General features: G+C 51.0%; 14 protein-coding genes across 42 annotated transcripts; 5 read left to right on the top strand and 9 right to left on the bottom strand.

Moving 5' to 3' along the window:
- Window positions 1–2,118: 2,118 nt before the first annotated feature.
- LRRC10B (leucine rich repeat containing 10B) lies at window positions 2,119–4,039 on the bottom strand (the record flags this gene model as incomplete). Its single annotated transcript, XM_081154242.1, has 1 exon — window positions 2,119–4,039. The coding sequence occupies one exon, from the start codon at window positions 4,037–4,039 to the stop codon at window positions 3,164–3,166; it is 876 nt and encodes a 291-aa protein (XP_081010368.1). The 3' UTR covers window positions 2,119–3,163.
- A 12,632-nt stretch (window positions 4,040–16,671) lies between these two features.
- On the bottom strand, window positions 16,672–23,149 carry SAXO4 (stabilizer of axonemal microtubules 4). Of its 2 annotated transcripts, XM_081154391.1 has the most exons (14): window positions 23,078–23,149; window positions 22,414–22,550; window positions 21,886–22,003; window positions 21,487–21,640; window positions 20,302–20,430; window positions 19,694–19,757; window positions 19,123–19,235; window positions 18,660–18,719; window positions 18,450–18,536; window positions 18,033–18,146; window positions 17,853–17,947; window positions 17,470–17,634; window positions 16,963–17,045; window positions 16,672–16,779 (listed from the first exon to the last, which is right to left on the bottom strand). In XM_081154391.1, the coding sequence occupies exons 2-13, from the start codon at window positions 22,520–22,522 to the stop codon at window positions 16,976–16,978; spliced, it is 1,278 nt and encodes a 425-aa protein (XP_081010517.1). In that variant the 5' UTR covers window positions 22,523–22,550; window positions 23,078–23,149; the 3' UTR covers window positions 16,672–16,779; window positions 16,963–16,975. The 2 variants fall into 2 exon arrangements, with proteins under 2 accessions (XP_081010517.1, XP_081010516.1); XM_081154390.1 differs by lacking the exon at window positions 16,963–17,045.
- A 13,926-nt stretch (window positions 23,150–37,075) lies between these two features.
- Window positions 37,076–47,697, bottom strand: SDHAF2 (succinate dehydrogenase complex assembly factor 2). Its single transcript, XM_081152785.1, has 4 exons — window positions 47,516–47,697; window positions 44,540–44,763; window positions 44,347–44,456; window positions 37,076–37,614 (listed from the first exon to the last, which is right to left on the bottom strand). The coding sequence occupies exons 1-4, from the start codon at window positions 47,549–47,551 to the stop codon at window positions 37,484–37,486; spliced, it is 501 nt and encodes a 166-aa protein (XP_081008911.1). The 5' UTR covers window positions 47,552–47,697; the 3' UTR covers window positions 37,076–37,483.
- Window positions 47,698–47,708: 11 nt separating this feature from the next.
- On the top strand, window positions 47,709–69,203 carry CPSF7 (cleavage and polyadenylation specific factor 7). Of its 4 annotated transcripts, none has more exons than XM_081152783.1 (10): window positions 47,709–47,787; window positions 48,405–48,513; window positions 54,479–54,697; window positions 55,537–55,640; window positions 56,020–56,165; window positions 59,000–59,414; window positions 59,894–60,012; window positions 62,157–62,325; window positions 62,976–63,143; window positions 67,186–69,203. In XM_081152783.1, the coding sequence occupies exons 2-9, from the start codon at window positions 48,460–48,462 to the stop codon at window positions 63,136–63,138; spliced, it is 1,389 nt and encodes a 462-aa protein (XP_081008909.1). In that variant the 5' UTR covers window positions 47,709–47,787; window positions 48,405–48,459; the 3' UTR covers window positions 63,139–63,143; window positions 67,186–69,203. The 4 variants fall into 4 exon arrangements, with proteins under 4 accessions (XP_081008909.1, XP_081008907.1, XP_081008910.1 ...); XM_081152781.1 differs by having other exon boundaries at window positions 56,020–56,192; XM_081152784.1 differs by having other exon boundaries at window positions 47,782–47,860.
- A 1,714-nt stretch (window positions 69,204–70,917) lies between these two features.
- TMEM216 (transmembrane protein 216) lies at window positions 70,918–75,781 on the bottom strand. Of its 2 annotated transcripts, none has more exons than XM_081152787.1 (5): window positions 75,222–75,781; window positions 74,561–74,662; window positions 73,739–73,831; window positions 71,753–71,954; window positions 70,918–71,474 (listed from the first exon to the last, which is right to left on the bottom strand). In XM_081152787.1, exons 3-5 carry the CDS (start codon window positions 73,782–73,784, stop codon window positions 71,459–71,461), a joined length of 264 nt encoding a protein of 87 aa, XP_081008913.1. In that variant the 5' UTR covers window positions 73,785–73,831; window positions 74,561–74,662; window positions 75,222–75,781; the 3' UTR covers window positions 70,918–71,458. The 2 variants fall into 2 exon arrangements, with proteins under 2 accessions (XP_081008913.1, XP_081008912.1); XM_081152786.1 differs by having other exon boundaries at window positions 75,236–75,307.
- Window positions 75,782–83,611: 7,830 nt separating this feature from the next.
- TMEM138 (transmembrane protein 138) lies at window positions 83,612–89,262 on the bottom strand. 4 transcript variants are annotated; one of them, XM_081152777.1, is made up of 5 exons: window positions 88,874–89,262; window positions 87,040–87,306; window positions 85,573–85,744; window positions 84,426–84,501; window positions 83,612–84,178 (listed from the first exon to the last, which is right to left on the bottom strand). In XM_081152777.1, exons 2-5 carry the CDS (start codon window positions 87,165–87,167, stop codon window positions 84,066–84,068), a joined length of 489 nt encoding a protein of 162 aa, XP_081008903.1. In that variant the 5' UTR covers window positions 87,168–87,306; window positions 88,874–89,262; the 3' UTR covers window positions 83,612–84,065. The 4 variants fall into 4 exon arrangements, with proteins under 4 accessions (XP_081008903.1, XP_081008904.1, XP_081008905.1 ...); XM_081152778.1 differs by having other exon boundaries at window positions 88,386–88,876; XM_081152779.1 differs by lacking the exon at window positions 84,426–84,501 and having other exon boundaries at window positions 88,874–89,079.
- Window positions 88,556–98,538, top strand: CYB561A3 (cytochrome b561 family member A3). 5 transcript variants are annotated; one of them, XM_081152775.1, is made up of 9 exons: window positions 89,396–89,543; window positions 91,710–91,876; window positions 92,318–92,423; window positions 93,606–93,804; window positions 94,924–95,132; window positions 95,654–95,808; window positions 96,302–96,458; window positions 97,110–97,163; window positions 97,739–98,538. In XM_081152775.1, exons 4-8 carry the CDS (start codon window positions 93,621–93,623, stop codon window positions 97,131–97,133), a joined length of 729 nt encoding a protein of 242 aa, XP_081008901.1. In that variant the 5' UTR covers window positions 89,396–89,543; window positions 91,710–91,876; window positions 92,318–92,423; window positions 93,606–93,620; the 3' UTR covers window positions 97,134–97,163; window positions 97,739–98,538. The 5 variants fall into 5 exon arrangements, with proteins under 5 accessions (XP_081008900.1, XP_081008899.1, XP_081008901.1 ...); XM_081152776.1 differs by lacking the exon at window positions 91,710–91,876; XM_081152772.1 differs by having other exon boundaries at window positions 97,110–98,538.
- Window positions 98,539–99,522: 984 nt separating this feature from the next.
- Window positions 99,523–112,071, bottom strand: TKFC (triokinase and FMN cyclase). 8 transcript variants are annotated; one of them, XM_081152767.1, is made up of 19 exons: window positions 111,764–112,071; window positions 111,328–111,465; window positions 110,528–110,646; window positions 107,796–107,985; window positions 106,771–106,881; window positions 106,504–106,685; window positions 105,075–105,153; window positions 104,747–104,836; window positions 103,850–103,884; window positions 103,689–103,773; window positions 103,502–103,591; window positions 102,854–102,970; window positions 102,396–102,515; window positions 102,100–102,237; window positions 101,204–101,310; window positions 101,003–101,106; window positions 100,834–100,867; window positions 100,640–100,729; window positions 99,523–100,339 (listed from the first exon to the last, which is right to left on the bottom strand). In XM_081152767.1, exons 3-19 carry the CDS (start codon window positions 110,528–110,530, stop codon window positions 100,187–100,189), a joined length of 1,728 nt encoding a protein of 575 aa, XP_081008893.1. In that variant the 5' UTR covers window positions 110,531–110,646; window positions 111,328–111,465; window positions 111,764–112,071; the 3' UTR covers window positions 99,523–100,186. The 8 variants fall into 8 exon arrangements, with proteins under 8 accessions (XP_081008893.1, XP_081008897.1, XP_081008896.1 ...); XM_081152771.1 differs by lacking the exon at window positions 111,328–111,465 and adding an exon at window positions 109,816–109,865 and having other exon boundaries at window positions 112,002–112,060; XM_081152770.1 differs by lacking the exon at window positions 111,328–111,465 and adding an exon at window positions 109,816–109,865 and having other exon boundaries at window positions 111,987–112,041.
- A 108-nt stretch (window positions 112,072–112,179) lies between these two features.
- Window positions 112,180–138,796, top strand: DDB1 (damage specific DNA binding protein 1). Its single transcript, XM_081152763.1, has 27 exons — window positions 112,180–112,384; window positions 113,556–113,704; window positions 114,970–115,086; window positions 115,448–115,669; window positions 117,846–117,960; window positions 118,856–118,953; window positions 119,981–120,139; window positions 120,693–120,776; window positions 121,555–121,671; window positions 122,280–122,382; window positions 125,214–125,289; window positions 125,373–125,481; window positions 128,921–129,099; window positions 129,196–129,359; window positions 129,438–129,545; window positions 129,698–129,905; window positions 130,637–130,732; window positions 130,820–130,931; window positions 131,892–132,015; window positions 132,325–132,489; window positions 133,187–133,281; window positions 135,018–135,188; window positions 135,551–135,660; window positions 135,919–136,088; window positions 136,281–136,383; window positions 137,385–137,508; window positions 138,039–138,796. The coding sequence occupies exons 1-27, from the start codon at window positions 112,324–112,326 to the stop codon at window positions 138,120–138,122; spliced, it is 3,423 nt and encodes a 1,140-aa protein (XP_081008889.1). The 5' UTR covers window positions 112,180–112,323; the 3' UTR covers window positions 138,123–138,796.
- A 2,869-nt stretch (window positions 138,797–141,665) lies between these two features.
- Window positions 141,666–164,337, top strand: VWCE (von Willebrand factor C and EGF domains). 4 transcript variants are annotated; one of them, XM_081155629.1, is made up of 21 exons: window positions 141,666–143,171; window positions 145,509–145,603; window positions 145,717–145,806; window positions 146,137–146,265; window positions 148,425–148,541; window positions 150,455–150,567; window positions 150,827–150,884; window positions 151,428–151,556; window positions 152,244–152,686; window positions 152,762–152,855; window positions 153,318–153,400; window positions 155,110–155,197; window positions 156,432–156,517; window positions 157,856–157,973; window positions 158,423–158,488; window positions 159,827–159,919; window positions 160,984–161,066; window positions 162,149–162,239; window positions 162,319–162,401; window positions 162,759–162,849; window positions 163,401–164,337. In XM_081155629.1, exons 1-21 carry the CDS (start codon window positions 143,062–143,064, stop codon window positions 163,985–163,987), a joined length of 2,847 nt encoding a protein of 948 aa, XP_081011755.1. In that variant the 5' UTR covers window positions 141,666–143,061; the 3' UTR covers window positions 163,988–164,337. The 4 variants fall into 4 exon arrangements, with proteins under 4 accessions (XP_081011755.1, XP_081011754.1, XP_081011756.1 ...); XM_081155628.1 differs by having other exon boundaries at window positions 158,423–158,508; window positions 159,823–159,919; XM_081155630.1 differs by lacking the exon at window positions 150,827–150,884 and having other exon boundaries at window positions 150,455–150,571; window positions 158,423–158,508; window positions 159,823–159,919.
- Window positions 164,338–169,254: 4,917 nt separating this feature from the next.
- On the bottom strand, window positions 169,255–177,624 carry LOC308565348 (pepsin A; the record flags this gene model as incomplete). Its single annotated transcript, XM_081154393.1, has 9 exons — window positions 169,255–169,549; window positions 170,526–170,624; window positions 170,713–170,857; window positions 171,499–171,615; window positions 173,154–173,353; window positions 174,047–174,165; window positions 174,667–174,784; window positions 176,762–176,918; window positions 177,569–177,624. 9 exons carry the CDS (start codon window positions 177,622–177,624, stop codon window positions 169,400–169,402), a joined length of 1,161 nt encoding a protein of 386 aa, XP_081010519.1. The 3' UTR covers window positions 169,255–169,399.
- An 11,776-nt stretch (window positions 177,625–189,400) lies between these two features.
- LOC308564480 (pepsin F-like) lies at window positions 189,401–197,970 on the bottom strand (the record flags this gene model as incomplete). Its single annotated transcript, XM_081152761.1, has 9 exons — window positions 189,401–189,547; window positions 190,683–190,781; window positions 190,872–191,016; window positions 192,431–192,547; window positions 194,143–194,342; window positions 195,570–195,688; window positions 195,765–195,882; window positions 196,711–196,864; window positions 197,918–197,970. 9 exons carry the CDS (start codon window positions 197,968–197,970, stop codon window positions 189,401–189,403), a joined length of 1,152 nt encoding a protein of 383 aa, XP_081008887.1.
- Window positions 197,971–208,675: 10,705 nt separating this feature from the next.
- On the top strand, window positions 208,676–229,711 carry VPS37C (VPS37C subunit of ESCRT-I). Of its 7 annotated transcripts, XM_081155621.1 has the most exons (8): window positions 209,389–209,730; window positions 215,249–215,355; window positions 217,232–217,594; window positions 218,747–218,825; window positions 223,577–223,675; window positions 225,716–225,887; window positions 226,602–226,684; window positions 227,428–229,711. In XM_081155621.1, exons 5-8 carry the CDS (start codon window positions 223,583–223,585, stop codon window positions 228,169–228,171), a joined length of 1,092 nt encoding a protein of 363 aa, XP_081011747.1. In that variant the 5' UTR covers window positions 209,389–209,730; window positions 215,249–215,355; window positions 217,232–217,594; window positions 218,747–218,825; window positions 223,577–223,582; the 3' UTR covers window positions 228,172–229,711. The 7 variants fall into 7 exon arrangements, with proteins under 7 accessions (XP_081011752.1, XP_081011747.1, XP_081011748.1 ...); XM_081155622.1 differs by lacking the exon at window positions 217,232–217,594 and having other exon boundaries at window positions 209,430–209,730; XM_081155624.1 differs by lacking the exons at window positions 209,389–209,730; window positions 217,232–217,594 and adding an exon at window positions 214,562–214,657.
- A 3,075-nt stretch (window positions 229,712–232,786) lies between these two features.
- CD5 (CD5 molecule) lies at window positions 232,787–246,967 on the bottom strand. Its single transcript, XM_081153605.1, has 11 exons — window positions 246,850–246,967; window positions 240,850–240,888; window positions 239,320–239,625; window positions 238,842–238,904; window positions 238,241–238,573; window positions 236,391–236,684; window positions 235,970–236,095; window positions 235,176–235,229; window positions 234,199–234,321; window positions 233,672–233,761; window positions 232,787–233,261 (listed from the first exon to the last, which is right to left on the bottom strand). The coding sequence occupies exons 1-10, from the start codon at window positions 246,899–246,901 to the stop codon at window positions 233,673–233,675; spliced, it is 1,479 nt and encodes a 492-aa protein (XP_081009731.1). The 5' UTR covers window positions 246,902–246,967; the 3' UTR covers window positions 232,787–233,261; window position 233,672.
- Between the last annotated feature and the right edge of the window lie 29,233 nt (window positions 246,968–276,200).

The raw sequence follows: 276,200 nt of genomic DNA, 5'->3' as shown, positions 1-276,200 counted from the left end.
AGGGTGGGCAGGAAGAGGGGGGTGGTGATAATAAAGCTAGGAGAGGATTGAACCCTAAGCATCTCTGCTACTCTGCTGGCCAGGAGGTCTGAGTGGGGGCAGGGGTTCCAGGGGGAGGAAGAACAGGTTACTAACAACTACCACTCATTCCACACCCAGATGGGACTGCCAGCCAAGGACAGAGGGGAGCTCCTTCGGCATGGATTGAGCACTGGGTTAGGAGGCCTAACACCCATTTATGGGCAAGTCACTCCCTCCCCGGGCCTGTTTCTTGCCCTGCTGCAGTCTCTGCTCTTGTCCACTGGGTCCCCACTGCCTGCCTTCCTGCTCTGATGCCGACTCCCTTGGCCTCTGCCCTGCATGCCTGGCACAAGCACAACTCCTTAACCACCCTCCACCCTACCCCCACCCCCGCGAACTGCTGACTGCCCTCACACAACTCGGGGAACTGCAGACATGGCCTGAAGACATGGCTTCTTACAAGTGGCCCTTCAAAATCATCTCCCCTCCTCCTGCTACCCTGAGGGAGTCACAGGCAGTTAGGTGTAGGAGAGGGGCGCTAGGACTCCTAATACAGTGCTCTCTTCATCACCAAGGGGAGCTGTAATGCCCGGTTGTCCTTGGCAACAGCTCCCTTCCTACCCTGGTCTCCCCCATTTCCACATGGACAGAGACCCTCAACAGCACTCTCTAGTCAGGCATCAGCACCCACTTTAAACAAACTCTCACTTCCTGGGAGGAACTGACTCCTGATGGCGAAGAGCAATGGAAGCTGCAAAGCCGGGGAACAGGCCTCAGGATGGCCCAGGGGGGCTCCTCACAAGGCCTTGGCCAGACCTGGAGCTCTCAAGTGAATGCAGCAGGGAAAGAGTTTCAGGGAAACAGACCAGAGAGAAAGGACACATGGGCTCACAGTGCCAAGTTATTCCAGGGTGACCATGGCTGCCTTCACTCTGCTCCCCGACACCTAAGATTTGCGTAAAGAGAAGGTAGACAAGTGCCAGGTTGCGTGGGTTCCTGAGCTGCAGCATCAGATCTAAATAAACCCAACTCCGTGTGTGAAGATGGAGAAACTGAGGCATGGGGAGGGCATGACTTTCTCAAGATCACTCAGCCAACAGAACTAAAACTAGAACCCAAGCCTTCTGATTCCAGGACCAGGGATATTTCCTCCATGCCACGACACAAGTCACGGGGTCAGAGAACATTCCTGTTGGCGGCCACACCTACCCAACCTGTGTGATCTGAGATCTCCTTCCTTCCTCTTTGCCGACCCCTAGAAGGCCCACTGGCCTTGAAGGAACCACAGCAGGGTGAGCATGGGGACCTGAGGACCTCTGGGAGGGACGGCCCCAGACCCCTCTTCCCCCTTAAAAAGGAGGCAGCCCCCAATCTTCCCTACCCATTAGCTCTTTCTGTTCATCACTCTCACTTGCAAAGTGACTGCTCCACACCATCCCCAGCCTCCTCCTAACCTAGGCCCAGCCCAGTGGCCAGCAGAGCTGCTGGGCCAGGCCTGACCTTTGGGCCTTGGATGACATCAGCCCTGTTGCCGTGGTGATGGTGGCCTAGCAGCATCTCATGGGAGATGGGCCTCTAGGCTTAAGGCTTTACAAGTTTCTTCCTTTCTTTAAATTTTTAATTTTTTCCCCTGAACAATGAGGGGAGAAAGTAATACCATAACTGAATGAAGAGAAACTAAGAGGGAGAGACAGAAGGAAACAGGAGGGAGGTGGAAGGAGGGAAAGACAGAGTCGCAGAGGGGGAATGGGGGGTCAGCACAGTGAAGAAAGAGAGAAAGGTCAGCCCAGCTTGAAGATTCAGAAACATACTGAGTCAGGAACCTGAGAATTACCCTGGAGAAGACCAAGGAAAGGGGTGCAGTTGGGGGCTGGGAGGCAGAGAGTAAGATACAGCAAGACCCACGGAGACCAGCCAAAGCCTTTTGTGCGTGTCCTCCAGAGGGGCAGCAGCCGGCTGGAGCAGCCTAATGCAGAGCTGAGGCACAGGGACAGGGGGCAGTGCCAGAGGGAGCCCAGGGTCCCCACAGCACTGGGACTCGGTGCTCCCAGGCTTATAAATAAACAGGCATTGGGGAACCGCACATTCTTTCTCCAAGAAATGTAATTTGTTTACAGCCAGTTTGGGTTTTTTTTCCCTAAAGAAAACACTACTATGTGGGGCCCCTGCCCCTGACAGTGTCCCTGAGTGTCCCTGGCCCTGCCCCCCTCTTCCCATTATTGCTTGGATGGGAAAGATCTGGCCCTGGGAATTGCAGTGAGGCACCCCTCCTCACCCACTTGAGGCTGTCCCTGGTGACGGAGTGGAGCACACAGTGCTCGTCCCTTGCCCCACGCCGCTGTGCCAGCCACCCTGACTGTGCCCATTTAAGGGAATGGAGAGTGCAGGCAGGGGAAAGGCGCTAGGCAGCCTCCCAGAGCAGAGAGCCACTCTCTTCAGTGCAGGAGGCCTCCAGGCAGAGTGGCTGCTTTTCAAAACTGACAGCCGGAAGGCTCCGGCTGGGGGAAGGGAGGAAGAGCTTTCTTCCCAGCGAGGTTCCTGGCGCGAGCTGGGAGAAGAGAACTGAGTAAAAGGCGGAGGTGGAGACCCTGCCTCCTGAGCCCCCCTTCCCCAGACAAACTTTGGGGGACTTGGGGAGGGAAGTATGTACAATGAGCCCCGGTAGGGGGACAAGGGCAGCTGCGGTGTTTGGTCCCCATCCCAGTTTCCCGCTTCTGTCCTGGGCGCCTGCCTCACACAGGCATGTGGTCCATCAGAGGTAGGGGCTCCTGCCCCGGAAAGGGTGGGTCTAGGAGATCCAGACTCCGGGAGGAGGGAGGTTGGTGGGCACCCTGAGCATCCAGGCTCGGCCAAGGTGGTGATTCTGCAGACAGCAGGGACCCTAGTTCCAGGAGGAAGCCGGCACCTCCACTGTGTTGTCAGGAACGCTATCGGGGACCCCACAGAGTCGCAGGGGCTGGATAGAGCCTGCGCTTCTTGGCCCGACGACTGCGCAGAGAGCAGTCAGGAGGCAGTCTCCCTGCCACCAGGAACGTCTGCTCCCGGCGACTCCCCACAGCGGCCCTTCCTCCCCACCGCTCCAGCGGGCCTGCCCAGAGCCCTCCTCCCAGAGCGGCCCAAGTGCATCACCCCGGGTGCAGGCTCAGGTGCCCAGTCCTGGAGAGGCTTCCGGGGCGCGGAGGCTGTCCCCCGGGGGGCCCAGAGCCCGGGAGCCGCCCCCGATGAGCAGGTCTTCCTCCTCCTCATCCTCAAAGGCCCGCGCGGGGCGCCGGGGTGGCGGCCGCGGCACGGGCTCGTCGCGCTCGGCCATGCGTTCGACGGCGCCCTCGCCGACCAGGAAGACGGTGTCGGCGACGCGCGGGGGCCCGGTGACCGGGTTGTGGTCGTAGGAGAAGACTCGCAGGGAGCGCAGCGGGTGCAGGTCGGGGAAGCCGCCCAGGCGGTTGCGGTCCAGGTCGAGGATGTGCAGGCGCCCCATGCGCAGCAGCGCGGGCGGGAACACCTCGAAGCGGTTGCCGTAGAGCCAGAGGCCGCGCAGGCCCGTCATGCGCGGCAGCTCGGCGGGCAGCGCACGCAGCCGGTTGTCGCCCATCTGCAGCGACTGCAGCGCCACCAGGCGCAGCAGCGGCCGCGGGAAGCGCCGCAGGAAGTTGCCCTCGATCCAGAGGCAGCGCAGGCTCTGCAGCTGCGCGAAGTCGTTGGGCAGCGCCAGCAGCCGGTTGCCGCCCAGGTAGAGGCGCGTGAGGCGCGGCAGGCGGCACAGGCCGTCGGGCAGGCGCTCGAGTTTGTTGAAGTCCAGCGCCAGGATGCGCAGCTCGCGCAGCTCCTCGATCTCCTCGGGCAGCTCGCGCAGGCCCGTGCCGCTCACGTACAGCTTCTCCAGGCGGCTCAGCGCGCACACGGCGCTGGGAAGCCGGCGCAGCCGCCTCCCGCTCAGCTCCAGCTGCTGCTCGCCGTGGCGCAGCTGCTCCTCCGCGTCCGACGGCAGCTCGTCCAGCGTGGACTCGGCGATGCCCATGGTCACGGGCCCCGACCGGGGCCGCCGCCGCCGCCCGGCATCGCTCCGCCCCGGTCACCCCCTGTCTCCCCGACGGGGCTGAGGCCGCCTCGGCTCCGGGGCCCCCCGCCCCGGCCTGCCCCTGCGCCGGGAGGGGGGCCGTGCGGGGCGGAAAGGAGGCGCCCGCTCGGGGCCCCGCCGCCGGGCGCGGCGCTCCACGGCTCGCCCTCTGGCCTCCGCCGCTCCAGCGCCTGCAGACTGGCTCGGGTTAGCTCTGACTCGCAGCTAAGCGACCCGTCGCCCTGGCAACCCCCGACGCGGCTGCCAATGAGGTGGAGGGAGGCGGGCCGGGGCGGGGCCAAGGTGCTACGGGTGCGGGGGGTCTGGGCTCCGGGGCCCGCCCGCCGTGGTCCGGTCTCACCCGCCCAGGCGCCCGCGCCGGCCAAGGGAACCCGAGTCCGCGCCTCGCAGGCCTGGGGCTATGCCAGCGCAGCCCCGACGTCCGCCGCTGTCCACCGCACCTCCGCTCGCAGCCAGCGGTTTGGTTTGCGGTCGTTTGCGCCCAGACCCGCAAGTCCAAGAAGGGACCGCAGGCCGACGAGACGCCGGCGCGCGAACCAGGACTCTGGGCAGGTGGTTCTCCAAGCGGGACGGAGGGCTGCGGTCACTGCCGGCCCCTTACGTCTAGCGGCACGCAGCTAGTCTCCCCTAGCTAGGGTCACTTCAGGAGAGCCACTCGGAACAGTGTGACCGACTGGCCCGGTTCAGGGCGGGTCACACCGGAGGGCTTTCGGGGACGCGAGCCTGGCTGCGCCTCCTCCCGCTCCCGACAGCCTCGCCGCGCGGCGGGCTCCTCGTCTGCTCTCGCGCGCGCCCCGCCGCGGCCCTCCCGCTGCGCTCAAAGCCTGTGTCGCTGCGGCGGGCAGGGGACTGGGACCCGTAGGCGCCTTTGAACGCCACCAGCGAGGACCGCTTTCATTCCGCGACTCTTCCTGTTGCGCATGCTCCCGCCAGCAGCCCGGCCGAGCCCCCCCCCCCCCCCTTCGGAGCCCTCCTGCCAAAGCTCCAGGCAGAAAGATTCGCTTCCATGGATGCGAGCCGGCCCGCGCCCTGCGCTGTGCAGAGCACCGCACCGCGTTCTTGCGACCTGCCTGCGGGGTAGGTGCCTCCGTTACCCCAACTTTACAGGGGAAGGAAATGAGGCTCTGAGAGGTTTAACGAGCTGAGTGACTGCCCGAGGTCGCCCCCTGGCTGGTGAGTGGCTGGGATTTGAAACCAGGCTGCGTGGCTCTCCAGCCGGCGCTCTGAACCATGTCCCAGGCCCATAAAGTGGGAACGGTGATAACTGCACCTCAGGCGATGGATGTTCTCCCAGCGGAGCCTCTGCCTGGTGCCAGGACTACAAGGAAGGCTTTAATCGCACATGGAAGACGAGGAAAGCGGCCCCGGAGGGATTACGCACTTGCTCCCCCGTCCTACGTGTGACCATGTAACTCTCTGAAGGGACAGACCTCTGGGCAGCACCGTGCCCTTTGACCCACCCCCACTCCCAGGCAGAGAGCAGTGGCCAAGGCAACGTCAGGGTAAGAGCCACACTCCCTGTCATATGAGCTCCACAGGGCAGGCAAGTGTGTCTCCCCTGCTGGCACAGGGTCTGGCACATTGCAGGTGTTCCATGAAACATTTTTAGAAATGGAGGCAAACTTTACATGCAGTGAAGTGCACAGGTCGTGTAAGCGTACAGGTCGAGTTTTGATGGACGTGAACACCCATGTAGTATTTCCATCACTTGGAGTTCCCTCAGGCCCCCTTCAGTCAATGCCCACTCCCAGGGGCAGCCGTGACCCTGACCTCTATCACCACGGACTGGTTGTGCCCGTTCGTGAACTTCGTATCAATGAAATTATTCCGTGTGTGCTTTTCTTGCTCCTGGCTTCTTTTGCTCGGATACTGCATGTGTGTGTGGGATGAAGGCACAGCGGTGGCTCTATCCGGGCAAGGGATGTCGGGGTGATGGGGGGCACAGAGGCGGGTTCTGCTCAGAGCCAGGAAGCAGCCACAGACCCGTCTTGGGACGGAGACTGATGAGATGCAGACAGGACTTCAGATGGCGGTGGGGGGCCCAGGCAGAGAGTAAGTGAGGCCCAGACACCGGACCTGGAGTATAGGAGGATCTGAGCCCTAGCCAGAGGGGCTTCGAGCTCCTTCCAGACCTCGCCTAAGCCCCAATCCATGGCTCTCCCTTCTACTTATTTGGGAGAACTTCTCGGAAGAAGCGATACCACAGAGACCAACCAGAAAGCTGAGGAAAATGCAGCCAGGCTGATGGATAAAGATGATCACCCCCCCCCCCCGCCCCCTGCTGCCCTCAAGTAGTTTCCCCCAGGGAACATTCGCTGTGTAGGAGGAAGCCCAGCCAGGCCCCCCCACCACATGCTCCGAGCTGGCACTCCAGCACCAGGCAGCCCTCTTGGGCTCTGCCTGCAGGGCAGGAGTCACATGCGTTCCCTGCCGCTCCAGCACCAGCCTGGCAGAGCTTCCTGGGTTCAAGGGCACAGGGGACCAGCCCTCTCCTTTCTCTGAGTCTTTTTCTTGCTCTCTGTAGAGGCTGTACCTTTGCCTCCCACCAGGCCCTTCTCAGTGGGTACAGGTAAAATGTGCTGGTGTTCGGGCCCACGCAGGCTGGCAGCGGGCAATCATGTTGATGAATCACGCTGGCACTGCGGGCGCCAGTCCTTGTTGAGGCGTCACTAATGAATTAGCTTCATTCCCAGCACGGGGCCTCTCAGCCTTTTCCCACTCCCCAGGAAGGCAGGAAACTGAGACCTGGGAAGGGGGAGCAGGAGAGGAGAGGGGGCTCCAACAGCTCTAGGAATGGCCCAGACTCCAGCCACCCCCCTGCCCATACACACACTGGAAAAATGCCCGAAGGTCATGTCCTCAGAAATGGCCTCTCCAGTCCTAATCATAAGCTAGAACTGCCCTTCCCACCTCCAAATCTGTATTTTTTTTTAAAAAGAAATTTTTGACATACAGAAAAGTACAAAGCTCTCTGGGATAAACACCCCTGTGCCAGTATCCAGCATTGACGATCGCACACATTTTGTCACATTTGCTTTAAATCCACTTTCTTTTACATAAAAAGAAAGAAAATGGCACGCGTAATATAGAAGTCTCCTTTGCCTTCCCTCCCGTGTCCCCACAGGTCCCCCACCCTCACAACACTGACCCTGCCAAGGCCTCCTCTGGTTCCTACTCCCCTCTTTGGGGCCAGGACCACTGTGGCTGCTGAGACTTGAATAAGATCATAGAATATTAGCATCACAGGTCCTTAGAAAGCAAGGATTCAAGTCTATTAGAGCCAACCATGAAATGTCAGAGCAGAGAGGGTGCTTAGCTCCCCGGGGAGATCACAGGCTCTGCTAAATGTCTGCTCACCCAGTGATGTACACAGTTCCCAGGGGTTCGTGGGCTCCTGGGGACCTAGTCCAAATTCTTCATTTGGCAAAAAAAAAAAAAAAAGTTACAACGTCCTTCATGCCATGGCCCACTCTTACCTGCACCCCCCAGAACTCCAGTCCTGGCCTTCATTCTGGTATTCATTCAACAAACAGTATGTCCCTACTCATGTGCCCAGACTATGAATGTAAACATATTAACAGACCCAAAACCCCTGCGTTTGTGGGAGTTATAGTCCTGTGAGTGGAGATAATACCAGAAGGCATTTCGGTGTGTCAGGCAATGATCAGGCTGCAGGCAGCAAGGGAGCGTGGCAGAGAGAGGAAGTGTTGGGGGCAGAGCTACCGAGGGCCTGTGGCTGTCGTGAAGGCTTTCACTTTGACTTTCGGGGAGAGGTCACTGGGGGACTTTGAGCAGAGGATTGACATGATCTGACATACGTTTTAACAGGATCCCTTTGGCTGCGGCTGCAAGAAAGGGGTGTGTGTGTGTGTGTGTGTGTGTGTGTGTGTGTGCTGGGGGTAGGAGTTTGTGTAACTCACACCCCTCTCGTCCTGGGCCTGGTCCTCTTGTGCAATAATGACGCTTATCACATCCTGACCACCTTCAGCTCGTCTAATTTACCTTTCAGCACAGCTTTGCCAAGCCGGTGCTGAACTCCCCTTGCTCTACAGATGACAAAACGGATTCAAAGAAGGTAAGTAGCTTGATGAAGGTCACAGGGCTGGTGAGGGCAAGGCCAGGATTCAAACCCAATCCATCTTATTGCAGAGCCTGGATGTCTACTACATCTTATTGTCTCTCTCAGCTGGGGGAGCTTAGAGAAACCACCCAGGATGCCCAGATGCTTGCCCCCATCCTGCAAACAGCAAGAAGATTTCCAGGACTGCCCTACTTGGAGATTTTGACCCTGCCCCAGGGCTCAGTGTGTTTGCCCAACTGGGGGCATCCTAGAACCCACAAAGCAAGCCTAAGAACCCCAAAGCAGACTCAGGAAGGCACAGCAAAGAGGTCCCCAAGTCCAGGGTCAGCCTAGGGCTGTGATCTGGGCTCAGGGTTTGCCGTTAGCAAATTCCAGGCAATGCCTGGCCCGCCACTGGCCCAGAGCCCTTCATTAGGTAGCCAAACTCATGAGGCTAGCTCAGCCACTGCCACCCTGCTCCCCAGGCCCCCTAGAAACTGGAGGCTACATACACCTTGGGGATCACATTCCCTGAAACCAGAGCTCTTGAGAGTGACCTGGCAGGTCTATTGAAAGTTGAGAGTCCTCCCCATCCCTCCCAGGGACACAAGAGCTGGAGCAACAGAGGCCAGGGACTGAAACTGACTTGGTGCCGGGGATACACCTCCATGCCACAGACAGAAACGTAACCATCCTAATGGGTTTTGGGAGGACTCTACATTCTAAAATGGTTTCTGACAGGATGGCTCCTTCCCCCTGGAAGAGATCACAGTGGTCATGCTGGCAGCTGCCCTTAGTTAATACCTTCATAGATCTGTGGCCAAGTTCAAGTTGGATCTTCTGCTCTGAGACTGCAGACTCAGGTCCTGCCATGACCGCCAAGGACTTGTCTGGCATAGTGCCCCTCCCTGTCCAGGGGGGGCCAATGGTCACCAATTTCTGTTTCCCCCTTTTCTTCCTGAGCACTCAGCAGGCTCATGGGGTTGGACCCTGGAATGAGCACTGAGCCAACAGATGTGGGCAGAAGTAATACACGCCGCATTAGTGCACAATCTTCCACATTTATTTTCTGCAGTGTTAAAGGTGAAAAGGGCCTGGATCCCTGGGTCACCATGTGGAGGTGAGCTATCTGACCCACATTAGACTCTGAAGCAAATGAGAAATAAATTTTAACATGTTCAGCCATTTAGATTTAAGGGCTGTTTATTACAGAATCAGCCTGGACTTACACATTTCCTCTCAGTTTCTCAAATGCACCAGCTTCGCCCCACCCCAGGACCTTTGCATATGCTGGTCCCTCTTCTTCCCCCTCTACCTGACTTCTTTGCTTATCCCTTAAGGTTTCAGCTGAAACTTCCCTCTCTCAGAGAATCCTTCCAGAATCTCCAGAGCAGGACAAGCTCCCATGTTATACATTCTTGAACTCCCATATTTCTCCTTCAAAGTACCTATTCCAATTATAATTATAAATAATTAACTAACTTTGCATTATTTGAAATCTGTTCCCTCCGTACTAAGATACAAGCTCCATGAGGGTAGGGACTCTGTTCAGTGATGTTCCATAGTACTCAGCACGGTACCTGCTGCATTGTTCCTACTTAATCAGTATGTGTTGAATGAGCGAACAGGGAGCCTCTGTCCCACAGATTCCCTGGGGCCATCTGTTCCACTTGATCTACTCTCCCTCTTTGAACCTCGATTCTCACATCTGAAAAATAAATCTGAACTGGGCCTAGGGTGAGGTGAGCAAGGCACTTGCCCCAGGCACAGAATTTAAGGGGGTGCCAAATACTCAGTAATCAAGATAAATAATAATTTAATGTAATAAAGACGGATCAGTACCAGTGCCGCGATGAGCCCATAGCAAGAGGGGAGATAAGTAGTACTAATTCTGCCTGTACTTAAGATTTTTACATTTTGTTCATCATGGATTTTTCGCATCAATTTTGATATTTTAAATGATTGCATTAAACTGTTTTTTATCTGGATTACTCAGTTTTCTGGGACTTAAAAAATCTTTATTGTTGAGAGTGTTATAGATATCCCCCTTTTCCCCCCTGCCCCCCAGTGTTTTGGCACTTCAAATTTTGTGCCTGGGAAAGTGCCTCACTGACCTCACCGTAGTCCTCGCCCTGGAATGGGCACAGTCACTCTCTCCTTGAAGAATTATCGGGAAGCATCAGTGAGACAGGCAGTAGGGAGCCGGGAATTATCCTTTTTCTCCACTGTAGACAATGTCCTGGCATCCATTTGCCTCCGTTCTTCCTAAATTCCAGTTCTCCCAGGGAAACTCAGAACAAAGAGGCAAATCATTGGCTTTGAGTTGCAAGAGGCTTTGAAAGCCAGAGCTGAGACTATAGCCTTGCAAGAGCTGAGTTTTGAGGGAGAAATCTTTTGTGTAGGTCCAAAAGCGTGGCTTTGAACTTGGAGAGCAGGGAGCTGATGCCGTAAGCCCTGGAGTGGGGAAGCATGCGTCATCACAGAAGCCACAGTCCCACCCAAAAGGGGATAAAGGCTGGTCGGGCAAGTGGGAGAGAAGAGGCAGAGCAGCGTCCCTGCCATGGATGCCGGCTGCCAAAGCAGTCCCTGGCCCTCCCTGCGCGGAGCTGAGCCTGAGGGTGGCATGAGACAGTTGCAGGTATATTTGGGGGACACCAGGGCAGAGGGGACCTGCACTTCCTTACCAGGAGTTGCCTGGGGATGCAACAGGCCTCCCACAGGCTTCCCTGACTTTCTGGAGAAGCCTGGGCAAGGCCTAAAGGGAGGTGAGCTGGCTCCTCCGCTGAAGCCTCGACACGGCCCTGTGTCATGAGGGGGAACCTCAGAAGCTTCTGCGCCCACAAAATGAGCAAGGTGTGGTGGAGAGCAGCTGATGGGCCTGGAGGAGCTGCGTGAGTGGGCCAGGTAAGGCAGCTGACGGGTTGAATGTGTGACCCTGGCAACCAGAGGTCAGCGTCACAGTTGCTTCTGGGCAGGTATGGGAAGGACAGGGGGGACAGTCACAGCCCTCAGAGCTCACGCTCTCAGAGGGAGTGAACACGGATGGGGCCCCCCCTCCAACAGCAAGCTCCATGAGCCTCTACACACACCCTCCTGGGAGAAGAAAGTGAGGAGGAGGGGCAGGGTCCCCGACCTGTTGGATTTGAGTCCCAAATGGACAAAGTCAAATTCAAAGGGGACTGACTTGGACTGGAAGCGACACCGCTGAGCAGGGGGTGTGATGCACGATGGACCCATGCCCAAGGGCCCCGTTTGCATTAGGGACCTCGTGGATTGGGATACCACTGGGGCAGCTGAGGAAGGGCATTCTTTCCAATGCCCCACAAAGGGCCGGCGCATCCCGCCCAGGTGTGCCAGGCACTGGTCACAGGGCGCACCCCACAGTGCTCGTCTTCTCCATGGTAACCCACGTGTGAAGGATGTTTGAGTCCTTTGGGCTGTCCAGCGTTCACTGTGCTGGAGAACCCCAGCTGCCCTACAATCCAGAACCCGCATGTGCTACTGTGCAAGCTGAAAACGCTGGGAACTCACCTCCCAGCTTCCTCTGCAAGTTGGATGCAGGCTTGTGATCTGGAAGCCACCCATCAGAAGCACCCACCCTGATTTTGTATTGAAAATGAGAAATGCTGAGAGGAAGGGACCAGGTGGGATCTCTTCTGAGGGCAGTGGGCCCTGGCAGCAGGAGCAGTGTCCAGTACCCACCAAGGGGGGAGGCATGCTGTCCCCATGGGCCCAGGCCCACGGGGCAATTTTGACCCTGGTTCTTGGCTGCATAGCCTCTAAGCTTTGTTCTCAGGGCCACCTGAAGATTCTGTGATCTCTGAAACCCTTTCAGTAAATTCATCTTCTGCTTAAACTAACCTGAGTTGCTTTCTGTAGCTTGCAAACAGCTCTGGCTGTTGCCCACGGGCCAGACTTCAGCAGGTGATCACTAAGGGAATCACATGGTCACAGGGAGGGACCTCTGCCCCATGACCCCAGAGCCTCCACTGTCATACACAGGAGTCCCCACACTGCTAGATGCTGCATATGTGCTCAGGAATAAGTTTGCCCACGTTCTTCAATGCCAGCCTTCTGCCCCTGATGCTAGAGCCACCTGCTGCAAGGCTCTTACCATAGGGACCTGAAGTGGCCACAGGGACCACACCGTGTCACTGGACCCATAGTGAGGCTGCTTGGGCCCAGAGCCTCATAAAGTCTTTCCGGAGCACGGTTCCTTCAGCATCTCATCCAGCCCCTCTCAGGACAGGTGAGGGAGTCAGATGCCTTTCTGGGTGGTCTCTTTACCTGGGACCTCTGAATACACTCACACTCACACGCTCACATTCTCACATTCACACTCACATACTCACATTCTCACACTCTCTCTCACACTCACACACACTCACATTCACACTCTCACACTCACACCCTCAAATTCACACTCACACACACCCCTTTTTTTCCACAAAAGAAAACAACGCCCCATGCTTGTCACTGGCTGCAGATGGGACACCGGCTCTCCAGGGAAGCTTTCAGGCCCCACTTCTGCCCCCCCCCGAGGCCTCAGTCCAGTGATGCGGTGTGAAAGGCCTGCCCTAGGCGCAGACACCCGGTGTGCACACTAAGCCTGCTGGCTGGGAAGGTCGCTCCATCTCTCTGATTCAGGTTGACCTCGTTCTCACAAAGTTCCTTCCAGGGTCAAGTTTTACAAGTCAAAAGGAGTTTCTTGGTAGAGCCCTGTCTGTAGCAACATCTTGAGAAGCAAGAAGTATGGCCCTCCTGGGAGAACCCAACAGACCCCACCAGAGCCTTGCAGAGGCCTTAAACAGAGGACGTGGGTGGGGTTTCCTGGCTGTTCTTGCATATTTGGCTGTTCAGAGAACATTTCCTCAGGAATGGGTGGCCCTCCAGATGGTCAGAGAGGAAATTGGGGATCAGATTTTGAGATTCAGGCCCTCCATCTGTCTGTGTGTAGCTTACCCACCCTCCTGCCACCTTCCCACACAGGGCTTCCCGCCACCCCTCTGGGCTCCAGTTCCCACGGGCAGATGCCTTTTCCCAGCTGGCCAGCTGTCAAGTCCATGAGCTGGTGGCTCTGCATGTCACCACGTGACCCAGGCCAGATGGTACCTGTCAACATCAGCTGCCACGGTGCCATGACGAGCAGCAGTCTCAAGCATGTCCATGTGCGTCAGAAGTGGAGCCTGGTCATGTGGCACCCAGTGTCTGTCCCGATCCTGCTGTCCCATCAGCCCTCGGGACTCCACACCCCCACAGCAATGCCGTCAGCACAGCACCCACCTGTGTCCCCAAACTTCCCCCAGGGGGAGGCCCCTCTGTGTTCTTGCTGAAAAGAGAAAGGCCCACGGAAAATTCCCAGCACCAGGAAGCCGTGGGGGCTTAATAAAGGTTAATTATCGTCATTGTACACCTCAGAATGATTTCCAGAATATCCGTGGGGAGGGCGGGGCAGGAAGCTTTTGGCAGCAGCTACAGTTGGCACCAGCTGGAAGGAGTGACTCACCTGAACACCTAAACCCTGGTTTGCAGGCAGCTTCCAAGAAGTTCTGGCAGAAGCTGGCCTCAGGGAGGCGGCTCGGCCTCCAGGTAAGGCCTTGCTGGTGCATCACCCCCCAGGCTCTCCCAGGCAACAGGGGGCCTGCTCCCAGAGAAGGGTCCTGAAGGGCCCTGTCCAGGGCCAAGCAGGAGGAGAAAGGCCAGACCCTGCAGTGTGGCCTCGCCAAGTCCCTGCTCCTACCAAAGTCTCTGTTTCCTCTGCTCCAGCATCAAGGCAGCTACTATTCATGAGCTAAGCACTTTATATGTCATTCGTTCATTCATTCAGTCATTCATTCGTTCATCTAATATTTACTGAGCCCATGCTGATGTGCTGGGCACTATCCTGGGCTTCAGAGTTTCTGCTGAGAATAGACAGGTGTGGTCTGTGTCCCTGTGGTTTCATAATTGAGGGGGGGACAGAGGAGGGCTTCTTAGCCTGGCTGACAAGGCCGCTGAAACCTGGCCAATCCATCTTCCCACAGGGATGCCCACCTCTCAGCCACACTTGTTCTCTGCCCCCTCCTCTGGCCAACGCTTGGGCTGGCCCCTCCTCTGTGCCCTTGTCCACAGTCTTGCCTCCCTCAGTGCCCCAAACTGGCTACTCTGCCTTTAAAAAAAAAAAAAGTTTTTATTCATTTCAGAAGAGGGAAAGAGAGATGGAAACATCAATGATGAGAGACTCACTGATCAGCTGCCTCCTGCAAGCCCCCTACTGGGGTATTAAGCTCCCAACCCAGGCATGTGCCCTGACTAGGAATTGAACTGTGACCTCCTGGTTCACAGGTTGACGCTCAACCACTGAGCCACGCTAGCCAGACCACTCTGCCCATTTAATTCAAGGTCTGCTGCAAGGGGCAAAGACCAGGAAGCTCGGTGTGACTTGGGGTCCACTCCAGACTCTCCCTCCACCCCTCACCAGCAGGTCCCCACCCATGGTCCTCACTGGCCATGTGACCTGGGGCGAGTCACTCCACCTCTCCACATCTGTCCCCTCACCTGGAAGATGGGAAATCTAGGCCCTGCACCAAGTGGAGGCTCCAGAACCACTCAGGCTTGATATTGGCCCCTCCTAGACCCCCTTCCTGCCACCCCACACCCTAGGCCACCCTATCCTCACATGGTTTCTTAGGCTGGGGCCCAGTATACAAAGAGGGAGGCCAGGATGAGCTGCCCGGAGAGAGGCTGCAGGGGAGAAGGCAGGGGCTAAGGGATCACAGGGAGGCTGCTCAGCCCCCTCCCCTTGGGTGGGGCCCAAGTCTCCAGCTCAGGAAACCATGAAGCAGCCCCAGCTCACATGGCCTGGACAATGGGAGAGGGGGAGGTGACAGAGAGAGGGTATGGTATAATCAGGCTCCAGTGTCCCCGACACTGACACCGACACTGACACCGTATCTCTTACTGAGCCAAAGGGGGGGGGTGAGCAGAAAACACCAGCTGTTAGAGGACACCGATGGGAGGAGGAAATGGAGAAGTGGCATGGGGCAGAGGGTGTCTGTCCTGTGAGTCTTCCATCTGTTTTTGTGTGTCTGTCTATGTGTGTTGATGTGCCCGTGTGTGTACGTGTCTACATGTAGAAGCATCTTGGGTATTTATGTGAAGACCTGTGTTTATGTACATGGTTGTTTCGTGTTTCCATGTGTTTCCGTGTGCGGTTGTGAGTCTGTGCATTTGTCTGCTGGAATTTTTGTATCCATATGTATTTGTATGTGCGTGTCTCCAGGGGTCACATCCATCTTGTATTTGTGTGCGCTTTGGGGTGTGTGTGACTGTGGGTGAGAGGGGTTGGCTGACCCACCTCTCCCCACCTCACTGTGGCCAGACCTAGGTTGGGGTCCTGCCCAGGTGGCAAATCTTTAGTTTGGTGACTCACCCCTAATGTTGGATGCCATGGACCAGCTGGCTCCAACCATGGCCTGTGGGGCTGTCACTGGGTCCTGAGTCTGACTGGGTTTGTAGCCGAGAGACTCTGTGTCCCCTCCGCCTCTCCTCCAAAGCTGGAACCAACCGGAGCCACCCACATCCCACATGGAGCCCCAGCCAGGCCACGGACTGCTCCTAGGCCTGCTGCTAAGGCTGCTGTGTACAGCAGAGCTGCTCCCCAGACACCCACCATGGGCCAGGGGAGGGTGGGGGAGCAGCTGCTGGATCACTGAGTCACCCTTCTGCTTGCTGGGCTGGCCTGCAAGCTGCAGGGAACATCCTCAGCCTAGGGCAGCTGCTGCCTTTCTGTCCTGTGTGACCTTGAGCAGCTCATGCACCCTCTCTGGGCCCAGATTCCTCATTTATAAAATAAGGCTCTGGTGCCAGCAGGGCCCCAGCACACAGCTGTAGAATTGTGCACCACACAAATGCACCTGGAGAGGCAACAGGTGCTGAGTGGCAGCCCAGACTCTGCCTTGCAGGCTGGGGGCTCCCGTGTCAGGCAACCACCTAGGGGTGCCTTGTTCCCATTCTGCCAAAGGGCCCACCCCGAGGCACCAGCCTTTCCTCCCAGACCCATTCCTCCCATGTTGGTGTCCAGGTGTCCATCCATTATGGACTCTCCTCCTTCTGTCTCTAGAGAGATCTCTGGGGCTCCTCCTGACCCTGTCCCCCCTTTTCCTTTCATACACCCAGTGTGGGCCCAGAAGAGCCTGGAAGTCTTCCTGTCCCTTTCTATAGACCAGGTACCTGAGGCTCTCAACACCCCCCATCTCTGCCTCCCCCTCCTCCCTGGCCCACCTGCCCTCTCCCCCGGGCTTTCTCCCTCCACACTTGACTGAGCACTTAGCACAGCCCATAGGAGACCCCTTAGACCCCTTGACAGGAGAGAAAACTGAGTCTCAAGAGTGAAGTCCCTTGTCCTCAGTGTCACAGTGAGTCCAACTAGGCCAACCTGACTCCACCCCTGGCCCTCCCCCACCCCTGCACCCCTGCCCCACCTTCACCCCTCCTTTTCCCAGCCAGCCCCGACAGTGACAGACACACTGCTCTGCTCTACTGCTCTTTATTTCATTAGGAAAGTCACTGGGGGACTCCCGGGGGCACTGGGGTGGGGACAGGGACAGTAGCCGGCTCCTGTCCCATTGGCTTGGCAAACCTGTGGGGAACGAAGATAAGGCCTGAGGGGCTCTGGGTGGTTCTGTGCACTCACCTACCCCCCCATTCTGGGGCTGGGGTCCCCAAGCAGGACTTCCTTGGCTCAGGGCTTGGGAGGTGGGCTGGCCCTCAATAGCCAACCCCAAATGGGAAGCAGCGGCAGGCGGGACCCCCCAGCCCTTACCCAGGCCTCAGGCTCAGTGGGGTGTGTTGAAGCGGCTGCTGGGAGGGGCGGAACGGTAGAAGGGGTCAGTGGAGATCAGGGTCCTGCAGGTTGGAAGGGGACGAGACGAGGGAGGGCTGGGGCAGCGAGCCGGGCCTCCTCTCCTGCCTGCCCCTCCCTGAGGGGCCGGCGCTCAGCCACAGCCACCAAGCCACAGACATCCCTTGCCTGCCAACTCGGGGCCATTGTTGGTATAAATGTCATTTTTGAGGAACTGGGTTGAGCCAAAAGGTGTCAGAGTGAGGCATAGCCACAGGCCATTCAGTTTCGTGTCCCCCCTCCTCCCACCCCCTGCACACAGCTGGCCGCTGGTCCCTGGGGAAAGGAGGGGAGCGTGTGGGCAGGAAAAGCAATGAATGAGCCAGCGAGAGGAAACGGGCTCTCGGAAGGACAGGCAGATGGAGGGAGAGAGCAGAGGCTGGGGAAGGGCCTGGAACCAGCCAAGGACAGAGGGGGGGGGCGTGCTACCTTCCCACGTGGGGGTGCAGGTGCCTCAGGGTCTCCGCGGGGTTGGGAGTGGCCTCCATGCGGGTAACTGGATGGCTGAGGGTGTAGCCTCCCGGCTTCTGCGGCTGGATGCCCCCTCGAGTCCAGCCCTCACGGTCTAGACCCTTGGGGATGTTCTCGAAGTACCTGCAGCACAGGAGGGTTTGTGGGTGGGCAGCCGGCCTCTGCCCACCTCTGCAGCCTCTCGCTCCCCCAGCAGGACTCAGCTCCGACAGCGCACAGGCGGCCTCGGTGTTGGTCTTCCTCACAGGCTGTGAGCTCATTCCTTATTACTCGTCCTGGCTTCGGCCTCCGTCTGGAGCGCCGGCCTCACAGCCCCAGGTTCGGGCAGGGAGGGGGCTCACCCTTGGTTGTAGGTGGTCAGGTAGTGATTATCCACGTCAGGGTCGTAGGGGCTCCGGACATAGCTAGTGTTGTTGAGGCTGTACCCTGTGGGCTCCTGCAAAAGAGGGATAGAGAGAGGGGGCCTGCCAGGTCAAGAGTGGGTAGGGATCGGGGGTAGGGGTGGGTGTCCCAGGCTTCACCTTGTTCCCCACGGTCTCCCGGCCAAGCAGGGCAACATTGGTCTGTTGTACCCGCTGAGGGTGCTGGTACTGCCAGTGGCTCATGCTGCTGAGCTCTGGGCCGGGAGGGGGCACCTGTAGGGACAGAACCACAGACGGGTGGCTGAGTGGCCAGGCTGAGGCAGCATGGATGGAGGGAGGTCAGGCAGAGGCACATGTAGCCACAACCTGCCCCAGACCCACCAGCCCATCCATGCCCTCCAGCCCCACTGAATTCACTTTCCAGCACACCCTTTCTTTCCAGCCCCTAGGCCTTTACCCTCCACAGGGGAACAAATATCCTGGATCTTCCCATCCTTCAGGGCCAGCTCAAGTCCAAGAACCCTCTGTCCCTTTCCCTTGAGTGCCCCTTCTCTGAGGGAGCCCAAGGCCACTTACTCTGGAGTTGAGCATCCTCTCGTTCACTCGGCTGAAGGCTGTGTCCCGCTCGGAGCCTCTGGCCAGCTGGGGCAGGACCTCGTCCCCCTAAGGCAGCAAAGCGGCCGCTAGCACCGAGCAGGCCCCTGCTGCGCCTCCCGGCACACTGTCCTAGCTGCCCCACAGAGGACCCCAGCCTGGGGGGCAGCATCCCTCCCCCGCTGCGCTTACCCGAGGGTGGGTCATGGGGAGAAAGTCCGACTTGGTGACGCTCCGGCCAGGAAGGAGGACCTGGAAAGAGGCCGGCAGAAGAGCGTCAGCCCGACAGAGGCAGTGGCCCCTCGTCCTGAGCACAGAAGAGGGCTCAGCACAAGGGTATTGCTGGGGTAGCTGAGGAAAGGGAAGAATGTGGGGGAAATTGAGGGGAGCCATGACGCTGAGGGGCGCCGGTAGGCAGGGTTCTTGTCTGAATGCTGAGTGACCTTAGTTGGCTACGCGGCTTGTCCTCTTTAGGCCTCAGTCTTCTCATCCATAAAGTGGGGATACTAAACCAAAGTAGTAGTTTTCACTCAGGCTCTTTCATCTTATGTTTGAACAAAAGGTTCTGCAGCTCACATGTTTTTAAATGCTAGGAATTCCCAGGCTGGAGGGCTTTCACCTCCCTGAGATTCTAGTGGGGCCCAGCCTAACTTACCGGGTCCCCAGGGAGGACCTGGGAGGGCGGCTGGAAGACAATGGGGTTCTTAGTGGATTCCTCAGTGAAGCCAGTCTCCTCCTTGGCCCCGATTGATTTCTTCTGCAAGAGATCTGCAAAAGACAGGGCCCTGTGCTCCCTGGCCACCTGCCCCCACCCACGAGGCCACCAGAGCCTCAGAGGTGGGTGGTGTGGGGGGGTGGGAAGGGAGCTGGCTCCACGGATCTGGAGGCCTGAACCCCCAGGATCGTGGGCACCAGGAGGAATCCAGAATCCAGGACAGAGAAGGAGACAGGAACAGAAGGAAGGGCAGGGCCGACAGGCCGGTGGGTGGCTGTGGTCAGGCTCAATCAGCCCTGCAAGGTGAGTGACCTGTCCTTTGGGCTTTGGCAGGCCTAAGGCACTGAGGTCGGCCCAGGGAGACGGTTCCCCCACACTGCCTGCAAGTCCTTCTTTCTTCCACTGAGGCCCTCTTGGTGCTGTGCCAGCTCCCGTCTCCCAGGGGTCTCTCCTGGGGTCGGGGGTAGGGAGGTCCAGTGGGAGGGAGGTACGAGCTCAGACAAGTGCCCACCTGGCTGGTTTGAAGGCTCCTTGAGATACTTGGAATTATACTCGGAAGCCATGAAGCGCGGGCCCTGGAACACAGAGGGTGGAGCATGGGGGACGCAGGAGGCCACGGCCCAGAAGGCGGCCGGTGGCAGGGGTGGCTCTTTGGAATCTGTGCCGAGGGGACCTGCGTGTATGTTCTGAGCCGTGGGGGCCAGTATGACACCCTTGACACAAATTCCTCTCTGATCAGGCATCCCAGTGCCAGGAATTCACAAGGTCACAGTTCCCCTGCGACAATGAAGACGAAGTCACATCCCGTGCTGGTCTCCTAGTGATGAGCAGCAGGGCCTGGGACCCCCAGGACCCAGACCAGGAGGGGCCCAAAGAGGAGAGAGACCGAAGGAAGAAGATGGTGCTCATGTGTCCGGATGCGGGGAGGAGAGGAGGGAGCCTGCTGTTAAATCCTAAGACACGCCTGAGGGCCGCTTCCACGCTCTCTTGGAAATCAAATCCTTTGCTCGTCCCAGTGAGCCCGCATTTAGTGGGCTCCTTGGGTGAATCGGTGCAGAGGAAGGAGAAGGGAGTGTGCCCTCACCCAGTCCCCAGCCGTCCTGGGGTGCAGCCACTCACGTGTCCGGCATTCTCCCGCTCCAGGGAGCCCTGGCTCTGCTGCTGGTGGAGCAGGGGCACGTGCTTGGGCTCCAGCCCCGTGATGGCCTGGGGCCCGTAGTCCTGGGTATCAAAATGGACCTTCCGGACCTGGGAGGAGGGGGACACCAATTACCCACCTGGTGAAGGGATGGCAGTCACTTCCTAACTGATTCTGCCCTTGACCCCTACAGAGTATCTGCAGGGCAGCCTAAGGGCTCCCTTTACAATGAGGTCCTGCAGTATTCGCAGCGCACTCAGAGTAGAACCCCACGTCCTGACCACAGCCCGGGAGGCCTCCAGCTCCCTACTCCTCTCCAGCACCTGCCTCCTTGCTGTCCCTCCTCACACCAGACATCCCCACCCCTGCCTCAGGACCTTTGCACTTGCTGTCTGCACCTGGAACACTCCTCACATTGCTGCATCTGAACGGAACCTTAACCTCCCTCAGGTCTTTGTCTAACGTCTCCATAGCAACCTTGTCTGACCCTCCTGATCTGCAGTTGCAGCCCCTTCACTCCTGCCTCACTCCCTGCCTCCTCCCCGATGTAGCTTCCCCAGCATTTATCACCCTCAAACGCAGAAGAGATGCTCAGAGCACTGACCGAATGAATGAATGAATGTCTGGTGGTGATGGTGACGATAAGGATGGTGATCATGACAAAGACAGGAATGGAGAAGATGGGGATGACAATGACAAAAGTGACAGTGCCAATGATGGTGGGAATGGTGAGGCGGGCTTAGAGATGTGGGTGAGATGGTAGAGAGCATGAGGATGGGGTTGGGCTTGGAGTTGGGAGGGAAGGGACTGGGGAAGGGCATGGGGAGGGAAATGGAGGGGGCGGGATGGCAGCGGTGATAGTGGGGGTAGGGGTACAGGCAGAGATGGGGAGGGAGAAGGAGATGGGGTTGGTGGAGATGATGGTGATAAGGGTGGGGACAGAAACGGAGGGGCAGGTGATGATAGGGACAGGGTTGAGGAAAAAAGTGAAAAAGGTGAGTGGACGCCCCTCTCCCAGCCCACACTGTGGCTCCTTCATGCACAGACATCTCAGCCTTAATCAGTTCTTAGCAGGGCAGTCCCAGCCTGCTGGAGGAATCCCCATTCTCTCCACCCCCAGCCCTTCTTCCACCCCCCAGCTCCCCCCGCCCTGGCCCAGCACTGACCTCCTTGGTGGAGGGTGCCGAAGTGGCCTTCTCCAGAGAGTAGCCAGAGTTGGCCTGGTACAAGGTACAAGGCAGTGGGCTTGTGCCATCAGGCACCTCCAGGGGGCGGTAACTCTGACTGGTTACCGTCTGGAAATTGTTCCGGGCTTGTTCCCTGAGGGTAGGGCAGGAGCAGGAGCCATTACCACCGGCCTGCAATGCTTATCTCCAGAAGCTTTCTGCCTCCCTCAAACCTCCGCTGATGCCTCAGGAGTCCTTTGGGCCCCAGGCTAGGCGCCATGCCCTGAGTCCCCCAGGGACCCAGACCTAGACAGGCAAGGCTCAGGGTCCCCAGGCATGGATGTCCTGAGAGCTAAAGCCCAGCAGCGCAGGGGGTGAGAAGGGGTATACAGACCGTACCCCATGGCTGGGTTGTCCGGGGCATTGAGACCGGCTTGGTATGAGACCACGGGCCGGTAATTCGATTTGTAGCCAGTGCCTTTATGACTGCCTACGCGGGGCTTGAAGTCCTCCCGACCTGCCGGAGGGGAAGCAGGGAGGCCCGACCCCGGGTCAGCAGAGTGGGAGAGCAGAGGGCAGGGCTTCCCAGGCAGGGTCAGCTTCCCCCAAGGCCCAGGGTCCCAGTGATGGAGAAGGCACAGAGCCAGGGGCAGAAAAAAGCCTGACCTGTTGGGATTCTGGCAAGGGCATGGAGTCAACAGGAGGGATGAGGTCAGTATGGCAGAATCGCAGGATGGGTTCAAGGGCAGGGACTACAGGGCAGGGCCAGCCAGGCAGTTGGATGTGGCCACAGCCCTTAGGGGGCTAAGGGGGCTGGTCAGTTGAGTATGCCGGGGTCGCCCTGCATGTGTGATAGGCCAGGGGGCTGCTTCTCTCCCAGCAGGAAGGCCTCCCTCATCCTGCCTGTGTTCTGGGCTGGCTCCTCACCATAGGCTGTGCAGTAGCTGGTGGCGTAGAATTTCATGGGGTCTGTGCAGCCCCCTGAACTCATCTTCACATAAGGGGAGGCAACCCCCAGGGGGAGTTTCCCCATCATGATGCTGTGGGGCAGGGCCCCTGGGGGCCTAGGAAGGAAGCACAAAGAATCTCGGACGTCCAGCAGCCCAGAGACGGGTGGCTCAGACTGTGGAGACCACAGAGGTGGTGATCGAACCCCACCCAGCTGGCCCTTCCCCCAGGCTTGTCCCTCTCCACCAACACCCACACCTCAAACTGAAGAATTAGTCATTGTCAACATTCATCTCCTGTACACTGTGTCTCACTTCACTTCCCTCACACCTTATTATGAACTCCCATTTTATAGCTGGGAAACCGAGGTTCCAAGTGATGACGGATTAGCTCATAATAGAGGGTAGAGCCAGGACTCAGGCCCAAGGAACCTGACTCCTCCGTCCCTGATCTTAACCCCACACAGAGTCCTCTAGGGGCTGATGGCCAGACAACCTCTGGCCAGTCTTGGCTACTCTAGCCGAATGCCCATTCCCAGCCCCAGGCTCCCTGTCTCTCCCTTCGTTCCCTGGGCCTTGCCCACCTCCTGCCAGAAGTTGGCTCTGCTCTCCCCTGGGCCCAACCGCAGCTGCCCCACCCTCACCTGCCCTCCGCAGTGGCTCTGAGGTCCGGGAGACGCTGCTGGAGGCAGGAGCTGCTCCCAAGAAGCCTGGGCCCTCCCGGAGGTGGCCAGGGCACGAGAAACAGTGAGTTGCCTAGCAACCGGCGCCTAGCAACCGCTCCCACGCCTCTGAAGCCCTTCTAGGGCCAGGGCCCACTGAAGGGCCGACCTGGCCAGGAGGGGAGCGCCAGGAGCTGTCCAGGCCAGGTCTTGCTTCCCCGGCCTCCCCCTTGGCCACCCTCCCCACCAGGGCCCTGAAGAACTGTTTTCTGAATGACGCGAAATAAAAGATTATCCGGAACGATCACTCCCATTTATTGAGTACCCACTTCTCACCAGACACTTTACATCCTTTATCTCCAGTGCTCTCAGCAGCTCTTCCAGTAGCTATTATTCCTCTTGTCCCATGGGGAAAATGAGGTTAGACAAGCAAAGTGGCTGGAGAGCTTGCAATCAGAAAACAGAGCTGACAGTCAGACCGGGTGGGTCCAGACCCTACTCTCAGCCTCTCGGTTAATTAACGTTGGCTGTGTTCTGCTAGCGCCAGATCTATGCCCAGCTCCTCTCCACACATTATCTCCTATAACCATCCCCAGACCACCCTGCCAACTGGGTACTGTGTTTAGAGGCCCAAGAAACCACAGCAGTCACCAATGTGGTTCAAACCGGATCTGTAGCCTTTGATGAGGTACTTACCCTCTCAATGCCCCCATTTCCTCTCTTCACCGAGGGCTGTCACTGGCCCTGCCTCACAGGGCTGTTGGCAGATTTGATGAGAGCATGGACTCAGCACCTGACAGGTCATTGATGCTCAGTTTTTAAAGCTGCTATTCTCAGCCTTATTTTACAGATGGGAAAGGTGAGGCCCAAGGACAAATTGCCCTGACCTCACAGTTGGCGGGGGCAGAGCCTGGACTAAACCACTGGGAGTGAGCCAACTCCCAAGTCCCTGCTCCTACTGGGAGGGCCCACTTGGCCCACGTTGGCATGTTAGACCTTGTAAATGCTTAACAGCTGGATCTCTGGAGAGGTGAGGGCGGGTGGGGGCCCTGATTTGTAGCATTTACCAATTTCTGGAGTATAAAGACTCCCATCATGCTGCTTTCAAACTACCAACGCAAAGTCACCGAACTGGAAGCTGGGAAGCCGAGCTTAGTGGCCCACTGCTACACAGTATTTCCACCATACGGGAAGTCATCTCAAGATTACTTACGAATGACGGAAAATGTAGTTACCTCACGAGGAGGTGATGACTTTGAAGTACTTATTTTATTACCTTCATTTTTAATGTGGCCAGGTTTTCCTTTTTAACAACAGCTGAGTTCAACAATCAGCTTGTAAACTTCCTGGAGGTTTCCCCTTCAGCTCTCCTGCTCAGTATGAGCACCCCTGCCCCTAGGGGAGAGTGAGGTATGAACCCAGGGGAGGGGGGAAGGGGGTGCCCTCACCCAGGAGATGCCCTTGCTGCACTCACCCTGAAGTGACTGCCAGGGAGAGGGCCTGTGTCTACATCTGACCCCTACAGTTAGGCCCTGGACTCAGAGGTGACGAGGACCCAGGGGAGGTATGGTAGGCACCTACCCTCCAGAGTCAGGATTCTGTTCAGGGATCAGAAGCTGCAAGGACAGGGGTGAATGCACAGCCCTGCCCTCCAGTGAGGAGCTCCCCGTCTAATGGCCGAGGCTTACATGAGTCCCACCCATGAAACACAAGATAGGGTACCATGGGTGGGGGCTCACCCAGGGCAAAGGGAAGGAGCAGCTCTCCTCAAAGTGTCTGTAGAGAAGTGGTCACAAGCAAGAGCTCAGACTCTGAAGCCAGCTGGCGTGAGCCCTGCCTCTGCCACTTAATAATTATAAGACTTGGTGCCCAGTTCTTGTGCCTCAGTTTCCCCTTCTGGAAAGTGGGGGTAACAATGGCAGCTACCCTAAAGACTTAGGGGCTGTGGTACACCTAAAGACTTAGCCATGTACCTGGCACACTTAGGTGGTAGATGCCATCTTAGAGTTAGGAACAGGTTGGCACAGGTTTGGGCCCAAGGGTTAAAAACAGGAATTCCACACTGCCCTGCTCTCACGGAGCCAGGGTCTCAGGCCTAGGCAGTGTGATGCAGCCAGAGAAAGCCCCATTTAAGAGCCTAAGAGGCCTGAGTGCAAGAGCCACTTCTGCCGCTCCATAGCTGTGCGACTCTGGCCTTCACCTCTGAACCTGTTTCTGCATCTGTAAGGAGGAACACAGGGCCTACCTGGCAGGGTTGTCTGGATCTGAATGCCCTCTGCAGCAGATGGAGGTGAGAGACTGCACTCTATGAGGCTGTGGCCAGGTTTTCCTTTTAGCAGGGTGGTGAAAGGTTTGAAATCCTCCCTTAACGCTGTGAGGGAAGTTCTTGAGGTGCTGGGACCCCCTGGACTGAAGCCTACAAAAGACTGGGGCAGGAATTCCAGAGGCAGAGGCCCTCTCAGTCTGAACTCCCATCAGGGCCACCAGCTGTGGGCTTCCCGGTAGCCTGTGGGGGTTTTTTGCTGTGTAGCGACACCCAGCGGCTGTAACTCAGAACTGCAAGAGATGCAGCAGGTGCTGACTTCATAGACTCCTGCAGATGCGCAAGGAGGGAGCAAAGCAACTAGCTTGCCCCAGGCAAGGCTGGGATGGAGTCAGCTTTGACTCTGGAATTGCACCGCGCCTGCTGGGGTGTGCTGGAAATTCTCTGTAAAGTGCTGAGACTGTAGCAGTGGTCTCAATCCCACTTGGTTCCAAAGGGACGGACTGGCCTGGCTAGATGGATGACCTTGGTCTTTCTAGACTTGCCCAGTCCTGAGCAGTAAGATTGATAAACTACAGACAAACAGGGGCTGGCCATGAACATGGTGTACAAGTATCTCCTTGAGTCCCTGCTTTCAATTCTTTTGTGTATGTATCCGGGAGTGGAATTGCTGGATCATATTATACTTTGGAAGCCCCTGTGCTCTTGGAGGACAGGGCAGGCACAAAGAGTAATGTTTCCTGGGTCCTGAGACATGGAGTGCTGGGGAGGAGGGATGGGATCTGGTGTTGCTCCCAGGTAAGGCCTGTGCTGAGCCCCTTTCGCCTGGAGGGAAAGAGGCAGACGCGCTAATGTCTTGGGTGAACGGAGGTCACATCCCTGCTCCTTTCTGAGCCTCTTCTAAAACTTGGGTTTGATGTCTGTCTCTGGTACAAATAGTTCTGTGTGACTTTCCTTTCTTAATCACCCGTCCCTGGTCCTGCTACCTGTGAAAAGGAGGGTCTGGTCCAGAACAGGAGGTTCGACTTACTTGTTTTTGGTTTGAGGTGTGTTTGTTGTTTGTTTGGTCTTAGGCCTTGGAACTCTTTCTACAAACAGATATTGGAATGATGGTTGTCCCCGCGCCTATCCCCTCCACCTCCATCTGTGAGGCAGCAGGACCCCAGCCCACCCTTTTTCAAGGTCCTTCTCCTCTGCCTGTTACAGGGGAGTGTGGCCTGGCCTTCTGGGGCCTCTGGGCCTCCCCTGGCAGTCTCTCCCAGCCCACACCCCCAGGTGTGTCCACAGAGGCCACAGGTTCCACGGAACAGAGCTCACCAGACCCCTCATTCTGCCTCGGGAACACTATTTGAGCCCAGATTCTTCTGAGGCCACCTGACAAATCTCACCCAGAGCCTGTTGCCCCTATTGTATGATCACCTGGATCCCAGCTGCCCTGAGTGAGCCTCCGGGGTGGAGCAGTTTGAAGTTGGGGCATGGCATACAAGGGCACTGACGAGTGACGGGGATGTGCTTGCTATGGGTGTAAAGGTTGGGCGCAGGGAGAGGGCCTGCAGACAGGCCAGAGGACTTCAGGCTCCACTGTGGATTTTCCCATTTCCAGCTTCTCTGCAGTGCGACTGGGGCTGCCTTAGTGAGGCAGGAGAGCTGCGGGGCTGGGCCCCTAGAACCCCCCCAGTGGGAAGTGCTCTGAGGCCTGCTCACTGCGCTCTCACCACCAGGAACAGAAATAGCCGGAGCCTAATGGCCCAAGTCCCATCTCTCTGTCTTTCTCTCCCAAAAGGAAATGACTCCCCTGACGGCCTAGCGCTCTCTCTCCACCTCGCATTGTGCTCCCATAATTCCCCCCCCTGGGCGGACGTTTCCTGGAAGAAATCTTGTGTTTATTTGATGGCTGGTCTGTTTCTGCCTGTTCTGTTCTTTTACTGTCTCCTCTGGGGGAACTGGTTGATCTCGCACGAAGTTTAAAAATGCATGACTCCTGGGGAAGATGAAATAAGATGAAACAGAAAATAAGAACCCAATCCCAGCCCTCTAATGGGATAGAGATATTTTGGGCAGTGATGAGAAGGGGTCAAGAGGGTGGGTTCTGGATGCATAGAGATCTGGGTTGGAACCTGCGGCCTTCGTGAGGTCAGCGTTCTCAGGCTTCCTTAACTTCTCGAAGCCCGTTTCCTTAGCTGCACGTCGAGGTCACAGTAGAACTCATGTAGTTAGGCTGAAGATTCAGAAAAAAACAATATTTAAGTGCTAAGCACGCGGCCTGGCATAGAGAAAGCACTCGGTAAGTGTTTATGGTTTACTTTACCTTTCCCAGCCTCCCTTGCACTTAGGTAAGGGCCATGTGGCCAGTTCTGGCCCATGTGCTGTGTGAGAAACTGAGAGGTGCCACTGCTAGTCTGAGATTGTTAGGAGTGGCTGTGAGTTTTCACTTCTTGTGGGTGGGGACCCCATGCTGGGTGGAAGAGCTAAAAGGATGCAGCCTGGACCACTGAGTCGCCACAGGGAGGTCGGCTGCCCTGGAGAGCTGCCTTTTCTCATCACGTGGGCATGTGATAGACAGAAACCTTGCTGCTTCAAGCCCTGGGGGTCTGGCATTTTGTTTGTTACTGCAGCATAAGCAAAGAACTGAAGATTTGAGGACTTCTTGGGAAAGAGGTTTAGATATGATTCTGTGTATTAGTCAGGCTTTTCCACAGAAACAGAACCAATAGGATGTTTATAGAGAGAGAGAAAAATAGATTTATTATAAGAAATTAGCTCATGCGATTCTGGAGGCGGGCAACTCCCAAGATCTGCACTGTGAGTCAGTAAGCTGGAGGCCCAAGAGAGCTGGTGGTTTGATTCTAGCCTGCGTGTGAAGGCCTGAGAGCCAGGAGGGCCGATGGTGTAGTTCCCAGATGAAGATAAACAGGCTTGAGACCCAGGGAGAGCCACTGTTTCTATTTGAATCCAGAGGCAGGAAATGAGCGAATGTCGAGTTCGAAGCCAGGCAGGCAGGAAGGATTCGCTCCTATTCTGGGGAGGATCAGTCTTTCAGGCCCTCAACTGATTAGGTGAGGCCCACCCACTTTAGGGAGGGCAATCTGCTTTACTCAGCCTACTGAATTAAATGTTAATTTCATTCAAAAATACCTTCACAGAAACACTCAGAATGATGTTTGACCAAATATCCGAGTACCCTTGTAGAGCCTTTTCAGGACTCTCCGAACATGCCCCGCACTGTCTCACCCCCTTGCTTTTGCGCAGGCAGCTCCCTCTGCCTGGAATGCCTTTCCCCTGCTACGATGCTCATTCTCAGTCACTTCTCTGCTTATAACTCTTTGATAGTTTTTGGAGGAAAAGCCTCGAGGAGCTCATTCTAGAGCCGAATCAGAGGTTTTGTTTTCACAGATGAGGCCATTTTATTAAGTGGTACTTGTGTGTTATCACAACTAGAGAGTGAGGCAGAGAACAGGGCCTAGATGTATGTAGGGGGGAGGAGGGCAGAAGATGGGACAGATCAGAGTGACAGTGGCCTCGAGGAAGACGTCATTGGGACACAGGCAGCAGGTCCCATAATGCAGCGTGGGGGACACTCCCCCATGTTTTAGGAGGGATGCAGACAAACAGATTCTTAACAATGTATATACTTCAATTACTTAGTAATGGGAACAGTAAATTTCTTATGAGAAGCCAGTAGTGCAAAGGGGCTGGGAGGACTAGCATGGAACCAGGCTGCCTGGCTTCTTGTCGCACCTCCCCGACCCACCAGCAGAATGACCCTGGACAAGTGGCACAATTTTTCTGCACCCTCGTTTCCCAGTTAAAGCATGACCAGAGTGCCTCTACCCTTCTTCACGAGAAATAAATGAGCTAAATTAGAAGCATACTTCACACCATAAGCTCATCTCACTATTATTAGCCTCAGGATAAAGGTAAAAGAGGCATGGTCCTGGCTGTCTTCTGGACACTGACCAGGACACCGACCACGTGACCACATGAGCTTCCTGCCATGTCAATGGACAGTGTAGGTGGGAGGTATCACTGGTGTGGGTTTTTGAGCACTGAATTTGCACACCCAACACCACTACAAACATTCCTCCTGGGTACTGACAACCATTTTTTATGTCACAAACTGATAAACATTTGTATCAGAGAAGGCAGTTAAAATCTTTTGGTTTCTCCACCTACATGCATATGGCTGTTGGCATTCTCAGTGCTGGTTAATATCACATGTAAAAAAAAAAAAAAAAGAAAAAAGGAGACTTGCTTTTTGATGGAGAACTTCGTCTTCATTTTAGATATAAATGACATTAAACCAAATATCCTTTTATGACAGATGAGTCCTAACCAGTTCCATTTTTTTCTCAGTGAGGAACTTACTTTTAAATATGAATTTTTGGTCTCTCAACTTGACTACTTTATTTGAACTTAATCTTCAATGAAACTTTCTATTAAATTTTTAAAAATTTAATAACATTGTTGTTTTGTTTGTTTTCACCGTTACAGACGTGATTTTTTTTTTTACCAAAATGCCAAAGCAACCCAATGGGAAAAGAAATCTTTTTAATAAATGATGATGGACTAACTGGGTATCTGTATAAAAAGAAAAGAACCTCAACCCTTACCTCACACCATACATAAAAATTCATTCAAGATATAAAGAGCCCTTCATGCCACGGGGATAAGCAAAGACTTCTTAAATATGTCACAAAAGCAATAACCATAAGAAAAAAAGCTGATACATTGAACTTCATCAAAATGTAAAACTTCAGCTCTTCAAAAAACACTGTCGAGAAGATGAATATATAATCCACAGACCGGGTAAAAATATTTGCAAACGTTTGTCTAGCCAAGGCCTGGTATGCAGGATATATAAAGCACTCCTACAGTTCAATAGTAAAATGACAACCACCAAATTTTTTAAATGGACAAAAGATTTGAACAGATACTCCACAAAAGAAGATAGATGTATGAATGGCCAATAAGCATGTGAAAAAGTATTCAACATCATTAATCGTCAGGGAAGTACAAATGAAAACCACAGCGAGGCGTCAGTACCTACCCACCAGATAAGCTGAAATTTGAAGGACTGACACCACCAAATGCTGACAAGGTTAAGGGGCAACTGGCCCTCTCATACATTGTTGGTGGAGGTGTAAAATGGTACATCAACTTTGGAAAAAAATTGGCAGTTGCATTTAAACTAGACATATACCTACCTATGACCCAGTGACTCTACTTCCAGATACTTACCAAGATAAAGAAAACATTTGTTCACAAAAAAGACTTGCTTGTAGTATCTTTATTCATAATAGCCCAGGACTGGAAAGAGCTCAGGTGTTCATCGATAAGAGAATCAATAGACTACACGGGGTGGAGCCAGACAATGTAATAAACAATAAATAGGGACAAATGCTGATGTGTGCGATGTCAGGGATGAAGCTCAAAAACATTTTGCTGAGTGGCAGCAGACACACACAAAACAGTACACACTGAATGAGTCCGTCCACATGAGATTCTACAGCAGACTAAACTATTCTATGGTGGGGATCAGAGATGTGGTTGCCCGAGGGTGTGGGGAGGTACACGGAGGGGACTGACTAGGGTGATGGTAATTTCTGTATCTTGATAGGAATTTGATTGTCAAAAATGCACTTTTTTGGTCAAAACTCAACAAATGTGCGCTTGAGGTTTGTGTATTTCATTGTATGTGTGTTTGACAGTGAAAGACAAAAACTTTAAATAAATATCAAAGTCTAGTTAATAATTTGCATTCTGAAGTATTTAGGGGAAGTGTTCTGACGTCTGTAATTTTCCCTGAAATGTAGCAAAAAGTAGATGGTTCCATGGGTGGAGGGAGGGATGGAAAGAGAGACAGATATGTGATCGATCAAGCAGAGTTAAAAAGTAAATGGAAGAACCGAAGTGCTGGATATAGGTGTGTTCACTGTAAAACTCCTTCAACATTGTTGTTTGTTTGAAAATTTTTATAGCAAAATGTTAGAAAAATTCGGTAACATCCTACGCATTTGTTCTTAATTTTTAATTTAGGCAAGTGACATAATTTTTCCATTTCCAGTTAAGATGAACAGTTTCCTTTTAAAATTAATTTGTTTAAATAAAAAAGTGACTCAACTGAAGAATGATAGTAAGTAAATATTGGTATAGATGGTGCACGGATACGGCCAAGCTCAGGTGGCAGGAGTGCACGGGCTCAGCCCGGGACAGGGCGCTGACGTACCAGGTTCTCGGGGGCCTGGGTGCAGGCCCTGTCTCGCTGCTTCCCAGCTGGGAGCGTGGGCCAGCCGCTCTGGGCTTCGGTTTCCTGGGGTAGAAACCAGATAGTGCAGCTCCTCTGACAGGAGGCTTGTTGTGAGTATGAATGGGACAGAGCAGGGAAAGCATAGCTTGGGAGGCCACATACCCACACAGGACAGGGGCAGAGAACACTGCCACCTGGGACGCCAGTCTGAGGGACAGGCTGGGGCCGGGAGTGAAATGGGCGCGTTGGGGCGAGATCCTAAGAAGTCCCACCAGGTTGGAAGGGAAGGAGAAAGCCCAGAGCGCCACGCAGACACGATTCCTAGCTATTTCTGCTTCTCCTGCACACCCCCCTTGTGGGAAATGAGGTGCTACCCCCAGTGGGGGGGGGAGGGGGTGCCCTTGCTCCAGGGCCTTTGGGTGCAGCGTCCATTCCCTGAAGAATGCCTGGGTTTGGAACTTTGCTTCTTTTAACCTCCCAGGTCTTCCAGAGGCCTGGGCAGAGAACCAAGAGTCTCCAGTTTCCACAGTGCGAGAGGCGGCTCTAATTCATTAAGCCCTCAGCCCCGGTCCGAGGGCATGCAGCCACCTGCAACGCTCAGGGCCAATCCTCCGGGCACACTGAACCTTTGGAACTAGACAGGGGTTGGGGGGGGGAATCTTAGAGCAGGAGGCCCAGGAGGCCTCTGACTCCTGCAGACCCACAGCTCTCGCTGTGGGAAAGTTTGCTTTGAACTCTGCAATCAGACTGACACGTCGATTTTTCTTTTTACTCATCTCTTAAATAATTAGAAACGCTTTCTGTGTACCAAGCCAGGCACTAGGGATATAAAGGTGAACAAAAATAGGTCTAGTCCAAATCCTGGTGGAACTTAAAATCCAGTGGGAGACAAACGGTCATCAGAGAATCACCAGACAGATTTAAAGTTGAAAGGTTAGGGAAGGCTTCTCGGAGGAAGTGGCCCTTGAGCTGAGATCTGGAAGAGGAGGGGGTGAAGAGGGAAAGGGAGGAAAGAGCACTCTGGGCAGAGAGAACCGCATGTGTGGCGGGAGGGGGTCATGAAGCAGATGAGGGCTTGAAGAGCTTTGTAGAAGTTGGAGCACAGAAGTTGGCGAGGAAATGGGTAAAGCATGAAGCCCCTGACTTGATACAGTAAAGGTTTCTGTCTCATTCATACCATTTGAAAGAGTTTAGGTGACCCTCCTCTGTGTAGGCACCCAGTCTGGAGCATGTGGCTTGGACGTCTGCAGCAGGGTAAGCTCTGCTTGCGAGTCATGAAATCAAGAGTGAAAGAATCAACAGTGGATTCCTCAAGGACAGACAAGACACATTCCTCTCCGATCCCAGCCCCTAGTGAAGCCCATGAGAGTGTGTCTTTCAAATTAGGTTGCTGAGCATCACTCTTCCTGTTTGCACCAAGCAGGCCGCCTGTTTCTACTTGTGCTAGAAACAAAGTATCTACGCAACATCTACTAAAACCTTCACCCCTCTGGGTGACCCTGCTGAGGAGGTCTGAGCAAGAGGGAAACAAGGGTCCTGTTCCCAGGGGCCTAGCATCAGAGCCTCTGGCCTTAGGAGGAACCAGCACTGGCTCGTCCGAATATAGTACTGGAGCCAGTGGGTGTGATGGAGGTCGGGCAACTCATCTTGGGACCCTGGAATGGGGGTCACATGGCCTCCCCAACCAGCTACACCCGACTCTCAGAGCCAGCCTCCGACTGGGAGCAAGCTTCACCTCACCAGGCCTCACTTTCCGCATCTGTCTCATGTTGCTGTTGTGGGCAATGAATGACTATCTGCGTAACGCTCTTAGCAGCACTGGGCACACCATTAGCTGACAATACCACAGCTGTTATTTCTATTGAGTGTTAACAGGGTGTCAGGTACGTACTAAGCACTTTCCATGCGTGACTTCATCTAGTCCTTATGCCCACACAGGAGGTGAGGCCCTTTCTCTTGCCTTTTCACAGATGAGACAGAAGCTCGGAGAGATTAAATAACGTGCCAAGGTCAGCCAGCTGACAGATGGTAGAGCCAGGATTCCGACTTAGGTCTGATTCCCAAGCAGTGGCCCTTAACTGTCTGCTCCATTTCCCACACGTGAGCCAGGGCAACACCAAATGTGAACATCTCATTACATACTAACTACGCCGAAATCCACTGGGAAATAAAAGGTACATCTTAAAGTATAATTAGCTTTTTAAAACGACACACTGTGATGTGTAGTTACATAGAACGCGTTGCCACTGTCCTTTTAAAAATCGATTTTTAGGGAGAGAGGAGAAGTGGGGGAGAGAGAGAAACATTGATTGGCTGATTCTTGTATGTGCCCTGATCGAACCTGCAACCTTGGGGTATCTGGATGACGCCCTAACCAACTGAGCTCCCCGGGCAGGGCTCATTACCCTTTTTATTTTTTTAATTTCTATTTTATTTCATTATTATTTTCTAATCCTCACCTGAGGATATTTTTTCCACTGATTTTTAGAGAGTGGAAGGGAGGGAGGGGGAGACAGAGAGAGAGAGAAACATCAGATGTGAGGCACCTCGATTGGTTGCCTCCTGAACACGCCCTCACTGGGGCCGGGAATCAAACCTGCAACCCAGGTGTATGCCCTTGGCCGGGAATTGCACCTGCAACCCTTCGGTGCACAGGCCGATGCTCTAAGGACTGCGCTGCACCGGCCAGGTCCCATTGCCCTTTTTAAAGAGAACACTCCTCTCCTTGGCAGGAGTGTCTGGATTCTGGTGAGAGCTGGGACCCAGCAACAGACGTGAATTCTCCTTTTGTAGTTTCAGGTTACAAGGCGGTAGATTTCTCCACCCACATCTTCTTGGAAGACTGATGCTGTCTCGGACACTTCACCTTTCTTACCATCCCTCTGAAATGTCTGACTGCTAACAGATGTTTCTTAAAGCCAAAAGAGCACTACTTGCCTCAGGCCACTTGTCCCACCGATGTCATTTTGCCTGACTGGCGAAGAGTCTTACACTACTCAGAGGGTTCACTGGGAAACAGGAGTCACAAGGTGGCTTAACTAGCAGCTCATCAGCTTGACAGCCACAGGACGGCAGGTCCACCATACCCAGACTCGACCGGCTGTACTAATAAGGGGGCTGTCAGCTCCAAGTCTCCCAGACCTGCTTGCCATTTAAGGCCGCTCGAGCGTCTGTATCGTCGCATCTCCCTGTCTAGCCACAGTAGCAGCAGATGGACTGAAGGATAAATGTGAATCTTTTTCCCTGGTGATATTTCAATAAGAGCCAGGTTTGTGCCGGTGCCATCCTGGCTGGAGCTAAAGACACAGACGAGATGACCTCCAGATAAAGCCCAAAGCCAGCAAGAGATGCCTCCCCAATGACCCGGGAAAGATTTGCTCCATCTGAGGCACAGAGCTCGGGCCAAAGGTGTTTGGCTTATGGATTTTAAAGACTTAAAATGATTCAGTGAGAAAACGATGGGAAGAGAAGAGCCTTTACTGACTCAGTTTGATGTGTTGAGCGGGAGCCTGGAGATAGGACTCGTGAGACCACTTCAGATGGGTCGGGGCAGGGCCAGATGCTCATCGGCCGGCGCAGGCTGGGAATGGGGTCAGCAAGCAGCCATGCGTCAGACTGAGAGGAATGAGTCCAGCTTCTGTTCACCACGGACCCTTGGGGGCTGCTGGCCCTTGCTATATGTTTGTTAATTTTTTTTAAATGCACTGTGGCCGGCCTAGTTTTACTTAATGCCTAATAAAGGGAAAAACTTTACATAGCACCCCTGGGTCTGACACTGAGCAGCTGAAGTTTGCAAGATCCTTCCCCTTCAGAGATGACACAAGCCAGCAGCCTGGGAGGAAAACAATTCCTTTAGCAGCGTGCCATTCCCAGGTGAAAGTGGCAGCAGCTGGACAGTGTGTTAAATGAGACAAAATCAGGGTAAGGAGAGATCAAACCCTAGGGGAAAAAAGCCCCAAGTGCATACTTGGCTACTGAGGTTTATTGCGTCAGTGTCCAGGATAGATGGGCAAGTTGCTGCCCAATCTGTGTGCACTTCTTCCAGTCCAGATACATCTCTGTATAAACTCTGCCTGTTTAACTTTCTCCCCACAGTACAGCAAATGAGGCAGAGAGAATGGCCAGAGTCTGTGGGAAGCTCACAGGGTGACATCTATCTTCCCGTCTGCCCTGGTCTGCCTTCTTAATCTCATGCCCACTCCTTGCTTAGGTGAGAGCCACAGATTTTTCCATCAAAGGTCTTGTCACCAGGGTCTGTTTTCTCTCCAGGCTTCACTGGCTGGTAAGACACCCATGATTCTTTAATAGGCTCAGCTTTCTATCTGCTGATGACTGCCCTGTACACAGCTCTGATGACCTTCCTGACATGCCAGGCAATGTTGGGAGCCAGCTCTTAAGTCTCAGGCTGAGGCCATGACCAAATGCTGACACCTAATACCTACTGAGAACTTACTGTGCGAGGGAGATCACGCAAGACCTTTGCATGCTGTGTCCCTTTCTTACCGGGATCTTCACCACTGGTTACGACAGGGAGCATCACCATCCCCTATTTATAGATAAGGAAACCAAGGCTCAGACCAATTCCTTTATCCAGCAAGCGGCGGAACCAGGATTTGAACTTGTAACCAGAAGCTGCCCCCTCTGTGACACACGGGTCACACCTCAGAACTGTTGTTTCTTTGCTACAATTTTCCAAAGCATAGATGCCTACTAAGCGTCCACAGTGAGGCAGTGTGTTCTAGTAGGAAGTTCACGAGTCTTGGAGGCAGGCTGGACTAAATGAGATTCTGGCTTTCTGACTGAATAGCTACTTGACCTTGGACAGATTCCTCTGAGACCCCCTTCTACAAGACAGGCAGGAGCCACTCGTCGGGAGGAGCGTTGCAAGGCCTTGATGAGATCATGGGAATGAAGCGGGTTCTCGTCCCTTTGTCAGGGGAACTGAGGAACAGGCAGGGCCCTGAGGAGGCTCCAGGGGAACCCGGGGCTCTACAATGCTGGAAACGTGTACTTCCTCCCGCACACAGCTCTTGTGGCCGCCAACCATCTGCTCATCAGTTCTGGCTGCCTTCCTAAGGCCACAGCATTAGATGGTGCTGGCCCGGGCTTGGTGACGACCATCCTGACAGGACCACAGTCCCAAGGGCAAGGGCCCTCTAATGAGGCCACTCCCGGCAAGGTGAAAGTCTTCCGGCCCTGGAGCTAAACACTTTCAACTAATCCATTCTAACGTGCTGTGCATGTGTTTGCCTCTTTGCCAAGCACCTCTGGCGGAAGCTGAGTGAGAACACATCTGCTTCCCCACAGTGCCCTCCTGTGGCAGAGGCCGGCCAGAGTCCAGACGGGCCTGACGGCCGGCGACACTGACAAATCGGTTTTTTCTTTTCAAAAATATTTTAAATTAGCTAATTTTCAAAGTAGTTATTGGGCATGTAGAATTTTTAAGTAGAAGGAGAAACCACAAAAACTATTAATATTGCAGTTTTTCTTTAATCAGTTTTTTACAGGTAAAATGAAGTAACACAAAATCTGCTTCTTTTTAACTACTTTATTTCAGAAAAACTAGTGAAAGTAAATTCAGCACTGTTGGCTGTAGGTGAATCTTAATTTTAAAGGCAATTTCACACACAGCTGGGTTGCTAGAGGAACCCCTCCCACTTCTAAACCACTTTTGAGGCCTGGAACTGAATAAAAAAGTGTTAGAATGAGACACTGAATGTTTGTATATCCTGGAAGAGAGGTGGGTTCATCACTGGGGGCAGGACGAAGGGTCCGGTGAGCTGAGTGTCTAAGGAAAAGCAGGAAGTTGAAGCCAGTATCCATCATAAGCAGTTAGGGTCTGTGGACTGAGCCCCCTCGGCAGGTAGTGGCGCGCAGCTCAACGTGGCTTTTCAAAGAGGTATTCAAGATCTGGGGCGTGCAGCCTCTGCTCCTTGTTTTTGTTTTTAGCAAAGTCTCTCAGCAGTGCCATGACTTCATTTTCAAATATTTCTGGGGCCGGTTTTGCTTCTGCAAGGGAAGAATGGTCAGAAAGAATGTCAGTCAGTCAATATTTAGGCAAAAGGATCTTGAAACTTGAAACTCTGGCCTTGGCCGAGAGCCACGGTAGATACACAGACTGCCTCCACTCTTTCTCTAAATATACACGGCAGCCTATTCCTGGAGCGGGCGGACAATGGCTGCCTGTATCTGTAACTAGTTTTATTGGAACAGCTGCTCCTGCTGGTTAACATCCCATCCATGGCTGTTGCTGTGCTATGAAGACAGTCAGTGCAGCAGAGACCGTATGGCCACAAGACTGAAATATCTACTCTCTGGTCTTTTATAAACAAGTTTGCTGCCCTCCAGCCTGTCCTATCTCGGCTACGCTACTTTGCTCTGCATTTGGTATTTCCGTTGTTTTCTGGGCAATGTGTTTCCCCTTCTAATCTATAAATTTCCTGAGGCAAAGGTCCTTGGTGTAAGTAACAGAAACTAATAACTCAAGTAAAGTTAAGCAAAAAGGAATTTATTGGAAGGCTGTGAGAGGCACACAAAGGTGACATGAACCTGAGGAAGCAGATCTGAATGGACAAAGGCAGGAAAGCGCAGAGATGAGATGCCAGCCTCAGGCTAGTGGGAGGGGGTCTGGCAGGATGCTGCTTACCTCCAACCTTTCTTTCCACCCTGAGACAGTCAAGATTCAAATGACAAGCAAAGCCTCCCATTGGAAAAGCTTAGGCAATGAGTTCTGGAATTACTCTCCTGTCACAACTAAATGCAATGCTAGTAGGGGAATTTCTCAAAACCAACTTTGATTCCCCCTCACTGAGCACAGGACCCAGCATCAGAGGGCCAGGCATTATAACCATCTTTGGAAAGAACACTGCTCTCATCCTAACAACAAGAAGCCAGATAAGCTACAAACACCTGCTCTACTAATGACTTCAAGAAAACTAATGCCTATAGTTTATCTGGCTTCTTGTTGTTAGGATGAGAGCAATGTTCTTTCTAACTTTCAACATCCTAGGGGGGAACCCAAATCTCCTTGATAAAATGCTGAAAACATTCAGAAAGAAAAGATATATACAAAGGAACAAAGACAGCAGACCTTGTGTCAGAAACTAGGCAAACCAGAAAAGGCACATGGTAATAATGGAGGAATTTGAAGCTGGTGGTAAATGAAGGCAGCCAAAGCAACAACCCAAATCCGGCTCAACTGAGCAGACAGACTCAATCCTTTGCACTAGCACCCCAGCAAAAAATAGCGTCCTCTATAAATTGCTGAAAGAAAAGCTGAACCTATAGTTCTATATCCAGTGAAAATAGCTTTCAAATATGACAAAAGCTGAGAGAATTCATAATAGCAAATCTGCACTACAATGAATATTAGAGGAAATTCTTCAGGAATACCAGATAGAAACATGGATCTACATAAAGAAATGAAGACTCCACAGACCAGTAAAGTGAAGGTAAATATAAAATATAATGTATGTTAGCCTTGGCCAGTGTGGCTCAGTTGGCTGAGAGTCATCCTGAGCAACAAAAGGTTACCGGTTCGATTCCAAGTCAGGGCACATGCCTGGGTTGTGGGCTCTATCCCCAGTAGGGGCCATGCAGGAGGCAGCCGATCGATGTTTCTCTCTCATCAATGTTTCTCTCTTTCCCTCTCCCTTCCTCTCTGTCTAAAAAAATATATATTTAAAATATATAATATAATGTACTTTATATGTTAAAATGTAAATGTTATGTATATATTATATTACTCATGTTTACATATAAGATACTACATGTAAGTTATAATTTCTAAAGTATTCTACTGTTTTCCTTATTTTAAATTGCTCTTTAGATAACTGTCTAAAGTAAAGCAATACAAATGTTTACAGCATAAGTAAAAATAAAAAGTATGCCAACAACAGCACAAAAGACAAGAGGGAGGAACTGGAGCATGCTACTGTAAAGTTCTTACATTAAACATGAAGCAGTATAACATTACTTGAAGACAGACTGTGATTAATTAAAGATGTATACTGCAAATCCTAGGGCAATCACTAAAAAGTTATAGAGAGAGGTATAAATAATGAACCAACAGTGGAGTAAGATGAAATTTAAAATACTAAATTTAAAAGTCCCATAGAAATAGAAGGGAAAAGGAACAAAGAACAGATGGAAGAAACAGGAAACAAAGAGATGGTAGATTTTAATGCAGTCACATTGATAATTATATGTAAATGGCCAAAACATATCAATAAAAAAAAAGAGATTTTAAGACTGGACAAAAAGACTATATATGCTGTCTACAAGAAGTTTAATTTAAAGTAAAAGCACGGTGCGGCAGGCAGACTTCTAAGTTGGCCGCAGTACTTCCCACTCGCCTGGTATACGAGCCTCGTGCAACCGCCACGGCTGTGAACGGGATTAGGTTATGTTCCTACGGCACAGTTGGCCTTGGGACAGGGAAATTATCCAAGTGGTTTTGACCTCATCACATGAGCTCTATGAGTTTTCTCCAGCATGTGACAGAAGGGAAAATCAGATAGTTTTGACACATGAGTGGGACTGCATATGAGGGAGGATCTCCATTGCTGAGATGGAGGGGGCCACAGGGCAAAGGTCTAAGAGTGGCTTCTAGGAGCTGAAAGAGATCAACAGCTAACAAGACAATCGGGATCTCAGTCCTACAAGTCACTCCTAACAACCTGAATGACTTTCCAGACAGGAATATAAAACAGGACTCTGATTTTGGACTGTGAGATCTGGGCACAGCTTCTGACCTATATAACCATGAGCTAATAAATAGGTGTTGTTTAAAGCCACTAAGTTTGTGGTAATTTACTACACAGCAAGAGAAAACTAGCATAAATGGAAAAACACATACCATGCAAACACTAATCAAAAGAATGCTGGAGTGTCTAAATTATGATCAGACACTTCAGAACAAGGAATACTAAAAGCAATAAAGATAGACATTACATCATGATAAAGGAGTCAATTCATCATGAAGATGTAATGATCCTAACATGTCTCCGTATAATAACAGAGCTTCAAAATATATGAAGCAAAAAGTGAGAGAACTGAAAGGAGTAATAAACAAATCCACAGTTACAGAACCAACCAACTTGACCTAGTTGGCAACTATAAAACACTTCACCCACAAGTGCAGAACACAAGTTATGTTCAAATAAATGCACACAGAACATTTATCAAGATACCCACATTTCTGGCCATAAAACAAATTTCAAGAAATTTAAAATAACTGAAATTAAAAAAATAACTGAAATTATACAAGTCATTATGTTGTCATAATGGAATAAATAACAGAAAAATATCTGGAAAACCTGGAAATATTTGAAAATTAAACATACTTCTAAATAACTCACGGGTAAAAGAGGATCACAAGAAAAATTAACAAATATTTTGAACTGAATGAAAATAAAAACGCAGCACATCCAAATCTGTAATATGAAGCTCAAGCAGTGTTTAGACAGAAATTTTTAAAAATTTATTTACTGAATTTATTGAGGAGACACTAGTTAATAAAATTATATAGGTCTCATGTATACAATTCCACAATCCATCCTCTGTATGTTGTATTGTGTGCTCACCACCCCGAGTCCAGTCTCCTCCCATCACCATTCACCCCCTTACCCTCTCCTCCCTCCCCGCCCAGACAGACATTTAAATGCTCAAAGTGAAAAAGGTCTCAAGCGAGTCAGCTCAGCTCCCACCTCAAGGAACTAGCAAGCAAAGCAAATTCAGCCCAATGCAAGCAGAAGAAAGGAAATAAAGCTAAGAGCAGAAATTAATGAAACTGAAAACAGAAAAAGAAAAATCAGTAAGATGAAAAGCTGGTTCTTTGAAAAAATATATTGATAAACTCCAAGTGAGACTGATCAAAAAAAAAAAGCCCATAAGTGACCAATATTAGAAATAAAGGAGGGACCTCACCACAGCACCTCAGACATTAAAATACCATAAAAAAGAAAATACTACAAACAACTTTATGCTCATAGATTGAACTTATGTAATATGGGCAAATTTATTGAAAGACACAAATTTAAAAATCTCATCCAAGAAGAAATAAGATAACTTGAATTGTTACATATGCATTAAAAAAAAAAATTCTGACTTTCCAGTTAATAACTTGTAACAAAGAAAACCCCAGATTCAAAAGGCTTCACTAGCAAATTCTATCAAATACATAAGGAAGAAATAATACCAGTTCTTTACAAACTCTTCCTGAAAATGGGAGAGCACTTCACAACTCATTTTATGAAGCCAGACTTACCCTATCAAAACCAGATGATAACATGCCAAAAAAATTACACATCAATACCTTCACATACAAGATCTTCTCTAAAATGTTAGCAAATCAAATCAATATCATGACCATGTGGTATTTATACTAGGAATGCAAGGTTGGTTCAATATCTGAAAATCAATAAAAAATTTCATCATCTCAATAAACCAAAGGGGGTAAAAAACCGTATCACTAAAGAAATTATTGTCTCTATAGATGCCTAGAAAGCACCTGACAAAATTCAGTATCTTTTCATGACTAAACTCTCCATATACTAGAAACAGAAGGAAACTTTCTCAACCTGATAAAAGGCATTTACAATTAATCTACAGCTAACGTTATATTTAATGGTAAAGACAGAATATTTCCCCCCTAACATTGGGAACAAGGCAAGAATGTCTGTTCTCACTGCTGCTATTCAACATTATACAGGAGGTCCTAGACAGTGCAATAAGGAAAGTATTTAAAGGGCATACAGCTTGGAAAAGAAAGAAAACCACCTCTGTTCACATATTATACAACTGTCTACACAGGAAATCACAAAGAATCTATAAAAAAGGATCTAAGTGAGTTTAGCAAGGTCACAGTATACAGTCGACATACAAAAATCAATTGTGTTTCTACATTCTACCAACAATGGGAAATTAAAAAAACAACTTTTAAGTTCCATTTATAATGGCACCAAAATACATAAAATACCTAGCTGTAAGACTAGCAAAATATGCTGAAAACTGTAAAATGCTGATTGTAGCTGGCAGACTTCTAAGATGGCCCCCAATGACCTCTGCTTCCTGATATCATGCCTTTGTGTGAGCCCCCCTCCTTGAATGTGGCTGGACCTAAAGACTTGATATTAACCAATAGAACATGGCAAAGATGATGGAATGTCATTGCTGTGATCAGGTTATAAAACACTGACACTTCCATCTTGCTAGTACACTCTCTCTATTGCCTTCTTGGTTTGCACACTTTGAGGAAGCAAGCTGCCATGTGGAAGAGGCAGCTTCCAGGCAACGGCCAGCAAGGACTGAAGAGCCTGTGAGGAACTAAATTCTGCCAGCATTGGAGAGAGCATGAAGCAGACAGATCCTCCCCTAGTCAAGTTTCCTGATGAGACCCCAGACCCTGTGATGGCACCTTGATTGCAACCTCGCAACAGACTGAAGGACAGAACCCAGCTAAGCCATGCCTGGATGCCAGACTCACAGAAATAATGAAATAATAAATATGGGGTGTTTTAAGCCAGTAAGTTTTAGAGTAATTTTTTATGTAGCAATAGGTAATATAATGATTAAAGAACTCAAAGGAGACCCAAATAAATGGAGATATAGTGTGTTCATAGATTAAACAATTCTAAATTGCTAAAATAATCTTCCTAATTCATCTACTGATTTAACACAAACCCCATCAAAATCCAATCAGGATTTTTTTTTTGAGAAACTAAACAGCTGATTCTAAGACTATAAAATTCCTAGAAGAGAGAAAATCTTTGTGACTTTAGATCAGGCAAGTTCTTTGACATGGTACCAAAAGCACAATCCACTTTCACATTTTATACTTGAAACCTACAAAATAGGTTCTATTTTATGATGCATATTGAGAGGAAACAGAAAAACATGAGACTCAGAGTGTGAGAGAAATGGGTGAGATATCCCCTAATATCAATTCTCCCATTTTTCCTTGATAATAGAATCCCCAATTTAGTTGGACACATGGAATTGACTATATTACTTCTTCTTTATGGTGAGGTATAGCCATTTGACTAAATTATGGCCAATGGAAAATAAGTGGAAGACGGTGTATCATTTCCTGAGAAGGATCCATAAAGAATGGGGCGTGTTCTTCTACATGCTTCTTCCTAGCTGAAATATGGGCACGCCAGACAGAGCCTCAGCAACCATCCTGAATTATGAAGTAGGGACTGAAGGAGCAGCAAGACAAGAAGACTCAACCTTGTGACTCTTTAATACCCTTCTACATGCCTACTTTGGACTTCTGTTATGAGAAAGAGAAATAGAGCTCGGTCTTGTTTAAGCCATTACTGTTTTGGGTTTTTTTACTCACAGCCAAAACTCATCCTAACTCTACACAGTGAGTTTTCATTCCTCACAAAGGCAGTGCCCGAATGAGACTACCGAGGAACTCTTGCTATGCAGGCGATAGAGCTGTCTGGTTCCACTCCATGCCTAGCGTAGTTTTTCTTCAACCTTCCTCTGATACCTGTACAATTTCACTAAATTCTCTTTTTGCTTAAGTGATACTGAATAGGCTTGTATTGTCTGCAAACAAATAACCTTAACTAATCAAACAAATTTTGTATACTTTAGAAAAATGTGAAGAGTGCTGGGTAGAGTGTCTATTTGCATGAATAAAGGGGGAAAAATTGCCTAGGATATAACTCCAAACTTAAGTCAGCCCAAGTCATCCTATTTTTCACATTACATTGCTTTTCCTGCCAGTACCTGTAGCCCAGTAGTAAATGTCCCAGTCATTACTGGGCTCATTAATCAGGCGATCATAGAGGTTCAGCTGTTTCTCTGTCATGTGGTGCAGATATTCTTTAGCAAAGAGGCTAAAAACAAGAAAGAGAGACAAAGAAGTTAAAAGGCCGTCTCCAGTCAAAGAGAAGTGACACTAAGACTCCTGTTTCCCTACCTAAGCAGAATGCAGTTCTCCAGCATTCCCCTCTTTCTGCTCTCATAGACCAGGCGGGCTCTTTTGGTTTCTATGGATTCATCAGTTCGCTCCTGCCATGGAGGCAAAGGGATTTCAATCATATCTTTCTGGGAATCTGTCGGGCTGCCACCTCTGTAGAAACGGCTGAATGATGTCATGCTGAGCAAAGGAGACACTAGGTGTTGCCTTGACAGAGCAAGCATCTGAAACAAATAAACCAAATGTTTTTTTTAACAATATCAAATAACATCATTGTCACCTGCTCAGTACTTACTAGGTACTAAATGCATTTGATCTCACTCAGTCCTTAAGTTATGCTGATACTGACCCCACTTTACAGCTTGGAAGTTAAGGCTCACAGAGGTTAAAAAACCTACAAAGGTCACCCAAATAGTAACTGCAGTTAGAATTGAAACCTAGCCGGGCCAGGCGTGACTCAGCTGTTGAGTGTCGACCTAGGATCCAGGTGATCGGGGTTCGATTCCCGGTCAGGGCACATGCCTGGGTTGCGGGCTCTATCAATGACTCTCTCATCATTGATGTTTCTATCTCTGTCTCTCCCTCTCCTTTCCTCTCTCTGAAATCAATAAAGATACATTTAAAAAAAAAAAAAATTGAAACCTAGTTCTAACTGCAAACATGTTTTTAACCAGTGTCCTTCCAGAAATTCTTCAGCAGAAATATTTTTTCCTTCCTATGCATTCCCTTACGGTGTGGTTTGTATTCTAGTCACTTGACTGTGTTAAAATCTGAGCATACAGGGCTGGCATGGATCCTAATCCTCCAAGGGCTCCCAATCTAGCGACAGGCAAAGACGATCAAGATGTGATCAGGCGATAACATCAGCAAGATGGCAGAATGGGAAACCCCCCCACGTTCCTTCCACTGAGACATCAACTCCACAATACATGGATCAATTCCCTTTATGAGAAATCCAGAAGCCAGTTAAGAGGCCCTAAACCCCAGGCAAGCACAAAAGCTGCTGCATCAAAGCTGGAAGGACAATTCCTCACAATCATTCATCATAGTCCCTCCCAGCTGGCTCAGCCTGGTGCAAGTGAAGAAAATTCTTAGCTCCTGGTTTCTCCTTGGGAAGAGAAGCCTGAAACATGTCCAACATGGAGACTTTTCAGGGGGCTGCCCGATCGACTAGTTTTTGTCCTCTCTGAATCTAAGTGCTGACAGGAAAAGGCAACAGGTTGGGCACTGCTGAGAACAAAGGTGAGGGTTTGGACTAGCACACACCCACTCACCATGGTCCCTGCCCCTGGCTCAGCACACAACAAGCAGGGGGAAAACCCCCAACTCCTTAGCTTCTCCCTGGGGAGGTAAGAGTTGACATGTATGTTCAACATTCCAGCTTTTTGGGAAGATATCTGAGAGAATGGTTCTGTTTTGCCTGTCTCAGAGCACTGGTAGGACCCAGCATACTCTACATGACTGGGGACCTCTGAAAACAAGAGAGCTGGATGGCTTGATGCTGCTCCAGAGGACCCATGGTACAGCAGACAGAGGCCAACACAACTTGGCAGCCTCTCCCTTGAGAGGGGAAAAAAGAGTGGAGCATGCATCCAAAATTCCTGCTTTTTCAAGGAGCTGCCCAAGAAACTGGTTTCTGCCCTGGCCAACATGGCTCAGTTGGTTGAATGTCATCCCATCCACCGAAGGTAATGGGTTCAATTCTCAGTCAGGGCACATGCCAGAGTTTCGGCTTGATCCCCAGTAGGGGGCATGCAGAAGGCAGCAGATTGATGTTTCTTACATTGATGTTTCTCTCTTACATCAATGTTTCTCTCTCTCTCTCTCTCTCTTCCCCTCTCTCTCAAATCAAAAGCATGTCCTCCATTGAGGATTTAAAAAAAATAAGATCCAACTATATGCTGTTACAAGAGACTCATTTTAGACATAAGGATACACACAGGATGAAAGTGAAGGAATGAAAAAAGATATTCCATGCAAAAGTGAGCAGAATGCCTCTACTCACATCAGACAAAATAGACTTCAAGTCAAACTCTCATGAGATAAAGGACATTACGTAATGGTAAAAAGGTCAACTCACCAGGAAAATATAACAATTATAAATATATATGCAATCAACATCAGAGCACCCAAATATATGAAGCAAACATTGATAGCCCTAAATAAATAGCAACACAATAATAGATTTCAATACCCCACTTTCAATACTGGACAGAACATCCAGACAAAAGATCAATAAAGAAACAGAGAACAACACTATAGACCCAATTAACCGGACATATACAGAACATTCCACCCAACAGCAGGAAGAATACACATTCTTCTCAAGCACACTGGGAACATTCTCCAGGACAGATCGCATGTTAAGTTACAAAAACAAGTCTAAGAAGATTGAAATTATACAAGACCTTTTCTGACCACAATGGAATGAAACTAGAACTTAACAGCCAAAGGACAACTGGAAACTTTAGGAATATATGACATTAACACACTTAACCCTGGTTCAAATGAGTCAAAGAAGAAAACAAAAGGGAAATTAGAAAATACCTTGAGACAAAAGACACAACATATAAAATATCAGGTGCAGCAAAAAGTAGTACTAAGAAAGAAGTATACAGTGGTAAACACCTACATTGAAAAAAAAGAAAGACCTTAGGATGCGACGTGAAATCATGTTAGGTATTACAAAGACAAGAAGAGAGATTAGGGGTGCCCGGAGGTGGTCGGGCCAGCTCCACCAGGGCAAGAGGTGAAATCTGAATTGGGTCTCGCTGAAAGACTAATCACTCAACCATACTTAAGCGACTTCAATCTCCTAATTTTGCAAGATCGGCCTGTTTTTGGGTCTGTCCTTGCCCTGGGCTATCACGCAGCTGGACGCTCCTCGCGGTCTCCAAGACTGCGGAGGAAGCCGAGACTCAGTCCCTAGAACTTTCTCTGTGGCCCTCCTAGAACCCTAGAACTTCCTCTCCTCACCCGCGACAGAGCCGGGAAGACCGTGGCCAACGCCATTTTTCCCCAGCCTGTACCGGAAGCCGACGACCAGCCACTTCCGGGAACTCCCGGACGCCCGCCTGGCGGAAGCTGCGTCCTGAGCCGGAAGACACTTCCCTGCGCATGGCGGAAGTGGCTGTGCGTATGACGCCCGTGGCGAAGTAGTGGGGGGGGAAGGCGGGATCTGGGGGCCGAGAGCGGTTCGCGCGCTTCGGGCCTAGTCTCGACTCGCCGCCTCCGCCGCCATATTCCCGGTAACGGGGGCGCGCGGCCGGGGGCCAGCTGGGCCGGAAGAGGGCTCGGGGCCGGAGCGGAGGCAGGGAGGGGGTCGGTTGAGTTTGGGGCAGCGGGAATCGGCGGACGGAGGGAGGCGCGGGCCTTTGTGGGAGGGGGCTGAGGGCGCTGGGCCGGGTCTGCGGGGAGGGAGCGGGGCGGGCCTAGCTGGGAGCGAGAACGGGGCCTGGGTGGGAAGCGGGGGCGGCTGGAGCTCTGGGACCCACGGGGACTGTATCCGGGCCGCCTTGGGGCCTAGGCAGGTGCGCCAGGCTGGGGCCGCGGACTTTGCTTCGGGCGTTCTTCGCGGCGCCGTCCGAGGGCTCCTCCGAGAGGCCTGGACTTTCCTGTCGCTCCGCGGCCAGCTGCGGCGCTGCTCGGTTCGGGCCCGAGGGTGATGGGCAGCGAGCCCCGCGAGCCTCGGCGGCCTGGGAGAGCGAGGGGCGGCGCGAGGCCGGGGGCGGGGCGGAGCGGGTGGGGCCGAGCTTGGGCTCCGGGGAGGCTGCGTCTCTGGAGACGGGAGGTTGGTAACCATTGCCCTCCTTCCAACCCGGGACCCACATGCCATCTAACTCTTGCTTCTTTCTGGATATCGCAGTGGCATCTTTCTTACTTTGTCCGTTTTCCGGGCTCGCGATCTGCCTTCCGGAGCCATGTCAGAAGGAGTGGACCTGATTGATATATACGCCGACGAGGAGTTCAATCAGGTGAGGGGTCATCGAGAGCAGTGGGATTTTCCTGATCAGCCACGAAATCACTTCTAGTATAGTTGCAGTGGTTCCAAGTTATGCCAGTCCTTGAGGATTTGCTAGGCCTGAACGCGCCTCTATCGGGTCCGACATTGCCCCTCTAGCACAGACTTTCAAGACTTCTGACCATTCTGCTTTATATTAATTTAAATCTCCAGGCTTAATTTGAAAGACTTTGATTTATGAGCAAATAAAAGTCAGGTTTAATGGAATGGAGAATCAACCTGTGGAATGTGCTGCCCCAGGAAGCCAAAGTTGGATGTCTCTCTTCTCAAAGACTAACCACACTTAAAAATTAGAATTATGTTTTCTGTAGTATTCATGAGGACAGTGTTGATACCTGTTCCTTTGTGATTCTCTCAAACTGCAGCTGGAAAAATGTTAGTTCCCTCTTCCTCCCATAAGGCAGTGCAAAGGCACAATATAAAGACACTCTAACATTTATTTTCAGCTATATTCTGATTGTTTTACATTTTCTATAAGTAGCTTGATTCCATTAGGAGGTCCATAGGCATTTTGGTGTAATATGTCTTGTGGATGAATCTAGTCTAATTGGGGGGTGGTTAGGGGAGAGGTAAAGGTATGGGACAAACGTAAAAAGCAAGTGTACGTACCCTAAGTTGAATTTGTTGGTGCCTTTATGTTATGTCAAGGAAAATTATACAATGATTTCTCTTGAAACAACAATGTGATGTACAGTTTGATTGTGAGCTCTTGAGCTCACATCTCAAGAATATTCCAAAGTCTCTATTTAAAACTAATGATTTTCAGCATCATTCTACTTGAGTAAGTGGATTGTTTCCATTGGCATCTTTTAATGGGTACACTTTAGGACTTGAAGAGAAGATAGAACAGACTAAAGAAGGAAAGTACACCGCTTGGACTCTGATTTGATGCAACAGAAGAGGTTGAAATACGTGCTGGTTTTTCACTTGGCATAAGTTTCCATTAAAAAACCTTTTTTAATGCATTATGCCTTTTTAACATGGAGATTTTAAAGCACAAAATTAGAATAGGGTGATGACCTTGTACCCATTATACAGTTTCATCAGTTATACTTTTTAATTGTCATTTTCTAGTCTCTTCAGGTAAACTGGATACATCTACATGTGGTTGTTGATTGGCTTAAATACATTAAAAAATTTTAAATTCCAACAAGTCAAATATTTATGGGTAAAAAGAAAGGTTTAGTATATTAATTAGGTTACAAACCATTGCTTTCCTGAGTTTTCCGTGTTACTTTGAATCAGACTTTTACTGCTTTTTAACAAATTATGGTTGGTTGGTTGGTTTCTTAAATACAAGATAGCAAGAAAAGAAGACTCCCTTACTGGAGTTGGCTCACTCCTGTAGGTGGATAATAGCACTGCTTTGGAAAATGGGCAGAAAGGGGTCCTTGACCACAGGTCTAGCCACATGTGGTCTAAGAAAGTGAGATTTCATTATTTCCTAAGCAGTGTAAGTTGTAGGTCATAGACAAGACACAGGCCCCGTCCAGAGGTCACTGTTTTGTCAGAGTAGAAGTCATTGGCCTCAACAATTTGTGTCCTCTGGTCTCTTGTTAAAAAGGATTTTTTTATGGGTCTAAGATAGGCCAAAGATGGTGTGTGGAATCTAGTAGACATTTATACCAAATGGACAATATTTGATGCTCAGCAAGTTGAAGAAAGTGTAGATTTTTGAGTGTCTTTTGGAAGGTTGGGGAAGGAGTGCTTCCCCCCCAGTCAGTGAGTTAATTTTTGGCAAAGCTGGTTTTAGTGTTATTTGGAGGCTGCTAAAGAAAAGGTAATAGCTTTGTCTGGCTAGGATTGTTAGGAGCAGGCTTAGACTGAAGACAGACAGTATAGGGCTTTAGAATGTTTTAAGAATGTTACTGATTCACCCAAAACTGACCCATGTGCTCAAAAATTCCATCACATGTACTTTGTTCCCTGAGGGAAATGAATGCATTTCCTCGGTGGAATCCTATAGTGCTGACTCCCTGATCTCTTACATGTGCTGCAAAAGCCTGTTTACAGAGCTGCTTTACTCCTGTTATATAGGGAGTCTGGAGACCCAGAGCTGGTTTCTCCTGAGTGTTCCTTGTGCAAGATAGGCAGGCGCTTTGCACAGTATGCCCAGTTCTCTTTCTTACTTCCATCTACAAGTATTTACTGAGCTACTTTTGTTTGCGAGGCACTGTGTTGGGACTAGTGAGGTAAAAGGGGGGGTGGGGGGGACATCCATGTGCTCAAAATCGGTGTTCCTGGTGGTTGAGGGCAATGGACTATGACGGAAGGGGAGACCGTGAGGTCAGAATTGTGGAAATGGTCATAAACCCTAAATTTTTTAGCTTTGGCTACAATGAAAAGAAACAGTGTTATCAAGTAGGTTGCTTTGAGAAAAATAAATTCTAGGCTTTATTACTTCCCCCAGATATCAGGGAAAGGGGGTTGGTTGTTTAAACTCAAAATTCCGCTAGTTCTCTTGTTGACCAAGAAGCTTCATGAGACAGTCACAGTTCTCCCTATGCTGTTAAACACAAAATTCTTCATGAGATAGTTACTCAGTATTAAATATATACTTATTTTTAAGCAAAATTTTTTTTTATTTTTCTTTGCTTAAGTAAAAATTGTGTTCACTTAATTTGTAAAATTAGATTTTGCCTTAACCTAATCCATCAGTACATAAATCGTCCGTGTGTTTGGTAATCAGAAAAACTTCAGATTGTTATCTGTTTTTTGTTTTACTAACCAAAGAAGTAAATGAATTGGTATTTCTAACAGATTTAAATCCAAACATAAATTGATACCTTGTTTCTTCAATAAAATTTTACCTCAACACAATCCTCAACAGACCTGCCCTGTGCATCGGAACAGTTCCATCAACTTCTTTGAACTGAGGCTCTGTGGCCCAGAGACACCATTTGAATCTTGTGACAATTTTGCACTTGTTGAATTCTTTTGTGTTTCTTAAAGCAGTAAGGTAATCCGTACAATAGGTTTTTCCAGGATTGAGTCTATCATTTTCTAGGTACCCTGGAAGAGTAGATGGTTTGCCTAGGCTTATAATACAGGGCACTTCCTGGTGATACATTTCCCCTCTGAGCTATCCAAATCTGCTAGTTTGCTACCCAGTTATTAGTGGTAGTTTTTGTATTACAACTTTCAGATACACATCTCTGAATCACAGGTACTGCATGGAAAGAATCCCAATTGGATTCCACTGACTATCCAAGGTCGTGTGTTTAAGTTCCATTTCAAAATCCTTGATTAAAAGAAAGGAACTTAGTGCGAAGTGGTGCTCTCCAAGGGCTAGGTCATTGGAGAGGATCAAGTGCTTTCTCTCCCTGCACCACGATAGAGTACCGTAGCTGGATAGGAATAAGTCAGTCAGTGATTTAGCTAGAGTGGGATCGTTCAAAACGAAAGGGCTATGAATTATCTTACACACAAAATATTTGTCAAGTTGGCCCTACCTTTGTCTATGCTTTATTCAATTTATTATCCACCCTGCACTCTGCAATGTTAGCTTCTCCCTATTTTTTACACACCTGTTTTTATGCAAGATCCTTAGTTATAGGTTTGCCTACCCACAACAGCCTTCTAGTGCTTGTTTGCCTTACTGATTCCTTGTTTTGTTTTGAAGCTGCCCCTAAAAAGTTTCTCTTGCCATTCTCTTTTTGATATTTTAAAATGGTTTTTGTGTGTGTGTGTGTGTTTTAATTGATTTCAGAGAGAGGAAAGGAGAGGGAGAGAGAGAGAAACATCAGTGATGAGTGAGTCATTGATGGGCTGCCTCCTGCGCGCCCCCTACTGGGGATTGAACCCGCAACCCAGGCGTGTGCTCTTACTGGGAATCAAACCTCAATCTGGATCCTAGGTCAGTGCTCAACCTCTGAGGCACGCCAGCTGGGCTCTTTCTGACATTTTTACAAGGTTTAAACTCCTCCCTTATGGGGTTTCTTAGAGTATTTGTGATCTTTGAAATTATTTACATGCCTCAAGAAGTAGAATCCTTTCCCCTTCACTAGCAGAACAATCCAATAATACTATCTTAGTGTGCATGCTCTTCCATTGTACTTCAGATAAGCTGAGAAACTAAAAGATTGTTTCCAAAGGTTTGTGGTGGTATATAGGTCTAAGAATGAATCTGGTAGTAAATCTCTCCTCTCTAGCCTTACTTCAGAATCAACAGTTCTTGTGTTGGTATTGAAGGGAGCTTCCTGTCCTGAGTTTAGACGAGGAAATGACTCTTCAGAGAACTAGACAAGTTACCTAATGTAGGTTTTTCCTTTATTCCATTTTTTTAAAAGACAGCAGTGACATGAATGAGCTGTGGTTTCCATAAAACACTTTGCACTTCTCCCTATCTTTGTCATTTTGGCAGCTTAATCTTTAGCACAGTTTAAATGTTAGAGTGTTAGCTGAAAAAAATACTTGTCTGATCCTTTAAAATAAGATCTGAGATAATGACATTGCAAAATCTGAAACATTAAGATCCCTTGATAGTAATTCTTACGGTTTTGGGATTTTTGGTATAGAGTGTTAGTCAGCTTGGGCTTCTATAACAAAATACTAAAAACAGGGTGGTGGACAACAGAAATTTATTTTTCATAGTTCTGGAGGCTAGAAGGCCAAAATCATTTTTGGGTTCTAGTAAGGGTCTTCTCCTGGGTTGTAGACCACCAGTTTCTCATATTCTCACATTATGCAGAGCAAGCAATCTCTCACTTGACTTTTAAAATGGCACTAATCTCATTTATGAGGGCTTCACCCATAAGACCTCACCTAATCCTAATTACCTCCTAAAGGCCCCCCTCTTAATACCATCACACTGGGAAGTAGGGTTTCAACATATGTGTGCTGGCGGGGCACACAGTCAGTCCATACAGTAATATATCACATAGGCAAAAAGAATCTTCCAGAATAGACATTTACGTTGTAAATGCTCACTGTGACATAGTTTATGATATGGGTTCATCTCTTGTTTTCTGACCCTTATGTTTTAGAGAACCTTTCACTATTTGTGTGTATCTGATATTGTTCAAAGATGTTTCTTACATAGGTGTCATGGTACTATATTGGATCTGCATGTCATTTGAGAAATAGAACTTAATGAGGGAAAATCCCCCAGAGTTACCACCTTTTTATTTTATTCTTTTAATGTTTCTTTGATGATTATTAGAAATATGGGATTGTATACTATGAGTTTTAGAGCTTCCCTAAATCACCTGTGTAAATCAAATAATTTAAACCAGTAACTCCCATTCTTTTTTGCATTTTGGTTCCCATTTTAACATGCCTTTTCCCTGCTTTCTGTTTCTTATTAAATAGAATAGTAAGTTTTATGTAACTCTTTTTAAAAAATATGTATTGATTTCAGAGAGAGGAAGGCGGAGAGAGAGAAACATCAATGATGAGAGTCATTGATTGTCCGCCTCCTGCATGCCCCCTACTGGTGATTGAACCCACAATCCGGGCATGTGCCCTGGCTGGGAATCAAACCACGATCTTCTGGATTATAGGTTGATACTCAACTGCTGAGTCATGCCGGCCAGGCGTAACTCTTGATTTTGAAAATGCATAATATACTGAAATTAAATTTTCATTAGTGCATCTTAGATGTAGTCTTTAGAAGCTAACCTCATTTATAACAGTAGTAAATGCATCTTTGCATTCTTTAGTCGTCACGTGCCTTTTAATTCTCTCAGGTGACTGGAGCTAGAAACATTGCGGACACTTACAGGGTCTTGGGAGAAAAATATGCACGAGCATAATTAAGTGGAATAGTTCTAAATGAGGAAGTTTTCCTGACCTAGTTCCCTAGAGTGGGACAAGGAAGTTTTGTGTGTTTTATAAAGTATTTATAAGTAAACTAGAGTGAAATAGAATGAAAAAGTGAAAGGTTTGCAAACCCACCTTTGCTGACCCCCATCTCTTAGGACCCAGAGTTCAACAATACAGATCAGATTGACCTGTATGATGACGTGTTGACAGCCACTTCACAGCCCTCAGATGACAGAAGCAGCAGCACTGAGCCACCTCCTCCTGTTCGCCAGGAGCCGTCTCCCAAGCCTAATAACAAGACCCCTGCAATTCTGTACACCTACAGTGGCCTGCGTAATAGGCGAGCTGCTGTTTATGTGGGCAGCTTCTCCTGGGTGAGCGTGGGTACCGAAAAGGCTTATGGGTGGGCTGGAGGGAGAGCACTGGGAGGTGATGGCATTTTCAAAAACCAATGTTGCACTGTTTTGTGCTCTGATGGGGTTGGATTTCTTTTTCCTGGGATCAGGTTGGATTGATCTCTGAAAGAGAACTATCCTGAGGACGTTCTGGTGCCGAAGAAAGCAATGATTAAGTGGGTAGTTGCTTTTCCTGTCATCTTGTTACCACCCCTGACCCTGGGGCTTTATGTCTAGCAGGGTCATCTGTGGGATGAGATTTCAGAGTGAATACCTTGAACTCTTGGTGGTCATTAGATGGTCCTGTGATAATGATGGGTGACAGGGATCAAAGACCTTGATAGCTCTAGTACACTCGGGGTAGGTGGTGATTGTTGTTCTGCAAGTTATTGTGTGACTTGTTTTTGGGCTGGTGGAGGGGGGCATTATTTTTCCAAATTAGAAAATGTATATACTGAGGGGAAAGTTCCTGACAATGGTCAATTCTAGCATATCAGATCTGTAATTCAAAGCTGCTAGTAATCAGTGTTTGAACTGATGTCCAGCCAGCCCAAATGACAGTCAAAATTAAACTAGGTTTTAATCTTAGTCTCTGAAGATGGGGATTGTGGAGGGAGGTGGTTTGGAATTCTCTATGGGTGAGGGCAGAAAGAAAAGCCTGCACTGACTGAGACACTGATGGGCTTTCGGGTTTCCTGTGGGAGGCCATTGCTGTGAACAGAATCCTAGGTTGGGGGAAGGATTTGGGATGCTCTGGATTGGGGGCGGGGGCAGTGTGGCTCCTGACATTTCTTCCTTTTCCATTTTGCCGGCCCCAGTGGACCACGGACCAGCAGCTGATCCAGGTTATTCGCTCTGTAGGCGTCTATGATGTGGTGGAGTTGAAATTTGCAGAGAACCGAGCAAATGGCCAGTCCAAAGGGTGAGGTCTGGATTTGAGAAGCCCCTTTAGTTTGTAACCATTGGGAAATAGGTCTGCACTATATTTTGGCCCTGGATTTTAATCCCTCTGGCCCAGCCCAGTTTACTGCCTTGGTTTTGGCAAACTGCCTTAGAATGGAGTCCTGGCTGCAGTGTAGTAGAACATCTACCCTTTGAGGGGCAAAGAAAGCTGATTTCTAATTTTGAAGAAGTAGGAAGATTATAGACTGACACCTTTTTGTTGGTGGCGGTTGTGTGTGTGTTCAGTAATAGAGGATATCTTTTTGCTTTACCAATTTTCACTAAAAGTGGAAGAGAATTTCCTTGTTCCTCTCTGTTGTCTGGTAATCTCACTCATTTTTTAATTTTTCTTCCTCAAGGTATGCTGAGGTGGTGGTAGCCTCTGAAAACTCTGTCCACAAATTGTTGGAACTCCTGCCAGGAAAAGTTCTTAATGGAGAAAAAGTAGACGTGAGGCCAGCCACCAGGCAGAACCTGTCACAATTTGAGGCACAGGCTCGGAAACGTGAGTGCGTCCGAGTCCCAAGAGGGGGTACGTGGAGACCATCTGTACGAATGGGGAATTTGTTTTCTGTGGTGTAGGCTGTGGATTTGTTTTCTGTGGTGTAGGCTCAGCCTACAGCGTAGAGGAATTTGGGGGAGGGTGGTAGTGGTTGTGGGTGGTGGCATGGTCAATAGGTTGGCCCAAAAGTGAGGCTTGTGTACGAGAAAGAACACTGCTGGGAGTCAGGTAGGTTCAGGTTATAGTTTGGTTCTGCCACTAAGTCACGTGACCTTGGGCAAATCACTTTACTGCGTGCGCTTATATCCCCATCTGAACTAGATACATGATGTTTAAAGTTCGTGTCAACTCGAAATTGTGTGTTTCTGTCTAAAAAATCTGTAGAGTGTGATTGGGCTTAATTGTAAAACATGCCTTTCTATAAATTATCAAGGAGCCACCCTAAAATAAAAATATGGCTGTAATATTGTCATAAACCGAGATTGGAAGGGGTGCTCTGTGAAGTGCTGGAGAATGAATTTAACAGTGTTGCTCTAGGATTGTGCAGCGGTGCCCTTTCAGTTACCAGATACTTTAGTCTGCTTAGAAAATATTTCTTATTAGTAAAGACAGTTGTGTCATGCTACCTTAGCTCGACGTTAGTTTCCCTTAATCCCTTTATTCTGGCTGTGTACTCGTCAAGCCACCTTCTGATACTGATTTGGTTTCCCAGCTAGGCTCTCCTACTGGGAAGAGACTACACTGACCAGCTGACACAAATGTTCTGGTCTGCTTGGCAGTTCTCTTTCTCATTGCAAATTAATAAATTGGCATTCTGGTTTATGAATCAGTCTCTTATGAGTTTGGTTAATGCGAATCATTCTCTTAGGGTTTAATCACCCCAAGGTGAACTGTTAAAATTGAGTTTCTGAACCTGTGAAACCTTAGGACCAGACCTTGGATTGGCCTGACCTCACAAGGTGCAGCCACCCTGCAAGGCCCTGCCTGAAACAGCCAACTGCCTTTATTTTTCTTTGACTACAGTGGGTGGCTTTTGGGGTTGGTGGCAATAGTCTTCTCAAAATAGTGCCTTGTATTAATAGGGTGGTCCACTGGGATTTTGTATTGATTGATTGAAGGTGGAAATATAGCCACTTGTCTCTTGTCTAGGAGTAGCTGTTCTTTTAACTAGATTGAGACCCTAGATGGATGTGGTGTGAGCTCCCATTACTCTGGGTTAGAAGGCACACACTTTTCTTCATTGACAACTTGAATTTTCAAGTCCCTTCTGTTGTAGAGTCTTCCTGTAAATCAGCCCTCTTCAGACTTGTCTAAGATACGTAATTCTACAGCTGCCTCACGTTCCTGCGTTCACTTGGCTGTTTATTCCTTGGTGTTACCTCTCTTTGCTGAAATGGTGGTGGTGACTGAGTGGTGTTTTTCTGCTATGTCATGTTGATGCACTTGGCCTCTGTTAATTCACTGAGTACAGTTGGTAGACTTCCTTTGCTTAAAAATGGTTGTTACTCTTGGGATTTGTAGCCATAGATACAAAACAGAACCTTGCAGATGAGGGACAGTAGAAGCGAAGGTATCTAACTTTCAGAGATCACACTCGCTAATACCTCCTCTTCCTTTGGTTTGAGAGAACTTGGGAAATAAGTTGTCATGTGTTTGAGACGTGAAAAGCAAGAGAGTGCTATGATAGGCACTGGTGGTATACTACAGTTATAGAAACCATGGTGGTTGCCAGGGTGATTAATTCCACCTTATGCTTTAACCAGAAGTTGGGGTTTACTAACAAGTTTTAGTTTAAGGAGCACCCTTTTTTCCACATTTGTCTGCTGACGGCATCTTTCTACCTCCAAGGCTCCCAAGGCCATGTGATTGATTGTGTTCTTCTGTTGGATTCCATGTTAACCAGGTCTAAAGTAGTCTTAAGTTGGGGAGAGGGAACAAATTTAACCAGGTGACTTCACAGTACAGAGCCATGTTTCCAGCTGTGTACAAACATGTTCTGCACCCTGTTGTGCATAACCAGACCAGTGTGCTGTGATGGTGTTCATGGTATGCCACCCTGTGGGGTAGAACATTTAGGCCATTGAAATGTAGTGGGAGTTCCCAGATTTGAGGCATGTTTTGTACCAGGCTTTTGCTGGGAGTCCCTGCTGTCAGCTGTGTGCCATCTGCTCATTCTGTGGGCAGGTCTTTTATTGGCTTATCTCCCATTTTCTCTTTACCTCTCAATCTCCAGTCTTCTACTCTTTGTTGTGTGTCTCTTTTTCATCCCAGTTATCAGTTTTGGCATATGGATGAAGTGTCATCCATCCCTTGCCCTTCCCTCTCTTTCCTCAAATTCCCTAGTCAAAGTGCCTTGGCAAGGAGAAAATTCCAGGTGAACAGCCAGATAGGGAAGGTTGACTAGTACTAGTCTAAGGAGACAGGCCCTGAATTCTTATCAGGGGTCATGGAATTTCAAATCAGATTGAGTCCAGCTGATCAGTAATGAACATACTTCAACACTGTCATTTTCTCATGGGCTATTACGATCCTTTTTCACTTAAAAATATAAAACAAATCTAAGGATAAATAACGTGAAGCACTGAGAATTCTAGGTAAAGAACATTCTTTGACATACAGAATTTAAGGTGATATTGCTTTCTGGGTTTATGTGTTAACTAAGTTGCTGCTGACCTTTTTCTCTGAGGCCAAAGAAAAGGCAGTAGATGATTTTACCTTCTTTTTCAGCCACCTGTTACCTTCCTCAGTGTGGTGTCAGATGACTTGCTGAAGGATGAACTGGTCCTGTGGGTGTGCCTAAAGCCTGGGCAGTAACAGTGGTTCTTTTTGCTTCATAGGAATACCTCCACGGGCTCACTCCAGAGATTCTAGTGATTCTGCTGATGGACGGGCCACACCCTCTGAGAATCTTGTACCCTCATCTACCCGTGTGGATAAGCCCCCCAGTGTGCTGCCCTACTTCAACCGCCCTCCATCAGCCCTTCCCCTGATGGGTCTGCCCCCACCTCCAATTCCACCCCCACCACCTCTCTCCTCAAGCTTTGGGGTCCCTCTTCCTCCTCCTGGCATCCACTACCAGCATCTCATGCCCCCTCCTCCTCGATTACCTCCTCATCTGGCTGTACCTCCCCCTGGGGCCATCCCGCCTGCCCTTCACCTCAATCCAGCCTTCTTCCCCCCGCCAAATGCCACAGTGGGGCCTCCACCAGATACATATATGAAGGCCTCGGCACCCTATAACCACCATGGCAGGTAAGAGCTGTCTTCCTGTAAGTCTGTGCCAAGGTCAGGTCGGGTAGACAGTGAAGCATTTGTTCTTCCTGAGGACAGAGTGAGCACTGACTCTATGTTTCCCTGGTGGAAACTCTGGTCATAGTGTCGGGTACTCACCATCAGATAATGTTCTTATTCAATGTTTTGTTTGTATCTTAAACTCTTGACCCAAAGCATGTCATTCGTATATCTCTTTAAGGGGCTTAATTGAAATGAGTGGTGTAAGTGGCTGGTAGGGAGGCTGTGAGTGCCTGGCACTGCTGTTGGGTTATGCCAAAATTACAGAAGTATATGACATAAATCCTGTTGACGAGAACGTGAACACACAAAACATGTGAACAGAAAGAGAACCATGTAGGAAATTACACAGGAGAGCACGATTAAATAACATGATATTAGAGAGGGTAGTAAAGATAGTAAGGGGTGTGGCACTCAGGACGGGTATTATTTCTGTGCAGCCGAGATTCGGGCCCTCCGCCCTCTACAGTGAGTGAAGCAGAATTTGAAGAGATCATGAAGCGAAACAGAGCAATTTCCAGCAGTGCCATTTCCAAAGCAGTATCTGGAGCCAGTGCAGGTAACTAACCCTTACCTTTGCTGCCTTCTCCTTGCCTTTAGTCTTTCCGTTGTTTTTCCCTTTTTCCATGTTTTGTCATTTCCATCAGCAAGAAATTCAACAAGATAAAGTCGGAGCACTGTTAGATTCTCAGGAGTGGCACAGGTTGAAAAGCAATATGTAACCTAATTGCTTGGCTTTCGGGATCTCTCATCATTGTTTCTATCTCTCCTTCCATCTCCCCTTCCTCTCTCTCTAAAAATCAATAAAAACATATATTTTTAAAAAGCATCATAAAGCATAATATGTTTTTTTTTCTCCATGTTTTTATTGATTTTAGAGAGAGAGGAAAGGAGGGAGAGAGAGAAATACCCATCAGTTGCCTCTTGTATGCACCCCAACTAGGGATCGAACCCACAACCTGGGCATGTGCCCTGACCAGGAATTGAACCGGTTACCTTTCAGTGCACAGGGCTGACGCCCAACCAGCTGAGCCACAGCAGCCTGGGCATAATATGCTTTTATAGCTAACTTTTGCCCTGCTGTCAGTATTAAGTGGGCATAACCAGAAGCCAAGACTTGAGAATCTTTGGTTTCTGAAAGAAGAAATACAGGAAGTTGCAGGGTTCTGGTCCAAGTTTCACTTATGACATTAGTCATATTCACTTACTTCCTGTGTGTTTGCCACGTGGATGTAAATGTAGACTGTTCGATCTCAAGTTAACCCTAAATATTATCATCTGTTTTCCATGATTTCTCAGCTTTGGCTGCAAAATTTGAATCCACAGAGTAGGTGAAAGACAGGAAGTATACATACTCTCTTACTTTTTTTCCCTCCAGAAAATCTTCATTGGCATCTTAATAAACCTTTTTAAATTAAAAAGTAATCTATGCTCATTGTGACAAGTCAAATGTACAGAGGACTGTAATGAAAATAATCCTTATACTCCACCATGTCCTTCCCACCACGATGCTCAGAAACCGAATCTCTAGCTCTCTTTGTTGTTCTCATTCTAGTCATTTAAGCCACAAATATTTGTGGGACGCCTATAAAACAGGCAAAACTTTCCTTCCTTGGTAGAGCTGACATCCTGGTGTTCCTGGACCCCTCCACGGTTTCTGTTTTATCCTCGTTGCCTGTGCAGAGGACGCTCCCAGTCCTATTCTCACTGGACCCCGTCTGCTCTCATGCTTTCCTTGCATTATCTTTTGTCCTTACTGCTCCTGACATAGCTGGGAAAGGCTTTGTGCAAGTACCCACCCTGTTACCTCTGTTCCTGCCAGGCATTGCACAGATTCGGGAAATGAAGGAGCTAATTCTTGATGGCAGCATAATTTAAATAAATCATTTTGAATATACATGTGTGTGTGTATACATGTGTATATGCTATATACATGTTTTAGATATACATTACATATGTCTGCACACATCTGACTATAGATTTGAGAGAATCTTGACAAAAATATGCAGTATTAATAAAGTCCTCTACACAAGACCCACCTACAAGTCTGCCTTTTACAGTTTGTGCTTATCCTCCAGATGTTTTTTGTACATATAACAACGTATGTAATTTTACTGTTTTATAAAAATGAAGTACTGTTTTATAACTTTCAAGTTACAATATATTCTGGACATGTATTATATCATGTGTAACAGTACCTAACTTTATTGAACCCTTACTATGTGTGTGACACTGCTAAGCACTTTACATTGATTTCTTTGTTTTTAACAACCATGTAGTAGTCTGTACAACCAATGATCTATAATTATATAGCCTATTGTTTGTAATTCTCTAATACAACAAACAATGCTGAAACAAACATGGTTAAACCTATACATAGTTGTGGATAGAAGTAGAAAATTTTTAGAATTCTTGGGTCAAACGTATGCACATTGTTTATTTCAATGATTGTTGTCAAAATAACCCTCAGACAATGATGCACTAGTTTATACATCCACTAACAGATCTGAGAACATGTGTGATTCCAGACCATTGGAATGCAGGTGCTGCCCAGTCTTATACCTCCCACTTCTGCCTCATCTATTTTACTGTGTTCTGTGGGACGGCTAGTTACTCTTGGTTTGTGTCCTCCTGAGTTCTCCTTCTGGTCCAGTTAGTTTATTGCCTCTGCTCATCCTTGGCCTTTCCCATCCATCCCTTCAGGGGATTACAGTGACGCGATTGAGACGCTGCTCACAGCCATTGCTGTTATCAAACAGTCCCGGGTCGCCAATGATGAGCGTTGCCGTGTCCTCATCTCTTCTCTTAAGGACTGTCTTCATGGCATTGAAGCCAAGTCCTACAGTGTGGGTGCCAGCGGGAGCTCGTCCAGGTGAGTTGGTGATTGCTTCAGTGGCCTGCCAGCCCTGAGCAGCACTCTTCCAGGGATTAGCAGGGGGAGGAAAGAGCCCAGGGTATCTGGCAGGGACCTGGCTGAAAGAGCAGACCTAATCCTCATGCCTTCAAGGGGAAGAAATTAACCTAGCATTTACAGTAATAAATGTTATAATGTCTGGAATCTGTGTTAGGTGAGGCAGTGGTCTTATTTAGGAAAAAAAAAGACTGGAATAGCTAAGAACATGGGCTTTGGAGCCGTATGTGCTTGGGTTTGAATCCTAGTTCTGTTCCTAACAACCCGTGTGACCTTGAGAATGGAATTACTCAACTTTCCAAGCCTTATTTTTAAAAAGGGAACAATAGTAGTACTAATTTTACAGATTTTATAGGCCTGTTGTAAAGATTGGGTGAGATAATGCACATAAAGCTCTTAGCACTGCACTTGATACATTAGTAAGGTCTCAACAGATTTAACTGTTTTCGCAAAAAAAGACTAGTCCTTAAAGAGCTATCTCCGTCAGGCAGCAGGTTCGTGATAGAGTAGTGGAAGACTGGTTTAGGTAAATACTAGAAGACACCAAACACAACACTTTTGGAAGGAATGTGGTAGGCCTTCTGAGCGAGGCTGAAGGATCTTTCTAATAGGAAAAGACATCGGTCCCGAGAGAGGTCGCCTAGCCGGTCCCGGGAGAGCAGCAGGAGGCACCGGGACCTGCTTCACAATGAAGATCGGCATGATGATTATTTCCAAGAAAGGAACCGAGAACACGAGAGACATCGGGATAGAGAACGGGACCGGCACCACTGAGAAAGGTGGGATGAAGCCCCATTCCTGGCTGGTGGAGGATCTTTTATGAAAGAAAAATTACTAACTGAAGACTTTTCTCTCTCTCCTTATATTTTATATGTATTTTTTATTAATTGATTTGAGAGAGAGGAAGGGAGGAAGAGAGAAATATCGATTTGTCTTTCCTCTTATTTATGCATTCATTGGTGGTTTCTTGTATGCGACCTGATCCGGGGTCAAACCACAATGCAGCCTTGGTGTATGGGGACTATGCTTTAACTAACTGAGCTACCCGGCCAGGGTGCTCTCTTTTTAGAGCAAATAAAGGGAATGGGGGACTTATGATTTAGGTAACTGAAAATTCAGAGGGCAGATTTCCTGCTTGTCAGGCATCTCACCCTGAGATGGACCTGAGATTAAGCTATTTTTGTTTCTTGGCTGCCTTGCCCTGGTATCTGAGAGAGCAGGCAAAATGGCTGAGCGCACAGTGTCTGCAGGCAGTACCTGAGTGTGAATTCTACTCCAGCCATATTACTTTCTGTTCCACAGTTTCTCATTTTGTGAATGAGAGGGTGAGGAGGAGGAATAGTTCTGTTTGGTATCTTTGGGTGGATAGATGGATGACTGGATGAAGAAGGGAAAGGAAATGCCCCTCACCATCATCACCTGTGAGTCCCTGAAGTTCACAAGCAATAACTGGACTGTAAACAGTTGGAAAAGTCTGTTGTATTTTGCTTAGTGACAACCTACTAACAAACAAGTCTTGATATGTTTGGCTACTGCCCTCTACTATGTTGTTTGACGTTATCTGCCATTAACTTAAGCAGAGTTTTATAGCTGGGAATTTTGTCATCTTGTGTAGGTGACAGATAAAGGGGTAAATGAAAAGTTACTAACATCTTTTACCTGCCTGCCTTCTCTGTTCTTAAACCACTCATTCATTCCACAGAATCAGAGTGCTTGACATCACCGAAATCTAGGATACCCCACATAAAATTATGAGTTAGGTGGTGGGTTCTAGATACTTTTTTCTAGATTTTGCAACAGGTTTAGTTTGGGAGGTGCCAGTTCTATGAGAGGTGGAGCCCACAAACAGTTTTGCCCTAATTCAGGCTCAGGGAGTGGGTGGAAGGCTGTGTGCAAGAGTAGGTCTTTGATCCAGTCTCATCGCTCTTGTAGCAGTAGTACATTTCCCTTCTCTTGTTGGAGTTAGCACAGTAGCTAGTGTTGCTTATGGGTCCCGTATCTCTGCTCTGGCCCAATCCTGTAGCCCATAGTGTGTCCTTTGGAGCTAACTAGGATAAGGGTGACCAGGGAAGGACTTGTTCATGCAGAGCACAAATTACAGTCTCTGTGACTACGTTCACTTCAGTAGTTAGAAATGTAACCACATGTCACTATTCTTCATGGCTTCACTTCTAACAGCCTTTAGACAGAAAAATGGTGAGATCCTCTGCTCATTAGTACTTTGGGGATTGAACATCTGAACCTGAGACTTTAGCTGTCATTTTGCTTCATTTCTTCCACCTGTAAAATGGGACTGTTTTCCCCATTATGATGATGATTCAGTTTGGATAACTGAAAAATTCTGTAACCCACTAGTTCCCTGAAAATGGTCATTTGGCTGTGGCACAGGCCACAGAGAAGATGAGGAAAGTGAACTCAGGCAGGGTTCCAATTCCCCAATTTCTCTTACGTTGGTTATTCCATCCAAATAATAATGTAGTCCAAGAGGACTGAATCCGACACCCTAAAAATGTCACATTCTTACCCTAATGACTTCATTCCATCTGCAGTTACCAAGTTATGACTTAGGAGATTTCATGTCGGGGAGATGCAGCATGGGCCTCATTTATCTCAGGGACTTTACAAGCTCTATGTACATATTTTTTACTTAGAAAATAATAGTATTTGTAGTGTATGAACAGCTGTTCTCTGAGAGCAAAAAGTGTGTTCCATCACGCATCAGCAATAGATCAGCAATCCTTCCACAGGATAGGCATCACTTCTGGGGCTTAAAGTCTGATTGGCCCACTGCTGTACTCTCTGGCTTCTGTCTGCATTCAAACATTATTACCAAAATGTAGCCATACTCTTTTGAGAATTGGGTGCTATAGTTTATTTCTCTTGATGCACTAGTTATCCACTGTATTTTGTTTTGTAGGGACAGTTCCCAAAGTGCATCTCTTTCAGGCTAATGTGTATATGCTTTGGGGTTTGAGGATATTCTTCAGTCGTCAGTGGTTTTTATTTTTTGTAGTTCTCGGCGATTGTCTCATTATTTTAGGACCTTCTCTTGAAATATAGTCATTTTCACCTCATTCCTATCCTCCTGGTTCAGTGAAAACAGCTTTCTGCTCAGTTTTGATCCAGTGCAAAGATTCAGAAGCCCAAATGATGCAAAATTGAGAAAGCACTGAGGGCTTCAGTTTTCCCTATAGGAGATGAGGCAAACCTGCCTGCATAGGTGTTTAGAGAAGCCAGAGCGCAGGGTCCATAACTGGTTCTGAGGCTGCTGAGCTGATAGTTCTGTTTCAGAGTAAAGGGATCATGCAGCTTGTGGGAGTTTGTTTTCTTTTCTGTATAGCTCCTTCAGTATACAGAAGTGCATACATAAAGGGTGAGCACTTGTGTGGGGGCTATATTGCCAGCTTGGACATTATTAGAAATCCTAAGCCTGAATTTAATCCCCCTTTTTTCATTTAGCTGTTCTATTTTATATGGTCAGGCTGACCAGACCACCCCTGAGATTAATATTGTGACATCAGAGCAAGGACTAGGGACCTTAAGTTAGGTAGAGATATGACAAATAGCTTAACAGTGCCTTTCTGTTGGGCAGAAGTTCTTAACTGTGCTTCTTGGATGGTGACTACTGATTATTTTTCTTTTACTTCCATGCTCTGCTTTATGTTCTGGCCTTGCCAGATCACTGCAGTTTGGTGTTACTGTGCTTCTTGTCCCCTTACGCACAGCTGTTATCTGGGGAAAAAATTAAAAATTTCTTGAGTTTTAGTACAATTTAGAACATCTCTGCTCTGTGTGTGCGCACACACATATTCATAGAATGCTGTTTGAAGTATGTTTACCAGAGCTGCTTTTTTTAAAATCCTTACCCGAGTATATTTTTTTCCATTGCTTTTCAGAGAGTGGAGGGGGAAGAGAGAGAGAAAGAGAGAGACACAGTGATTGGTTGCTTCCCACAAGTGCCCCAGTCTCTGCAGGCCAATGCTCTATCCACTGACCCAAACCTGCTAGGGCCAGAGCATCTTTAAAAGAAGAAAAAGTTTAGGAGTTTCCTGTTTAAGTACATGCTCCCTGCCAGGGCCCTTTGGGTGTTGGGGGTTAATGGATTTGGTTATGCACACATATGCTTTGTCACATTGGACCTCCCATTTTCCCTTTTTTTTTTTTTTAATATATCTTTATTGATTTCAGAGAGAGGAAAGGAGAGAGAGAGATAGAAACATCAATGGTGAGAGAGTCGTCATTGATCGGCTGCCTCCTGCACGCCCCTGACTGGGGATCGAGCCCGCAACCCAGGCATGTGCCCTGACCGGGAATCGACCCGCGATCTCCTGGATCCTAGGTCAATGCTCAACCACTGAGCCACGCCTTACCGGGCCAGATTTTTTTCCCCTCTTAAGGTAAGCTATGACTTGCTCAGAATAGATTTACTGAAACACAATTTAAGCTCACCATGTTCTCTTATAACACCTTTTCTTGAAATGTAGTTTCTATATTTTTCCAGCCCAAGTCTCTTTTTCAAACTGCTTTGAGACCCCATTTCATTGTCTATGCCCCACCCCCAACCATAAAGTAAGATGTCACCGCTTTTTTCTCCCTACTCTGTAGTTTCTCCTCCAACCAGTCCCGCACTACTCACAGTGCAGACGCTCCCAGACAATCCTGCTTGCTTGCTTTTACTTTCCCAGGCTTGCATTCTCCTGCCCTGTCTACAGCTCCTACTTCATATGTTGTGACTTTGGAAAATGCCAGTTTAAGTCATTTAAGCCCGTTAATCAGAAAGTAACCTCTAATTTGTGTTCTTTTCTGATGTTCTCATTGCAGGAGTCTGGTGGGAAGCGAATGTTTTTTAATGGACTTGCATCTCCTCACCTTGATCAGGACTAAAGGACGGAGGCCGCTCTACCCCTTCCCCTTCCTCCAAACCCCTAACTCCCTCCAGACACCCAGGGAATACCCTCTGCCCTACAGGATTGAAGACTGTCTGGCAGCCCTCCCCGTCCCACACCTCCTGTTTGCCAGGGGAAGGAACCTAAAGACTTTGTGTGGTTGGGAGGGGAGACAGACAGGAAGAAAACATGTACAGCCCCCTGGTCTCCATAGAGAATGGTGCTTTGTTCAAGGAAACATGAGTTTCTGATTCTCCAGGAGTAGTTCAGTGGTGAGGTTGATGGGAAGACTTCCTTCTCAAAGAAAATGAGTCCTTCATGTGAGATCTAGGAGAGGGACTGGGTGTGCCAAAATATGCCCAGGGTCCTGCCCTCAGCACTAGGTTTGATGGGGCCAAGAGGGTCCAAACCCCTTGCTAACATACCACTTCTTTGTTTAACTCCTTTACCTTCCTAGCCCTTTGAGGAGGGACCATGAGAACAGAGATTTATGAAAAGCTTCTCTTGCTTTTCTTACATACTGACGGTTTGTTTCCCTGACCCCCCAGAGGGCTGAACCCTTCCAACTCCCTGCTGCCCAGCCCCCTCAGTGGACTTGCCCCTCCTAAGCAGAGAAGGCGCATGAGGTTGCTGTCTGCTGGAAGCCCTGCAGAGCCAATTACCAGCCTCTGCTGCTTCGTGCTTGGTTGCCTCTTGCAATAACCAGCTCTACTAGGTGTTCTTTTTTCCCCCAGGGCTTTGCCGTTTCACACATGGAGCCCTTCCCCAAGAAGGCTGCTTCCTTGTTTTAGAGGAAGGTACTGCCATTGGGAAGGTGGGGACATTGGACCTCAGCAGTGAAGAACCCTTGTGAAGTACCAGGAGTGGGGAAGGAGGCAAGTTGGGCAGGATACAACCTACTTCCATAGGCTTTTCTTTTTTCAGGTTTGGTGTAAGCATGGGCTTGCATCTCCCAGGTACTAGTTTTACTTACTGTGGGATAACCTGGCACTAGTAGACAGGTAAAAGTCACAAGTTTGGTGTCTTTTCACCTTTTGAGTATTGATTTAGTAGCTCCCCTTGGTCTGCCTGGAGGTACTTCCTGCTTCTGATAAAGAGCAGGGAAGAAGTGGAGCCTGACTTGAATGAGCTCAGAGGTCTAAGGACCACCACTCGGGGGGCCATTATCCACACAGGCATATGGAATTGCTTTTCCCGTAACATCTAAATTGTGATGTTCTTGTTGCTGAGGGAAGCAGCAGCAACAGGGTCCTGCAGTACCCGTGGGGTGGTGGGTGCTCTTTGCATCTACAGGGCATGTGGCATGAGACTTAGCATGTAAGAGGTAGGGTCATTAGAGACCCTTCTGGCTCAGGGAGAGACTGAGTTGGACTGAACCCTTCCTTTCTTCCCTGCACGTTTCTGACATAGCCCGCATTCAGTCACTGAGGGAGTCCCCCGGGCTTGGAGAGGCACATTCCCATGGGACAGAGGCTACAGGTTTGTAGCTCTTCTTTCCCCTGTCCCAAATCCCATCCCCACCTCCACTTCAGAACATGGCAACCCGCCCAACTGGCCAAGTGTTAAGTGATGTGCTTATCCTTGAGAGCAGCTCCAGGTGTCTTCTTAAAATGTAGAGAAAACCAAGTAAGGTGACAGTGTAAGGAAAAAATATATAGAATACCAGAAAAGCTGTTTACCCGGAGAATTTTTTCTCCCCATTTTTTTGTTTTGTTTTGTTTTTACTCAATGACACAATTTTTAGTTTTATTTCCCGATAGCAAAAGGAAAAAAACCCAACCCTCAAAAAGGCCAAGGCCCCGTCCCCCTGTTGTCGGTGATTTGTTTGTCTTTCCGATAGGTTGAAAATTGTGTAATAAACTTGATGACGCTGTCAATCTTTTATACTGCATTGTATTTTTTTCCTTTTGTAACAAAGTATTTTTAAATAATAAATGGGGTGTGTGAGCTGTCTTATGGATTCTGCATTGAATAGATTCGTTGAGGTGTTGGGTGTGGGCATGGGCTGATGCAGAGGCTGCGGGATGGTAGTAAAACCCTGAGCTCTTAGCTGGAATTGCACATAGGGCATGTAGTTGCTGCAAACCTTTGGAAGTGCCCCTTGAAGTTTAGCTTTTTTTCCTTAGCCACTTAAACAGTCTGGTTAAAGAAAAATTCTAAGTCATCCTTTACCAAGATTCCTAAGATTTATTCCCAGAATAAATGTCCTACCTTGCACAGCTCAGTCCTGATGTCATTTTCAGGAAGGAAAGAATCCTCTGCTAGGGGTGAGAAGGTACGATTGCTAGTGCCTGCTTCCATCTATTGCTCTGACCATGGACAAGCAGTGGAACCTCAGGCTCTTTGATCTGTAAGATGGAAATGATAGCTGTTCCGCCTTCCACACAGCATGTTTTAGGAACCAGAGATAAATGTGAATGAACATGTTTCGTAAAATGAACTATGAAAAAGTACAGATTAGAAAACAAGTGATCTTGGGATTCCAGAAAGCTGCTGGCTTCTTAAAAAGCCAGATGAACAAGAGGAGAGTTATATGATAAGATAAGCCAGAGACCAAGATGATACATAATGTGTGTTGGGACCAGTAAAGGCAAAACCAACCTAAAAACAACCTTTAGCAGAAGGGAAGTTTGCTAGCACATCTGAAACTTGGGAGAAAAAATAGTTGGGAGTGCCTCAGAGTTTACACCTGTGTGCTTAAGTTGAGGTCATGGTCAAACCTGCATCTGTTTGCCGTGCTTACTAAATAAAATGCCTTTCCTATGTGACAGAACAATCTCTACACAAACACTAGGGTATTAGAGGGGTTTGTGATTAAAATACCAGGAATGTTCCTATTGGATTTTTCGATATTGTGTCGTGGTTGAGACCTGTCCACTGTGGTTGTTGGATAGACCCCAGAGGCAGACAGGAGGCCAGGGCACAGAAGGGATAGAAAACAAGAAAAAGCATCAGTGCACTGGACAGTGGAGACCATACGATGAGAATGAGCCTGCTCACAGGAAGTAGGTGCAGTTAAAAACCATGGAATGCTGAAAGGCCAATTACTTTTTACTTTTGAGTAAGTGTAGATATTCTAGGATTCATCTGACAAGGGCCCTTGATTCAAGTTTGCCTAAAGTAGTGGATTCTGTCATGGCTCCTGGCTTCTTGGGGCTAGGAAAAAAAAGACCACTACCTAGCAAGATGAGAAAGTTCTAAAGATGATTACTTGGAGAAGGGAATGATACACTCATCTAGGGCAACATTTCTCCAGCTTAAAAAAATAAAGTAGGTGTTCTTGTCAATCTGAAACTTTAAAATAAGTGACCAAAAAATATTGGTAAGTTTAGAGTGTGCTGCTTCCAATTACTTCTCACCCTGGAAAGGAGCTGACAATTATCCGGAAGAGGAATGAGACAAGATGCTGGCTTTGGGCAGAGGTGAAGATTATAAGCAATCTTTTGCAGGATGACAGACCTGAAGAAGATAAGGAAGCTGGTGGTGCCTTTAGGAACAAATCCAGGCTGGAACTGGGGAAGAAAATCAGTGGCACAGCTTCATCGCTGTCTTTTCAGTCCACACCGGATCCTTAAGCGCAGCCTGAGAACAAGCCGCTGGGATAGTCTCCACCTTCTCAGAGTGATTGAATTTCTAGGGACAGGTCCCATAAGGAAAAGGCTGCACACCAGAAAATATGTATTTATTATAAAATAATGTTTCATGATGAGAATAGAAAAATAATACTATGAGCTAGTAAAAAAGTCCTGGAGCTCAGTCTCTGAAGGGTAAGAGGATTTTGCGTCACTTGGAGGACAGCATCCTAAGGCTCTCTGTGCTTGTGTGACAGGTGTGGCGCAGCACGTACAGGGTGCAGGGAGTGTGGCTCAGGTCCTGCTGGAAGCCCAAGGAGCCTACATGGTCCACACAAAGTGCTCTGGCCACAATGATCAGAGGAGAAGTTGAGGTCAGCAAGGAACTGGTTCTGAGAACGGCCAGGAGGAGGACACCCTATGCTGGAGTGTAGAAGAGTCTCTCAGGCTGATGGTCCTGTTTAGAAGACGGTGCCCAGTGGCCTTATGCTCGGTTTGCTGCCCAAATATCTGCTGAGGAAAAGCTGCAACTCTCCCCAGCACCACTTAACCCATCGTTCCTCACGCACGTGGTTAAGGTACCAGAAGTATGAGTGGTCTCAGCCGCTGAGGGCTGCTGGCTGAAATCTGTGTACTTCAAATCCTGTCCATACTGATGAGAGAAACAAAATGTTAAAAGACCAGTGAACACGTGCAGCTGGCCCGAACAGTTCTATATGCCAAGCCTCCTGGTCCCAAACAACAAGGGGAGTATCTTCCCTAAGTGGGTACCTGCCTCCCCTAAAGGGGAAAGGCAGTCCCACAGACACCTGTTTCCCCCTTAAAAGTCCACTAGACCCCTCAGGCTCCAGAAGCACAGTGAATCCCTCCCTAGGATGGGATGGGAAGCCAACCCTCAGGTGATGGGAAATGGTCCCTTAGCAGCAGTACCTGGAGAAAGCGGCCAGGGTGAGCACCTCAAGCAGCAGCTCTGAGCCATAGAACACGAGCAAGATGCCGTTCATGATGGCTTCTAGGCGGAGCACGTAGGTCTGCAGCAGCAGGTAATAGGAGGCCATCATGGCAGATGGGAAGGCCAAGGCCACACTAATAGCTAGTGGCATCTTTCGTTGGCAGAGGTTTCCCTTTGTACCTGTCAGACACAGCCCATGGAGTCAGCTCCAAGTGGCCAGCTTTCCCTGGCCTCAGAAGAAAGGTGGGTGGGATGTGATGGACTGGCAAGGCAGAGAAAGTGACCCTGCATGGGAACATGCAGATTTATAAACGGGGTTCCCACTGTGCTAAAAATGAGAGGCTTTGGAGGAGTTTAGGATCGAAGTCGTTCACTCCAACGGTCCTGCTTTCGGTCTGGCTGCCATTCAAGGGATGCTGGGATCTTTATTGGGGGGAAATTTTTTTAAATTATAAAAATAATATATAATCATTGAAAACTTTTCAACTAATATATAGAAAATAATTTTAGAAAATATAGAAACTGAAAGAACCATGCTCACTCCCTGGAGATAGCTATTATTAGATGTATATTGTTTCAGATTTTTTTATGTGTGTACCCTCACATATTGCTATTTATTATTATAAATATCGGATCATACTCTAATATTATTTTGCAACTTACTTTTTTCCATTTAATATAAATCAGACATCCCTCTACACATAGCTACCTTATTCTTTCTTAATGGTTATGAATGATTTCATTGAACTAATTCTGTAACTTATTTAATTAACCCCGTATTAATAGCTATTTAGGTTGTCTCTACTTTTGATGTTACAAGTATGTGGCAACAAACATTCTCACATAGATATCTCTGCATATCTGTGGAAGTGTTTTTTTCAACCAGTTCTAGAAGTGAAATTGGTAGGTCTAAGAATACAGATTTTACACAGTAAAACTGTTAGCAAAAAGGATGTACTAATTTATATTCCCAGAGTCTGATAATATAAATAACCACGAGAGTATGGACTATAGAGGCCTAGGCCTCATGCCTATTCTCACACTGGGTATTGAGAATCTTTTTAATCTGATGGGTGAAAATGTTCTTTTGTTTCAACTTACTTTTTATTAGTGAGTTTGGGCATTTTGCCATGTTTATTGATTCTTCGTAATTATTACTGTGAATTACCTATTAATGTCATTTCCTAATTTAAAAAAAATTAGGTTGTCTTTGCCCTGGCCAGTGTGGCTCAGTTGGCTGGAGCATCATCCTGTGCACTGAAAAGGTGGCAGGTTCGATGCCAGTCAGGACACATACCCCAGTTGCAGGTTTGATCCCAGTCAGGGCGCATGCCGGTGGCAACCAATGGATGTTTCTCACATCAATGTTTCTCTTTCTCTCCCTTCCTCTCTCTAAAATCATTTTTTTAAAATTAGGTGTCTTTTCCTTAGTGATTATGTGAGCCTGCATATTTATCCTTTGTTATATGTATTGTGAACATTTTTTTCTGTTTGTGTTTTAACACTGTTCTCAGAGATGAGATACTCTTAACTTGTAAGAGATTTGCTCTGTATTTCTGAGGATATAAAGCTTATCCTAAAGAAAGTCTTATTCAGAGATGTGGAGGGGAACTTAGTGCTGATCTGTGCAGGTACATTTTGTCCTGGACATGGAGTTACAGCTGAATCTAGTCTCCCAGGCAACTAGTGAGAGGAACCTGGCACTTTTATGGTAGTTAGGCAACTGGGAAGGAATGATCTAATACCTTGTGCTACTCCCCATGTCTAGCCCTACAGAGTAATGGACAGGTGAGTCTTGACCCAAAATATAAAGCAGTTTGAAACTTCAGAAAGGGAGTAATGGGATATGGTACCAGATCCAATCTCCTATTGTGAGCCTAGGTTATGTACTTTTTCTTGTTAATCAGGTTACAGATACCAGCTCATCTCATAAGGAATGGAAATGTTTTCTGGATAACACTCACCAAAAAATAGTCGAATCACTTCAATTCCAAGGTAAAGGAGGAGCATCACCACATCGAGTACTAGATTGGCTGTTGGATATGGTAGCAGGAGACCTGCCAATACGAAAGTCAGAGTTTGCAAACAAATGTGACAGCACCCACCAGAACTCCCACATACTTGGTAATAAAGAGGATGAGAGTTTTATCAGTTTTCCATGAACTGGTTAGTGAGATGTGGGCAGGATCTGTTAACCTGCTGCAGGACAGGTTAACTCACAGTGCAACTGTCTGTTAGGGCAAGGCTCATTGTTATGGGGTTTTACTCCCAACTCCAAAAGTCTATAGGACTCCACTCTCCAACATCATGAGAGGTACATGGGTACACAGGCTGCTGAATAGTTCTGAGGGTCACCAATGGGCTTAAATTTAAAGTGGAGTTCACAAAATGGGGGGAGGGGGTTCAGAATGGAGAGGCCCACATTTCCCAAACAAGGAATTCTTTTTTCTTTTTTCTTTTTATTGATTGATTTGAGAGAGAGAGGAAGGGGGGAGAGAGAGAGAGGAGACGTTTGTTGCTCCGTTTACTTATGCATCCATTGGTTAATTCTTGTATGTGCCCTGATAGGGTCGAACTTGCAACCTTGGTGTATGGGGATGATGCTCTAACCAACTGACTACCCAGCCAGGGCCCCGAACTCAAGAAATTCTGGCTGGGAGGCTTCCTACTGAATCGTTCTCAAGGAAGCCATCCACTGCCTTGCAGTGAAGAGGAGCTGCAGAAAAGAAGTGGGCTGAAGCGGGGAAGGGATTTGGGGCCAAGAGTAGTCAAGCCCCTTGCCTTACCTTTATACAGAAATATGAAGAGTTCCAGCAGGAAATAGGTAGCATAATACCACCCATTCAAAAAGAACAGGATTTCCAGAGGGGTGGAGGACAGCCGTTTACCTGAAAAGGCACAGAGAAGAGGGATGGGCGGGAGGGCAGCCCAATCTCTGAATGATCTGTGTCTAAGTCGGAGAAAACACAAGGTCGCAGCCAGTGGGAAGGCCACTTGGGACGCTTCTGGTTGCTGATAATGAGGGTGTGTGTGTGAGTACAGGATGTGGAGGGGGCTTCATTCAATCCCATCCTTTCCCCGGAATCACCGTCAAACTCCACTCTTTGGGCTTCAGGGATGAAAATCAAGACCCCTCTAAGATCTAACCCCATCACTGCCTGGGAAGGGGAGACTGGGGCGCAGAGACCAGCACTGGCTTCTCCGAGGTCACACAGCAGGCTAGTTCGTCACTGGGCCGGCCTAGAAGAGGCGCAGCCAAGGATTTAGGGGCATCTGACAGATCCTCACCTCCAGACCTTCAGACACTCAGGGCGGGTGGAGCTGCGAAACCCCCCTTTGTACAAGTGAGGAGCGATGTCCCTAACACCCGAGAGTGGAGGGTTTAGGTCGCGCTCCGGGAGAGAAGGGAGAAGGGGGACTGAAGGGATCAGGAAGCGACTCACACACCTCCGGGATCTCACCTCGCGGCGCCATCATCAGTCCCCATGGAAACTGCGTCCCGGGCTGCAGCCGCTCCCGGAGCAGCGAGGCGCTGCCGGAAGCGAGGACTGAGCGGCCCTGGCTCCTGGCCCCTCTGCCAGCCCGCGGCGCTCTTCTCTATGGTTAACGGTACCTGGAGGTCTCGCGCAGTCCGAGCGCGTGCAGCCTCGCCGCCCGCAAACGGCCTTCGCTGGGGATTTCGGTTCACCCACGCTGGGGGAGAACCATGGTCGTCCACGGAGTCGTCCGCTGGACTCCGGGACAGGGGCAGCCCCCGGCTCCCTCCCCCCAGGTTACAGTGCGTTGGCAGAAGTGGCCAGTTGTGGCGGTGTGACCACAGGGTTGGCACATAGGCCCTAGCTGCCCCCACCCGCGATTCTCTTTTCTGACAAGGGTCTGACAATGAGGAACGGTGTGCACGACCGGACTCTGCGAATGCGGGGTGCGGTGAGGGGTCATGCGGCCAGCAGGCAGTCTTGCAGGGGGTTTAGGCTCTTTTGTGCGTCGAGTTTATGTACCAGGTAATCAGAAGGCACCCAAATGAACCGGAACTGGAGGCTCCTCTCAAGCACGTGAAGACGACGTGAAGACGACGTGCAGACGAAGCGCGGTTAACACGTGACCCGGGACCCGTCGCGAGCGCGCTGCGGGAACTGAGAGGCGTTTCCCAGAGATGGTCTGTAAGCTGGGGTCTGAGCCCTGAATACGGTCACTGCCCGCGGGGGAGTAGAAGGAAAAGGAGTGTTGGGTGGACTCCGGCTGACTTGGCTGCCAGCCCCGTCAGTCAGGGTAGGCCCGGAAACCGATGGCGCCCTCAGACCAGGTAATTTGAGGGGAGTGACGGACCCCTAAGGACCGCGCCGAGCCCCCCAGCTGGCTGGAGTGGCGGTGGGGCAGTCATTGTTCCTTGGCGAGGGGAAGGAGCAGAAGCAATCCCCTGGACCTGCAGAGAGTCGTTTGTATGCCTTCTCCTTTGGGGTAAGGGTGAGAATGTCACGTTTAAGGATGGGTGTATCTTAGTAGGAATGGAACTACGAGGGAAGCTCAGATATGTGCAGAGCGGTGCGTGTGGAAGTTGAATAGGTAAAAAGGTGGACTCTGTTACCTATTTTTTGCCTCTTATCCCCACACTGACCCTTCAGTCGGATATGTTCTGTGATAACGGGCTGGACTCAGCATTTCTCCCTTACAGTGAGCACAGGGGCAAACTGTCAGTAGAGGGCACTGGAGGGACATTGAAGGAAGGAAAGGGCTCGTCTTCCCAGCTCTTGTGAGTTCTACTTTGCTTTTCCTTGCTCCTGCACCATGATCTATCAGCAGTGCACGAGCATGGGGACATTGGGGACATTAGGTGGTGCTCTGCTCCAGCTGCACACCAAGAGCAGGCACTCCCCTGGCAGCCTGGCAGACTGGCCGAGGCCCGGTGACCACTGTGCTGTGGGCCCTCCTATGAAGGATACTGCACACTCCCGGCCTTGCACCCGCAGCGACGCAGCTCCCTAACTGTACACCTGCCCCCTCAACCTTGTTTACTTATGCACTGAACAATTTTTCACAGAACCCTCTAGGCATGGACACACCTGTACTCACAGCAGTGTCCTGGCTCCCTCCCTCAGGTTCATCAAGTTGGCTCTTCCCAGAGGGTCGATTCCCATGACCCTCCATGCCCTGTGTGGACGTCACACACTCTAGTCCCGGTGCACACAGGGCCCCAGCTCTTTTGGTGCGCCTGCCCACCAGCCTTGGCTCACCTGTGCCGAGGAGGGTTGTTTACTGGGATCCTCCCAATGAGGACAGTGTGTGTTTGGACCTGGTGCCTGCAGGTGGTGTCCCTACACTCCCTGCACACCTGACCACCGGTCTCAATTTGTCTGCATCCTGGCAACTGTCTGGCCTGGGAAAACTGGTGAACTTGTTAGCTGCAACAAGTTGGCTGCAGTGAGGTCTGAACCCCAGCCTTCAGGGTGGGGAACTCTGCCAAGTTTGCCCTTCCTCAGGTACTCTCTCTTAGCCCTCAAGTACCATTTTAGAATTGTCTTTACATTTTATATTTCCCCTCTTATTTTAATGATTCTTTTTCTAATTTTTTTAATCCTCAACTGAGGATATGTTTTTATTGATTTTAGAGAGAAAGGAAGAGAGAGAGAAACATCAACATCGATGTGAGAAACAATGGATCAGTGGCCAATGGATCAGTTGCCCCCTGTACACACTTCAACTGGGGTTCGAACCTGCAACCCTTTTGATATATGGGATAATGCTCCAACCAACTGAGCCACCCAGCCAGGGCAATGATTCTTTATATCAAACTTGCCATGTTTAAATTACTGTGTGGTTTCTGTCTCCTGGATGGACCTAGACTGAACCACCTAATTTATCTTATTGTTACTGATTTCTAACTCGGTTCCATTGTCAAAGAACATACTTTTATTTTATTTAAATTATTTTAAATGTATTGAAAATTGTTTTATGACCCAGCATATGGTATATATTGGTCAATAGTCTGTGAACTTGAAAAAATTTACATTCTACATTCATATGTATTATAAAGAAATAGGAAAAATGAAAAATAGTCTTTATATTAACCCAAATACTATTTCTAATGTGCTCCATTCATTTCTGAGGATCTGAATTTCCATCTGTTATCATTTCCCTGTCAGCCAAATAACCCATTTAGCATTTCTTATCGTGTGGGATTGTTGGTAGCTAATTCTTAGTTTTCTTTCACCTGAAAATATCTTTATCTCAATTTCATCCTTGAAGCATATTTTTTTGGTGAATATAAAATTCTGAGTTGACCTTTTTCTTTCAGCACTTCAGAGATGTTACACTCTCTTCTGGCCTCTGATTTGTAGTGAGTAGTCAGCTGTTAATTTTTGTTCCTCTGTATGTGGTGCGTTGTTTTTCTCTTGCTCCTTTCAAGATTTGCTCTTCATCTTTAGCTTTCAATAATTTGGCTGTGGCCCTAGCCAGTTTGCTCTGTGGTTAGAGCATTGGCCCTTGGACTGAAGGGTCCCAGTTTCAATTCCAGCTAAGGTGATGTACCTTGGTTGCAGAGGCAACCAATTGATGTCTCTCACATCGAGTTTCTTTCTCTCTCCCTTCCTTCCACTCGCTCTAAAAAGCTATGGAAAAAATATCCTCTGGTGAGGATTTTAAAAATAAATAAAAATTTAAAAAAATAATAATTTGACTGTGATGTTCCTAGATGTGGCCTTTCTTTTCTTTCTTTCTTTTTTTTGTAATCAAGGTGGGTTTGTGGAGTATCTTAAATCTGTAAATTTTCTTCTTTCATCAAATTTGGGAAATTTTTGCTATTTGTTTGAATCTTTTATTTATTAATTTTTTTTTTTAATCCCCATCTGAGGATATTTTTTCCATTGATCTTCAGAGAGAGTGGAAGGAAGAGAGAGAAACATCGATGTGAGAGAGCACATTGATTGGTTGCCTCCTGCATGTGGCCCTGGGGCTGGGGATTGAGCCTGAAACTGAGGTACATGCCCTTGGCTGAAATCGAACCCGGGACCCTTTAGTCTGTGGGCCGACACTCTAACCACTGAGCCGAACCTGCTAGGGCTCTTTGAATATTTTAAAATATTTTTTTCTGCTGTATTCCTTCTCTTTGCCTTCTAGGACTCCAATTACATATGTTAGACTGTTACTATCGAACTAGTCATGAGACTTTAAAAAAAAAATCTTTTTCCTCCTATTCTTCAGCTTGGGAATTTTCTGTTGGTCTGTCTTCTAGTTCATTGACTCAATTCTGTTATCTTCTCTTTTGCTGTTAAATCCATCTATTTAAAAATATTCAGTAGTCAGTGTGGCTCAGTTGGTTGAGCATGGTCCCATGCACAGAAAGGTCACAGGTTCACTCCCAATCAATGTTTCTCTCTCCCTAAAATCAATAAAAGCTTATTTAAAAATAAATAAATAAATGTTCAGTTACTATCATTTTTATTTCTGGGATTTCTGTTTTTCAAAAATCCTTTCTTTATATGCTGAGATCGCATATCTTTTTTATTGAGAACATATTTTCAGTGCTGCTTGAACGTCCTGTCTGTTAATTCTGATACCTGGATCATCTCAATATTGCTGTCAGTTTTTTTGTGTTTTTTTAAAAATATATCTTTATTGATTTCAGAGACAGGAAAGGAAAGGAAGAGAGAGAGGTAGAAACATCAATGATGAGAGAGTCATTGATTGGCTGCGTCCTGCAAGCCCCTGACTGGGGACCGAGCCCGCAACCTGGGCATGTGCCCTGACTGGGAATCGAACCCCGATCACCTGGATCCTAGGTCGACGCTCAACTGCTGAGCCACGCCTGGCTGGGCTTGCTGTCAGTTTTGAATGTGGCGACTCTGGTTTCTTTTGTCTCTAAAGAATGATAGTTCTTTTATCAGGCAATTAGTTGGATACATACTGCAAACCACACTTATCGGGTGGCAGCTCCAGTCTCAGTTTAGATCTTGTCTTTAGCTGAACTGCCTTGAGTCTTAATTGCACATTTGTCGTCCCGGGCTTGGGCAGAGATGTGGGCAGACAGAATTTGGGGGTTCCCCTTCTCTCTGGCTCTTTCTGAGATTCCCATCTTTCTGACAAGTGGCTGGTCAAACTTTTGCTTCCCTTCATTCTCCAGTGTCTTCAAGTAGCTGTTTGTTTTTGTTTTATGTCCAGATTTTACAGTTATTTGTAGAGGTCTCATTCCCGTAGGATCTTACTCAGCCATTATTAGAAGTCCTTAGATGTACTTTAAATATTTTATCTATTTCCTCCATATTTCCCTCTATTTCCTGAGCATATCAATTATACTTTAAACTCCTTGTCTGCCTTCTTCAATATTTGGATTGCCTGTTTCTTTTTTCTACTTTTATTCTGGTTTTAAATAATATAGTCCTGCCCGGCCGGGTTTGGCTCAGCAGTTGAGCATCGACCTAGGATCCAGGCGATCAGGGTTCGATTCCCGGTCAGGGCACATGCCCGGGTTGCGGGCCCAATCAATGACTCATCATTGGTGTTTCTCTCTCTCTCTCCCTCTCCTTTCCTCTCTCTGAAATCAATAAAGATATATTTTAAAAAATAATAATAATAATATAGTCCTATCTCTTGACTTCATAGTGATTTTTATTAGATCCAGATTGTATATAAAAAATCATAGTGTGTCTGGATGTTTTTCTTTCACTCTTTCCAGTGCTAGGTAGACAGAATGGGGCTGATTGCCTTAATCCACCCTGGGACTAGATGGTGTGAGGCTGTACTGTGATTTTGGTAAGTCTCGGTCAACCTATTCCCAATAAGGAGACCTCCTGAGCTTTCAGCTGAAAGCCCTGTGTGTTCACCAGTCCCCACCCCGGCAGGTCCTGAATTCTAGTCATCAGCACGATAAGCCTGCCAAAATTTTGTTCTGCTTTTCAGAGGTTTAGGGCTTAGCTTTTTATAGCCTCTGTCTCTAAATAGCTTCAGAATTTGGTAAACATCTTGAGGAGAAATCGCGTTATGTGTTTCAGGCTCCTCCGGTTCCCAACTCTGTCCCTCCAGCAGTATGAGCCTATTAAGCTCAGCTGACTTCCCTGTTTCCTGGCTGCAGCCTCTGTCCGGTGATGTGTGCCTCTTGCTCAAGCCCAGAATCAGCAAATGCCGCAGAGTAAGATCTGCGAATCATCAGCTCACCTTGCTGTGCTTCTCCCTACTTTAGAATTTTAGGCCTCCAGCAGTTCTCTGAGGCCTTTCAAAAATCTGCTTTTTCTACTTCCTGACTAGAGCACTGATCAACCAGAAGCAACTCCATCCCACTACAAGTCTCTAAGCACTTTTGAAGTGTTTACTTTCTTTCTCTGAACTTTGAAAGCTGACTGTCCCCAAGGAATCAATTTACATCTTATCTTAAAAACATATTCCTACTGCTAGTGAAAAAAAACCCAAACTATTCTATAGCATATTCCCCATGATCACAACAGTGTGTAAAATATATATACTTACAGTTGTCCCTCAGTATCTGCTGAGGATTGGTTCCAGGACCCCCCGCAGATACCAAATTCCAAGGATGCTCAAGTCCCTTACATAAAATGGCATAGTATTTGCACATAACCTACACACATGCTCTGGTATACTTTTTTTTTTAAAAAAATATATCTTTGTTGATTTCAGAGAGGGGAAAGGAGAGGGAGAGAGAGATAGAAACATCAGTGATGAGAGAGTCATTGATCAGCTGCAGCCCGCAACCCTGGCATGTGCCCTGACCGGGAATCGAACCCCGATCACCTGGATCCGAGGTCGATGCTCAACTGCCGAGCCGGGCTACATGCTCTGGTATACTTTATATCATTTCTAGATTACTTACAATACCTAATACAATGTAAGTGCTCTGTAAATAGTTGTTATACTGTATTGTTTAGGGGATACTGACAACAAAAAAAGTTCACATGTTAGGTACAGACAGCCGTGGTGGGCCTCACTACATAGTGCCCATGGGCAGCAATGTATCAGATTTCCCCCATGGATGCAGAACCCATGAATACAGAGAACTGACTGTATTTGAGGATTTGAAATAAATGAGTGGGGTAGGATTATGGCAATTTTTGGTAAAAATGTTTCTGAAATATTACATAGTCTATAAGATATATATAAATAAATGTAGATTGTTGAGGGGAGGGAAAAGAAACTCAGTGGCTGAGATATAGCAGTGGGAAAATTAACTGCATAAATCTTTTTACAACTGGAATTTGGTACAATGTGGATGTATTAACTATTAAGGAAAATAAACACACACGCACACCTCAGTGACTCATAGGGTGACAAAGTGCCATAAACGTAAGGAAACAGGCATTTGGTTGTACTTGATAGCTTCTAAACAGCAGAGAACAATCTAGCCCTGATTTGGAGGCAAAGAGAATTGCCTTTCAGGATATTAATGTGCAAAGGGGATTATAATACTCCTGCAAGAGCTTTTATGAAAAGATTGGGCGATTGTCTTTTTTTTTTTTTTTACAGATGGAGGGATAGTAGGTATAGATGGTGGCTTTGTTAGGACTTTTTAGATTGCTTGTTTCGATTATAGGAAATGGATCTTATTTTATTTCAACACTGTACCTTTTCTTTTAAAATATCTGTTAAAATCTTGACAGCACAGCAGATTGTTACCTATAGTCTCTTTTCCCAGAACTTTACTCTAGGCTTCTAAACTGGGGGTCAGCATACTATGGCCTGGGGCAAATCTAGCCTGTTTTTGTACCTGAACTGGAATTCGCTTGTTTTGTACCCTCAAGCTAAGAATAGAATGACCTTTTTGCATCATTGAAAAAAGAATTATTTTATGACACATGAAAATATGAAATTCAAATTTTAGTGTCCTAAAATAGTTTTATTGGAACACAGCTGTGTTCATTTGTTCATGTATCATCTATGGCGGCTTTCATGCTATGATGCTGAATAGTTACAACAGAGCATATGGTCCTCAAAATCTGAAATATTTACTATCTGGCCCTTCACAGAAAATGTCTGCCATCCCTTGTGCTAAAGTGTCTACGAATAACGAGTTTCATAGAGCAACTTTCTCGTGAGGTAGACTGACAATGAATGGCCCTTCCTGTATCCATTCCTTCTGCCAGGAAACTCTTTAGTGCTTCGCTTTCGCACTCTGACTCTGGGTACAGTCACATGGTCTGCTTCGACCAATAGGAGATTGAGACACAATACAAGCAGAGGCTTGACATGGAATTGCACACTGGGGCTGGCTGTCCTGTTCCTCCACCACCGTCATGTGAACAGACCCAGGCTAGTCATGGACGGGTCATGTGAACCTGAGTTGAACAGCCAGTCATTCTGGCTGAGGCCAGCCTAGGTTAGCCAAGAGCCAAGGGTCCCAAGATCATCACAGCTGCCTGGCTGACCCACAGCTGACCACAGACACATGAGCAAACCCTGCAGAAATTGCCCAAACCCAGCCAGGTCACCTGAACCCCAAGATTCAAGAGCCACATAACTGCTTATTGTTATATGCCACAGAAGTTTGGTGGTGGTTTGTCACACATTGTTCTGGCAATAGAAAACTGATACTATGGGCACATGAATTTAAAGTTTCTTTTGCTGAAACAGGTTAAGGAACATTATTCTTCTGAGGGCAGTTTAGGGCTCTGACAGTGTGACAGTCTGAATAAAGCACAGAAGTCTGGATCTCCAGGGGTAGGGATGGGACGTCAGATTACACCTTGAATTTCTGCAGAAATATCTTGTATGCATAATGGGACTCAATAAATTGTATTATCTGTATTTGCTCTGTGGCTCAATCTGCCCACTGGGTCAAGGCTAGGACTTGGCATGCCTTTTAACTACGAAGAGATCTAGACAGATGGACTCAACCATTTATGGAAAAAAATTCAATTTACTTCCTATTTATAAAATGTCAAAAAAAAAAGTACCTTCGGTATAAAATCTAAACATCCAAGGTGTTATCAGGAGTACAGAAACATCCCTCTTTGTATCATTTGGTCCTTAGTATGTGGTGCAAAGAGTACAGATGCTGGGAGCTCCTGCGCCAGGCTAGGTGGGAAGCTCCTTTTCCTGGGAGGAAGAGGTGGAAGAGGGCAGAACTGAGACAGGAGGCCAGGAACAGATGATGTATGTTCTAGAGTCTGTATTGGAGAACACTTTAATTTGCAAAAGGGAGGATCTTGCTTCTTGGCTGCTGAACACAACTGGCCTGGGCCTGTCCTGGGAAAGCCAAGCTGCTTCCTGGTGCAAAGGGCGAACTTCCCCCCTGCAGAGCTGCAAACATGGCTCCTGTCAGGAAGGAAAGGCATCCAACAGTATGACAAGTCACCTTCGGCCTTGTGTGAACTCCTTGCGCAGCCACACGGAGTCCTGGTAGAAACGAGGATCGCCCAAGCTCACAGCTGTCCTTTTGTAGAAGTAACAGTATAACACTGCCGCTGTGGATGATACACAGAAAAGCAGCCTCAGGGATGCTCCTAAGTATTGTTTCAGCTAAGAACAAAACCTAAGGAGGCTGAGGGGCCCTGCCTCAAGATTTCCCAGTGACTCCCAGCAAGGCAGAGTGTGTACTCTCCCCTGTTCTTGGTGTGACTGTTTCCCCCGTCCTATGCCAGCTGTGGTGGGCTGGCAAGCCAGAGCCATAGGTGGGACCACAGTGAGGACTGAGGTGGCTCTGGTCCTTACCTAGCCTCTGGAATACAAACAGCGTTTGAAGTCCATCAGTCCACACAAAGCGGTTGGAGTCTTTCCAGCGTAAGTTCTGAAGGAGACATGGTAGACAGGAAAGGTTAATGGGCAGGTGAGGCCCCAACATCTCCAGCTAGGTTAGCTACAGAGATGCCACTTGTTTTAAAATCAGGCTAATCTCACCTTTCTTTCCACAGCCCCAAGTTGTGTTTCTTAAAGGTCCCTCAAGCTCCCTTTTTTGCTGTAAAGCAAATATCCTTTTAACCCTGAGGGAGGAAGTTTGAACTAACATATTTATTACCTTTTTCTCCATAGCCCTGGCCAAGGAGAAATGATACACATTATCTCAGTTCCTCTGGGTCACTATCTTGCCTTGAAAATCTCGGGTTCAGCTCCTGTCAGGTAAAGGCTCAGTGCACTGAGGGATTAATCAGATTACTTGCTTTATAGTACAAAGCCAGGACCTAATTTGGCTCCAGGAACCACAGCAGGGTCAGTCTTCTTTAGGAAGCACCTGGAGACTTTGGCAATGCTCTGCTCCTATCCTGAGAGCTCTCCTCTCCATGAAATCACAAGGGCAACCTAATGGAAGGCACAGTCTGAGAAGGTAGCTTTAGTACAGAAATGACTAGACAACCCTGAGGTTTTAATTTGCTCCATCAAAATGAGTACTTGAGAAACATATGAGATACCCAAAGATGGAAGAATTTGTGAAAGCAGAAGAAATATGAACCCATGAAAACTGGATCTGCTCTGAGGCCTATCTCAGCATCAAAGAGGCATCTTGGAGGTTGGTTCTCCTAGTGTGATGGGTGGCAGCAGAGGGCATGAAGCACGAAAGGGCAAGCAGCACTCTTGCTTGGCTATTTCCCTGCGGACACCGAGGCCTATAAATACCCTGTATCAACACCCACCCAAGCAGCTACTGATGCAACAGGTTCAACTTCCTGTTTTAGCCTCGGCAGAACTGTTGGGGGCGAAGGTGACCTGAATGTTCCAGAAGTGTCCCTTGACTCTTGGATAAGGCTGTTCATTTCACCTTTTATCAAGGATTCTGTGCAATGTATAAGAATGATGCTGGGTTCCCAGAGAAAAGATATTCCTCACCCATTAAAGATTCAGAAGTTCACAGCTCCACTCTTACCATGACCCAGACATGAAGGGAGATGCTGAGGGCGAAGTACACAGCTGTCAGGATGATGGTTCCTTTGAACTTGTGGAAGAGGAGGTTGACCAGGCCGGCCTGGAAGACGAAGGTGTTGAAGAACATGAGGAAAATGATGATGGTGTTGAAGAGGACTGCAATATCCTGGATGCTGCAAACATGTAAAACAAAGTACAGCCAGATGGAGGCCTGTGGAGGACCCAAGAGCTGGTCCTAAGTCCTAAGGAGCACCATGAGGTCTGTGCTTTCCTGTGACATAGTCCTCTGACGCCCTCCCCCCCAAGAGGGAGCATGCACTTTGGGCCCCAAATTACATGAAGCTAAAACCACCCACTGGCCCCATCAGTTGCAGTCCACAAAGTTTTCCTGCTGACACTCAACAAACCTCCTAGGCACTTGCAAGAAGCTAGTTTCCTTCCTATGTCCAGAAAAAGGCAGCCCCATCTGTCACATAACCTGGTCCTATCAGATGTTCTTATTTAGCAAGACAGCAATGGACGGTCTCTGATCTTTGCATGGCTGGTGCCTTAGTGCCACTCAAGTCTCAGTTCAAATGTCCCCTCTTCAGAAAGACTTTTCTTTAGCCCTGCTACCTAAAGTAGCCCTTCCCTCCCAACCCCAGCTACTTTATATTCATTGCATGGCATTTATTACTACTTGAAATGATCTTTTAAATATATATATATATATTCATTCTCTCCACTAGAATGGGAACTCCACGAGAGCAGGAACTTGTCAGATCTACTACTGCAACTAGAACACTGTCTGGCAGGCTAATGAATACTTATTTAATGAAGGAAGACCATGTCTAAGACTGTGGTTTTCTGTCTGGAACTTGCCTCATGGAGTCTCTATATATTATTGTGAAAGAAAATGCCAACAGCTTCCATCTTATGAGATTTATATATATTATTAATACGATTATCCTTTTAAAAATATATTTTTTACTGATTTTTAGAGAGAGAGGAAGGGAGAGGGAGAGAGAGAAACATCGACTGGCTGCCTCCTCCATGCCCCCTTCCAGGGATTGAGCCTCAACTCAGGCATGTGCCCTAACCAGGAACTGAACTGGCAACCTTTCAGTGCATAGGACAACGCCCAACCAACCGAGCCACACCAGCCAGGGCAGTACCATTACCCTTTTAACCTGCCATTTTGAAGTCCCCTTCACTGGCAGTGTAAGACAATTATTTCTACTCACAGATGTAGAAAGTGATAGGGTCAGCAGCTGGACCCTCATTTTCGATGTGAACTGCTCCCTGTATCCCCCACCCTTGTCAGAAATATATAAAGACAGAACCTGTGACATGTCTGTGTACCCCAGGACAATGTGAAATTTTTTTTCCCTAATATTTTTCTATTAATAACTTTAAAATGCTACATCATGATTGTCAAAGCCTTCAAACCGCTTGGGTTTAGCTGTCCAGTCCCACCCACTGAACTCACATGAAGAGCACCAGCTGGATGACAGGAGCCATTCGGAGTAGCTCTGAGAAGGAATTGACAAAGAGGTCATAGGACAGCAGCAGGAACTGCAGGGAGAGCACCAGGCTATAGTTACTGGTCTGGAGCATCTTCCTTCTGTTCTCGTGGGCCCCCAAGGGCACATTCCTCAGTTCCCCAGAAAACAGCTCCTAATTCTCCTCAGCACTGAGGGAGAAGCATCTAGTTCTTCAGAATCAGAGCTGTTTCTTTTGCTCTTAAGACAAGAACCTGTTGAGGAAACAAACAAAAAGTGGGTAAAAATTCATTAACACAATAAACATTCACTGAATACCTATTATGTGCCAGGCACCATTCTAGGTACTTGGAATACATCAGTGAACAAAGCCAACAATAACAAGAACCCCCAACTAGTCACTCCTAGACACCCTCACCCTTAACCTTTCTCCATGCTAGAAAGCTAAACTCAGAGCTCTAACCACTTTTGAGTCCAAAGGAATCTAGGGGCACTACAATGAGTGAGTGACTGCAATAATACCAATTCTAATACTAATACTGACTGCAGCAGCCAACCTTTGCCTATCACAATGTGCTGGGGACTAGTCTAAGCATTAATATTATTTAAATCTTAACCTCATGACGTAGAAGATATACTCTTACTCTTCCCCCACTTTACAGATGGGACAATTGAGGTCCAGAGAGACGACATAATTCATCCAAGGCCACAGCGCTAGTAAGTGCCAGAGCTGGTACTCAGATTCAGGCAGTCTTGGTCCAGAGTGTGCATGCTCTTAACTACTGCACACCTTTGTCTCTCACATTACTGATAGGCTGATATGTAACCAGGTGGGGAAAATGTTGGCACAGGAGGAATGGGAAGTGGTGTAGGCAGAAAAAGCTGAGAGGAAACAGTGCTCTCCTGCAAAACTCTATGTGTAAGGTTATGGTAGCAACACAGTGGGCACCAGGTAAGGGAAACTGGGCCTTTACTTCCATATATTACAAGACCCAAGAGTTGCTCTGGGGGTGTCCTATGACCCCTCCATCTAGATTAAATATATAAACAAATTTCAAAATGCTTTGAGGTGTTAAGAGACTGAGATTAAATTAACATCTGTAAAATGTTTTACAATTTACAAACTTTTCATATTTATTACTTTAATGCTACACCCATCTTGAGCTGTAGCTGTTACTCGGCATATAATCCCCATTTTACACAGAGGCTCTGAGAGGCTAAGGAACCTCACCCACCCCACCTGGCGAAGTCCCACCTGGGTGGGTGTATGGACGTGGTTTCTCTGAGCCGAGTTTCCTCGCTCACCAAATGCCGATAGTTATCCCGTACTTACCTACGCCACGAGAAACTTGTCAACCAAGACAATTTCCTCTAACCCTCGCAACTCCTCTGCAAGGTGGGAAAGAACCATTCCCATCACAGGGCCAGAGTTCAGGTTATCCCTCCGGGCCTCAGGCGAGCAGAGCCAGGATAGGATACACAGTAGGTGTGACACCCGCGCCCGTGCTCGTAACCACTACTTCCCAGGCCACCAGAGGGCCGCTGAGCGGCTCCGTTACACAGAACCGCCCTCCGCCACCTCCTCGGCGAGGAGCGTCTCCGCGGGCTCAGCGCAGTGACTCGCCAGGTAACGAAGCGGCCTCCACAGCTCGTGCACCGCCGCCTGCCGCGTTCCCTTTGTCCCCAGGGCACTTCCCCTCCCCTTTCCAGATCCACTTTAAAAAAATGGGGCTGCCTTGGCAGGAAGCCAAAGCCAAAACAATAACCACAAAAACTCCGACGTCGGGACACTTTTATCTGCTAATTATCATGCACGCTCACCTCGAAGCCTCAACGTCCGTTGTCATGGGGACACCGTCCCGGCTTCCGGAAACCGATCTTAGGTCCCGGAAGTGGATGGAGGAGGAGGGGTCCGTCTGCACCGAGCTCCCCGCGTTCCAGCCCCCCCCCCCCCCGACCCGCTCTGTGGGAGGTTGGGCCGCCATGTTTGGGCCCCCGCTTTCCTGGGCCCGCCCCTTTTCGGGCCCCCGCAGCCGCCCACCGAGGCCTCCTGCCCGCTCAGCTTGCGGCCTGGCTGAGGGCCAGCCTCTGACGAGGGGCTCCGCGTGGCCCGAACATTTCCGCTTCCACAGGATGGGGGGTGAGGGACAGGGCAGGCCCGTATTGGCTTTGCTGGCCTCCAGGGCCCCTGGCTTGCGGAAAAAACGCCCGCGGAGGAAGTGAGGTTGGAATCAATGCTTAGCGCGGAAGGAGCCGGGACTCCGGACTTCATTTCCCAGGCTGCCGCACGCCCGACCGGAAGTGTTGCGAGCCTATAAAAGGGCGGAGCGGCCCCGCACGTTTATTCTAGGGCGGCGGTGGCAGGTGCATGCGGGTCTGTCAGGTGGCCTGTGACTCAATTCACCTAGGAACCTGGAGGACGGCGCCGGGCGGCAGAGGCGGGTCGCGGAGACCCCAAGCCCCGCTGCGTCCGTCCCACTGTGGTTCAGGGGTGAGAAAGAGCCCGGGTTGGGAGTTCTGGGATCTGGGTTCGAGTGCTGCCTCCGCGCTACTTCGCTTCGCACTGTCGCGCCCTCTCGCTCGGCCTGAGTTTCCTCGTTTAGGAAGTGGACACCGTTCTCCGTGCCCTTCCTTCCACCGGTGGTGGTTGTGGAGACACGGAATCTCTTAAGTCGCAGTCAGCAGGTGGAACCCCCGCCTTAATTGTCACCCAAGGTTAGCTGGAACCTCCTGGTCCCAGCAGAGGAGGCAGGGATCGGTCCCGGCGTTCCTGGAATAGTTCTCCAGGCACCTGAGTCGTCCAGGGGCAGGTCTGCAGTCACTCTGGCGCGGAGGAGGGCTCCGCTTACCTACCTCCCGACTGGAACTTAGGGCCCCTCACACCTGAGCGCCGACTTGACAGGAGCTGCCCTCGGAAGTGAGTTCTTGGCGCTGAGGAGGAGTGCACGGGGATTCCTGTATCGGCTCAGCTGCTCACCTTGGCCAAGTCACATTTCTTTGAGCCCAGTTTTTTTGGTTTGGTTTTGTTTTTTGAGAATACGTTTATTAAAGGTAGGGACAGTGAAACAAAGGAAGGGCTCAGGATAGAAGCAGCAGGAGAGCCTAGGCTGTGCTGCTTTGCTCGCCAGAAACTTTATAGGAAAGAAAGGAGCCATGTGGAGCTGCGTGGATGGCCTCACTGAGAACTAAGTCGCAGTGGCAGAAGTGGGCCAAGGTGGGGCTGCCTTTAGCTCACTGAAAAGTCAGAGAAAAGGGGGCCTTGGAGACAAGTTCAGGGGGTGAGCCGGGGACAAGCTGCCGCCGCCACTGCTCTTACCGTTGCAAGTCTTGTGGGGACACTTAGAGTTTAGAGAGCAAAAGTACATTCGAGAAAAGGAGGGGTGTGGGCATGCTCCAAGGAGAGCATACTGAGCCCAGTATTTTTGAGTTTAGGACTAGAGATTCTGGATTCCTAAAGCCCCTGCTATTCATCTGGGAACAAAGAACAACAAAATGACTTTGTTCTTTCATCTATTTGTAGTTCTAAGTTATAAAAGTAACATTGTAAGAGTTTGAAATAGAGCCTTTTTCTAAGTCTAAGGGCTGAATGGGAAATACAGACATATCTCCCTTTGTCGCACTAGCTTTGTTGTGCTTCACAGCTGTTGCTTTTTTTTTTTTTTTTTTAAACAAAGAAAGGCAAGACCCTCTACCAGCAAAAAGATTACAACTGGCTTTATTGCCATACTTGCTGTACTTTACTGCAGTGGTCTGGAACCAAACCCACACTATCTCTGAGGTATGCCTGTACTCATTTCCTACCCCAGGGCCTGATCTGTTTTCATGCAGCCTGGGAGAATCCTTTCTGCCAAGGTGACTGAGGAGAGTATTAGGTTGGAGAGTGGACTTCTTAAATCAGGGTCAACAGACTTCACCCACAGGCCAAATCTGGCTCTCCTGAATGATTTTTCAACCATTTTTAAATGATTGAACAGAAATGAAAAGGGTAATATTTTGTGACGTGAAAATGATATGAAACTAAAATTTCAGTGTCCGTAAATAAAGTTTCTTTGAAATACTGCTATATTCATTTGTGAAGGTATTAATCTGACTGCTCTTGCACTACATCAGCAGAGTCGATGACATAGTTGTGACAGAGACTGGATGGCCTGCAAAGACTAAAATATTTACCATCCTGGCCCTTCACAGAAGAGTTTTCGGACTTCTGTCTTAGAATAGGCCCCGTAAAGCTAGGGCAGAATGCAAGACCACACCATGGTGAGCACAACCTGCTCTCAGAGTAAATGAGAAGATATTCTTAGCATTTGGATTGCAATTTTCACAGCATTCTTCCTTTTTCTCTGCTTTGGCTTTCTATTTCAGGCAGAGGGAGGGCTCATCTGTGTACTTTGTACTGACAGCCTTCTGTCGGGAAAGTCCCCGTTGTCTGTTCCAAGTCCGTCCCAGTGATCCAGGACCTCTTCCAGGGGAGTGGATATGGTCTCTTTTGGATTATATTTTCTTTTTTCCTTTAACAAAGGAAAAAATGCTGAAAGTAGATATTGTTTGATGGATGGAGCCTATTAACCAAGAGGTCCTTCATGCTGATTGAACACTTCACTGGAATTGGGGCGGTAATTGAACATCTGGTGACCTAAAACTTCCTCTGCTCGTGCAGGAACTACGGGGACAGCTCTGAGCTCAGTAATTAAGTCACAAAGCTTCTAGGAAGCTGGTGGCATAATTTTCTCCTTCCAGCCTTACAAGACCTCAGATCTTCCTTTATCAGAGATTATTGCCAATTTGGATCACCACATGAGAGCTCAGTGTCTTGTTTCTGGTTAGGTGAGTACCTGGCATAGAGAGAGCTGGCCTGGCATAGAGTCAGGGCCACTGAGAGGCCTGGGCAGGTACAGGGGCCATGATCTTCAGGTTTTTGTTAGTAGGATGAAATGCGACAATACTAAGAAAAGTATGACACTTGACTTTCACAGTGTCCTTACATTTTCTCACTTGACCTTCTGACAACCTGTGGTCAAGGGAAAAACATGGGCCCTGAAGCCAAACAGATAAGGATTTGAAACTCCTCGCCCACTTACTGGATCTTAATGCCAGCTACCTAATCCTTCCGAGCCTTAGTTTTCTCATCCATAAAATGGGGATGAGAACTCCTCACAGGGTTGTTAAGAGGAGTCAATGGCATCATGTGCGTAAGGTTCCAGCGTGGTGTCTGCTCATAGCTGCCTTCCTTTGAATTATATTCTTACTGCCATGCCTTTCTTCCAGCTGAGAAGATAGCCCTACAAGTGGTAAGTGATCTGCTCAAGGTGCCTCTCTTCATAAGAATTAGAGCCCAGGCCACCACTCCATCAGCCTGCCACTAGGCCTAAAGGTAAGGAAGCAAGTGTTTACCTCCTTGGGAGTTCTTGGCTACTTTAGGGGCCTCCTCTCTGTTAGCTGCTTCAGATCCAGAAACCTCAGCTGCAGGAAGCCACAGTGTTGCTTTCTTGGTGTCAATCCATGGGATGGTGTAACTGCCTTGAGCCCTGGGCCCATGCCCCTGACACATTAGCCGAAAGCAGTGGCTGTCCTTGTTTTTGTGCACTTGCTTGATAACCCTCACACCCACTTGCCTGGCTTTTAAGAGCAGCTGCTTAGGGCCTCGCATTCTCCATGCCTGAAACCAGAGCTGGTTTCTGAGTTTATCAGGTACACGTGGAAATCTCAAAACACAGTAGGTCCCCGAATAACATCGTTTCCTTTAACATTGATGAGATGCTATAGGAACTTTCTTGTTTATAACATTTAGCCTGTGGTAAAACTGGTTTCATTGTATGTCATTTCACCACAGTTGCAAGAACTTATCCATGACACTAAGTGGGGGTGTACAGTAAATTCTTGCTTTCTAGACCATGACTTCTTGCTTCCTCTTTTCTCCTTTGGACTTTCCTAAGAGGAAGAGAAAGCAGAAGTCTCAGGCCTGGGACTAGTTGAGGGCCATCACCCATTTCAAGGTGTAGAGTGTGGGACTCTTACCAATCCCCCTGGGAGGACTGGCCCCACAGACTTCACCATCTGGGGAAGAACTTTTCTCAAGTGGGGGCCCAGAGTACTTCCCCCGGCTGGCCTAATAGGAGTATGTTTGCTCCTTGTTGATTATGATTTTGCCTCCTGATGTTAGAAGTGAGGGCCTGGGCAGTTGTGCGATCTAGCCTAGAGTTTGATTCCCATCTCTTTTCTGTGAGAAGGTAATTCTTTACCTTCTGGTCCTGTGAGGGGAGACTAATCCCAGGGCTCTGGGCCCAGAGCCTTGGCATCTGGCCACATCAGAGGAGACCTCTCAGGGCCAGCCCCAGGCCTGACTGGGTGTACTGTATGCTGACTGGGGTGGGGCCTCAGTCACCGGCCCTAACTAGAGATCAGGTCCACCCAACCGTCAAGGCCTCATGGGGTGGTGCCCTGGTAGGGGAACCAAAACAAAAACTGTCTACCCTTCAGACCAAGAGCAAGGTCTTTATCTGGTGTGTGGGGTGGACCTGAGCCAGCAGGGACATGTGATTGCTGCTGCTTCTAGGAGTGCCTGACCAGAATGGCTGTGGGAAGGTTTTACCTGTCTGTCCTGGCGCTGTCATCCTTGGGCTCGATGTGTATCCTCTTTACCATCTATTGGATGTGGAACTGGCACGGTGGCTTTGCCTGGGATGGCAGCATACACATGTTCAACTATCACCCGGTGCTCATGGTTGCTGGCATGGTGGTGGTCTACGGTGCTGGTGAGTATGAGGTCAGCATGGGAGATGCGCTATAGCCCAGGCCTGGATGGAGCAGTGCAGTCCCTCTCCAGGACAGGCCTTTGTCACTGTTGGGTTCAGGGCTATGGAGGTTGGGTGGGTTGGTCTGTCTTTGAGCCCAGGTGCCATTTGGAGGAAGTAGTAGTGAGAATAGGGGAATCTGAGAAGGGTAGCTTCACAGTTACACAGGGCAGGGGTGTCCAACTTTTTCTATAAAAGGCCAGGTAATAAATATTCGAGGCTTTGCAGGCCATATAATGTGTTGTGACTACGCAACTCTGCTATTGTGATAGTAGCCATAGACAACATGAAAACACATTAATGGCTGTGTTCCAATAAAGTTTTATTTACAGAAATAGGTGGTGGGCTTGATTTGGCCCGTGAGCTGTAGTTTGCCATCCCTGCTCTAGGGAACAGGTGGTTGAAGCCTCTGATGGCACAGTGGGTCCTTACATAAGGGATCTGCTTACTCCTGCCAGACCCATCTGCCCCATGCATTCAGACCTGGGCCTTGGACCCAGGAGAGCCTCCTTTCCCCCACTTGTAAAATGGGAATGACAGTGACATTGTTAATAGCAGCTTACCCTGTGTACTTGAGATACATCACTCCATTTCATTCTTACAAGAAGCTTGTGAGGTGGCTCTATTGTTATCCCCATTCTGCAGATGAGGAAACTGAGATTTAGAAAGAAGATGCCAAGTAGCTAAGAGGCAAAGCCAGGATTTGGACCTACGTTTTCTAACCTTATAGCCTGTGTTCTTGATAACTGAGCTCATTGTGAGAATTCAGTTAGATGAAATGAGTGACATTGCTTTTAACCTGCAAAACTGCATGCAAGCCAACTTTATTATGATAATGACGGAAGGGCAGGTCCAAGAAACTTGTTCCTCCCTTTTTATCACTCTCCCTCTCCCTTCATGGCTGGCTGGTGTCCCAGAAAGGATGCAAGGATAGAAGACACTGATGAGTAGATATCAGTGTCCTAGCATTTCCTTCTTCCCTCTTTGGGAGGCTGTGTGGGGCCATGTCAGGGTAATTCCCCTAATGTGTGGTGAGCACAAGCGGAGGAGGCCGAGCCCTGGGACTGCTCTCTCCTGCAGCATCACTGGTGTACCGCCTGCCCCAGTCATGGGTGGGGCCCAAGCTGCCCTGGAAAATCACCCACGCATCCCTGCATCTGATGACCTTCATCCTGACCGTGCTGGGGCTGGTGGCCGTATTTAGATATCACAACGATAACCATATTGCCAACCTCTACTCCCTGCACAGTTGGTTGGGCATCACCACCGTTGTCATCTTCGCCTGCCAGGTGGGTGCTCTCCACCCTCCTTTGGGTTCCTACTGTTGGGTGGCAGCCATGGGCTCTGGTTGGGGCTTCACTTGCATCAGCACCAAATATTCCCTCTGCTCATTGTCTGGAGATGGCCTTTGCAGGGCACACCCTGTAGAATGGGCAGTTTAAAGGCTGTGGGAGGTTTGTGGTTCCTGCAGTCCTCCTGTTCTTGCTCTTACCCATCACACTGCCCGTCTGTTGTTCCAGAGTGCTCTGAGCACTGGAGTTTTATGAGGCAGGACTGAAGGAAGCAGAGACAAACAAGGATGTCTCTGTTTGCAGGAGAGTGGGGTTGTAGCCCAGCAGTTCATGAAAGGTTCTTGTTTGTGTAAGAGAAACAGACAGGCCACATTGAGGAAGCTCTGTGGTGCTGGGGCAATTCCTGGTGGGAGGTTTGAGTTAGGAAAGAAGGTAGGAGGCTCACTGGTGGGGTGGGATGACTTGGGGCACCTTTGGTCACACACAGGTGGGTCAGGTGCTTCTCCCTGTGTCCACAGTGGTTCCTGGGCTTTGCCGTCTTCCTGCTGCCCTGGGCATCCATGTGGCTGCGCAGCCTCCTTAAACCTGTCCACGTCTTCTTTGGAGCCTCCATCCTCTCTCTGGCCATTGCATCTGTCATTTCCGGCATTAATGAGAAGCTTTTCTTCAGCTTGTGAGTGGGATGGAGTTCCAACTCTAAGGTGGCGGGGAAAGAATCAGGTCTCCAAAAAATGAGCCCTGTGATCGTAGGACCCTTCCAAGGGAGGGGGGCCTTGGGAGTTGGGAACATTCCTGATCTGGAAGGCAATGGTCTTTCTTTAGGTTGAGATTGGTAAATCGGTCAGGTATTTCTGTGGCATCAGATTGGCTTGGCACCTACTGTGTGTCAAACTATTTTAAGCACCTTAAATTTAATCTTCCAATTGCCCTACAACATCAATCCCTCATTGCGACTTACAAATGAGGGACCCAAGGCACAGAGTTCCCTCGCAGGGAAAAAGCATTCTGCAGGTATTTGTTGTGGCTGGGACTTAGAAAGTATGTCAGCATTCTGAGTCCCAGCTCCGGGAGGCGTTCTCACCCTCTGTTAGTGGCACTGGTTCTCCCACTGGGCAAAAACACGGGGAAAAGGCTCTCAAGGGCCCGTACTGTTTCGTTATCTTCAGGAAAAATGCCACCAAGCCGTACTCCAGCCTGCCTGGTGAGGCTGTCTTTGCCAACAGCACTGGGATGCTGGTGGTGGTCTTCTGGCTGCTGGTCCTCTATATCCTTCAGGCTTCATCTTGGAAACGCCCAGAAGTAGGGATTACGACCGAAGGACAGGTATGGGCTCCTGGTCTCCCATGCCATGTCGGGGTAGGGCTGGGTTTAGAGAAGGGTCACCAGGAAAGGCATGAGTCTTACCAGGAAGACTAGTCCAGTAACATGGTGGGAAACCAAGTAGCTAGAAGGTGGGGTTAGGTTAGCTGATGAGGGGCACTGGTGCCAGGCCAGCACATCCCAGCCATCATAGCAGATGCAGTTGCTCAGGCTCTGGGCTCCCAGGGGCCTGACCACGGGGAGAGGAGGGGGGTTACTCCCTCCCCAAATGCTTGTGGTTTCATGAGGGGAAGTGTGGCCTGATCTTCCCTACGGAAGGCCTTGAGCATGATGAGGGGTGTCGTAACTTTTACTTTCCCAGCTTTGGGGCTAGTCTGGTGGGATGGGAGCTTTTCTAGCAGGTGCATGGTGACAGATTGACTGCTTGGAGCAGGTTTTGCCTGTTCTTCGCCACTTAGGCATCTGAGGGATGGGGTGCGATGGGGTGTGTACCAGGCTGAGGGACTTTCGGCTTCCCTAAAAGATGTGGTGACTTGGGCGAGGACTGAAGGTTGGGGGTCTGTGCAAACAGCTCAGATCTGGTGTGACCCCTGCAAGTCAAGGGCCACTTTGACATTATGCCATTAACCCCTATGCATCTGCCTGTCTTTCCAGCCCCTGTTGCGTGAAAGGGAGTGAAGTGAGAAGGGCTCCGAGGAGCAGTCAGAGGTGTGGTCTGGACTCCCCTCAGAAGCTCTCATCTACCTGGGGCTCCCGTTGGTTTTTTTCAACAGACTTGCTTTGGGCTCTGGGCCCACACCTCTCCCCTGCCTCCGTGTTGGGCTTGCTCTCTCCACTGCTTGCTGCCCACCGCTTTCCTTGGTGGCTTTGGCTTCTGCACTCCTTCTTGGCATCAACTTCTGAGGTCCTCCATTTACACAGGCCCTTTTTGCCCTGGCAGCTTACACCGCTCCTGCTCTGTGGCTGAAGTCAAGCTGATTTCCCCTCTAGACACCTCAGGATGTGGTAGAAAATCCCAACAGCTCAGATGGGCCCTACTCAAGTGCAGTCTGTAATGTGGAAGTGAGGGAGGTGACATGCCCATCAGCTTTCCCTTTGAATGCGTGCATTTCATTTAGGCGCCCACCATGGGGTGGGCTTCCTCTGCTCTGTTACCTCCCTCTGGCCCAACCCAACGTGAGGTTTCTGCAGAGAAGCTGAGGCACAGACTGCTCTTCACTTGTTTTATCTCTCTGCCTTCTATGTCTGAGTCCATTGTGACTGTGTGTCTCCATCTCTTCTAGCTGCTGCTACAGCTGGGACCTGGGTCCCGGCCTTTCCTTGTGACTTACATGCCTGTCACTCTCAGGCAGCCCAACGAGCCCTGGTAACCTGCTGTCCCCAGCTGCCCCAACAGGTGTCAGTGGCAGGGGTGGCCTCAGACTACCTTTACTTTCCTTCACCAGATTAGGGCTTCCCTGTCTATCTCGGGCAGGTTCAACCTTGCTCTCTTGGCAAGGCCCTAGCCCAGCTAATTTGCACACTCCGGCCCACCATGACACGTGCCAAAGTTGTGGTGCTTTGTAGTCAGCAGAGCCTAGAAACCATGGCCACCTTCAAAGACGTTTTTTGCTGAGCATCAGAGTGCCTCACCTACCCCCCACAATGGCTGTTTGCACGGCCAAAGCCTGTCTTGTGCATCATGCCAGAGTTCCAGCTGCAGCTCTCTTCCTGTGGAGAAACGGGTGGGGAGAGAGGAGTCTGACTCCTCTCCTACGTGTTGGTGCTATGGCTTTTCCTGCCTCCTCCAAATGAGTCCTGGGTGCCAGGCGCCACACTGCTGTGCTTAGTTAGCAAGCAGCATGATGCCTAGGTTCTGAAGTGTGCTTACTCTCTGGCCAGTGGCAATGACTGGCCACTCCAACCCCACATGGCCAGATGCTGGCAGGAGGACTATGCCTGAACCTCTCTAGTGACTGAAGGCTCCAAAGCCATTGGGATGACTGTCAGACAGCTTGGTCACATGACCACCCCCCTTACCACATGGGTAGGCATTTCATGTGTTTATGAAGCCTGATTTTCATTAAATATGTTTTTAAGAATCAAAGCCTTTTCTGCTGAAATGAGATGGTGGTTAAATGAGCTCTGGGCAACGTGGGAAAGGCTTAGGACAGTTCTGACCCTGAGACCTTAAGAGGGACAAGACAGAAGGCACCAAAGATCCACGATTGTCTTCTTGGAGTCACATGCTACTCCTGATATATGTGGATGTCCCTAATAGGGAATGGCCTTTGAGCACTTCGTTATTTCACCAGGAAGGAAATGTTTCCTGTTGTATAATCTGGAAAACAAGGATAAGTGACTTGCCTGAGGTTACCCAACCAGGAAATGGCAGAGTTGGGATCTACATGCCAGGTGTCTGATGCCAGTCTCCTCCCCAGCTGCTGGGTGTGTGTGTCTGTGCACACTGATAACTGCGCCTGTGCTCGGGGACCCGTGGGGTGGCTGGTGGACAGGGGACCCCGGGCAGAGAAGCCCAGGAATTGAGGGAGCCTAAAGCCAAGTTGGGGCAAAGTGAGTGATGGGGGCCCCCCTGCCAGTGTGACCACCTGTGGATGCCCCCTGGTGGTGGAGCAGATGACCTGGAAGGACTTAGATGCAGACACCAGTGATAATGGTGATTCACAGTGAGTGAGGCCCTGGAGTGTGCTAGGGGCTTCACCATCAGTTCATCTGAATCCCTTTCCACACCCATCCCCATAAGATGGGTACCATTCTGATTTTCCAGATTCCAAGGGGCCAAATAATGGGCCTGAGTTTACGGAGCTGCTTCGAAGCAGAACGAGGATCCTAAGCCATGCCCATGAGTCCACAAGAGTCCCTGTAACCACTCCCCTGCACCGAGTATGGGTCGGGTGTGTGCTGTCCTGTCCACCATGCACCAGACTCGGCGGTGCCACCAGTGACTGCTATAGAGACCAGGGGGCTGGCCTGGGCACAGTTTCTATTCTACCACTGAGCCTTATGATATGGTGATTTCTTTTCCTCTTGGTGTCCTGCTTGCCCATTTGAATCCTGAAGAATCAGTGGGTTCTGTTAGTTTAATGCTGAGAAAAGCACACCATTGTGTGTGGAGTGTGTATCAGGAGGACAGGATTGAGGATCCCAGTGGAGCCAGCCCAGCTGTGCAGACGTAGCCTTTGGGTCTCAGGTGGTAGGAGATGGGTCATGATCATCTCAACCAGGGGCTGAGGTCACAGTCCCCGGGGCAGCAGTTGGGCAACTTGTTCACATACTTGGAGAAAGGTCCCTCAGAGGAAGCAGAAGCTCTGTTGCTTCAATGTGGTTTATTAGCTTGCTTTTCCACACTGGCTCGGATTCAGGTGCAGAAGGCCTTTCCCGGAAATTCTTAAAACCAAGTCAGCAATGCCAGTTAAAGGCTGTGCTGCCCCCCAGGGGAAATGCCTCACTGCCGAAGCCCAGAGTTGGCTGGGGGCAGAGTGGGTTGATCCCAGGACCCTCCCCTCCCTGAGAAGGTAAAAGGCAGTGCTGAGCAGGCAGGTGACCCACTCTGGGCCTGCAGTTTCTACACTGGAGTCATTCTGGAGGTTGGTAGGGGATCCCTGCTGAACTCAGAGGATGGGCCTGAGAGGCAAGGGAGGGTGACAACTGGAAGACAGAAGGAAGTGACAGTGGCCGCCTCTGCACAGCAGTAAGAGAGACGCAGAGGCTCAGAGAGGCATTCACGCACCCTAGCTCTGCAAGACCTCCAGGATGGCTCGGAGAATGGCTGCGGCTGCCACTGCCCCGGGGTCTGGCTGGTCCAGCTTCGCAGAACTGATATAACTGGCTCTTCCTGCTCCAGCGTCCATGTTCTTGGTGTCCTGGGCTGCAGCTTCTGCGCTCTGAGGGAAGATGGGGAGGAGCAGATTTAAGGACAAGCCACCAGGCCTCCCTCCTGTCCCAGTTCTGCCAGAGCCGTCTGTACTGTCACCAGGGTAGAGAGGTGACCTCCCACCTGTCTCTAGCAGGGCAAGGGACCCCATTTACTGAGGGTCCCAGATATCACGTTGGGGCTCTATTCATCTCTTTAGCCTGACCACACCCTCTGAGATAGGCACTCATCTCCATTTTTAGAGGAGAAAATGTAGGTCCAGGAAGGACATTAACTTGCTCCCTGGGTAGCTGGGCCAAGCTTCACTCACCTTGACTGCTTTGGTCAGAACTTGGACCAGATCAGCCCCCGGGCTCTTCCAGGCTTGGAGCTCCTGTCCTGCTGCCCACAGAGAATCCAGCTGGACAAGGTGAGGGAGAGGGGAGCTGAGCACAGGCCCTGCCATTGGGGGTGGCCTTCAGGGCCTCTCTAATCAAAAGGGGGAAGGGCTGGGCCCATACACACCATAGTCCTGTCCCCAGGGGCAGCCTTTCCATACCTGTAAGGGAAGAGAACAAATGGGGTTCACTGCAAGGAATCCCTTTGGGGGTGGGGACAGGGCTTGGCTGGGAGCAGGTGACATCCACCACCTCCCCAGCCCACCCTTGGTCTAAGGCACAGGGCTCTGGCTCACTTCTGCATGGCCTCCAGGCCAGCATCCATGGCAGCAGACCAGGCTGGGAGGTCAGTCTTGGCCTTGAGTGGCTGGGCTGCTGCAGTCAGGAACAGGCCATAGAGCTGGGAGGACCAGAATTGAACACTCAGGTCTGGCTAGGCCTCAACCAACCAGGGATTTCTGTATCAGCCCTCCGCCCAGGGAACTGCCAGCACTTACTGCCCCAGATGAGCCTCCCATCTTCTCCAGGAGCAGGAAGGACAATTTGGAGAGAAGCAGGGAAGGGCTGGCAGGGAGTGGACCCTCCTTCAGCCACCCCTGGATCGCTGTAGGCAGAGAGATGGTGAGGAATTCAGAGACCCTCCCTCCCAACAAATGCCCAGATCCCACTGCCAGGCAGAAGGAATGGGCCCCAGAAGAGGCCAAGGGAACCCACATTAAGAAAGAGAACCCAGGGTTCCCTTTTTATATCCAGTGTGCTATGTGGAGAGGGTTGAGGAGTGGTGACTGACAGGGTCCTCGCAGTCACCCAGCAGTGTGGCCTGCCTGAACACCCTCACCTGACACTCCTTACCCTGCTTCCCTGCTTCAGTCCGCTCCTCAGCCCTTAGCACTACCATCCTTCATCTTTTACTGATTGTTTATTGTTTGTCCCCTGGCCAGAACATGAGTCACGAGGGCAGTGATTTTTGTCTGCTTTGCTTACTATTGTATCCACAGAGTTGCCTGGCCCAGAGGCGCTAAATACATTTTTTTTGCCTGACTGGTGCTAGACAATTAAGAGCCATTAACCAGTCCAGGTAAGCCGAGAAAAATAAGGACTACAGAGCGAGTTCTCTTTGAATCTAAAGTTATTATTCACTGCAAAAGATTACATTTTGTTCTAAAATGACTACCTTCCCACATTTGTAGTGTTTGAAGGACCTTTTCTCTATGAAAATAGGTGGAGGGGGTGCTAGGTTTTGTGAATGACAGTGCTTAGCAAACTAAAAGTCGGGAGCCCATGTCAGCACTCCAAATGTTTTTGAAATTGTTCTGGTTCATGAAATGCCAAAATCTCAGAATCAATGTGACAGCAGCCCCTCTCCTCACCCCAGAGGGGCCCTGGCACCAACCTCTGGCAGCGCGACTGTGGGTGGTGCCACAGTCGCCATCGCCGGCAGCACGGTCCAGGGCATTCAGATGTTCCTCCAGGCCCAGGAGGGTACTGCACACACGTTCCAGCACAAGCGCCGTCCGCTTCGAGGCTGAGCCTGGAGGGAGAGACAGCAGGGAAGAGATGTACCTGGCCCTTCTCATAGCTGAACTTGAAGGTGTGGGATATGTGAGTGTTAGGGCCCCTATACACCCCTCACCCTTCAGGACTCAGGACAATGCCTGAGCCACTTGCCCCAACAGCAGGGTTTGGTACCTCCTACAGCAGTGGAATCATGGGCCTCTGGGGGCTCGGTGGGGGCTGCCCGGGTTCGCTTCCGCCCAGTCACAGCGACTCTGGGGATGTTAGGCCAGGCTGATGCGGTGGTTTCAGCATCTAGTGACAGCAGGAAGACTCTAATCTTAGACACTGTTGGCTGGCCAGGGATCAAGTGGGGCCTGGATTCCCCACCTGGTGGCCCAGTTCCCTCTATCTTAAAAAGCAAGTACTGAGTACCTACTGTATACAAGGGAAGGGGGGCTGTCCTCAGGGAGGAACCTAATAGCAACTCCTCCAGTCATGTAAGAGCTGGAGAAGGCTGAAAAAGTCAGAAAGGGTCTTTCCACGGAGGCCTGACTGTCATGGTCAGCCCTGATGGGGTCTCCCCAAGTCCCCCTGGTTCCTTCCACCTACAAGGAGCCCTGGCTTGGGTGACCCCAGGTTTTAGGTCTCACCTATCAGTTTCAGGTGGGGCTCATCCACTAGCAAGAGGGTGATAGAAAGGCCAGGCATCTCCAGGGCTGACATGAAGGTGCCCACCAGGGCACGGGCAACCTTTACCTCACGGCCCTCTGCAACACCAAAGCATGCATGTCCATGAGGGAAGGTGGGAAGGGTAGTACTTCCCCACTTCCCCCAGCATCAGATAAACAAATAGAAGAGAAAAACAAGGACTCTGGAAGCTGGGGCTCCAAGGTCAGTAGGGAGATGGTCAGATCTGCTCAGGGTATTCCTCCATAATGCCCTAAATTGCCACATTCCCTGGCAATGTCCCTTCTATAGGGGTAGGTCTTGTTTAATGAGCTCTTACAGGTGCCAGGCACGGTGCTAAATGTATCATGTATGTTTAGTCTCATTTAATCCTCACAACAACCTATGAGGCAGGTACTATTTTCACCCCTCTCTACAGACAAGGAGCAGGCTCACTGCTCGCAGCAATTAGGTGGCAGAGTGACACCTAACTCAGGCTCATTTGACTGCCCAGCCCAAGCTCTGGGCCATCACAAGACCCTACCTCAGCTGCTTTTCTTATGTCCAGCTTCAAAGGGCTGGAGGGAAGCAGCTCTGGGGGTTGGGAGGTCCCCTTCCAGGGCGGGGCTTACCCAGAGAGCGGACAGCAGCGTCAGCAATGATACCCAGTTCCAGGAATGACAGGCCACCCAGGTTGTTGACCATCAGCACCACTGAGGAGCCTGTAGGCAGACATGGCACCCCGGTGAGTCTCTCTGGGGGTCCCCTTACCCAGCAGGGAGGAAGGGCTTGGAGACAAAGGGTGTAACAGCCTCTCACCAGCCTGCACAGTCACATGGGACACGTTGGAGGGGTTGGTCATATGGTCGAGCATGAGAGTCACAATCTCGTCGGCAGTTGCCATCTGCCAGAGGGATCCAGGTGTGAGCTGTGTCCAAGGCCTTGGCCTTAGACCAGCCTGGGCCAGGGAGTCCACCTACCTTTATCCTGCGCACACCAGCTTCCCCGTGGATCCCTGTGGAAAGACGCAATCATTGCTGACACGCTCAGGCCTGGGGATTCGCTCATTGTGTTTTTATCAAGATTTATTCAGTGCTAGGCTAGATGGGGAGTGGGGATAGAAATGGGCAGAATAGTGAAAAATACACTTTCTGCTGTCTAGGAGCTGTGGCTTGGTGGTGGAGAAAGCCAGGAATGTAACATGTTTTTTTTTAGCCCTCACCCGAGGATATTTTTTCCATTGCTTTTCAGAGAGTGGAGGGGAGAGAGAGAGAGAAATCGATGTGAGAGAGACACATCAATTGGTTGCCTCCGGCACAAGCCCCAGCCAGAGCCAGGATTGAGCCTATAACCGAGGTACGTGCCCTGCCCTTGGCTGGAACTGAACCCAGGAGCCCTCAGTCCATGGGCTAACACACTAACCACTAGCCAAACCAGCTAGGGCTGAGAATGTAACTTTTAATTAGTTAATTAGATTTAACTAGAGGCAGTCACAGTGAAGAAACTTGAGGCCTCTGCCCATCACTTTGGAAGCACAGAAGTGGAAGAGGGAAAGCTTTGCAGCGAGGGTGGCCTCTGAATGGCCCTTGAAAGAAGGGCTGCATTTGGCAGAGGACCCTGGAATGATATGAGCAAAGGTAGGGAGTGGGCAGTGCATGAAGCCTCACATGGCTGGAGCCCTGGTGTGGATGGCAAAGCAGGTAGAAATCAGGCAGATTGAGCCAGAAGAGGGTCAAGTGCCCATTTGAAAACACCAGGACCTCTTAGGTGACAGCTCCAGGTAAGCTGAGAGGACAGGTAGATGGTTCCCAGGGCATAATATGTGGGTATAACACCGGGAGTAGGCATGGCTAGGACAGGGGTGGCCACAAGCTTACCCAGGCCCAGCTCTACCTCATCAGCTGCAAGTTCAAAGGTGGGTCTGGAACCAGGGACACTGCAGGAGGACAAGCTCACTCCCAGGGTTCCTATGAGAAATGAGGTATGAACGGGATGACTGCTCTGCTGTTGGCATCAGTCAGGGCAGCAGGCACCAGACAGGGCGGCCTCTTTGTTTCAGCCTCTCCAGCTCAAACCTAGCTCTGGAACCCAAGCCTACTAGTCCCCATGGCAAGCCCTCCTATATAGCCGCTGGAAACCTGCTCCCAGTCCCAAGGTCAGCCTCCTCTTCTCTCCCCGCTTCCCAATCCCTGGGCTGGCACTCACCCATGGCCTTGGCGATCACGTTCACCCGCTCTGTGATCTCCTTCAGCCCCACACCTGCCTCAGCCAGGGCACCCGCCATCTGTACCCACAGAGAAATAAGCCCCCACCGGGGAGGGAGTCACTATAGTACTTGGGGGTTGAAGACAGGCTGAGGCTGAGTTTCTAGTTGGCAGGGGGACTCTGAGTATTGTCACATCAACCTGGCCCATCGAGCTCAGGGCAGAACAGTATATCCTGCATTCATAATGAACTTGCCAGGAATCTTTAAGAATCCCAGTCTGTTGGAGCCAAAAAGAATTTTACAAATGGAGAAATGGGCCCAGAGAGGGGAGATAACCTGTCTAATGTCACACAGCAGCTGATGGCCAGTTTCCTGATTCCTAGCCTAGAGTTCTTTCTCCAGGGCATATACACTGTAGCTCACTTTACCCACCCACCCATTCACCCCCTACCCACTCACCCATCCATCCACCCATCCATCCAGTCACCCTCCCATTTTTTGTCAAACATCTAGTATGTGCTTAAATGAAGAAAAAAAAGTGACTAAGTCACAGTCCCTTCCTGGAAGGAACTCAGTCTGGGAGGAGCTGGGGAAGCAGACACACACAAATTGAACCTTCAATGAAGGTAATAAATGCAGTGCTAGAGTTTGTGGTAGGTGTGACAAGGCACAGAAAAGGGGCTCCTAACCAGCTCAGTGTAGTGGGAGGGAAAACGTCCCAGATGGGGCGACACCAGAGCTATACCTTGACGGAATAGGAGTTAGCCAGGCCAAAGCGAGTTGAACGGAGAAAGGACTTTTAAGGATGTAGGTACATCATCAGGAAAGCCCCAGAGATGAGCCACAGCCCAGTGGTACAGAGAACTGGTATTAATGGAGCATAAAAGGATGGTAGGGTTGATGGGAGATGAACTTGGAGAGTTCAGGGAGGAAGGCAAGAATGTGGTGGGTGCCAGACCAAGGAGCCTGAGCTGACTCTAGGCACCCTAGAGGGCTTTCAGCATGTGAGCAGCCTGATCAGATACACATCTTCATAGGACACCTCTGGGGTAGTGTGGCAATAGGCTGGAAGGGTAGGCAGGAAGCAGGCCAGGGAGCCCAGGAGGGCAGCAGCTGCAGCCAGCTGGGTACCAGCAGATGAGCGCTGAACCAAGGCTGGGGCAGGGAGGGCAGGGCTCTTGAGGATGTGTGTTGAGGCAAAACAGGGCGATGGCTGGGTGTGGGGAATGGAAAAGGAAGGGCCTGGGAGAATGCCTATATGCTGGGCTTAGGTAGGGGAGGGGATGGGGGGCCTTCCTGGATCAGGGAGCACTGGGGAAGGAATGGCTTTGTATGGGGTGCGGTGGTTGGTAAGATCTAGGTACCAGGTGCTGCCAGAAGACAGCAGGCTGGGAGGGGCTGGCCAGCCTGTGTCCTGGGGAGCCTCACCTTGTGTATGAGCACCGTGCCACAGAGCCCCCGCCTGCCTGCCTTCTTCAGGACGGTGAAGGCACTGTCATCCCCAATGACCACCATCTCCACAGGGATGCCCTCAGCCCGGGCATGCTCCCGGGCCAGGCCGAAGTTGAGCCGATCCCCCGTGTAGTTCTTTACGATGAGGAGGGTCCCCACTGCAGGAGCAGCCGGCAGAGCCCCATCAGCACATGCCCTCACCAATTGCCCCCAGCTTGCCTTCCTGGAAGCAGTCCCTCCTACCTGTGCCCGCCTGGGCCACTGCCCTGATGGCTGCCAGGATGCTGCCAACTGCTGGGGAGGTGAACACAGCTCCCGCGATGACCCCTGTCAGCATCCCCTTCCCTATGAAACCTGAAGATGGGTGGGGAGAGAATGCCAGGTGGGGACCTGTGCCTGCTGCCCCTAGCCTTTCCCTGCTCCTGGGCTTCATGGTCTAGTGGATCCCACTGTGTGCCTGATGCTAGAAAAACACCTGGGCTGCTTCCCACAGATCTTCACTCAGGAGTTATCTCCTTGGACAGGCCTTCCTTGACCCTCAGCTGAAGTTGTTACCCATCTTAGCCCCATGGCTTGCTGTTCCTTTCCCTGCTCTCTTGCCTTCATGGTCTCACTTACACACTCTGGAATGATCTCTTTCACTTATGTGTTTATCTGGTTACCGTCTGTCTCTCCAGAGAAGAACAGAAATGTAGGTACCTTGTCTGTCTGGTTCACTGTTGCATCCCTAGTGCCCAGAACAGTCCAGGCATACAGTGGGTGCTCATTAATGTTTGCTGAATGGGTGGATTTGCTGAAGGGAGACAGGAAAGGTACAGAGGATACAAAGCCTGGTCCTTGCCCCCAGGAGCTCTCAAGGAGAGCTCACATGCCTGGCACTAAACAGAAAACAATCCAGGACTGTTCATGCTGTATGTGAAATTGAAGGGTGGGAATTTAGAAGAGGGATGTTGCTCTAGGTTGGAAGAGTCAGGAAGGCTTCATAGAGGAGGTGACAGGTCAGCTGGAAGGCCCGGAGGATTCACAGAATCACTGACTCTCAGAGCTGGAAGGACCTGAGAAATCATTTGGCCCAACCTCTTACTTTTATAAGCTATAGAGACTGAGGCCCAGAGAGAGGCCATAACTGGCCCCAAATCACAGTCCAAGGTAGTGGGAGAGTGGGAACCAGGACCTGGTTCATGACTCTGGGCTGGGCTCTGAACCTTCTAGCAGCACTGACAATATCTCCAGAGCCCCTACCCCCACCTCTGGCCTGGGGCACTCACCAGCGTGGGCAGGCTCATGGCCAGAGCCCCCACCCGACAGCAATGCCACTCGGCCCTTGAGGCTGTCCAAGTCAGAACGGAGGGCCACACGGTGGCCCTGCAGGAGCTGCAAGTTGGGGTTGCAGGCCACCAGGCCAGCAAGGGCATCGTCAGCACAACCTGCCACCGAGTTCACCAGCTTCTTGGAGGTCTGTAGAAAGGAGTGAGGAAGTTTTCAGGTGTGGCCTGGCCCCCACCCTACCCAGTCACACAGCTATGGCCAAGACTCCTCTTCCACTCCCACTCAGGAACTCCAGGGAAATGGCGCTGGAGCAGGAGCTCCAGGGACACACAGAACTGGGTGTCATTTTATCAGGTGGGTATTTGTCAGTTCTCTTCTTTTTATCCTTTGCTAATTTATGAAATGTTTTGGACTGTGGCTTAAACTTATCCCAAAGAATAGCTTCAATACAAAGAAAATAGTGTTTTCTGGAATCCTGAGAATAAAAAAAAAAAATTAATAAAATTGGGACCCAAAAGCTTTTTTCTGTCAAAGGAGGAGAAGCCCTAGGCTGAGGCTCCTGTGCCAGAGGAAGGGGCCAAGCAGGCCCTACACTCATTTGTTGTTCCAACTGGGCCTTTGATGAGGGCAGACAATACTACCTGAGCCTCTTGGTGTGCCAGGCCCAGGGCAAGCCATGGTGTGTAGAGATAACAGAATGCTGGTTCTGCCCTCGACAGAAAACACAGAGATTGCTTTCACATGCTGAGGGAAGTGCAACACAAGAGAAATGCACATGCACCCCAGGGGCACAGAGGAGGGGACCTCAGCCTCCTTAGCGGATCCTTTGTGAAGGGTAAGTAGGAATTAGGTAGGTAGAAGGGAGTGAAGGGCATGCAGAGAAAAGGTGTGGAGGTGTGAAATAGTATGTTGGCCAGGCCAGGAAGCAAGTTAGAATGACCTGAGCTACCAGTGGCCATCAGGGAGAGGTGGGAAGGGCCTCACAAGCAGATGGAGGAACCTGGCCACCCAGAGCCTCAGGTGGGAGGGTCATGGGCAGGGTGGCCTGAGAGTTACAGCTGAACTGACACAGGGGGTGCAGGAAGAAGTGGGTGGCAGGGGCTAAGGATCTGGGTTCTGCAGGCATGGGCACCTGGGCTCAAATCCCACATCTGCTTCCATCAGCTGTGAGAACTCTGAAGACACCTCACTGTCCTGAGCTTCAAAGTCTTCTGTAAAATGGGGATTTAATACAGTATATGCCTGTCATATAGTAAAAATTGAATAAAAGGGAGCTACTTCCTTTTTCAAAAAGGTGGAGTTAGCTGAAGGAGGTTTGCAGACCCCATGCAGCAACTGCTTTTGTCCCAAAGAGAGTGTTTTGGACCCAGGGGGTCAGGCTCCCAGTGCCACCTGGTGGCCGGGATGGGGGCGGACTGAAACTGAGCCAGGCCCCGGCAAGGTGCACTTTGGGAGGCTTATCCCCAAGCCTGCCATCAGCAGGCTTTTGTGTAAACTTTGACCTTTCCTGGGTCTGGCAAGGGCCAGAGCCAAGCCAACTGCTTCAGGACAAGGAGACAAATCCAGGTCAGTAGGGAGAGAGAAGAATGGGATCAGTTCTAGTCTCAAGCAGAGACTGAGAACCAGGCTGCCTCTAGGTGCTTTTGAGCATGTCTTGTTAATCTTCCCACCAACCCTATGGAGAAAATATTAGCTCGGTGAGGAAACCGAGGTAGAGTTAAATGACTTTGCCCAAGGTCACAGCCAGCAAGTGCCCATGTCTGCCTGTCTCCAAAGCTGGTTCCATTTTGGACTTATCATGCTTCTTTCCCCGGGGGGCTAAAGGAAGGCTGGGAGTGGTAGAGGTCTTGCCCTAGGAAGGGCACGGACATGTAGCTGTCAGAGCCTGCCAGGGACTGGATATGCAATAAAGTTGTGATTGGTCTCAACTCCAAGCCCTGCCTCCAGTGCCACCAAGAAGGTGATCCCTCACCATCGCTAACAGCCTGTCCTGCCTGGGATTTGCAACCATTCCCATACCAGAGTCAGAGGAGGGCTTGGGACCAGTGCCAACCCTGGTTCCCAGGGGCCTGAGGGGACAGAAAAGGAAAGGAGATTGATTAGGCATTGTGCAAGGCCCCAGGACTCTGGTCTCATAAACACCTCATAGCCACTGGAGGTAGACCTTAATCTGCCTCATATTGCAAGGATAAAGGCTCACAGAGGTCAAGCCTTCTATTAAAGGTCAGACAGCTGGTCAGTGGCAGGCTGACATTTGAACCTGGGTTTGTCCAAGGCCTGCTTTGGTTTGTATCAGTTCTAGAGTGGGTATGGAGCATGAGCTTCCTGAAGTGTAGATCCCACCTATGGGACCAGCCCACACATGCCCAGGCTCAGGAGCAGGCACTAGGTCCTTCTTCATGGCTCCTTCTGTAACTGGTACAGTGTCTATTACAGAGTAGGTACCTGTTAATGTTCTCACCTAAAGACATGACCCAGACCTGGGGCAGATGGACCCTGGAGGGACTCAGAGGCTGCAGCCCCAGGCCTGGGTGGGACTAGCTAGGAAATGGAGGGAAGCAGACCAGGCCCTGAGAGGGACCCTTTGTCTTAACTTCTCTGAACCTTAGGAGGCAGCAGCATCTCTAGATCACTGTGTAAGGAACTCCAGCGTGCCCAGGGTTGGCATTCCCCCTCCCCCACTGCTCCAAGCCCAGTGTCCTTCCCCAGCCCTGGCTTTCATGAGACTCACCATGGCGAGGAGGCTCTGAAGCAAGCAAGCTGAGTTCACACCCTTGCACTGAGCTGCAGAGGATGGGCGATCCTGTAGGTGCCACCTGGGTCTCAGCACAATGAAGGTGGCAGCAGCACCTGCGGGAGAGGGTAAGAATGTGTTGCTGAAGGCACCCAGAACCTACTGGCACAATCACGTTTCCAGAGCCCTTGTAATTAGGGAGCTGCCCCAGACTTTGATCTAAGTCTAAATTCCAGAACGTGGGCTGGGGATGGGGTAGAGCGTGGGGCTGACCAAGGTTCACACCTGCACTTGGCTGCCAGAAGACAGATCTATCCAAGTTGGGCACAGAGCTGCCTTTATGCCCTGGAGCAGCACCCACTTTGTCACCAAGAGGTGAAGTAAGCCACAGAGTAACATCATCTCTTACATAAGCATCATATGCACTGAGTAAGTTCACAGAGGTCTTCACACACTTGCTCTTGTTGGTACTGGTACCAAACCAAGAGGGAAGCAGCTGAGCCTGTGAGCAAATTTTACTTCTGGGAAAGTGACTCAGAGCTCTAGGGACTTGTTCAAGGTCATACTAATAAGGGCCAGGACTTAAACCCATGTCTAGTCTTCCCATAAAGCCCGTGTTCTTTCTACTGATAATTTAATGCCTCCAAAGTCAGGCCGAGTCCCTGATGTGGGAAACCACACATGTAAACCCCAAGGATGTTTTAGCTCCCCTCAGTTCAGCCTGGTTCTGAGGTGTCTTGGGGCCATTCAGGGTCTGCAATGGGAAGAATCCACACCTAGCTCTGCCTCTGACTTACTGGGGATTTTAGGTGAACCAACTCCTGGAGCCTCGGCTTCCTCATCTGTAAAAGGGGGGTTGTACCCTCTGTGGCATTCTGCAGGTGTCTGAACCACGCGGTTCTCCTCCTTGCCGAGCCCGTGTGAGGCGGCCTGGCCTGGAAGTTGCAGAGCTAAGGGACTGCTTTCCCCGGTCATTAAGGTTCTCACGGGGGACATTCTGGTTTTGTTTCTGAGGTCAGAATTTGTACAGCAACAGGGGCGCTAAAAATGCTGGGCAAGCGGCCTGGTGGGCCCTTCAAAGTCTGAAGAATAAAGCAAAGTTCAAAGGGGAGAGGCGAGCCTCCTGGTGCTCCACTGCCCCAGTGAGGCGGGCGGTAGGCCATTCTGGGGTCAGATGAGGGTACCAGCTGGGTTTGGAGGAAATGGGGGGGCCAAGGGGAGGGAGGCACGGACCTTGGTCTAGCCTGGGAGGTGCACAAATTGCTGTCACCTCCCTTCCCTCTCTAGGCCTCTGCAGTTCTTCCGGATCCAAAAGAATGAACAGCCCCCAGGCTCTGGAGCAATGGAGTGGGACAGGACGGGGCCTGGGGCGGGGAGAAGGGCGCGGACTGGGGCTGAGGTCGGCGGGTCAGCTCTGAGGGCGTCGGGACATCGGCGCAACTCCCCAGCCGCGCACCGGCCGCTCACCAACCCCGTCAACGCCGCCGCTTCACAAGGCCCCCAGCCGGCGCCCTCATCCGGGCACTGCGGGCGCCGGTGGTAAGCGACGGGGCGGGGCCTTCGGGGCGGGGCCTCCTTTGGTTGGCCGCCCAGAGCGCAGTGAGTCCTCCAAGAGGCCAGGTGAGGCCGTCCCGTGATGCCCCGCGCCCGGGCCGCTCTGGGCTGCAACGTGTCGGCGGGGCGGAGGCAGCGGCCGTGGAGTTCGCCGCGCGGTTAGGGCCCCCTGTGTCTTCGCTGGTGTCCATTTCTCTATCGTTGCGCTCGAGTCTCCGCAGGCTGCCCCAGCCCTCGACATGTCGTACAACTACGTGGTAACGGCACAGAAGCCCACTGCCGTGAACGGCTGCGTGACCGGTGAGGCTGCCACGGCCAGAGACCCCGGCGAGGGCGGGATCAGGGGGGCACCGAGGCCTAGGGGAGGCCCGCGACCCTGGGGGCGGCCGGGCGGGCCCGGGCCCGCGCATGGAAGGCGCCGGCGGCCGAGAAACTGCTCCTAGTCCACGACTTCAAAGAAGCTGTCTCCACATGCCCGTTTTTGGGCTTAAAAGCTGCGTTCGAGGGTCCCCTTTCGTCCTGAGAGGTCACTCGGCCTCGAGGACAGGGACGGGCCCAGTAGGACAGAGAGCGACGTGTGAGTTGGTAGTGCGGTGCTTCTTGGGCCCCGAGATTGGCCTCGTGTGATCAGGGGAAGGGGCGGTGGTGGCGGCGATATTTGGATCAGAATTTTCCTGTGGTAGAGCCTGGGGCGGGGTGGGGGTGGTGGTTGGAGGGATGCGAGGAATGCTCACACTCACCCAGAGCGGGACCGGAGTCCTCTTTGCCTGGGGCTGTTGTTTACACGAGGGAGCTGCTGGAAAGGAGGGTTAGAATCGCCCGACCCAGTGCTCGGTTTGCCTTGTTGACTGTACAGATTAAGGGCACAGATGTCCAGAATCCAGGAAGAATAATCTTGAACCAGGTTTTCAGCAAAATGATGACCTCAAACTTTCTGTAAATATTATGATTCCAAAACAGAACAATAGTCAGAGTTGGAAGCAGTGAAAGAGTATGTACGGGTCAGGGTATTGGTAGACTACTGAGAGGGCAAGAGGTATGGACAAAACAGTGTTTTAGTATAAAGCTCTGAGAATGTTCTTCATTTGACCTGGTCTGCTTGGTAAAGGCTTTGTGAAAATTTAGGTAAGGTCTGAATAGAAATGAACACTTTCTCCAGCATCCCTTAATTAGAGGATAAGTGTTTCCCTGCAAAAGGAAAAGGAAAATTTCAGGGTGCAGAGCCATCTGGAGGGTTTTCACAGTCACTGTCAGTTGAAGGACATGCTGCTCTTAAGCCCCGTCCAGGTTTCTTAGTCTGATTTTCTTAGTCTCATTAGAGAAGTAGCTTTCCTGAATGTATGAAGCGACACTCATTGAGGTGCTGGGTTTGGTGAGAAGTGAGTGACTGGAGGGAGCTGGAGAAGTGTATGAATTCTGGATTATTTAGAGACTGCTCTGGCTTCAAACGTTAGAGGATCTGTTCTTTCAGGACACTTTACTTCAGCTGAAGACTTGAACCTGCTGATTGCCAAAAACACGAGATTAGAGATCTATGTGGTCACTGCTGAGGGGCTTCGGCCCGTTAAAGAGGTGGGCATGTATGGGAAGATCGCGGTCATGGAGCTCTTCAGGCCCAAGGTAAGTGCTCTGGGTTGGGCCCAGCCACAAAGATGGTTTTATGTTGTTGTATATCACTGCTTGGGATGGGTGGAGTGAGGCTCAGGGGAGAAACTACTTCTTTTGAATGACAGGTTTTAATTTATATTCTTCTTGAACAAGCTTCCTAGAAGTGGGAGAGATTGACTAGGGTAAACCTGACCAGGTTGACTTCTTTAACAAGGGGAAATTAAAGCAGTTTGAAATGTGGGTCACCATACTGTGGGTCGTCATGGTGATTTAGAGCATTGGCCCTAGAGTAGGGCAGTCCTGGCTTCATTCCTTATTAATTCTAACTTTGGGTGTCACTTAACCTTTTATTTATTTTTTTATACATATCTTTATTGATATCAGAGAGAGGAAAGGAAAGGGAGAGAGAGAGAGATAGAAACATCAATGATGAGAGAGTTGTTGATCGACTGGCTGCCTCCTGCACGCCCCAGACTGGGGATTGAGCCAGCAACCCGGGCATGTGCCCTAACTGGGAATCGAACCCCGATCGCCTGGATCCTAGGTTGACCCCCAAACGCTGAGCCACGCCAGGTGTCACTTAACCTTTTAGAGCCTTATTTCCTAACCAGGATAACCAGGATAACTATCCAATCCCCTGGGCTGTTGTGAAAATTAAATGCTTTAATAACATGGCCTAGCACATAGCAAGCATTCATTATTATGTTAACTATTATCGTCACATTGTCATTATAATTCAAATTTTTCATTCAGCTAGAAACCACATTGTTTCATTATATCTTAACTGAATCTGACAAGAAAGCAACGGGTTTGGAATTTTAACTATAACCCCTTTAAACAAAATACTCACATTTTGGGGGGTCTATGTTAATAAGTAAAATTGTAGATCCATTTTAGCTTCATCGTTATTCACATTTTTCCCTCCCTCTTCAAATACCTGAAAAAGATTAGAGGAGTCATTATGTTTATCTTTCAGAATTTGAATGAAATGATTGAGATCAGCTTGATATGGAAATAAATGAAGACATTGTATGTAGAGCAGAGAGTTGGGGTATCATGTAAATGAAGACTAGATGTTTACCAGCTTCAGTTCTGGCCTTTTGCCCACACCCTTAGAGTGTGTGCTTATGTCTGTTATATACTCACTGTGGATTTTCTCTTCTGGGAGAAAAAAGTTCTTACAGAACTTAGCTTGCTTAAAGCATGATGGTTAAAGACTGGACAGGAATTCCTGTTTTAAAAAGACCTTTTTTTGATAGCATAATGTTGGTTTCCAGGGGGAGAGCAAGGACCTGCTGTTTATCCTGACCGCTAAGTACAATGCCTGCATCCTGGAGTATAAGCAGAGTGGTGAGAGCATCGACATCATCACACGAGCCCATGGCAATGTCCAGGTGAGGTGGCTGCCTCTGGCTGATGGGAGTTTCTCCGGTAGGGCTGTCATGATTTGATGAAAAAAATTGAAGTGCTGGGGCAGCTCTCTCTATATGATAAGAGAAATGAGAAAACACTCGTTTGCACTTTTATGATAAAAGGACTTCTTTAGTTTCCTCAGAGTCCAAGGGAAAGGGTAAATAATTTATTGAGTTCAGCGTTTCACAGAAAGACATACACTGACATTTGGGGTCCTGGCATGTCACATAGATGCCGCCAGTTTTACCACTGCTGCTAAAATCATCCTGGGAAAGTAGTGCCTGGCGTCCTTTGTTGCTCTGTGTGTTGAGGTTCTTCCCTAACCCCAGTTTTACTTCTCAGGACCGAATTGGCCGTCCCTCAGAGACTGGCATTATTGGCATCATTGACCCCGAGTGCCGGATGATTGGCCTGCGACTCTATGATGGTCTTTTCAAGGTTATTCCACTAGACCGGGACAATAAAGAGCTCAAGGCCTTTAACATCCGCCTGGAGGAGTTGCATGTCATCGACGTCAAGTTCCTATATGGCTGCCAAGCACCTACCATCTGTTTTGTCTACCAGGTACTGAATTGGGAAGAAAGAGGGAGAAGCTGCGTGGTTTGGCTTAGTAGGAGTTCATTTTCGTTACTTGAAATGCTTGGATTTTGTAGTAGGGTAGGCAGAAGAGTTTAATGTATTTGTTCTGAGATGTTTTGAATGATGTAATTAATTAGTTGTGGCTTCAGCGCAGTAATACTTGCTGTGGAGGCAAGAAGCTCCTGAGATTTGTAGCAAGTTTTAATCCTGAGATTACAGTCTGGTTATGGGCCTTGGAGATTTTATAGGGTGACCCAGTTTATACTTTGTCTTAGTCTTAGTACTGGCATGTTAGGGGATTATTAAAATTTAGCTGTAGAGAAGTGATCTGGAATTTGCCTTTACACACAAATAGGAAAATGTCTTGGAGATACTTTATTTATGTCTTCTAAGAAAAGGTTGGCATTTTATTCAGCACTCACTTTCTGGTGACTTGCTGGCTCTTGACTTCTATTTTAGTCTGTGCCTAAAACTTCAGCAGAGCTGATCGTGGGCAGCTGTTCTCTGAGCCAGATCTGTTGGGGGGTGGGGCAGGGTGGCAGAGCACTAGATTAACATGCCTGTATCTCAGTAAAATCTCAGCCTTTTAACAAAGGGCCGTACAGCATGAGGTCATTTCACTAGCATGTCATTGAATAAGTGACAGAAGGAAACAGTCCAAGTCCTGTACTGTGTGTGGGCATGGAAACATTAATAACTATGTTAAGTATTGGAAATACACTGGTATATAACTGTAGATTTCTTAGTGTCACTAGAAGTGTTACAGTTCTGAGGCTGGTTGGAATAAAGTTCAGTTGAATGGGGTTGAAACTATTTCAGAAATTTTGTTTTCTCTTTTTTACAGTGCATTAACTATCAGAGCTGAAATAAAAACTTTAGAATTTCTCTCCCTCCTTCAATTTTGTAGATATCAGGTCATTAAAACGTTGATGTTGGTGGTTCTGACTGCCTATTCCCAGCCTCACGGCTGCCAGTATGAACAATCTTTTAGTTTCTGTATGTGTCTCAAGAGGCCCAAGTCTGAATCCCAGATTGAATTTTGTGTGAAGTTGAGTCTTACCCCAATCATTGATGGGAAAATGTTTTCATCAATTAAAAATTACTTTATCAACCTGCTGGGCGTGGCTTAATGGTTGAGCATCAACCTAGGATCCAGGAGATCATGGTTTGATTCCCGGTAAGGGCACATGCCCGGGTTGTGGGCTCCATCTCCAGTTAGGGACATGAAGGAGTCAGCCGATCAATGATGACCCTCTCATCATTGATGTTTCTATCTCTCTCTCTCCCTCTCTCTGAAATCAATAAAGATCTATTCTTAAAAAAAGTTACTTTATCGCCTGTTTTTGTGTCAAAAATTCCATTTGACCAACATTTACCATGTGAAAGGTAGTTATGCTAAGTGTGTCAGGAATGGTCACAGTGATTAAGGTGTGGTCCCCGACCTGAAAAACATCACTGAATTCCTTTCATAACTTCTTAGACCCTGCCCTGGCCTCTGTTGAGGCCATCCTTCTCCCCAAGCCTGCTCTTACCTCGTAAGGATGACTGACAGCTAGGACAAAGTGAGCCATGATTCAGAAGCAGGAGAGGAAGGTGGTGTTGACAATGGCAGGACTGGAGGCTTTGACTAACTTTAGAGGAGCAATATTTTGTCGTCTCCCTACCATTACCTCATCAAAATGCTTTTAAGAATTTATCATATAAGTTTTTAAAAACTTAGATGTATTTAGCTTCTCAATATGTTTGTTTTTCTCTTTAGCTATTTTGTAAGTTCCTTGAGGCCAAGGAATGTAGACTATATATACATATATATATATATATATATATATATATACACACACACACACACACACACACACACGTTCTCTGTATTCACACATACACGTATATATGCAGGTGCACACACACACACAAATCTACACATTTACATTGTATCTTATAGTGGTTAGTACAGCATGACGATTTCATTTTTTTTCTAATTCTTAAGCGTTTATTGGTTGGTTAAACTGTTGGTAACAATAGGCCTCAGCGACAGTCTACCGAGGCACGGGATGGGAATGCTGACGTGACAGGATTGTCAGATGCTGTGTGGTGGCCACCTGTCCCTCTTCGAGTCCCTCTCCTTTCCTAAAGGCTAATCATTCTACCTTTTCCCATCTAGGACCCTCAGGGGCGGCATGTGAAAACCTATGAGGTGTCTCTTCGAGAGAAGGAGTTCAATAAGGGCCCTTGGAAACAGGAAAATGTAGAAGCTGAAGCTTCCATGGTGATTGCAGGTTGGTTGGGGGTTTCAGGAAATTTCCCTCTGCCCCAGGTCTGGGCCAGTTCCCTATTCTTGTTCCTTCCTCGCCTGCTGTGCCCCTCCTTTCTATGCTCAAGCGCTTTTAAGCACGTGTGTTGTTCAGTACTCCCTATGCCTCCTCTCTCTAAATGTGCTTTCCTTCGCTTTTTCCATTTCTGTCTTTGGGATTGTTGTTTTTCACCGCCCTCCAAAAGTATATTTTTCCTTTATTTGGGGTTAACTATAAGACACTGAAATTGATTTGCTGAGTAACATATGGAAATTAGTCTTGTTATTTTAGTATTGAGCATAACATTTAAAAAACTGGAAGGGACCAATAGAGCTTATCTAATATGACTCCTTCATTTCCTAGATGAGGAAACTGGGCCCGAAGGACTTGCCCGTGCCTGTACCTGCTTGACAGAGCCCGGGCTGCTTTCCAGGCCTGTTTGCACCTTATCTGTACTCTTGCCCCAGCACTATGTTGTTTGTCTCATCTAGTAGATTAAAACTCTTAAGTGCAGATTGGCTCTTTTAAATGGTGGCTCTGATAATGGGGGATTAAGCTAAAGAACAAAGAGAAAAACAAGCTTTTAGTTAGGAAAGATCAAGCACAGGAGAGGAAAGCGTGTGAAAGAACACCAAAAAGACCCTACCCTAGGAGCTCACAACACAAGTAGTGGCAATAAAGTATCACTGGGGTTAGGTAATGCCGGCTGAAATTTCTAAGGCAGGAATCTCAGAAAAGGCTGTCGTGTTCCTTGGACTTAGACGTCTTTAAAAATGATTATCTTAAATTTTGCCTGTATAACTGGATCAGTGCCCTTGCTGTGTCAGGGTCTGGCAGGTCCAAAGTGCAGAGCGCTCTAATGCTGCCCTTTCTCCTGCAGTCCCAGAGCCTTTTGGAGGGGCCATCATCATTGGGCAGGAATCAATTACCTATCACAATGGTGACAAGTACTTGGCGATTGCGCCTCCTATCATCAAGGTGAGCAGCTTTCCTGTATTTTTCCCCCTTCTGTCTTTTTTCCTTTTTTCTCTTGCTCTTATCCTGCTCCTCTCTTTCTTCCTATTTGTCAAAAGGAGGTTCACAGATGTCTGTTGTGCTGTCCACTAACTACATAGATACTGTGTTCACCATTGGGAATACAAAGAGATTGGCCTGGTTTTGCTTAAAAAGAGCAAGAGAGAACTGGAGAGAGAAATAATAAAACAGGTTTACCCTTTCCATTGATTGACTGGGGCAACTTTAAGATGGGAAAAATTTTGCACATTCATATGAGTGTTTTCAGGCCTCATATCATGTAAAGTACTATAACGATAAATTATATAGACTTTTTTATTTATTTATTTTGTTAATCTTCTCCTGAGGATATTTTTTCCATTGATTTTTTAGAGAGAGTGGAAGGGAGAGGGAGAGACAGGGAAAGAAAGATCAATGTGAGAGACAGTCGATTGGTTGGCTCCCGCACATGCTCCAACTGAGGCCGGGGATCGAGCCTGCAACCAAGGTACGAGCCCTTGGCCAGAATTGAACCTGGACCCTTCAGTCCTCAGGCCGATGTTCTGACCACTGAGCAAAACCGGCTAGGGCTAGACTTTTAAAAATTAGTCATAAAAATTTCAAACTTTAAAAGTTCAAATCATAAAAATTAAGCCTTGAGGATAAATAACAAAATCTATGGTAGCATTAGTGCTAGGAAGTGATTAGTGGTAGTGAGGATAAATTAACAAAATCTATGGTAGCATTTGTAGTCCAGTGAATAATTACGGCTGCTTTCTATTTCTTCTGTTTTCCAGTACAATACTATGTAATTAAACATTTTAGGTATATTGAACCCCTCAGAAAATTGTCCTCAAAATAAAAACACCTCCATTTTCTTTTTTTTCTTCTATTAAACACCTCCATTTTAGATCACACACATGCAATGGCTGAGTTTTGTAAAGGGAGTGGTTTGCTCTCTGGTTGTGGAAGATGCTTAATCTCTTAATGACTGTGTCTTCCCTCTTGGCAGCAAAGCACGATTGTATGTCACAATCGGGTGGACCCCAATGGTTCCCGTTATCTTCTGGGGGACATGGAGGGACGGCTCTTCATGCTGCTTTTGGAGAAGGAGGAACAGATGGACGGTACTGTCACCCTGAAGGATCTCCGTGTGGAACTCCTCGGAGAGGTAGGGCTTGTTCCTACTCTGCTGCATTCTCCTAGGGGGCCTAGTGTGTGGTCCCACACTACAGTAAATGATCAGTCCTGCTGTTGAAATCTGTTTTTGAATGAGTTCGATGTTGGAGAAACTCCCAGGCAGCCAGGCACTACCACAAACATAAAAAGAAACAAACAGAAAGGAACCAAAGAATTAAAAATTAATCTAATGCTGATATTAAATTCTGGGAGGAGATTCCCAAAAAAGTTTTAAGAATTATGCAGAGTTTTAAAAGTTCCTAATTGTTTTGAGGAGACCAAAGTTGGGATTAAAGTGATCATTTGGAACAGTCACCTTCGAGATAAATTATAGATTTTTCTGACTGTAGGGATGTGATAAATGGAGAGATTTAGGAACATTGTTTAGTTGACCTGGGATTTGAAATGGAGAATTGTTTCAGGCGTCATGGCTGCAAGTTGTGCGTTCTCTGAGCACAGGTCTGAGAGTGGGTAGGTTGGGGTCTGGATCCCACAAGGAGTCCATTCTGATGCCTTTCGTGTCCATGCTGTTGACTTTCTCCTAGACTTCTATTGCTGAGTGCTTGACATACCTGGATAATGGCGTTGTGTTTGTTGGGTCTCGCCTTGGTGACTCCCAGCTCGTGAAGGTGAGAAGACTTTCTTCTTTCTCACTTTCTCAGTGGCTTCACTGCTGCTTCATCAGGTTTCTCCTGTGTTTAGTGCCTCTCAGAATTTCTTCAGTTCATTCATATCCCTGCAGTTCAGCTTTCTACTTGGTTGACTTAACATCCTACCCTGACTAGCTCTTTGCCCTAAGGGTTTCTTTAGCAAATGTGCCAGGCAAGGTGCTGGGTGCTGTGGACAATGATGAGCAAGCCCCAGCTTCTGCCTTCAAAAGGTCATAGTCTTGCCCTGGCCGGTGTGGCTCAGTGGTAGAGCATTGGCTTAGGCACTGAAGGGTTATAGGTTCTTTCCTGGCCCAGGTTGAGCAGGGGCGGGGGGCAACCAGTCAATGGGGTCTCTCACACAGATGCTTTTTTTCTCTCTCTCTGCCCCTCCTTCCTCCCACCCCTTTGCTCCCCCTCCCTCCCTTCCACTCTCTCTAAAAATCAGTGGAAAAAAAACAAAACAAAGGTCATAGTCTATTGTACTGGATCCCCTTTAGAATATGAAAATTTTGGACCTCCTCTGTAGAAAAATGCATGCAGATATTTCTAAACTGCCTCATTAGAAATCCCTGGCTGGTTAGTGGGTTGCCTGAAGGACAACCATGTTCCTTAGTCAACTGTCCCCTTGTATAAACCTCCAGTGGAGTACAAGAAGGGCAGCTCTAGTAGGACTGAGGATTTCTTTTGGATGAAGACCATCTCTTTTGGGGGTGGGTCTGTTAGGAATGTTGCAGGACTAACATTGTTTTTTTCTTAGCTTAATGTCGACAGCAATGAACAAGGCTCCTATGTAGTGGCCATGGAAACCTTTACCAATTTAGGACCCATTGTGGACATGTGCGTGGTGGACCTGGAGAGGCAGGGGCAGGGACAGGTAAGGGAATCATCCTGGAAATGGATAGTTGGTGTGCCCACTCAGACTGTGTCCCTCTAGGTTTGCCTATCTAGAATGGGGAACGTGTGCTGAAGATAACTTTTAAGAGCCTCACTCACTAATCCTAATGGTAGAAGGATAACTACTATTTATTGAGTGCCTATCTCGGTCTGTCAGGCACTTTATATACATTACAGTTGCACGAGCATCCTGGTAGATAGGGATTCTTGGCCATTTCAGAAGTGAAGAAACTTCCAGGGCTGAGAGAGATTAAGTAACTTGTCCAAGGCCACATAACTAGTAAATAGCAGGTGTGTCTGACTCCAGGTCCTGTGATCTTTCTAGTAACCTAGATTCCAAGGGTGGAAGCAAGCTTGCTAGGAGAAGTAAGCTTGCTAGGAGCTTTTTGCCTTTTGGTCTAGGACATCCTGTTTGCTCGGTATATTTGAGAGACTTTGGAGATGAACTTCTGCTGAGTCTGCGTCTTCAGACCTAGCTCCCCAATAAGGGTCCTTAGATTTTGGGATAGCTAGTTTACTTTCTGGGCATCAGTCTGATGGCCCCAGGCTCTGGAGCAGGTTATTTAGAAACCTTTTCTCTCCTTGCAGCTGGTCACTTGCTCTGGTGCTTTCAAAGAAGGTTCCTTGCGGATCATCCGGAATGGAATTGGAATCCATGAGCATGCCAGCATTGACTTACCAGGCATCAAAGGTAGCCTTTGGTGGATGTAGGATACAGATCTTATTGGGATGACCTTGGCTTTTGTCCTTGTTACATGTCGTGAATGCACTTGGGTGGGACACAGAGGAAAGTAGATCAAATGAAGAAGAAAGAAAGTCCTGATAACAATGAAGTGTTAGAAGGTTAAACATACTTAAAAGTATAAAAATTAACTTAAAGAATACTGTTGGCCAAAATTAGATAATGAAATAGAGGAATGGGGAGGAAAAGGTTACAAGTTAAACTTAATGTGGTTTATAGGGAACTGATAGAATCCCTAAAGGAAGTGGGGACTGAGGATATCATAGAAGGGTATAAGTAACTTCTAGAACAAAAATACAAATCTTCCTCAATTCCAGGAGAACTGATATAATCAAATGATCAAAGGAAAACTACAGAATGGAAGACTTTTGCAGTATATAAACAGTAAACATAACCTAAAATAATATGACAGAACCGATATCAAACATGTATGAGTATCTGTATCTCATATCAGGTACCTCATACCATGTCAGTAAACATCAGTGGGCGAATTCACCTATTACAAGGAAAAGAAGATCAGATTGAATCGTAAAGCAAAACTAGTTTAAAGTTGTGTATAGGAGGTATATCTAAAGTAAATTAACTCAATATAAAACAACAGAATGGAAACAGAAAAGAAATAGAAGTTTATGAATTAGAAAGGAAGGGATCATATAACTATAAAACCCAAGAGAATCAACTGAAACACTAGACTATTCATTAAGGTGGCAGGATATAAAATTAATGTACTGAAATCAGTCTTTCCTTTAAAAACAATTAGAAGGTGTAGTAGAGGGAAAGAGGCAGTTTGCAATAGCAGCAAAAAGATAAAATACAAAGGAATTAGTTTAACAAGACTTGTGCAAAATTTATACATGGAAAACTTTTAAGTACTCTTGACGGATTAAACGAGTAGATTTAGCAAATGAAAAAGACATACTAAGGTCTTATAAATCGTTACAAAGCTATTCTCTCTCTCTGACTTTTTATATATAATGTATATCAATAAAAACATCAGTAGGTTTTTTTCTTTGATGTAGACAAGTCAGGGTCTAAATGAGAAAAGGAAGAAATAAGAAAAGGCAGGAAAACTTAAGAGCAGTGAGATGGGACTAGCCTTACCAGATATTAAAACATGCTATTAAATTTAAGTAACTAAAAGTATAGTTTTGGTGCACAAACAGGCAGAGTCCCATGGGCAGACTCAAAAGTCCAGAAATAGCACAATTATTGTTGGAATTTATTGTGTATAGTGGTGGTATCTCAATTCAGTGAGATAAAGGTGATTCTTTTTAATAAATTGTATTAGGATAACAGTTACTTGGAAAAGATGGGACCCATACTGCACAATGTCTTCCTTGCTAGAATCTAAATGGATCAAGAAGTTAATGTAAAAAATGAAACCATACAAAAGCTAAAAGAGAAAGTTGGTGAATTCCTTTCTAATTTTGGAGTGGGGAAGGTCTTGTAAAGTATGACTCAAAGTACAGAAGCCAAAAAGAAAGATTGATTAATTCAACAACATAAAAATAAAACACTAATGTTAGACAAAATGGCAAACTAGTCAAAAACATGTCATCTTCTAGCCAAAGGCCCACTCTCCCTAATTTTTAAAAAATATTTCTAGCCCGTCCGGCCATGACTAAGCAGTTGAGCATCGACCTATGGCCCAGGAGATTGCAGTTCTAGTCCTGGTCAGGGCATATGCCCAGGTTGCGGGCTCAATCCCCAGTAGGGGACATGCAGGAGGCAGCTGATCAGTGACTCTCTCATCGTTGATGTTTCTGTCTCTCCCTCTCCCTTCCTCTCTCTGAAATCAATAAAGATATACTAAAAAATATATATATGTATATTTCTAGAAAGATTACCATATTTCTTGTCCCCAGTTTGGCAAAGGACGTGAATGGGCAGGTAACAGGCCTCACTTTGTATTAAGAGAAATACAAATCAAGATTAAATAGCAATATTCTTTACCAGATGATCAAAATTGAAAAATTTGACAACACATTATGTTGATGAGGCTGTGAGGAAATAATTGTGCTCATTGGCAATGTCTACCAAAACTACAGCTGCATTTAGTGATTCACCTGCCACCCCAATTCTGGGCATGTACCCCATGGACCTTCATATGTAGAAAATGACATAAATGTAAGATTATTCCTTGTGGCATTGTATATTATAGCAAAACCCACTGAAAAAGTGTCCAGCAGTGACCTTACTAATAAGCTGATACAGCCATACAATTAAATACTGTGCATGTGTCAAAAACAAAAAACAAAAAACTGTTCAGTTCTGCTAAGGGCTAAGGCATATAGTAAGTGAGAAAGCAAGGTGCAGAACAGTGTGTAATAGGTTGTTTTATATTTGTATTTGCTTGAAGTACAGTGTTTACCTATTTCCTTAAGTTAAAAAAATTAATTATTAACCAGTGTTACCCCAACAAATATAATTAAATAAAAAATAAATTGGAAGGATAAACTAGAAACTATTCTTGATGACTTATTGGAAGGATGGGTTGGAGGAAGAGATATAGGAGTGAGACTTCTGTGTTATATGTTTTAAAAATAAATTTGAGTCATGCAAATATATGAAATGAAATCAAATGAAAACTAAAATATCAGGTTCAAAATAGTTTTTAGAATATCTGACTTCTTTGGAGTCTTAATGCCAGGAGGGAACACAGTGTGTGTTTCAACTCAGGACTGACTCCAAATTTCCCACTCTTCCTGTGGGGTTGGGCTGGCCCTTCCTTAGATGTGTTGGTGTGTGCTATGCATCTAAATCCTGGATCTTTGTTCCAGGCCTATGGCCACTGCGGTCTGATCCTAACCGGGAGACTGATGACACTTTGGTGCTTTCTTTTGTGGGCCAGACAAGGTAAGATGAGTCTGGTGCCAGCTCATGTGAAGGTTGTGAGGGGGGAGCTGGTCCGGCTGACTTAGGCCTTCTTTCTGATGCAGAGTTCTCATGTTGAACGGAGAGGAGGTGGAAGAAACCGAACTGATGGGTTTTGTGGATGATCAGCAGACTTTCTTCTGTGGCAATGTGGCTCATCAGCAACTTATTCAGGTAACAACTGAGAAGGGGGCAGGCCTCATGCCCTTGAATTTGACCTAAAGTGCAGTACAGAACACCGCCAAATTTTAAAAGTCTATTTTTATAGCTCTAAAAATAATGTTAAAGGGCTAGAAAAAAATTAAATTACTTAATAGATAACCCACTACTCAGATAACAATTTAACAATTCTTTGGACTTGTTGCTTTTAGCTTTGTTTCCTTGCCAATGTATGTATATTGTTTATTCATGTTTTCTTTTATAGACTGGGATTATAATATATATATATTTGGGGGTACTGTTTTAGCACTAGTTCTATCCTGTCTTCTGAGACACACATTTTCCTCCTCATTACAGTATTAATACATACTTACTAAATAAGAAAAATAGAGAAAAGTGCAAAAACGAAAAACAATTCGTCAAAATGCTACCCTCCATATATGAGTATTGGCAGCATGCTAATTGTTAGAACCAGAGCTCTAATGCTTTTCGGGTTCTTACTTTAAACCTTTCTGCAATGTGTGAGTCAGGTGGCCTTTTGGCACATGTTATCCTTAGAGCCTGATACTGAGCACCCTCCCACACCCCAGCCATCCTTTTATGTTTGCAGTGGCTCTGATGCTCTTTGGTCCCACACCCAGCTCACCTTGTGAACTGCTCTCCATTCTGGCCAGAGTCGGTGCTTGCCAGTGGCGAATGCAGCACTTGAGTGACTGAGCATTGTTGAACTCTTTCCATCTTTTTATCCATTTGGTATTCCTTTTAGCCCATAGGCAGTGGTGGATTTGATAAAAACTGGAGGGAAGGTTCTGACTGTTTGTGGACTGAGTGTGGGAGGGGCCCACACTCAGTCCACAAACAGTGGACTTGCTTTGTCAGTATTTTCTAACTAGTGTCCTGAAGACTGGCACAGCTTACATGTCTATTACTAAGGGTTTTCTCCCTTAAATATAAACTCAATTTTGATAGGCAAGATGAGTCTATATATAACAATGTCATCAACCTGCTTTTTATTTTATTTCAGTGATGAAATAAATTTATAAAACATGTCAATACAATTTTGTTGCCTTTACTAAAGAATTTTAAATAATTTTAATGATTTGTACACAGTAAAGAATGTGGATATTAAAAAAACATTAGGAGTGTCACATCATTACATATTTAACATAATATTTTTCAAGCCTTTCTAATTCCCAAAGAATAATGGTAGATCACTTGTTAGTATTACCTTCTTAAAGAATGCATTATTGCTAGCTCCTATAAATACATTTCTGCGTTACTGTTTATGATGGCGCTGACAGGCGCAACAGAGACAAATGATAACTATTAGGTGCCTGCTGCGTGCCAGGAACATCATACTTGTTTTTCACTCGGCTGTCTAAGATGGTCATTCCTATTATCTTACAGATGATGGCTATGAGCTTGAGAGTTTACTTCCCTTGCCCAAGGTCATGAAATTAGTATGTAGTAAGCTTCGGATCTGTCTGGCTTAAAAGTCTATCTTCTTGCCTGGCCAGGTGTGGCTCAGCAGTTGAGCGTTGACCTAGGATCCAAGAGATCGCGATTTGATTCCCTGTCAGGGCACATGCCCGGGTTGTGGGCTCGATCCCCAGTCGGGGGTGTGCAGGAGGCAGCCAATCAATGGCTCTCTCATCATTGATGTTTCTATCTCTCTCTCCCTCTCCCTGAAATCAATAAAGATATATTTTTTTAAAAAAGTCTACTTTCCATTTATATGCCTATGAATGCTGAGTATTCATTTTTGAAAGGGGTCAAGATGTGTCATTAAGACCTTGGTCTTGGCCGATGGGTTGCCCATGAGATGGTAAGAATATTGAACATCATATTGGGATGTATTATCAGCATTATGACTCTGGTAAGTTTTAAATTTTGTAGATATTTGCAAAATGAAAATAACAAGATTATTCTAAAAGTGCTTGTTCTTTTCAGCTCTAAGTTCTTTATTGTTTTACATAAATATATACATATATATTTTAAATTTATCTTTATTGTTGAAAGTATTACAGATGTCCCCCCTTTTCCCCCCATTGATCTCCGTCCACCCTGTACCCCTGCTCCCAGGCCTTCACCCCACAATTGTCTATGTCCATGGGTTATGCATATATGCATATAAATTCTTACATTAATCTCTCCCCACCCACCTCCACCTTCCCTCTGAGATTCATCTGTCTGTTCCATGCTTCTGTGTCTCTGGATCTGTTTTGTTCATCAGCTTATTATGTTCATTAGATTCCACATATGAGTAAGATCATGTGACATTTGTCTTTCTCTGACCGGCTTATTTCACTTAGCGTAATACTCTCCAGGCCCCACTATGCTATCTTAAAGGGTAAAGGATCCTTCGTGTTTATAGCTGCATAGTATTCCATGGTGTAAATGTCCGAGAAGATGCTTTATATGATTTCAATCTTCTTGAACTTGTAGAGACTTGTTTTGTGTCCTAACATGTGGTCTATCTTTGAGAATGTCCCATGTGCACTTGAGGAGAATGTCTATTCTGCAGCTTTGGAGTGGAATGTTCTGTAAATGTCAATTAAATCCATCTGATCTATTGTGTCATTTAGAGTCACTGTTTTCTTGTTGATTTTTTTGTCTGGAAGGTCTGTCCAGTAAAGTCAGTGGGGTGTTAAAATCCCCTACTATGACTGTATTGCTGATGATCTCTCCTTTAAAGTCCTCCAGAAGGTTTTTTTTTGTTTTTCCAGCCTGTGTCTTGTTCTGAGGTGGGTCTCTTGTAGACAGCATATATTTGGTTCTTGTTTTCTTATCTATTAAGCTACTCTATGTCTTTTGATTGCATATATATATATATTTTTAAAAGTTTCAGCAGTCATCATAAAATATGGTTTCATGAGTAGACACCTATAGTATCTCATGACTCTGATCTCACTTTGCTGTGGCATATGATACTGTGTTCAGTATGAATAGCTAATAATTTTATTACCAAGAATTTTTTGGATTATTATTTGTGGAATTAATAATGTATGCTATTTCCAAATGTATCACTTTTACTTTTAACATATATGTTATTAAAGTTGGTATGTTATAATTTGCATTAAAAAAACTACTTAGATATTTTAGAGGTCTCATTTTTGGGTTGATAAAAACTGCTAGACTGGTAGTCACAGTGTCTTATACTACTGATTCCTTTCCATAGGATGTGGTTTGAGTTACCCAAACCTTAATCAGAATAAAGCAGGCCTTTTTTTCTGGTTTTAGGTATGCAAGGTGTAGACTGTCTTACGTCAGTCTTCTTCAGGGCCTCAACTAAAAGTAATATTGTAATTATTGCAGGATTTTGGAAAAAAATATATATGGCAGAAGAGGACTTATGTAGCTTATTCTTAGGGCTCTTCTAGAGCACCTGTTAGCACTTTCCCATTTCTTCATAGGTCCTTACGGGTACTCGTAGACATTGCTTTTCTTTCTCTAGATCACTTCTGCATCCGTGAGGTTGGTCTCCCAAGAACCCAAAGCTCTAGTCAGTGAATGGAAGGAGCCTCAGGGCAAGAACATCAGTGTGGCCTCCTGCAACAGCAGTCAGGTGGTGGTAGCTGTGGGAAGGGCCCTCTACTACCTGCAGATCCATCCTCAGGAACTCCGACAGATCAGGTGGGTACTTACCTGTCTGTACTTTTCCCCTTCCTTGTTCTCTGGGACTTCTTTCATCCTTGGCTTCTTTCCTTTGCCATATTCCTCTTTGTTCAGCCACACAGAGATGGAACACGAAGTGGCCTGCTTGGACATCACCCCCTTAGGGGACAGCAATGGGCTGTCCCCTCTTTGTGCCATTGGCCTCTGGACAGACATCTCAGCCCGGATCTTGAAGCTTCCCTCTTTTGAGTTGCTGCACAAAGAGATGCTGGGTGGAGGTACGGATCTTTTAAGGACGTGGGTTGGGTTTAGAGTCAGAATGTGGAACAGAAACTTAATGTACCCCTTTCCCACAGAGATCATTCCTCGTTCCATCCTGATGACCACCTTTGAGAGTAGCCACTACCTCCTTTGTGCCTTGGGAGATGGGGCACTTTTCTACTTTGGGCTCAACATTGAGACAGGTGAGAACGACACTTTTCGAGTGAGGGGCTCTTTGGAATACCAGGAGGATTGGGACTGCAGCGTTCTTGGCCTGAAGGTGCTGCTTTTGAACCTTCACAACCCAGCTCTTTGTCCTGTTTCCTTTCTTCTTTTTTCGGATGCCATTCTGTAGGCCTGTTGAGCGACCGCAAGAAGGTGACTCTGGGCACCCAGCCCACGGTACTGAGGACTTTCCGTTCTCTTTCTACCACCAATGTCTTTGCTTGCTCTGACCGCCCCACTGTCATCTACAGCAGCAACCACAAATTAGTGTTCTCCAATGTCAACCTCAAGGAAGTGAACTACATGTGTCCCCTCAACTCAGACGGCTATCCTGACAGGTGAGCCTCTTTTTCTTCAGCAAGAGTCATGGATTGGGGGCATCATGATGTTCTGCTTAAACCCCTCCCCTCCAGCCTTTTCCCCATGTTACAGTCAGTAACAAGCTGAATTGGAAAGGGTAGAGCAGAGGTTCTCAAATCTGGCTATCTGTAGAAATGCCTGGGAAACATTTTAAAGTACAGATACTTTTGAATCCTCAGATTCTGATTCAGCAGATCTAAGGTTGGGCCCTAGAATCTGTGTTTTCAAAAAACCTCTCGGGGTTCAAATGACCAAACTCCTGATGGTAGAGATCATTATGTATGCCCCTAGAGCAGGAGCTCTCAAAGTCACAGCAGTCATAGCCCTACCTGGGGACTCATTAGAAATGTTATTTTTGCGGGGAGCAATCTGATTTAACAAGCCCTCCAGCAGATTCTTGATAGTTTGAGAGTTGTGATTGAAAATCTCTGTTCCAGATTTTAATGCTTCACATTAGCATTAAATTGAAAGCTGTTAAATCTCAGACCAGGCCCACCCAGACCAATGAAATAAAATCTTGGGGTGGGACCAGGCATCAGAATTTTGAAGTCTCCCCAGTTGGTTTTTAGCCTAAGGTCAAAGTTGAGAACCACTGCCCTAGAGGAAGCTAGTGTAATTCTGCCTTGTTTTCCTCCCTTTATGGAGTTACCTCCTAGAATCCTTTCCTCCTTTGGGTCTACTCCCTCTTAACCTAGACCCTTCTTTCCAGCCTGGCACTGGCCAACAACAGCACCCTCACCATTGGCACTATTGATGAGATCCAGAAGCTGCACATTCGCACCGTTCCTCTCTATGAGTCTCCCAGGTGAGGCATGGGATGGTGGTCTGGGAGGTGGTGGAGAGGCTCCAGACTTTTTCTGAGAGACACTGTTGTTCTGTACTTGTTTGGCAGGAAGATCTGCTATCAGGAAGTGTCCCAGTGTTTCGGGGTCCTCTCCAGCCGTATTGAAGTCCAGGACACGAGTGGGGGCACAACTGCTCTGAGACCCAGTGCCAGCACGCAGGTGAGGGCGGTGGACAAGGAAAGATGGCATTAGAGCAGGTGGCAAGCTTTTTATTTTTGGCTTTGCAAGCTGATGGTCTCAGTCACTACTCAACTCTGCCATTAGGAGAGCAGCCATGAACAACAGGTGGGCATAGCTGGGTTCCGATAAAACTTATAAAAACAGGAGTGGGATTTGGCCCCCTCATTGGAGGGTTGAGAAGAATTGGGGATATGTGTGGCCGTCAGTGATCTTGCTACTCGGTAGCTTTGTAGGATGAGTAATTCCTCTTCTCTCATCATCAGTTTGGGTACTTTGTACGGTGTACATAATTGGGGACCATGTAGCATATAGTCAAAAGCATGGGATTTGGAGTCTAACAGAACTGGCTTCAAGGTTTATTGCTGGCTGTGTGTCCTCAGGCAAATCTAAACTTCAGTTTTCTCATCTGTAACTGCTAGTAGTTGGACATTCTAGAGCTGCACACAATGGGGATATTAGCTGATTGTCTCATTGCAGGTGTTCTCTGCTTTTCTTGCTCCCAGACATCTGTGATAGGACTTCTTCACCAATCCCCAGTAGAAGGTCTTTATAGTTTTCTTTTTATTTGACATGCTCCCCTGCTGTTCCCATTGGGAGAGGTGGAGTCTGTCACTTTCTTAGATGTCCTGGTTCCTCCTTAGCTTTGCTTGGTTGACATGGCATCACTGTTTTAATGATCTTTAACGACTCTTAGATTCTTGCACTGTTTGGGGCTGCTGTGTCAATTCCACATGGAGTCACATGGAGTTTAGATCCTTATCCTTGGTCCCCATGTCCTCTGAAGCCCTCCGCTCTTCAGGCTCCACTCGAGCTGCCAGCCTCCAGGGTTTTCCTTGTTCAGACTCAGTCTCTATTCCCTGATCCTGTCTGTCCACCTCCCTGATGCTCCTGGCACGCGTTCTGCTTTTAGAGGGTGATGAGTGTGCCTTCTGTCCTCAGGCCCTGTCCAGCAGCGTCAGCTCCAGCAAGCTGTTCTCCAGCAGCACAGCCCCTCACGAGACCTCCTTCGGAGAAGAGGTGGAGGTGCACAACCTCCTGATCATTGACCAGCACACCTTCGAAGGTGCAGATGAGCGCTTTCTGTCATTTTGTACCTACGTTCTCCCTAAACTAGGCTGTTCTGGGTCCTGATGTATTTCAGAATTTGGTAGACACTGTGATAGATCATTCTCGGAAGAGAAGGAAGGAGGGGTGGGACCTCCTTAGGTCAGGATAGGCTGGTGAGGGAGAGTCTGTGGAGACAGGAACAGCAGGAGGTGAGGGCACTGTCCCCTCCTGTACTCTGCTTGGAGCCGAGCTGTGAGCCTCAGAAGTGCAGGATTACATGCGCATGGGATCATCAGCCAGTCACCCCTCTCCACTCTCCTTCTAGTGCTTCATGCCCACCAGTTTCTGCAGAACGAGTATGCCCTCAGCCTGGTCTCCTGCAAGTTGGGCAAAGACCCCAACACGTACTTCATTGTGGGCACAGCCATGGTGTACCCAGAAGAGGCGGAGCCCAAGCAGGGTCGTATTGTGGTGTTTCAGTATTCAGATGGTAAGTGGGCACCGTCTCCAGCTTTTGAGAGATTTGAAATTCTGTGAAAGTAGACCGTTTTAGGTTTCAGAGCCTCAGTTAAGCAGCAGTAGAACTTGCATTAATTATTGTGGCATGAGACAGTCTATTCCCTCCTCTCAAGCCGTTGATGATGTTCTGAATGGTTTTTTGGAGTAGATGGTCAGAGGCACGTATAATCTAGCATGCGTTTCTTCCTTTTCTACTCTTTGAAAGGCAGAAAAAGGGGAGAGGTGAATGATGGGTAAGAGAAACTAGTGGTTAGAGTAAGAGTGACGAATCCTGGTTGCTCAGCCACTTAGGACTTCTTTCCAGCTTCAGAACTTGGTGTTCATTTCTATATCTTTGCTCATCTCCACTACCCAATTTGGTCCTAAAGACTAGCTTTCAACCGAGAAATCTTGGATCAGATAGCCAAGATGGAATTGGTCTCCATCTTGACAGACAGATCTGGAGTTTCAGGGTGGGTAGATCTTGGACACTGTCTGGAATCATTGCACATGACCTTGGGGCTCATACTTCTGGTGGTGGTTAACCTCAGTATACACTGACTCTCTTTCCTGCTTTCAGATGAGTGGTTTTGGGGTAAGAGTTAGAGCCAGAAGGGGAATCAGAATTTTCTTTTGATTAAAGTATGGGCTCATAAAGGAGACTCAAGAGTATCTTTCTTCCTCCCCAGGAAAACTACAGACTGTGGCTGAAAAGGAAGTGAAAGGGGCCGTGTACTCTATGGTGGAGTTTAACGGAAAGCTGTTAGCCAGCATCAATAGCACGGTGAGGCCCATATCACTTGTTATCTGTCACACCTCAGGTTGCACACCACTGTCCACCCTTACGTTTCCTGGGGCAGTGCGTATGTCCAGTTTTAAGGATAACAAAGTAGTGGGGGTGGAGGGTGGAGCTGGGGATCTGGGAGGCTTGGGTTGGACCAGATATCAGACTTGGTTATGTGAACCCCCAGGAGTATCAGATCCTTAGTGCATGTGGAGATTGAGAAGGGTAAGAGCTGTGGTCCCTGCTCCAGAAGGGTCCTGAGTGGGGAGCTCCTGTCCTCATGGAGTTGGGGTGTGCCACCCTCCCAGTACGTGGGTGTGTTCACCAACCTGACAGCTCTTTGAACTCCGTAGTTTAGGGATTGTTATGTAGACTTCATCATGTAGGCATGCTCAGTCCCCAACCCTTCTTTCCTCCCCAGAGGATGGATGAGTCTGAAAGTTCCAAGCTTCTAATCATGTCTTGGTCTTCCTAGTGACCACCCCATCCTGAAGCTATCTGGGAGTCACCAAGAGTGGCCTTATTAGAACAAAAGACTCCTAACACCTAGGAAATTGCAAGGGATTTGGGGGCTCTGTGTAAGGCGCTCCTATCACCCATTTTACTTAGGAAATCACAAGGGAATTGGGAGAGAGACAATATGTATGTCTTATGTCACAGTGGCAACACCAGAGGTTTGGTTTGGAACATGCTAAGTTTCAGTAGTCATCTTAGTGAAGATGTCAGGTAGGCAGCTGGATGAGGGAGGCATGGAATCCAGGCAAGAGGTGGACTGGAGAGAGCAGCAGGGCAGTAATTAGGTGGCATTAAAGCTAACATTCTGGATGAGATCATGTGAAATCAGGAGGGAGTTGATAAACTGCACATGCTGCCCATAGGTCAGGTAACATAAGAGTTAGAATTGGCCATTGGCTTTAGCAACGTTGGAAGTCTGTGGTGACCTGGACCAGATCTCTTGGTTGAGTGGTGGGGAAGGAAGGAAACCTGATTGAAGAGTTCTGCTGGCCACAGACTCCAGAGCTTTAGAGTCCTTTGTTATGTGACAGTGTTTCTGTTGGCCTTTCCCATTGATTTTCTCTACTCATTGGACTCACATCAAAGGTTCCAGGAATGAACACGTTTGAGAAGGGTTTAGAACGCAGTTTTTTGGGAGGCAACCTTGTTCCTTTCTGATCAGGAAATTGGAGATGGGTCTTCTTTCTAGAGATATTCTGTAGGTCTCCCACCAAACTTCAGTCACAAGAAACCATCTTTTGTCATCTCCATGGTAGTACTTGCATTAATGTTGACCTAGTGTTTGTCTTCACACTCACTTTTTTAAAAATATGTCTTTATTGATTTCAGAGAGAGAGGAAAACATCAATGATGAGAGAATCATTGATCGGCTGCCTCCTGCACACCCCACACTGGGGATTGAGGCCACAACCTGGGCATGTGCCCTGACCGGGAATTGAACTGCAATCTCCTGGATCCTAGGTCGATGCTCAACCGCTGAGCCACACCGGCTGGGCCACACTCACTTTTATATAAAAAAAAAGCTTTGTGATATTAGTTTCAAGTGCTCTCTCTGTTTTCATAGTTCATAAGTGTAGATACTGAAGTGTTCACGCAAGCCCCTCAGACGGTTTCATAGCCCACGTGCACTTGGTAACAGGGAGGATTGAGGACAGGGCAAGACAGTCACTGTGAGAGGATTCTGGCCCCTCGGGTTGAGAGCAACACAATGTCCTTCCCAGGTGCGGCTTTACGAGTGGACAACAGAGAAGGAGCTTCGCACCGAGTGCAACCACTACAACAACATCATGGCCCTCTACCTTAAGACCAAGGGCGACTTCATCCTGGTGGGCGACCTCATGCGCTCCGTGCTGTTGCTCGCTTACAAGCCCATGGAAGGAAACTTTGAAGAGGTAATGGGGGTGGGGCAGGCTTCTCGCTCAAGCTGTGACACTGCCAGTGTTTCTCTGGTGTTGAGGGACAGGCAGGCCCAGTGGGGACAGAAACGTTTTCCCTGGATCGTACATTCTGCATCGATTATTTCTATAGACCCCCATCTTGAACTCTGGGCAGGCTCCATTTCTGGGTAATTGCAACCAAATGGGCTGTGTTGGCCAGAGATTGGGGGAGAATGTTTAGAGTGGCAGTTGTTAAACCCAGGGCTGGATCTTCCCAGGGCAGTCTCTTGGTTTCTGGCTGAAAGGAGACAAGCCCCAGAACTGGATTCCATGCACACTGCTGACTATTTTCTTGTTTGCACCTTGCTTGTTTCAAGATTGCTCGGGACTTTAACCCCAACTGGATGAGTGCTGTGGAAATCTTGGATGATGACAATTTCCTGGGGGCTGAGAATGCCTTCAACTTGTTCGTGTGTCAGAAGGATAGGTGAGTGACTAGCTGTGGGAGTGGTGAGCGGGCCAGAGCCCCGGGTGGGTGAGGACACTGGCTCCCCTCTCAGCCCAGTGCCCCTCTTCAGAATCTTTTTCCTGAGAGAATCAAGGCCACAAAAATCAGCCTCTTCAGACAGCTCCTCTGCTGAGGGGTGTGTGGGATCACCAGGGAAGCTTGGCACATGGTGTACACTGCCCGTGGTCCCTGTGGGGCAGGAGGTTCGGGTAGTGAGTTTGTCACACTGCCTTTCAGCGCTGCCACCACTGATGAGGAGCGGCAGCACCTTCAGGAGGTCGGCCTCTTCCACCTGGGTGAATTCGTCAACGTCTTCTGCCACGGCTCTCTGGTTATGCAGAATCTGGGCGAGACGTCCACACCCACGCAGGGCTCCGTGCTCTTTGGCACAGTCAATGGCATGATTGGTAAGGCTCACCCCTGCTGGGTGCATTCCCACACAGCCTCCTTGAGTTCGCTGTTCTGAGGGAAGAGCTTGGAGCTGGGTGTTTGCAGAGGAGGCTGCGGCATGCTGTCCCTTCCTCCCGCTGCCTTTGATGGAAAACGCTCGCTGTGGGCTCCTGAGCCTCTGCAGCTCATTGTTCCCCTTGCTGCTTCAGGGCTGGTGACCTCACTGTCAGAGAGCTGGTACAATCTCCTGTTGGATATGCAGAATCGACTCAATAAAGTCATCAAAAGTGTGGGCAAGATTGAGCACTCCTTATATCCTTCCCAGAGGTGTCCCCTGCTGGGCAGCATGTCCTGGCAAAGGGAGAGCTGTGTGACCCCAAGCTGCTTCTCGAAACTGCTGTCTAAGAAGTGTTCTAACTAGGTTCCAGTGGGAACCAGACTTTTTTTTTTAACTTACAGAAAACTTTAAACACAAAATAGTAGAGAGAATAGTATACTTAATCCCCACATACTTATTACCCAGCTTCAACTGGTTCATCTTGGAAATGTACATTTATGTCCCTGAAATGTGCCTGCCTCTGGCCTTCCTGGTGTTGCATGTCAGTTACTTTAGATGACAACATAGGAACATCTTTTCAGAGGTTTTGTTGTGTGCAGTAGTGTCTGAGGATCCTCGCTAGAGAGGCTAGCTGGAGCTGAGGAAAGTAAAGCTGAGAACTCCAGAAGGCAAGGATCAGCCCCTACCCCCACCCCCACCCCCAGGGACACCCTGGATTCAATTAGTGGAAGTTAGTTTATTATGGGAGATTTGAAGGGCCTGCCCCAGGCAGGATGTCGGAGGGGCTCCTGCTGTGAGATCCGCTGTTACAAGGCAGTGTGGCCTAGCTGTAGCCAGGGAGGGAACAGGTGGGCTGATGTGTAGGACTTTGGGCATGCCTCTTGTCTCACTGAGCCTCAGTTTCATCTGTGAAGACCGAAGCCAGACTTGGAAGAGTGGTTCTTCCTAGCCATGCACATGCAGTTCACTCACCTGGAGCACTTGTGAACATCTACATACCTCCAGGCTCTACACTAAAGTCTGATCTGTACTGTTAAAAATGTTATTTTGAAGATCAGCTCTGCTGAGAACTGTTGGAGCAGGTAATAATTTTATGTCTTTTCTAAAACTGTCCAAAAATCAATGAGATTTTCAGTTGAATCTGTTTCCTACTCTCATCCTGATTGCTTCAGCTTGTGGTCTTGAGCAGAGGTGGGGATGACTGAAAGTAAGGGTATTTCCAAGTAATTGCACATTCCTTAACTCACCCGTCCACCTGGAGATCCTTTCATACTGAGCGAAAGACAGAACCGGCCACCGGCTTCATCGATGGAGACTTGATTGAGAGTTTCCTGGATATCAGCCGGCCCAAGATGCAGGAGGTTGTGGCAAACCTTCAGGTGAGCTGTGCACTCTTCAGCCCTGGGCCAGTCACACCGGAAGGCCATCAGAACTCTGGTTGCCTCCCCTCCTCGCTTGCTGGAGACCAGTGGCCCCTTTTATGTATTCTCCATCTGCTTTGGAAGATGAGAGGCTGAGGGTGAGGAGAGGTAGCTGAGGCTCGGCTCATGGGTACTCACCAGGCACCTGGCACTGTACTAGCAACTTTACCCATGTAACCCCTATATTTTAGCAACGAGGGCACTTCGGGGCAGGGCCAGAATCCCACAGGGAAGAGACGTTCCCACAGTGCTGGAGTTTGGGTTATTGCTCCCTGGAGATGGTGCCTCTGGGGAACATCCTGGAGGAGAGAAATGTCCCCTAGGCAGCAGCTCTGAGCCAGCTTTGCTGTCAGGAGACGCTGACCTGTACCTCAAAGGAGAGGTGTGGCTTCTGAGGAGAGGTGTGCCACCCTCCCTGCCATGGCACCCCCATTCCCAGGGGAGGGAGAGCCCCGGCTTGGCCCTCACATCTTTCCTCCTCTCTGCAGTATGACGATGGCAGTGGGATGAAGCGAGAGGCCACCGCAGATGACCTGATCAAGGTTGTGGAGGAGCTGACAAGGATCCATTAGCCAAGGGCAGGGATTCCCTTTCCCAGACCCTCCTGGATGGCTTTGCCCTCCTGCCTCCCTCCCCACCACTGTCTTCTCGGCCTTGGGAAATCCTTCCTTAAGCCAGCTGCCCCAGAAGCCACAGTCACTCATGTGGAAATGGGGATTTCTTAGAACTAAAACCAGTTCACTGGACACCTAAGAATGGGCTGAAGGTGAAATAACTTTCCCTGGATTTTTACCAGTCGCACGATTCCAGCCATCACCTTGGGCCACCAGGCCTTGATTGGTGTCGCAGGTTGTCCTTCCAGGGAGGGATTTTGCGGCTCTTTGGCTGAAAGGAAGCAGTGTGTGTGTGTGTCTCACACTCATGCATTGTTGTCTGCTATCTTTTTATTTAGGTTAGGGGGTGGGGAGGCTGTGGGGAGAAGGGAAGAGGGGTGGGAAGGGTTCATTGTCTGAAGTGAGAGCTTCCTTTTACTTTCTTCTGTTGCCTCTGAGAGCTTTGGGTCTGGAGACCTGACCACCAGGCCATGGGCTGCCTGCGTATAGAACCTGGAGATGGTGGATGACCCCAAGCCACAGCCTCTTTGTCTCTGAGGAACTGCATTCTTCAGAGAGGAGGAGGTGTGTGGACGTGAATTGGTGGTTAGTTTCTGAGTTTTACCAAATAAAGTAGAGTCTAAGAAGAAAGACCCATTGGTTTCTGCTTTTCTTCCCACTGCCCGGCACTGCACATCCTGGTCATATTCTGCCCAGTTTCCTGCACGTTCATTTCCCGCATTGATGGCAGCTGCTGCAGTCACTAGTTGCTGCTGGAATAAGTCCTCTCAAGCTCTTAAGTAGTGAGATGATGTCTGCACCTCTCCTTTGCCATGTGGGATCCTAAGGGTGCTGGGCGTTAGGCTTTTGAAATTCCCTGGTCTTTGGTTGCCTTTCGTCACCATTTGATTCCCAGTTGCCTCTGTTAGTAACCTGCCAGGCCTGGGGGTTACTTGGGCTTCCTTTCCTGACTTCATTTTACAGCCAGATGCAACCTCTCACGGACCAACGCCCAGATACTGCTCTTCACGCACCTGCCAGCTTCCTGTGGGCACATGCCCTTTTGGGTTCTAGTTTTATGTCCTCTGGTTTTAATGAAGTAAACCTTTGGTTGAAAATCCAAGAGTAAGGCATATTTGGGGTTCACCTTTCTGTCCAGCTAACAGAGCCTGTCTTCTTTCACCTCAGTGGGTGAGAGTGTCTGCACCTGCATTTCCACCAGTGACCCAGTGGGAATAAAGGCTGCTCTGTCCCAACAGTGGAGTTGGGTTGATCCCAGGCATATTGGTCGGCTCCTTTAAGACCAGCCTTTGATACAGTGTCAGGAAAGTTGTGGTTTCAAGTTCAAATTGTGGTTTTGAGAGATTCTAGCTTAAACCGAAAAGGCAAGGAAGCATCTCTGCTTTGGGGGTCTTCCGGAGCGAGTTCCTTCCCTGGAGGCTTGTTTTATCGCGGTTCTTCCCCCTACTCTTCTGGGCTTTCTGGGGGTGGGGAATAGGGTCTTAAGGGAAAAAAATCAGTGTCACTCAGAAACCACAGTTTGAACTTGAAACTCAACACTGTGATTTGCATTCTTCAGGTTAGGGTTTGAATTGGAAAGGCACGCCCCCATGCCGGTGACCAGCTGGGAGGAGCGGCAGGCAGTGTGGTCTTGGGGTTGCGATTGTTCTGAAAATTTAACCTTAGATGGGATGATGGGCTATAATAAGGTGCTACGTTCAGAAAGACACAATGTAGTGTGATATATTCAGGTGCTTTTGGGTGATGGCCCTGCAGCCAAGCAGACCTGCTACATTGAGTAAAAGGTTATCTGTGGCTTCAGTCTAGACTGGAAGATGTGGAGTCTTCACAATTTTTTCCTAAAATCTTGGGTATATTCATTCAGGATTGAATTCTAGTCTTTTGGAAACTTGATATTCTGCTGCCACACTTTCACATCCACCCCTTAAAAACCATTAATTGCTACCCTAGCTGGTTTGGCTCAGTGATTAGAGCATTGGCCCTCAGACTGAAGGGTCCCAGGTTCGTTTCCTGCCAAAGGCATGTACCTCGGTTGCAGGCTCGATCCCCAACCCGGGTTGGGGTGAGTGAGGGAGGCAACCAATCCATGTGTCTCACTCTCAACGTCTCTCCACCCCTCCACTCTGAAAACATACTTGGGTGAGGATTTTAAACCCACCACATGAATCGCCACTCCAGGGGTGAAAGGCTGCCTGTGGAGCTTGGCCAGCTGCAATGGCTGCTCTCTGTGGAGGCGCCGAGTGAGCCTCACTCCAGGCCTTTCCTTGGATGGACCTTTGGGAAAAGAATAGAAACACTGACTCATGACCATTGGGAAGGGTCACAAGCCAGAGGCCTTTCTGCAGCCAAAACCAACTCGGAGCCTCCGCCCTCCGTGGAGGGTCCCTTTTGTTACTCAGAAGCCACAAGCCACAGAAGTGGGGAGGAAACACTGAAGAGCTGTAACTAAGGGATATACCCAAACTAGTCCTTGAGAATGACTGGTACTGAGAGACTCTTAGGGTCCAAACTTTGAGCCTCAGGTCAAACAAATTGGAGGACAAGAAGGAAAAGAGAAAAGTAAACTAAAGAAGCAAATCTGAAGGAGAAGCGAGATGAGTGCCATAAGGTCCAAGAAGCCGGGAAGATGGAGAATGCCAGAGACTGTTTAAAAAGTTGTTCCTCTTGAAGTGGGCAGGTAGGAATTTACATCTCAGATACCCTGCACACCTCGGAGGGGGGATGGGGATCTTTAAGCACAAGGTTGCATCTCAGCTCTTCACTGACCACCGTGGGGCCACCGTGGGGCAGACCCTGTCATGTTAAGGGCTGGGATGCAGGGCCGGGCTACATGGAATGCTGAGCTCAGGTGTGCTGGCCGTGTGGGTGCAGCTGGCGCAGGCTGCAACAGGTGTGTAAAAGGAAACGTTTGCCCTGTGTAAATGTGAAAATTTGTGGGTAGCTTCTGGGGCCAGCATAGAACACTTGTTTGACACTGAGTGGTGGTCTAGGTAGGAATGATTAGGGCAATGCAGTGATAGATTTTTGTGGGCCCAAGTGAGAGACGAGCTTTATATGTTTATCCCTATTGAATAATTCAGAGCTAGATTTGTGACTACATGGTCATTGAAGGTGGACACTGAAGTACTTTGTAATAATGGGGAGAAAAGCAGTATGAGCGGTGGAGGGAGAAAGTGCACCTTCAGATGTTTGAGGCACAAAGGAAAGAAGCCCTAGGAGTCAGGGAAACTTCGGACTAAGAATGAACATAAGTCTGGAAACCACATTCAACTTCGGATACAGAATATCTTCTCAACCTACTTGCTGAGAACGTGTTGCTTAGCTCAGAAGATGGACCCAAACTAACAAGGTGAGATAACCAGCCTAAATCTGAACATCTGCAAAAATTCAACCACACAGGTTCAGGTAGGGAGATTGGCTTAGCAGCTTGTTTAATACACAACAACATAAAAACATGACGATAGCCCTGGCTGGTTTGACTCAGTGGTTAGAGTGTCGGCCCTCAGATGGAAGGATCCCAGGTTTGATTCCAGCCAAGGGCAGGTACCTTGGATGCAGGCTCCATCCCCAGCTCTGGTCAGGGTGCATGCGGGAGGCAGCCAATGGATGTTTGTCTCTCCAAACGATGTTTCTCTCTCTCTCCCTCCCACTCTCTCTGAAAAGCAAAGGAGAAAATATCCTCGGGCGAGAGTTAAAAAATAAACAGAAAACCTGGCAACAAAAACACCTGAGGTTTTCCTTTATTGTAAACTCTGTTACAAACTAATAGCATGGAGTTGCTAAAAGCCAAATTCTATTAGGACGTGCTAATGAAAGTGGGGTCTGAGAGGAAGAATGCAAGAATCCAGGCTACTGTTGGCACGCCATGTTCATTTGTGGCCACCAATGTTAAGGACCTCAGTGAGAAGCTGGGGTAGCCAGTGGGTGGGCAACTGTAGAGGCAGGACCAAAGGAACGGGTTACTTAGGTGGGAAGTAAAAACACTTCCTAACAGAGGTACTTATTCAAAGCTGGATTGGTCTCCCTTTTGACAGAGTTCCTTATCCCTGGAAATGTTTAAGCACAGCTTGACTAATTGGGTCCCGGTGGCTAGGGAAGATTCCCGCACAGAGCAGAAGGTAGAATTTCAGCTTTCTCCCAGCGGGATGATGATCCTCTCACCACTTCCCTGCCTACCGCTCCGCCTGGCCTGGGGCAGCTGCAGAAGGGCGCAAAGAATAGCCTGTGGGTTCAAAACTGGCTCGTTTCCCCTGACCAGGGAGCAGGTGGACCCTCTGACCTGCTCACCCAGGGTTAGGGCGTAGCTGCTGGCAGGCCGGGCCGGCTCAGAACTGCCCAGCAGTGAAAGGACCCCGAGTCCTGAGTACGGATTTCCACGCTTCCCACCTTCTGACGACACAGGCATCTTGGGCTCCACGGAGACCAGCAGTGCCTGGGACGCACAGCCTCCAGCGCCAGCCTCGTTCCCGAAGTCTCTTCCCTCCAGGGGCCTCAGTCTGACTCCCACAGCCCTCCTCAGGAAGCCGACTCCCAAACCCGGGCAGGGGGTGTGGGCCAAGGGCTTAACCCCGCCCCCAGGGGTCCCTGATCTTTGACCCCGCCCGGGGCTCTGCGCCTCCCCAGGAGGCCACCTGCAGGCTGGAGGAGCTGCCTTTTGTGTGTTCCGCTCGGAGGTGCCAGAGGTCCCAGAGACCCCCAAGCCGTGCGCCGCATCCCCTTGCGGCCCCCGGCCCCTCCTCTCGGCTTCCCCTGCCCCCCTGCTCGGCTCCGCGTGCCAGCTCGGGGCTCGCTGGTTCGTTCCCCACGGCGCCAGGAGGAGGGGCGAGGGCCGGTAGCCCCCTCCCCCGCGCGCGGCGCAGGAGCCCAGCCGAGTCCGGGGGACGCTCCACCGCCGGTCATGTGGGCTGGACTGTTCCTCCGAGCCGCCTGCGTCGCGCTCCTGCTGCCTGGGGCCCCAGCCCGCGGCTACACCGGGAGGAAGCCGTCCGGGCACTTCGGTACTGAGAGGTAAGCGCCCCGCGTCCTTCCCTTGCCCCGCCGCGGGGGCGCTCCGGCCGTGGAGGAGCGGAGGGGCGCCCGGAGCCGCTGGCAGCCGCGAATCGGGGGTCCCCCTCTGGGGTTGCGTCCGCGCGCGGGCGCAGCCCATGGGGGCCGGACAAAGAGACTGCAGCTCGTGCCTCTGGGCGGGTGCATCTTCTCTGCCTCTGTCCGGGGCTGTTCGGCTGGGACCCGGAGGGGGGAGCGGAGACCCAGGCGCCGGGTGAGCCCACGTGAGTCTGCCCTGCAGCGCAGACCTGGGGCGAGGGGAGCCCGGGACGTGCCACCTGGTCTCCAGATTGGCTGGCTTCGCTCGAGAACGTGCCGGTGCTTCTGCCTCGGCGGGGCCTGGCTCCCCGGGCGCGGGCTTGCCCCGTGTGCGGGCTCTGCGCGAGCGCTGTGGACCTTGGAACCGCCGGGGTCTCTCGGGGTTATGTTTCGGTTTCCGCCCGCGTGTGCGCGTGGGCGGGGTGGAGTGTTTGTCCCTTTGCTCTTTCCCGACCGATGCCGCCTCCTCCTCGGGTCTCGCGGCGGAAGCCAGGCTCCCGCCGGCCGAGCACGTGTGCGCGTGATGCTCGGGGCGGGGGGAGCGCGGTGTCGGCGGGCGGCTGGCCCTGGGTCACTCCCCGAGGGCGTGGGGGCGCGAGGGGCGGCCCTGCGGAGCTCGCGCGTGTTACACCGCCGCTGCCGGGTTTTGCCCAGATTCTGCAGACTCCTGGAGCTTCGGGGCATTCCTGCCACCTGTCTCCCCACCACGGCCCGCCCTAGGAGGCTCCTGGGCATTCTTACATCTGCCACTTTGGTGGCACCCCTGTCCCTTTCAGAGCCAGGTCTGAGGAGCGGGAGCTGCTGACTCCTCCTTCCAAGGCAGTGGAGGGGACTTCGCTGTCGGTCCCCCTCCCCCAGGGCCTCCTCTTTTTCTGTGATGACTTCAGAGAGCAAACAGGCTTCAGAGGAAACGTACAGGAACCGTTTTCTGCAGACGTTTCTGTGCTGCCTTGTGCCCTGGGCTTCCCTTTCAGACAACTTGTCACATTTGGCATGGATTAATCTCCCCAAGAGTGGGGTGGGTCTGTCTTGTCCATCCATGTCCTCAGCCCTGGGGCTGTGCCAGGCTCATGGTGGGTGGACTGCCTGCCAGCTGACTGTTCCCACCAGCCTCCAAACAGGTAGAGCACAGGTGGGAGGTGTTTCTTGGCCCTGTTCTGTTGTGTGGGCTTCCCAGTTGAAACCAGGCTGGACGACCTCACCCTCTCCCCAGCCCATCACAAAACCAGTTGCAGTCATGTCTTTGCCCCCAGCCGGACCTGTGCCCCGTGCTCATTCTGCCTGGAGCACCATCCTGCACTCTCACTGGCTGCCTCTGTGCCTCTTCCCCACCTCAGCCTTCCAGGGAACCTCCCCTGACCCTACTCTGGGCTCCATAAGCCAGACCTGTTGTGGGACTTGTCACAGCACATTGTTAGCACCTGGTTCCTTGCTTGCCCAGTGCCCCGGAAGGTGGGGAGCTGGCTTGTTCATGGCTCTACTGCTGTGCCTCACCCGTGTCTGGCACTGTGGCTTCTTCACTCCTCTGGGCAGCTCACTGGCATCCCCACCTCTATCCCAGAGATGTTACCTGGGGAATGACATCTGTCGAGCCCCTCTGGGCCTGCCCTCCCCCTTCCTCTTTTCTGCTGGCTTCCCTTCTCAACCTTTCCCTCAACAGCCATTTACTGAGCACCTACTGTGTGCTAGGTACTGCTCTTGGTGTGGAGGTGAATAAAAAGATGAAGCTCTTGTCCTCAGGAAATGGTAGGGGAGACAGACAATCAACAAATGAAAAAATTAATAAGTAATTTAATGTCCCAGGAAGTGAGTGTTATGAAGAAGAATTAAGCAAGGTAAGGGTGGATGAGGAGGGCCTCCTTGAGAAGGCAACAGAGCAGAGAGGCCTGGGTAAAAGGAGGGAATGATCAGGTGAGTGTCTGAGGAAGAACCTTCCTGAGAGAGGGAACTGCAAGTACAAAGGCCCTGAGGTAGCCATCCCTGGGGCTCTTCATCCATTGCAGCTTTTCTTCCTCAGCATTGAGGCCCCCCTCTCCTGGCCACTCTTCTGTGTCATGTGGCAGGTAATCTGTAGGACACTGGTGTCTTTGTCCTGTCTCCAGGACAGGCTATCAGGGTCTTTTTTCTTTGGAAACTTCCCATTGCCTCTCCTGAGGGTCTTGAGAACTGTTTGTTGACTAATTTACTCACTGGCTTGGGAGGCTTTCACTCCTTTGTAGACCCATCAGAATGTGGAAAGAGTTCTCTCCTCTCTTGCAGACGCCGGCTGGGCCCCCACACCTGCCTCTCGGGGTTCGGGAGTGGCTGCTGCCCTGGCTGGGCGCCCTCCATGGGCAGTGGGCACTGCACCCTTCGTAAGTACCTGCCCCTGTGCCCCAAACATCCTCCCCAGAAGGCGCTCATTCCCTGGGCTGGGGCAGATGGGGGGCCCCAGCCTCCACCCCCTCACCTGCATTTCTCCTCTCAGCCCTCTGCTCCTTTGGCTGCGGGAGTGGCATCTGCATCGCTCCCAATGTCTGTTCCTGCCAGGATGGAGAGCAAGGGGCCACCTGCCCAGGTAACGGGGCAGGCAATGGCTCATGGGAAGAACTCTGTTAACACTGAGATTATGTGCCAGACATTGGGCACTGTGTCTTGGCATATCATCTTCAAACGACCCTATTAGACAGGCATTCTCATTCCCATTTTATAGATGAGGAAACTGAGTCACAGAAGTTAGTGGCTCGCACGGGGTGACATGGCCAGTGACTGGCAGAGCTGGATTTAAACTTAGTCCTGTTTGCCTCCAGAGGCACCTTCCCAACATAATCCAGGAGGATCCCTGGTGGGGTGGGGGTGGCCAGGACTGCGGCATGGTGCATGCTCACGTGTGCGGTGCCTTTTTCAGAAGCCCACGGACCCTGTGGGGAGTACGGCTGTGACCTTACCTGTAACCATGGCGGCTGTCAGGAGGTGGCCCGAGTATGCCCTGTGGGCTTCTCGATGACAGAGACAGCTGTTGGCATCAGATGTACAGGTGAGAGACCTGGGAGCAGTGGGGGAGGGGTGGGCAGGAATTATGTCCACTCCCTCTCCTGCCAGGATGGTCTCCAGAGAGATGCCAGAGCAGGGCTGGGCCAGGATGAGCTCTGCAGGTTGAGAGTGGGCAGGGAGTCATGCAAACCAAAGGAATATGTTGGCACCTCTATGGGTCAGCAGCGGAGCTGGGGATGGGGACAATAACAGTGTATTACACACATGCATAATGGGACAGTACCTGGTGAAGTGCAAGGTGGGACTGGAGGTGGGGTGGCTGAGGAAGGCTCCCTCGGGAAAGTGACATTTGAAAGATCTGAAAAGTGAAACTCAAGAATTTTCTTGTAAAAGTGTAATTTGTTCGTGATTTTGAAAAGTTCCTATGGCAAAGTCTGTTACCTTCCCCAGAGGCAGCCACTGTGACCAGTTTCTTGCATATCTTTCCAGAGGTGAAAGCCTCTTTTTGACGTTTGATTTGGTAAAAATCATATTTCTTACCCTGAATACCAAAGTAAAAGATAACTAACTCGTTTTGGAACATTTGGAAAGTAAAATAGTAAGGTGAAAAACCCAACATGTCTTGGAAGTCCCTACCCAGAGATATTTGTTGCAAAAATGAAGCTCTTTTTCCTGCCCTTCTCCTGGGGTGCAGACGTGTTTGTAGCTGTATACCCGTGTGTATGTGTGTTATGCATGCATATTTGTGTGTTTTATAAAATTGGGAGCACCCCTTATCTATAGTTTTTGTTCACGATTTTCTCACTAAACTTTATATGGGAAGCACAAAATAGTCCTTACAACATAATTTTTAACAGCTGCATATGTGGCTGCTGTAATTTAAGTACCCAGTTCTCTGTTACCCCTCATTTAGCTTGTCTGCAATGTTTCACCGCTATAAATAATGCTGCAATAAAGGGCTTCTTGTCGGCATCTCTGATTATTCCCAGAACTGCTGGGTTGGAGCGTCTCACGAAAGAGTTTTGCTGCTGGGGCTCCTTGCACCATCCCCTCCAAGAAGGCTGAAGTCATTCATTTCCCCCTGAGTGTCTTTCAGGGGAGAACATTCTGCACACACTTCTTGTTGCAGAGGCGAACTGACTGAGGGAAAGCCAGATGACAGTGTCAAAGCAGGCACCGGGCAGGGCGCACTGGCCACCGCCACAGGGGATCCCAGTGGGAGGGCTTAGTCGGGGCAGGTTCTTAGTGGTGGGCGTGGCCTGAAGGGCCCAGAGTGAGGAGAGTGGAGGTGTCCTTGGGCTTGGGGGCAGGGGGTGGGGGCCTCAGGTGCAGACTGGAGTGGGCAGAGCTGGCCTTGTAGGTCCTCCAGAGCCACCATGGTCTTTGGATGAGGAAGGGATGCTATGAAGCGGGTGGGGAGGTCTGTCTCCCAGCCCCCCTCACTCCTCAGGCCTGAACCTCCCCAAAGCACTACTTGTATTCATTTAGTCACCCCCACCACCACCACCCTCGGGGCAGAAGCTTTGGAGACTCCTTGGTGTTCACTAGCTGAGCCTTAACCCAGCTCTCAGCCCTGCCTTCCGCTGCCCTGGCAGGAACCCGAGCTTCAGCCAGGTCTCCCCCTGTGCCTCCCAGAACGTCCTCGGACTCCACCTGATGCCCCTGCTCCTGAAGCCCCCCGGTTGTCAGCCCAGCTCTCCTCCAGCACCCTCCTGCTGTGGCCGGGCGTTCCCTGGTGGGGCACACATCGCCCGGCCGCGTGTGGCCTCCTGGGTGTGTGCTGTGGCTCCTACCTTAGACTGTAACCACCTGGGGAGTCAGCACCCTGCCTTAGTCACATTTGTGTCCTCAGTGTCTCCCCTCCAGGCCTGCCCCACACAGCTGGCACTCAATAAACTTTTAAGGGGATCTATTCAGCCTCCTTGCCACTCCCTCTGCCCTGTGGGGTTGCCCTGTGGATGGGAAACAGTCTGTCTCAGCCATCCTCTTGGTCATCCGGCCTCAGCCTCTTCTTTCTGGGGCTTCCCCATAGTCCGATGACTTTCCTGGTGCCTGGTCTTTCTTCCTGTGGTGGGGTGTGGTTAGGGTTTCCACCCTGCCGAGGGTAGGCGGGTGTGGGTGCGGGGTCCACGTGGGGTACTTTCTCCCTGCGTACAAGCTCATTCACAGTGGGCTGTGCAAGGGTGTTTTCTCTCTTCCCAGACATTGACGAATGTTTAAGCTCCTCTTGCGAAGGCCACTGCGTGAACACAGAGGGCGGGTTTGTGTGCGAGTGTGGGCCGGGCATGCAGCTGTCTGCCGACCGCCACAGCTGCCAAGGTGAGGCTGGGGGTTGGTGATGATGATGTCGCCTCTGCTGCTGCTGGGCGCCCACGCTGACCATGTGGCGCTGCGGGCTGACTGGGCCAGGCTCTGCGGACAGGGCCAGTCAGAAAGCGTCCCGCCCTCCAGCTGCCCCAGTCTGGTGGGGAACAAAATATGGTTGGGACGAGAGATCAGTGCTGTGGGGACCCACGGAAGAGAAGGCATCTCTCCTCCTAAGTGAGCAGCATGAGAGAGACCTTTGAAAATTATCACTCATTCTCTTAAGGTGACTTATTTATAGAAGTTAGGTAAGGAAATATTCTTAAGGCGGCTAAGACAAAAGTTCCCCCTTGATGCTGCAGTATTTTTTTCTGTGTGTTTGAAATTTTCATCAGTTATAAAAAGTTTGACAAGTCGCTAGCTCCAGGCCCGCCCCCCCCTTCCATTCCTGCACTCTGCTCTCCCTATAGAGTAACCCTGGTGTCTTAGCACAAGCTGCTATAACAAAATTCCGCAGACTGGACAGCTTACACAACAGAAATTTATCCTCACTGTTCTTGAGGCTAGAAGTCCAAGATCAAGGTGCCAGAAGTCCAAGATCAAGGTGCCGGTCCATTCAGTTCCAGGTGAGGGCCCTCTTCCTGGCTTGCAGATGGCAGAGAGAGTGAGTGAGCTTTCTGGTGTCTCTCATAAGGGCACCAATCCCATCATCAGGGCCCCACCCTCCAGACCATCAAAACCTAGTTACCTCCCACAGGCCCACCTCCTAACACCATCACATTGGAGGTTATGGCTTTAACATATGAATTTGGGGGACACAATTCATCCATAGCACCTGGTTATCAACCCATCTAGTTATTAATCTGCCTGGCTCTCCCCAGCACATGTACACACACACACACACACACACACACACGCATGCACTCAATAACACAGAGATATAGTAAGAGATGAGCAGTTCACAGTACTGAACTGTTGTGTCTGGGCACCATGCTGAGCACTGTAGATGCATTTTCTCATTTCATCCTCAGAATTATCCTATGAAGTTGGTACTGTTTACTTCCATTTTCCTGATAGGAACACTGAGGCCTAAAGAAATTAAATAACTTACCTAAGATCATGTTAGAGCTGGAATTGGAAGCCAATCATTCTTCTACATGCTTCCTCCCACCCCCTTAACAATCTGTCTTGAAGATCTCTCCACATCAGGGTCAACAGACCTGCTTTGTTCTTTTAACTGCCACCTGGTCCTCTGCAGTGCAAATATTCCATGGTTTAGTAGTTCTGTTACTGATGAACATGTAGATAGTTCCAGTTTTTTACCATTTCAAATACCAGCATGGGGAAGCTTTGACAGAGGAGGTGCTATAGGAGCTGAGTTTTGAGGTATGAGTAGGAGTTTTCCAGCCAGATGAAATGGAAAAGCAGTATAAGCAGACAAGAGAACGTGGGCAAAGGGGAGGCCCACAAGAGCATGTGCACTTGGAAGATGGCAAGAATTTAAGTCAGAGCAAATGTGAGGGGTAGGGAAGGAGGTAAAAAAGACAGCCCGGGGTTTGTGAACTATGGTGCTGCATTGGTGCTTGTGGGAGCCATGGAGGGTGCCCTTTGGTCAGAACACCTGGAGGCTGTGTAGAGGGTGGCTTGGGAGGAGCACAGGTAGAAGCAGGGAGATGCCAAGGCTGTTGCTCTTCTCCAGACTGGACAAAGGTGGCCTGGGCTAGCACATGCAGTGCGGGCGGAGGGAAGGCTGATCCAGAGAGGGTTTAAGAGTTGATACACTGAATGTGGGCAGAGAGAAAGAGGGGTTAAGGTGGTTCTCCCACAGCCTTGCGTAGGGCAGGAGATGGCAATGAGAGATAATAGGGACCACATATTTCCAGAACTCCATGGGGGAAAGAGCTCCAGCCTTGTCCGTTCCCTTCCAGACACCGACGAATGCCTCGGGACCCCCTGTCAGCAGAGATGTAAGAACAGCATCGGCAGCTACAGGTGTTCCTGCAGGACTGGCTTCCATCTCCACGGCAACCGGCACTCCTGTGTAGGTAAGGTCGGGAGGACCCTGTTGTCTTCACACTCAGGCTACCAATCAGGAAGATGGACAGGGCAAGCCCAGGGACAGGGAGAGGTCAACAGTCTGGACCTCCTGGTCCCCTAGAGCCTGTAAGCGCTCGAGCCTTCGCTCAGCGCCTGCCTTCGCTGGGGTTGGCGTGGCTCCTCTTGGAAGACCCTGTCTTGGACTTTTCCTGGCCACACGCCTCTTTCATCCTGTTATGTTTCTCTTCCACCCCTCCTCCCAGATACACCCCAGGATTCCTCTCTGCTCACCCATTTTCTTGGCTGCCTTTGCTCCCCTTGGTAAATAAAGCACGTTATGTCTTAGTTCTCTGGTTTAGAAGGAGACCCCTGTTTTCTTAGCCCATTAGCAGAAATTTCCAGCAAGGGATTGGCATGTTTGGCTTGAGCTTGGCTCGTGGGTTGAAGGTGGGGTCCCATGGGCCTGAAAAAGGACCTTGTTCTAGTGGAGTTCGGCTATTTGTCCTGAAGCCTACCTGGAGCAGTACAGTGAATTTTGAGACGGTTTTTTCAGATGGGGCTACACCACTGACACCTGACAGGTGGGATGGTGGAAGGTTTGGAGATTAGATTCCCCATGGGCTCATCCCCTCCAGCCAGCACATAATCCTTACTGCCTAGTGCTGGGCGATGAGTCACTGGTGCATCCATTAAGTGCCTACTGGATGCACAAGAGGACTAGCATAGGCTTTAGCCCCACTGCCAGACATCTGAGTCACACCCCACACCCTGGGGCAGGGAGACTCCCCAAGACTCTTAGGGATGACTGAAGAAAGGAAAGGTAGCCCTGACAAGGCAGCTGTTGGCAGCGAGGCTCTCCTGCAGATGTAAACGAATGTCGGAGGCCTCAGGAGAGGCGAGTCTGTCACCATTCTTGCCACAACACCGTGGGCAGCTTCCTGTGCACGTGCCGACCTGGCTTCCGATTGCGAGCTGACCGGGTGTCCTGTGAAGGTGAGCGACCAGCCAGCCCCTCCGAGGTCCCCCCATTCCAGACCACACCCTCCCAGCACCAGAGCCCGCCGCCCTCCCAGAGCCTGACCCTCTCCCTTCGCCACCTGCTCTTGTGTCTGATTCATCGTATGTCCAATACTTCACTTTCTCCCTTCCGCCTTCTATTGCTTTATCCATTCTTTCCCCCTTTTTACATCATTGTGTCCCTGGCCCTTCTGTTTTCCCCCAAATGGTAAAAGAAAAAAAAAAAGAGGAGCGTGTGACATAGGAGCCCCAGTAAGCTGGGCTCCCAGGGACACTTTGGACAGTGGTGTCAGATCACTCTGCCGTACTTTACCAGCGTGCCCGTGAATGTACGTATAATGTTATATAGAAACTGAAGGTGCCCTTTCTAGTCCATGGCGAGTTCCCCTGGGCCTCAGCGTCCCATCCCAGGAGGCCACACATGGGTGGGGGCAGGGACACAGTCCCACTTTAACAGCCGTGGCCTGCTCCTTAGGTACATTTCCATCAGCCTTCCTGTGTGATCCTGACTGCAGCCCCAGTACTTTAAAAGTTGAACTGGTTGTGTTAGACCCATTGTGTTGATGAAGAAACTGTCCCGGAGACATTCAGTGACTGGCGGCAGAGCTGAGTCCAGGCCCCTCAGTCTTACCTCCCTCAAGACACCGCGTGCTTCCGTTTCAGCTCTCCCGAAAGCCGTGCTGGCCCCCTCCGCCATCCTGCAGCCCCTGCAGCACCCGCCCAAGACGCTGCTGCTGCTTCCCGAGGCCGGCCGGCCGGCCCTCTCCCCAGGACACAGCCCCCCTTCTGGGGCTCCAGGGCCGCCAGCCGGAGTCGGGACCACCTGCCTGCCGTCCCCCGCCTCTGCATTACCAACAGCTTCCCCTTCTGCCCCGACGAGGCTGCTGGCCACCCCAGTGGCCACCCCAGGGCCCAGTGTTTCCCTGTTGGGGACCCGCAGACCTCCCTCACAACTCCAGGAGAAGGCAGTGGTTACCCCTTCCTTGCCCAGGGGCCCCGCTGCCCCGCAGCCCACACCAGGGCCCTCTGCCTGCTGGCACCTGGGAACCACGTATGAGTCTGGGAGCCACTGGACAGAGCATGGGTGTTCCCAGTGCTGGTGCGAGGTGGGTGTGAGGGGTCCTCGGGGCTACCCTGGTCTGGTGCTGGGGTCTTGTGGTGATTGGGACTCCCGCCTCCAGGATGGGACGGTGACCTGCGAAAACGTGACGTGTGAAGCTGCTTGTTCCCACCCAGTCCCCCCTGGAGATGGGGGTTGTTGTCCATCGTGTACAGGTGGGAGCTGGTCCAGGGGCGGCCGTTTCCCACACGGTCCCACCTTGTCCCTTCCTGGCCCTTCCGCAGCTGAAAGGCTGTTCTCCAACTTTCTCGCACCTTAGAATCACTGGAAGGAGGATCCCTGGGCCCCAGCCCGAGAGTTTCTGATTTAGCAGGTGTGGGATGGGGCCAGGAATTTGCATTTCTCCCAAGTTCCCAGGTGATGCTGATGGCTGCTGGCCCAGGGACCACAGTTTGAGAACCACTGGTCTATGCTGTGATACCCCTCAAGGGGAACTTTTCACTTCTGGGGATCCCTTCTGAGCTTTTCATTCATTCATTCATGCAATGAGTTTCTGCATGTCCCAGCCGGTGAGAGAAGGTTCCAGGTACACTGTGCCTGGAAAAGCAATGAGCCCACAAGCCGCCTCCGCTTTGAAGAGGTCTGACGCCTCCTGCGCTCCTGTTTGTCTTTCTAAGGCTGTTTTCACAGTGGCGTCATAAGAGCCGAAGGGGCCGTGTTTTCACCTCCCACGGAGAACTGCACCATCTGCGTCTGCCTGGTGAGCTTCACAAGATCCCTGAAGCCCAAAACCTCATGGGTGTTTTCTTAACCTTTGGGGGTTTTAGAGGTAGGAGGAAAGACCGGATGTTAGAGGTGAGCTCGTGGAATGGAGGGAGAGTTCTCAGGTTGTGGGTTTTGGTTGGAAGCTGTCAAATTTAAAAGGTTTGTGAGAAATGTGGGACCTGTAGGTCTGTGGAGTCAGGGAGGCTTCTGCTGAGCAGAGAAGAGCCAACAGGCGAACAGGGTCCATCTGTCTAGGAAGGGGAGGGGAGGAAAGTCCCTCGGAAACTTCCCTCCAGGGAGGCTGTTTTTCTCTCCAGGCAAAACATTAGCCGGCACAATGAAGGCATCCTTACCAGGCAGCTTGTGGAGAGCATTTTGCTTTAGGCAAACCCACTCCTCCAAGAATACTTATTAAGTACCTACTGTGTGCCAGACGCTGGGAGATGCGGTCACACAGATTTGACTGTGACTACCTTGGTGCACAGACCTTGGTGCTTTTCATAGGTTTCCTCACCTGAGGCTCCTGGGGGCTCTTTAAGGTCAGCTTTACTGTCCCTGTTTAACAGATGAGGAGACTGAGGCTGGGATGGAGCGGAGCTGGGGTTTGAGCTGAGGTCTGTCTGCATCCAAAGCCCTGGCTTTGTCTGCCAACCCTGACTGTCACCCTCTGACTATCTTTAAAAGCAGCCCCTGGTCTGGCAGCGATGACGAAGCTGCGATGTGAGATGGGGTGTGGGGCACGTAGATAGCTACCACACCCACCGTGGAGCTCTTCCTGGGTGCCACACATGCAGTGGCCAGGCGCTTTTGTGGGTGATCTCATTTCACATAATCCTCAGCATCCCCCATAGATGGGGAGACTGAGGCTCAGAGAGGTGATAGACTTTGCCCAAAAGCACACAGCTTGTTAGTGGAGGAGCAGACCCTGGAACCCAGGTCTGGCTGGCTCCAAAGCCAGGGGCTCTTTGGTCTTAACTTCAGGTTTTTAAAATGTAGTTTTGAAATCTTGTTCAGTGGTTAGAGCATCCGTCCACGCACCAAAGGGTCACGGGTTCGATTCCCAGTCAAGGGCACGTACCTGGATTGCAGGTTTGATCTCCAGCCCTGGTTGGGGCAAGTGCAGGAGGCAACCAGTTGATGTGTCATTAATGTTTCTCTCCCCCCCCACTCCCTCCCTCCTTTCCACTCTCTCTAAAAAAAACAAAAATCAATGAAAAAATATCCTCCTGTGAGGATTAACACACAAAACAAAACAAGTAAAAAAAAATTTGATTCTTTGAATAACTAATGTAGTCACTGGTTCAAAACTCAGTTGCACTGGAGGGTGTCCCTGGTGGAGTAGCCTCTGCCCCCCGCTTCTCGGCTCTCAGAGGGAGCGCTGTGGACGGCTAGGCCCGTCCCCCTCACAGGGAAGGCGGCAGGCTCTACTCTCCAGTCCGGCCCTGGTTATGGAAAGGAAGACGTTCTAACCACCCCATGATAAATGCCAGACACTGGGTCCCTGCAGGCCCTCCTTGTTGTGACCACGGTGGCATTTAAAGGTCTGGGAAAACTTTCTTTAGGAGGCTTTTGCGTTGGACGGGAAGCCTGAGGTGTGGTGTGAAACGGGTGGGGAATGAGCTGGTTCTTGACGGGCCTAAAGGGCACCAGAGCCTGCTTCTCCTACCCCCTTTCCCTACCCACCATCGTCTCTCACCTTCTCAGGCTGGAAATGTGTCCTGCATCTCCCCTGAGTGTCCTCCCGGCCCCTGTCAGGCCTCCCCGAAGTCGGACTGCTGTACCTGTGTTCCAGGTAAGTGACTCTTCGGGTTGGGGCGGAGGTGGAAGAATTTAGCTTTTTTGTGTATTCTGGGGAGGGGTGTCTTTTGAGTATATTTTTTGGGGTGAGGGGAGTGGATGGAGATTGATTTCTGCTTTAGACACTCAGATCAAGTGAAGCATTTCAAAGTGCCCATTTTAATTGAGCACCTGCTATGTGCACAGTAGTTTGTATGCTAGACTGGGCTCACAGCCTGACCTGCCTCCTGCCCCCAGAGGCACCTTCAACACAGGCAGGAAGGGGATTGGATCTACTCTTGGCATTGCTCTGTCTGGAGAGGGGCCATCGTCTTCCCCACTAATGAGTTGGTCCTTTGTTAAAACTTTGGTTCTCTTTCCTGGGATGACCTCATCACTGTCACTAATATTCCCTGCGGGCTCTGTGCCATTGCTGTGTGGGCCCTTGCCAGACCTTGATCTTGTTGAATCCGTATGGCACTGCCCTGAGGGAGTACTATTCATAGCTCCATTTCATAGGTGAGGAAACTGAGGCTCAGAGAGCTCAAGTCGCTGCCCAAAGACACACCAGCTGGTACAGGAGCAGAACTTGAACTCAAGCCTACCAATATCAAAGTTGGCCTTTTAACATATTTTTTCTTAAATTTTAGATGTTATATTATTTTTAATTAAAAAATTTTTTTGAATAAGCTATATAGTTTGTAGAAGGTAGCAGCTGTTATCAACCCCATTGAACAGATGAGAAAACTGAGGCTCAGCACTTACCTGTCGTGCCCAAAGTCACTCCCTATGGGTTATGTAGGTGGGATTTGAACCCAGGGCAGTCTGACTTGTGCCAGGTGGGCCTGCACAGGTTTGGGGCTGTTTCTACCTGTGGGGGATCTTCAGGTGAGAGGCTCTCACTGAACCCTCCCGGCGCCCCGGCTGGCACGGCTCCCAGAGCTCCTAGGCGTCCGGGCCAGCCTCTTTCCATTTCTCTTCTCTCCCTCTGGAGTTATTCTGGGCGTCCCTCGCCCTTTTGGTTAAGGACCTTGCATTACTCGCAATTCCTTCTCCGTCAGTTTTTCAGTAATAGGATATTTTTTGTTGGGGATTTGGAGGGAAGTGAGTGGGGTTCTTGGACGTGGGCTGTGCTGTGGAGTGTTGTGGGAGTGTGAGCTTCCCCGGGACCCCCGACCCATCGCTCCCCCTTTTCCTTCAGCTGCCCCCACCCAAAGGCCTTGAGCTGCTTCTCCCTTTCCTCTCCGCAGTGAGGTGCTATTTCCACGGCCGGTGGTATGCAGACGGGGCTGTGTTCAGTGGGGGTGGTGACGAGTGTACCACCTGTGTCTGCCAGGTAAGGGCTGAATCGGTGGGTCGCGGGGAGGGCGCAGGGCACAGCACTTACCCAGGATGCCTTGGCCACGAGAAGAGGAGCCACCATGCAGAAAAAGGGAGACTGAGGCAGCAAAGGGCCTAAGGGACCTGCACTCACCGAAGCATTCCGCAGGCTCCTTGAAGTTTGCCCTTCAGTAGTGCTATTTGTAGAGCACCTACTGTGTGCCTGGAGCAATGCCGAGTGCTGGGGACACAGCGAAGTGTAAGACAGGCCCAGTCCCCTCTGTCAGGGACCCCGCAGCCTGGGTGGGCGTGGGCGATGGGTGGGTGACCAGAGCTCCTAGCCAGGCTGCAGGCTTTGTGGGGAGCCTTCTTGGAGAAAGGGGTGCTGAGGCAGGACCTGAGGGATGAGTAGCACTAATCAGGTGAGGAGCTGAGGCAGGTGCCTGGCAGCAGACAGGAGGTGAGAGAGAGAGGGAGGGGGGGAGAGGGGGAGGGGGGGAGAGAGAGAAGGAAAGGGGGAGGGAGGGAGAGGGGGAGAGAGGGCAAGCACCCTTGGCGTGCAGGCATCCTGGCTGGAGCAGGCAGGGATGGTGTTTGGGGTGGGCCTGGAGCTGGAATCTTGTGTAAGTGATTTTCTGAGGGAGCTCTGAGGAGAAACCGGTGAGAGAAGCAGGAGGGGCAGGGGAAGGAGCCAAACTGGGGCTCAGGTTAGTACCCTGGGAGCTCTGGAGCGGGCATTGCACCGCAGAGATGGGCTGTGCAGAGCCCAGGGAGCGTCGGTGCTTGTGCGTGCTCCTTTGCTCCCCAGGGAGTCGGGGATAAAGGAACCAGTGGCACTTGGAAGACACGGTGCCCTTTGGCCAAAGGCAGTACCTAGGAGGGGGGGTCTGGGCGCGGTGGTGCCAGCCTCTGCTCGGGCTCAGTCGGAAAGGCTCTGCCGGCCAGGCTGAGGGCTTGGGCCTTGGCAGCGCTGCTGAAGGTTTTAAGCGGTGGAGTGATGTGATCAGATTGGTGCGTGAGAAAGTTCTCCGGCTGCAGAGTGAGGGCAGATCAGGGCGAGGCAGGAAGCAGGGAGCCTGAGCAGAAGCTGAGGCAAGGGGAAGAGACGCTGGTGGCTTTAGGGGGCAGGCAGGGGACCCTCCAGACCAGCAGCTGGCACATTCCCAGGACCTACCAGCCTCACCCCAGCCCCCCACATGAACGACTCCCCCTTCCTTCCTCTTGCCCTCTTGCTCCCTGGAGATTTGTCACTTTTAGGAGGGGGATGGCCGCCCGCCAGCCTCCTCTCTAGCCCTCCAGTGGCCCAGGGCTGGGGAGCTGCCTTCACTGGCCCGTGCCCTTGGCTTTCTTCCAGAACGGGGAGGTGGAATGTTCCTTCACACCGTGTCCAGAGCTGGACTGCCCCCGCGAGGAGTGGTGGCTGGGCCCTGGACAGTGCTGCTTCACCTGCCGGGAGCCCACGCCCATGACAGGTGAGGGCCCCCGTCCTGCGATCCAGGGCTGCACTCCTCAAATGTCAGAGTGCATTTGAGTGTGTAAGTCTGTGTGCAGTGCTGTTAGTACATTTGTGTGTGAGTGATGTCTGCATGTGTGAGCGCGTTTGTGTAAATATGCGTCAGTGTGTGTGTGTGTGAGTGTGTGTCTGCGTGTGAGTGGTTTCTCTGTGGGTGAACGTGTGTGTTTATGTGAGCCCATGTTTGTGTAACTGTGCCGGTGTATACCTGGTGCCTGTTTGGGGGCAGACTCACTAAATGAGGGCTCCAGGCAGCCCCAGGGTTGAGCATACACCCTCTGAGCTGTCCACACAGCATGAATTAGAGGCGCCTGTCCTTGCTGGGGGGGTGTAGGTCCAGCGGGCGCTTGGGACCCTGCTCGGCACTCCTGTCCACCTGTCCTTTCTCCCTCACTGTCCCCTGGCCAGGCTGCTCTCTCGATGACAACGGGGTTGAGTTTCCGGTTGGACAGATCTGGTCTCCTGGTGATCCCTGTGAGTTATGCATCTGCCAGGTGAATGACAACCTGCGCGCCTTCAGCTGCTTTCCCCTGCCCCTGCCTCACCCCAGGCAGACCCGGCCCTGGCCCGGGGCCTCGTGTCCCAGGCATCCCTGCCCTGCAGCACCTGGGCCACCCCAGGCCTGCCCTCCGTCTTCTTCCTATGCTCTCAGGTTCCATTTTGACAGAAAGGGTTGGGATCCAGCGTGTTCTGTCCTCGGGTGACTTTTCAGGACACCGGCGCTTGGCAGTCTGCCTTAAGAGTGGGGCGTGACACCCTGTGCTTGTGGAGGGTGGAGCCCTAATAGCAGGTTTCCCCGGCACAGATAACTGAGGGAGCTGGGCCAGCCAGTAGTTCAGGCCTGGTCCGTGAAATCGCGGTGTTTTCATCACCGACGTGAATCGTGCGACCTCATCGCGTCAGAAATGCAGGAGGAGGTGCTGGAGGGAGTTTTGGCGTCAGGTGGATGGAAATGCAAACCAGCTGTTACCTAGAAACACGGTCTTTTTAGCTCAGTGTTTAAGTGTGTTTGGCTCTCCTTTCAACTTTAAAAGACTTTAGACTCCCTTAGAGCTTGATGTCTCAAAATGCGGCTCCTGTACCAGTTGTACCAGCGGTGGTGTGGGTGTCACCTGGAGCCTGGTGGACACGCAGAATCCCAGGGCTGCCCAGCCTCCCGGCTCAGAGCCACCTTTCCCTGCCTGGCGATGGGAGTGCGCATTGGCGTGTGAGATGCACAGCCTTCGGGCCCCTTTGACGTGCCTGGTGTTAAAAAGCCTGAGACCCTTACAAACTGGGAAACGTGTCATTGGAGTTCGGGTTGGGAGGGAAGTGTGTCCACTGCCTTCTTTCTCCCTCGTGACTGACCGGGGGCATTCAGGGCGTAAGAAAGTAACTCAGAAGGTTCATAAGCATTCAGGTTCTTAGGGAAAAAAGAGAAAGCTTATGTGGCACTTTTGTCTTCTGAAATGGACATTTCAGGTGGAATATAAAAATAGGATTTTATTTTACTCCATCGGTGTGGAGTGAGCTGAGCCTTGGCTGCTGCGGGAGAGGGACAGGAAGCCGAGGGACCGGACCCCAGCCCTGGCTCTTATCTCCCCTGTCTTTGGCTCTGGGAGCCTTTGGAAGGCTCACACTCCTTCCCCAAGTAGCTGGTCCTGTTTTGGGGAGACCTGCCACCTCCCGTTGCATCGGGCATCTTTGAGGGCAAGCCTTGGCCGGTCTGCAGCATTGCCCTCTTTTGGGGGGGGGGAGGGTGGAGTGGGGCGTGGAGCCGGAGGTGGGTGTCGCAGGTGGGGTCTTGGTGAAGTTGCTCGTTCCTTCAGGCAGATGGTTCCGTGAGCTGCAAGAGGACAGACTGTGTGGACTCCTGCCCTCACCCAATCCGGATCCCTGGACAGTGCTGCCCAGACTGTTCGGCAGGTAATTCCCTGCCGGGGGCTGCACAGCGCCCCTCCCCGCCGTTGCTTTCAGGCTCCCCCTGTACCAGGCTCCCCCGTGCGGAGCACCACACGGGTTTCATCTCGGGTTGTCCTCACAGCCACCCCGTGGGGCAACCTCATTTTACAGATGGGGAAACTGAGGCTCAGAGATGTAGAGAATCTGCCCATGGCAGGCCCTATCTGGAGGCAATATGAAGATGTGCAGAGCTTACAGCCTGGGTGGGGTGACAAAGGAACCTGAGAAACAGTTAGACGACAGTGAGAGAAATAAAAACACTTCATTTATAGCAACTTTTCCCTTTTCCCTTGTTTCGAAAGTAACATTTTATTGTAGAACATTTAGAACATACAGAAAGCAAAAAAAAAAAAAAATATTAAGAAGGGCCTGTCATCTCTTTTAAACGCCATGGTTTTGTTTACCTAGTCTCTTTTGTGATGTGATATCTATATATAACATATCCGTAATAATATATCTCTACCTAACGTATGAGAGATAATGTCATATATATTGTCCTGTAAAATACTTCCCTACTGTCTCATTACCTGCTTTTTTATTTGCTAGTATGTGATAAATATGATCAAGGTGGCAGCATGTAGATCGGGCCTCTGTGGGTATCAGGAGGTAGAGAGGGGGAGGTGCGGAAGAATGTTCTGGAAGGCGGGGTTTGGGGTTTTGCTGAGTGGGGAGCATCAGAGAGGATGGCTGTGGTGCCAGGCACCAGGTCATGTCTCCTGGCCCCTCTGTCCTCATGCACCTGGTGAGGGGGAGAGCAAGAAGCTCTTCACCCTGGGGGGCTGGGGGTGGAGGACCCTGAAGTGGAGTCACTCTGACCCCTCTGCTGAATCCAGTGCCAAAAAGTCAGCACCCACCTCGGACCTGTGTTCTGTCCCTTCCCCAACCCCCGGGCAACTGCCCCAGGATGCAGCTGGCCTGACCTTCACTCCCCAGATAAGCCTGGACCTTTGCCCTGGCTGGAGCCTGGTCCCCAACCACCCTCCACCCCCACCCACCCTGCTGACGCTCACTGGGTGCTCTCCCTGCAGGCTGCACCTACACAGGCAGAATCTTCCACAACAACCAGACCTTTCCGTCTGTGCTGGACCCATGTCTGAGCTGCATCTGCCTGGTACGGCCACCCAAACCTGACCCCTGTCTGCGGAAATTCCTCAGGGACTGCCACCAGCTCCTGGACCCTGGAGGCAAAGTCCAGAGACCTCCAAGAGAAAGGTCACTTCTGGGTCCTGGTGACAGCTGGCTCCCTCCAGCCCTGCCCAGGGTGACTCCTTATCCAGGGCCAGGGATCTGTTTCTCACCCTACCCTGATCAAGTCCTCTGCATCTGGTGACCAGGGAGGGTCTTGGGGGCCGGTCCTCACAGCAGGACAGGGATACTCTCCGAGGGTGCCTGTGAGGGACTCCAGCCCACATCCTCTATTCACATCCCCAAGTTCTTGGTGTGTGCCAGCCCAGGAACTCAGTTAGTCCTCTGGAGTATCCTTGGAGGTAGGCACCACCATTGTCTCCATCTGCTAGGTGGGGAAACTGAGGCACAGACAAAGTCATTTGCTTAAGATCCCACAGCTAGTGAATTAAGTGCCAAGAATCGAATCCTCGCGCTCTGCACCTGTGCTCCAGGAGGTGCACTTTTACCCCAAACTATACACCACACTGCCTCTCGGTCTGAAAAAGTACGTTTGTTAGTTATGTTAGTTAGTGTTTGGAAAATGGAAAAAACTCCTGATCGCTTGTAATGCTGGAAATGTTTAATGCGGACGGAGCTTCTTGCTGGCGGTGGGTGCAGACGTGGCGTGGACAGGGACGGGGTCTACAGAGAGATCGAGGAACTCGGCGAGCATCTCTGGCCTCTCGAGCGGCCCCCCCTTACTCACGGCCATGTGCTCCCGGAGCTTCGGCTTCTGGGTCCTTTCTCCTGGGGTTTGGGTGTTCACCTTTCATGGGCAGTTCATGGATTTGTTCAACAGGTACCTGCTGACAGGTGAGCTCTGTGGACAAGGCCAGCCCCTGACCTAGTGGGGCTTGTGTTCTAGCAGGAAGACAGAACAGACTGACCAAGTGAAGGACCCCTCCCCCCCCACCGTGGACCTCTCCTCGACCTTGGTGGTTCTGATGGGCTACGTGACCTGTCCTTCCCAAGTGTCCCATCAGCCCCCCAGAATGAAGGGCCTTGTATGTTTTCTGTGTCCTGCAGCTGGGCTCAGTGGCCTGCTCGCCCGTGGACTGCCCCATCACCTGCACCTACCCTTTCCACCCCGATGGGGAGTGCTGCCCAGTGTGCCAAGGTGAGTGGGACCAGCCACCCCGCACCCGAGGCTGCCGGGTGGGCCTTGGCTCTCATGGCCCATCTCCTTGCCCCTGCAGACTGCAACTACGAGGGAAGGAAGGTGGTGAATGGCCAGGTGTTCACCTTAGATGATGAACCCTGTACCCAGTGCACGTGCCAGGTGAGCTGGGCCTGGGAACTGGGGCAGTTAAGCCAGGGGCTGCTTCTTGCTTTTGTCCCTTTGCAAAACTCAGAGCCCCTTAGCCACTGTGAACCCATCTTTCTCCCTCTGTCTTTCAATGTGAATTACCTGCCAGAATACCTTTGGATGAGACCATACTCTCCCGCTTTGTGGTTTCCGTAAGGCCACCCTGCTGTGTTTGGCTTCACCTGTTTTTCAGATGGGGGCAGGCACCGTAGCCTCTGTCCCTGGATCTTTCCATGGGTCCCACTGCTGGTGCAAGAGGCCTTTGGGGGTGCTGTTCGGGGCGGGTGAGGTGCTCTGGGCATCCTCACGGGTGTCCTTCTACTTCCCTAGCTGGGAGAGGTGAGCTGTGAGAAGGTCCCCTGCCAGCTGGCCTGCTCAGGCTCCTCCGTGACCCCTGGGGCCTGCTGCTCCTCCTGCCCAGGTAAGCAGGCCTTTGGGTCCTGGGGTTTCTGCAGGGAACTTTTAGAGCAGTTTTAGGTTCAGGGAGCGCTCCTATACCCTCTGCCTCCACACGCACAGCCTCCCCACTGTCAACACCCACAGCAGATGGTATATTTTTACCACTGGTGGACCCTACGCTGACACAGGATTTTCACCTGAAGTCCGTGGTTTACATTCAGGTTTAGGCTGAGAGGTCCTCGCTCCTTTATGGTCGGTCCTCAGAGTGGCCCTATGCAATCGTCATTATGCCCATTTTACAGATGAGGAAACAGAGGCGCAGGCAGTTATGTGCCCTACACGACATCACACAGACGATGCCTGGCAGGACCACTCTGGTGAACTGCCTCCCTCCCTCCATTCGTGTTTTTTTGGTCTCCTTTCCCTGGAGACAGGCACCAGCTGGTCTTCACCAGGTGCTCGAGGGCCCCCAGAGGACAGAGCTTGGACATCTGTCCCCAGTGCAGCTCATCCCAGAGATGCCTCAGCTGCTGAGAGGACCACTGTGCCTCTTGTTCCTCCACCTCTCTCTAGATGCCCTGGAGGAAAGGCGGGGGCTCCCCCTTCCTGGAGATGTGGCGTTCAGCAGTGAGGCTCAGAGCCCCCACAGAAACACAGAGGACCCCATCAACTGCAGCTCCTGCCCGGGGCCCCCGGCAGCCCTGCCTCGGAGGCCCGTGCTCCATTTCCTCCAGCTGCTCTTAAGAACTAACATGTCTGACATGCAGACTTTGCCCACGAGCCCCTCGGGAGCCCGGGCCTCACCCTCGCCCCCCGTGGGGCCCTCACCAGGGCCTCCCCTCCCTCCAGGAGCCTCCACTCTACCTCCAGCCTCTCCCTGGGCTCCTGAGCCACCTCCTGTTACTCCAGAGCTTTCGTCTTCAGCCTCTGGGGCCTACTCAGCGTCCAGGCAGCCTCCTCTGCCCTCCACTGTCCTGACTGATGCTTCAGCTCTTTCCACAACAGGCCTGAGCCCCTCAGAGACCCCTGTCACCCTCCTCAGGCCTCGTGGCCTCTCTCCTACCACCTCCAGACTCTTTGCGGCCCTTGTGGCTACCGTCAGCCCTGGCCCCCAGCAGCCCACAACGGGGACCTCAAGCGAAGAAGAGTCCACTGGGTAAGGTGGCCTCCAATTTAGGGTCATGCCAAGGAGATGGACCAAGGAAGCTGCCAGTGGCCCCAGGAGTGTGTAGGGGCCATTGAGGGTCACTCCCGCAGGACTTCTGGTCGAGGAAAACCTTCAGAGCTGACACAGCCTTGCTCCCAGGAAGCATTTGGAATCAGCAGATGCCTTCTCCCCGGGCAGCATGCTCCCCGCAAAGGCCCCCCTCTTGTCTTTTGAGGGAGGCTGGGCTGCTGAGCTCCCCACTCTGGAGGAGGAGGGTCGGTGAGGGCCTGAGATTCCACTGGGATTGTGTCACCCGAGTCACTGTCCTCGCCCGAGGTTTTGATTAAAGGCTGTCTCAGTCTTCCCCTGGCTCATTCACTTCTCGCCTTCGGAAAGGTGGGAAAACCTCACTGCACGCCCACAGGTGGTAAGCTGGCACCCGCCCAGCCCTCAGCTGCAGAGAAGCCTGCCCCAAACGGGCTGCCCTGGTGGGGGGCCCTGTGTAATCGTGAGCTGGCCTTTGATGCCAGGAGACTAATGAAGTGAGACAGGAAAAGACGGGTGGAGAGGGCTTTGCAGGTGTGGGCTCCCTGGCGGGCACCTCTGGGAGGAAGTGGCAGGCAGGCTGTTCCTTGTCATCAACACCTGTGGGGGCGGGAGTGAGGGACATGGCCGGCCGCCCTGCGTCCCTTCCCGAGGCTCAGCCAGCTCCTCTGGGAGCTCTGAGGCTGGGCGGTTCTTCAGAGCTGTCCTGAGGGAGGGGAAGAGGGCAGTTTTGTGTCCCCATGTTGACCAGTAATTCGATCTGGGCTGCCCCAGGGAAGCAGCGTGACCTTGGCCAGTCGGCTCTCTGCAGCCAAGGCAATTCCTGACGAGGGCAGATGGCACGCTATCGGCCAACAGCCTTCCGGGCAGCTGGGGGACTAATCCGTCAGTCCTTGGGTGGGGGCGGTGGGTGGGCACTGCATGGTTTCCATGACAGGTGGAAAGAGGACAGTGCTGTCATTAATGAGGCAAGTCAGTTGCCGCTGGAAGGCAGAACTATGATGTCACCAATTTGCTACCACTGAAACCCAGGAGGGCTGCAGAATAAGCTGCAGACAGATGCAAAGGGCTTAGAGACCATTTTGTCCAGTTAGACACAAAGGATGGTGCTTAAGAGAGAGGTCTGCCTGGCTGTCGTGGCTCAGTGGTGGAGAATCACCTGTGAACCAGGAGGCTATGAGCCAGGAGATCGTGCTCTAGTTCTCAGGGCACAGCCTGGGTTGCTGGCTCAATAGGGGGCGTGCAGGAGGCAGCCGATCAGTGACTGTCTCATCATTGATGTTTCTATCTCTCCCTCTCCCTTCCTCTCTCTGAAATCAATTAAAAAAAAAAAAATTAAAAAGAGAGAAGTCTCGGGCGTCCTGACCGGGTTTGAGCCCTACTCAGCCTCGATTAGCCCAGGGACCTTGGGGCTCAGCTCCTTTGTCTGTATGGTGGGGCCTAATCCCCCCTTGTGGAGTTATGATGGTACCATGTGGTAATGCCTCCGTGAGTCTCTGTAGTTCGTGACCCTGTGCAGCCACCCAGCTTCCGCTGCCACCTGGATCTAATTTCGGGGTGGAAGTGTAGGACCCTGGCTGCCTCAATCACTGCCTCCAAGTTGCAACTTCTCAAGCGGGCTGTCAGCATGGTAGTGGCTAAAAGTTAGCGTTTTCTCATTGCTATTATCACTATGCAATAAAGGGTGCAATTCAAGTTTTACTACTAGTCTCTGCCCCTCCCCCCAATAGAACTCAAGTAAAAGATGTTCATTTGAATGTTTAAAAAAATGCATGGGGGAGGGGGCAGGAGGACAGCTGTAAACATTTTCCCCAAGTTGGTCCAAGTGTAAAAACAAGCTTATCACAGCTGGGGCCACGGAGGCCCAGAGAGGTTAGGAGAATGTCCTAAGGCTGCACAGGTTCTGAAGGCTGTGCTGGGAGGAGAGCCCTGCTCCGACTCCCAGCCTGGGCTTTCCTTGGTTGGATTCTTCTGTAGGATTTAAGAGAGACAGTGGATGGCCATAGTTGTTAGGAGGGCGCTGTGACCACCTTGGCTTAGTTTGGGCTCCACCAAGAGCAGACCCAGAGAAATATTTGGGTGCAAGTCACTGACCTGGGAGGTGATCCCTGGGAACAGATGAGGGAGCGGTTGTGAGACGCGGAAGGGGAGGAAACCAAGACACATGAAAGAGTGATCCCTGCTGTAGGTAACTGGTCCCAGTCCTTCCATGGACTCTTTGGGAGACCTGTAGCACACGTCTCAGGATTATCCCCAACAAGGGCCTGAGGATGCCATTCTTGTCCCTCTTGTTCCTGGCATATCCAGCTGGCCCTGCCCAAAATCTTGCCTGTCTCCTGCCTGCTCGCTCCCAGGCACAAGAAGGCTCTTGGGGAAGCAGTGTGGGAACCGTCCGCAGAGGACCTCCCGGCTGGGCCAAGGCTCTCACTGCCTCTCACTGTGGTCCACGCAGTCCCTTCTCGGGGCCCCTGGGGGCAGGCAGTGTTGTGACATGCTGGGAGCCCTGGTGGGATCTGACTTTGTATGGACATGTTCTGCCCACAGTGAGCCCCAGTGTGCACTGCCCCTGCCCAGGGCTGACTCCAGGAGGCCGAGGACCACCTTCAAGACCCCAGATGGGCACGTAATGCTTTTAACAAACAGGACGAGCTGCTCTGAATTCTCAGCAGCCTGGGCTCCCTCAAGCAGGAAGGTGTTTGTCCTTGGGTGAACACCCTGAATCCTCCTTACTTAGGACTCCACCTTCAGGGTGTGAGAAGCAGAGGATGGGAAGAGCATGTCAGAAGCCTGTTCCACACGGTTAGTTTCACTGGACCTAGAGATTCTCGAAGGCCAAGTGATCAGACCCGTTTCAGGAGACCTGATTATGGAGGTGATTAGATGAATGGGCCTGAAGACCAACCACAGGAGGTTTCAAATTAGGATAAACTTTCAGAGGTTTAAAAGTACCTTTCCTTAACTTACTCTGAATGTGTAGTACATCCCATCCTCTCCTGTGATCTCTGGTTCTTGGGTGTCTCAGTTCCTCTATGGTTCAAATATAGCACAGTATAGACCATGTTGTCGCCTGTTTTTCTGTTTTTCCCCCCACCCAGCAATCGCTTCTCAAGATCTTTCCTTCCCAGTACCTAGCAAGCATACTCATTTCCCCCTCCACAGCTGTGTAGCAGCTCCTCGTATGCACGCACTGTAAGTTGTTTATTCCCGTTGGGTGGACATTTGGGTGATTTCAAATCTTGCTCTTACAAAAGGTGCTGCAAAGGGACCAGAAGCGGGGCTGGGAGGGAGAGGCCGAGCTGCAGCTGGTGGAGCTGAGGAGGGGGAAGAAGGAAGCATATGGCCAGGAGCTGAACCGGGAGGGTCCGGGAAGACCTGCCTGCGCCCCCTGCCTGCCCAGGGCCTGGCTCCTAGAGGGTGCTCGGGAAATGTCAGAAATACCAACAGCCAAGGAGCCAGGACACTGTGAAATTCCTCCCCAGAAATCTGAGAGGTCCACCTGTTGGTCCCATGACCAAATATGACCGGGACAGAATGCCGGTAGGGGTGGGAGCAGACCCATCTGTTGTCTTAAGCACGGCCTCAGTCAAATCAGGTCCCCTCTCTCCTTCTATCCAGATTGTTTTCTTCTAAAAAGTCATCTCAAATTCATCACTCAGTCAACATCTGAGCATCTACCTTGTGCCAGGCCCTGGGGCTCCAACAGTTAGATGACCACAGTCCCTGCCCGGATGGGTGTGAAGCAATCGCGCCTAGGGTTGCAGGGCTACCGGGTGCCCAGTGCTGTAGAGGAAAGGAGGGCTGGCTCTGTGGGAGGGTGGTCAGGGAAGGCTTTGCAGGGAAGTGACCTTTAAGCTGAGAACTGTAGGATGCTAGGTGTTTGCAGGTCAAGAAAAGAGGAACAGCAACCCAGGTAAAGGGAACGGTGTGTGCAAAGGTCAGGAGGTGGGGAGGAAGTTCGCATATTTGTGGAGGGGGAGAAGGCCAGGGTGGTGGGGACCTCAGGGTAAGAGGGATCAAGGTGAGGCAGGGAAGGTATGTAGGGACCAGAGTATGCAAGGCCTGGAGGCCACGCCGAAGCTTTATTGTCTTATCCAAGAGCAATTGCAAGGTATTAATGAAAGGTTTTAAGTAAGGAAAGGATGTCATCAAATTTATGTTTCAAAAAAATGGCTCAGCTGTCCCTTCCTAGAGCCCAACATCTTAGATCTTTGTGAGTGACAAATGACAAATTGTGGGATGGTGTGACAAAAGCTGATCTAAAGCAATGTTGTTCTCGTCACCCCAAAGTCACTCCCTCTCAGCAGGGAGACCCAGCTCCAGCCTGCAGGCCAGTGTCTCCAGGGGACAGTCTGGAATCCAGCTGCCAGCAGTGGCAGGAGCTATTGGAATTTCTCCAATGCGTATGCAGAGGAGCACAGGACGGTAATAGGTTTACTAGCAAAAGAGGACCTGGGATTGAGCTAAGCTGAGTTAAAGTGAAGCATCACTCTGCAGCAGGACTTCTCAGAGCCTTTGATTGGGATGAACCTCGAAGAAGGGCCTAGAATGAGCATGTTCCATACTTATTTTGAAACTTTGGTTTTCGCTGAGCATTTTGCTACCAAACTCACTCTGAGAAAGCCTGCTGTTTCCTGCTTGCATTTCTAGGGCTTATTTGTTAATGAGCGTGCTCAGTTCCTTCTCTTGAAACGTGTATTCAGGGAACAGGAAAACCACCCTCTTTCCTCTTGGGGAAAGTGTGGAGGAGTCCTCAACTGTTAGACTGGATCAGCCAGCTAAGTACAGAGAGCAGCCTGGCAGATTGTGGGGTGTCAGCTTCCGTCACCCCTCCAGCCCATGTCTTCCAGACAAGACCACGTAGGAATGTCACTAGTGGCCACCTATCCTTGGTCCCTCCTTTTGTCTCATCTTACTGGTTTTGGGAGAAATAAGAAGTCAATTCCCTTAACCAATGGCCCGGCATTTCTGGTCCCCAGTCTTTTTTATTTTATTTCATTTCATTATTTTTATATTGAAGTATAATTGACTCCCAAGTCTTTATACGATGCTCCCAGCAGGACCTGCCAAGGCCCACTTGCCTTTCTGGCTCTACCTGAAGCGTGAGCTGCCTCTGCCACGGTGTTTGGTGCTGTCCCAGTGAACGTGGCCTTCTCTGTGCCCCTGCCTGGCGTTCTGACCCCGGTGATGGGAGGAGAAATACCAAGGAGGGGAAGCAACTCCATGAAACATTTTTTAGGAGGTTATGTTTTTATTCTACATTATTGGTATGACAGGGAACGGGGCCGCGATCCCACGGAAGGCCAACGGGGAGAATTATATACACCTAGGGTGGGCACAGGCTGGGCAGGACCTTCCTGGCAGCAGCGGGAGGGCCTGAGGCTTAGGCCACGGGAGCCAGGCCCACCTGGTTGTTGGCCCTGTCGAAGACGGTGAAGTACTGGCGGATGAAGACGTCGCCCAGGATCCAGAGCTCTCCGGCGGGGGTGGGGATGTCCATGCCCTGGAAGCCGCTGGTGCAGCCCTGCTGGCTCTGGGGAAAGGAGAGTGGAACCCAGTGGGACACGGGCTCAGCGGGGACAGGCGCTCGGGACTAGGCCCCGCGGGCCGTGGGCCGCTGCAGGGCGCGTGCGGGGAGGGGCTTCCTGCCTCCTGCCCGGGACTGGGGTCTGCCTGCAGGCTGTTCACCGCACCATCGCTTTCCAGGTTTACTAGACACCATTTAGCATTTCCGGCAGATGCACAAGCACTGACTTCAGCATCGGAGCCACAGGGCTGAGGGAGAAAGCTGCCCGGAAGGGTCTGGAAGCCCTGGTGACACAGCCTTGTCTCATTCTGATCCTGCTCAGCGACAAGCCAGGTCAGCTGTGAGTCCTTCTCACTCACCGGGGCCCTGGGCCACAACCTTGGGTGCGCATTAGAGTCACCTGGGAGCTTTGAGAAGCCCACTGCTCAGGCCTCGCCCCGACTAATTCCTCAGCGTCGCCGGGGGAGCGCCCGGACTCAGCACCCCTCGGAAGGTGACCTCCACCCACTGGGCCAACACGCTTCCTCCTGGCAGCAGAGTAGACCGTGAGGGGCTTTCCTGGGGTTCGTTCGACTGGGGATTTGTTCCTTGGCAGAGGCAGCAGGAGTGTTTTAGCCCGGACCCTACGTAAGCCATGATTTTCATTTGCTCAGCCCTTCACGGCTTCACTGTGCCAAGCTCCCCCGATTCCCCTAAACCACACTCTGAATCAGTGGGCTAGTAATCGGGGCCCAGGGCTTGGACTCAGGCGTCCAACCGGAAATCCTTGTCTTGCTACTGTCACTGGCCTTCCTTTTTCTCTTGGGGGGGCACGGTATGCAAGTTCTCATTCACGCATTGTTGTTAGTGTGCTGTCTCCCTGGAGGCAGCCCAGAGCAGACGTCAGCTGCAGCTCCCGAAGGGCACTGCTCCTGTGCCACGCGGGGGGCTGTGGCCACACTCCGTGCAGCGCACCCAGGAGGAAGGCCCAGAGCCCCCTTACCTGCAGGATGTAGGCGCTGGGGGGCAGAGGGTACTGGATGCCGTTTATGGTAAAGATGATGTTGGGCAGGCTGTTGATGGCTGAGCAGCTGACCGCCATCTGGAAGGAGTGAGGGTTAGAAAGTTATTCCTTCTGCATGGCCGACCCACCGCTGGGTCCAGGCCAGGGACGTGAGGGCTGGGCTTACCTGGCCGTACGAGTTCTGGCTGGCTCCAATGTAGCGCTGGATGTTGGCAATGGCATTGGTTGGGCCAGACAGCAGAGAGGTGCCAGTGTCAACGATGGCCTGGCAGCCCCCATTGCAAGCGATGACCTCGCCGTTCATGGTGATGCTGAGGGCGAGATGCAAGCGAGGGTTTCCTTAGCCCCAGGGGCCCATCTCCCGGAGGAGGAACCAAGTGACTCCAGAAGGCCCCTCTTCCCCACCCATCGGACAATACATAAAATTTCAGCTTCTCTCATTCCTGGCTTAGGCGGGACTGTCCTGGTTTTAGGACTGCAAATTCTCGCGTCCCGGGAAACCGCTCCCGCCTGGGCAGACCTGGGTGATCGGTCGCCCTCGCAGGCCGGCCAGGGGAAGGACAGCTGGGGAGTGAGGCTGCATGGGGGACTGGCAGGCCCTGAAGACGAAGGGGGGACGGGATGGCCTGAAACAACTTCTCAGCCGTTTTGCCCTATCTCTAGACTAAAAGCGACTTTTTCCTAGAATGGGAGGAGTGTGTGGCAGCTCACAGGTCCCCTAAAGGCTGAGATCTGTGGACAGCGGTTGGGGTCTCAGGCAGCGCTCCTCCTCCAGTGAGGTGCCTTTCTCGGGGTCTCTCTGAGTTGGCCAGCTTCCACCTTCCCCCCAGGGGTACATCTCCCTGCGGTTGGTTGTTCCAGTGGGATTCTGGAAAACTTAGTTACCACGAGTCTATAAAGAAATGGGATCTGGGGCCCGCGCCAGGATGTGGCCCATCCACGATGCTCGCACCTGTCCACGGTGATCTGCCAGTAGGTCTCAGAAGAAAGAGGCACCCAGTTCAGGTTTCCAGTGTAGTAAGAAGAATCGATGCCGCCAAACATCACCACACTGCCACCCTGGTCATTGCTTTGAAAAGTGGGGGGAAGAGACAGGAATTCATTCTTTCCTTCATTTACTCATTCGACTGTACATAAACTGTATGTATCCCAAGAGCTACCTATTTTCTTTCTTTTTTTTGCTATGGAATTTTGGCCTCTATCTGAAGTGGATTCACTTTGATCGGGCTCTAGCCCGGGCCAGGAGCCAGTGCTGAGTGTGTGACAGACAGGGTCTCTTTTAATCCTTACACCACGGCCCATGCCATGGCCACTAGGATGATTATTATTTCCACTTTACAGAGAGGCACAGAGAGGTGAGGTGACTTGCCCAAGGCCACACAGCCAGGGAGTGGCAGAACCAAGAAGCAGAACCCAGGTCTTCCTGGTTCCAAATTATGCGAAATGAATACGTGGCAGTGTCTGCTCTTAAGGACTTGACAGTGTAGTTCTCATTCTCAGCCAGGGCCAGTTTTGCCCCCAGGGGACAAATGCCAATGTATGGAGATGGTTTTGATAGTCATGACTGGGTGGGGCCTGGGGTGTCCCTGGCATCTGGGAGGTAGAGGACAGGGAGGCTGCTAAACACCCTACAATGCACAGGACAGCCCCCAATGGCAAGGAATGATCTGGCCTAAAATGTCAATAGTGCTGAGATTGAGAAACTCTGATCTAGCTGGAGAGATAAGATGGCCCCGTGTGAACATCTAAGTACCTGTGAAGGCAGATCCTGTTTAAGGGCCGACCTGAATATTAAGTGGCCAAGAGGAGAAAAGATAAAAGGGCCTTTCTGTTGTAAACTGCAGGGGTCCTTGTTACTGGAAGGTTCATTGTCTAAATCACCGTAGATTTGGCTCAGATAGGGAAGCAAATGCCGACAATGAAATTAATCACCAAAGAATAGCCACGGATAAAGCTCTTCCCACCCAGCTAACCCCACCCCACCTTCGCTGCTAACCTCTGACAGTACAAGCCACACAGGGTGATTGTGGCAGAACAGTTAACGACCAAAGAAAACACCAACCTCGACTAATTGCCTCAGAGAAGGATGTCTCAGGAAAGCGCTGACGCCCTCAGATATTCTTGCATAAACCTCTACTCAACCAAAACCGACACCTGGTCCATTCTTTATTTGTTTTTAGGATTAACTCATAGTCACAACAGAAACCTAGATTTTAACTAATGAAAGAAACTTGGGTTCATCCTTTAAAAGTTCCACTGTTCAAGATTTAAGTTCCAACCAAATATTTTCCCCCCATTTTTTGCTATGAAACTTTGGCCCCAATTTTAAGCAGATTCACTTTAACTGGTGATCTCTGGGGGCCAGTGATGAGGGGACTGGTGCTGGAGAGCCAACGGCTGATGGCGTCGGAGTTGCATAAGTCAAATACGACCAATGGAGAAGGCTGGTCGCAGAGGGATTCGGTACTGTTCCCTCTAAAGATACACCTCTCAAGCCTTAGACGCTGGCCTTTCAAATCCCTTGCTTGCTAAGACCCTCTCCACCCCACCCAGCCCTGGACAGCCCCCTGCTGGGCCAGGTGACCGTGACCTCCCTGCCCAACTTACGAGCTCAGGTAGACAGAGAAGAGGTCCTGGGAGAGCAGGCCCTGGTTCCACATGTTGTCGAAGACGGGTGTGGCCCCGGAGGAGGCGATGCTGGGGTAGGCCAGACCCAGGATGCCGTCGAAGGGCGAATAGTACAGGAAGGAGCCGGGCTCCTTCTCGCTCAGGCCGAAGATCTGGTTGGTGTCGGCGATGCCTGCGACCTGAGTGGGGAGACCAAGTTGTTCATGATCAGCTCGTGTCCGCTGAGCTGTGTGCGGCGCCAGTGGGGCGCCCGGAGCGTCTCGGCTCATTCTGTGTAGGACTCAGCTCTGGGCGTCGGGCTGGAAGGACAGGAGCAGGACTGTCCCCGGGAAAACTTGTTATTCCGCTGGAGGTAACCATCGTGGCTGATCTCCAGATGGCCACAGTCTGCGACTTGGTGTGAGAATTTGCTGCAGAACAGATGGTCACCGTGCGCTTGTGTGTCTGAGGAACGGATGCAGAGCAGACTCCAGGCAAATCAGAGCCCTTGACCCCTGCTGTGCCCTGGAAGGGGGAGCTGGTGGAGCTTTTGGACTGGGGTGGGGGCTGCAGTGGGGGGAGGGAGGAGGTACTAGAAGAGAACTGAGCCTTTTTTTTAACATTCCTCACCCCCCCCCCCCCCATAGCATTCAGCTTGGGTGGAGCTGAGGTTGGCTTAAGACTCCGAGCACCACCCCCTTACCCACTACTGCCCCATCTAGAAATGTCTGCCCAGCTCCGCCACTTCTCCCTTCCCATCCCCCCATTAGGCTACTTTTGTAATCACCGAGACCCCTATTGCTTAAATGAGCGGATTCTGGGTGGCCCCCAAGGTCCCTGGAAGCTGGCCCCACGGCTGGGCAGGATGAGGTGGCCCTCCAGCAGGTGCTCGCCTGGACGGTGTCGTATCCGAGGACGCCTGTCATGCTGCCGGTGCCATAGGCAACAGCGAGCTTCTGGCTGGTGGCCCGGTAGGTGGAGGACTTCTGAGGGTTGAAGCGGTTGTGGTTGGCTGCGAGGGCGAGAAGTGACATTGTCAACCTCCGAAAGCTGGTGGAGAGTCATGGCCTGGAGTTGTCTTCCTGGGGTGGGTGCCTGGGTTCGGGCTGGGGGGGTGCTTTGGAGAAGGGTAACCTTTACCCTAGATTTTGGAGCCCAAGAATTTGCAGGTTTCATTTCTGTCTGGTTAGACCAGTTGGGACCATCTCACTGATGGAAGGTCCCCAATCGACCCCCCGAGGATGCCCCAGCCAAGCGCTGGTGGCACCAGCCCACTTCTCTCTGCCATTGGCCTGAACTCCTTGAGTGCAGGGACCATGTGTGAGTCACCCCTTTGTCCCCCAGGCCACCTAAGCCCTGTGCTTGGACTATAGTAGGTGCTCAGCAAATGCCTGCTGAGTGAATCCCTTGAGTGGCTCCAGCAGGCTTGAAACTGGACCGATTTGAAGCCCCTGAGTGTTTGGGGCTCCCAGGTCAGTTGGTGCCGGGGGCCCGGGCAGGCCTGGGCACTCACAGCAGGCAGGACTGGAGCAGTAGACTGAAGGCACCCACAGGTTGGAGGAGCCGGTGTCAAAGATGACGGTGAACTCCTGAGGGGGGGTTCCGATGCCAATGGTGCCGAAGTACTCCATCTGCCGGGTGGGGACAGCACAGCTCACAGACCTGGGCTCCCCACTCTGGCTGCCCCAGGGACTGTCCCTGGGTCAGCTCCTCCGCCCACCTGCCACCTTTCCCTTCACTGTTCTCCTTGCCTTTCTCTCTGTGTCTATGAATCTGTCCTTTAAGGCCCAGCTTGGTCTCCCCGCCTTCTTGAAGTCTTCCCTGATTGCTCCCCAGTTCCCCTCTGACTGTTCTCTTCTAGGCTCCATTAACACCTAATAATAATCTCATCTTGTCCGGTTTAGTCTTGCCATCCTAGAGAAAGCACGTTCTTGGAGGACAGCGTGGAAGCTTAAAGCGCCCAGCTGAGTAAACGCTTAAACGCTTGTTCATTAGGTTGTGGACCAGGAGATAAACATAGTCACCAACAGATGGAAACCCTTCGCTGTACCTTCCTCCTAAATCTAGGTGTGTACAGCAGGTTTCAAGAAAGGGCACCTTCAGGGTTTTTATTCTTGGTGCCAGCCACACTGGTCTTGCCATTCTTTGATGATGACAAGCTCATTCCCATCCTACGGCCTTTGAACTTGCTATTTCTTGTGCTTAGAAAATGTTTATTCTAGGTCTCTCCTTGCAGACGCCTCCTCCTCAATCATTCAGAGCTCTAATCAATGTCATCTCCACCAAGAGGCCCTCCCTGACCACTTTATCTAAGTTTGCCCTCCCCTATTCCTCTTCTTCCCTTTATTCTAATTAATTTTTCTTTCTGCCATTTGTCATTATTTGAAATTATCTTACAAACTTATTTATTTGTCTCTTATTTATCATCTCCTCTGGCATAGAAGCTCCAGGAACTTTGCTTAGTCACTATTGCTTTTTCAGCTCCTTGCCTAGCCACTGGCACATAGTAGGTGCTTCATAAAAATATAAGTAAACGGGCTAACTTTACCAGGGGCCAGACCCTGTGCTCAGTACTCCAAAAACCGTCATTGCACTAACTCCTCATAGCTACCCTCCAATGGTAGATTCTAAGGGTTCTGTTTTACAGACAGGAAACTGAGGCTCACTCAGAGAATGTAAATGACTTGCCCAAGGTCACTGGAAGCATTAGAGCCTAGATTTGCGCCAGGTCTGGCAGATTTCAGAGGCTAAGCTCTTAATGACAGGCAACACTGCTTTGTACCCTTGGCCCTGCGCTGTTCACAAAGGGGACACACAGTATTTAGTGAAGGGCAAGGCGTTGCCATCACATCCCAAATAGAAGAGTCAGAGTGATCTTCCTGTTATTGCAATCTGATCATGTCAACCACCCGTTAAGATGATTCAGTGGCAATTAGGACGCAGACCGTTCTCAGGGACTCTGGCTCCCCCCCTTGACCCCGGCCCCCGGTGCACCTCGCTCCCTCCCCCTCTGCTCTGCGCACACTGGCTTCCTCTCCTCCAGTGCACTGCTCCCAGCTATCACCGGCTCCGACACAGGCCCTCCTGCTCTCTGTGCTCTCCTGTTCTCTTGGAACCCTCGCACTTCCTTCATGGCTCCGGGGGAAGTCCCTGCCTGCCACCTGTCACACTGGCACAGAGTGTCACCTTCACTGTGGTCCTCGCCTGGTTGTAATTCTCATGGTTCACTGTCCGTTTCTCCCTGCTCGACCCGGGCCTCCATGAGGGCGGGCGCTGTGCCCGGCCTTGCCCACTGCTGTTTCCTAGCACAGTGCCTGACACATAACGAGGCGCTTTGTGCACATCAACCCTGGAGGGAGGGAGGGAGGGAGGGAGGGAGGGAGGGAGGGAGGGAGGGAGGGAGGGAGGGAGGGAGGGAGGAAGGAAGGGGAGTAACAGTTCTGACTGTGCGTTTTCCTGCCTTCCCTGTGCCTCTGAGATCCAGGGAGCAGACCCCTGGGTGACTGCTCGGGGGCTCAGAGCCCTGGTCCATCTTCCAAGACCCCTGAGACCCCCTCTCTCTCCTCCCAGCCGAGTCCCGGAGCCCCTGCCGTCTGCCATGCACTCACGTCCATGTAGTTCTCAAGGGGCTGGGTGGCCAGCATGTTGGCAGCCTCCTTGAAGTACTTGCTGGCTGGGTTGAGGCTGTGTGTCTTCAGGTAGTCTTCCAGCAGGCCATGCTCGATCAGGTTCTGCCTCAAGGACTTCTTCCTGACGAGGGGGACCCTGTGGCGAGGGGTGAAAGGGGTGGTTTGGAAGAGGGAGAGTAATCAGCAAGGAGTCTGCCGGTGGGGGGCTGTGGGAGCAGAAGGGAAAGAAAGCTGGCCCAAGAGTAGACAAAGGAGGGAAGTCAGGAGGGGAGACGCTCTTATTTTGGGGACAGTAGTACAAAGAGGTTCAGTGGTTGTCCAAAGTCGCCTGCCCAGTGATGAGGCTGCCAACCAACCCCAGGCTGGCCTTGAGGAAGCCACAGGCAGGCGATACCTGGGCGTCCTGCCTGGGCTGGTCTTACACGAAGTGCTTGGGGCTTGGGAGTGTTTTGAGGTTTCTAACGAAATTCCCCCATTAGTGCTTCATTCCTTCGCGTCTAGAAATTCTCATTTGTAAAAAGGAAGTCCTCCCGAGGGAGTTAAGCTGGGCTCTCTGTCCTGGACTCTTTAACTTAAATGAATATAATTGTTACTTTCCTCTGAACATTTAACCACAGCTACAGCGCCGGCTTCCCAAAAGGGCAGAGAGAGAGACAAGAAACGGTCAAGAGAGGAGTAGCGTAAGGAGGAGGGAAGACCTGGGAGGGCAGAGGGGCAGTGCCACGGGCAGCAAGGGGAAACCGCCCCGTGCAGGCTGTCCTGGGCGCGGCGTGTCCCCGGACTCACTTGTAGATGAGGCACTCAGACAGTGCCACCAGGCCGAGCAGCAGCAGCCACTTCATGCTTCCTCCTGGCTCCCAAGTCTCCGGAGAAGGGAAGACGGGTGGAAAGCGTGCCACGGCCGGCAGGAGCAGCTCCTTATATGCAGCCCCACTGCTCAGGAATCCATCTTATCAGCCCTCAAATGTTACCCATTACCCTAACCCAAACAGAAAGTTTCCTGATAAGATTGTCCCAGCCGCTGAGCCATGCGCTGAGAAGTTTCCAGGAGAGTAGCTTTCTATCGTAACCACACCCCGCGGTCGGGTCGGAATGGACCTGTTCAGAGCAAGCGACGGACTGGAGGCTTATTCCTTAAATAATGAAATGCATGAAAACTAGACAAGCTGAGTCTTTTGACAAAATTGGTCTAAAGTGCACTTAGCGTTTAACAGATGCCCCAAGAGCTTGGTATACCCTGATTTGTCCCAGTGGGACAGGTGGCTGGGGTTCTTGGAGAGCAGCTCCCCACTTAGTGACGGGCAGAGTTGCTGTAGCTGAGACCCCAAAGCACATTCGTAGGCCAGTGGTTTGGGACTCAAGACGTTTCCCTACAGAAATGCCATTATATGGAGTTGTTGAGTGTCTTGCTTCTTGGCTGGGGGAGAGGAGAGAATGGAGAAGCTGGGGGAACGTTGCCTCCCTGGAAACAGGCTGGTGTGTCTTTGGAATCTCTGCCCCTCACCTTCTGCACCCCTTCTCTTCCTCCTGCTCCTCTCACACCCTCTCAGGATGCTCGAGGTCCCCACCTTTGAGATCCCACTGGATCTGACTCGCCCACACTTTCCATGCTTAAAACTTGACTGAATCGGCTGCAAGGGAGCAAAGCCATCTGGGAAAATTTATACGAGTGTGTGAATGACTTAGAAAGTCATTTCTTCTTAAAAGAAAGTCTCTTCTTAAAAATGGATGATTACCAGCCCAATGGATTCTCTCCGGGGTTTATTTAGTGGAAAAAGTGGGGTGAAAAACTTGATTCAGGAATTGTGGGGAGGGTGAGTGTAGGGGAAGGAAGTCACCAGTAGGTAGTGAGCCCTATCCGCTGGTCTTCATTTCAAATAAACTGTCATAATACCATCGAAGGAGATGAAGGCAAGGACAACCCACTCATCACCCCTGCTTCCACTTTGGTCGTGTGGAACCGTGAGTAAATCTGCCCACGGCCTGCTTTCTTTGCCACATCGAGAGGTGGGAGTGACAAGATGGCAGGCTGAGAAGACACCAAGAAGCCGAGAGAGGACTGAGAAAAGCCTCAGACCTGCTGGGCATTGGACCCTCCAGACAGGCTCATGTCACCCTGGGGGTGGGGGGCGGGCTGGTGGCTAGAGTCCATCCAGGCTCCCTGTGCCTCCTGGAGCTGGCTTGTAGGGCCAGGGATGGGCATCGATTTTGGGGGCACAGCTTATCTGTGGGACCCACATGGGGGTTTTGGACAGAGACAAAGCATGTTTGGGAAGCAGGAGGAAGGCTCCTCAGGTGGTAACCTGCAGGCTGCATTCACAGGTTCATTCAACACGTTTCTACTGTGTACCTGCTTCGTGCTGGCCAGGCATATTCCAGTTACCGGGGGCACATCCACAATCCAGATGGAAGCAGGCCATGCCTTCGAGGAGCTCGCGGTTGGCTCCAGAGAGGGCAAGGGGGCGACCTCATTCCTTTCCACTTGGATGGGTCTTGGGGTCCCACTAATGAGAAGTTCTTGGATTGGTGAAGAGAGTTGTCTTCCCACATTAGAGATTTTCACACCCTGGGGGAGGCCAACATGCTTGGTGGCCCCAATTCCGGGCTTACGGCAGACTCCACGCTGGTCCCCAATCCTCCTAGCCTCTGGTGGCTGTGCTCCTTTTAATTCCCCCCCTTGAGCATGTGCAGGGCCTGTGATGTGCTGCTAACCAGTAGGATGTGGCAAAGCAGACAGGATGTCACTTTTGCGATTACATTAATGAGGTGGTGATTTCTGTCCTTGCATAGGCTGTCTCAGCACGTGAGCCTCCGATGAGACCACAGCCTGGCCGACACCTTGCTGCAGCCTGTGAGAGGCCCTGCAGCAGAGGACCCAGCCCAGTGGAGCCTGGCTTCCCGACCCACAGGAACTGAGATGATGAACGTGAGTGTGTTAAGTTGCTAAATTTATGTTAGTTCATCATCAGCAATAGAAAACGAATACAGGGTTAGAGACGTCCTAGAAAACTCCACAAGGACCCACCTGGCTGCCTCCAGTTTTCTGCCCGGGCAATGTCAGCGGTTGGAGGAGGGCCTCAGCGTCGTGGGTTGTCTGCAAACCTCCGTCGATACAGCAAGGTTTGTGTTTCCGTGGCTCTTTGTGCTTTTCTAAGTGCTTTGAGATACATGAGCTTTCAAAAAATTGTTATTCCTGCATCATCCCTGCAGACACAGCACAGAAGGTGTAAGTGATCAGCCCAGGTTCACATAACTAAGGAGTGACGGGAGCAGGACTAGAACTGGGGCCACAGGAGGCTCTGGTCTTGGGAGATGCTTGACCCGGGCCAGGCTCTGTGACCACACACATCCCCCTGGCCTGTGCCCATCGGTTAGAGTGCACATTGTGGCGGCCGCAGCTCCAGCCCAGGGCCACTAAGAGAAGGCATTCTACCCGGTCCCCAGAAGACTCTTGGGGGGGAAAGTGGAACCTGAGGACAGCGTGCTCCCCACGAGGGCTGAGCATCGGCCGGGGCTGCTGGGCGGCTGCCAGCAGGGGAGCCACGTAATCTGCTCGTGCCAGACGGGCCCAGTGGGAAGATTAGACAACAGCGTTTACTTTGCCATTAGCGCGGCCTGGCGCTCGGCTCTGAGGGGCGCTGGGAGCCATCGCTAAGGGAGGGCGGCCCTGCCCAGGGCACAGGTGTTCGGAAATGTTCCGTGAACACAGCAAAGCAGGCGATGGCGTGCGATCTAAAGAGCCCGATCGCGGCGGGCCGGGCCGGGCACTCGCGCACGATAGGTGTTATCAGGGGGCCCGGTCCGATAGGCCGCGGGGACGGCAGGTCCTCTAGGAATTTTCCATCAGGTCTCACCCCAGGCACGAAGTCTTCCACCAACACAGAAAACATGTTTCCACTCCCCAGCCCCAGACCTGCGCAGTTTCTCCAGAGATGGGCACAGGTTTTTAAAATAAAATTTATAATAACATTTTTGGCCCAAGTACAAAAAGAATGCATGTTCATTGTAGATTATTTACAAGTAAGTAAAAATTAAAAAAAACGACTCAACCCCACTGCCCAGAACTAACCACCATGAATTCTGTAAATGGATATATTTATTTACTTACAGAAATGGGGCCAGATAGTAGAGTACACACTGTTCTTGCAAATTACTTTCTAAAGGAGAGTTAAGTGATCGCGTATTTTCAAGTGATTTCTTTTAAGTCTACATCATCATTTTTCAAGCTTTTCTTGAAATATAATTTGCACACAGAAAGATGCATGTCAGAGGGAATAGTGTGATGGATTTTCACAAGCTACCAGATCAAGAAACAGCATTACAAGGGCCCCCAAAGCTCCTTCAGGCTCCTTTCCAGCCACAAACCCACCCCCCAAACCAAGCATAATCATTGCTCTAACTTCAGACAGCAAAGACTGATTTGGCCCCTTTTGGTATTTTATATAAATGGCACCGCGTAACGAGCATGTTTCTGTGTCTAGTTTTTTTGCTCAAAATTACGTTTGTGGGGTGCAGCGTGGTGGTGTGTGTAGTCGAAACTCGGTCGTTTTCATTGCAGTTTATCATCCCACTGCGCAAATGGACATTTTATTGATCTCTTGTCTGGCCGATGGGCATTTGAGTGGTTTCCAGTGTGGGCTCTTGGGAACAGAGCTGCTCTGAACATTCTAGTCTGTGGAGTTCACACCGAGGGAACGTGTGCGTGTGTTTCTGTTGGGCGCGGGCCCAGGAGTGGAGCTGCGGGGTCACAGGGCAGGCGGATGCTCGCAGTCAGCAGAAAGTGCTGAGTGGTTTTCCAGAGGGGCGGTGTCACTGTGTCCCTGCCCCAGCGGCGGGTGGGAGTTCCAGTGGCTCCACGTCCTGGTCGCTCTTGGTCTGTCAGTCATTTGCGTTTCAGCCGTTCCAGTGGGAATAGGCGCCACTCTCTCGTAGTTTTCATTTGCGTTTCCTGATGAATTAGCACACTGAGCACCTTTTCCTGGACATGTTGGCTATTTGTATGTCTTCTTAGGAAGTACCTGCCCAAGTCTTTTGCTCATTTAAAAAACTTGGGTTGTCTTTTATTGCAATTTGTAGAAGTTTGCCTCAGTCGTTTAACTTTTCAGGAGCAAAATATCTTTGCATAGACCTTACTTGCATATGATGCCATTATAGAAAAGAGAAGTTGAGCTGCTCAGGCAGTGGGGAGGACGAAGACCCCCCAGCCCCCCCAAGACATTTCCATGGAACCCCTGGGAATCAAAGGAATGCAATTTGAAAAACCTCCGACATAGATGCTCCTCAAACCCTTCCCTCCCATGTGTCTATTTTATTTGCAGTTTTGGAGTTCGGGGTGCAGAGGTGAGAGCCCTACTGCTCCCCTCCCCAAGAAAATTTCTCCCCTCTGGCTGTCCCCGTTCAAATGAATGCTAATAACTGCCTGCAGGTGTCAAGCACACACATGCCAAGTACCCATGTGGCCTCTCCTCGTGGCATAGAGACAGGACTATATGGCACCATTCTACAGATTTATAGCGGTAAACTGAGGCTCAGAGAGGTCCAGCCGCCTGCCTAGAGTGCAGAGAAGCGAGAGGTGTAGCTGGCGTCCTTGGCCCCTCTGCTCGGGGGCCGTTCTGCTGACTGCGCCTGTCCTGCGGGGCCTGAGAGAGATTCTTGGGAGAAACAGGGTGAACGTTTTCCTGAATGGAGGCCCATGAGCAGCTTTGGGGGCTGGCATGTTCCATTTCTCGGCCTGGGTGAGGTTACTTGTGTATGTTACGACAGTGTGTTAGACTGCATATTTATGCTTTAAGCATATTTTTACGTTTGTTGTGCTTCACTATCGAAAAAATAGAAGAGCTGCTGGTCCCTTCCTTCTGGCTTTGGCTCCTCCTTATTTACTAAGGAAAGTGAATTTCTAATTGGGCCTGGCGTCCAGACCTCCGAGAGCTGGCAAGGGGCACATGTCCCAGCACAATTCATCTCCTTGGGGCAGGCGGCACAGAGCCCCTTCCACCCAGACAAGTCACCAGAGCAAGGAGGCAGGCAGGTCACCACGAATGACAGTAAGGCATAGAGGCCCATGAGCATGCCAATGGCTAACCGTATAAAGGCAAGTGCATTATGTGAATTAAGCCTCATTCAACAACCCTGCGATGTAGGAACTCCTCTTATGCATGTTTTACTGATGGGACACAGAAAGGTTCTGTAACTGTTCAAGGTTACACTGCAGGCAGGCAGCAGAGCTGGGGTTCAGTCAGGCTGTCTGGATCCTGAGCCACATTTGCAAGCATTTACTGCCTCTTAGAATGTGGTGAAAGCTCAGGGCCCCATTCCCAGGAAGACACACATGCAGAACCCCCCCCCCCCCCCAATTTCAGAGCTACCAAAGCCCATCCCTGGGCCCAGACAAGGGAAGGAGTTCTGCTCCAGCAATGAAGTTGTTGATTATGGATAAGGTGACTTATAGGTAGTGAGCTCTGCTCCATGGGAGGTATGTAAGCAGAATCTGGGATGCCATCTGGAAGCTGGTACAGAATAGACCTTCCATACCCATTAATTAAGTGAATGAATGAATGAATGAATGAATGATTGAATAAATGATTGATTGAATGAATGAGTTATTTCCAGTGACAGCAGGAGCCCACTCATCTTCAGGGGCCAGGAGCATGGGGAGTGAGAACCACCTTGGACCCTGATGGCCCCACCTCTGTGGGCCTTTCAGCAGGGGCCCTGGGTGCTGTGGTCCAGGCTCTGGGGAGCATTTCGGAAGCAGAGAGGAGACAGCGGTTCCTAGGATCAGGAATGTTCTTGTAGGGAGTTCCAGAAGGGAGAGGCAAGGCCCAGAGCCTCAACTCCAGCCTCCCAGGACCAGGCAAATCGCCCTCAGCAAGGGTTCTGACTCCTGCTTTGGGTAAAAAGCAAGAGAAGGGCTTGGGGGAAGCAGAAACCCAGAACTGGGTAGAGCAGGAGTTAACTGGAAGCAGATGAGGAAATGTTTAAATCCTGGGGGCGGCTGGCAGACAGAGATATTAGCCGGGGTATGGAAAATTCCCGGGAACTGGAGCATAACCAAGGAATTGGCCAGCCATCCCATGGCAGGGACAAAGGGATTCCCTCTCTGCCCCTTGCAGCCCCCAGCTCCTCCGCCTGCTCCCCTGAGCTGAACCTGGCCTGGGGCCCAGCAGGAACCTACTGGAGCTGATGGTCTGGGGCGAACTCCTCCTGTGGACCACAGAAGGTCTAGGTTCTGCTGCTAATGGGTTCTCCCCCATGGGCCCCAGCTCCTTTGCCCTCTGTGTCTCCAATGCCGTGTTACTCCCTGGTAAGCGTGCCTCTGGACCTGACCTTCTCAGCCTTTGCTGATCCAGTCTGATCTGACTTAAGCCCTGTTCCTCCTGGTGGTGACCTGGGTCCTGGCTTCTGACCTGTGACTATTACGTTTGGTTACAACAGAGGGAGGGGGGCTGTGGTGGAAGGGTATTTAAAACTCTTGTCCTGGGGCCTCCAGCTCCCGATGGACAAAGCCATTCTCATAGCAGCTGGGGCACCAGCCTTCCCTGCCCAAAGGACCTGCAGCAGCAGCAGCAGCTTTGGGGGCTTCATGCCTTGGCCTGGGGTCGGGGGAGTGAGGCTGCAAATCCACGCGGAAAGCATTGTCACTGCTCCCTGCCTTGCATCACCCACTTTGGCTGCATTCCTGAGTACCCGGACTAGAGCAGGACATGGAAAGAGACCAAGTGCTGTGGGCCGTTTAGGAAAAAAGAGCTCACTTCCAGGGGGCACCTGGGAGGCTATCACGGAGAAGGAGACATTTGAACTGTTTTAATAATATTTAAATTGGAAGTTGAAATCAGCCCAGGAGTGTGTCCGTCCCTTCCCAGGGGCAATCACCTTTTTACAGGGATTGGAAGCTGGCACAGAGTAGATGTTGGGCAAATGGTTGGGCGCTAAGCACCCAAGCTGACCCTCAGGAACGCTTCTGAGGCTCGATAGGTAGAGGCTCTGGGCTTGCTGGAGGCTCTGAAATCACACTGCTGGGGCACAGGCAACACCAGCCGCTCCCCTCTCAGTCTTAAGGGTTGAATTGTGCTCCCCAAATTCATACTTTGACCTCCTAACCCACAGTACCTCTGAATGTGATTGTAGTTGAAGTTAGGGTCCTTAAAGAGATGATTGAGATGAAAAGAGGTCACCAGGGTGGGCCCTAATCCATTCTGACTGGTGTCCTTATGAGAAAAGATTAGGACACAGATACACATAGAGGAAGGCTGTGTGAAGGCATCGGGAGGAGCCTCAGGAGGGGAGAGGCCTCAGAAGGGGAGAAGCCTCAGAAGGGGAGAGGCCTCAGAAGAAACGCCCTGGAGACCCCTGTATCTCAGGTTTCCAGGCTTCAGACTGTGCGATGATAAACTTCTGTTGTTTGAGCCCCAGTCTGTGGTATTCGCTACAGGGGCCTGAGCAAATGGATACAAACAGATGCAGCTGGCAATGTCCACACCTCTTCCCTCTGCAGAATTGGTGTTTTCTTAACATTGATTTCACATAACATTCATCCCCCAAATACTTCCTGAGTATCTGCTATGTTTCAGGCCCTAATTTAGGCCCTGGGGACTGGTCATTCAAAGAACAAGACAGACCAGATCGCTGCCCACCTGAGTTTATACTCAGGGCAGGAGACAGATAATCACAGGATAAAGAAATAAATTACATATTGTGTTAAATGACAGTGCTGGCGGGAAGTGAAAGCGAGGAAGGGGACAGGGAGTGTTGGTGAGGACTGATATTTCAGTAGAGGGGTCATTAGAGTATAGATCTGAAGGAGGGAGGGAATGAGTGTGTTTGTGGCCTACAATTTGGGCTGCACTTTTCCTGACCAGTTTGTTTAGTTTTTTATCTTTCTACAAAATAGTGCTGTATGCCAGGCAGTTATTATTGTTATCATTTAAAAATTTTTATTTTTCTATTACAGTTTGTTTTCAACACTATTATGGATTATTTTCAGGTGCACACAGGCTGCACTTTTCCTTATATGATGTTGACCAAACTCAAAAAGAATCTGGTGGTTTTGCTAGAAATAAATGATTCAGATTTTTTCAAGGGTCTTAGAGTTTACGAACTTGGAACACAGCTAGGGTAAAACCCAAAAGTGTTCCAAAGGAGAAAGAAAAGTTAAAAGTTCTTATGATACAAAGAACATTCTTGAGAATTATCAGTCCTATATTCTTAGCCCTAGGATTGGTCCAGGACAGTGATCAGTCAGACGTCAGGCAGTCAGGATGCCAGATGCCAGATGGTTGGGAAGATGGGTGCCAGGAGGACTGATCACAGCCGGTGATGATGTCAGGTGATGGTCTGGATGCCCGAGTCCTTCAAGGGGTAATCAGGATAATCTGTAGGTCTGGTATATGTCCACGTTTATATCCAGGCATTGACGCAGGACTGGAAGGTTCAACAAAATTTAAGTTCCCAGGCTAGTTAGAACAAGCATGGAATCTTTCTCATGCCTCAGACTTTATGATGTTAATAATTTTAGTAGCTTGGTTAAAGTGATTCCATTTTATATATTCTCTATCTTTACACTTTCCTCAATGAACATAGTCCACATTTATCACTTTAAGAGCCAGGAACAGATTCCTTCCTGGTGATAATTTCCCTGATGCTAGAAACGAGGGTAGTCTCCAACTTTTACTAGCATAGATTCCCTGGGAAAATATTTATAGCTCATATAATAATTCATAGCTAAATCTCTCTATATATATATAGATCTATAAATATATCTATATTTCCAAGTGGCATTAGCAGCTGTAGAGGTGGGAGAGTCGATGTGGCTATGGTTTCATGTTGTTGAATAGCCTTTCAAGTAGTGGAACCAACGGGCAGGTCGGCCAGGGTAAGACCATGTGTCTGTGCACGTAATACTCACTCTGACCACCAGATGTCAGCCTTTCACCACCTGCTTTCGGGGGGCTTTTTCCCTGGGAATGGATTTGCTCCAGGAGACACCCCCGCAGATAAGGTCCTCTCTCTGTCTGAAGCCTCTGTCTTTCAGAGAATAATGCTTTGTGCTTCCTTGATCTTAAAAGCCATCACTGGGGGGAAATAAAAGTATAAGATGAGAGGAAAAATTGCCCATAGTGCTGCCTCCTGGATACTTTTGGTCTTTTTCTGTTGTATGTGTGAAATTAGCAATAACTCACGCTCTCGTGTGACAGGCTGAGAAGGTGGGGACTATTTTTTCCTGTTATTATTTTATATATAGTGTTTGTACAGCCTGATTGAGATATAGGTCACGTATCATAAATTCTACCATTTCAGGTGTGCGGTTTAGTATGTTTTAGTATATTCACGGAGTTGCACAGTCACCCCATGGTTTAATTTTAAAACATTTTTGATACCCCCAAAAGAAATGCCATCCACATTAGCAGTCAACCCCCATTCCTAACCCTTCTCTTTCCCCCAACTAGAAGAGACTATTCTTTTATTATTAATTATTATTATTATTATTATTATTTTAAAAATATATCTTTATTGATTTCCGAGAGAGGAAAGAAGAGGGAGAGAGAGAGACAGAAACATCAATGATGAGAGAGTCATTGATCGAGCCCACAACCCGGGCATGTGCCCTGACCAGGAATCGAACCCTGATTGCCTGGATCCTAAGTTGACGCTCAACCGCTGAGCCACCCCTGGCCAGGCTATTATTAATTATTTTTATTGTAGTGAGAACATTTAACATGAGATCTATCCTCTTAACAAAATTTTAAGTGCACAATCGAGTATTCGTAACTACAGACACCATGGAGTGGAGCAGATTTCTGGAACTTACGCATCTTGCGTAACTGAAACTTGCATCTTGCATGACTTAAATACACCCGTTGAACAGCAATTCTCCATTCCCCGCTTCCCCTAACCCCTGACAACCACCATTCCACTCCCTGCTGCTAGTGTGAGTTTGACTACTTTAGTTACCTCATATATGCGGAATCATACGGTATCCGTCTGTCTGTGGCTGGCTTATTTCACTTAGCATAAGTCCTCGAGTTTTATCCATGCTGTTGCAAATGGCGGGATTTTCTTTTTTTACGACCGAGTAATATTCCATTGTACGAATAATGCTGCAGTGGACACGATGGTGCAGCTATCTTTTTGGGATCCTGATGTTAATTCTTTGGGGTAAATATTCAGAAGTGGGATTGCTGGGTCTTATAAAAATTCTATTTTTAACTTTCTGAGGAATCTCCGTACTGTTTTCTACAGTGGCCGCACCATTTTACGTTCACACTGGCAGTGCCAGGGGTCCCCGTCCTCCCCAACACTGTTGGCTTTTGTTTTTTGGGCAGTGGTCGTCCTAACAGGCGTGAAGTGGCATCTCACTGTCGTTTTGCTTTGCATTGCCCTGGTGATTAACGAGGGAGAAACTATCCGTATCTCAAAATTACAGAATAGAGAACAGGCGCCGGGAGATGAATTTACCCCAGGTCGCGTGACGGGTGCGGGCCCGTCAGAGCCGGGACTTGGGCTGGACCGAGGGGCCTCGGGACGTGCTTGCCCTGCGCGTCCTGCAGTGGGCTGGGGACACTCCATTTTTAACGGGCACGGGGATGGCCCGGGTTTTCCCTTTTGTGAGCTACTCTGCGGGTGACATCCTTGCTTCACGTCTGCGGGCATTTCTGATTATTGCCTTCGCATAAATCTTAGAGGCAAAATTGCTGGGACAAAGGCCACACCTCCAAAGGACAGGTCACCTCCAAAAGGATCGCACCGATTTACGCTGTTACAAGAAGTATTCAAGGATCTTTTCCCCTTTGCTTCACGTTTTTTCTCACCAATGGCTAGAAGGCTCTTTGCTCTGCAATCCATAAGGATAAAAGTGGAAGGTGGGGGAGGTTTTCCTTTGGAGATCAGAACTGATCCTCATGTTGGTGGCACAGGCTGCAAATACAGAGCCCCGGGAACAGCTCGGCTCGTTAACAGACACAGCTTGAGCCCGGTCACAGCTTGTTTAGGGGAGTAAAGCCTGACCTTTTAGGGTGCATATGATGGCTGTCAGCCCTGCTGCCACCCAGGTGTCTCCTGCCTTAGGTGCGGCATTGCACTCTAGTGGCGGCACATACTCATTCGTCCATTCATTTAGTTCACCTATATTTATTGATGGCCTACTATGTGCCTGGCACCCAGAAGATCGGAGACGTCCCTCATCTGTACAATGGGGCAATGTTATCTGCCTTGCAGGAGGTCCTGTCAGCACCATTGAAAATGAGGTATTTAAAAAAAATTTAAAAAATATTTTTATTGATGTTTTTAGAGGGAGGGGAAGTGAGAGGGTGAGAGACAGAAACTTCCGTGAGTGAGAAGCATCAGTTGGGTGCCTCCTGCACGCCCCCTGCTGGGGATCGAGCCTGCAGCCCAGGCATGTGCCCCCAGTCCGTGACCTCTTGGTGCACGGGTCGACGGGGCTCAACCACTGAGCCACACCGGCCGGGCAAAAATGAGGTCCTGTATTCCCCACTGAGAAGAGGGCTTTGCAGAGCACCAGCCACAGTTCTAGCCGGCTCCCCGGGCGGGCATGCCCCGAGTGCGTGTGCTAGTGTCTTTGGGGTGGGCTTGGTGGCTTCCTGGAGCAGTTTATGCCGACGTTTATGCCACTGCCGGAGCCAAGCCAATCCTGTCGTTTGCCCGATCGAAAACGGTGAAGTACAGCCTCAGGAAGACGTCACCCAGCACCCAGAGACTGCCGCTGCCTGAGCTGTTGTCAAAGTTGCTGTAGCAGATGTCTGGCCAGTCCTGGGGGAGAGGGAAACAGGCCATCAGCCTGAGCCCTCGCCTGCCACCCCCTCGATACCCAGAGCCCGCAGCTCTCAGCTTCATTCCCCCCAGTTCCTAGGAGCCGGCGGAAGCGGGGTGCCCAGCCGTGCCCCTCCCACGCTGCTCTTTCCTGTGGACTGTGCTCCGGCTGCTCCTCTGAGAGGGCGCCTTTCCTCCGTCCCTTCGCCCCCCTCGCTCTCCAAGGCGGCGCTCCGCCACCCCTGGGCAGCCTCCCTGGGCCCGTGTCACCCTCCTTGGCCACTCCGGGCTGGGTGGGGCGATCCCTGGAGCTCCCTGTGTCTTTAGTCCTGGTGACACGGGACCTACCCCTGCGCCCCTTTGCACAGCTCCCTGGGGGGCCATTTGCATGAGTCTAGTGTAGACCTGCCTTGACCCAGGAGCCTGGGGGCTTAGAATTATTTCAATTCCTCTCTTCCTCAAGGCCTGTTTGATTCCACTCAAGCCTCCTCTGAACTCCCACGGGGAACCAGCGTTTATTAAGCCTCTGCTATGTTCCAGGCACTGCACGGCCACTGTGCGTCCTTCATTCATGTCAGTGTCTCACCACCCCGGCAAAGGAAGGACTCGGTACCCCATTTCACAGAGGGAACTGGGGCTTAGCAAGGGGCCTTTTCTACCTAGGACCAGGGTGATCATATGATTTGTCATCCCAATCAGGACACTTTTGAGATGGGAAGGTCATACAGTTAATACTTATGGTGGGACCACACACTGGGGCTGTCCCCAGCCAACCCCGCCTGTCCCTATTTCTTTGCCTATTTCTGGGACCGCTGCAGCCTGCTATCCATGTTCACCCATCTGAGTTCCCTGGATGAACTGAAGCTCTTTGAGGGCAGAGGCCATTAGCGTCCCCTCTCCTCGAGCCTAGCACCGTGCCAGCAGGGGGTGGTCGATCCAGATTTAGTTGAGGCTGGTGGATGCCCCAGACTGCCCTTTGCTATCCAGAGGTTTGTTCTGTGGAAGGTGCTTCCTAGCCAGGGGTGCTCGGCAGCATCTGCAATGGTTTGGCCTCCACAGGGCCTCTTCCAGCCACAGCCCAATGGGTCACACCAGTCCCATATTTGAGAACCAGCCCCCAGGGTTGGCCCCTCACCTTCCGGATGTAGGCGCTGGCTGGCACTGGGTACGCGACACCGTTGATGGTGAAGACGATGTCAGGCAGAGCGTTGATGGCATTGCAGCTGACGATGTACTATTAGAGACAGAGGGAGGGAGAAGGTTGGCCCAGCTGATCCTTCCGTGTGTGGAGAGCTCAGGGTGACCCTGTGGCAGGACCCTTCACCTCGCCAGTGCTCGTGGCCTGGGCGTTGATGGTCTTCAGGATGTTGAAGACAGGGTAATTTGGGCCAATCAGCAGTGAGGTCCCGGTATCGACAATGGCCTGGCAGCTGCCATGACAAGCAACAACCTTCCCGTTCATGGAGATGCTGAAAGACAGGGGGACAAAGGCACCAGGATCACTCTGTAGTCCCCTCCCCCATGACTGGCCCATCCCTGGCTATCTCCAGAAGAGTCCGTCAGCTCTTGCCTTCCTCTGTTTCCCTTTATTCTGGTCACACTGACCTTCTGAGACTCCCTTTCAGTTCTTGAATACATTGCACTCTTTCATGCCTCAGGGCCTTTGCACTTGCTGGTGGCCCTTCCTAGAACCTCCCCTATCTCCTTTGTCTGGCTAATTTCTCCTGTCCTCCAGGTTCCAGCTTAATTGTTACCGTTTCGGGGAAGTCTTGCCCCCAGGCTAGATCAGGTTCCTCTCCTGGTCACCCTCTGCATACCGGTACTGATTTCTAGCGTGTATCAAAGTGGTAATTCCTGATCCATGTGACTTGATCTCTCATGTATGTCTGCCCTACTACATGGGGAGAGCAAGTTGTATCTGTAAGAGCTAGTTGTATCTTTGGTGCCCCTTCCAGTGCGCAGCACACAGAGAATGCTCAACATGTGTTTGCTGAATTAATGAACAAGTGAATGAAGGAGACCAACCGGAGACATGGAGCTGGTATCTGACCAGTTAGGAAAGCCACACAGCGAAGATGGACGTGCTCCTGGGAAGCAGATGCTCAAAGTGGTGGGAAGGGAGTGTTGTCCCCCCCCTTCCCCATGTCCCACTTTCCCAGACACCGAGGCCACTGGCCAGGCAATGCCTGAGCGGCCCAGGGGGCACATTTTATACTTTTGTCTGATGCTGTGACACAGAATCCCATCAATTATTGCCCCCTTGCTCTCAGGCCACGCCTGAACCCCCGGCTTCCTGATTCTCTCTGTCACATCCCCTTCCCCACTGGTACCCAGGATGGGGCTGGGGTGGGGTATCCCTTTCTGTGATTTGCTTTCAGGTCTCCAGAAAGCCGGCATCTCTCCGCGCTGGGTAGAGGCTCCCTACACGTCTCCAGGGGGCCCTCATTCACTCCCTTCCTTCACCAGCCTTCTTGTTTGCCCGGGGCTTCCCCTGCTTCCAAACTGGCGGTCCGTGGACTGGGACCCCCTGTTCTGGTGGCCTAGGATGGCTAATCACCTTGCCAGGCCCTGTGCAGGCTGGTGGGGTTCTCCTCGACCCTTTTCACTGCAGCTCGCCCCACGGCACGATGGGTGCAGCCTGAGCCTCTTCCCTGACAGTCCGGTCCCCAGGCCTGTCCCTGACTCGGGCCCAATCCAGCTTCTCCGGTCGGGAGCCTGGTCGGGGGTGATTATGAACCCATGTTGGGGTACGTGTCTGTGCGTGTCTGGCTGTGTCTCTGTGTCCGTCCGAGTCTGTGTGTCTGTGTCTGTGTGTGCGTCTGTGCCTGTGCGCGTGCAGGCCTGGGGATGTCATCGGCGTGGCCCTCAGAGGGAGGCGCTTACCTGTCCACAGTTATCTGCCAGTAGCCCTGCCTGGTCACCGGCACCCACTTCAGCTCCCCCTTGTAGTAGGAGTGGTCCACCCCGCCGAACATCACCACACTGCCCTTCTCCGTGTTGCTGGGGGGGGGGGGCAGAGAGAGGGAGAAGGACAATGGGTGGCTTTTCTCAACCTTAGTGACGTCAACGCAAAGGCACCAAGGGCTGCACCTACCATTGGTGGCTTATCCCCACATCACCCAGCCCTGTGCAGTGGGCACTACTGTGAGCTCCATGATACAGACGGGGAAGTTGAGGCACAGAGGGGTTGAGCACTTGCCCAAGGTCAGTCACACGGCTAGTGAGTAGCAAAGCTACGGTTTGAGCTTGGACAGTCTGGCAGAGCTTTGACTACCCACCTTTCTGAAGCTGGCCAGGTCCCCTCCAGCAACCAGACGGCTTGGAGATGCCTCCGGAGGATGCTGTGCGGAGGGGTCTGGCCCGTCATTTTTCTGAAAAGCTGAGGCCACTAAGAAGTCGCGTGCTGTGTGTTCAGGCTCACTCAGGGCTTGCCACACAGGCCTGGGACATGTGCCGTCCATAGGGTCATGCTCATTAGGGCCCCACGCCCCTGCTGTCCCTGACCTGAAATCCCTGTCCCTGCCTCCCTTCCAGGGCTCCAGCCACGGGGCCCCCTGCTGGTCCTCTGCTGTGCCTCAGGGCCTTTGCCTCTGTCCCACCACAGGGTCTTGGCTCAGAGAGGCCCTTGTGTCTGCCCATCTAAACCACACTGTCACCGCTGTCTGTTCTGTCACCCTGCTTTATTCCTTTCCCAGAGCCAGTTACTACCTGAGTTAGCTTTTCCTTTTACCTTTAGTTTACATCTCACCTGCCTTTTCTTCCTCTTGTCTGTCTCTTTCACGTGCACAGAGCAGTACCCAGCACATAGCAGGTGCTCAACAAATAGTTGTTAAAGGAGTCACCTGGGTACAAGTCTTCCAGAGGCTCAGGGAGGTTAGGTGATTTGCTTCCGTTCATGCTGTAGAGCCTGGAACTCAAGTCCACACAGAGTCCACCGCCCCAACCACACTGTCCGCCTCCCACTCGGATCCAGGGGCAACCTCTGCCCTCGGTGGGAACACACAGTCTCCAACAGGGTCCTCCTCTGGCCTGTGCTCCTCTCCCTCCACCCCCTCCAGACCCTCAGCCACCAGGGAGTTTGGCGTTTCCTGCTATCAGCCCAGTGACTGAAGACCTGCTGATGGCCTGACCCCCCGCCACAGAGGACAGTTCCGTGGGCTGAGCTCGAGTCCTGCCACTACCAGTGTCTGACTGGGCAATGTTGTGCAAAGCTCCTCTCTGAGCCTCAGTTTCCCCATCTACCAAAGGAGAGGCTTGAACTACAGGGGTTGGCAGATTTTTTAGAATGTTAGCCCATCATTACTTTAGGCTTCGCAGGCTGCACGGTCTCTATCGCAAGTGCACGTGGCTGCCTCTGTAGAGCAGAAGCAGCCGTAGGAAGCATGCAACCGAGCGAACAGGGCTGTGTTCCAATAAAACTTTATTTATAAAAACAGGTGGCAGGCCAGATGTGGCCCCGGGCTACTATTTGCTGAGCCACTATGGACTAGACCATCTCTCAGGAAACGTGTGGGTCAGGTCTTCTATAATTTTTCATGCGACTGAAAACATCTTACAGCTGATTTGGAGAAAGGGTTCGTCCAGCTCAGACTTACGTGCTCAAATAGAAGGCGAAGAGTTTCTCGGAAATGAGGCCTTGTTTCCACATGTTGTCGAAGACAGGGGTGGTGCCTTGGAGGGCGAGGGTGGGGTAGCTCAGGCCCAGGATGCCATCGAAAGCCCCGTATTCCAGGGACTTGCTGGACTCTGTCTGGCTCAGGCCAAATGCCTGGACTTTGTTGACAAGGTCCCCGATCTGTGGGAGAAGAGGGTGATCTCATGTAAAGGTTTGGGAAGTGGGGCTGCGGCTGGGCTGGGGCCGAGGTGGGTAGGGAGATGCCACTAACACCCCAGGGATCAACTGAGGTGTGGCTGTGCCTCAGTTGTCCTCAGATGATTCTAACAAGCCAGGGCAGGAATGCACTGTGCATTGCTGAGGAGTTCAATCAACGCCTGCTCCTCCTGCTAACAGCACCTAGTTGGTAAAATAGGCTTTATCCCGTTTACAGCTGGGGAGATTGAGACGCAGGGTGGGACCAAGTGGCTCCCACTTGAGGGCCAAATGAGTAGAGAGCAGGGTCATCTTCTTTTTGGCATTCTAGTGATCTGGTGACAGAAATGGAGGGGATTCACTACAATCCATTGTGGATTCCACATCCCTAGGGGGCAGAAGCCAGTTGTACCACATAGCTGCCAGAAGAGTCTTGCGAAAAGTCTGCCTGGGAAACATGCACGCGTGCGTGTGTGTGTGTGTGCGCATATGTGTGTGTGTGTGTGTGTGTGTGTGTGTGGCCTCAGGCGCTTTGGAGAGGCAGTCCACAGTTTTTGTTAGATTCTCACGGGCCTCCAAAAGTAAGAACCTTTTTATCAGGGCCCTCCAGCCTCTCTGCTCCCTGCTTCCCCTGCCCTGGTGTCTGGAGCCCTCGGCAGCCCCCAGACACCCCAGATCAGTTCCGCCCTCTCCCAGAAAAGACTCCACACCTGCACGAGTCCTGACTCGCACCCCAGGGCTGCTGCCTACCAGGTGTGGGGCCCTGGACAAGGTCCTCACTCTTTCTGCACCCCGGTTCCTTCATCTGTAGCAGTAGTGCCTACCGCAGGGGGTTGTTGCAGAATCAAACAAGTTATTACAACGAAAGTTCCCAGCACAGTGCCTGGCACACTCTGCGGATATAAAAATGGGTTTTCCCTCGCCTCTCCCTCCTCCCAGCAAAATCAGCCTGAGCTCACCATGGAGAGGGAGCTGCAAATGCAGGCCTCCAGGCCCCTCCTGCACCACACCTGCTCTCTGGGTTAGCGATTGATCGCATGCGGGGAGTTTGTCAGCAGGGTGCTGGCTCCCCAAGGGACAGCCCCACAGGACAGCGGCCAGCCACTGGGAGGCTTTGGGGAGGTCGGGTGCTTCCAGCTGACCCGCGCCTGGTCCTATGGGCAGAGGTGGCCCCCGGGCCCGCCCTGCCTCCGCCTCCAGTGTCCCCCTCACCCTGACGCTGTCGTAGCCGAGCACTCCGGTCATGCTGCCCGAGGCGTATTGCAGCTGGATGGGCCGGCGGGTGCCCTGGAAGGTAGAGGACTTCCCAGGGTTGAAGGTTTGGTGCGTAACTGCAGACAGAGAGCGAGTGTCCGCCAGCCTGCCAAAGCCGGAGTGGGGGCGAGACAGGGCTTGGGGGACACTCACAGCAGGCGGGACTGGAGCAGTAGATGGACGGCACCCACAGGTCAGCGGAGCCTGTGTCAAAGATGACCTTGAACTCCTGCGGGGGCGTCCCAATGCTGATGGTGCCAACGTAGTACAGCTGCCGGGGCCGGGGAGGGGTGCTTAGGTCAGGCCTGGCTGCCCTGGCCACCCTTGATCCCCGGGGTGCCTGCCTCTATCGGGGTGTCCTCTGTCTCCTGCAATCACTTTCTAACCACCCCACCCACCTCGCGGACATTGCTCAGGCCAGTGCCTTCATTTGAAAAGTTCTCCAGTTTCCCCTGCAGCTCTCCAAATCCTTCCACCCTTCGTGGCCTAGCTTGAATGCCTTTTCCTCCAGGAGCCCTCCTGGGTCACCCGGGCCACTTTCTCCAAGCTCAAACCATGTAATGTCAATATCATGCAGGTGGCCCTTTTATTTGACATTTATTTCCTCTTTGCCTGTCTCTTCTCACAGAAGAAACGAGACCCTGTGTTATCAATAACCATAAGCATAATGTTAGTGCTGTACAACCTCACACCGCAGGAGCTCAGTAACTTTCCTGGGGTCATTTGTGGGGCTGCGGAGGCTGCACTTCCTCTGCCCGAGGGAGCAAACTTGATTCACAGTCGGCTCTGTCGTTGGTTCGTTTAGTTCAGAAGGAACAGAATCTGTCAAACCAGCGCCGTGGCTCACAGGCACCCAGTGATGTGTCACTGGCACTGAAGCACACGTTTACCTGCCACCTGGTCATTGCTGGACCCAGTCACCACAGACCAAGAGCTGAGGGTGGGAGGGCCTTCTCCCCCGGGGATGGGACCCCTGTTCCCCAGCTTTGCTGCCTGCAGGAGCCCCAGCCCCAACATCCTGGCTCCCACCTCCAGATGGAGCCCGGGCTTGACCAGGACTCTGGAGGGGGCAGCAGGTCGCCACCCGCACCACACTCACGTCCAGGTAGTTCCTCATGGGTTCAATAGTGACTCCCTGCTGTTTGCGGAAAAACTTGTAGGCGTGGCTGTAAGGGTTCTGCTGCAGGTAATCTTTCAGCAGGTCTTTTTCCCGGAGACTTTCTCGCATGGACTTGATCTTGGTCAGAGGGATTCTTTCATTGGGAAAAGGAAACACAATACTACAGTTCACGGCCCCATGTTTCAACGTAACCGCCACACCTTGCATTGTAACCACACTGTGTATTTTCCAAGTATTTTTATGAATGTCATCTTACAATCAGGGCGGGCCACCCCAGAAAATGAAAAGACCGTGGCCGTGGACCTCGGTTTGAATACAGGTCCTGTTGTAACCTTGGGTAAGCCAGGTGACCTTTCAGAGCCTCCGTTTCCCCATCTGTAAAGAAGTGGAATGAGAACATGCCCCTCACATGAAATGTTTTGGGCTCTGAGTGAGGTGATGGCTACAATGCGCCTGACAGAGAGGAGATCTCGACTAAGAGCCCTTCCTACGGCTGTTGTCATCTCACTGTCTCCTCAAAGAAGCCCTGGGAGGCAGGCGGGGTGGGAATCATTAGCCTCTTTTCCAGGGGAGGAACCTGAAATGCAGGAGCTTTGTGACCTGGCTGTGGTCACACTGCTTGTTAGGGCAAAATGGGGCCTAGAAATATCCCCCCCCGCCCCGATCTTTCTCCAGGGTTCAAGCAGAGGAGAAGACTGAGAGAAGCAGCCAGGGGGTGGGGGGAATACATTAGGAAAATTCAGAGATCAGAGAGACAAGCAAGAATCAAAACAGAAAAAGCAAACCCACAGAGTCCTACATGTACAGAGACATTCAAAGAGATAGAGAGATAGACGAGAGAGGTACAGAGACGAAGACACAGAAGCAGGTGCACATGGAGGCGGAGGGAGCAGGGAGAGGGCCTGGAAGCCAATTCGAGAGAAATGCTGTCCTAGACGAGACCCCATCTACACAGGTTCTAGGAGCACCATTCACACAGCCCACGTGCAGGCTGGGGTTGTGTCACCCCCAAGCCTGTCCCAGGACCCCTGGGCCCCACAGTGCCCATGGCAAGCTACTCATCCATAAATGGAGATGTGGACTTTAAGACAGGCAATGATCGCATTCCCTTCTCTGCCCTGGATGGTGGAAGAATGAAAAGACAAAGAGAAAGATGCCAGAAGAAAGCTGCAGTCCCCACACTTACATGACCAAGCACTCTGAGAGGGCCACCAGGCTGAGGAACCCAACCCACCGCATGCTTTCTTCTCTGGTTCGCGCACTCAGGAAAGATCAGGTGTTGAGCACGCAGTGAGGGGCAGGAGCTGCAGGTTATATACGCTCTGACCCGCCCTCACTGTCCCCTTGGAGGGCTGCTGATGGCCGGATAAAAAATACAAACCTCCCGATGCGATCTTTATCTCCATCAGTGTTCCTCGGGGAGACTTAAAAAAATTTCAGAATACAGAGATCTCTGTTGTAATCTCTTCCTTGGGGCATTGCTGGAAATGAACACTCACCAAAACCACATGATCTAACCAAGAGCAGGAGCATGCTTGCTATCTTGGAGATAAAACAGCTAATCATGTCATAAAAATAAGTGCAAGGTACCATGCTTGACCTGCTTGGCCTCGCGTCGTCCTCGTAGCGACCCCGTGAGCTGTGCATTGCTGCCTGCATTTGGAGAGGAGATCGCTGGGAGGAATGGAGGTCGCGTGGTAGAGTGAGGGCAGGGGAGCCCACTGACATGTGAGTGGCTTTAGGTAATGAGACAGATGGTACAAATCGGGGGTACTTATTGCTACTTCAAAAATCTAGGCTAGAACAGTATTACAATAGTACAATTTTAATATCGGAAGAAAAGGGCTGCATGCATCCAAGAGATATTTATTCATATAGTGGGTCCATTTACCGAGAACTCACTATAGGCTGGGGTCTGGGCTCCATGCTGGAAAGTCAAATAAGACATGGGTGGTCTTTGCCTTCAGGGAGCTTGCAGTCCAGGGCAGGGCTCATGAACTCAAGGTCCAGAGGCAAGAGGGATGAATGGAAGGGCTAGTGGGCTCCATGGCCCAGGGCAATGCATGCCCACCACAAAGGCAGCCTCGATTCAGTTCAGACCAGCGCTTGCCCTGCTGGAAGGTTTTCAAGAGAAGTCTGAGGTCTGGATGCTTTTGTGAACTCCCCTGATTTTTAAATGTTAGCAACTAATTAAAAATTTTTTCAAAATTGTAGTGTGAACGAAACTTCAAGCAGCTGTGGGCTGGATTCAGCTTGCAGGCCGTGCAGCTTTTATTTCTGGCCTAGAGGTGGGAGTAGAGGGGCCTGAGGGGTGTTCAATGCATGTGGGTTGAATGACTGAGAGACTGAAAGCATCCCAACCATGTTCGTTTTCTTTCCATTGGTAAAAAATACCCCCGGGATCAGATAAACCAACGAACTTAATAGCTTCCACTTGCTGAGCCCCTGACATAAGTCCCCAATAGGATCCATGCCTTGGGAACATTTTGTCTGCCAAACCAAACATACAAAGGAACAATTCATTTTTAAGTGTTTTATCAATCAAAGAAGACAAAAACAGACCACCCAGAGCTTCTGCTCAGCCTGAGATGAACAGGATACCCAGGAACCCGGTATTATTCCAGCCAAAGTAAAGAGAATGGAATTTATGGTTTCTTCTAGGACTCCCAGGGCCTGGCTGTCCCCACGTTAGATACTCCCACGTCTGTCCTTGCATGGAGGCTAGTCCCATCCCAGGCTGAGGTGCTAGACGGGGCGGGGGGCTGTGTCTTACCCCTCCTTCTTGCACGTTGTTAAAATTCAGCTCGAGTGGTTCAACCCCCGTGGAGGGGCTCTGACAGCATCGAGCAAATGACACACACATATGTCCTTTAGCTCAACCATTCTCCTAAGGATCTATCCCAAAGATACACGGGCAAAAATACAAAAAGATGCATGAACAAGCTGTGCACTGTGATGTTATTTCCAAAAGCAATGATTGGGAGCATACCAGAAGCGATCGCCAGCAGAGGGGTATGAAATGAGCTCTAGCGCATTCGCCCAAGTTGGTGAAATGCAGGTGGAAAGAGGCATTAATGGGCGAGACCTCTATATTGATTAGTTTTTGAAAAGGGGGCAGACGGTGTTTACCATGTGCTGCTCTTACGTACACATAGACGTGTACACATATATGTATATTTTCAATAAGAAACTGGAAAAATAAACCAAAAAAACTAATACAAATTGTAATTTAAGGTGAGGAGCAGGGCTAGAAGTGAGATCTATCTTGCTTTATATTCAACTTTGCAGCCATGTAAATGTGCTACAGAATCAGAAAAAATATACACATAAAAATCCCATCCCCCGAGCTCAGGAAGAACATTGGTGTCGAGGAGGAAATAGCTGCGGTGTCCTCCGGGGCTTGGACGGCGCCTCAGCGCGTGGCCCGGCCCAGCGCCTGTGATTTCGTACCGTGGGAGCCGTCACTGCGTCCCTGGGGGTGGCAGCTGGCTGCGAGTTTGCTGTGGCTGAACCAAGAAAGAAGGCAGCTGCAGATTTCTACAGCCATGAGGAGCCCGTGAACGATCTTGAGGTGGGGAAGCCGGTATCTCTCAGACGGCAGCGTGACCTTGGAACGAAAGAACTTCTTTGGGCTGAATTTCGTGGCAGTTTGCCAATGGCCTGGGTCCCTAAACAAGGAAACATGAGTATGTGAGCAAAGTCATAGTTTCTCTCGATAAATAAGCAATTAAGAAATTTTTTAAAATCACATCCCTCGAAATTGAGAATATACGAAAATGAATGAACCTCATTGTATCAAGTTGGCGACATAGCCGCACAGAGCAAAACATTGCTCCAGGTGGCTTTAAAATGAAGAATTTTGACTCCTACATTCACAGTCAGATATTTTCTAAGGATCAGGCAAACAAACAAACAAACAAAAACAAGGAAAAAGCCAAGAAATCTGAAACCGTACCCAACAACCTTATTGTTAGTGATCCCGCTGCCGTTAGGTTGAAACAACTAAAGGTTTGTTACAGGTTAATGCACGTAAGTCATTATGCTAATGTTATGGAGCAAGATTTTCAGCAGGAAAGAGGTGTAAGTATAAAACAAAAAAGGTGGAGTAAAACCCTGCAATCTTAAAGCCTGAACTGGAGGTGTGAGTTTGTGCTCACTATTTTTGTTCTAAAAATACGTGTTTCCGAGCTCAGGACACTGAACGGCCTAGAAGCGAAGGAAACCTGGAGGCAGTGAATAGCCTGAGGCCTGGCTGGTGGCCTCGATCATTTTCAACTAGTGTCTAGAGGATGCAGGGGTTTTGAAGAGATGGCTGACTCCAGGGCTGGGCCAAGAGATGCACAGGATGAGCCTGGGGCATCTCGAAGGGCTGGATGATTGGGGCCCAACCAAAGGCTCGGGAATCAATATGAAGAGGCTTCCACCCGCCAAAAATAGGACCATTCTGAGCATCACATTAAATCGATTGAAACAAATTAAACATATAAAAAGCGATGAGTTTCATACGATACACAACAGCTAATACGTCGCCGTGGGAGATTGCTAGGGTGCCAATTTATTATTCTGATGGAGAGAGGAAGGGAAACACTCACCCACATTTATTGCTATTTTTGTCTGTATGAAGTACATTTCACATAGCTACAAAGAGCTGATGGAGGAAAGTTGTGGGGTTTTTTGTGGTTTTTTTTTAATCAAAGAATACCAACAATTAAATTCGGGAGGAATGGCAGTCTCAGGAAATCACTCTTTTGCAACTCCTAAGGAAACACTGGATCTAGGCAAAGATCACCAGTGGATGCTGAGACCCGAAGATGAAAGGTCGAAGGGAAGATCATAATGGACGGATGCGGCTGGCAACATCAGGCCCCACGGGTCAATCTTAGCATCTATAAGGGGGGGGGGGGCGACTAGAAATTATATGCCCTTGGAAGTGATGCAATAAGGAATCTATGGAACTACCTATGAAGTATTCCCATAAAAAATTTTGATCTCAAGTCTAGATCTACCAGTTTTCAGGAAATACACAGTCAGCAATTTTCAAACTTTTTATTTTTTTATTTTTATTAATATATCTTTGTTGATTTCAGAGAGAGGAAAGGAGAGGGAGAGAGATAGAAACATCAGTGATGAGAGAGTCATTGATCAAGCCTGCAACGGGCATGTGCTCTGACCAGGAATCGAATCCTGATCTCCTGGATCCTAGGTCGATGCTCAACCGCTGAGCCACACCTGGCCAGGCTCAAACTTTCTTATCTCATGGCACACATAAACTGATTACTAAAATTCTGTGGCACACCAAAAAATATATATATTTTTGCCCATCTGACATTAAAAAAATAGGTATAATTTTGATTCATTTACGTCGGATGGCTATTGTGTGGGCTGTTGTCATTTTTTATCTGGCTGTCTAAGGGAAAAGAGGTCAGTGCCCCTGACTAAATAGGTATTGCACATTTGAAAAATTCTTGCGGCACAGCGATTGAAAATCACTGACATAGATAAAGGAACAAGGAAGCAGTCATCTAAGCCAGTACTTGAGACATCCTGAAGGACAAACAACACACAGCCTTCCTCTTTTCATACAAATAAATGGCATGAAAAGGGGAAGACTGTTATGTATTGAAAGTCTTAAGAAACAACAACCAAATGCATTTTCTAGATCCCGATTCTTAATTGGAATAAATAAACTGTTAAAAGGCTTTTTTTTGAGAGAATCAGAAAAATTTGAGAATGGACTAGATATTAGATGATATTAAAGTTGTTAATTTTGTTGGAGTAAAATAGCATTGTGGTTATATATATTTTGTGAAATGATAATCTCTGCCTTAAAATATTCCAGCAAAAACGAATAAATGATAAGTAATTTAAAAAAATACATCTTTATTGATTTCAGAGAGAGGAAAGGAGAGGGAGAGAGAGAGATGGAAACATCAATGATGAGAGAGTCACTGATCGGCTGCCTCCTGCACGCCCCCGACTGGGGATCGAGCCCATAACCTGGGCATGTGCCCTGACCGGGAATCGAACCCTGATCGCCTGGATCCTAGGTCGACACTCAACCGCTGAGCCACGCCCGGCCAGGCAATAAGCAATTTTTAAATGAGTGTCTAGATAAAACAAAGATTTGCGGGCTTGCTCTGGATTGAATTATGTCCACCCTCCAATTCACATGTTGAAGCCTCACTCCCAATATGATGGTGTTTGGAGATGGGGCTCTTGGCAGGTAGTGAGGTTTAGATGAGGTCACGAGGGTGCCTGCCCCTTCCCCTTCCCCTTCCCCTTCCCCTTCCCCTCCCCCTTCCCCTGTAATGTGGAGACACAGTGAGAAGACAGCTGTCTGCAAGCCAAGAAGAGGGTCCCCAGGGACCCAACTGGCTGGCACCTTGATTTTGGACTTTCAGCCTCCAGCCTATGGCTGCCTGGGCTAAGACAGTAAGGTTGTAATTTTTGATGCCAAATGATGAAAGAAAGCACTAGTGATGCTATTTTTGTAAAACTCTTGTTATCCTCGAAGTTTTTTGGTAATAAGTTTAAAAAACGTTCATTTTGAAGTTTCTGTCTTTATCGATCGATACCCTGAGGGGCCCAAGCAAAGCAGACCCGGGCAGGCCTCCCAGGGCTGGGTCATGGGAACCTCACCTGCTCATTTCTCCAGCTGCTCCTGTGAACTGGTCCCGCCACCCCCAGGGCTGCTTGGCCGGCCCGCTGGAGACTGTGAGGAGTCACGTCAGGGCCTGGAGGTGGAAGGAATGAGGAACCCTTTAGGAAAAATGGCTTCCTCTTCTTAGTGCAGGGGAAGATCGAGGGCCTGGGTAGCAGCGGCCAAGGCGCGAAGCCATGGGATGTTTCCAAGGGAAGGGGGCGGTTCACAGCCGAGTAACAGAGAAGGCAGCCTGCGCAGGACCCAGGAGGGACAGGGGTGGGGCAGAAGGCCTGGGGAGGGGACGGTGCTGCCAGGGCTCCGCTGCCCCTGGGGTCCTCTGTACACTGGGCTGGGGGGCGCATCCTTCCCGCTCTGGGCGCGGAGGTGATGGAGTGACACTCGGTGTCAGCGAGCCACGGGGAAGAGGGACGCCACCTCCAGGGGCCTTTTGATGACTGTTGGCATCGTTTCAACCTTCACAACAAAAGGGCAGGGCACTCAAAGCATTTAAAACACTGTCTCATTCCTCTAACCTTCCCGGCATCCCTCGCACCCAGAGCCCTTTCCTTGGCGTCCACTCCTGCAGGAGAGGCGATCTCTCGGCCTGGCCCGGGTTTCTTTGAAGAACCCACAACCCTCCCAGGCGGGAACCTCTGCCTTATAGCTACCCGATCTCAGCCCGCCCAATTGAAGCTCAGGGCAGACTGTTCCCCTGGGCGGGCCCAGAGGTCCTCCAGCTGCGGGATGGCAGTTACGTGGCACCTGCTCTGCCACTCCCCAACCCTGGTCCAGGGCAGACTTCGCCAGGCAATCAGAGCCCGGGCCACCGGATGTGGCCTCAGCACTTGTTCCCCTCGTTGTCACTGACACTCAGTGTGGAATGAATCCAATCTCTTCATCCCAGAGATAGGGAAACTGAGGGCTGGGTGTGTCACTAGCCAAAAGGTTGCGGCTAAGTTAGCACAGTTCTGGGGCCAGCCTCTGGTCCTCAGGCTGGGAGGGTCTGTGAAGGGAGAGGTAGGAGAAGGCTGCCAGCTTCCGCGGGCAGGACTCAGAGGGCTGCAGGGGCCGGGCCCAGCGGGGCAGCCCCAGCTGCAGTGGCCCCGGGAGGTAGGACGCATATAGTGGCTGACTGGTGTCTAGCTGGGCAGTGCCAGGGCTCCCCCTGCTCATTCCTATAACACTAACCAGACCAGGAATGCATGGCACTGGCCACATTTAGAGCAATGAGCAGTTTCTGCTCAGCCTTTGGCCACTGAGAGCCAAGTCTTACTTGTAATTCAGGGAATCCTGGGTTGAGTAGGAGGCTGGGACAAGCCTGCCAAAGGAACTTGTTGCCTCTCTGGTGTTCAAGAAAGACCCTGGAGCTGCGAAGGCCTAGCCGGGATGAAGCTGCTCATGCTGTTTGGGGACTTGGCTTTATGGATGGAGGAAAGGGGCAGGTGGGGCAGACCCGTGAGGCAAGGCTGGGCATTACCCGGATCCCAACTGATGGCAAGTTGAGTCCAGCCTCAGGGCCTCAGGGTCAGGTGCTCCTGTAGATGCCCCATGGCCACCTTCTCAGAAGGAACAGAGGAGCTAGGTTCTGCCAAGGGAGCTACCACCTCCTGGGGCCCCACGATCACACAGGGAAGATCAAACAAGAGCCTTTACTTTCTCTTGGCCCTATCAGTGTGCTGGAGGTTTCACCCAGGAGCACACGCAAACCGAGAGTCAGTCTTTAGTGATGCTGTCCACTGCCTCTGGGGACTTGGATGGGGGGGCGATAACCAGCTTATCACACAGCCCTGGGCCCAGAGGGAACTCGGGTTTCTATAGATAGCCCTGATCTTCTGCCTCAGGCTGTACACAGCCCCAGAGATTGCTATTCTGGGAAGGGGTGATGACTCATTGCTGGCAACTCACTAGTCAAGTACATGATGAGGTCACAACAGTAACTGGAGGCTTCTGGTGTGTCCAAGCGTGGAAGGAAGACTGGAGGTGGAAAAGTAGCAATTTACTGAGCTTGGTTACCTTGGGCCTTTGCAATTGCTATCCCCTCTGTCTGGAATGTTCTCCTCGCAGCTCTCTGCATGGCCGGCTACTTCATATTCAGCTGTCGTCCCCACTGTCCCCTCCTCAGTGAGGTCTTCCCTGGCCTTCCAGGCACAGACCCTTGACTCACTTGAGGAGCCCCATAGACATTGAATGCATTTTCCCATGTGCTTTTCATGGGAGCCCTATGGGGTTGAGAGTGTTCCCAATTTACAGATGACAAAACCGAGGTAGGGAGGAGTTCAGGAATTCCCTTGAGGATATATGGCGAGTGGCAGGACCGAGATTTGAACCCAGGTCTGCCTGACTGCAAATTTCATGCTCTTGACCACTCTGCTGCTCATTGGTGCTGGGCGTGCGGACCCAGGAAGTGATGCAGAGGAAGCAGAGGAGAGGAGGGGGTGGGAGACCCAGGGGATAACTGCGAAGGGAATCTCATCTATGAAAACTATTCATTCTTTCAGTGAACACTTCTTAAAGATGCTCTAAACCAAGTCCCCCAAATGCTTGCTTTAATAGGGGAGCCTGGCAGGCGTGAACAGCATGCAGACTGTGCCCAGAGCACAGGTCCCAGGTGAAGGGGGAAGGTGGCCTGAAGTCTAGTCCATGGCCATTGCTGAGCGATGCTCTAGGTACCTGCAACCACTTGGACAGGTCAGATTTTCTGAATGGGCTAGCTGTGGCCCTGCAGTCCAGCAAACAAAAATTCAGCAAAGACGTGCGACCAGACTGTCATGGAGGCGTGCTCCAGGCATCCTGGGAATGGGGGTGTCTCATGCCACCTTGGGTGGGAAAGCTGGGAAGCCGTCCAGGCAACCGAGCTGGGTCCCACTGGAAGAAAGGGCTTTGCTGAGTGGGCATGAGGAGGGAACGTCGGCGCTGTGCACTCGCAGGATTGTAAATCATCCGGCAAGCGTGGAGCGCGCAGGGGCCATAGGCCTCAGGGACGTATTATATTCATCAGAATGGCAGTATGAGCAGTAGCAGGCAGCAGCCAATTTAAAATTAATAAGGTTTCTCCCTTGCTCTCCCTGCCTGCCCATTAAACGTCATTTGGTGCTCTGATCGGAGACATCTTCACTTAGGATGCAGACAATTGGAGACTTCGCCGTCTGCAGTGTCACTTGTTGCCGTGGCAGGGGATAGACACGTGCCAACGTGTGCACTGGCTATCAGAGCACTTGCCAGGAGTGACGTGTGTTATGATGACTTGGCCTGAACAAGTCATGTGGCCACACTGAATTTCCAGTGTTGGGTTCAAATTCTAGCTTGGCGATTTACTAGCTGTGCGACCTTGGACAAGTGACTTTCTCTCTCTGTGCCTCACCATCGTCAGATGGAGAACAACAGAACCTAATGAGTTAGTACGTGGAGGGTGCTTAGACTTATGGGAAGTGCTATATGTCCTACATAAAATCAATCATGTATTTTGGACTCAAATTTATACCTGCGATACCTGCCACATGTGGGGAGCTCATCTTGGATGCAGGGGTTAAGAGGGGGCGGCCTCTACTGTAATGTCCTATTTTGTGGGATCATCTAGTTGAGTCTCTGGCCTTACAGATGGGGAATCAAGACCCAGAGAGCAGAAGGGACTTGATGAAGATCGTTCTAGACCCAGGTCATTTAGTGACAAAAGAGAGACTGGAGCTCAGAGCTGTGACCTTTGTGGTGCTGGGCTGTCTAGCTGTGAGAGAAACAGGCTGCTCTGTGGACCTCTGGCCTGAGCCGGAGCAAGCAGAGGCTGCCTGGGGGGAGCAGCTGTTTTTTATTCTGACGTCCAGCAGGCCGTAGGGGTTGAGGACATTGGTTTGACCTCCTGGGACCTTATCGTGGTTATTGAGGATGGTAGTGTGAGGAAGGCTTAAATTTCCCAGGGGCCCAAACCAGAGACTGAACCTGGCCTGTCTTGGCTGAGCACTTATCAACTGTCACACCACTCCCCACATCTTTCTCTTAAAAAAACTGCGTTTATCTGTGTAGGGATGGGGTTGGGGGAGGCAAGGTGGAGGTTTAAATGCTGTGGGTGCCACTGGGGTAAAATGCGTTCCTGCCCCAGCTGACGACACTACCCCCACATTTAGGGTGACTTTGTCTCTCCAGACTAGACGGGGTTTTCTCCCGTGAAGCCTTGGGGGGATTCCTGACAGGAGGCTGGAGAGAGCAGAGGGGGTGCGGGCCACCTCCAGGTTGCCTTTTCCTCAGCTTTGGTGTGCTTTTGCTTCTTGCAGAGCCTGGAGGATCTAATAGGACAGCCCGTAGGCAGGGGTGGTCCCTACCAATGGCTGGGAGTCGCAGTGGGAGTGGGAGTGGGAGAGCCCCACTCCCTTGCCCGGGGTTCGGCACCTTTCACCCTTGATTCATAGTATTTCAGAGTCTTGTGAGAGCGGGTGGGAGCTTCCCTCCACAGGGCTTGAATGAAATCACACCATGCTGGGCCTCATCCCTCCTCTGTCCTGCTTTCTCTGTTTCCTCACTAATTTTTCTGGGAGCGATTTTGAAATAAATTATTAGTCCATGAAACCTCATCTCATGGGCTATTTCTGGGAAGCCTGACCGAAGACAGTCCCCTTCTTCAGGCAGCTGGCTAGTTTAGGTTCCCCTCCCATGTGTTCCTAGAGCACCCTAGAGTTTCCCTGCCGTGTGGCTTTGCCCTGGCTCGACTTACTGAAAGCCCTGCTGGACCACATGTTCCGGAGGGCAGGGATCTCACCTGACTCACGCATAAGCCCTTGGAAGTAGGTACGGTCCCTGTCCACCCCAGTGTCATTCATTGTTAAGACAAGGCTAACACCCGGGTTAGGTATTAGGTTACAGGTATTAGGTTACAGGCTCAACTGCTACAACCAAAGCCTAAATAACAGAGGCTTAAACAAAACACAAGTTCATTTCTCTCTCAGGTAACAGTCCAGGTGGCTCCACAGGGATGGGGACCCAAATTCTTCCGTGGTGCTTTGCCGTCTTCAACATAGGGTTGCCGTCTCTGGGTTTCATGGGGCTGCTCCAGCACCTGTCACTCCGTCTGCATTCCAGCGAGCAGGAAACAGAGAAGGGAGAGCAGGACATGCCCTTTCCTTAAAGGGCATAAACAGAAGTTGTAAATAACTTTTCCGCCCATATTTCATTGGCTATAAAGAAGTCATGAGGGCACTTTTAGGTGAAAGAGAGGCCAGGAAACGTACTCTTTAGCTGGATGGTCCTAGACTAGGGGTTCGATTACTAAAGGAAGGAGGTTATACCCTCCTGTTTCAGTGAAAATACGCTGAGTTACATACATCAGGAAGACGTACAACCCCCACATTTCGGTGTTTCAACACCACGAAGGTTTCTTTCTCATTCACACCCAGCTCAGGCTGGCAGGGAGCCCTCTTGGGGAGAAATGCTGGTGGCCGAGCCCTCTGGATGCGGAAGGGACGCCTGGCAAGTGCGGCTCCGGCTCCTAAAGCCTGCCACCCGGCTGGAGCACGTCCTGGACACCAGAAGGTCGTGGGTCCAGTTCCCGGGGGGCACAGGCCGAGGCCTTGTCCGTTCGCGCGCCGGGGGGGGGGGGGGGCACAGCCCCGGCCCCTCGGTTCGTCAGGCTCCTGCCGGGAGGCGACCACGCGAGGACGGCGTGGTTTGTACAGCGCTTCCCACGCACACGGGCTCAGAGCGAGTCAGGCCCTTGGGAAACAGCGCACTCTGGGGAAGCCGCTCAGGGCTGCCTCGCGGAGCCGCCACCCAGTGCCAGGCCGGCAGGCCCTGCGCTTTGCGGGGGGCACCGGTTCTGCGGTCGCAGGTCCAGGGGTCAAACGGTGCCAAGGAACTGGGCACTGGGTAGCCGGAGCTCCGCCCACCTGGGGCGTCCCGACGCGCTGGGGGTCCATTCGTTCGCTCCCGGGCCCGTCTCGGGGGCCGCCCCCAAGGGGAGCCCCGCGGGACCCCGGCGGAAGGAGCGGGAGGCCCGCGCAGGCGCACTGCCCGCGGCGCCCGGGCTCCGCCTCCTGGGCGGTGTCCCTCCCGGAGCGGGGCCAGAAGCCTCGGGGGGCGGGGCGGGGCGTCCGCCGCGCGGGCGGGGGCTCCTGGGCCTTCCCGTGGGTGTGGTCCCGCGTGGCCACGAGTGTGTCTGGTTGCGGGGGGGGGGAGCCGGTGCCGTGACTCAGAAGCACGCGGGGCGCCCAACGTCGCAGCGGGGCGAGCGGCGTGGGTCCCACTCCCAGATCCGGACGTTGGAGGAGGGTCACATCCGGCGGGAGGGGGCGGGCCTCCGGGCCCCGGAAGTGTGGGCGTGGGCTGCGGTTTAACCCGCGGCGGCTGTGGCGGCTCGGCTGCGGCCCCGGCAGGTGAGCGAGGCCCGGGGAGGGGCGAGGACGGGGATGGGGGTGGCGCTGCGGTGGCCGTCGGCGCGCCCCCTCCTTCCCGCCTCGCTGTGGTCGAGGCCGGTGATTGGGCGCGAGGGGCGCGTGACTGCGCGGAGGTCTGGTTCCGCTGCCCCTCGCGGTGGGCGGCGGGGAGGGAGCGAGGGGAGGGCCGGAGGAGCTGCCCCGGCGGCCCCCGCAGGTGGGGCCCGCGGCCCGCCCCTCCGCTCGCCGCCGCCCTTCCTCCTCCGCCCCAAATTCGAGCATTTTGCTGGTCACAGTTCTGGTGACGTTAGAGACAGTTTGCCCATTGTACAGATGGGGAAAGAGGCCCAAGTGGCGTCCGACTTTCAGAGAGCAGAGGGGAGGCGGCGGCGGCGGAGCGGGCCGGGAGCGGCACTCCCGCCTTCGACTCCCAGCCTTGTGCCCTCTCTCCAGGGCAGTGACAGGATGGGCTTTAAAGCCTTCTCTGTTCTTATCCTGTTGAGTAGAAGGGCATTGGGGGTGTCTGTGTGCGCGTGCGCGCCTGGTTCTGGGTACAAAGGGCTGTGTGTGTGTGTGTGTGTGTGTGTGTGTGTGTGTATAGGTAGGTATACTGTAGATAGATACATGCCCCTTCACTTACAACAGGGTTGTGTCCTGATAAACCCATAATAAATCGAAAATAGTTCAAAATGCACTTAATGCACCTACTGAACATTATGGCTTAGCCTACCTAGCCTACCTAAAATGAGCTCAGAACACTTACATTAGGCGATAGTTGGGCACAGCCATCTAACACAAAGCCTATTTTATGATAAAACTGTGGAATATCTCACGTAAGAGATGCGTATCACTTTTGTACTATCATAACGCCAAAACATTGGAAGTCAGGACCCTCTGTATATCCAGCAGGTGTCTGGTCCCTCCTCATTTCCTCGTATAGCCAGTGGGGTGCTTATTTCCCACTTTATGAATGGGGAAAAATGTGACCTGGGGCTGTGTTGTGAGTTAGTGGCAGAGTTCACGCTGCATTTCAGGGTCTCAGCCCCTAAGACAAGTCAGTGCTTTCTCAGCCACACAATGTCTGCGCTCACTCACCAGAGTGATGCCCACTTTTAGCTCTGGAAGCTTCACAGGGTCACTTCCCTTTGCTTCAGCAGTGTCCCAGTAATCCTGTCGCTGACTCAGGCCTTTTCCACGCCCCCTACCTTGGCTCCCTGCCTCTTACCCAGGAATCCTATATCCTACTGGTTCACCCAAGATGCTGCCACCTGACTCTCACGTCCGTGACTGTTAGCCAGCCCTAGAGCTGGAGGTGATGGTGATGGAGGGATTTGGGAAGGAAAGCCTTTTTTGGCTATTGTCCAAAGCTGCAACCCTGTACAGGACTGCACTCTGGTTCTGGATGGAAGTGAGGACTTCGGGCGAAATACTGGACTCTAAAGTAAGAGTCTTTGTTCTTGGAGGTCATAGTACCCAGACAAACTTTTTTTCCTATATTCTGTTGGAAATCTGGTTGGTGCCTTTGTAATTTCCATTAGGTAGAATATTTTCATTGTAGGTTTCTTCATCTGGGCAGCTACTGGTTGTTTTCTTAGGTAGTGGTAACTGATTTCTTGTGTGGCTGCACATGCCCTTGGCACTGTTCGAGGGACTTTGTGAATGTAGTGAACTCTGAGAACACTTCAGGGTAATCGGTGATCCCATTTTGCAGATGAAAAATTAGTCATAGAGATAGTAGATCATTAGGTTAGGGTCACATAGTCAGTAAGTGGCTGAGTTGGGATTTTTAACCTGCTAGTCTCATTTCAAAGCTAATGTGTACTTGCTGGGACTTGCGAATCATCTGTGATGCTTATTAAAAATTCAGAGCTACACCTCTGGAGATTCTTGCTTAGACTGGTTGGGTCCCAGGAATCTGTATTTTTAACATGTACACGTGTGATTCATATGATAAGGCAAGTTTGAGGAACCTTACCTGAAGGAGTTTGTAGGTTTGCTGAGCTTGGAAGTGAGATTTTTCCTAGGGAATCCTGTTTTTTTGTCTTATTGCTGTGAAATTGGGTAATCTGACCTAAATCTGCCATCAAAAGGGTGCTGGGGTAACTAGCCATATGAATCATCTTCGGATACTGTTGGCCAATACTAGTAGGGTTTTTTCAGACTCACATAATCAGATCATTGAAGACTTTGTTTTAATCTGATTAGAACTCTGTTGTTTGGAAATTCTCTTAATTTCTGCTTAAGGTCTGGAGTTTTCAGAAGTTTCTGGTTAGTTCCTGGATAGTTACCTCAAATCAGAGAGATCTCTGTAATAGCATTATTGTAAAGGCGTGTTTGCTTAGCAGGTGCTCCTCCATGGCATTTGTTTCACCACTCACAAGTTTTTCCCTTTCACAAGTTTATGTGAAGAACTTGAGCAAATACCAAACAGGTTTGTCTAGGGCTGATGGAGCGGCCCCCTGGGGCTTAGGATGGGCTGGAGAGGAGATAGAGAGAGAAGAGACTCACCCATATATGGTAAACAGATGATTCAGGTCAGGTATGTGTAGCATTAAAGACACAGAAGTACCATTAAGACATTTTAGTCTCATTGCTAATTTATCTGCTCCCTCCTCAGGAGGATTGCAAGTAGTAAAAGAGTCAAAGTCAACATTATAGTATGACTTTATTTTCTTTCTGTTCAGTAAATATTAATTTCTAGTTTAATTTCTTTGTAAGCAGAGGATGTACTTCGTATGATTTGAATTCTTTTGACTTGCTGAGACTTATTTTATGGTCCAGGATATGGTCTACTTTGGTAAATGTTCTGGGAGCACTTGAGAAGAATTTATTTTTTGTTGCCATTGAATGGAGTGTTCTATAAATATTGACTAAATCAAGTTGGTTGGTAGTAGTGGTATAAGTCTTCTATGTCCTTACTACTTTTTTGTCTACTTGTTCTATCAGTTATTGAAAGAGGGGCATTGATAGCTATAATTGTGGATTTATCCATTTCTCTGTGTAGGTTTATCAGTTTTTGCTCCATGTGTTTTGAATCTCTGTTATTAAGTACATAAACATTTTGGAATGTTATGTTCGTTTGATGAATTGACCTCCTTTATCATGAAATAGCCCTTTTAATCTCTGGTAATGTTCTTTGCTCTAAAATTTACTTTGTTTCATATTAATATAGTCCATCCAGGTTTTAAAAAATTAGTGTTAGTGGATTGATATCCAGGATATATAAAGAACTCCCATAACTCAACAAAAAAGCAACTTGATTAAAATGGGCAAAGGACTCTCGTAGACATTTCTTCAAAGAAGGTCTACAAATGACCAATAAGCACATGGAGGAGATGCGCAACATCTAGTCATTAGGGAAATGCAAATCAAAGTGACGAGATACTGCTTTACACCATTTAGAATGGCTATTATAAAAAACATTAGAAGTGTTGACAAGGATGTGGGGAAATTGGAACACTTATTTATTGCTGGTAGGAAATATGCAGTAAATATGCAGCTGCTGTGGGAAAACAATATGGCAATTCCTCAAAAAATTAAACAGACTAGCCATATGATCCAGCAATTCTATTTCTGGGTATATGCCCTAAAGAGGTACAAAAAGAGACTCAAACATATTGGAATGCAGCATTATTCACAATGGCCAAAAGGTGAAAGGAACCCAAGTGTCTGTTGACAGGCGAATGGGTAAACAGAGTGTGGTACATACGTACAATAGAATATTATTCTGCTTTAAAAAGGAAGGAACTTTTGACACATGCTACAACGTGGATGAAACCTGAAGAAATGCTAAGTGAAACCAGCGAGTCACAAAAGGAAAAATATTGCATGGTTCCTCTTATAAGGTTCCCAGAGTAAATTCCCTGAGGCAGAAGAATGGTGGCTCGGAGGGAGTGGGAAGAGCAGGAATGGGGAGTTAACGCTTAATGGGTACCCCCTCCATGTGCCATGGCCTGGAAACTCTCTCTAGGCAGTAAGTTGGGGCAATTTTGGGCTTATCTTGTTTGTTTCCCTGTCAGGAACCCCTCCTGCACTGCCTGATCTATTGTCTGAAAACTGATGTTTTGTTCGTTAGTCTCACTCTTAGTTGTTTGAGGCAGGAGGGTGAATCTGGTCCTTGTTCCTCTATGTTTGCCGAAAGTGAAAGTCCCTGTCTAGTTAGGGGTCACCGAGCACCCTGTGTGTGCTCGGCATTGACCTGGGTGCTGGAATGCAGAGATGAGTGAGACATGGGCTGTGCCCTTGGGGAGCTCACATTCTTGCTGGATAAAGATGCTGTGTGTACTTACAGAGCACCACGGAGGGCAGGATGAGTTCTTTGGGAGAAGCAGCAAGGAACACTTCCCAGAGGAGCTAGAATTTGAAGGATGGGCAGGTATTTTTAAGCTGGAGAAGGCATAGGAAAGAAATTCCAGGAGGAGGGAACGGCAAGAGCAAAGGAAGGCAGCAGAGCTTGGGACTCTTTGAGGGAAAGTCCATATCCTATTAATCATTATATAGATGCGGGCTATTTGTGAAATGATTAGAAGCTCTTTGTTTGTTCTGAGAATAGTAGGTAGAACAGAAAGAGTCGGGTGGGGTGAGCAGCCCATGGGGCAGTGGAGGGAAATCTAGCCGAAACGGGAGGCCAGGGGTCAGCTGATAAGCCAAGAGCATAAGATTTTGAATGTAATACTGAAGCACTGGAGAGCCATGGAAGGTTTTAAGCAGGGATGTGAGAGCTGATTGACTGTTCCCTAGTGATTACTGGGGTATGTGGGAGAGGGATGGGCTGGTAAGAACCAGTAGGGCAGCTCCAGAGAGGCTGGCTCAGAGCAGATATCCTTCACAGGATGAAAGAGTCCCGAGCTCAGCGCAGTGTCTGGCATTGCCACCTTTTACCTGTTAGATAATGGCCTTCGTGGAGTCCTGCCTGAGTCAAGAGCAGGTATGAATAGCCTCTGACCTGGTTTGCCATTTTCTGTGGCTACACTGTCGCCCTAAACACAGCTGCCTGCCTCTGGTGGACCCAGGAGGGCTCAGACCTCACTGCAGGGGGAGGGTTCTTAAGCTCCTCTACCTTATACTGGCCTAGGAGGGCCCCAAATAAGTGAGAACAGTGAGTCTCACTGCCTTGGACTTTGAACAGATACACCTGAAGTGACTCCATACAGACTCCTAGATATTTGTCCCGAGTGTGCCCTTGCCCTGACCTTAATCTTGATCCTTCCTAGAGGGGATAGTTGAACTTACCAACTCAGCTCGCTCTGTGCAGATTGGAAAGCATGGGGTGGGGGTGGAGGACTGATAACTGCAGACTGAGCTCCTTCCGAGTCATCTGAACAGTTGGGACAAAGGAGAAACAAATGGAAGTTTGGTGTGAAGCAGCTTAGGATGGTTTCCTTTTCAAATCAGAGCCCTAGGCCGGAGAAGAAAGAGGCTTCTCCAAGTGGCTAGGGTGTGCTTTACTGTTAGGGAGTTATTAAAGAACCTGTGTCTTGGCCATTGTATTGAATGCTGTTGATCTGATTACATCCAGCCACCGGAGTTCTGTCGCTCTGTTGACTGATGGACTGATGCCGTCTTGGGAGGAATCTTAAGTTCTCTCTCTTCAGCGTCCTCGTGGGAAGTGCTTGCATTGCAGAGGTAGGAATGGGCTGAGTGCGTGAGCTCAGCCACGGTGATGAAAACCACGACTGTTTATTGAGTTTCCAGCTACTAACTCATTTCATCCTTTTAAAAGCTCTGCCTTACAGAAGAAACCAAGGTATGGAGAGATTGAGTAACCTGCCCCAGGTCCCCAGCCAGCAGTGATGAGAGTGCTCCCCGCGCCAGCCCATTTGGCAGGGTAATTGGGCTCATCATTCCTGGACCTTCTCACTTGAGGGCCTCCGCCTGGGAGAAGAGGGGTCAGGTGGAGTTACTCAGTGGGCCCCTTCGAAAGCCTGCCCTGAGAGACTGCACATCCCCCGTAGGTGTATGGGCAGCTTGCAGTTGAGGCCCTTTGTTCAACTGTATGGAGCCTGTTTCAGAAAGTCCCGTCCTTGCTTCCCTCCGGGACCTGCTCTTCAGAGCCCTCCCAGTGGGTGCCTGGCATGGTTGTCAGGCGGCATTTCACACAATAAGGTGTGAATGTGTGTAAATTAATGTTACCTAGCACCTGCTTGGTGCTTTTTCTAGCACCTCTAGAGGTTCTCTTGTTTAATTCTCATTAAATCCTTACAGCAACCCTATGATGTTGGTGGGATTAGCCCCATTTTACCAGTGAGAAGCAGAATTAGAAAGGTGAATAATTTGCCCAACGTCAAGTAGCTAGTAAAAGGTCACACTGGAATTTAAATCCATTTGGCTTTAAAGCCCTGAACTCTTTTCACTACCTTTCACGCTGTCTTAACTTTAGCATTGGAAGTGGGAGGGATCCCAACCCCAGCTCCAGAGATTCCTTAGAAAGACTGAATACTAGAAAGGTCTCCCTTCTGGGGCTTCTGTGCCAACTTTCAGAATTGTGGGGCGGGTGAGTTCGATGGTGTTTTGGGCCAGGTGAGACTCGCGTGATGGCTTGGTCCTGTGTGAAGACGGGTGACTGGCTCAACAGTCTGCTGAATCTTGCCTGCACGGCTAGAATCCTTCTGGAAGAAGAAAAATAGATCAGGTCAATAAATATTTCCTCATTAGGAAGCAGGATTAGGAGGTTTTCTCCGGCAACCACAGGGGTCCTTGACAGGGGTGGGATGGGGCCTGTTTTGTATAACACTCTGGGATTGAATTTTACGGGTTGCCACGGTAACAGCTTCTTCTGCTGCCATAGGTGAATGTGGGAAATTTACAAGAAATCCAAGGCCTTTCAGTGAGATTTCAGGCTTGGAAGTAGGTGGCAGAGAAGTATTGTCTGGTAATGATGAGGGGATTGGGGCCAGGGAAAGCAGTAGTGCTGGCCCAGTCACAGTTCCGTGTCATGATTCAATAAGAGCAGTCATTTTGCTAGACTCAGTATTGAGCCCCAGGGGTGTCAGGAGTCACCCCTAATGATCAGATTACCCCCAGAGGCAGAAAAATTAATATTTGTCCAGTGCTCAGGAGCCTGCAAAGGCCTGCTCACCAGAGGCACACAGCCTCCAGAGGCACTATCATCATAGTGCCCATTGTCTAGAGGAGACTGAGACTAAGGGACTGGATCAAGGTTACACCAATAAACAGCTGTAGAGCCAAAGTGCAAAGCCGGGGCATCTCTTCCCAGATTCTGTGCTTTCCTCTTCATTCTGGAGGCAGAGCGGGCTTTAACTATTCTGAGGCGAGGGGCACCTCACGTCATCGCTAGGGCTGGTACACCTTACTCTGACCTGAGTACCTGGTGCTTAGAAAGTGCTGTATTTTGCTTTCTGTTTTTACTTTTTTCCCCTCTGAGTTTATTCTTTAAAGGATCTGATATCAGTTGAAACTATTTGTTTTTGAGCTGAACAATCCTGGCAAAGTTCCTCATTGAGCAAGATCCAGCAATATGTTGCTTTTTTCCCCTTATAAGGTCAGATCTGGAAGGCTGCCCTGAGTCTGAGCCCTTCCCAGCATCACCTCTCCACCTGGACATTCTGCAGCCACCCCCCTCGTGCCACCACCCCGGGGCAAGAAAAGATACGGCCTCTGGCATAAATCCACCAGGGTGCAGTGTTGTCTCCTTAGGGCCTCATATCTTCTGCTAGATCATGTTCCACCGTGTTCAAGGCATGTGAGATTGATTCAGTCAAGATACAAAGTAATGGAAAGAAGTTGAGACTTAAATGTGCCAGCATCAAGGACCAGTGACCAGAAACTTTGTTTCCCCCTCATCATAGTGTGTGGATTGCAAAGGCCCAGGGGCAGCACCTGTGGGATCCAGGACTCCTGTAAAGTATGTCACCTGCCCCCTCCCCCCCCAGCCTCCCCCTTTTCTGTGGAATCTCTTCTGGCAGCTGTCTCTCTTGGAGGGTATGCTGATTTCGGGTTAAAACCACACTCCATCTGGTGTTTCTGACAACTTTGAATTGGCTTCTGAAATTTAAAAATGGGGAGATGACACACGGATCTAGATTTCTAGCTTCCCTTGGAGACCTGGTAGGTCTGGCAAAGTGCCCCACCCTCCCACCTGCAGGAGGTGCCCGAGCTGAGCTGGAGGCCGAGATTTCCAGAGGGACACGCTCCCCTCCCCACCCAGAGGCTTGGCCTCTGGTGCACCTGCCTCGTCCTCATAGGCACAGGGTTTGTGATTTTTGTGATCTCTGGTGAGGTGAAAGCTTCAGAGGAGACAAAACAATACAAAACAAGATAGGAAAACCAAAAGAGAGAGAGAAGAAAGCTTTTTCCCTTCTCAGGGCCTGTTATTGAGGAATTAGTGACATTTTTTCATCCTGGTGGAGGGAACACAGATTAGCACTCGCCTTTCCACCTTGTTCCCCATCTGATCTCCTTTGAGTTGATGTTATTGCCCCCAAAAGAGGTGCTGTGTCTCTGTACCTGTAAACGCTATGCAGGCCCCTCCCTTCCTTACCAGCCTTCTCCTCCCATCTCCCGGCCATGCAGACCCACCGTGGCTCCCACGAGGGTCTGCTGTCATCTCCCCTTGGCCCTGGACCCTGGGACTCCTGTCCCTACACAAGCAGCCTCCTACAGTGAGACCTCGGGGGCTCCACACACACCCACCCCTCAGAGCTGCCCACTTCCCCACCCCTTGCTCCTCTGGGCCCCACCTCTGTTATGGCCCTGCTCACCATGATTCCTTGTGAACTGTTTTGCTTTTTAAAACCAAACTGAGTTCCTGGAGACTTAGCATGAGTTTTTATATTTTAAGGCTGTGTCTGGCACATAGCAGGGATTCAGTAAGTATTTATTTACAGCTCTCTGCCCCATTTACCTCCCCCTTCTTTGGGTTCTTGTTCAGCGCTTGGCATGTAGTAATGAGTAAACATTAAGTGTTTGGTCAGTAGAAGCAGGAAGAAAGGGGTGAAGCGTGAGAGGTGGAAGAAGCCCATTCCCACGTCCTCTTGTCTTGGGTGTCTGTCCACAGCTGTCTGGTTCTCTCCTTCCTGCCTGTCCAATCTGCTGTAGCATCGTTAGGAGCTCTGTGTACCACTGGGAGCACCAAGGTGAGCAAGCCATTTTCCTTTGTCTCTTCTCATCTCCTGTCCCCTCCTTCCAAATAGCAGACTCCAGACACTGCCCCCCAAGTACCCAGCATCCTTCTGGGCAGCTTGGTAAGTGGAGGGGGATCCTGGTCATGCCTGGGTACCGAGGGGCAAGGTCATTGAGCTTGGTCCCCCCCCCTCCAGTTCTCTGCATTGTGACACCCCTGGTGGTTGTGGTCACTTTGAGTTGTGCTGGTTTGGGTTTTGTTGCCAAGTTGGGTGACTGGGAGGCAGAACACTGCCAGCAGCAGGTTCCCATGCCTCAGGGGCCCCTGCTTTGTGGGCCTCAGGCAAAATACTGTCCTGTTCCTTTCTCTTTTTCCAAATTAAGTACCCAGAGAAGTGCTTGCTGCTCTTGGCCTCAGTAGTGGCTCTGACTTCTGAAGAAAGTCCCAGTAGCTTCCAGGGGCTGCTGTTGCTAACAAGACAGGCATTTGCTTGCTGGGGTTTGAGGTATCAGAGGGCAGGGTGGAGGAGGTGGCAGGGCCAGGGGCCTGGGGCTTGCAGACCTGCAATCTTTGCATCTTGGACCATCCTCCTGACTCCCCTGTGAGGGGTGATGGAGCAGGCAGGCAAAGGTGCTTGTGAAATTTAAATACCAAATGGTTTGTCAGACCTTTGGCAGTACTTTCCCTTTTTCTTTCTGGTCCTCTTTTCATCCCTGAAATAGGGGTAATTAAGCCTTGTTTCACTTTACTTATTAGAGTGATTATGTAAGTCAGCGATTTTTAAAACATGCACCACCTTACTATTTCGTCAGGGGCACTGACCTCCTTTCCCTTAGATGGTCAGATAAAAAACAGCCAACACAGTAGTTGCCAATGTGAATGAAATTATACCTATCTTTTTGTCAGATCGGTAAAATATATATTTTTGGTGTGCTGCAGAATTTTAGTAATGAGTTTATGTATGCCATGAGGTGGAAAATTGCTGATGGAAGTTAATGAGAATTTGCAAAGGGATTTGTCTCAGAAGAAAGGAGCCCTGTGACCATCAGGGGCTGTTTACCCATTTTATAGGTAAGGAAAATGAGCCCCTAAAAAAGAGAATGCTGGCATCTATGGGTGTGGGATCCTAAGCACCCCTCATGCCAGCAGTGCCTTGTGAGGTGTGAGAGGAGGCAGCTGGGGGTGGAGCCTGGTGGAAGGAGCAGTAGGCCAAGGGCAGGGCTCCTAGGTCAGGTGGGAGTCCCCTCCTTTGTCACCATAGGCAGGTTACATGCCATTCTGCCTTAATTTCACACCTGTGAAATGGACATGGTAGACTTGAGAGGGATGTCAGATGAGAAAGCAGAGGTGAAATTAGAAGAAAATGCTATAGCCCACATCCCACTGTGGCCAGTGACATCTCAACTGAAAACTTGCTGCCAGGACATAGGCCTACTGACAGCTAAACTCCACAGCAATGAAAACTCTGGGATCTTTAGTAATGTTAGGGGTGAAAGGTGTCCTGGCACCAAAAGTGCAGTCTGCTGCCCAGTTCTGCGCTGCCACGTGTGGTACTCGTTGAGCATGATACTTCCCGTGGGGAGTGGTTGAGGGGACAGCTGGTGCCATCCTAGGGAATTACGGCTCTGCTCAGGGCTCTCCTGGTGGGTGTGTGGAAACCTCTCCAGTGTGAGAGCGTGTCCGGACCCCTTGGAGCCTTTGCCAGTGACACTGCTTGCTGTGCCGTTAGTGTGTGGTTGGCCAGCTGCCCCTGCTGGAGCTTCTACTCTCGGCCCAGGTAGCTCCATGTTCAGCCTGACTACAGGAGCTCAAGGACACCTGTTCCATGGCAGGTCCCTCCCTGGGTGGAGCAGGGCTGGGTACCCTGCCACAGAGAGCCAGCAAATTGTCAGATGGGCCATCCTGGAGCTTTAGGAATACATAAGTTCTGTTGGAGTCCTTCACCAGCATTTGTTCTGGGTCAGCCCTCACGCTAAGCCAGGGCTCTGCCTACGTCATCCCATTGAATCTCACACTAATCCATTTTACAAATGAAGAACCTGAGGCTCAGGAGGTGCACTGGGTGAGGTCCTGCAGCTGGTGAGTGGCAGGGCCTGGGACTCAGAGCCCGTGCTCCTGATGTGCTTCAGATATTCAGAACATTGCTGTGCTTGTCCCTCTTCTGGTGGGTCACTTGTGCAGCACAATAGCATTGGGCCTCCGGAGCTTGGCTCCTTCCTGGGGCCTCACAGTCTGCTGTTCCCCTGCCCAGCTTTTAGACCACGGGTTTGGGAGCAGCAGGGGGAAGTGTGGACAGAGTGTAGGTTTAAATTTTGACTCTTCCACCTGCAAATGGGACGATCCCCACCTCACAGGATTAGGAGGGACAGCACATGTAAAACTCAGGCTGCGATGCTCAGTATCCAGTGGCATCCATTGTCACATGACTATCAAGGAGCTGTCTACCGTCTTTCTCAGAATCTGGCCCCAGATCAGCTGCATCTGCATCTCCTGGAGAGATGGGATTCTGGACCCCACCCTAGGTCACTGGCACAGCCCCACAGGTGGACCCAGGGCACCAGCATTTTCAGCCAGTGTCTCCCTGGCTTCAGGTACACACCAAAGCCTGGCAGTCCTTCCCTGCAAGGTTGGGGGCTCCATTCAACCCTCAGTAGATAACGGACGTGGTGTGACCCTGTTTGGGTGACCATATACAGGCATACCTGTTTTATTGCATTTCAGAGATATTGTCATTTTACAAATTGAAGGCAAGACTCTCTACCAGCAAAAAGATTAGGACTTACCTTATTGTAACACTTGCTTTATTGTGGTGGTCTGGAACCAAATCCGCAATATCTCAGAGTTCTGCCTGTGATTTGTCTAAACAGAGATGTTTTTGAGCTTGGAAAGGGGCATCACTAATTAGCTACCCTGGGACAGATGGAGTAAAGCAAGACTTTCCTGGCAAATGGGGGTGTGTGGTCAGTATTGATTGGTTTCTCTTTTCAACTTTCCTGACTCTAGGAGATGCCTCTTCCTATCTATTACAGATGGGGAAACTGAAACCCAGAGAAGGTTGCTTTCTGGTCATAACCTTTGTCCGTGATTCCAAAACACCTCCTTAGCCAAGTGGTCAGTGCTGACTCACTGGTGCGGTGGGAGGGGTGGGGACTTCAGATTTCCCATAGTGTCAGAATCCTCAGAAAACAGTTTTAAAACTGACATTAAGGCTATAAAACGCCTATCTAGAAAAGATAAAGACATAAACACAGAGGATCCTGTCAGCAGAAAGGAAGGAGTACTGGGTGTGTTTCTGTGTGTTTGTGCTTTCTCTTCTTGGTCCCTGGGGTCTGGCTGTGACCCCTTGTCATACAGACAGTCTGTCAGTGTCCCCCTGGGCAGAATGACAGGGAAGGGACTAATGAAGCCAACTCTTCCTCAAAGGAGACATTCTACTCAGGCCAGTCAGTTCCTTTTCCTCCCGATTGCCTTGGAAGCCAGTCTGGTGAATGATTCCCTGTTGTGATGAGGACAGGCGTGAAAGTGACAGCCTATTTTGTCTTTCCTTTGCATAAACTATTCTTTTAGTGTCACTTTTAAAAAACAACTGCAAATAGACTATATATGTGGGCAAAAAGGCAACACTAAACATATAATAAACAGTGTATATTATCACCATTTACATGATTCACATCAAAATGATGACATCTGAAAACATATCCCTTTTAAAGGATAAGTTTATCAATAAAATATTACATATCTTTTAATACTCTGGTACAATACTTCACATACTGCAGAAAACTTAAATGTAGGTCTAGTCGTCAGCTTAATAAAGGATCCTTTCCCATTAGCTTTTATTAACAAAAGAATCACTATTAGGTCTTAAATAAAACAGGCACATTATTAATGACATGATTAGAGGTTTAGGATGAAAACTTACGAAAATTAGTTTGATATACAGCAGAGTTGTACACCACACGGAAACCAGCTGTTTCATAGCTTTGTCTTGTGTGAACTGCCTGTCACGAAAAAGAGCCAACATTTGAATGAGGGAAGAAACAATAAACTATGCTTTGGAACTTATTTTTAAGAGGAAGAGGGAAAAAGGTTTCAACAAAAGGGCTAATTCAGGTCCTTCCTAATGAAGGCATTGTGAAGCCAGGGAGGCCATGCCCTTGCTCTGTAAAACTCCATTCCCTCAACAACATGCAGAAAACGTGACAGTCCATCTGTGTGACATGTGGGGAGGACGGCAGTTGCAGAGAACACTGAGGGGACCCAAGGTTGTCGGCACCTAAATATAACCCGTGGCCCTGTTGGAGCCTGTGGTGTTGCAGCCATGAGGCCCCTGCGTGTGCGGTTGGGCGTATTTCTGGTTCGGGCAGAAATAGACACCTACCGGAATGGGTGCTGGCATCAGAGCTCGCAGGCCACCTTGGGCCAATTTCTTCCCTGCCCCTGGCTGCCTGGCACTCTCCTCCTGCCTGTCCTTCGGCTCCTCGGGGAGCTCCAGCTGTGTTTTCCCTCTGGCTGCCTAGTGCTTCCACATGTTCTGCTTTCACATGTTTATGGTCTGGGTGGAAGGAGTGGCTCCTTTGTCTCCCTGGGGAGAAGGCTGGGCAGGGCAGCAGGAACACACTAAATGGGGCCCTTGTCCCTCCTTGAGCCACCTGCAATGGAAGGTCCTCAGGAAACTTGTTTGTCTCCACAGATAATATGATTGGGTTCAGGGGTCTCTTCCTGAGAGATCCTTTGCCTCATATCAGCATCATTTTGTGTTCATAGGGAAAGATGGAGACCCTGAAAGACAAGACCCTGGAGGAGCTGGAGGAGATGCAGAACGACCCGGAGGCCATCGACCGGCTGGCCCAGGAGGCCCCTGAGGTAGGAGGAGGCTGTCGTGGGGCCCAAGAAAGGGCAGCAGATGGGACTGCGGCACTTAAGAACGCTGGCTGGTTGGGAGTTTCGGTCAAGTTCATCTCCCTTTTCTGTGGCCTTCCACCTGGTTGGGACCCAGCCAGCGACACCCCTGAGGTGTCAGCCCAGCTCCCAGGGCCCTGAGAGTTCTAGGGGGTGGTGCTAGGAGCCCCGGCCCTTCACTTGAACCCTCACACCCCAGAGTTCTGCACTATTGTTGCAGCCCGAATCTGGAGGCGGTTTCTAGAAGCACGGGCACCATTTGTCCCTGCATTTCCCCAAGGGCCTGTGGCCCTGTGTCTCCCTGAGGAGCCACTCTTGGGCTGGAGCATGGGCTCATCTGACTGACCCACTTTTTGTCTTAACTGGCATCTAATCCTCTCAGCCCCTAATCGCAATCCTCCGGGGAATAAAAAGAATCCTCCTGTCTGTACAGAGCTTTCTACTGTATAAAGGGCTTGCCTGCCCTCCCTGGCCTGTGACCTGTGACTCCCCTTCCAGGTGGGAGAGGCCAGGTATGGACATGGCCACAGGGCTGGATATGTGCAGTTGCCCCTGGAGTGGCTGCAACCTGCCCACTGCTCTAGAAGCTACTACCTGCTGCTCTAATGCCAGGGGGCCACATCCCAAGCCTGCCAAGCTTATTTGATTGGTATTTGAAATATGTTGTTATTTTTGCTCATGCACAGGTGTGGTGTGACTCCCCTGGGAATTCACAATATGTTCACCAAAAAAGAGCAGCTGCCCTGCCAGCTCCTCCCTGCATCCGCCTCCCCAGAGCGCTTCCCTCTGTTAGGGGTGTTCTCACTCCTGGCCTTGCTGTGCCCCCCGCCACCCCGCTACCCAAATGAGCAATCTTTGCTGCAGCTGGAGGGGATGAGTATGAAGCAGTGTGTGAGGGGAGGTATGGGGACTTGATGTGGCACACACTGCCACCCCGAGCTCGTTCAGCAAGGTCACGGAGCAAGGCTTGTCTTGGTTAAACTCCAGGGCTGACTCAGGTGGCTCAGTAGGCCATGAGCTCTGCCAGGGCCTGGCTCTGAGCTGGCACCATGCGGACACAATGCAGGTCTTTGCTCCCCTGTTTTCCATTCTCCGTTGGTCACGTATTAAGCACAAGTGTCTCTTGAATCAAGAACCATGTTGTGGGAATCCCAAGGCCTGCTCTAGAGTGTACACTCCGTAGAAGCAAACCTTTGTACAGTTATAATTAGTTGACATCTGAGCTGGGCAGGCTGATAGAATTGGTGGCCAAGTGCAGAATCACGGAAAGCGGAAGCAGGGAACACCTCTTGGGTCGTGGCAACTTGAATTTTGTGGCGTGTGGCCATGCCTGGCTAATCGATTTGAATTCTCTGAGGCCGAGGAAACCATTCTGAAATCAAGAGTAATGAAGAGGGGCGGGCTACTTAGACTTTCAAAACCCCTCTATTAGCTCATCTGCACAGCTTCTCTGCAGGATACATGTTTGGCCTAGGAAGCAGGGACAGGTCTCCTGCATCAGTGTCATGGTCTGTCCCTGGCTTTCTCACACCCTCAGAGTAGGTTATTTTGGGGCCACATTGCATATCTGGCTTGTGGCCTACCCTGGGCCACCTTAGTCAACTTCAGACTAGGTCTCTTGACTCTGAATCTTGTAGATAAGTGGTTGGAACCCTTGGTGCCTTCCCTCCTAGAAAGCCTGTGACTTTTCCTATAAATTGGTCCTCTCTCCTACCTGGAGCTCTGCACAGTTTATGGAGGGCCCGTCGTGCGGCCTTGGGCAAACTGTTAACATTCAGCACCAGTGTCTCTCGTGTTTCTACCACACAGGCCGTTGGGTTAGGATTCAGAGAGGTGCCTGGTCAGAGTGCTGGCTCAGGGTTTGAACCAGGTCCACCTGACTCTAGCGAAGGGTTGAGTATGGCGGTTCCCCCATGGTGGGCGATGAGTTCCAGGGGGCCCTGGATGAGCCTGCCACGTGGTGAGTGGTGGTGAGTCTCTTGGTCAAGTGCCCTGTTCTTTTAGGTCCAGGACCTGCAGCTGGAACGGGAGATGGCACTGGCTACCAACCGCAGCCTGGCAGAGCGGAACCTGGAGTTCCAAGGCCCCCTGGAGATCAGCCGCTCAAACCTCTCGGACAAGTACCAGGAGCTCCGGAAGCTCGTAGAGCGGTGCCAGGAGCAGAAGGCAAAGCTGGGTAGGGGCAGTCGGACTCAGAAGTATGCTCTGGGGGCTCCTCTGTTAACTCAGGGTCCCACTGGAGGTTGGGCTAGGAGAGCTGCTGGAATAGCATGGAAGAGTAGATGCCCTCTCCCTCCCCCAGGACAGGAAGGCCAGCAGTTACTGCGGGTCCCGCATCCCAGCCCAGTACTGAGTGCTTTGCATGCATTCTTTTCACTGTAGCCCTAGAAGGGTAGGTCCCACTGTTACTCTCATTTCATAGATGAAAAAAGGAGGCCAGGGTTCTACAGCTGGCTAGAGGCTGAGTTGGGATTTGAATCCAGAGAGCCCTCGCCCCATGCTGCTGCTGTCGACTTGGCCAGCTCAGCTTCTGCGCGCTCTACAGAGCTGGTCCCGGCTTTTTGTGTCCCAGGACCTGCCATCTGTGAGGGTGGGCGGGGCTGTCCTGGTCTTGACAGCAAAGAGGTTCGGTGCTCAGACAAGTGAAGTAACTCCCCTGTGAGGCAGAACAGGGTTCGGGATGGGAAACTGGCTAGCCAAGGGCTGGGCTGGGCTCGATTGAGCTCCTCTCTGCTCAGGAAGGTGACCTAAGGGAACTGCTGCAGCCCCAGGGTGGTGGCTTGGCCTCAGCACACACAGAGGACCCTGGAAGCCTTTGCTGAAACCTTGGCCTCCAACACTGAATCGAAAGGCACTTGTGAGACATCGACCTTTCTGCCCTCCATTCCAGAGAAATTTTCTTCAGCGCTGCAGCTGGGGACCTTGCTAGACCTGCTGCAGATTGAAGGCATGAAGATTGAGGAGGAGTCTGAGGTGAGATGGCCATTCACACCCTCTGTTCCTTGAATAGTGTCAGCCCCTGGAGCAGGAGCCCTTGTAATGAGCACTGGGTATCTGCAGAGGGTGGGACAGGGGCGCATGAGTAGGTGGCAAAGATAAGTGACACCTTTTGTCCCAGTGGAAGCCCCTTTGGACGCAAAGAACAGGAACCCAGTCTCATTGGCTGAAGCAGACATGGGTGACCGATGACAAGGTCACGGGCAATTGGCAGATGTGGATGGATGGAGGGCAGAGCAGCAGGAGTCCTGAGGACTGACGCAGCCCCCCTCTCACCTGGGTCTCTGTTCTGCTTCCCTCTGAGCATCTCTCCAGGCTTTGTGGGCAGACCGGCTCTCTCCACTTCTCCATGTTCTGTGTGGAGGAAGCTGCCAGGTCCTCCCAGCCCCTGGGCAACCTGCACCAGCGACCAGGTGGCTAGTGTTCATCACTTACTTAGCACATACATGCAGTAGCCACTGGGGGCCTGGCACAGTGCCAGGGTGGGGACAGTGGTGACTATGACAGATAGTCCCTGCCCTCCAGGAGCTGACATTCTTGTGAGGGAAACAGAGCATAAGCAAATGAGTGTGTGTGTGTCAGCAGTGATGGGGGCTGGAGGAGGTAGGGAATGCCTGAGGGCCGAGGTAGGAGGGCTGCAACTGATCTTTGACCTGGGGGACCACTGGTGGCCTTGTTCCCAGCAGGTCTCAGTTGTCACCTGACCTTATGTCTTCCAGGCCATGGCTGAGAAGTTCCTGGAGGGGGAGGTGCCCTTGGAAACGTTTCTGGAGAACTTTTCTGCCATGAGGATGCTGTCGCATCTGCGCCGGGTTCGCGTGGAGAAGCTCCAAGATGTGGTGAGGAAGCCCAGAGCTTCCCAGGAGCCTGCCGGTGATGCTCCACCTCCCCGCCCACCTCCCCCCTCTCACCCAGTCCCCCAGGCGACACCCCCTGTGGTCGAAGAGCAGCCACCCCCACCACTGCAGCCACCACTGCAGCCATCAGGAGTGCCTCCCTACCCTTTGCCCTACAGCCCATCGCCTGGCTTGCCCATGGGTCCCACCGCCCAAGGCGCGCTCCAGCCAGCGCCCTTCCCTGTGATGTCCCAGCCCTCCTTTTCCTACGGTGGGCCTTTGGGCCCCCCTTATCCATCAGCCCAGCTGGGACCCAGGGCTGCTGGGGGCTACTCTTGGTCCCCACAGAGGAGCACACCACCCCGGCCTGGCTATCCTGTACCCCACTCTGGTGCCTCTGGCCCTGGGTACCCCTTGGCAGGGGGCCAGACTCCCAGCCCTGGTTATCCTCAACAGCCCTCCTACCTCTCGACAGGAGGAAAACCTCCTTACCCAACACAGCCCCAGCTCCCTGGCTTCCCAGGCCAGTCCCAGCCCTCAGGTCCCCCTCAGCCTCCCTACCCCTCTGGGCCTGCCCCTCCCTATGGGTTTCCACCACCTCAGGGCCCTGCCTGGCCTGGGTATTAGACAGGGCCCTGGCCCTTGGCCCTTCCTCACTTCCACCTGTACCACAACCTTTGGCCCACCCACTGCTGAGATTCGAGGTTAAATTGGAAGTGGAATTGGCACTCCCCATGGACTTGGGGGGACCTGGCTTGGAGCCTGCAGGCCCTGGAAATGCAACAGGCGGTCACAGCACTTACTGGCCTCCTGGGGGAAGGGGGCACCTCCTTCAGTGACTGGCTTTGGCCTGTCTGGTGCTGGCCAGGCTGGGAGTTCAGCACCTTCCCATGGGTGTCAGTGAGTGAGCTGTGCATTTGTGAACAGCTGCTCATGTCTGCACTCCTGCATTCTGAGCCCAGTGCAAGACTTGTCTCTGTTGTGGGCTGGCTGGTCTCCAGCCCCAGCTCACCCCCCTGGGATTTGGCCTATTCGTGGTGCCCACACCAAGGGACTTAGCTCTCTGTGTTTCTCAGGTCTATTCAAGGATGGCCTGCCCCATGCACCATGGCCAGGGTTGGATCACAGGGAGAAAAGAGAGTTAGGAGAAACACTTCATAATTTTTAAGGCACATAAAGCCATAATTGAACTCTGATGGGCTGGTGTCAGGTAAACTTTTCCTGTGTGCTGGTTTGAGTGACATCAGCAGAGCCAGTACAGTGAAAAGGCTGGGGGGTTGTAAAGGTGGCCCCCCAGACCTTGCTTGCACTGGTTGGAAAATCCAGGGGGTCACCTTAGACTCTGGCTAGACAGGAGGGAGGAGCTCTGGTCCAGGAGATTGTGGTCACATTGGGGCTCAGTTAGGAGTGGAAGGCCAGGTCGCCTCCCCAGCCACCCTCTCTTTTCTGGGGCCCTCCACTTCTGGTTGACTTTTTCCAAGGTTCACCCCATTCGTCCACTCCTTTAGTGCCTTGAATCTCATTTGCAGAAGCCCCCTCCCTCATGTAACTCTCCTCCACCCCCAACACCCCAAGACAGACATCAAAAGACACCCTAAAAGTGTGACCTCCCAAACGGTGCTTTCTGAAACACCATCCCCATGGCGGAGTCCATGTCTTTGCATCTCTCTTGTCTTTAGAATGTAAAGGGCAAGGATTGTGACTCAGAGCCACATGCAGCCCCCAGCACATTGGGGGTTTTAAGCATGTTCAGTAATAAAAAAAATGACAATAGACCAAAGGGGGTGTGATGAACAGAGCATGAACTTGGTTCCAGATGTGAACCAGGTCTCAAGGGCAGACCCTGGAGCTGCTATCAGTTTGGAAGTCATATGTGCCTTGAAATGTCCACCACACGAGCACCCAGCGTCTGGTGGCCTGGGTGCTGGGGACCCGCGAGGAAACTCGACCTTCTGGTGCCTGCCCCCTCCCAGCCCGCTTGCCATCAGTGGGTGTGTGGACGAGATGCTCGACTTGTGCTGTCGGTCCCTTGCCAACTGTGCTTCTCATAAGTTATTTATAAAGCAGAATCACTAATGGACTCTCCTGGTTCGAGTGCTTCGGAACTGGATGAACGACTGCTTGTATGTTGTGTAAATAATTGCCACAATAAACAGGAGTTCTGTGCAGTGTTGTGGCCCCAGTGGGTTTGAGAAGTGGGGAGGGTTGCTTGGGGTGGGGGTGGGGAGCCACGGATCTCTGCCGCCTTCAGGATCTCTCTGCCGCAAGGCCTCCTTGACTCGTGCGCACAGAGCCGCATCTGTCTGGATCTCCTCTCCTGAGCTGCTGCCCTCGCCTGGCCTTCACTCTGGGGCTGTCCTCAGCATTTTCTTTTCCTCTCCTGGAGTGGTTTTCCATCTTGGGCATTTCCATGCCTGAGCCTGCGTGTTGGTCTCGTCCTCAGTGGAGAACTTGGACTGTGCAAGACCACGTTCCTGCCACCTGCTGGGCAGACGACATTTTCTGTCAGCCTGTCCAGGAACCCTAGCTGGGGTCTGAGTCCTCCCATCAGTTTCCACACTGGGCTAGAGGGGCCGCTGGCTGCTAAGCTGGCTGAGGAGTCAGTTGGTCCCCTGCTATGGGCCAGCCTCCTCCTAGTGCCCCTTGAGCTCTGCTGGTTATCACGAGGCCTGGGAGGGGCTTCTGCTTTCAGGAGGAAGGGGGGGTTCCAGGGAGTCGGGAGACGAAGTTTCTGATGGACCCTCTTCCTTGCAAGGTGACAAGGGCAGGCTGCCTGTGGACAATGCCCAGAGTCACCAATGTTGAAAACGGCCGCATGTGTTGTGTGAAGCTTTCAACATGCCTTATCTAGTTGGGTCCTCTCAACTGTCCTTTGACACCCCCCCCCCCCCCATTTTAAACGAGGGTGGGTGGTTCAGTGACCAGGATGCACAGCCTGGGGGACTGGGGCAGACTCACACCAGCTCTGTCTGACCCGGCCTCAGGGGCTCCTGTGCCATGCCTGTCCAAAGGCCATAGTCCTGGGGGAATTGAGCACATGGTTGAGAGCCCCTGGGCTCCAGCAAATGTTCCCTGTCCTTTGCCCCCTCCTGAACTCCAGCCTTGCCTTGCAAATGTCTGGAGCCAAGGACATAGGGACAGCCTGGCTTCGTAGGAAGAGGCAGAAAATCTCACTTGCAGGGCACAATCAAGTTACTTGCTTTGGGCTGGTTCCAGAGTAATGGCAGGGTGCATGGGGGAGTGAAGAGAGGAAGTGCCACTTTCTGAGAAAACTTGGTTCAGAGCTGCTTCAGCTGGTCATCAGTGCGTGGCACCCCTGCTGGCCCTTGCTCTCCTCCTTTCTCCCAGGCCGCCCACACCCTAGGTCAGCACTCTGCACCCCTCCCTCCCCACCCAGCATGCACCACGTGAAATCACAGGGCGTCCTGTCCTCCGCCAGACCACAGTAGGCCTCTTGCTGCAGAGCAGGCTGCCTGGGGACAGACCCTAAGTGTCAAATTTAGAGCCTCAGAGAGATTCCCAGCTTAGTGAGAAAGGACACTTGGCTGAGTGAACTGGGACCATTGAAATGTGCTTTTATCTGTCAGGTTCCTCCCATTCAGTACTCCTAGGCCCTCGATGTGTGACAGCCAGACTTGTTGCTGCGAGTCATTGAACTTTCCTTTTGGGTCCTCAGTTTCCTTGACTTAACATGAAGAGAATGTGCTAGAATCGGGTGGCTCATGTGACCACCTGTGAGGGTCAGGTGAGTAATACAATTTAGGGGGACACACAGGTGACCACTGCCCTCTCTGGCTGAGGGTTGGTCCCTGCTCTGCTCTGGCAGGTGGCTGTGAGGCAGGAATGTGGACCAAGAGGTGCCCAGGTCACCTCCTTTAGGGCTGAGGGAGCTGGCCTGGGAGTGCTTGCTGGCAGAGCCTTGCTGACCCGCACGGCCTGTGGGCTGAGTCCACCTGCCAAGGCTGGAACTTGGCAAGGGTGCTTCCCAGGCCTATGTAGTTCCATTCAGTTGCTTAAGCAGGTCTTTTTGAAATGCATCACCTGCCACCACTTGGAAGACAGTGTTCTAGAGACTTTTGCCTCAGTGCAGCCCTTTGGGGGGTGGGTTTTTTGTTTTTTGTTTTCTAAAGCAGGCCATGGTTGTGTTGAGGCCCCTGTTGGTGGCCAAGCTTGAGATTAAAGAGCTTTTATGAAGAAAGGCTCTGGTAGGGGACATCTGAGACACCTGCTTCACACCCTCAGCCCTCCCTAGAGTAGCCCCTCAGCTCCTTTTCGAGGACTCCCCTCCCCCCGCCAAGTACAGGAAGGTGACTGGCTGTCCCTGTTTCTGGATTCCCAGCATGGTCAGGAGCAGATTTGTGCCCTGGGCTGGGCCACCGACCTATCTCAAGACCTGAGTCCTGAGTAGGGGGAGGGCAGAGGCCTGGTGGGAGGGCTGTGGGGGCAGAGTGCTCATCGGGTCTTCTGGCACATGACTGAGAGCACCCCTCTCCCCAGTATCTGTCTAGTAACCCCTGTTGCTCTCCTAGGGTGGCTTCTGTGGCTGGGACCATTGATGTCTTGCTCCTGGTGGATACAGTGACCAGCCAGGTGGAGAAAGTCCCCAGATCCGAGACGTGTTCTCAGGGACCCTCTGATGCCCAGGGGCTCAGTGAGGCACCACACAGCCTCTCCCTTCACTAGGCCCTTCACTTCTTCCCTAGATGTCCCTCTCTCCTTGTACATAAGGAAACCCGGGCACCGCAGGGTTTGCTGTGTGCCTAGGCCCTCTGACCAGTAGAGGAGACTTTCTGTGGAGGAAGCTATTTAACCCTCAGGAGTGTTCAACCCAGATCTCTGACTTGCCAGTTAAGAGGTTAACTGTGAGCGGCTGAGACCCCTTTAGCTTTGGACTTTTAACTCCTGTGTGAAGCAAACCCTCAAATCAGCTAGGGTATACCAGGTCCCCACTTTGTGCAGGGTTCTGACGTGGCACTGGGGCCCTTTGGGCTTGACAGCCAGTATTTTGAAGCAGGGGGCTGTGGGGGAGCCACAGAAGGAGGGGTGGTGCTGGGGTGCTGTGTCAGGTGGCAATGTGAAGTCTGGGCGTCCACATGCCACTCTTGCTGGCAGTTGCTGTGACTGCTAAGCTGTCTTTGTGTCTGGCATGCAGCCCTCTGACCCCTGCAGCAGGTGCCTCTGCCCGTGGGCATCTCCAGAGGGACAGGGGGTGACCCTGGACTGAGGTGGCCTAGGTGACACTCTAGGTCTAAGAAAGTAGAAAAGGTGTTATTTACAAAGAACATATTAAAAATACACTAGAGAACTCAGCTTCCACCTCTCCCCCTGGGTCTGAGCTTCTGGGCAGTCCTCACTGGGGTCCAAGTTTGAGGAGAGAGCCGATTCTGCTTCCCACAGACAGGGGAGGGGTCTTCCAGGGCCTGGCCCCCCAGGTGTCTCTGCTTGGGGGGCTGATTGTATGTGGGCTCTGCCCTCCCACAGCTGCCACATTTGAGGGCTCAGCTGAGCTGTTTTCTGGGTCTTCCCTGGGCCAGGCTCCTGCGGCGGACGGCAGAGCTGGCCTGCGGCTGTCCGGCAGCAGGACACGTTTAAAAGGCCCCCTGGCCTCCGTCCATGTTCCAGCTGGGGCAGAAATTGGGACATATTTCCAAGCGGCCGATGCAGAGTGTTCTCAGGATACAGGTCTGGCTCTGAATGTTTGTTCCTGGTCCCTGGGTCTGTGGGTGAGAAGGAAACAGGTCAGAGGAGGAAACCTCACACCTGGAGGTGGCTCTGGGGGATGGGGGTCAGGCCCCAAGGCCCAGGCTCAGTCAGGGTCAGTGGCTGTCCCTCTGGGTCAGGGGCTTCCCTTCCTGCTGGCAGCCCCAGAGGGGTGTAAGCCCATCAGCAAACCTCCTCGGGTGGTCCCCCGAGCTGGAGTGCAACAGGTGGCGGTAAGGTCTCGAGTCCCCTGCTCCAGCTGCCGGGTCCGCTCCCGCCACCCAGGCCCTTGATGCTTCCTCATTGTCTCCCTTCCACCAGTCCAGGCGCGGAGTCCCGTTCACGGACGGCGGGGTGGCAGGAGCTGGGAGCCCAGCGCCGGCGCTTATCCCTGGGTACCGGGACCCCGGGTGCGGGGCTCGCTCACCTTACAGCCTCTGAGCCCCGTGCAGGTCGTAGTCGCTGTCAGAGGAGTTGTCAGGCGGGGCGGAGGCTCGATGCAGGGCCCCTTCCAGGGCTGTGGAAAGAAAGGAGGCCACTGCAGCCGGCTGGTCCCACCAGGCCACACAGGCCGCGGGGTGTCGGGGATCAGAGGGGCTTTGCGGGCCGCTGGCTTCACAGCCCCGTATCAAATTTGATCTTGATCGAATCAGCCGAACGTTCTCTAATGATGCTGAACCCAGGCTCCCTGGCGCTTCAGTGCGGGACCTCCGGCAGCTCCCTTCTGCCTCATTTACTCGCCCGCCTGCAAGGCCCGGCAGAGAAAGGGCTCTGCGGGTCGCAGCGGGCCCGAGTTAATGGCGCCCCAGGGCCTTCTCTCCTGCTGGGTGGCCCTTCCACTCCCTGAGTGAGCGCCGCCAGCCTGCAGTTCACTCTCCTCCCGGGGCGCCCTGCTCTCCGGGGTGACGTGACCTCCGCTGGGGGGCCTCGCCCTCAGAGCACCCGCTGTGTTACCTGGATAGGCCGAGAGGTGGGAGTTCCTGGGGGGCTGACTGTACTCATTCTCCACGTGCGCGGCTGTGGGGCTCTCAACCTGGGACCGGCGGACCGTGGCCCCGTGGTCGCGGTGGAAAGACACTGAGCAGACAGAGGCAGGAGACGGGTCATCATACTTCTCCTGCTCCGCCTTCCCAGCAGGCGCCCAGAACTTTAATTTCCTGCTCCCACTGTGTAATGGGGGAGGGGCTGCAAGGGCACCCACAGCCCCTTTAACACCCACGCTCCTCTTTTCCTTTCTTCTTGGACAGGTTCTTACTAGTGGGGGGGGGAGGGTGAGACTTAGAGCAGGTTTGGGTTGGCCAGCGAACTGAATGGCAGGTTGGGCCTTCAGTCGGTCTGTTAGTCAGTCATCGAACATGTTTTAAGAAGGGAATTGGAACACAAGAGATAGGGCAGATATGCCTCCTGCCCTCTCAGAGCTGAGGGCCTTTATTTATAAAAAAGACTTGACAACACAGAGCTTTCTTGAAGGATTTCGCTCTTGACAAATGTGGGGTGGGAGGGAGGAGAACTGTGGTTCCATCCACGAGGGTGGCCCTGGCTGTGGCCACAAGGAGAGAAGACAAAGGCCAGGTGGGGGTTGGGCTGGCTGCATCAAAAGTTTTACAACTGGCCTTTGGAAGTTGTTCCATGATAAAGACATTGTATGATGCCCGTTAAGGTACTGATAAGTCCTGTAATAAAGAACTATGTCTAGCTTAGCTTAACTCATGGCCATCCAAATCTATTTGATCATGGAGTCTTCCTTTCTGAGTACCACCTGTTGCCACAGTCGCACCTTAGACAAGGGTGGTGGGGATCAGAGGCCTCAAGCAGCCGCCGGCTCCATTTGTGGTCAGCAGTGAGCCTCAACCCTGACTCCATGGTTTCCTTCTTGAGCCCAGTGGACACTGGCTGGGCTGAGAGAGGACCTTGCCTCCGGGGACACTTACCGTTCTGGTTCATTCCCGTTGGGCCAATCCACTGGCGCTGCTTCTTCTGGCGGACTGGGCGACAGACAGGAAAGGCACATCAGGGTGGGGGCAGGGGGTGGAGGAGGCGCAGGTGCAGCTGAAGGGGGGACTGCCGGACTCTGCCTGTGAAATCTTTGGGGGCCTCAGTGTTCTGACTTGCTGGGGAGGAAACTGCACTCATTTCATGCTAGAGGCGTCTGGTTCTCTGAACAACCGTTTAGAACCAGAATTAAGCCCTGGGAGGGTGGTAGGGACCCAGCCAATACTGCCCACCTCTGGGCCTTCTCTTTTCAGCCCCTCTCATGTCACCTCCTTGTCTTTGAATAATTTTCTCCTGAGTTCTGCAGGACAAGGCCAACAACCTGCTATATTCTTTACTAGGTGAGTAATCACCCACTTGGTAGATGAGGAAACTGAGGCTCAGAGAGGAAGTGGCTTAGTCACCGTCATGTACAACTGGTAGGTGGTGGCACTGGGCTTGGGACATACCTCTCCTGAGGTCAGAGGCCCTGCAGATGACCCTCTGGGCCGGTCACGGTCTAAAGAATAGCCACACCCTCCCTTTGGCTGGGAGTGGGTCTCAGCTGGGCCCCAGGTGTGGGTGAATCAGCAACTACAACATCCCTGACGTTCTGTTTCTGTTACTTTGGGCAGAAAAAGGCCAGTGGGCAGGAGAGGAGTGGGGTTGGGTGGCGAAGCAGAGGCGGGACCCCTCCTCGTCTCTCCACACGGGGCGTGAAGGGGAGGTGGTGGTCTGGGGCACCTGCACCTACATTTCTTCACCAGCTTCTTGTAGGCGAGAGGGCCGCACATGACTATCAGCACAGCCAGGAGCGCAAGGGCCAGGACGATGCTCATCACGGTGCCTGTGCCCAGACCCTTCGGGTTCGGATCCTGGCCTGGGGGAAGCATAGGAGTCAGGTCAGTCCCACCCCGTCGGTATCAAATCTGTCCATTCGGAGGGAGGCTGCTGGCTGGCGTCTCCCAGTGACTCACCGCATGTGTGGAAGGCAGTGATCTCTCTGGCTGTCTCTCCACCATCTCTGGGGTTTTCTGCTACACATCTATCTGTCTACCACTGGGGCTCTCTGTCTAGCTACTGGGGCCTGTTCTTCAGAAACGTGCTCACTGACTGGGTCCTAGAGGGAAAGCCCAGAACTGCCCCCCGCCTGCCGTGGGCTGCGGCCAACTCACATGTGACAAACACCCTCTTGCAGTGGGCTCTTTTCTCCTGAAGCTGGTGGCACTGGGACAGCTTCTCCTGGAGGCAGAAGAGCCCCCGGGAGGTCTTCTCGCCGGCATCCAGCACCTGGTAGGAGTTGACGTCGCCGCACTGCTGCTCCTGGCACACCTCCTCCCACCGTGAGGGGCCCTTGGCCGGGGGGCTGTAGCACAGGGCTTCCCACCGCCCGCCCTGGCGCACTTCCACGGAGCCTGCACACACGCTGCCGCCCCCCACCAGGCGGCTCTGCACCTTGGGCTGGAAACCTGGGGGGGAAGCAATGGGAGATGAGGTGGCAGCCTGGAGGGAACTCCCTCGGCCCTGAGCCGTGTGCCCAGCCATGGGGGCCCCATGGGGAACAGAAGCCAGGACACCGGGTGTGAATTAGTCGGTGCTGCCCCCTCCAGGCTGTGCCCTGAGGGGCAGACTGACATTTAGGCTTGTCAGGGTGGGGCCTGGAGTCCATCACTGAGGTCCCTACTGCTCAGTTTAGAGGGAGCTGTGAGCTCACCAGTTTTGGCCAGTTTCCATGGCGACACCCTCCTTCAAAGCCCTAGTAAATCTCCCATTTAGAACCAATGTCAAAGGCCAGGCCCCTGGGTGTGGCTTGCAGGTTGCAACCTGCAGGAGGGCCGGGTGGGGCTGAGAGCCAGCCCCTTCCCCTCTTCAGGTCAAGAGACCCTTGGGGGCTGCTTCTGCCTGGAGGGGGCAGCACCGACTAATTCACACCAGGTGTCCAATGGGCGAGGCCACCCTCCTTGTAGGAGAGCCCAGTGGTCCAGGACAATGCTTCCCAGCTTTGTGCCCATGAATCCCTAGGCCCAGCCAAAACACGGACCCTGAGGCAGTAGGTCGGGGTGGGGCCTGAGGGTCTGCATTTCTAACCAGCCCCCCTTGTCATCCATGCTGCTGGTCCCCGGCCACACTTGCAGTAGCCAAGGCTTAGGCGACAGGCTCTGGAGTGACCCTGCTTGAGTGGAAGTCTCAGCCAGTGCTCTCTGATATTGGACAAGAAAAGTCAGCCTCAGCCTCCTCATTTGTAAAGTGGGGACAATAGCAGCGCCCACCCCCGAAAGCTCTTGTGAGAATGAAGAGCACCCTGGCAGAGCCCTGGCCCGATGTGCGACTCAGCCAGAACCTCCCTCTGGCAGGAGCCCTCTGCCCGCCGAGCCAGGCAAGGGTTAGTCTCCCTCTTTTGAACTACAGTCTCTTTCCCCTCAGTTTCTCCATTGATCTTGGTTTGGGGGGTCCCACAGACCAGCCTCATTGGCCACGTTCCCTCAACCACACCAGCATTGCTAGTCCCTGCGGGAGGCCCTCTGGGGACCCGCCCTGGCCCCTCTCTGAGTGCTGTTCCCCCAGGGCCCTCCTGCTCTCAGCATCGCTGCAACCTTGTCTGTCTCTGGGATTTACAAACTCCCCTCCTGCATGGCTTGTCCTGCCAACTGCTTCATCCTGCTCTGGTCCTGGCACAAGCCACGATTCGCACCTAGAAGCCTTCTCTCCCTCGCTCCATTGTGCTCTTCTCCTCCTTCAAAACCCACGAGGAGACCCTGCCTCCTCCTGGAAGTCCTGCTGATCCCACCTCCCGGTGGGGCACGGGCATTCGGGCTTGCTCAGGTTGCTTTGCAGACATTCCCAAGGCACTGAGTGTAACCGCAGCCTCTCCACCCCACCGCACATTCTTGTTAGAGGCCAACCATCCACCTCCCTCGTGTTCTCCATACAGCCATGTGCCCTGTGCTGCATGCGGGGGTATTCTGGGAACACGTGGTGACTGACCATCTGGGGATGCCCGGGGGTCTGGCTGGGTCTCACTCACCAGAACAGATGAGGGCGAGAGGTTGGCCACTCTCCCAGGGCTGGACTCTTCGGAAGCACTGCCCCAGGGAGGCACAGCTCGCATTCTGGATCTTCCATTGGATTGGCAAGGGCCTGCTCTCCCCTGGGGCTTGTGTCCTGGCTGCCTCAGCCTCTGACAGGTGCTTCAGGAAGGAGCCACACTGGAGGGCCTCACAGATGCGGTCCCCCAGGTCCTTGGTCCAGTCCTGTTCCTCATAGCTGACGGTGCCACCCAGGATGCCACTGTAGAATTCTACCACACCAGCGCACCGCAGGCCCTCTGTCCCTGGCACCAGTTGCAGCCTGGGAGGAGCTGGGGGGTGGAGGGAGAGGGGTGTGTGTCTGAGCTTTGACAGCTGGCAATGGGGCCCTCCTTGCTCCTACAACTTTGGCTTTAGCACAAGGACGAATGAATGATTGGCCGATGGCCCTGGGAAGTGGAGAGGCCTCAGATATTGCATGGGACATACTTCCACTAAAACTTTTCATGTCTCCGTGAAACTCACAGCTAACTGGGCATCCTGTGTTTTAAACCACTAAATCTGACACCCTCCCCCTAAGGGACCTCCGAATCCTCTTACCTGTGGGCTCTGGAGTGGTTATGGGTGGTGGCCTTGTGGGAGGAGGGGTCGTCTTCGGTGGTTCTGCAAAGAGACACTCTAATGAGAGAGGGGCTAGGGACTCTGGAGGAAGAAAGATCAGGGAGGAGTAAAGAATGGGGCACGTGGGAGGGTTGAGGGCAACTGGCAGTGTTGGGGAGTAAGCACCACTTGCCCCACTCGTTGTCTCTAAGCCTCCCCTGAATGGGCATACCAACCCATTTTATAGCTGGGAAAACGGAGGTCAAGAGGGGACAATGAAGTTAGCAGATTCTCGACCTTTTCCCTCCTACTAGACATGTGCCAGGATCCCTCAGCCTTTCCCCTCAAGTCCCCCACTGGTGAATGTTTCGGGGGGCACTTATAAATCAGGGACCCCCTTCTACCTGCCTGCTCAGGCCCCAGATCACAGGCCCTGGGCAGTCTCCTTGGGGCTGGTGCCCAGGCCCAGGGGACCCACCTAAGCAGATCAGGCCCAGCGGTTCCCTCTGGTTTTCCTTGCTGGAGTTGCAGCTGGAGAAGGACCCCAGTTGTCCGTAGCAGGTGATCTGTGTCTGGGGGCTTTTGAAGTAAGGAATGTGGGCGAGTACCAAGGCGTCCCTGCAGTTCAGGTTCTGGCAGAGCTTGGAGGCCTGCTTGAGGTCCTCCCAGCGGCCTGGGCTCTGGCCCCAGCTCCGGCTGTCCACGGTGTGCCATTTGCCTTCAAAGATGACTTCCACCTGGCCCTGGCACTGGGAGTTGGAGTCTGTAAGTCTCACCTGGAACCCTAGGGGTCAAAGAGGTGGTTGGAGGTCAGGCTGGGAAGAGCCCCTCACTACTAGCCTGCCCCGGGGTGGGGCTCAGACCTCTGAGCCAAGGGGAACTTGGAACGGTGGGCAAGGGGTCCTCAGCACCAGCAGCAGAATCGCCCTGCTCCTGGAATTTCTGTCTCCATAGATCCGAGATAGGCCTGGTGCCTGTTTCTTTTTCTCTAACTTTTAAAATCAATTTTATTGAGGTACGATTTACACAGAATGAAACACACTCATTTAAAGGGTGCTTGCTCAGTGGCATTTGACAGATGCATACGTGTCCAATCACCACCACACTTTAGATATAGAATATTTCTATCACCCGGAAAGGTCCCAATCCAGCCTCGGGCAACCACCGATCTCCTCTCTGTCACTAAAGATTAGTTTTGCCTGAACTAAAACGTCACAGAAGTGGAATCACTCGGCATTGTTGTCTGTGTGTGGTTTTTTAGTCTGCCTTCTTTCCCGCAGCATTTGAGGTGTTGGGGCGCAGATCTGGACTTCACCCTTTCCCATGGCCCAGTGGGCCCCCTGTGGACATGCCACATTGTGTATTTGTTCGCCATTTGGGTTGTTTCCAGGTTTTTGTCTACTATGAACATTCACGTGCTGACTTTGTCTTTCTGTGGACACACGTTCCTGTTTCTCTTGGGAGAATAGCTAGCAGCGGAATTGCCGGGTCACAGGTAGGGACACGGCTTGTGTGGTTTCCTGAAGCTCCGGGAAGGAAAAAATAAGAACATATGTTTGCATTTGCATAAAGAGATTCTCTTAAGATATGCAGCAAATGAATACACTTGGGGTGTTAGGATGGGAAAGAACTGGGCAGATGGGGAACAGAGATGCAAGTGAGATTCTTTACTGTAGGCTTTTTACATGTTTAAGGTTTTGAGCCACGCAACTGTATTACCTACTCAAGAAAAAAAATTTAAATATGAAAAGCGATTCTGAGGTGGAGGTTTTCCCTGGTGGGGAATTGCTGGTCAGGCTGCTCCCCACCACCCCCCGCCCGTCCCCAACAGATGAGGGCACTTGGGCCCCAGAGGCACAGGGCTGGGGCCGGCCAGTTCACTTGACTAGTTAGAAGGCAAAGGCGCTCGTCCCCACACCTGATACGGGCACAGGCCCCTGCTGCCTGGTAGAATCACAGCCCCGCTCCCCCCACCTCGGCCCCAGGCCCTCGAGTGGCTCTTCCTTACCTGGCTGCACCCAGTTGGACAATCCGAGGCAGGAAGTGACTGTGGGAAGGAGAGAGCAAGGTCAGGAAGTGGAGGCTCCCTCCCGCTCCCCCACCCGCAGGCTGAGCAGTGGCCTCGTGCGGGGCCACCTACTGTAACCCCTGGGTGGGCCATGAAGTCAATTTAGTGGGTTCCAACCTTCACTTTGTTTCTTGTCCTAAACCTTTGCTTTTTAAATGAACATGCAGGGAACTAGATTTGCTTGCAGTGCTCAGTTCTGTGAATGTTAACACATTTGTAGACCAGCGTCACCACCATCAGAATCAAGGCGCACAGCACTTTCCTCACCCCCCAGATTTCCTCCTGCTCTCCCTCTAGTAATAAGTAGTATCACAAACATTGATTTTTAAAAAATGAAATGGACTAGAATAGAGGACATCAGAATGCCCTGTGCGTTGTGGGGATAAGAGTCACTTTTTGTGCCTTAGGTTGCAAAGTAAAATTGCCCTGTGCATTGCTTTCAATCAAAAAAGTTTGAATTCTATAATTCTAGAGAACCAGGAAATGAGCCAGAAGCGAATCCAAGACAAGGTTGCTACTTTCTGGTATTACCCTGGCAGGACAAGACCGCAGCAATGTATCTCTCCCGGCTCCCAGGTTCCAGAGCAGGACACTGAAGCTCAGACTTTGATCGAAAGGGACTTACCCACCGTGGTGCAGCCTTGGCAAGGGAGCCAAGACCACAGCCCCAGTGACCTGGTCTGCAGGGAACTGGCCTTCCCTCTGGCACAGCTCCTGACAGCCCCAGAAGACCTGACAGCCCCATGCAAGGGGAATGGCATCACCGTTTCCCAGACAAGGAGACTGGCAGCCTGATTTAGTGTGGTTTGAAGTCAGATGATCCATTTTTCTAGAAACAATAATTCCCCTACTAGTCCATGAACTTTTCATCGATTTACAGCAAACTCCGTATGTCTGATGGCCTTTGGGGGCATTCTGGGTTCTCCTTCCTCTCACCCTCTAATGAGAAGCTGCCTTGGAAGGTCAGAAACCCCTGAACGGACGCCAGCCAGGGAGCGGTGTCCAACCTGCATCTGTGCCAGGGCTTTAGGGAAACAAAGATCACAAGGGGCAAAATGGTGTTTCTTGGGCCGAGCCCCAGGTGAAGTGATTGGTTTATTAGGAGCTGTTTAATGTGCAAAACAGCAGAGAATCACTCTGGGCTCACGCCCAGAGAGCCCGAGGACTGGAGCCTGTGGAAGGAACAGCAGATTTGGGCCTCTGATCTGGCTCCCCCGGGGCCCGTGCCAATGAGCGGATTGCGAGCCGATGGCTGCAGAGTGGGTTTCATGATTTAGCTTATTGCTCTCTCTGCGAGTGGCCTGCTGTCTAACTGAATTTGCATGAGTTTCATGCCACACACGTGTCTCCACTGTCACAGGGACAAGCTCCCCTTTTTGTTCAGAGCTTCACGTATCTCAAAGCTCTGTCACACACAGGGGCTCATTCCTTCCACCCACATTCCTGCGTAGAAGGGACCAGGCTCACCCCCATTTTAAAATCAGGAAACCGAGGTTCAGAGAGGCTGAGTGACTTGCCCAGAGTCACACAGCTCACTGGTGGTCGAGTCAGGGGAGAAAACCCATCACTGCCACTTGACAGGGCCTGTGGGAGTCCGCCATTGGGAGACCCCAGCGCCTGCTTGCCCCGTGGTACAGATAGGGGAAACTGAGGCCGAGAAGAGGGAGGACTCCCACCAAATCTCTTCCAGATCTGCCCCCAGAGAGAAGGGAGTTTTGGGCGGCCTGTGGGACCTCTGGGGGTCCAGCCTGTAAGGGTTCATAACGATGATGATGGTAGTGGTGATAGCAGTAGTTACGGCGGAGGTGGCCACAGTCCCTCATCACTAGGAGGTGCTGCCAAGACCTGGTTGGCCGGCGTGTTATAAGCACACAGCTCATGCACAGTTTACCTTCTACAATAGGAAAATCCTGAATTCCCAGAGCAACTGGCCCAGGGTTCAACATAAGGGCTCGTGGCCCTGAGAAGTGAGTTACTGTTTCTCTCAAGGATGCTCAGCACACTTTCTCCGCTGCTCAGTTCAAGGGAGAAAAAGACCCTCACGGAGGCCCCAACCTGTGCGCTGACGGCTCCTCTGCCAGGGCCCTCCCCAGGCTGGCATGGCGCCCTCCCTCCCTTCCTCCCTCCCTCCCAGTGTTTTTTCAAACATTATCTTCTCATGAGGCCCACTGCACCCTCCCAGGTACAGCATGGCCCCCCAGCACTCCCAGCCCCCCAACCCACCCCACTCATGACTCCGAGCACCCCTACAGTCACTGGCCTACTTTGCCTCCTGTCTGACTCCCCATCACACCCCGACTACAATGCTGGATCCACCAGGACAGGGTTTTTCGTGTTCACTGCGATGTCCACAGCACTTAGAACCGTGCCTGGCACACAGTGGGTGCTCAATACATGCTTGCTGTTGGAATGAATGAATGAATTGGATGTAATGACTGCAGTTATCCTGGAGGCAGGCACAGTGCTTGTCCCCATTTTCTAGATGAGAAGGCTGAGACTCAGAGAGGCGTTCTTGTCATTTGTGAGTGGCCAAGTAGAAATCAGTCCCGGATCTGAGCTGCTCTGAGCCCACAGGCCTCCGCGAATGTGCACACAACACACCCGCACACATGACACACCTGCACAAATACCCACAGCACACATACACGCTCACACATGCACCCACATGCATGCACATACACACACACAGTAGGTGTTCGATCAATTTTGTCTGGTGGAGTTGAAGTCCCTCCCTGGCCGCTATGGAGAAAACCCCTCTGGACGGTTGGAGCTGGCAGAGTGACGAGAAGGGCCAGTGCCAGCCCCTGGCCCCTCAGCTCACTGGGACTGCTGGTACCTGAGCCGTTGAGCCCAGAGTCAGCAAAGGCCTAGCTCTGCAGCCCGCGGAGCAGGCTGGGCTGCCTGCTCGCAGCTGGAGCCCCCTCCCCTCCTCCACTGAGGATGCCCAGCCCTTTGGACTGAGACTGCCCCTCAGTGAACGCGGCCATTTATCTCAACTGTTTCCTTGGTTGCACCTATCATAATATTTGTAAGTATTTCGGGTGCTCATTTACTTATGTTCTTTAACTGATCTCCTCTGTTAGCCTGGGACATAGTACAGGCCCATGAGGGGAGGGGGCTTCTGTCTTGTTCACTGCTGTGTCCCCAGTGCTTTGCACAGAGCTGGACACATAGTAGATGCTCAATAAATACTTGTAGGTGAGTGAATGAATGAAAAGCCTGTGCAAGAGGGTCAGGGAACAGAAAGGTTGACAGCTAGGCTGGCATCTGGCAGGACCCCTTCCCACCAAATCCACCTCACCTTGTTTCTTGCTGACTCTCGTAGTAATAATAATAATAATAATAATAATAATAATAATGCTTTTGAGCACTTTGCTGTATTCTAACATTCTTACTAACATGCTACATGCATTGATTCGTTTAATCTTTATAAACCTGTATGAGGCAGGTACTATTATATTCCCGTTTTGCAAAGGACAAAACTGAAGCTTACAGACAGGGCCAAGGTCACCTAGCCGGCCAGTGGCAGACAGTTCGAACTGCAGAGTCCACGCCTTTCCCATACCCCGGTGCTGGCTTCTGGAGTCCTGGTGGCTGGGTCCGACCCGGCCATGCAGTCGTCAGGGCTGCCTCCCACCCCTCCCGAGCAGGTGAGCCCCAGGCAGGTTGGGGCTAAGGGCAACAACAGGGAAGCCATGGTGACTGTCACCCCAACCATGCCACTCATGCCCCAAAGGTCCCTAAGTCACCAGCATGGCGGAGAAGGCCAGCCAGGAGGCTGCAGCGTCCCCAGAGCTGTGGTGGCATCTCTTCTTGGAATGGCTTGAAGGTGCCTGTGTTGTTTGCCCCCGGCTCCAGCCCGGGACCTTGGCACCCCTATACCTTGGTGGCTGCAGACCTGCTGGTGGCGGCTGTGTCTTGCAGCCATTTTCCTTCTCGTGGGAGTGGCTCAGCTAAGGGTCCAGAGAGGCCTCCCTGAGAGCAGTAGAGCTCTCGAGTGGGCTGGGGTCCACCTGTCAACCTGCTGCTCGCTAGCTGCTTCACCCTGGGCTGGCCGCTTGGCTTTCCTGGACCTCAGTTTTCTCCACGGTGAAATGGAGACAATGGGCTGCCTACTTCACAGGCTATTGTGGAGCATATTATAGAAGAAAATGACTTTAAAGGTATTTTCTAAGCTGTGACCCACTGAGCAACAGGAATGTTTATCATCCACCAGCACACACACACACACACACACACACACACACACGCACACAGACACACACTCACACACACGGGGAACCACGTGCTCCCAGGGTCCCAGATGGTTCCCCTGGTTCTCAGGGTTAAGGTGTTGACTCCAAGGCTTCCTAACTGTGGGCTCCTTCGGGCCGTGGACCTGTGTGTCCTGCCAGGAGCCTCGCCCCACAGTGGGACTCAGGTGGGAGGGAGGTCCATGGAGCAGGACCCCCACCCCCATACGCAGCCTGGAGCTTGGCCAGCCCCCTGCTCTGGTGGGGTCAGAGGCCACAGGTGAAGGGTAGGTGGGGCCATAAAGGCCTGGTCCTAGGACTCCCCCGGGCCAAGGAGGCCACAGCTGCTCCTCAGGAGGGTCCCGAAGGCAGCCAGGGGCCCATCTCTACACCGCTGCCCTGGGGACAGGAGGCATTTGGTATCTCTTGCAGTTCCTTGTAAGGATAACAGTGTGAGTGTGTGTGCACACGCGCCATAGTCACATGCTCGGGGACCGTAAGACGACATTTAGAGGCATGTCTGGCCCATGAAAACGCGCACACACACATACCCCTACTTGCACGCGCACACACACACACACACACACACACACACACACACACACACACACACTTACACCTACACACCAGCTTCTCTAGGAGGGACTGAGGGTCCCCGCTCAGCACGACTGTCTCCGGAGACTTCTTCTTCCGAACTGGGAAGCTGCAGGCTCCTTCCTGTTCCCACCGCTCCCGTCCTGGAGCCCAGCACCTCTCTTCCTACCACACCTTCCAAACCCTTGAGAAGTGCTCAGATCTCATCTAGTTCACCCCCTGCTTTTTCCAAATGGGGAGACGGAGGCCCCAAGAGGCTCGGCAACCTACCCTAGGTATGCAGGCCAGACTTAGAACCCAGGGCTCAGGCTGCAGAGCAATCACCCCCCCCCCCCCCCCCCAGCCCATTGCCCAGGATCCTCCCCGCTGGCCAGTCGGTGCCAGCCCCAGCGGCAGGGCTGGTCCTGAGCTAGTCTCCCAGGTCCTTGGGGATGGAGGATCCCCAGCTTCCATCATCTCACCCCCCAGCAAATGGGAGGTCCCATGTTGTTTCCACAGTGGCCCACGGGGACAGGGCTGGGTTCTGAAGCCCTCCTCCTGCTCGGGAGGAGAGCCAAGGTGAGCTCATAGCCTGGCTGGTGGGCCTGGCTGGGGCCTCTCCGGGGACAGAACCAGGGGGACAAAGAACTAAGGTTTGCATCTTTGCTATCTGCTCAGCTCTGTTCTCAGAGGCGTCCCCACCCTGCCTCAGCCACTCTGCCCAGAGCATCATCAGAACTGCCCAGGAGACAGCGACTCGCCTGCCCCGGGAGGCACCCCAGTAAAGGCTGCACTCTCACGGGGCGGGGAAGCTGTAGAGGAAGCCGTCTCAGATGGGGCTGGACCTCCTGGCTTCCAGGCTGGGAGCACGATTTAGCATGGATCCCGCCTGCAGGTACGCTGAGGCCCCAGCAGGGCAGGAGAGAGCTGAGTTGGGGCGCTGGGGGTGGGCCAAGCAGGGCCAAGAGTGAAGAAGGGGCAGGGGACTCAGACAGGGATCCTGGTGGCCCCAACCCTGCGTGCTCCAGAGAGGTGACATGTGGGCCTTAGAGTCAGACCAAGGGGAGAACGGGCATCTCCTCTCTTGCACCCCGAGCCCGGGTACCCTGGCCGACACCCCAGGAGGGGTACTCACCCAGCACCCCCAGCAGGTAGAGGGCGGCCAGCTGCAGCTGCTGAGACTCCATGGGCACGGCCTCCTCCTGCCCCGGCCTTGGCAAGCTCGGCACCCGTGGGTGAGGCTGTCGCCCCCGTGTCTCCCTCTCCGGGAGGAGGGGCGGGGCGCAGGCATGAGCAGGGGCGGTCCTGGGAGCAGGCAGTGTAGAGCCTGCGTCACCCTGTTTGAAGTTGAACTGTCAACTTCCTCCTGGTGAAACCAACTGTCCCAGTTCGAATGGCGGGCCTGGCTCCTGCCAGCTTCCTGCCCGAGGTGCCCAGGGCTGGAGCAGGCCCGGAGGTGTTCAGGGGCTCAAATCAGTTCATCAGAGGGAATAACTGAGGCCTGGAGTCTAGGAACGAGGACCCCCCATCATAGGTGTGTTTGGGGCCACATCCACCACCTCATACTGATTCCGAAGTGCCTCGTCCCCTCCTCAGAGGCGACACTGCCTCAGCCTGTAACCAGCCTTTCCCAACCCTGCCCGGCGCCCTCGCGGACGTCCTTCCTGTCCCGTGACTCTGGAAATCCCACAATTTTCACTCATTTGTTCTTTCATTCATTCAACAGATCTTTGTCCCACACCAGGCACCAGGGACACGGATGAGTGGTCCCTGCCGGGTGTACCCTCTGAGGGCCCCTCTATAGTTTTTCTGCTAGACACTGAGCGTTCAGGAAGCTTTTACTGGTCACCCTGGCTGCGTGTATTAAATGGCCCTTCACGGCTGTTTTCACTGTATCAGTGTGAAAGGGAGAAACGATTTTATTGAGCACCTATGAGAGCCAGGGCCTGGCCTCTTCTCACCTTCCTAACCACCATGGGAAGTGGGTGGAGTTTTCCATTTCACAAATGAGGAAACTGAGGCTCAGGAAGGACCACACGTGGCCTCTGGGGGTCAAAACTAAGATTCGAACCCACGTTTCTCCCACTCCGCAACCCTCCCCACCACCCTCCACACTCTTCTTACCGAGAGCAAAGAACGCAAACAAACACTTTGCTTTTTATTTGATCTCAGAGTCTTTGTCACAGGCAATGTTATGGTTTCTGATCTTTTTTATTGGTTTGTTCTTGGAAAATTGAAAGCAGCTCAGGGCCTGGGGTTGCTGCCTCCCGGGCCCCTGGGGCTGGTACCTGCCCCCAGCCCAGTGGAAGGGGTCCTGGACCCCCAAAGCCTCCCCTCCCCTGCCGCCCACCCTCCCATTAGTTGCCCCTCTCTTTCCAGCTCCAGGCCTCCAGGCCCGCTGTCCCTACTCAGACCCCAGATCCTTGGTTGGAGTTTCCTCTCCTCGGCACTCTCACTTTCCATGACACAAGAGGAAGTCAGCTGGGCCCGGCTGGGTTTTCCCTGCCGCTAGGCCAGGTGGAAGCTGAAGGTGGGGCAGGGGCAGGGCAGGGGTTAGTAGCCCCCAGGGCCAGGCCGGCCTCGGTACCTCCTGGGCCTCCTGCTGGAGAGGCGCCTGCCTGCGGCCCTGGCCACACCAGGTAACCATGGAGTGTGCGTGAGTCTGTCGTCTGTCAGCAGGACAGCCCAGGGCTGCTTCAGTTCTTCTGGGCTCCTTGACCCCCCAGCTCCTCCAGGATCTGCCCTCTTCTCCAGGGCAAAGGGGCCACAGGGTTGAGCCGGGGAAGTGGGAGGAGCTGAGGGCTGGGAGGGAGGGAGGGGTGGCAGGAGGAAAGGAAGGAGACTCTGAAATGTGACCGGTGCTTAGTAGGGCCTCAGTGATTGTTGAACGAATGAATGAATGTATATATGTGATGGTTCCCGAAGACCTGGGAATGACCGGGTGGCCAGAGGAGGTGCCTCTGCTCTGAGATAGGCAGGAAGAGCCTGCAGATGTTTGTTGAATGACTCAGTGACCTAAGGCCTGTACTCGGCAGCCTTGACAGGGTTTGTAGCACCCCCTGCCCCCACCCAGCTCAAGAAGTACATCCCCGCCCCCAGCTTTGCTCCTGTTCAGTGAGATCGTTGGTGGGAGCTGGGGAGGGGGAAGGAGGGACACAGGAACTGGGTTCTTGATCCGGATGGGCAGCAGAGGGGTGAGCGGGTGTGGTGACGGGGCGCTGGCCCAGGTGGGCGCCTGCGTTTGAGTCCCACCTCTGCCCCAAGGTGCCACATGGTTTCTCAGGGCCTCAGCCGACTTATCTATAAAGTATGGGTTGGATGATCTTGAGGCCAGTTCTCTCGCCACGGCTCGCCCCCAGCCACACTGAGGCATGGGAGGTGGGTGGGGGGATTTGCCTGGGCGTTGGGTGGGGGGAGTTCTCAGTTCTGGAACTGGGAGGGTTGGACTTTCTCTTGAATGAGATGGTGGCAAGTGCCAGGGCTTTGGGGGAGCACCGAGGGCAGCGTGTTGGAGGAGGTGCTGGGCAGGGGCGCGGGCTCTGAACAATGGCTCGGTGCATGTGCTTTCCTGAGTCCCAGGCTGCAGTGGGGCCTCCTCCAGGGCCTGAGCTCCCCATTCTTTCCCGGCCCCTCCCAGGAGCCCGGATTGTGCTATCAGACAACACTGGCCTCACATCCCTGCAGTGAAATCTTGAGTAAATGACTCAGGCAAGATGCCTAAACTCATCTGTAAACTGTGATGGTTAGAAAATGAAGCAGAATAACCTGTGTAAAGAGCATAGCACCATCTGGTTGGTAGTAAGGGCTCCAGGAACTGTAGTTATAAGATTAACTCAACCCTAACCCTAACCCTAACCCTATCCCTAACCCTATCCCTAACACTAACTGTGTTATTATGGTCATTTCAGGGTGTGGATAGGGCTTGGGGGTCCAGAAGCCGGCTTTTCATTCTCATTCTGACTAGGCAGGTGACCTAGGGCCAGTCATTTCCCCTTCCTGGGCCTGATTATCTCCTTCTATAAGATGGGGGCTTGTAAACCTTAGCGTACTCCCCTGAGTGTGAGGGCTGGTCAGCTCCGGCTGCGTGCGCCCCAGCCTCCTCCTGGGGGTCTGCACCGAGGCCCAGCAGCTGCCCTCGGATGAGCCGACCTGCCCTTCTCACCCCCACCTCCACGGGCCCGCTGCAGGCCTCCTGGTGCCGTGTCTGGGAAACAAACATCCCACAGCCCATGGCCCCACGGTGTGTGTGAATCACAGTTTCTCTTCTGTTGCTTCTGTAAGTAAGATTGGACTTGTTTGACCATGGCGCCTAAGTTTTGATTAAGAAAATAAGGCCACCTACAAGATAGAGTAGGATAAGTGTTAACCAAGCCCATTTTTCAGATGCAGTAACTGAGGATCAGAGAGGTTAGGTGAATTCCCCAAGGCACGTAGCTAATCAACAGTGAGGTTTGGACCCCCAGGTTTCCTGGTCTGTGGGCCACCTTTTCTCAGCACAGCCTCTCTGTCTCCTATCAGGCTGGTGCTTCCCCGACCCTTTGGGGGCCTAGGAGGCCCACAGGCCCAGCTGTGTGTCTTCGGCCCGCAGCCAACGCTCTTGGAGCCTCAGATCCCTTCTGTAAAACGGGCAGAGCAGAGCCTGTCTTGAGGGTTCAGCGTTTCTAAAATCCCTTGTGCTGTTGGAATCTCTCTTTTTTTTTCTTCTTCTCTCCCCCCCTTCCCTCCTTCCTTCCTTCCCTCCTTCCTTCCTTCCTTCCTTCCTTCCTTCCTTCCTTCCTTCCTTCCTTCCTTCCTTCCTCCCTCCCTCCCTCCCTCCCTCCCTCCCTCCCTCCCTTCCTTCCTTCCTTCCTTCCTTCCTTCCTTCCTTCCTTCCTTCCTTCCACCTTTTCCTTCTTTCCACTATCCAGCCCAAGCTTTCTCTCTCCAGCACTCAGCACCTGCTACAAAGTTATTTCTAGAACGAATGAATGAATGAGTGACAGGGAGGCTTTCAGCAAGGGCACATGGAACAGACAGACAGCACTGTCTCCCTCCCTGCCTCCCCTCCAGCCCTAAACTTCCAGGCTGCCGGGAGACCACCTGGCAGGCAGCTGGGACCACAGCTGGGACACTGCATGAGAGGGGCTGGGCCTGAGGGAGCCTGCAGGAGGAGGTGCGATTAATCCATCTTCTGGGAAAGTCAAGGAAGGCTTCCTGGAGGGGGTGGCAACCAGACTGAGACCCGAAGGGTGAGTAGGCGTTTGCCAGGTTGGCGGTGGGATTGGTTTTCCAGGCCGAGGGCAAAGGCTTCTGGGTTCTGTTATTGCAATAACCGTGTTACTAGAGGTGAGAAGGGTCTAGAAGTTGGGGAACTTGGGTGTCATTCCTGACTTAGCCCCTTACCGACTCTGTGCCTAGGGTTGAGTGTCTCCCCCAGGCAGTTTATTTATGAAATAAATAAACAAAGGGTCCCCGCGATTCCTCAGTCTGGGAATTGAGGCAAGATCTTATTTTTAAAATGCCACTTTCCAGAAGCTGAAAAATCGATAGGGCCTGTTTTTGAAGGGCAAAATGTCAACAGCCACGTTTTCTTTAAGGCTCATGCACCGTGTTACTGTCAGAGAGGTCTCCTTGTTCTCCAGGGTGCACAGCAGCATGCAGGAGGGTGTCTGGGCCCCACGGGGACAGTGAAAGATGGGCGGGCCGGGCAGAAGGCCAGCCATTTCCACCCTAGCCCCACTCTGGGGTGCCGTCCAGCCTTCAGCTCGAGGACAGTCTCAATGTGCTGACAGGGAGAGGCGGCCATTCTGCTCAGTGAGAACAACTAGATTTGGGGACCATTTCTGTACAACAGTCTTATTTCCATGAAATAAAAACACTGAATTGAAAAGTCAGGGAAAATGCCTTGCATTCACAGAAGAAGGTTTTACAGAATATTCTTCAAAATAATGTAGCAGATGTACCTGGGGGGTGGGACTCAGTAGCGGCGGTAGAGTGAGGTTGGGTTGGGCTTTCGTTTTTATTTTATGCAAATCTGTGTTTAGTTTTTTCCAAAGAATGTACATTATGATTTTATGATAAGACATAATGTAAAAGGAATCCGCAGAAAATCTTTTTTTTTTTTTTTTAAAAAAAAGTCCCGCGTATTTATTTGGATAATGGTATATGGCATATAACATTTTTATACATGATTTTCCTGAGCGGTCAAAAGGAGCGTGTTTACTGGGGAACATCAGCAAGAACAGTAGCGAGAATGAAAACTAAAAGCGCCCGCAGTCTTTCTGCTCGACACGACCACTGCGAGCGTGTTAGGGCATGTATTTTCATTCTTTTTTCTATTTATAATTATACTTATAATTATGCTTTGTTTCAAAATTAGTACCTCATATATGATGTATATCTTTCTATATAAAATATATATTTATATATAAGATACATAAAGAGATATATAGGGTGGGGCCAAAGTAGGCTTACAGTTGTTCATATGGAAAATAATACAATAATTAATAACTAATAATACAGGAATAAAGTCTGCGTACTCACAACTGTAAACCTATTTCGGCCCTGCTCTCTGTGTTTTTCTCTTAAAATGCATCTTGTCTTCCCACACCGTAGCCTTACTCATGTAACATGTTTTTAAAGCTCGGCTGTGCAGGAGCTAATATAGCAAAGGCCTGCTGTTTGTGCTTCACTGAGCCTTACTCCTGGGCATTCGCACTGTTTACCTTTTCTCTCTTTTGCTGTTAAACATAACTCTGTGGTAAGTGTTTTTGCACAAACATCGTCTCCCTCCCCCATATCTTTGTTTTCTTGAAGTAGAATTGTTTGAATCACGCCAGCTTCGTTCTAGTAAACCTGAATGCTGATCGGCTGAATTTATTTAAAAAGGGCCAGACCCGAACAGGTTTACGATCACTTTCAGGGTGGAAGTTTTTTTATTCTGTGAGTGGTCACTCCAGGTAGCCCCTGACAGTCGGTGAGGGAAGGGCCCGGGCACATCCAGGAGGGCAAGTTTGAGAAATCAAGGCACATTTTTGACGGTTTACTGAGCATCCAGGGTTCCATCTGATGTCTGTCTGGCGGTCAGGACCCCTTGGGGGGAGGCTCTAAAGAGCCGAGGTCCCTGGCTCTGCTTTAGAGAGGGGGAGACCGAGGCTCGGGGGATGAGGGACAGGCCTCGGCGGTCAGCCTTGGCCTTGGAGAGGCAGCAGCTCGACAGGCATCTGGAAAAAACTCAGCCCTGGTGTGGGGTGGAGGTGAGGCTGTGCAGCCCAGAGCCTTCCTCCTCCATGCAGCCCTCCCTGATGGGATCCCAGGAGGCCCCGAAGCTTCAGAATGGGTTCTGTGCCCTTAATCCTTTAGGCCCTACGGGGGGCGGGGCAGGCTGGTGACCCCGTGAGATGGTCCAGAAGCAAATATCTATGGGCTCTGTACGTGAGGAAAATGGCAGTGGCGTCGCGATGCTCATGGTGATAAGGGTGCTGAGGGTGATGGCGGTGATGTCAGTGGTGGTGATCACGGTGGGCTGACGACTGAGGCTGGTGACGATGATGTTGATGAGGATGGTAATGATGGTGCTGATGATGTCAGTGATGATGACAGTGGGATCTGGGACAGTGATGGTGATAATGGTCACCATTCGCCGAGGGCCCTCACAGTGCCAGGGCCTCTGAGTAACTCGGTATCTTGGTTTTGTTTCCCAACGTGAATGTGTCACTCTCACGGAATGATTTGAGGTGGCTCACAGATGAACATATTTATCTTAATAACTATGTGTTTGTTTTAGTTTATATTAATTTAATATATTAGTGCAGGGGAGGAAGCAACTTTTCTCTATCCTTCTAGGTCCTTTTGGCTGGTGTAATAATTAAACAGGCATGAGACAGATTAACAAGAGAAAATGACCTACTTTAATTACATACGTTTGTATGGAAACTCCACATCTGTGAGAGGTTCCGAGGCAGGGGGTATCCTGAGCTAAGGATGAGGCAGGGCACCCTGAACTTCGGAGGGGAGGAAGCTATCGCAGGGTAAGAAGAGTAGATGCTCAGCAACTAGAAGTCTGCTCTGCCCTATAGATTGGTCATCAAAAGTTATTTCTGGTAATAACTCTTATGGGCAAGGCCCCCAATTTAAATTCTTTAAGAGAGAGGAAAAAGTTTCTCGTGAGCACACAGGGTCTCGATTGCCTTCATCTCAAAGTAATTCACAAGCCAAAGTCGCACCTCTTGGGGAGGCCTATTCTGAACCCTCTCACTAGAAAATAGGTAATTAGCACTCTAAACACATGATATGAGAGTGTAATAAAGTTTTATTTTTAGATTACTTAGGTAAAACTGCTGAGTTGATTTAAAGGAAAAATATTAATACATTGTACTTGGATAAGGTAAACGTCATAAAGGTGGGATTTAAATAGCTGACCTTTGGGACCATTGGGGCAGATGCCATTGTTACCTCTATTTTGCAGAGGACGACAAGGTTGAGAGAGTAATTAGCCTGAGATCACACAATATGCAAATGGTAGAACTGGGACTTGGACCCAGATGCTTAATTACAAAAATATTTTATTTAAATGTAAGGAACACACAGAAAAGTGCATGTACCAGATACATATGGCTGTAGTGTTACCCTGACTTCTATCATGATAGATTGCTTTGCCTGTTCTCACACTTTATCTAAACGGTATCACACAGGTTACTCTTTTGTATCTGTTTTTTTTTCACTCAACATTATACTCGGGAGATTCATCCGTGTGGTTGTGCCTAACAAGAGCTTGACCTTCTTCATTGCTATGTAGTATTCCATGGTGAGATGATCCCACAATTTTTTTACCCATTCTATCCTGATGGGCATTGGGTCATACAAAGCCCTCGTTTTTCAACCTTAAAGCTCTGCTGCCACCCACAGATACCTGCACATCACAGAGCCAACTGGACTTTTTCTAAAGAGCAAAAAGCAAGGAGGGGTGTGAATCACACAAACCCACAATGACAGAGGCAGATGCTTTGCTAATTGCAGAGCTGCCTTGAGGTGGCCTGGGTGGTGGGTAGTTTGGACAATCTTAATGCTTCTCTTGTGGTCTCGCACTTTATAAAGCACCTCCCTGCCCTGCAGTCTCTCCCCACCCCAGTTGCTCGAGAATGTGCCCTGTCCTCATGCTATCAGGTGAGGAAACTGAGGCGGAAGGAAGTGACTCCCACGTGTCCTGGCGAAAACGAAACAGAACCAGGATCTGAAGGATCTCCTGACACTAAGTCCTTGGCTATTAGCACCTCCTTCCAGCTGCCTGGTAAATCCAGGGACCCTGAGGCCTGGAGATTCGAGTGCCTTCTGAGAAGGATTTAAAGCCAAAATTAGTCCCTGGCTTTTTGAAGGGAGAAGCTGCCTTCCTTTGAGCCTCATGTTATTTTATTTGCCAAACAGGGGGAGGGTCCCTGCCGCCTGCAGGGTCCCCTGAGGTTAGCAATCCATGCATGTCCTCGCTGCATGTTGAACTTTCACATTCAGTGCAGTCAATTTCACAAGCATCCGGGAGGCGGGCGGCGCAGATAACGTTCACCCCACTTTTCAGAGAGGTGAAGCGGCGCGCCCATAATCACAGGGCGACTTAAGGAACCACCAGGGACTCAGGGATCCTGACTCTCCACCTTAGAGGGGATCTCCCTCCCATACACTGGGCCTTGTCCACGAGGGAAGGCCTGCTTTCAGGACCTGGCCGGCCCTGGGGCCTTGGGGCCTGAAACACAGAACAGAGAGGCACAGAGGTGTTAGGGGCTTCCCCAGGACACACAGGAGAGTCAGGCTGGGTGGGAGCCCACGGCTCCTGCGTCCTGTCATCTGCAGGATGGGGCCGGGGTGGGGAGGCTGGAGGTGTGTCACAGAGAACCCCAAGGCACACTGGTTCTAGGGCAGCCTCCCTGGTGGGGATGGGGGGTTAAACCAGGCTTCTAGAGTCTTTTCTATTATCTGGAAAGTTCTGCCACTCGCCAGTTGCATAACCTCTGCCGGATCGGAGTAATGATGATAGGACAGGAGTGCTGATGACGGGACGGGAGTAAAAGTGACACCTGCCTTGTTAGACTGTTGTGGGGATTCAATGAGGCAAAGCAGACAGGGCTCTGAGAAGGGCACCTGGCACAGACTCCTGTCCCCCCAGCTCTGCTAATGAGGGCAGTAAGATGGGCATGCCTGTGGCGCTGGGGACAGATGAACCAACACCCCCCCCCCCCCGCCCACTTCTTCCGGATTCCAGAAGGGAACGTGTGACTGTGAGAAACGCGATCCAACTGTCAGAGCAGATGGAAGCAGCACATAAACTGTGACCGTCGAGTGCCGTTCCCTTGGTTCTGCGACAGGGCCGCTCTGCCAGGTTTCACAGGCTGCAAGGGCAATGTGCCCCCTGCATATAAGCCGCACCCGCCTGCGGGCCTGCACAGGGGGAGGGGGCCGCAGAGAAGCCCCTTGTCTAGGCCGCGTGTGTCTGGGGGCCGCCTGCCCTCTGTGCCCCTGTGAGGCTGCTGCGATTGGTGTGCGGGGCTGGCCCAGGCGGTGATGACACTGGCATGGGCAGGAAGGCCCTGGTTTGATGCGGGGGCAGTGTACCCAGGGGTGAGGTCTGGGTGGGGCTTGGGAAGGAGCGTGGGGGCGGAAGGAAGCTGGAGCTGGTCCTGCCCCCACTCTCACCCCCAGCCAGGCCCTGGCCCAAGGCTTCCTCCCCCAGGAAGCCCTCCTTTATTCCCACTCTGCCATGAGGTGTGGCCTGCCCTGTTTCCCACCATCTTCTCTGTTCCTCTAAGCTCCCTTCTGACCTCCCTTTTTAACAGAGGGTTGGATAGAAAAGCTAAAAGTCTAAAATCCTGTAACCCTGAGAACCCATTCTTCTCCAGGCTTGCTAAAGTGACAGCAGGTGTGGCCACAGGTCCTGGGTCAAGTCCAGATAGTAGGACTTGTGGAGGGGATGGAATATTTACATGTTGAATGTCCCAGGGGCAGCGAGAGTGACAGCAACCGGGATGGATGGTCAGGGGGAGAGCTGCTGGGCCTCCAGCCCTGACCAGGAGAGTTGACTAGGGCACCGGGCCTGGGTGGGGCAAGGTCCCGACCTTGGGCCCAGGTTTGCACCTCAGGGCTCCACGACCTGTCTGAAGCCATGCGTGTGCATCTGGGCATTTTTCTGGGGAGAAGACCCCACGCCTTCAGCCCGGGTGTCTGGGCCTCCCACGAGCCTCGGAAGGCTCTAGAAGCTGTGGTGCAGGGCGAACCTGTGCAGCGTGGTTTGGGGCTTTGCTGATGTGCTGGGCTTTGCTGCAGATACTGCACCTTCTCCCCACTTAGGAAACCACCGCCTGGGGACCGGGCTTTGTGCCTTTTGTCTGTATTGCTGGGCTCTGTGTGCAATCGGTTGTTCTGCCGGAGATTGCAGCTTGCTGGCGTTTCTGTGGGCTCCTGGGTCCCAAGATGAGGCGCCTCTGGCATGGTGCTGGCTGCGGGGGTGCCGAGCTGAAATGCACCCCAAGTGGTTGACACAGACCCACACGGCCAGTCCAGAATGGCATCTGGGCCCTCTGATTGTGGGTCCTGGGTCTTTCCACCCCATTATTCCCCAACATCACAGCCTTCTCTGTTGCCGTGGCAACAAGAACAGGAGCCCGAGAATGTTAGCTCCTATTTACTGGTCCTTTCTCCGCGTGGGTGGTTTATTGACTGCTCGCCATGACCCTGCAAGCCCGGATCCTGGCCCCACGCCCACGCATGGCCGCCGCCCAGCGTGGGTGGAGAACAAGTGGTGGTCCCGTTGTCTCACCCAGAGGCCCTTCGTGTCCCACAAAACCGTGCTGTCCCCTGGCGTTTTCATGACCTCCTTCTGCATACCAAGGGCTTCTCACGCTCCAGCCCGCAGCCCACTCAGTTCAAGCAAAATTCTAAATTCAGCGCCTCGGCAGTAGGCAGGCCGAGCAGATCTGACACCCAGCCCCAGCCGCCCCTGCTCTTGGTTGACAAAGGGCCTTCTTAGGCTTTGTCTGAGGCCCTGGGGATTTGGGGAGCTCGGGGATCAGGAGAGGGCTTCAGACTCAACAACGCTGGCCTGGCACAGAGAGGGGAAGGGTGGAGCCTCGCGCAGGGACAGGGGCTGTGGCCCTTTTCAAGGTTAAACGGTTCTTTGTTGTTCCCCGGGTGTGTGGCCTGGGAGCTGTGAGTTTGGGAGCTCTGGAATGGCGAGGCCCAGCCTTGGGGTGGGCTCCTGGGGGCAGGGTGGGGTAGCCACTCCCAGGTTCTCAGGGGGAAAAAAATCTCTCAGTGACAGAAATGTGACAGATCTGTTATCAGCTCCGTGAACTGTGAAGTGCAAGTCGCCTGTGTGATCTGACACTGAAAAATTCAGATGTTTTCTGAGAAGCTTAGAAAATAAAAAGACCGCTTTCCAATCCAGGTGACCTGCCCTGGCCCCTGGCTGTGGCTGCAGCTGTGGGGCTGAGTTTGAAGGTGGACAAGGGGAACCGAGGCTGTCTCCATCCAGTCCCCACCCACAGGCCCAGCAGGATGGGTCCCTTTCTGGGCGTCCATGGTCCCTGTGCCTCCTTCCTCCTAACATTCAACCCCACCTCTCAGTACTTGGTCTCTCTGTCTGACTCAGTTTCCCTCCCCAACCCTAGATCTGCGAGTCTGATTTTCTTTTTTTTTAACTACCTTTTTTCTGATTAGGAAAAATAATGCTCATTCACTACCCCTTGTACAAAGACGGGAAGATCCATAAAATATATAGAAAAAAATTTTAAACACCCCCGTAATCCCATGCCCCGTGGCCCCCTTCAGCTTCAGCCACTCGCCAAGGCCCTCGCTTCGGCGCCTCTGGCAGCACAGGTTAAACTTGACCTCTTTAGTGCAGCCGGTTGAGCTTACTCATTTTCGCTTTGCTTTTTGTTTTTAAAGCATTTTTATTCTTGTAAAAGTTTCATGCTCACTGGAGATAATTTGGAAAGCAGGGAAAGGCATTTTCTTGCTTCTTTAAGCAAAGAAAAATCCCCACAATCCTCCCCCAAGGTGACCACGGTGAGCAGTTTGGTGCAGCTCCATCCTGTCCTTTTGGACATTTTAAAAAGCCTGTTTCTTCGGTTGGGAGCAGATGACAGAGGTTTCTGGCCCTGGTCCTGTCCCTCAACAGTATAAACAAGCATCGGCCCCGTTAATGCAAACAGCGGCCCCCGGGGATGGCGGGTGCGTGTTCAGATGCTGCGGCGCCATCTCGATGGCTTCGCTCACGGCCTCGTGAGGCAGGGGCGGTTGCTAATGTCACAGATGGGGAAACTGAGGCCACCTGTCTGAGGTCGGGGAGCCAGCCCGCCTGCCTCCGAGTCTGCGCTCTTCATCACTAGGTGACATCTCCTCTGAAATTTTAGTAACGTTTCTAGTTCCATAGAAAAGCAGCAGATGACTGTTGTTAATTCAGAAATTACTGGCCCGCATGAAGAATGTTCAGAATCCCATCACCCCGATGTTTATTTCTGACATTTGACATTTTTTGTGCATATGTAGTCCCCATATTTTTATAGTTGATGTTATCCTAACTGATCAGTTTTGAATGATTTTTAAAAAAAAATTTAACCTCGTGTTATAGGTATTTCCAGAGTCAATTGACCCTCAAGGAAAAACTTAATTTTTATTGATGGTTTATCAGTCTATCGAGTGAGGGATCTTTGATGAGTGTGATCGTTTCCCAGAGGATGGCATTTCAGGCTGGGCTCTCTTTCTGAATTTATAAATAACTCAGGGATAAATAACTTTATGTGTTAAATCTGTCTCTGTATTTCTGACTATTTCTTTAGGAGATATTTCCAGAAACTGAATTCCTGAGCCGAGGGCTTTTACAGCTCTTAATTACTGTTGCCAAATTATTTTACAGATGGTTGGGAACTCATTAGTTTTCAGGTAGCAACATCCATTTCATTCCTAATTAGATGAATATAAAATATTACTTTGGTTTAATTTGTATTCCTTTTACGCCTAATGAAATTGATTTTTTTAATGTGTTTGTTAGCAACTTATATGTCTTCTTTTCTGAGTTGTCTAAGCACTTTCCAATCAAACTTCCTGAAATGATAGAAATGTTCTATATCTGCATTGCCCAATAGGCTAGGTACCAGCCGAATGTGGCTGTCGAGCCACATTTGAAATGTAGCTAGCTTGACTGAGAAACTGAATTTTTAATTTTATTTAAATTTAGATTTAATTTAGTTTACTTAAGGTTTTCATTTAACTCTAAATTAATTTAAATATAAATGTAAATAGCCAGTGGATAGCACAGGTCTAAGTCTTTCCCTAGTTATGTATTACAGTTTCAGTGGGTGTTTTGTATTGATTTGTATGAGCTCTTTATATATTGCGGCTATTAATCTTTTGTCATATTTGTTGCAGATATTTTCCCCAGTTTGCAGTTTGACCTTTACTTTTTTGTTCACATTGTTTACTGAGCATCAAAATGTTAGGTAGCCAAATCTCATGATCTTTTCTTTTGCGGTTTCTCCCATAGCTTTAGGCTTAGAAAGTCCTCCCCCTCACAGAGATTTGATAAATACTCTCATCAACTTGATTCGAGTCTTTCTGTGATTTTTTTTTTCCTTTAGCCCTTTCATCCACCCAGAATTAATTTTGCTGTATGGTATGAGGTGCAGCATGTCTTAGTCACCTCTGTGCCTGGTATAGAATACATTTTATCTCAGGTGGGACACTGTGGCGCCTGCAGGTTAGGTTGGGGGTGGAGGCAGTTAAGCAGGGTGACATTAAATAGAAGATACCACTACTTAAAACATATGTTTAAAAATTTTGAATTTTATGAAGATTTTAAGAACAAAAGAGAACGACTCTTATACAGTGTTATTTTCAGAGGAAGATACAAAATTGTACCTACAATATAAAATCAACTTTTAAAAAATACAGTGAAAATACTGGAAAAAAAAATCCAAAATATTTTTCCACAGTATGATGCTCAGATCATAAAATGAAGCTTAAAGAAATGATAGAACCCGATGCCTTTTTATATTTTTTACACAAAGAAACAATAAATTTCGTGAGGAACTGACAGGACAGACAAAGTTATTGCTCATCAGAAAGGAATCTAAGCCAGGGCTGGGTGTGAGGCAGTAAGATTCCATTAGATAGACTTTTTGGCTGTGAGTTAACTTTAGCAGTTGGGAGTGTCTCCCAAGTGCCTGGAGGACACCTTCCCCACAGGAGATTTATTCCCTGCATTAGAAGAGACAGGAGGTTCAAGGTGCCCTTTTGACACCAGGTGCTGGTGAAGTAACTTTAATTCAAAGTAATGCGTATGCCATTGAGGGATATTTGGGGACAGCTGCCTTGGGCCCTGACAATAGTAACTGTCCCCGAGTGGCGGTGTTTTCCCCTCCCGCCTCTTAGCATGTGCTTACTTCCCCGGCTGATGCAGTGCTTTGATGAGCAGAAATATTAACTAAAGTCCTTGGAGAGACAATGCACGCACTTGCCACCTGCAGCTCCCACAGCCCTCGCCTGCCAAGTCAGCAAGTTGCAGGGCCAAGCTCTGGGGTTAGGGCAGGGAAGGGTCCCCGGGGCTTGGGGTGAGGCAAGTGGGGGGTCTCCGGCCAGCGGCGCTCCCTGGGCTGCTCCCTCCTCTCTCGGAGAAAAATAACGACGACTTTGAGGGGAAAAATAACAATGACTGTGATTAGCGGCTGCTAATCACACACACACACACACACACACACACACACACACACACGCACACACAGTCTACGGTGTGCCAATTACACGTAGCCCAGAAGCATGCTCAGAGAACACACACGTGCATTTTAGAGAGCCACCGTCCCTCATCTGTGTCCTTCAGCACCAGGCCCACTCCCAGAGGTAACCACGACGGGGACTTTGGCCTGAATCTTTATTTTATTTGCTTACTTACCAAATGGTATCATATTATATTTACTACTATGTAATTGCTTTTTTCCCCCTTCCCACTTCCCAATACATCGCGACTTCCGTGACAGTGCACCGGGCTGGCGGCGCAGTCACCCGAAATGTCGCCGCGCCGTGTCCTGGGCTGGCTCTTCCCCTTCGCCGACGGCCCGGTGCAAGCAGAGCGCAGGGGGCGCGCCTCCGGGTGCGGGGTCCGTGCCTCCCAGGGTGGCTTTCCGGGTGGACGTGACCTTGCTGTGCGTGTCCGAGCGTTGACAGTGTCGAAGGATAAAGCCCAAGCGGCCCTCTGAAGACGGTTCAGCCGGAGGGCGCGATTACTGTGATAGCAGGGCCGCTCTGGTCGTCCCCCACCGCCTCGGTGCTGGGTGTTACCGATAGTTCCCACTTTTATCTGTGTGACAGGTATCAAATACCTAATTTTATATTTTTAAATTTTTATTTCTTTAGTTATCAGAGAAGCTGAACACTGATTTCATATTTGAAAACTCTGCTCTCCCCCTCACTGGTTGGAACACCATCGCATTATCGAATTTCCCTATAAACCTGGGTCTTTTTCTAGGTTTTCTTTTCTTTTCAATTAATTAACCTATTCCCAAGATGGCACACCTAATTTCTGTAAATCTGTGGATTTAGCTATACTTTGGGTACACAGAAGGACAATATTCTTCTTTCTCAAATAATTCTTATTGTCACTGACTTTCAAATAAATTTGTCAAATCTCACACCCCTGAAAGATCCTATTAGATTGAAATTTCAATGAATGTATGGATTGATTTGAAGCAGTATCAACATGATTTTAATATTGAACATTCCCATTGAGGGTCTGGTATTAGATTAAATAAAATATTTGCTCTGGGCCCTCAGTTTCCCCATTTGCGAAGAGAGGAGGTTGGATTAGATGTGAATTTCCCTTCAGGCTCTATAATTGAAAACAGCAATAATTGTTATTATAGAGCCTGTGGCACCACGCTGGGCACTAGGACACAGAGATACAGGGGCAGAAGCTCTTCGTCTAAGGGGGGACCCCCAGGTGCAAGCAATTATGGCCACAATCCCCAGCGAACGTGCCCTACGTTCATGGACAGAAGCAGACAAAATAAATCAATGGCCGGAGGGAGCTGCAGCTGTCAGCCGGGCCAGCAGCGTCTTTGGGAATGCTTTGTAGGTGGCCCACGTGTTCACCAGCTCTAGTGACATTTCAGGACAATAAAATGAACAGCTGTGCCCGGTATCTAAATTCCTAGACAACTGCCCCACCCTGATGGGTGCTTTTCTGTTTTTAGTAGCCAGCTGGTCATAACAGTTTCCTCTAACACAGTAAGAACATGCCCAGGCTTGGAGACGCGCAGCTTCTTAGGGTCCTCAGAGACCCGGAAAATGAGTCCCAGAGAGGGGAAGAGACTTGCCCAAAGTCACACAGCAAACTGGGGCCAGGAGAACTCCAGAAAGCTCTGTGGGTGCCTTGTAGCTTCTCTTCTTTCCCCCGGGGCCTCTGCGGGTTGAGCACACAACTCTCCTCGGTGTGGGCCAGTTGCAACCCTGCTACCCCAGCTCCAGGCTGCGTTGTCCAAGGGTCTGTGGATTGAATGGAAGTGAGCAGTGGGGGGTGGAGAGTGGGGACTGCCCCCCATGGGGCCAGCTGATACCACATCCTGCTGATTCAGGCCTCTTGGGAAGCCTTGACTTTTATCTAGAAAACTCCCCAAGGTGCACTGCACAGGGGGCTTGGGGCGCTGGGGGCGCTGGCTTCTGGTCCCCACTGGGTTCTGACTTGAGCAGGCCTCCCTGCTCTCTGGGCCTGCAGCAGAGCGGACCTGCAGATACTTTCTAACCCCCCACTGGGATCTGACCCACCAGGGCTGGCTTTTCTGTGTTCTTCGGCGTCTTGGCTAGGTGTGACCACAGTCAGTGTGTGTGTGCTGGCGGGTGACAGTGGGCAGTGACTGGAGTTGTTCCGTGTGGCAGAAGTCTCCCTGCCAGCACCAAGCTCTCCTGGATCCGCCTCTCTGATTCCGCCAAGCAGGGTGAAACACGTGTGGTCAGTCTGTGTCCCCTCTGCCCCAGGCAAAGGCTCACAGAGAGCTTGAAAATCTCGTATCACTCGATCTAAGCAGAGGAGCCCCCTCCCTTCCACTAGTATCCTTAACCGGTGGGTGACACATGCTGAGAGTGAGACTTGGGCCTAATTATCCCAAACTTGTGTGAACTGGCCTTCACCCTCCGAATGCAGGAAACTGAGGCCCTGAATTGTCACCATGACCTCCCTCCTCTGGGACTGCCCCAGGTGGGGCCCACTTCTTCCACGAGGCCGACTCCCCCTCACCCTGCACGGTGAGCGGGTAGGGTCTGGAACTGGGCCCCAGCCTTAGCTCCAGAACTGAGATGTTGATTTTCAAAGCAGCGATGTGGAGCATCTTTGTGGTTGGCTTGTTCATGCCTCACTGCCTCCCTGCCCCCTGCCTCCCTCCCTCCCTGCCTCCCTCCCTCCCTGCCCCCTGCCTCCCTGCCTCCCTGCCCCCTGCCTCCCTCCCTCCCTGCCTCCCTGCCTCCCTGCCCCCTGCCTCCCTCCCTCCCTGCCCCCTGCCTCCCTGCCTCCCTGCCCCCTGCCTCCCTCCCTCCCTGCCTCCCTGCCTCCCTGCCTCCCTGCCTCCCTGCCCCCTGCCTCCCTGCCTCCCTGCCTCCCTCCCTGTCTCCCTGCCCCCTGCCTCCCTGCCTCCCTGCCTCCCTGCCTCCCTGCCTCCCTGCCCCCTGCCTCCCTCCCTCCCTGCCTCCCTGCCTCCCTGCCTCCCTGCCTCCCTGCCTCCTCCCTCCCTGCTTCCCTCCCTCCCTCCCTCCCTGCCTCCCTGCCTCCCTGCCCCCTGCCTCCCTGCCTCCCTCCCTCCCTCCCTGCCTCCCTGCCTCCCTGCCTCCCTGCCCCCTGCCTCCCTCCCTCCCTGCCTCCCTGCCTCCCTGCCTCCCTGCCTCCCTGCCTCCCTCCCTGTCTCCCTGCCCCCTGCCTCCCTGCCTCCCTGCCTCCCTGCCTCCCTGCCTCCCTGCCTCCCTGCCTCCCTGCCTCCCTGCCCCCTGCCTCCCTCCCTCCCTGCCTCCCTGCCTCCCTGCCTCCCTGCCTCCTCCCTCCCTGCTTCCCTCCCTCCCTCCCTCCCTGCCTCCCTGCCTCCCTGCCTCCCTGCCCCCTGCCTCCCTGCCTCCCTGCCTCCCTCCCTCCCTCCCTGCCTCCCTGCCTCCCTGCCTCCCTGCCTCCTCCCTCCCTGCTTCCCTCCCTCCCTGCTTCCCTCCCTCCCTGCTTCCCTCCCTGCCTCCCTGCCTCCCTGCCTCCTCCCTCCCTGCTTCCCTCCCTCCCTGCCTCCCTCCCTCCCTGCCTCCCTGCCTCCCTGCCTCCCAGCCTCCCTCCCTGCCTCCTGCCTCCCTGCCTCCCTGCCTCCCTGCCTCCCTGCTTCCCTGCCCCCTGACTCCCTCCCTGTCTCCCTGCCTCCCTGCCTCCCTGCCCCCTGCCTCCCAGCCTCCCTCCCTGCCTCCCTGCCTCCCTGCCTCCCAGCCTCCCTCCCTGCCTCCTGCCTCCCTGCCTCCCTGCTTCCCTGCCCCCTGCCTCCCTCCCTGTCTCCCTGCCTCCCTGCCTCCCTGCCTCCCTGCCCCCTGCCTCCCTGCCTCCTGCCTCCCTGCCTCCCTGCTTCCCTGCCCCCTGCCTCCCTCCCTGTCTCCCTGCCTCCCTGCCTCCCTGCTTCCCTGCCCCCTGCCTCCCTCCCTGTCTCCCTGCCTCCCTGCCTCCCTGCTTCCCTGCCCCCTGCCTCCCTGCCTCCTGCCTCCCTCCCTGCCTCCTGCCTCCCTGCCTCCCTGCCTCCCTGCCTCCCAGCCTCCCTCCCTGCCTCCCTGCCTCCCTGCCTCCCAGCCTCCCTCCCTGCCTCCTGCCTCCCTGCCTCCCAGCCTCCCTCCCTGCCTCCTGCCTCCCTGCCTCCCTGCCTCCCTGCCTTCACTAAGGACGCACTAAGCACCTGGCTGCGCTAAGCACCCTTCATGCAAAGATGGGTGGAGCGCAGTCAAACCCAGGGATTCTGATCCTACCTGGATGAGTGGCTTTCCCTTGGGGGTAGCAGGGCGGGGGATTTGGTAAACGCCCCCGGGCTGCTGGGGGGGAGTGTTTCCTGGAGCGGGATGGGGTCGCGTCTGGAGGCTCTAACATGGGGGGCACTGCCTGTGGCCTTGGGCTCGCTCTTGCTTCAGACCATATCCCCTAAGCAGGGCGCAGCCTGGCGACTCCGCTGGGCCTTTGTGTCACGCGCAGGGCACATCTCACCCATGACCTGGTTGGCCCGTGGTCCACCCTGGCCACGCCGAGGCCCACACTGCCCCAGGAGTCAGGGCGGCCCCCAGGGTTGTATTTGCCGAGGGAGCCTCCGGTCCTCCCCTCGGTCCTCCCCTCGGGTGGGCAACTCCCCTCCCCCGGAGCTGCCGCTCTCCCCGCTCTGCAGGAAGTGGTTCTCTCTGCGCCCCGCTCTTCAGTGGCACACGGAGGCTTGACGCCATGGAGAGGGGAGGCCGGGCCCGCGTGCCAGGGCCTCAGCGCGGCCCGCTCTGGACGGGCGGTGCCAACGGGCGGTGCCAGCCTCCCGGCTGCAGGGGCAGCCCTGGGGCAGCCTGGGAGGTTTTAATGTGCTTTTCTATAATAGATGCGCCCTTCTGTAGTTTTTGCTAAGAATCGGAATCTATGCTAATTGTAAAATTATTCGTGGGATGCAGAGAAGAATCAAGAAGAGAGTAGGCTACTTACAGGCGCACTAGCTAGAGACCAGCGCTGTTGGTGTTTCTGGGTCATCTTTCTAGACACTTTCCCGCCCAAACATGCACACCTTTAAAAAACACAGTGGGCTCGTGCGACACACGGTGTTACGCTCAACCTCGTGGTCATCGCTCCGAGTCAGGAAACGTGGCTCCCCTCGTTCCTTTCGCAGGAGTCAGGATTAATTCATCCCGTTCCCCCTGTGGACACTGGCTGGTTTCCGAGGTTCTCCTATCAGCTCTGCTCGGATGGGCACCCGTGACAGCCAGGTGGCCGCTCCGTCAGTGACTGCCTTGCAATAAACCTTGGGGGTGGGATTGCTGATCGCAGGGATGCGCACTTCAAGGCCAGGGCATGCTTCCTGTGTTTTAATTAGGATCTGCTTTAGATTGGGCGGGGACAGCCCCAATTTCCTGGTATCCTCCCGGGCCCACTTGAGCCCCCTAATGCCCTCTGCCTCCCCTTCCCACCCCAGGCTCCTCGTTTCTGGCTGACTTACTTTCCCCTGCGGCAAGAGCCTTGCGGGTTTGCCTGTCCTCTGTCCAGCAGGGTCACGGTCATCACTGTGTCTGCCTGTGCTGCTCCGGAGGAAGCAGGAGGTAGAGTCGGGGTGGAACCGAGCGAGGGCCAAGCTTGGTGACAGGACGGGGTGGGTTCCTTCTCCCTTCTCTGCCACATGTCATTGGGCCTTAGCCTGGGCCTCCTGGCCTGTGGGACGAAGATGCTGAAACGGTGCTTAGGGCCTACCCAAGGGTTAAATTGAGACGGTGATGCCAAGCTCTTTGCAAACTGTAAAAGGCAGTACAGATGTGAGGGGGGCAAGAAAGCAAGAGGCGTCTTGCAGGGTGAACGAGAGGAGTTGGGAGAGTCATGGGAACTGAGGGGTCTCTTGTCCCCAATATCCGAGGGGACATGGGGACCTGCTAGAGACACTCTGCACAGCCGTGATCTTGCTCTGAGTGGGTGCTGATGGGCCAGGAGGCAGGGGACGAGCTTTGCTGCTGAGGCTGTGGCTCCAGAGGGAGGTCGCTGAGCCTGGACTCATTCATTTATTCAACTTGAGCACCTACTGCGTGCTAGACACTGTTCTTTGTGTTGGGGATATAGCAGTGAACAAAACAGACCTCAAACACTTTGGCCCTTAGGCTTCTTACTTCCTAATTTGGAAAGACAGACAATAAACAAAACCAATAACTAAAAATGTATTGTGTGTCAGATGGTGATAAATGCTGCGGAGGGGAATTGGGAGAGAGGAATGACAATTTTCAATAGGGTTTTCGGAAAAGGCCCCACCGAAGGGAAGGGAGGGAGCTAGGTGGATATGTGGGGGAAGAGCTTTCCTGGCAGAGGGACCAGGCAGTGCAAAGGCCCTGAGGTAAGAGGCATTGAGGTGGGAGCAGTGAGAGCTGAGCAGGGCAGTGGGCTGTGAGACTGGCGAGGCGAGCGGCCTATTTACAGGATCATTCTGTGTGTAGTGCAGAGAAGGCATTGCCGGGAGAGAGGCCAGGAAGCATGGACGCCAGCTAGGAGGTGAGAAATGACAGTGACTCTAAACAAGGTGGTCGCCATGGAGGTGGGTGGAAGTGGTCACATGTTGAAGGTGGAACCAGCAGGCTTTCTGGCTGGACTGCAGGTGGGGTGGGAGAGAAATGAGAGTCTGGGTGACACTGGTTTTGGACAGAACACCTGGAAGAATGAGGGAGCCTTGTCTTGAGGTGGGAACTCTCAGGGGTTGGCTTTGGACCATGTGAGACTAGAGATGTCGTAGAACATTCAAGTGGGGATGCCGAGTGGGCAGTGGCAGTGGGAGATCTGAGTCTGGGCCCAAGAGGTGCAGGCTGGGGACATGTTGGCATCACCACTGTGGATGTGGGAGGGGTGGCGGGGGGTGGCATTAGGGTCATGTGAAGTCACTGCCTTGCCTTTCTCTGTGCCTCGGTTGTACCTCAGAGAAGAGAGCCGACCGTTCTACCCGGAGCCCACCCCGCTTCACCCATCAGCCACCCACCCTGCCCCCTCGCCTGCCTGCCTTTTGCAGTCACCTGTTGTCTCTGTGTGGGTTGCGGAGGGGTTGCTATTTTGAGCTCCCTCCACCCCACACTGAGCAGAGGAAAGAGCATCAGAGCCCATCAATTCTCCAAAGAAACTAGGTCACTGAGCATGGGGCCTCCACAATCCAGCCCCGGGCCCACTGATCGCTGACCCGAGACTCGCGTGTCCCTGCTCCCAGTGGGTACCATCTGGGCCGCATGTGGCTCTGGTCTCCCCACTTCTCCTCTGTTCGAGCTCAGAGTATGAGGTGGCCGACTCTGTGGTTCCAAGCGTGGGCCAGGGAAGGGGCCTCGTGTCCACTGCATTTCCGCCGGCAGACTTGTTCCCCAGGCTGACCAGGAGCCGGCCACCACGGTGACTTGGAGATTCAAATGGGTTTGCAGTCTTGTGTTTCACCGGGAGGATTCAGACTCAGGCAAAACTGTCTTTGACTAAGACTTTCATCTTTTGATCAAGCAGGTTAGCTCTGAAACAGATGTGTAACTACACACTGTTAATGGTTTTTAAAGACTAACTTTTATTGAGTTATAACACATGCACACAGAACCACACGGCCCACCTTGAGATCCAGAACATTCCTTTCTCTCCAGAAGGCTTCCTCATGTCTCTTCCCATCACAGCACCCACTCTACCCTCACTCCACCTCCATCGATCAGTCTCACCTCTTCTGGAGCTTCACATAAAAGGAAGCGAGTGGGTGCTCTCCTGTGTCCAGTTTCTTTCTCTCATGGTTCTGCACGTGAAATTCATGCATGCTTTTGAGTGTAGCGGTGGTTTGTGCTTCATCGTTGCTGCGTCGTAGCCCATTGTCTGGGTCTCGCTCTTATTTAGTGTTAATGATTTTTCTCTAAGCAACATGGAGGTCTGGATGCTGTGTCTTTCTCAGCATTGAATCCACATGAGCCTGGCACAGAATTTGTCCAATAAATGAATGAATTGTTTTTCCTTCAGTGGTCATTAGCCAGGGCTGGGTCTGAGCCACACAGTGTGTGGTCACCACGTTTGCGGACCACCCCTCGGTCGTGCTGGGATTATTTATCCAGTACCAAGTAGCTGCTCATGAAAACCTCTGGGGAAGACTTGGAGTCCAGTCCTTGTCCCTGCCTTCTGCTCCATGGAGAATATGTCCCCTCCTCCATCAGGAGACATGGCAGACCCCCAATATCTTGTTACAATCCTGGTTCTGGGGTTGCTTGAGCCTCTGATGTGACCCCTCGGTCCTCACTTTGGGAAAGCAGGGGGAGAGAGGGACATCCCTACATTAAGTAATCTGTGGCTAAGCCAGAGTGAGGAGACTGGATGCTAAGGCCTTGCTGTGTGACCTTGGCCACACCACTACCCTCTCTGGGCCTTGCTTCCCTCATCTGTACAGTCTGGCTTTGTCCATTTTGGGTTCTCTCAGGGTTTCTGTCCACGGCTGCCACCGTGGGCTGCGGGAGCCTGCGGGTGGGACAAGTGGGGGACATTTCAGAATGTCCCTCCTCTGTTGGCTGCTGGGATGGGCCGAGAGGGTCCACGGCTGCCACCCCAGAATCGTTTTTCCAGGCAGAAGGCTGCTGCTCGGCCAGGCACGTTGCCGAGAGACCCGCTCCCCGCAGCCTGCGCTGGCCCTGGTCTTTGATGGTGAAATGTGAAATCAGAAAGCGGCTAGCTTTTGAGTGAAGTTGTATCGAAATGAATCCTTCAAGGCCAATGGGATCTTGATTTTTTTTTTCTGTTGCGTGGTGCTATTTCCTGAGTGGAAACATGAAAGATGACAGGGTGCTTTCAGCTGAAAACCAAGAGACATGGATGGAGTCAGTGTTGGGTGGGAATGTTAAAACTGGGATCTTCGTGAGGGGAAGGGCTCTCCCAAAAGGCCCTGGTCTTCTACCTTCATATACGGAGGCTGGTCCGCACAGGCTAAACATCGGGGTGAATCCAAATGGAAAGAGGCAACCTAGTTTGTCCGCACGGGTGCACATCACTAATCAGTCACAGCATGCTTTCCTGTTGAATTCGGATTCATTCCCAGCACAGTCAGCGAGTCACACCGTCAGGTCTGGGATGCGAACTGAAATCCGCTGGTTAACTCGGGTCTATACTGCCAGCCTGTTTTTGCCTGTTGCCTGTTGCAGACTGTGCCCCAGAACTGAGCGTGTTAACGGCACGTGTAATACGGAGATGTAGTCTGTCTTTGTCACTGGTAGTTCCCCGGGGCTTGGCCCCAGCTCCTCTCCTTGTGGGAGCTGCCCTTCTCCCGGCGACCACCCAGCCTTCCCCCCAGGCCCCTGGGTTACCTGCTGCCTCGGCTGAAAACAGAGCAGCGGGGGGCTGTGGGGACTTGCAGCGAGGTGAGGCTGGTGAGCACTCTATGGCCCGGCCTCTGCAATCGGCTTTCTTTCTCCCTGAGGTGGAATCAACTTATTAAATGCTGCAGGGCCTTCAAGTTAACTCCCAAAAACACTTTTATTTTTCCGCTGGGCTTTCTCTAAGTTATTTTGGAGGTTTTCTGGGGACCTCAGGCTTCCATATGAAAACAGACTACTTTCTAAGTGAGATGTATCCTGAATCCCCAGGGGAAAAACAGAGAAAAGATTTTCTGCAAAATCATCCCCAGTTCAATCCTGCATGGACAGTGCTGGGTCTCCCAACCAGCTCCCCCCTCCAAGCTCATGCTCTGTCCAGTCTTTCTTCCAGATAGCTGCTAGTGATTCCTGGCCACTTAAAACCCTTTATTCCAAGCGCTTCAGCCCCTCCTCCATCAAACACACCAAGCAGGCGATATCAGTGAATAACTGACAGGGGAGACGTCAGGGGGGGGTGGGGCCTGCTGTGAACTGGGGGGCAGGTGGTAGTTACACCCATCTACAGAGAACCATCCCAGCTCTGATCGTTGCCATAGGACATGGGGTCCATGCTCCCAGATCCTGATTTTCAACACAACCTCAGAAATTTGAGGTTTTCTATGAAATCTCCTAATTTTCAAGTGTTGGTCTATCTTTTTTAAAAAGCACCATGTGGGCCACCAGCAGGGCATTTCTGTGGGCCTCATACGTACGTGCTGTGACCTTTGCTTGTGCTATGTGCTCGGGAAATGCTGGCAGTCCTCCGTAAATGCCATGGTCTTTCATCTCTGTCACTTCCCACATCCTGATCCCTACGCTATCTTGGTAAATCTACTTGTCCTCATTCATGCCGTGCTCACGTCAGTTAGGTGACTTTGGGCCAGATTAGAGAACCTCTCGGCGACTCAGGTCTCTCTTCCGTAAGCTGAAAATAACAATGGCACCTACCTCACAGAGTGACCGAGAAGATTATATAAGTTAATGAATTGTAAATGTTAGAAGTTGTTTGTCATATTGTAGGTGCTGAGCCAGGGTTAGCTAACCTTCTACTCCTGGTGGTCACCTCCTCTGAGAAGCCTTCCTAGACTCTTTGAGGACACACCACTCCCTTCCCTTGATCCTATAGCACCTGCGCACCCACATCCCAGCACCCATCTCACTGTATTAATTGTTGGCTTCTCAGTCACCCCTGGACTGTGAGCACCTCAAAAGGAGGAACTGTGTCTTTCTTTCCATACACAACTCTCAACAACCCTCAGCCAGAAGGGGACGCTCTAGAGGCTTATTAAGTGGATGGACCTTGAATGAATGAGTGGTGGACTGGAGGCCTGATGAATTGGATATTTCAAGCCAGGCCGCGGATGGGCTGCTTCTGAAGACACAACATGATGGGCTTGTCTGGTGTGACATCCTCTGTCCCAGCAGCAGCCCTGGTGATGGAAACAAAGAAACAGGAAGTGAAATTGACAGACACTGACCAACCCCATTTCATTTCGGGTGTGAATGAAAGGAACTGAGACCCTTGGAGGTGTGTGTGTGGGGGGAGGTGTTGGCGTGAGTCATGGTGCGTCATCGAGATTTTTCTGGATGCATCTTTCACTTTCAAAAGCATGAAGCACTGTTACTATGAGTTGAGAGCCTGGCGCGCCAAATGACTGTGTCACACGTGGGACGCTGCTAATCTGGTCTGGTAAAGTACCTGGGAATTTTCTTTGCTCCAAGCGAGGTTGGTCTTACAGTGCTGTTTTGGTTCCATACAGCTGTGTTCCTGAACCTCTGAGCCCTGACTAATTCTTCTCCCCTTGAGCTGATGTTTAAAAAATACACAAAAACCCTCTGTGGTCAACCAAGATGTACTGATAGACTTTGAGCCCCGAGAGTGTCACTCAGCCCACTCCGGCACGTTTCAGGGATGCTGTGAAACTCGACTGGGCCGCGTGTCATCATAAGGGAACCGAACAAGTGGGGGTGAGACGTCAGATCAGCACGAGTTCTGTTTCTCGCTGGTTATACAAACAGGCGCCCGCCGGAAGCTGCTCGGTGGGAACGAGGAGGAGCTTCTTGAGGGCATCATCAGGCCTTTGCTGGGAATGATGGAGGTTTTTTCCACTTTCTCATTTTCCATTACTCGAATACAGTTATGACCCGGGACTTTTTGTGTGTGGGGTCCTGGCTGCATGTTTATGATTTTCAGGAGTTCTGGTGGGAGTCGGGTGGGGTGTGCATGGGTGAACCTGAAACTTGCCCCAAATTTGTGTTCCGTTCATCACTGTCAGTTACCTTCACCATGTGGGTAACATGTTCAAGAGATGCTTGGTGTGACTGAGAGAATGTGGGATTTAGAGTCAACTGGGCTTGGTCTCTCCTGGGCAACGTGGTTGGATACATTTCTCCATCTCTCTGAGCCCCAAGTCCTCATCTTTAACAATGCATTTGTGACTTAGGTTTACAGGGACAGTGTGCAGACAGGTCCTGGGACAGAGTGGGTGAGGCGTGGTTGCTTTCATTGGTGCCCCTTCTCTCGTTCCCACACTCTACGCAGATTGGCCTCGAAGATGGAGAAGGTCCACCTCAGAGCCATTCACAGCCCTTTATCTAATTTTGTTTACTCTCGGATCCTTTTTAAAGACAACTTCCCCAATTATATGAGCTTTAGCCCAATAAAACCTGGATCTACCCCTGATTGTGTGCCACGAGTAATGAAGAACTGGCTCTGTTGACTGTTAGAATCTTGGCTTCATCCACAGATAGGGTCCAGCTATTGATGTATTTGTTCATCTTGTTTGTAGTTGCTGTGAAAAATATTTACGTAATGCCCCAAATGAGAATCATATCCCTGGAACCAGTCTGCCTGTGTAGATAATAACAGGATAATCCTTGCTACAAAATAAAAGGTCCAGCGTGATATTCACGTGAATCAGCTTCAGTGGCAGGGAGAGTAGGACGCGTGAAGGGCTTGGTCCTGGTTGGGGAGTTTCTCAGCCGATAATGACGATACATACCTGGTGCTACAAGATCTCACAGGTAGGGTTTCAATGAGCCAACAGGTATGTGTGGGGTGTGCAGGACAAGGGTCACTATTGTCCCCTTAGTATAACACTTATGTTCAGCTAGTGTCCAGTTGGTTATTCAGGTTGATTGTTCTATAATTTAGTTGTAATTTCAATTCAGTCCTGGGAGGTGTGATGTAACCTCCACCTACTCTGCCGCCCCTTGGGCCCTTCACTATTATCCCGTTAGCAAGTGCACAGACAGACCCAGAGGGGCTAAGGAGTTCCTTCAGGTTCTCACTGTCACTAAGAGGCATGGCCAGGATTCAAATCCAAGTCATTGAAACTCCAAATTCAGTGCCCTTTCAACTGCCACCACGTTGCTTCTCCAAGAGGCTACATGCAAACACCGGGTGGATGTGCAGACAGGTATTTGCTCTTTATGGAGTGACCTCACTTTAACTCCCCCCGCCGTGGGTCGGCGAGAGCTAAAATGCCTGGCAAGGGTCTGTGTGCTGGGCTCTCTACCCAGCAGGTGTGCATTGTTCACCCCCCCCCCCTTTCCTTGATTGTCAGGTTCAAGGTTCACCTGAGGAGGATGGCAATGGTTCAACTGGTGGAAAACCAAACTCGCCTTGGGAGAGGTGGAGCAGTGAGGCTGTTGGGAAGAGCACAGGCTCTGGTGTGTCTGGCCGAGGTTGATCCAGATCCTGCCACTTACCCCATAAGCGACTTTACCTCTGTGAGCCTCAGTGGTCATATCTGTATAATAGAGGTAATAATACCAGCTACTCCATAGGCCTGGGGATTAGCCCAGAGAATGCATGAAAACCAGGTAGCCTCTATCAACATCGTTGGTACAATAGGGAGGATGATGAGTGCTTGGGATTGGTTAACTGTGGGCCCATGGGGAGAATGTCACATTCTAGGACATTTGAGATAAGTGGAAGCCACCATCACTGAATGGTGCTGCTGCGTAATGGCTGGACCTGTTTTCGGGCACGAAGCCTGGTTCTGGCCCACATGCTCAGGAGTGCTGGTGTTGCGTGCCTGGGCCATGTGGGAGCTCGCTGGGGTGAGGTGGGGGTGCGGAGAGGCCCCCTGAGGGCCCACTGAGATCTTGACTCTGCACTTGTTTCACCAAGAAGGTGGGTTTAGAGTTGAGTGGATAGAGTGGGAGGGTGGCGGGACAGCTGGGGTGCACTTTGAGATCCAGTGAAGATGTGTTTTCCCAAGAACTGTTCTGACTGTCAGGGTACAGATGGGACTGAGGGCAAGGAAGGCTCAAGGCAGGTGAGCTTGCTAGGGCCCTGGGCCCCTGGGGCATGCGGGTCTGAGGGCGTTCTGCAGGCAACCCAGGGGAAAGCACCCAGAATGTGGCCAAGCTATAAGGAGCCTGAAATCCAGCTGGGCTCCCGTTAGGGTCCAACAGCTCTCAGAATTCCTGGGGAGCTTAAAAAAATCCCTCTGTGCAGGCTGCACCCCAGACCAATTAAGTCAGGATTCTTGGGGTGGCTGCAGACAGCAGGATTCTGCATGTTCTGAGCTCAGCCTTCATTCTGCAAATTATGAACAGACCCGCTTGTTACTGTGACTACTAATTTCTATTGTGATGGAGATGATGTTGGACAGGTCGTCAGGGGCCATGCCGGCATAACCATCGATTCTTCCTCAGGTACCTTGGGGCAGCCCTCTGCTGACAAATGATTTTATCAGGTGCCCGCCCTGGTGTTTACTCTTATGGTAGCTTGTGTCCCATATCTGGTTACCTCTGTGAGTAACGGAGCATTGACGAGAAGAAAAGAATCTTTGGGGTCTTCATGGTGCTTGTCTGGGGTCTGCACTGACCAGGACTTGCGGGCAGGGGTGTGGTGACTGACTTCGTGTGGTCCACGGCTCTGGATGAACGGGCCAGCCCTGTCAGCCGCTGGCCACGAGACTTCCCCTCTGCAGGCCTCGGTTTCCTCCTTTGTCCTGGGGGGTGTGTGTGTCTGCCAGCGCAGGGCTGTGCAAGAAGCCCGTGCAAGGCCTCTGCTCTGCAGGGAGCTCTGCAGCCTCTGAGCCGGGCACCCTCGAAGCCCTGGCATCAGGCTGGGTCCTTCTCTTTTTTTTTCTTATTACCTCTGACTCAGCAAATGAATGACCTACCTCGGACCCCTAGCTCTTTCTGTATTTGCACTGCTATTTCGCTGCATTACTTGGGCCCGGTGGTTCTCACACTTCTTAAGAATTACCTGAGTACACTTTGTAAATGCAACTTCAGCTGGTCAAGGGGGTGGGCCCAGGGATTTGTATTTTCAGGAGGCTCCTCACTTGTTATTTGAGTAATTTCGACAGCCTGGAGTCTGTGTGTGTGTGGGGGGGGGGGGGGGCAGAGCCCCGTTCCCTCCTTCCTTTGTCCCAACCCCCTCACTCCATC

Source organism: Miniopterus schreibersii (assembly GCF_964146895.1).
Source record: "Miniopterus schreibersii genome assembly, chromosome: 12".
Lineage (NCBI taxonomy): Eukaryota > Metazoa > Chordata > Mammalia > Chiroptera > Miniopteridae > Miniopterus > Miniopterus schreibersii.
This window is presented reverse-complemented; position numbering and strand designations above follow the sequence as displayed.

Bases quoted from the DNA above. Each gene is read 5' to 3' on its own strand.
- CYB561A3 (XM_081152774.1), top strand. From the start codon at position 93,621: ATGGCTGTGGGAAGGTTTTACCTGTCTGTCCTGGCGCTGTCATCCTTG. The intron at 95,133-95,653 runs GTGGGTGCTCTC...CTGTGTCCACAG, and splicing joins TTGTCATCTTCGCCTGCCAG to TGGTTCCTGGGCTTTGCCGT. The intron at 95,809-96,301 runs GTGAGTGGGATG...CGTTATCTTCAG, and splicing joins GAGAAGCTTTTCTTCAGCTT to GAAAAATGCCACCAAGCCGT.
- SDHAF2 (XM_081152785.1), bottom strand. From the start codon at position 47,551: ATGGCGTTGGCCACGGTCTTCCCGGCTCTGTCGCGG. The intron at 44,457-44,539 runs GTAGGGAAACAG...TCTTGTTTTTAG, and splicing joins GAGAACTGCATTCTGCTTAG to CCTCTTTGCTAAAGAATATC. The intron at 37,615-44,346 runs GTACTGGCAGGA...CTTCCCTTGCAG, and splicing joins CATTTACTACTGGGCTACAG to AAGCAAAACCGGCCCCAGAA.
- TKFC (XM_081152764.1), bottom strand. From the start codon at position 111,526: ATGTCCCCCGTGAGAACCTTAATGACCGGGGAAAGCAGTCCCTTAGCT. The intron at 103,885-104,746 runs GTAAGCTTGTGG...GTCTTTCCACAG, and splicing joins TGAGGTAGAGCTGGGCCTGG to GGATCCACGGGGAAGCTGGT. The intron at 102,971-103,501 runs GTAAGCCCCGCC...TTGGTGTTGCAG, and splicing joins CGCTGCTGTCCGCTCTCTGG to AGGGCCGTGAGGTAAAGGTT.
- TMEM216 (XM_081152786.1), bottom strand. The intron at 73,832-74,560 runs GTAAGGCAAGGG...TCGTATTGGCAG, and splicing joins CTTCATATTTCTGTATAAAG to GTCTCCTGCTACCATATCCA. The intron at 71,955-73,738 runs GTGAGTGTTATC...TGTGTCTGACAG, and splicing joins AGTGATTCGACTATTTTTTG to GTACAAAGGGAAACCTCTGC.
- VPS37C (XM_081155626.1), top strand. From the start codon at position 208,811: ATGCGGAAGGGACGCCTGGCAAGTGCGGCTCCGGCTCCTAAAGCCTGC. The intron at 208,892-223,576 runs GTCGTGGGTCCA...TTGTGTTCATAG, and splicing joins CACGTCCTGGACACCAGAAG to GGAAAGATGGAGACCCTGAA. The intron at 226,685-227,427 runs GTGAGATGGCCA...TATGTCTTCCAG, and splicing joins AGATTGAGGAGGAGTCTGAG to GCCATGGCTGAGAAGTTCCT.
- SAXO4 (XM_081154390.1), bottom strand. From the start codon at position 22,522: ATGATGGGGAAACTCCCCCTGGGGGTTGCCTCCCCTTATGTGAAGATG. The intron at 19,758-20,301 runs GTGAGTGGCTGC...TCTGTGTTCCAG, and splicing joins AGCGGGAGAATGCCGGACAC to GGCCCGCGCTTCATGGCTTC. The intron at 17,635-17,852 runs GTGAGCCCCCTC...CCTGTGCTGCAG, and splicing joins CTGACCACCTACAACCAAGG to GTACTTCGAGAACATCCCCA.
- DDB1 (XM_081152763.1), top strand. From the start codon at position 112,324: ATGTCGTACAACTACGTGGTAACGGCACAGAAGCCCACTGCCGTGAAC. The intron at 130,733-130,819 runs GTGAGGCATGGG...CTTGTTTGGCAG, and splicing joins CCTCTCTATGAGTCTCCCAG to GAAGATCTGCTATCAGGAAG. The intron at 130,932-131,891 runs GTGAGGGCGGTG...TTCTGTCCTCAG, and splicing joins GACCCAGTGCCAGCACGCAG to GCCCTGTCCAGCAGCGTCAG.
- CD5 (XM_081153605.1), bottom strand. From the start codon at position 246,901: ATGGAGTCTCAGCAGCTGCAGCTGGCCGCCCTCTACCTGCTGGGGGTG. The intron at 235,230-235,969 runs GTAGGTGCAGGT...TCTGTCGCCCAG, and splicing joins CAAGAAGCTGGTGAAGAAAT to TCCGCCAGAAGAAGCAGCGC. The intron at 234,322-235,175 runs GTAAGTGTCCCC...CTGTCTGCTCAG, and splicing joins AACGGGAATGAACCAGAACG to TGTCTTTCCACCGCGACCAC.
- VWCE (XM_081155628.1), top strand. From the start codon at position 143,062: ATGTGGGCTGGACTGTTCCTCCGAGCCGCCTGCGTCGCGCTCCTGCTG. The intron at 146,266-148,424 runs GTGAGAGACCTG...CTCTCTTCCCAG, and splicing joins TGTTGGCATCAGATGTACAG to ACATTGACGAATGTTTAAGC. The intron at 153,401-155,109 runs GTGAGCTTCACA...TCACCTTCTCAG, and splicing joins GCACCATCTGCGTCTGCCTG to GCTGGAAATGTGTCCTGCAT.
- TMEM138 (XM_081152777.1), bottom strand. From the start codon at position 87,167: ATGCTCCAGACCAGTAACTATAGCCTGGTGCTCTCCCTGCAGTTCCTG. The intron at 84,502-85,572 runs GTAAGAGTGGAG...TGTCTCCTTCAG, and splicing joins CCCTTCATGTCTGGGTCATG to AACTTACGCTGGAAAGACTC. The intron at 84,179-84,425 runs GTAAGGACCAGA...TATCATCCACAG, and splicing joins GTTTGTATTCCAGAGGCTAG to CGGCAGTGTTATACTGTTAC.
- CPSF7 (XM_081152781.1), top strand. From the start codon at position 48,460: ATGTCAGAAGGAGTGGACCTGATTGATATATACGCCGACGAGGAGTTC. The intron at 54,698-55,536 runs GTGAGCGTGGGT...TGCCGGCCCCAG, and splicing joins ATGTGGGCAGCTTCTCCTGG to TGGACCACGGACCAGCAGCT. The intron at 55,641-56,019 runs GTGAGGTCTGGA...TTCTTCCTCAAG, and splicing joins GCAAATGGCCAGTCCAAAGG to GTATGCTGAGGTGGTGGTAG.